This window comes from Pelophylax lessonae (assembly GCF_965119305.1).
Source record: "Pelophylax lessonae genome assembly, chromosome: 4".
Classification (NCBI taxonomy): domain Eukaryota; kingdom Metazoa; phylum Chordata; class Amphibia; order Anura; family Ranidae; genus Pelophylax; species Pelophylax lessonae.
Window position 1 is genome coordinate 604,289,112 of NC_138771.1, and position 288,358 is coordinate 604,577,469.

Sequence of the window (288,358 nt, forward strand, 5' to 3'; positions counted from 1 at the left end):
CCTCACCCCCCCCCCCCAATCAGAGTCTATACCCTCCCACCTTCACATCTGAGTACTCAGCCCCTCTCTCCTTCACGTCAGAGTTCTCAGTCCCTCTCTTTTATGACAATGCACAAGTGTTAGGCTACCCTAAGGGTTCGCTTACAGTTTCTTTGCTGTCTGAAGAGTGATCAGCCTTCGTGTTGCTCTTCAGGCAGTGAGGAGGTTTTGTATCGCATCCTCACCGCCATTTTTAACACCCCAAACACGGTTTCAGCGTGGCCCTTGGACATTTGACATGAGAGGATATATAATTCCTGTGACCGTAGCATGTGTACACCTCCGGCTAGAGGGGAGGTGGAAGAGGGGTGGTAAAAATGCGTCTGAACCGCAGGGGGTGGGGGGGGGTTACCGCTCCCCAGCTACAATTGTAAAGGGTATAAAAGTATGCAGTAATGCACATAAAAATGCACATTATGCATAGGTGTGAAAGAGCCTTCTAATTGGTTCACACACTCCCCGAAACAAGACTTGTGGCAGCCAAGGAAACACCAACTCCACAGCAAGGTGTGCGAAGAAGTGAAAGTAGATCTACTGCCCATCAATAAACCCCCATAGAAACTTTCACAGGGTAATGTCATTTCAAACCTGAAGATCTACCTGCTGATCCTGCCATGAAGGTTCTGATTCAGGCACTTCCTTTTATAGGGTGACAACTGTCTCCCAAATGTGCTCTTGTGTTGTCACCCTCTCACTTACATACACTGTGCCGGTATCTTCACTGTAGTCACTATCAATAAGCCGGACTGGAGGAATGACGTGCAGCAGTCACAGGAGCCAGCGCAGGTAGACAGGAAGTAGGAGAAACAGGCTGCAGGAGATCAGCAGATGCAAAAAATAAATTAAAAAGATAACAAAAAGGATGAGAGAGTATTATGTGAGAAGGAAACGTGGCAATTGGTGATGATTAATAAACTAAATGTCATCCACTTTGGGTTTACCTCAACGTGGGAGGCATGCATCCCCTAGCCACTGGTGTTCAGTGGGAGGCATGCAAAGTGTCATCCACTTTGGGTTTACCTCTATGTTTAAAGCGGAGCTCTAGACACCCCTTCAGTCTTGCTCAGTTGTTCCATAGTTAATCTGGTTGAGAAAAGTCCATCCAGTTGTACCCGCTCCTCTCCTGGACTGAAATGGCTTAGTCCGATTTCCCTGCATACTGTGAGCTTCTCACAATGTGCATTAGAAGCTGCAGCAGGCTTGTTGCAGCTTCACTGGATGAAGGACATCCAATATCATCTAGCTCCTTCCTCCCCATCCTGACTGTCCTTGGCTCACCCTTTTCACACATTGGATTTTAGTTGTATGAATGGTGGAGGCTGAGCATTACAAGTGAGCATATAGATGTATAGGAACTCCTCCACCTCTGCAGACTGATATCCAGCCATAAGGCTGCACTCACACCTGAACGTATCATTTTCAGGCGTTTTTGCAGGTGTGTGGAGGCAGGAATTGACATCTAACAAAATGCTTGTAATCTGCCAAATAAAGAAGCTCATGTACTTTTTTGAGCCTCAGACAAAACGCTCATATGTGAACAGGGGCCATTGAAATGAATGGGATTTTGCTTGTTGGGTGTTTTGAGACTTCAGGGATGAGCGTTTTACGAGCTGAAAAACTCTCAGGTGTGAACAGGGCCTTAACCACTTAAAGAGGAAGTAAACCCTCCTCTGACACTTGTACCTATAGGTAAGCCTATGATAAGGCTTACCTATAGGTACTGTAAATATCTCCTAAACATGTACCGTTTAGGAGATATTTACCTTACATGCATCCAGTGACGTCACTGGCGCATGCGCTCTGAAGGAACGGCCGCTCGTGCCGTTCCTTCAGAGCTCCGTGCCGTGACCGTCGGCTCCAGCCAATCAGATGGCCGGATGCCGCGATCCCGGAAGACGGGGGACTGGACATGTCGCCCATCATACCGGTAAGCAGACGGCACAGCGGGGGCTCGTTCTAAGGTAAGTATTTCATAATGAGCTAGTATGCGATGCATACTAACTCATTTTGTGTTTCTCTTGCAGGTTGCAAAAAGAAAAAAAAATTTTTTTTTTGGGGTTTACAACCTATTTAAGCCCCGGAGGATTTGGCTGCTCAAAGACCAGGGCTTATTTTGCGATTCAGCACTGCGTGACTTTAACGGACAATTGCGCGGTCGCGCGACGCTGTACCCAAATTAAATTGACGTCCTTTTTTTCCCACAAACAGAGCTTTCTTTTGGTGGTATTTGATCACCTGTGCGATTTTTATTTTGCGCTATAAACAAAAAAAGAGCGACAATTTTGAAAAAATACCCACATTTTTCTATATGAAATTCCCCCCCCAAAAAATGTAAAAAATCTAAATTTTTTAACATTTTAGGCCAATTTGTTTTCTGCTACATATTTTTGGTGAAAAAAAAATCGCAATAAGCGTATTTTGATTGGTTTGCGCAAAAGTTATTGCGTTTACTAAGGGAAAGATTTCTGTCATTTTTATTGTTTTTTTTTTTTAACGAGTAATGGCGGCGATCTGCGATTTTTTTTGCGGGACTGCAACATTGCGGCGGACAGATCGGACCCTTGACTGACATTTTTTAAACTTTTGGGGGTACCAGTGACATTACTACAGTAATCAGTGCTATACATATGCACTGTTACTGTAAAAATTACACTGGCAGGGAAGGGGTTAACTTTATTGGAGATCAAGGGGTTAAGTGTGTCCCTAGGGGTGTGCTTCTAACTGTAAAGGGGCGTGGCTTGTGATGTAACCACAGAGACATAGGATCCTACATAGCAGGATCGTATGATCTCTGCTGTTACACAAGTGAGAATGACAGATGGCTTTGTTTACATCAGCCGCCTGCCTTTCTCCCTCTCCAGCGGGAGATCGCGAGTGACTGGCGGACATTGGAGCCGCCGGTCACTCGCGCGGGGATGGCAGTGAACGAGCGGGGATGGGAGCGCGCCTCTGGCAGCGCGCGCGTTCGCCCCCTATTGGCTTACGGGCGAATGACGTACCCATACGTCACTTTGCCCAGGGGGGGCTGACCGCCGCAGTATATGTACTTGCGGCGGTCGGCAAGTGGTTAAACATTTGCCGATTGCAGGTAAAAGCTTGTGTTGCCATTCATTGGTAATGGGGCCCCAAAAAATTGCACGTTTGTCACATTAAAAAAAAACGTGACAAATACAACAAAACGCATGGTTAAAAACACGCTTGAGGGTCAAAAAGGCAAATAAGCTGCATTTGTCGCCTGTAAAGCAGCCCATTGAGCCCTCGTTCACACTAAGGTTTGAAATCGTGCGAGTTCAGCTAAAGTCGCATGATTTCAAACCCGCATGTCAGTGTGACTAAGGGGGTGATTTGACAGACATGTAGTGCGGGTTCCTGCACAGATGTCTATTGAAATCGCCCCCAAAGTCGCTAAAAGTAGTGCAGAAACTATTTTTGGGAATCGGTGCGGCTCCGCAAAGCTGGTGCAGATATACTGGCTGCGCAAACCGCCGTACCTGAACGGTGGTGCGCGGGAACGCTCCTAGGGACGTGCACGGCCACCCCCATTAGGAAGCGGAGAAGCAGCCATGATTGCCGTCTGACACCCGCGATCGTTCCCCGCTGAGAGAGAAGAACGGTCAGCTGTTGTAAACAAAGCCAACCATTCTTCTCTATGGAATGATCACAGAGTGCACTCTGTGATCCTTCTATATAGGATCACATGTCTCTGTGTTGATTCCACAAGCTCATCCCCCACAACAGTTAGAAAACACCCCCTAGGCTCACACTTAACCCTTTGATCACCCCTAGGTTATCCCCTTCCATTCCAATGTCATTATTACAGTAACAGTGCATATTTTTAGCACTGATTACTGTAGTAATGTCACCGGTACTCCCAAAAGTGTCAAAAATGTCAGTTAGGGGTCCGATCTGTCCGCCGCAATGTCGCAGTATCGCTAAAAATCGCAGATCGCCGCCATTACTAATAAAAAAAAAAAAACAATAAAAATGACATAACTCTTTCCCCTAGTTTGAAGACGCGATAACTTTTGTGCAAACCAATCAAAATACGCTTATTGCGATTTTTTTTAACCCAAAATATGTAGCAGAAAATAAATTGGCCTAAAAGGACGAAAAAATTTTGATTTTCACATTTTTTTTTTATGGGAATGTTATATAGCAGAATATGAAAAATATTGTTTTTTTTTTTTTTTTTTTCAGAATTGTCGTTCTTTTTTTGTTTATAGCGCAAAAAATAAAAAAATCGCACAGGTGATCAAATGCCACCAAAAGAAAGCTCTATTTGTGGGGAAAAAAGGTTTATTTAGGTACAGCGTCGCACGACTGCGCAATTGTCTGTTAAAATAACGCAGTGCCGAATCTCAACAAATGGCCTGGTCATTAGGGGGTAAAATCTTCCAGTCCAGGAGTGGTTAAAGCATGTTAAGAACGCTCCCCAAACGACATCTGTGCGTGTGACGCGGGTAAACGCACCCCAATTTACTTTTTTGTGAACAAGGCTTGATTAGCCGCACGCAGTTATGGTTCTTCACCATGAATAGAAAGCGTTGGGATGCTTCAACGCCTTCCAAACTTGTCCTGTAGTTTAATTCTTGACGCGCAGTGACGTGACGCGACGCAACGCAAACACTTCATATCTTGATAATGCACTTAGCTTTGTACGCTGTCCATATTAAAATGCTGGCAGCTTCACTAAGCGTTTGAGGAGCATTAAAAACAGTGTGAACAGGGCTTTTAAGGCGGTCTAATATTTGCAAAACTCCCGCGAATGGCCAGCCCACTGCTTGCATCACGGTTGAAGTCTCTTGAGTACTGAGGCAGGCTGCTGTGATGTCTTCAGGCAGCACCTTGCTGGCCCCTCCCACCAGCCACAATCTGCCTGCATTGCATAGAGAAACACAGAGACCCAGTCAGGGGAGGACTGGGCCAGGGGGGCAATTGCCCCCTGGGCCGCTCTAATGCCCCATAAAAAGGCTGCACCGCTTCTGCAAAAGTCATGCCTAAAGAATTCCTGGTGAAGAGAAGTAAAAAATCCTTGTTGCTGACCTAGCTAGTGCAGGATGAAGACAAGGACAGAGCGCAGGCCTGGGCCAGGGGACAGGGGGGCAATTGCCTCCTGGGCCTCTCTGATGCCCCATAAATAGGCTGCACTGCTTCTGCCACAGATATGCCTAAAGAATTCCTGGTGAAGAGAAGTAAAAAGTCCCTGTTGCTGACCTAGCTAGTGCAGGATGAAGACAAGCACAGAGCGTAGGCCTGGGCCAGGGGACAGGGGGGCAATTGCCCCCTGGGCCTCTGTGATGCTCCATAAAAAGGCTGCACTGCTTCTGCAAAAGTCATGCCTAAAGAATTCCTGGTGAAGAGAAGTAAAAAGTCCCTGTTGCTGACCTAGCTAGTGCAGGATGAAGACAAGCACAGAGCGCAGGCCTGGGCCAGGGGACAGGGGGGCAATTGCCCCCTGGGCCTCTCTGATGCCCCATAAAAAGGCTGCACCGCTTCTGCAAAAGTCATGCCTAAAGAATTCCTGGTGAAGAGAAGTAAAAAGTCCCTGTTGCTGACCTAGCTAGTGCAGGATGAAGACAAGCACAGAGCGCAGCCCCCCCCCCCCCCCCCCCAGCATGGATGGTGTAAACTGTGTCTGAGCAGAGGCCGGTTCCATGCCCCACTGGAGAATCTCCTCCCCTAGCTAGCCCCAACCAAGCTGTCCCAGCTCCCCCCAACTGCCCCCTGCTGGCCAGGTCGGGAACCTGAATTCCGCCGGTGAGTAGAGAGTACCTGGAGCGGAGCTTCAGCCTGGAATGGGGGTCAGGGGGAGGACAGGAAGAGGGAGAGTGGGAGGGGGGCCGAGTCGCTGCACCATGGGCCTCTGGTTTGTATTTGCCCCCAGGGCCGAAAGTTGCTAGTCAGCCCCTGGACCCAGCGATGATGTCACAGGTTCTAAAATAAGGTGTGTGATCACAAACTGAAAAGTTTTATTTAAAATGCCCGTCATTGTGTTGGTGAGGGGGAATGAGGAAGCGGTGAAGGCAAACTATAAGAAAACGGGGGCGCTCGCTGCAAACGTTTTGCTTTCTTATGACCTGAGTGGAGCAGAACTGCCATTGTTTTAGTGGTCTGGGAAAGTGTAATAGAGAGAGAGGAGAGGGGTCAGAGGAAGTGACAGTCCACCCCGGTCCACCACCCTCTCCTGAGTCTGCAGTAATCAGTCCGGGGGGGGGGGGGGGGGGCAGGATGTACCAGGAAAAGCTCCAAGGACAGCAGGATAGACGGAGGAAGGGAGAGAGAGGAGGGAGACCAGGAATATTCACGGATCAAAGGTAACAGGACAACATCTCCGCTTCCCGTCCAATCGGGGGGCTCACACAGCTGCCGCTCTGCGGGGCGTACATCTGGGGGGGGACGCCATGCCGGCTCGAGTCCCGAAATGGAAGATTACCGACTTCCTCTAAACCGGGAGATTCCGCCGCTTGTTATTGGGAAGTCAGGAACTGAGGTGAGCAGAAATCTGTGTGTGTTATCACTCTTATTAATCGCAGTGTCTGTGATACCCCCTAACCAATCAGATCCTGAGTGTTATTACACACCCACACTGGGAGAACAACGGCTGCTGGCTGAAGTTCACTTTGACACATATACCTACCTTCAGGGCCGCTGATTGGGGGGGGGGGGGGACCACCAGTCCTCCTGTAGGGGGCCCGGGCGCACAGGGGGGCCCCAACAGCACGGGGAATCGATGCGGTTGGGCAGGGGGGCAAATACAGAAGGAATCCCTGTGCGGCAACCTGCAGCAGCTACAAGCCAGTTTCTCCCCCTCCTGCCAGCTTTCACCTGCTGCAGGGAGAGACACAGGACATCACTCCTGTAATTGCTTCTCCGACACCGATCCCCCCTCCCTGTTCTGCCTGCATCTAATTCCCCCCCCCCTTACTGTGTGTCTCCCTTTCACTGTGCTGCCACCCCCCCCCCCCCCTCCTGCAGCGCTGCAGGCTTCCTTGTTCTGTAAAAAAATAACAAATTGTAAGAAAATAATAACAATAAAATTAATAATAATAATTAAACATTGCAATAAATAATTTAAAAAAATGTAAAATAAAATAATTGTAAACTTTTTAACATTAGAAAAAAAAGTTATACATTTTATTTTTATGTAAAAAGCACTTAAAAAGTGCTAATTCACACAGGATCTCTGTTATGTTTGTGTCCGCTAATAATGATTTTAGTGTATTTTTAGTGAAAATATTGTTTTGATAAATTCGGGGGGAGGGGGGGGGGACTGTCAGGTAGGCTGTACGGAGGGACCCCGTTATTTCTAACAGCAGCCCTGCCTACCTTCAACTCCAGCTGAGCAGAATGATGAGGTGGGGGGGGGGATCTGGAGTTGTAGCTTGCACTGATTGGCTCAGCCCTGTCACATGAGGGGAGTCACATGCTCCTCCATACTGGGAAGTACCAGGTATTTCCATCTGTATGCAATGCTGGAGGTGGCCCCAGCAGGGGATTGCTTCACTTTTGTTGAGAAAAAAATCTTCCCCTCTGGGTGATCTCTGTACATTGCAAGGATTATAACAAACTTTGTTGCAGATTCTTACATTTTGAAGAAATCCCTGTGTGTTTGTCTGTGTCCATGGGCTGAGTGAAAGTGAATGGGAGTGATTTTATAATTATCAATCAGCTGCTGCACCTGCAGGGCTCTAATGAGGAAAGTGGCAGGGTCTGCATCAGGGTGGATAAAAATCAATGTTTTGTTTTTTTTTTTTAAATAAAAGAAAAATCTGATTTTTTTCAAAATTTTAATTAGATTTTTTTTCTTTCATCAACTTTATTTTTATAAAATGCTTTTAGAGTAACAATCTTTTAATCACTTGCCGCCCACTCGCCAGTTTTACTGCGGCAGGCTGGCTCAGCTGTGTGAAACAACATAGCTCTACGTCGGTCGTGTGCGTGGTGCTGGGGGGCGAGCGTGTGCCGCTGGCAGCACACTCTCACCCCCACTAGGCAGCAGGGACTCGGATGCACGGGACCGCTCCCCGCTGAGAGAGAACGACAGTCAGCTATTGTAAACAGAGCTGACTGTCATTCTCCCTGAAATGATCACAGAGCGCCTCTGATCCTTCTATATATATATATCTATATAGATAATTTCACAAGCCCACCCCCCATACAGTTAGAAAACACCCCCTAGGCTCACACTTAACCCTTTGATCACCCCTAGGTTAACCCCTTCCCTGCCAGTGTCATTATTACAGTAACAGGGCATATTTTTAGCACTGATTACTGTAATAATGTCACTGGTACCCCCAAAAGTGTCAAAAATGTCAGTTAGGTGTCCGATCTGTCCGCCGCAATGTCGCAGTCCCGCAAAAAATCGCAGATCACCGCCATTACTAGTAAAACAAAACAATAAAATTGACATAAATCTTTCCCGTAGTTAGTAGACGCGATAACTTTTGCGCAAACCAATCAAACTACGCTTATTGCAATTTTTTTTTACCAAAAATATGTAGCAGAAAACAAATTGGCCTAAAATGTTAAAACATTTGATTTTTAAATTTTTTTTTTTGGGAATGTCATATATCAAAAAATAGCATTTTTTTTATAGTGCAAAAAAATTAAAATTGCACAGGTGATCATATACCACCAAAAGAAAGCTCTGTTTGTGGGAAAAAAGGACATCAATTTTATTTGGGTACAGCGTCGCACGACCGCGCAATTGTCTGTTAAAGTAATGCAAAATATGGCCTGGTCATTAAGGGGGCAAATCCTTCCGCTCCAGAAGTGGTTAAGAGACGGCTGTCATTGACAAACATGGGATTTCACATTTCATGTGATTTGGGGGGCTTACAAGTCGGATCCCAAGTCCCGGCAGTGTAACAGAGCCTAAAGGTTTCTTCTATACGGGTGCCGCCTCCGTAAACCATTTACTTGGCTCGCTGTTGCAGCGCGTTATTCTCATTATAAATGACTGTTCTGCATAGGGGAAAAGTAAAAAAGTGCTAAGCTGCATTCTGAAAATCAATCCACTGCAGATTTTTTTTTCTCTTTATATGATGTGTAAGTCTATCCCAAAGCTGAAATGTGTAGATTGTAAGCTCCTGCGCTCTTGTATTGAATCGAATTGTCTTCCTTTATGTTATAAACCTGTTTGCACTATATAACCCCCCCCCCCCCCCGAATGCTAGTAATATTCTTTTCCTCTGCTCCTTAAACACCTTATTTTAGAACCAGTTGACATCATGTCTGGGTCTCTGTGCATCTCTATGCAATGCAGGCAGATTGTGGCTGGTGAGAGGGGCCAGCAGGGTGTTGAACATAGATTCCTGAAAACACAAAGTACTGTACTTCTCTCAAAAGCTCTCATCTCTGATACATGCAGCCATCTGGCTCTTAGGAGGAGTTATGCAACTATCAAAATGCCCTGATGGGTGGATGTCAGTCTGGGGGTATTCTTAGGAAGGCTGTGCTGGCATGCAGACCATACTAAGAGATGCCCATGTGTGAGGTTGAGCCTCCGTGGCAGAAAAAATGTAATCCAGTGCATGAAAGGGGCGGGCCAAGGACAGTCAAGTTGGGGAGGAAAGGGCTAGATGATGCTGGACGTCCACCACCCAGAAAATGAGATGGGCTCCATGGGACTTCTAATGCACATTATGAGAAGCTCACAGTGAGATCACTGTACTGTGTACAACTGTACACCCCCCCCCCCTTCCCCCTCCTGCCTTGTGTAGACATTCAAAGCCCTGATACTGCTGTTGGGTGCCGCCATCTTTGATGTGACTTCAGCGGTCCCAGCAGACTCAGCGCTGTCACACAAATGACACTCTATAATTTTCCCCTAGGCATATCATTCCCCATCATTAAGCTCTGGGGGGGGGGGGGGCAAAACGCATTGGGGGACATGGCCTGACTGGACCCTCGGCTGGGGTTGCCATACACGTAAGATTAATGGTATCATCATTTCCATGTGTGGCTTCTGGGAGGTCTCTTCTATTCCCCTTTGGCAGCTACATAAAAGCTTATGTATGGAGGGGAGGGGCAGAGGAGCTGGGCCAGCACAGAGGGGTATTTGATCCTTCCAGGAGAGGAGAGAGCTTTGACCTGCTTGAAAGATAGAGGGCGCTGTGCTCAGGAATGGGGAGAGAATAGTGGGGTGGGAGATTACAAAAGAAAAAAAAATGAATTTTAAAAAGAAAAAACACTGCAAGTAAACATTTTAGAGACATTTTTTGGTGGTGACATTTGGTGACAGGGACTCTTTGTCCCTCCCCCCCCCCCCTCCTGTCACCAGCTCAAATACTTATCTTCCCTGTCCATCCAGCCATCTTCTCAGTACAGCCCTGCCCAGAGCTGCACAGCCCTCCCAGAAGCAATGTCCCCAGAGGCTCTTCCTCTCCGGGTGTCTGTGTGCCCAGCTGATTGCTATGGGTGAGCCGTACTCATGGAGGGGTCCAGAAGTCCAACAGAGCCACCGGGACACAGATCAGTGAAGACCTCAGGATGGAGGGGGAAGGTATTTATACTGGGGGGGGCTGCACTCAGGGGGGTGCTGAGATATGATCAAAGGACAATTATACCAGGGGTGCAGTACTACACCCATTGTGGAAGATACAACCAGCATTACATTGCCATGATACAACCGGCATTACATTGCCATGATACAAGCGGCATTACATTGCCATGACACAACCGGCATGACGTTGCCACAATACAACCGGCATTACATTGCCATGATACAAGCGGCATTACATTGCAATCATACAAGCAGCATTACATTGCCATGACACAACCGGCATTACATTGTCATGATACAATCGGCATTACATTGCCATGATACAACCGGCATTATATTGCCATGATACAACCGGCATTATATTGCCATGATACAACCGGCATGACGTTGCCACAATACAACCGGCATTACATTGCCATGATACAAGCGGCATTACATTGCAATCATACAAGCAGCATTACATTGCCATGACACAACCGGCATTACATTGTCATGATACAATCGGCATTACATTGCCATGATACAACCGGCATTATATTGCCATGATACAACCGGCATTACATTGCCATGATACAACCGGTATTACATTGCCATGATACAACCGGAATAACGTTGCCATGATACAACCAGCATTACATTGCCATGATACAACCGGCATTACATTGCCATGATACAACCGGTATTACATTGCCATGATACAACCGGAATAACGTTGCCATGATACAACCGGAATAACGTTGCCATGATACAACCAGCATTACATTGCCATGATACAACCGGCATTACATTGCCATGATACAACCGGTATTACATTGCCATGATACAACCGGAATAACGTTGCCATGATACAACCGGAATAACGTTGCCATGATACAACCAGCATTACATTGCCATGATACAACCAGCATTACATTGCCATGATACAACCAGCATTACATTGCCATGACACAACCGCCATTATATTGCCATGATACAAGCGGCATTACATTGCCATGACACAACCGGCATGACGTTGCCATGATACAACCGGCATTACATTGTCATGATACAAGCGGCATTACATTGCCATCATACAAGCAGCATTACATTGTCATGACACAACTGGCATTACATTGTCATGACACAACCGGCATTACATTGTCATGATACAAGCGGCATTACATTGCCATCATACAAGCGGCATTACATTGCCATCATACAAGCGGCATTACATTGCCATCATACAAGCGGCATAACGTTGCCATGACACCACCGGCATTACATCGCCATGATACAATGGACATGACATTGCCATGATACCATGATACAATCGGCATTACATTGCCATGATACAACCGGCATTATATTGCCATGATACAACCGGCATTACATTGCCATGATACAACCGGTATTACATTGCCATGATACAACCGGAATAACGTTGCCATGATACAACCAGCATTACATTGCCATGATACAACCGGCATTACATTGCCATGATACAACCGGTATTACATTGCCATGATACAACCGGAATAACGTTGCCATGATACAACCGGAATAACGTTGCCATGATACAACCAGCATTACATTGCCATGATACAACCGGCATTACATTGCCATGATACAACCGGTATTACATTGCCATGATACAACCGGAATAACGTTGCCATGATACAACCGGAATAACGTTGCCATGATACAACCAGCATTACATTGCCATGATACAACCAGCATTACATTGCCATGATACAACCGGTATTACATTGCCATGATACAACCGGAATAACGTTGCCATGATACAACCGGAATAACGTTGCCATGATACAACCAGCATTACATTGCCATGATACAACCGGCATTACATTGCCATGATACAACCGGTATTACATTGCCATGATACAACCGGAATAACGTTGCCATGATACAACCGGAATAACGTTGCCATGATACAACCAGCATTACATTGCCATGATACAACCAGCATTACATTGCCATGATACAACCAGCATTACATTGCCATGACACAACCGCCATTATATTGCCATGATACAAGCGGCATTACATTGCCATGACACAACCGGCATGACGTTGCCATGATACAACCGGCATTACATTGTCATGATACAAGCGGCATTACATTGCCATCATACAAGCAGCATTACATTGTCATGACACAACTGGCATTACATTGTCATGACACAACCGGCATTACATTGTCATGATACAAGCGGCATTACATTGCCATCATACAAGCGGCATTACATTGCCATCATACAAGCGGCATTACATTGCCATCATACAAGCGGCATAACGTTGCCATGACACCACCGGCATTACATCGCCATGATACAATGGACATGACATTGCCATGATACCATGATACAACCGGCATTACATTGCCATGACACAACCGGCATGACATTGCCTCCTGGAAATGCTAGTTACCTGGCTGTCACACTGATGCTTTGTCCTCCTCAACTTGTGTCTGGTAGGTGTCTTCTACACCCAACAGTAATATTAGTCAGAGGTGAAAGAAAAAGAAAAATCCCCAAATTTTGGACTGTCCCCAGAAAAGTAATAGAGGGGAGGTCTTCCAATGGAGACACTAGTTCTGGTGACCGGGGGGGATCAAAGGAATTCCCTTTATTTGCAGAGATTAGCTCTCACTTCCTGTTTTGCTTATGGGACAGGAAGTGAAGATAAATCTCCCCAATGGGACACTGATGGCAAAAAAATAAACTGACAGGGCTTATAACCCTTCCTTACTCTATCCAAAATCAAAAAAATAAAAATGTTTTTCCTATAGTTCTACCACTCGACCTCCATAAGGTTTTACCCCCTTAATGACCAGACCGTTTTTTGCTGTTCAGCACTGTGCTACTTTAACTGGCAATTACTCGATCATGCATCGCTGTATGCAAATTTAATGTTCATCAATTTTTTTTACACAAATAGAGCTTTCTTGTGGTGTTTGATCCGCACTGCATTCTTTTATTTTTTTTTTTATTATACAAAAATACTGTGAATTTAAAAAAAAAACAAAAACAAAACCATATTTATATAATATATAATTCTAATAAATATATATAATAATGATAATTATTTAATTCATATAATATTTATAAAACATATCCAATAAAATCTAATTTCTTCATAAGTGTAGGCCAAATGTATCCTGCTATATGTCTTTGGTAAAAAAAAAAAAAAATACCAAACATTTTTGGGGACACTAGTATAGTTCTGACCATGACCAGGATATGGACCAGGACAGACACTATACCAGTAATGGCGGTAATTAACCGCTTTACAACCACCTGCGCCAACCGCCGTATGCTGATGCGGCTCTGATTGCTGCCTGACACCCGCAATTGTTCCCCACTGAGAGAGAACGGTCAGCTGTTGTAAACACAGCTGACCATTCTTCTCCCTGGAATGATCACAGAGCCCCTGTGATCCTTCTATGGTCATTTCACAAGTCACACCCCCCACAGTTAGAATTACTCCCCTAGGCTCACATTTAACCCCTTGATCACCCACAGTGTTAACCCCTTCCCTGCCAATGGCATTATTACAGTAACAGTGCATATTTTTAGCACTGATTACTGTAGTAATGTCACTGGTCCCCCCAAAAGTGTCAAAAATGTCAGTTAGGGGTCCGATCTGTCTGCTGCAATGTCGCAGTCCCGCAAAAAAGTCGCAGTTCGCTGCCATTACTAGTAGAAAAAAAAATTATATAAATCTTTGCCGTAGTTAGTAGATGCAATAATGTTTGCGCAAACCAATCAAAAAACGCTTATTGCGATTTTTTTTTTTACCAAAGATATGTAGCAGAAAACAAATTGGCCTAAAATGTTAAAAAATTTTGATTTTTACATTTTTTTGGGGGAATGTTATATAGCAGAATGTGAAAAATACTGTTTTTTTTTTTTTTTTTCAGAATTGTCACTCTTTTTTTGTTTATAGCACAAAAAAATAAAAATTTGCACAGGTGATCAAATACCACCAAAAGAAAGCTCTATTTGTGGGGAAAAAAGGACGTAAATTTCGTTTGGGTACAGCATTGCATGACCGCGCAATTGTCAGTTAAAGTCACGCAGTGCCAAGTTGAAAAAAGTGGCCTGGTCATTAAGGGGGCAAATCCTTCCAGTCCTAAAGGGGTTAACAACTTATAGTGTGACTATAGCACACCCAACACATCGTGAGAAGCGTGGGGCATGTGCATGCGCACCTTTAAACCAGGACGTTCCTCCACAACATACAGGTCACGGGGGTACAACAAAGCCTGCGGCCAGTGATTAAGATCAAGTGTAGTATCTGTTCAGTTTTCAGTAACAGAATGCTGGCGTCTCTTTGCCCAGGAGGGGGCGCTGGTTAGTAATTTCTGATGGGTGGGTACTATGGGAGGGATCCTTTCCTCCCGGTTTGAATCTGGCTGGGTTTACCAGGCTTGTCCCCAGGTGTAGGCAGGCCCTCCCTTAGTGCCCATGCCTCTCTGGTAGTGATGGGACTGTATTTATCCAGCCAGGGGCTAGAAGGTATAAGAAGCTCCTGACAATGTGTCCCCTGAGGGTGGTGGTGGCCCAGGGGTGCCAAAAAAGCAATATGGGTTTGGGGCCCCATTGAGTTTCACTGGCACATGGTCACATCACTTATTGCTTTTTAGCGCACACTTCTTGGGCACGCCTTTTGGCAAGCCAGTAACAATTTTCATACGGCCAAAAGACTGCCAAGTATATTACTTTGCACTTTTTATTATTTTTTTTCACTTATTGATAGCACAATCACCATCACTGCAGGTGTGGTTTGTTTTTTGTTTTTTTTTAACGAAAAATTGGAGAATAGGAAATTTTGAAGCAATACACCAAGAAAATATTGATGTACAACTCTTCATACATACATTATATGTACAATGATTGACCAAACTTTGTTACAGATATTAAAATAATGCTCTTGTTGCACGATCAAACCATACAAAAATGTCTATGGTCTCCTAACTCGGGCGCTGGTCCATGCAAAATGTTAGCTTGTACCTTTTCTCCTTTCATAGATGATTTTATTCTCTCAAGCCACATCCTAACATACTAGCGGTCCTGAAGAAGTGGAATGTCCACGAAACGCGTAGACTAGGGCCTGGGTTAGGAGACAATAGGCATTTTTGTAAGGTTTTATTGTACAACAATGACATTCTTTAATGTTTGTAATAACGTTTTGTCAATTATTTTACCTATACTGTATGTATGAAGAGTTATACAATATTTTCCTGGAGTATCGCTTCACAAATCCCTATTCGTTCTGTCATTTTTGGTATAATTATTGCTCGGGATGCTAACCTCAGGAAATTATGATTAATTTGAAGACCTTTTCTGGGACTTTTTGTTTATATGTAACAATCAGTATTTTTTGCTAGAAAATTTCTTAGAACCCCAAAACATGATATATTTTCTAAAGCAGAGGTCCCAGAGTATAAATTGGTGGCTTTTGCAATTTTTTATATCAAACGTTATTTAAGGCAGCGGTTTTTTAATTTCAATTTTTTTAAATTTAAATGGAAAAAACAATATTTACCCCAGTTTTTTGGAAAAAAATATGAAAGATGATGTTACGCAGAGTAAATAGATACCAAACATGTCACGTTTTAAAATTGCGCACACCCGTGCAACAGTGACAAACAATGTAAATTCTACTATCCATAGGTGACGCTTTAAAAGCCTTTGCAAGTGAACACTTTAGATTTACAGAGGAGGTCTGGTGTTAGAATTACTGCCCATGATCTGACGTTCGCTGTGATACCTCGCATGTGTGGGACACTTGGGGGGGGGGGGGGGGAATTAATGTTTGTGTGCGGGACAGACGCCTTTGCACGCGATCACGGGGGGGGGTCGGGGGGGTCGGGTGATATTGATGGGGACACTTTACATTTTTTTAAATTCATTTTTTCATTTAGTTATTTTTATTTTACACCGTCATTTAAAAAAAATTTGGATCACTTTTATTGCTGTCACAAGGAATGTAAACATCCTTTGTGACAGCAATAGGCATGTGACAGGTGCTCTTTATGGAGAGATCTGGGGTCTATAAGACCCCAGATCCCTCCTCTCCTATTAAAAGCATTTGATCACACCAAGATCAGCGTGTTTGAATGCGCCGTTTACATCCAGGTAAACCAGAAGTGATATCAGGTCATTGTTTCCGGGTTACCACAGCCCAGAGCCAAATAAAGCTGATCCGCCCTTTGTTCAGCTCTCTGGTCAGCCGATGAAACCACCAGCTGGTTGACCCAGACTCCTGGTGGGACAGGAGATCCCGCTATAGCTGCGGAAGGTGGTGGTGGTGGAGGGGGGGGTTGAGTCCCCTCCCGCTGATTGTAAAAGCAATCCAGCGACTAGCTCTAAAAACCATAACCAGGATGATACCTGCAGCTGCTGGCATCATCCCAGTATAACCGCTAGAAGTCCAGTGACGTAACAGGTACATAAATGGTCGGCAAGTGGTTAATATTTTTTAGCGACCTCAAATGTCTTGTGCTAGAAAATAATTTTTAGAGTTTGTTTTTTTACTTACAGACACAGAGTGTGCAGGTTTTTCGGGGTCTGCTCTGATGTCGGGGAGAGGATCTGTGGCTTTCGGGTCTTTTCCCTCTCCCCTTCAGTGGTCTCTCTTTGGGGGGAGTCCTCACCTAGTACTTGGAAGACCAACTTCATCAGGTGCCTAAGGAGCAGAGCCTGCCTGGTTTTGGCATTGGTGGACTAAAGTACTTTGCTCCTGTCAGGAGCCTTGTGCTACAGGAGGTTCAGGGACTGAGGAGATAATGTAGAAAGATGATGCGCACACTGGTTTTTGCTCTTAGGAAATCCTCATTTTATTCAAAAACCTCTGTGTACAAATGCAGATAAAATCAGTTGAGGCGTTTCAGCCTATAAGGCTATAGTCATAACCCTATAAGACCTTAGTCATAACGGTTCAGTGACTGGGGCCCTTCCTCTTCGGTGGTTGGACTATATCAGGGGTCTTCAAACTACGGCCCTTCAGCTGTTGCAGAACTACACATCCCATGAGGCATTGTAAAACTCTGACATTCACAGACATGACTAGGCATGATGGGAATTGCAGTTCCTGAACAACTGGAGGGCCATAGTTGGAAGACCCCTGGACTATATTATACCCTCATGCACTTTTTACCGTGCACTGTGATTTTTGTTCATAGGGTTTATTGCGGCGGCCAAATTGCACAACTTCATGACCACAGCATGTGAACACCATTGCGGCTTATGGAGGAAGCTAAAAACGTGGCTCAGCCGAATATTTTTAATGCCTCCCATGACTAAGTAACAACAAAAGAAGAAAAAAAGGGGCGCACCGACCTAGTGCATTACCACTAAAAGCAGGTGTGTATGGACACACATCAACATAATACACATAAAGTCTCCAAGGAACCGCACTGTATTGAATGGTATGCAGTGTGCAGCATGAGGCTGCTGTGTCTAGGCTGACGCGTTTCAGGGGCGAACCTCCCTTCCTCAGAGCCAAAAAAAAAAGGTGCAGCACCTTTTTTTGGCTCTCAGGAAGGGGGTTCGCCCCTGAAACGTGTCAGCCTAGACACAGCAGCCTCATGCGGCACACTGCATACCATTCAATACAGTGCGGTTCCTTGGCTACCTTGGAGACTTTATGTGTATTATGTTGATGTGTGTCCATACACACCTGCTTTGTGAGTATAATGTATACTTTTTAACATTTTTTAATACATTTTTAGTGGTAATGCACTAGGTCGGTGCGCCCCTTTTTTCTTCTTTTGTTGTTCCATAGTTGGTTTTGGATACCCTTGATCCTGAAGGGGAAGCAAGACCGCAAGCTTTGTCCACTCAAGTCTGAAGTATTCCTCTTCCCTCCGGCCTATTTTTCACTTGAGCGCAGGAGAATTGTTCTACTAAGTGGTCTAAGTCACAGTGGCTAAGTGGTTAGCACTTCCGTCTGGCATCACCTGGGTCATTGGTTTGAATCCCAACCCCAGCACTACCTGCATGGAGTTTGCATGTTCTCCCTGTGCCTGCGTAGGTTTCCTCCTACAGGTTTCCTCCTACACTCCACATACATGGTGGTAGGTTAATTGGCTCCTGTCTAAATTGGCCCTACTATGTGTATGTATGAATGTGAGTTAGATTGTAAGCTCCTTGAGGGCAGAGACTGATGTGCATATACAATATATAAGTAAGCTGCTGCATAAATTGGCAGTGCTCTATAAGTACCTGTAATAATAAATGAGACCTAAATGTTTAGGGGTACCTAATACACTGATTTCCAGCTTCCACAAGTATGGCACATACCTACTTACATTGGTCTGGCAAATAGAGTATATACTCTCAATCTGCGCACTCTGGACTTCACTAGTTTCTAAACCCAACAGTGTATATAGTGTAAAACCATATCATATGTACAAAAAAATGAAATTAGTGAAAATAACAAAATCTCTATAATAAAATTTTTTACAAGTTTAAAGGAGCTGGTTGTAAGGCATACAAGCCTGAAAATAGTGAAAAATATCAAATGAATAACCATGCTCCCTTTTCCATAAATTCATCATCATCAAAAAAATCAAACCATTATGTGAAATGTACATACACGACCACCATGTGCTTCAAACAGTGAGAAATGGTGATGTAGAAATATTCTCAAGTGATTCCACACAACAAGAGTGAGCTGTGCTATCTTTCCACCCTGATGACGTCAGACGTTGCTGACGAAACACGTTGGGTGGGATCTTCGTGACACGTCACTTCTGCCATCTTGGAAGGCAAACCGGCATCCCTGCTATGTTAAACAGGCTTATTTTAATCTGCAACATTGTAAGTGTTTTAAAATAGTGCGTGACCAATAAATGTTTTAAATACTACACGGGAAAGAGTCTTCTGTCTTTCCCCTTACTGTCTGGAGTTACCTCCTAAATGGATTGGCGTGCGATTGTGGAACTGCATTTTTAAATGAGAGGATCCTCTCCTAGTTACCTATTATGCATCCTAAATTCCTGTGTCTGGTGAGTAGGGAGTGTATCTGACGATGGTGGAAGATAGCACAGCTCACTCTTGTTGTGTGCAATCACTTGAGAAGATTTCTACATCACCATTTCTCAGTGTTTGGAGCACATGGTGGTCATGTATGGACATTTTACATAATGGTTTAACCACTTCTGGACCGGAAGTTTTGCCTCCTTAATGATCAGGCCATTTTTTGCGATTCGGCACTGTGTTAATTTAACTGACAATTGCGCGGTCTTGCGACGCTGCACCCAAATAAAATTGATGCCCCTTTTTTCCCAATAAATAGAGGTTTCATATGGTGGTATTTGATCACCTCTGCAATTTTTATTTTTTGCGCTGTAAACAAAAAAAAAAAAAAGCAACAATTCTGAAAAAAAAAAAACAATATTTTTCACATTCTGCTATATAACATTCCTCAAAAATTTTAAAATCAAATTTTTTCATCATTTTCGGCTAATTTGTATTCTGCTGAATATTTTTGTTAAAAAAAAAATCCCAAGTCGGAGGCACATATACAAACTGTTGTAATTCCTACACCTTTCACCTAAATTTGGATGTAAATACCCTCAAATTAAAGCTGAAAGTCTGCAGTTAAAGCACATCTTGTTTGTTTCATTTCAAATCCATTGTGGTGGTGTATAGAGCCAAAAAGATTAGAATTGTGTCGATGTACCAATATTTATGGACCTGACTGTAACATTCCTCAAAAAATGTAAAAATCTAATTTTTTTCATAATTTTAGGCTAATTTGTAATCTGCTGAATATTTTTGGAAAAAAAAATCCCAATAAGCGTATTTTGATTGGTTTGAGCAAAAGTTATCGCATCTACAAACTAGGGGAAAGATTTATGTCATTGTTATTTTTTTTTTTTTTACTAGTAATGGCGGCTATCAGCGATTTTTTTAGCGGGACTGTTACATTGCAGCAGACAGATCGGACCCCTAACTGACATTTTTGACACTTTTGGAGGGACCAGTGACATTACTACAGTAATCAGTGCTAAAAATATGCACTGTTACTGTAATAATGACACTGGCAGGGAAGGGGTTAACACTGTGGGTGATCAAGGGGATAAATGTGAGCCTAGGGGAGTGATTCTAACTGTAGGGGGGCAGGGCTTGTGAAATGATCACAGAGACCTGTGATCCTATATAAAAGGATCACAGGAGCTCTGTGATCATTCCAGAGAGAAGAACTTCTCTCTCAGCGGGGAGCTATCGCGGGTGCCATACGGCAATCATAGCCGCCAGCCCCATGCATCGAAGTCCCCGCTGCCATGCCCGCTCACCCCCTAGCTGCAGGCCTACGACCGATGTAAATAGTTATCAAATTAAATGTCAGTTAGGGGTCCGATCTGTCCGCTGCAATGTCGCAGTCCTGCTAAAAATCGCAGATTGCCGCCATTACTAGTGAAAAAAAAAAACAAACAATAAAAATGACATAAATCTTTCCCGTAGTTAGTAGACGCGGTAACTTTTGCGCAAACCAATCAAAATAAGCTTATTGCGATTTTTTTTTTTTTTTTTTCTACCAAAAATATGTACCTGTAGTTTATAGCGCAAAAAAATAAAAATTGCAGAGGTGATCAAATACCCCCAAAAGAAAGCTCTATTTGTGGGGAAAAAAGGACATACATTTTATTAGGGTACAGCGTCGCACGACCGCGCAATTGCCTGTTAAAGTAACGCAGTGACGAATCGCAAATATGGCCTGGTCATTAAGGGTGAAAATCTTCCGGTCCAGAAGAAGTTAATAAACGCTGATTAGAGGGTTAAACAGAGTACCATTTATTTAAAAAAAACAGGTTGCTTTAAACTGACTTCACCTGCAGATTGAAGTTCACCCCCTTGATCTGTAGATGAATAAACAGAAAGATACAAGAAGAAACCATGTTTCTCTTTATCTTTCTGTTTCAGATGCTGAGTATCGTTGTTGATAAACATTAACCGGCTGCTTTTTATTTTTATTTTTTTGTTTACACTTTAGCTGTCAACAGGGAAATCCACTGACAGCTGAATGAGTCATCGGTTGTTAAGGACATGACGGCCCGCATCCTTAACAACCAATAGTTTCTGGCTATTTTTTTTTTTTACATTTTAGCTGTCAGTGGGGGAATCCCACTGACAGCTGAAAGAACTGAGCCTGGAAGAATCGGTTTCAGGTATTGGAGTATTTGCATGAGTACCGATACTCGTGCAAATGCTAAGTATCGGCAACGATACCGATATCGGTGCAAACCAAATATAATCCAATGCCAGGTCACTTACACTCAAGCACTTACCTTTCTGGTTCACCATGTGTTGGAATGTTGGGGCTTCTCTGCATATATTCCACACTTCTGGGAGTGTACAATACCTGCTCCCGAGAATAGTGTAGTAGTAGCTGGACGGAGGAAGTCAAGGAATTCAGGAAAGAGAACAAGCCGAGGTTTATCCATTATTTCTTTTTTTGAATGCGCCCCCTCCCCTCCCCCAGGCTTTGATCTGTTTTCAATCCCTTTCATTATAAAAGCAGGAAACTCCAACTCTGAGCGCCCCTTGTCTCAGCCTCCTGTTTGTCCACATGAAGGTTTCATTATCACGTTTTATTTCTTCTGCTCTTTCCTGGTTCTACAATGCAATGCGAGGCCATTCTTCATCATGGCGGTCATCTCTTTACGCTGCGCTCAGGGGAAAGCAGAGGGAGTTCATCCCATCATCATCCTATCATTAGTCATCTCTTCTCTTCTAGTTTTTGTCAATGTGGTTTGTTATGGCGCTTTTCCACTGCATGGAACCGTACCGGTTCGGCACGCTTTTGTGCTTTTCCACTGCTGGTACCGCATGGTATAGGGTCGGAACGGTTCGGTACGGTATGGTATAGGTTTGCTTTTCCACTGCATGGAACCGAACGGTACGGTACGGCTCTGAAAAAACAGTACCTACTCGATTGTGGTTCCAACAGGTACCAAACTGGTACCATATCCCACAATCCTTTGCATGCAGTAACTACTAGCCACTGATTGGTCAGAGAATCCCACCCACCCCGTTGTTATCCAACCCACTTAACTTTAGTACTACTTTAGTGGAAAAGCAAACCTATACCGTACCGTACCGAACCGTTCCAACACCATACCATGCGGTACCAGCAGTGGAAAAGCAAACCGGGCAAGCAGGGCCGAGTAGAGCCGAGCCGGTACGAGCCGGTACTTGCAGTGGAAAAGTGCCATTAGAGCGGTAATAAACCCAAAACCAAAGATGTAATATGCTGCAGCTTCCCAATCATTAGATGTGGTTTAATGTGGCTCCATTAGTTTTCTTTTTTTAGGCTTTTTTTCTCCCATCTGTTTTCACTTGCTGATTTGGTCGGTAACACACCTCCTGTATTAGAGCACCCCCCCACACTCTGGACGAAGGAGCACAGGGGGCACGTTTGAAAAGCAGCACTGTCAGTAAAAGGCACACGTGTCAAACACAAGGCCCCGGGGTCGAATTTGGCCCTCCAGGCCATTTAATGTGGCCCCCACACCTCTCCTGCAGCTGTGGCAACCCCTTCATTGTTGCCCCCTCCTTGTCTCAGCAGTCAGCCGCAGAGAGGAGGACGGAATTCCTCCATCAGATCCTTCACTTCTCCATGCAGCTGCAGAGAGGCTCGTATCTACCCCCCTTCCCCATGTCAGCAGTCCGCAACAGAGAGGAAGACATAACTCCTCCTACAGATCCTGCGCCTCTCTGTGCAGCCACAGCCCCCCCCCCCCCACTCCACTTACCCTGGTCTCAGCATTCAGTAGACTCCAGCCCTCCTCTGGTCCTCCTCCTAGACCCTGCACTTTCTGATTCCCAGCTCTGCCCTCAGCTTCTTCCCAGCAGCAGCACAAGGTAGGGGGGTGCACTGTAATGTAAGGGAGGGTGAGGGACTCTTGATTTCTGATGGTGGGGGGGTGCTCTTGACTAGTGATCGACCGATATAGTTTTTTTAATGCCGATACTGATACCTATATTTTGGTCATCGGATATCGGTATTGGCCGATATTTTCGGACATGTAAAAAACATTTTTTTTTAATTTTTTATTTTTCCCAGGTACTCCTTGTGGAGGGATCTGGGGGTCTAAAAGAACCCAAACCCCTCCTCGGGACTGAAAAGCATTCAAAACGCCAAGTTTGACTGTTTTGAATGCTGTCAGTTTTTTTAATTTGGCGCCGAGTACCCGGAAGTGATGTCATGAGATCACTTCCGGGTTTTTACATGGAGACCCGATCAGAGCCGAATGTGGCTTTGATCGGGTCTTCTCTTCGGCGGCCATGCAGGAAGGATGCCTGGGTCTCCCGGTGTGATGAGAGACCCGGGCGGGCCGGCGGGAGGGGGGGGGCGTCCCCTCCCGCTCCTTGTAATGACAGCCGAGCGGCTTCTCAGCCACATCGGTTGTCATTACAAGACAGCCGACCGTCGGCTATGGACGCCGGTACCGGGGTGATGCCTCTAGCTGCACTAGACTAGTGTACAAACACTTTCCTGAATTATCGGCAATATCGGTAACCTCCGGAGCCAATTCCGATATATCGGGGAAAGTGCATATCGGCCCCCGATATATTGGTGGTGCCGATAATCAGTCGATCCCTACTCTTGACATCTGATGTAAGGGGGATGGGGTGCTCTGGACATCTAGTCTTACAGATACAACTGGCCCTTTAAGGGCAACCATAATGCTGATTCGGCCCATGATGATTTTGAGTTTGCCACCCCTGGTCTAAGGGTAGGGCAGTGTTTAGAAGTACTTGTAGATTTAGATACAGTAACAAACTGAATTCAAACCCCAGCTCACACTTTATAATCAGTTACAGGAAACTTTTTTTTTCTTTTGGGATAAAGGTTTTACATAAAGAAATAAAAGCTGATTGTTTTAACACCTTGGCGTAGAGCGCACGCAAAAATGCATCCTTGATGTGCCATGGTGCCGAGTGGCTGCATATTTGCGTGCAATATTGAAAAAACAGCTGTGCTGAGAGCGCGCACCCTGTGTGCTCCCGCCACAGTTACCGGTGGCTAACTGAAAGCTCCCAATCACAGCAATCAGGAGCTTTCCGATCATGTGACCGCTGTGACAGCAGATCACGGTGGTCACATGATCATAAACCCCACCATCTTAAACCCCCTCCCGACATCTTAAACCCCCTAAAGAGCCAGGAGGCACTGGCGCCAAGGGGTTACGCACCCGAGTCAGTAGTAAATGTTTGTCCCATCCCTGTAACTGCAAGAGAGCTTGTTCTTTTAAAAAACAAACTTACTGGCAAAAAGCATTTTTCAACTTGGATCCAGACACAGAAACCAGTCCATGGGCTTGTTTTTTTTCTAGGGTAAACAACTTGGATAGGAATTAGGGGCTATGGGAAGCCCAACTCGACTTGGTAGAACAGCCTGAGGACAAACTTCCTTCACTATGTACATGAACTGCAGATCCTGGATTGTACTCCATTCGGAGTGATATCAATATCAGTGATTCAATAACAAAGTTCCTCTTTTGAGGAGCTCTATGTCCCCTTAGTGAAATATAGAAAAGTCCTAACACCTCCAGGAGCTCTTCGTCCCCTAAGTGAAATATAGAAAAGTCCCAACACTTACAGGAGCTCTATGCCCCCTTAGTGAAAATCGAAAAGTCCCAACACTTATAGGAGCTCTATGTCCCCTTAGTGAAAATAGAAAAGTCCCAACACTTATAGGAGCTCTATGCCCCCTTAGTGAAATATACAAAAGTCCCAACACTTACAGGAGCTCTATGTCCCCTTGGTGAAATATAGAAAAGTCCCAACACTTACAGGAGCTCTATGTCCCCCTTAGTGAAAATAGAAAAGTCCCAACACTTATAGGAGCTCTATGTCCCCTTGGTGAAATATAGAAAAGTCCCAACACTTACAGGAGCTCTATGTCCCCTTGGTGAAATATAGAAAAGTCCCAACACTTACAGGAGCTCTATGTCCCCCTTAGTGAAAATAGAAAAGTCCCAACACTTATAGGAGCTCTATGTCCCCTTAGTGAAAATAGAAAAGTCCCAACACTTATAGGAGCTCTATGTCCCCTTAGTGAAAATAGAAAAGTCCCAACACTTATAGGAGCTCTATGTCACCTTAGTGAAAATAGAAAAGTCCCAACACTTATAGGAGCTCTATGTCCCCTTAGTGAAAATAGAAAAGTCCCAACACTTATAGGAGCTCTATGTCCCCTTAGTGAAAATAGAAAAGTCCCAACACTTAAAGGAGCTCTATGTCCCCTTGGTGAAAATAGAAAAGTCCCAACACTTATAGGAGCTCTATGTCCCCTTAGTGAAAATAGAAAAGTCCCAACACTTATAGGAGCTCTATGTCCCCTTAGTGAAAATAGAAAAGTCCCAACACTTATAGGAGCTCTATGTTCCCTTAGTGAAAATAGAAAAGTCCCAACACTTATAGGAGCTCTATGTCCCCTTAGTGAAATATAGAAAAGTCCTAATACTTACAGGAGCTCTATGTCCCCTTGGTGAAACCAGCAAAGTATCCACTGTATGCAGGAGCACTGTGCCCCCTTAGTAGAATCTCTATGAATTTACGAGGCCATCTGCTCCCAGAACAAGGTATTGGGAAATAACTGGTTGGCACTGTTCCAGAAATGCTTGCTGCATAATGCATCTGGCAGCTTTAACCCTTTTTGGCCCTGGGGGTGTAGAGGTACCCACACTGTCCCTGGAAATCCTGCTGCTTCAGAAGAGACTACTGTTCAGGTCTCCTGCTGTCCTGGTCCTCCCATACAAACAAGGGCGTCTCCTAGCAGAGACTGTGGGGTAGTGGATATCCCTCTGTCTTTCTTCCTAAGCTCCCAGTCTGGAGGCAGAGCCCCACTCAACCCCAGGGTCCCCCCCCCCCCCAGGCTAAACGACACTGCTTCCTCACGCCATCTTCCACCTGACTTCTTTGCTGACAAGGCTCCACCACATTTATTGGCTGACCCAGTCACCCTACAAGTCATCCTGCCTGGGGATTGTCCAGATTTCCATAACTATGCAGACAATGACCTCCTAGCCACCACCCACTAGCTTCTAGAAACTTGTCCAAGCTTTCAAAACCAGGAGGAAATACTAGAAGCCTAACCAACAGAGCCCTCCAGCTGGACTTACAGCAACCCCGGCCAATTACCCAGACTCATCCAGGCTACAGTTAGGCAGAATAAAATGTCCTACTCTAGACTTCACACTGAGGGTGCTACAGGTATTTATATTACAATTTATATTTATTTATTTTTTTATACTAGTAATGGCGGTGATCAGCAACTTATAGTGGGACTGTGGCGTCCAATCTGACACTAACTGACACTGGGTGGGAACCAGTGGCAATAATACAGTGATAAATGATAATACTATACACTGTCACTGTACTAATAACACTGGCTGGGAAGGGGTTAACATCACGGGGTAATCAAGGGGTTAAGTGTGTGCAAAACAAGTGTTAATTATGTGCTGCTTTTTAATAAAAAAGATTGTTCCCTCTGCACAGAGCCCTCTATTGTTTGAATCATTGGCTGGGACCAGATGTCAAAATCCCGCTGTGTTTAATGACAGCTGGAGTTGGCAGGGAGGAAGGGGGGCTCACGTGCACCCTGTACCCGGAAGTGGCCAGCAACGTACAGGTACTGTATGTCATTGTGCCTGTAGGAGCCACCCATCCGCGGTACAATGCAGGCAGGTGGTCCTAAAGTGGAATAATACCCTTTAAAGGAGAAAACGCAATTTGAGAGTTTCCTAGCTTTCACCGCTTCAAAGCAATAAGGTGCAACAAATTATTCCGATGGGCCATCTGATAAGTGATTTGTGACTTCTCATACTCTTTCACCTACTTTATGTGTAAAAATTTCAGCTTGAGCTACTGAGTTCTACAAACATCCAGGAAGTAAGGAAAAACTGGAAATAATTTCAATAGTCTAAAGTGCCATCTGCAGGCTGGATTAAAAAATACCTAATACGCACATAAAAGTTTTTCATAGTTACCAGACTTAAAAAAGGAAAAAATAGTTTTTCAAATGATATTTTTTTAGTCCTCCTCATAAAAAGTAAAGAAAAAAAATGAAGCCACCCTGTTCTGCTTTTCTTACAACCATATCCATTACTTAATGTTTTCCAGGGGCTGCTATGTTTGGGGACCCTGGCTCACGCAGTAGCCTGTCTTTGGATCTTGATATGAGTTGGGGCATTGTCCTACAAGCCTATCGCTGCCTGACAATAGACGGAGAGGATGATACCAGGCATAGGGTGAGTAACAATCTCCCTGATGAGATTTTTTAACCATCCAGAGACTTCCATGATTATTTTGGTCTTTCATTCAACTATGTCAGGGATCTCCAAACTTTGTAGACAAAGGACCAGTTTATTGTCCCGGGGAGCTGATGATCAGTGGGTGCAAATAAATTACATTGCACCTGAGGTCAGTAGGAATAGTGCCCCAAGATTGGTGTCAGTGGGAGTAATAGTCCCCCATCACTGGTTTCAGTGGGAAGAATAGTGTCTCATCACTGGTTTCAGTGGGAGGAATAGTACCCCATCACTGGTATCAGTGGGGGAATAGTGCTCCATCATTGGTATCAGTGGGAGGAATAGTGCCCAATCATTGGTATCAGTGAGAGGAATAGTGCCCCATTGTTGGTGTCAGAAGAACAAATTATGCCCCACTATTGGTGTCAGTGTGAGAAACAGTGGTTTGTATTAGTAGGAGGATTTTTAATGCCCTAGTGGCTGGATAAAGGCTAGCAAAGGCCACATACGGCTCACAGGCTGCAGTTTGGAGACCATAGCTCTAAATGACTAGATGCTCACTTTCTCTTCATTTGTGCAATGTACTATTGTATTGTTTAATTGTCTTATTTTTATTGACATTTTATGTAATTTTATGCATTGTGGGTTAGTCTGTTTGATTATATATTATATTTAAAAAATAAATTGGTGCTTTATTCATGGTTGGTGCTAAATATATTTTTTTATATCTGGGTCTAGACTTGTTTTCCTATTGTTGGCCAAAATATAGGCTACTAGGCTAATACATTTTAGCAGGGCTTTTTGTAAGCAGGAATGCAGTTCCAACACCTGAACTGAATGTATGTAATGACAAGGGGTGCTGGGGTTTGTTGAAGGGCCTATTGATGCAGTCTGCTGGGGAATGTATTGTTGCTGGAGGCTATCTATTTTTTCAGTGGAAGGAGATCTATTGTTGCTGGGGAGGTCTTCTGCTGCTCGTGGGGGATTCATTGTTGCTGGGGTGGGTCTTATGTTGCTGGTGGGGGGGGACAGTTGTTGCTTGGAGGCATTTACTGTTGAGGGAGGGGTCTTTGTTGCTGGCTGCTGGGGAATCTATTGTTGCTGGAGGGGATCTATTTTTGCAGGGGGTTAAATTGTTGTTGTTGGGGAGGTCTAATGTTATTGGTGAGTGATCTATTGTTGCTGGGGTGGGTCTTATGTTGCAGGGGGTCAATTGTTGCTGGGAGGGATCTACTGTTGAGAGAGTGGTCTAATGTTGCTGTCTGCTGGATGGTCTATTGATGCTGGCTTTTGGGAGTTCATTGTTGCTGGGGTGGATCTATTGTTGCTGGGGTGTCCATTGTTGCTGGATCTATTTTACTGCCTTTCTTGTTATCATGAACAAATTTCATACAAAATACTTAGCACCACAAAATGAAACTTGGTTCTGTATTCTCTAAAAGGGGTGGTACTGGGAAGTGGGTAAGGGGTGAAACCAAGGAACGGTGCTCGGAGGTGGGTAGGGGGTGGAGTCAATGGGTGACTCAGAAGGTGGAGTTTCTGCACCTATTCTCTGAGAAAAAAAGCCCTGCATTTGAGGGATAAATACAGTATGCATTCCATAGATTAGTTAATTGATAGTTACTGTATCAGCCAGTTGCGTTTGTGTTTGGGGTAACAGTTATAAAATGCATTTATGTGCTAGGATATTGATACATTTTGGAGTTACAACAAAGTTTGGAATCTTGATAGAGTTTGTTTGGTGCAACAATATTTTTGGATTCTTGATAATGTCTTAAGTTGGGCCATTGCCAGCACTTCATGGCGCATTACCCAATATGTAGTAATAGACATGGGTGGTGAGTCGGAAGGTGATAAACAAGATCTTTAACAGATTTTTTAGTATGGTGATTTCCAAAACCTGCAGAAGCTTCTTATTCCTCCGGCAGAGTGTTCAAAACTTTGCTATTTGGATACTAGTATAAAGGTTAAAGTAGAACTATAGTCATTTTTTTTTTACATTTTGGATAGAGCCCTAACCCCTGTTAGATTTTTTTTTTTTCGCCATCTGTGTCCCATTGCTGAGATTTGCCATCACTTGGGCACTGATAGGCAGCACTGATGGGCACTGATATGTGGCACTGATAGGCAGCACTGATATGCAGCATTGGTGGGCACTGATAGGCGGCACTGATGGGCACTGATAGGCAGCATTGATGGGCACTGATAGGTGGCACTGATGGGCGGCACTGATGGGCAGCAATGATGGGCACTTATAGGCAGCACTGGTGGGCAATAATGGGCACTGGTGGGCAGCACTGATGGGGAGGGCACTGGAGGCCTCCCTGAGCCCTGATTGCCATCCCTGGTGGCCATGGTGGGCATCCCTGGGGTCATGGATGGGCATCCCTGGTGGTTCTAGTGGCAACCCCCCCAAGGGTCTGCACTGGTAATCAATGCTCTGATTACCAGCACAGACCCCCCCCCCCCTGTCAGGAGAGCCGCAGATTGGCTCTCCTCTACTCGTGCCTGTCAGGCACGAACTGAGGAAAGCCGATCAACAGCTCTTCCTATTTACTATGTGACCAGCTGTGATTGGAAACAGCTGGACACATGCTAAAGAGCCTACGTCAGTAGGCTCTTTACCGAAATCGGAGATGCGGTGTGTCAGAGTGACACGCCGCATCACCGATCGCTGCTCTGCGTGCCCCCGTCCCCCGTCATATGACGTCCTGTCAGGATGATGTAACCACCTTCCTGCCGTCATTTGCCTGTAAGGTAGGCGGAAAGTGGTTAAAGGGGGGCACAGACAGCAATAAATACTGATAGGAGTTCTAATCCATCTCCGCTCCATCCAAAACGAAAAAAAAAAGTTTGCCTTTAGGTATACTTTAAGATATTTAGGAAGCTGGTGTAATGTCACAGGGCACAAGAGACCAAGAAATGTGATGGGCTTGGTAGATGATGACTCTGATGGTTGAGTTACTAAAGGCAAATAGACTGGGCACTTTGCTAAGTGCAGTTGAACTCTGCAAGTGCAGTTGCTTCAGAGCTTAGTAAATGATCACGTGCAAGAAAAAATAAAAAATAAAATAGCATCTTTGCTCGCACATGATTAGATGATGGAAGTCAGGAGAGCTTCTGCTCATTTACTAAGCTCTGGAGCAACTGCTCTTGCAGAGTACAACTGCACTTTGCAAAGTGTACAGTCTATTTTCCTTTAGTAAATAAACCCCAATGTGATGAAACAGGAGACTGGCACAAAGCAACAAGACAGGAGACTGGTACACAGTAACATAACAGGATATAGAGCCCCCCTTATGGCGGGGTATTAGGCCAGTTCCATTCCATTTGGTCTACTGTTAAACAATTCCTGTGAAGAAAGGTCTGAAAGCCCAATTCCAGCTCTCCGGCTTTACTCTCCGTGGCCTATGGGAAATGTCAAGAAATAGATACTTTACTTACTTACGAGAGTCCTATAGATCTAATGGTTGAAGGCCAGTTCCATTGGGGGTTGAGCTGAACACCTGGACCCAAAAGCCACTAGGGTTGTGAGTTGCAGGTTGCGTGGTCTTGCCAGGGAACTCATATCACCCCTACCAAGTCAGCTAACACAACTTCACAAGGTCGCCACCTGTTTCCTGAACAGAACTAGTTCATACTACCTTAGGTATTGACGGTATGGTTATATTTTCTGCAAGAATAGGAGACCAGTCCAGCATGTTGATCCTCACCAAGCCCAACTTTGGTTTTCTCATTCTGACACTTTTCACCTGATACATCAAATGATATGGCAGTATAAAATTGGCCAGCAGTAGGACATTTATAATGAGGGAGAATTTGTTGATGTAACTAGAAGAAAATAAGTACAGGCAAGTGTTTTATTACATGTATTAAAAGACCACAGATGACACAGTAGTGTAAAATTGTCCAGCAGCAGGACAATTTTAAACAATTAACCACTTCCGCACTGCTCACTAGAGCACTACTGCGGCAAAGTGGCTCGGTAACGTCTGGCGACGTAGACCTACGTCACCAGACATTCCCCTTTCTCGACGGCGCGTGCGCGCGCCGCCACCGGAGGCTCGCTCCCGCTGTATTCAGTCAGCGGGAGTTGGGCCAGGGGAGGAGCAGCGGCGATCGCCGCTGCTCTTCCCCGATCGTCGGGAAATCGAGTGTGGAGATCCGCCCGCTTGTGTAAACAAAGCGGGCGGATCTTCTAAGTGACAGACAGTGACAGATTGCAGGGTTCAGCATAGCTGAACATGCGATCTGTCCTTGTGTCACTCAGTCACCTCCCCCCACACACGTCAGTAAGCACCAGGCAAACATTAACCCCTCCCTCTCCAATAAAATGAACCCCTTCCCTGCCAGTGTCATTTTTACAGAGTTGTATAAAGTACTCGAAACCCATACTTGAGTAAAAGTACAAGTGCTCGATCAAAAAGTGACTTGAGTAGAGGTGGAAGTGCCCGATCAAAAAGTGACTTGAGTAGAAGTACTAAAGTATTCAACATTTTTAGTTTTTTTTTTTAATTTTGCTACTCAAGTACTGAAAGTAAAAGTACCAGTAGTTTTGAAAAAAAATTGCTACTCAAGTACTGAAAGTAAAAGTACAAGTACTGTGTTATGTAGTTATTAAAGAAAGAAGTCAAAAGTTTGAACATCATATTGTTTCTTATTATTTCAAATGCAGCTTTTATTTATACATAGAGTAGCTTTTATTTTCGTATGCGCTGATAATACACATGTTTTGAGCTTCATGAAACCTGCCATCTACTGTTCTGGCAGTGGTAATTTTTATAATTGTAACGAGTAACTATGCAGCACAAAAAAAAAAAAATATCGGAGTAGAAGTATTGAAATCATCGAAAAAATGTAGTGAAGTAAAAGTGGAAGTAGGAGAAAAAAATTCTACTCTAGGAAAGTACAGATACCGCCTTTCCGTACTTAAGTACAGTAGTGAAGTAGTTCTACTTAGTTACTATACATCTCTGCATTTTTACAGTAACAGTGCATATGTATAGCACTGATTACTGTAGTAATGTCACTGGTACCCCCAAAAGTGTCAAAAATGTCAGTCAAGGGTCCGATCTGTCCGCCGCAATGTCGCAGTCCCGCAAAAAAAATTGCAGATCGCCGCCATTACTCGTTAAAAAAAAACACCAAAAATGACAGAAATCTTTCCCTTAGTTATTAAACGCAATAACTTTTGCGCAAACCAATCAAAATACGCTTATTGCGATTTTTTTTTTACCAAAAATATGTAGCAGAAAACAAATTGGCCTAAAATGATAAAAAATTTAGATTTTTACATTTTTTTGGGGGGAATTTCATATAAAAAAATGTGAAAAATATTGTTATTTTTTCCAAATTGTCGCTCTTTTTTTGTTTATAGCGCAAAAATTAAAAATCGCACAGGTGATCAAATACCACCAAAAGAAAGCTCTATTTGTGGGGAAAAAAAGGACGTAAATTTTGTTTGGGTACGGCGTTGCATGACCGCGCAATTGTCAGTTAAAGTCGCACAGTGCCGAATCGCAAAAAGTGGCCCAGACGTAAGACAGCAAAATCCTCCGGTGGTAAAGTGGTTAAGGGATAATAGACCGAAATGATGTATCACCCTCCTAGATACAGTAGGTGCTAGAGAGAGTATCGTTTTGGATCCTTTCTGCTTATGAGAAAGATTGCCAGGTAAATCTATATTGTTCTCTACCTACCAGAGAACAAGATCTGCTACTAAGGTCTTCTTATTGTGCTCAGGTGCAGCTCAGTTTGCCTGAAGTGTTTCACACTGGTCCATTAGGGAGGCATATTGGACAGCGGGAGGAAACCTGACAAATGCCCTGGCGATTTGCAGAGGAAAGTGCCTCTGTGCATGCTGGGATACTGTATAAATGCCAAGGGCACATGTGCTCGGGGTCCTTCAGCTGGAGAGCGGGGTCCTGGAGGGACCCCTCTGTAGAAGTTGCCATGCGGCCCCAGGTGGTCGACCTGAGGGCCTAAAGAGTCAGAGAGAAGTTGAACCTGGAGGTCCTGCAGAGCTGACTGGAAGGGAGACATTGGGAAGGATTTGATTCTGGATATAGTGAGTACAGATCGGTGTCACGGGGCCTATCCTGAGGGGTCCATCCCTTCAGCTAGAAGAGTCATTGGATGGGTCTCAGTCAAGGGGATGCTAGAGAGCGTCCTGAAGATAAAGTAGTTGCATCAAGTCTTCTGCTAAAGAGAGCAGGAGGACTTACGTAACCCCTTCCATACAAGTGGCAGTATGGTTAAAGCAGTGTGACTTCTTCCACAGGTAATCTGGTGAGGCCAAGTGAGAGTTGTCCTTATCTACTGTAAATAGTTCAGTTGGAGTATCCCACTATTCCCTTCTCCCATCCAAGTTCCACAATAAATACAAAACCAAAACCCCTGGACTGTTTGTTGAGTGGTGAGCAACTGGGAGTAAGGAAGTGACTCTCAGCAGGTAAACAGAGGAGCCCCGAGAAGTCATCACACAGCAAGCCCTACCGGGACAGTGCTACACTGTATATACTCAACTTTTATTTTATCACTTGAGATTGGGGGGGAGGGAGATCGAATGTCAGTGATATAAAGTAAGATAGTGTAGGTGTTAAGCTTAACCACTTCAATACTGGGCCCTTACTTCTTTCCTGCCCAGGCCAATTTTCAGCTTTCAAAGCTGTCCCACTTTGAATGACAATTGCGAGTTGTACCCATATGAAATTTTTATCATTTTTTTTTGTGTGACAGATAGAGCTTTCTCTTGGTGGTATTTATTCACCACAGGGCTTTTTCTTTTTTGCTAAAAAAAAAAAAAAAAAAGAAAAAAAGAATGAAAATTGCAGAATTTATCTTTTCTTAGTTTGTTCTAAAATTTTGCAAATAAGTAATTTTTCTTCTTCATTGATGTGCCCTGATGAGGTTGCACTGATGAGGCTTTACTGTTGTACACTAATGGGCACTGATGAAGCTGCACTAATGGGCACTAGTGAGACTGCACTGATGGGCACTGATGAGGCTGCACTGATGATCACTGATGAGGCTGCACTGATGGGCACTGATGAGGCTGCACTGATGTGTCCTGATGAAGTTGCACTGATGAGGCTGTATTGTTATACACTAATGGGCACTAGCGAGACTGCACTGATGGGCACTAGTGAGACTGCACTGATGGGCACTGATGAGATTGCACTGATGGGCACTGATGAGGTTGCACTGATGGGTACTGGTTGATTCTGAACTGATGTGCACTGATGAAGTGGCACTGATGGGCAGTGAAAAGCTGCACTAATGGGCACTGATGAGAATGCACTGATAGGCAGCAATGATGGGCACTGATAAGCTGCACTAATAGGCATTGATAAGCGCCACTAATTGGCACTGATTGGTACTGATGGGACTGCACTGATGATCAGTGCCTTGTTTATTCTGATTATCAGTGTACATGTGTCCTGTCAGCCTTGCCAGTTATCAGCTCTCTTTTCTGAGAAGCCACATGCTGAGTTGCATAGGAAGCTAGCAAAGTGGGCACAGAAACTGAGCTAAGATGGCAATTAGCAACAGAAAGGAGTAGCAATGCTGGTATGTGATATAGGTCATTTGACCAGTTCTAGGACAACATACCGAGGAATTACTGTATTTTTTCACAATAATTACAGGGTTTATTATTTTAAAATATGATACCATGACCCACGAATGTACTTTATGACACCCACACAAAAAATGTATGGGTTTTAAATTGTTCACTACAGCGTGCTAGCTATTTAAATGTGTCAATATGATTACAGTATGTAGGACACATGTAGTATTATAAGTGCTGACTATACTGTGTTCACTTTAGGCAGGTTTTACATTCTTATACAGGTCTATGGAAAGCAAATCTAGTTTGAGGGAAGGCAAATGCAGGTCAGAAGGATGTCAGATGCAGGTCATGTGCACCTGGTAATTATTTAAACAATCACAGCAGCTTTCCAGACTGACCCTCACACAAGCCCAAAGCCCGTCAACACAGGTCCTAACCCAGCCCCTGAGTGTCCTATTACCCCTGTAATATCTTATTACAGTAACCCAGCTCCTGAGTGTCTTATTATCCCTGTAATATCTTATTACAGTAACCCAGCTCCTGAGTGTCTTATCACCCCTGTAATATCTTATTACAGTAACCCGGCTCCTGAGTGTCCTATTACTCCTGTATTATCTTACTACAGTAACCCGGCTCCTGAGTGTCTTATTACCCCTGTAATATCTTATTACAGTAACCCGGCTCCTGAGTGTCCTATTACTCCTGTATTATCTTATTACAGTAACCCGGCTCCTGAGTGTCCTATTACCCCTGTAATATCTTATTACAGTAACCCAGCTCCTGAGTGTCTTATTACCCCTGTAATATCTTATTACAGTAACCCAGCTCCTGAGTGTCTTATTACCCCTGTAATATCTTATTACAGTAACCCGGCTCCTGAGTGTCCTATTACTCCTGTATTATCTTATTACAGTAACCCGGCTCCTGAGTGTCCTATTACCCCTGTAATATCTTATTACAGTAACCCAGCTCCTGAGTGTCTTATTACCCCTGTAATATCTTATTACAGTAACCCAGCTCCTGAGTGTCCTATTACCCCTGTAATATCTTATTACAATAACCCAGCTCCTGACTATCTTATTACCCCTGTAATATCTTATTACAGTAACCCAGCTCCTGAGTGTCTTATTACCCCTGTAATATCTTATTACAGTAACCCAGCTCCTGAGTGTCCTATTACCCCTGTAATATCTTATTACAGTAACCCGGCTCCTGAGTGTCTTATTACCCCTGTAATATCTTATTACAGTAACCCAGCTCCTGAGTGTCTTATTACCCCTGTAATATCTTATTACAGTAACCCAACTCCTGAGTGTCTTATTACCCCTGTAATATCTTATTACAGTAACCCAGCTCCTGAGTGTCTTATTACCCCTGTAATATCTTATTACAGTAACCCAGCTCCTGACTATCTTATTACCCCTGTAATATCTTATTACAGTAACCCAGCTCCTGAGTGTCTTATTACCCCTGTAATATCTTATTACAGTAACCCAGCTCCTGAGTGTCCTATTACCCCTGTAATATCTTATTACAGTAACCCAGCTCCTGAGTGTCTTATTACCCCTGTAATATCTTATTACAGTAACCCGGCTCCTGAGTGTCCTATTACCCCTGTAATATCTTATTACAGTAACCCAGCCCCTGAGTGTCCTATTACCCCTGTAATATCTTATTACAGTAACCCGGCTCCTGAGTGTCCTATTACCCCTGTAATATCTTATTACAGTAACCCAGCCCCTGAGTGTCTTATTACCCCTGTAATATCTTATTACAGTAACCCAGCTCCTGAGTGTCTTATTACCCCTGTAATATCTTATTACAGTAACCCGGCTCCTGAGTGTCCTATTACCCCTGTAGTATCTTATTACAGTAACCCAGCACCTGAGTGTCCAATTACCCCTGTAATATCTTATTACAGTAATCCAGCTCCTGACTATCTTATCACCCCTGTAATATCTTATTACAGTAACCCAGCTCCTGAGTGTCTTATTACCCCTGTAATATCTTATTACAGTAACCCAGCTCCTGAATGTCTTATTACCCCTGTTATATTTTATTACAGTAACCCAGCTCCTGAGTGTCCTATTACCCCTGTAATATCTTATTACAGTAACCCGGCTCCTGAGTGTCTTATTACCCCTGTAATATCTTATTACAGTAATCCAGCTCCTGAGTGTCTTATTACCCCTGTAATATCTTATTACTGTAACCCAGCTCCTGAGTGTCCTATTACCCCTGTAATATCTTATTACAGTAACCCAGCTCCTGAGTGTCCTATTACCCCTGTAATATCTTATTGCAGTAACCCGGCTCCTGAGTGTCTTATTACCCCTGTAATATCTTATTACAGTAACCCGGCTCCTGAGTGTCCTATTACTCCTGTATTATCTTATTACAGTAACCCGGCTCCTGAGTGTCCTATTACCCCTGTAGTATCTTATTACAGTAACCCAGCTCCTGAGTGTCCTATTACCCCTGTAGTATCTTATTACAGTAACCCAGCTCCTGAGTGTCCTATTACTCCTGTATTATCTTATTACAGTAACCCAGCTCCTGAGTGTCCTATTACTCCTGTATTATCTTATTACAGTAACCCGGCTCCTGAGTGTCTTATTACCCCTGTAATATCTTATTACAGTAACCCAGCTCCTGAGTGTCTTATTACCCCTGTAATATCTTATTACAGTAACCCAACTCCTGAGTGTCTTATTACCCCTGTAACATCTTATTACAGTAATTCAGCTCCTGAGTGTCTTATTACCCCTGTAATATCTTATTACAGTAACCCAGCTCCTGAGTGTCTTATTACCCCTGTAATATCTTATTACAGTAACCCAGCTCCTGACTATCTTATTACCCCTGTAATATCTTATTACAGTAACCCAGCTCCTGAGTGTCTTATTACCCCTGTAATATCTTATTACAGTAACCCAGCTCCTGAGTGTCCTATTACCCCTGTAATATCTTATTACAGTAACCCGGCTCCTGAGTGTCCTATTACTCCTGTATTATCTTATTACAGTAACCCGGCTCCTGAGTGTCTTATTACCCCTGTAATATCTTATTACAGTAACCCAGCTCCTGAGTGTCTTATTACCCCTGTAATATCTTATTACAGTAACCCAACTCCTGAGTGTCTTATTACCCCTGTAACATCTTATTACAGTAACCCAGCTCCTGACTATCTTATTACCCCTGTAATATCTTATTACAGTAACCCAGCTCCTGAGTGTCTTATTACCCCTGTAATATCTTATTACAGTAACCCAGCTCCTGAGTGTCTTATTACCCCTGTAATATCTTATTACAGTAACCCAGCTCCTGACTGTCTTATTACCCCTGTAATATCTTATTACAGTAACCCAGCTCCTGAGTGTCTTATTACCCCTGTAATATCTTATTACAGTAACCCAGCTCCTGAGTGTCCTATTACCCCTGTAATATCTTATTACAGTAACCCAGCTCCTGAGTGTCTTATTACCCCTGTAATATCTTATTACAGTAACCCGGCTCCTGAGTGTCCTATTACCCCTGTAATATCTTATTACAGTAACCCAGCCCCTGAGTGTCCTATTACCCCTGTAATATCTTATTACAGTAACCCGGCTCCTGAGTGTCCTATTACCCCTGTAATATCTTATTACAGTAACCCAGCCCCTGAGTGTCTTATTACCCTTGTAATATCTTATTACAGTAACCCAGCTCCTGAGTGTCTTATTACCCCAGTAATATCTTATTACAGTAACCCGGCTCCTGAGTGTCCTATTACCCCTGTAGTATCTTATTACAGTAACCCAGCACCTGAGTGTCCAATTACCCCTGTAATATCTTATTACAGTAATCCAGCTCCTGACTATCTTATCACCCCTGTAATATCTTATTACAGTAACCCAGCTCCTGAGTGTCTTATTACCCCTGTAATATCTTATTACAGTAACCCAGCTCCTGAGTGTCTTATTACCCCTGTTATATTTTATTACAGTAACCCAGCTCCTGAGTGTCCTATTACCCCTGTAATATCTTATTACAGTAACCCGGCTCCTGAGTGTCTTATTACCCCTGTAATATCTTATTACAGTAATCCAGCTCCTGAGTGTCCTATTACCCCTGTAATATCTTATTACAGTAACCCGGCTTCTGAGTGTCCTATTACCCCTGTAATATCTTATTACAGTAACCCAGCTCCTGAGTGTCTTATTACCCCTGTAATATCTTATTACAGTAACCCAGCCCCTGAGTGTCTTATTACCCCTGTAATATCTTATTACAGTAACCCAGCTCCTGAGTGTCTTATTACCCCTGTAATATCTTATTACAGTAACCCAGCTCCTGAGTGTCCTATTACCCCTGTAATATCTTATTACAGTAACCCAGCACCTGAGTGTCCAATTACCCCTGTAATATCTTATTACAGTAATCCAGCTCCTGACTATCTTATCACCCCTGTAATATCTTATTACAGTAACCCAGCTCCTGAGTGTCTTATTACCCCTGTAATATCTTATTACTGTAACCCAGCTCCTGAGTGTCCTATTACCCCTGTAATATCTTATTACAGTAACCCAGCTCCTGAGTGTCCTATTACCCCTGTAATATCTTATTGCAGTAACCCGGCTCCTGAGTGTCTTATTACCCCTGTAATATCTTATTACAGTAACCCAGCTCCTGAGTGTCCTATTACCCCTGTAATATCTTATTACAGTAACCCGGCTTCTGAGTGTCCTATTACCCCTGTAATATCTTATTACAGTAACCCAGCTCCTGAGTGTCTTATTACCCCTGTAATATCTTATTACAGTAACCCAGCCCCTGAGTGTCTTATTACCCCTGTAATATCTTATTACAGTAACCCAGCTCCTGAGTGTCTTATTACCCCTGTAATATCTTATTACAGTAACCCAGCTCCTGAGTGTCCTATTACCCCTGTAATATCTTATTACAGTAACCCGGCTCCTGAGTGTCTTATTACCCCTGTAATATCTTATTACAGTAATCCAGCTCCTGAGTGTCTTATTACCCCTGTAATATCTTATTACTGTAACCCAGCTCCTGAGTGTCCTATTACCCCTGTAATATCTTATTACAGTAACCCAGCTCCTGAGTGTCCTATTACCCCTGTAATATCTTATTGCAGTAACCCGGCTCCTGAGTGTCTTATTACCCCTGTAATATCTTATTACAGTAACCCAGCTCCTGAGTGTCCTATTACCCCTGTAATATCTTATTACAGTAACCCGGCTTCTGAGTGTCCTATTACCCCTGTAATATCTTATTACAGTAACCCGGCTCCTGAGTGTCTTATTACCCCTGTAATATCTTATTACAGTAGCCCAGCTCCTGAGTGTCCTATTACCCCTGTAATATCTTATTACAGTAACCCAGCTCCTGAGTGTCTTATTACCCCTGTTATATCTTATTACAGTAACCCAGCTCCTGAGTGTCTTATTACCCCTGTAATATCTTATTACAGTAACCCAGCTCCTGAGTGTCCTATTACCCCTGTAATATCTTATTACAGTAACCCGGCTTCTGAGTGTCCTATTACCCCTGTAATATCTTATTACAGTAACCCAGCTCCTGAGTGTCTTATTACCCCTGTAATATCTTATTACAGTAACCCAGCCCCTGAGTGTCTTATTACCCCTGTAATATCTTATTACAGTAACCCAGCTCCTGAGTGTCTTATTACCCCTGTAATATCTTATTACAGTAACCCGGCTCCTGAGTGTCTTATTACCCCTGTAATATCTTATTACAGTAACCCAGCCCCTGAGTGTCCTATTACTCCTGTAATATCTTATTACAGTAACCCGGCTCCTGAGTGTCTTATTACCCCTGTAATATCTTATTACAGTAACCCGGCTCCTGAGTGTCTTATTACCCCTGTAATATCTTACAATATGACTGTAGATGGTATGTGTCTTCTCTCACTGTTTGACTCGAGTTTTGCTTTGAATTTTTGTGTTTTGGCAACAAATAAGCTGAGATTGCTTGTTTATACATAACATAATGCAGTTTTTAGCCAAACTCAATCATCCTAACAGAAAAGGCATTCTTTCCATCACCGAATATCAGAAAAGCACCTTTATCAATCTCAGTATTGTAAGGTTTCTTTATACTTTTTTTGGCGTTTTTGATTATGCTATGCTCAAGTTTAAGTTCTCATGTTGGTATTTAATGATAACGTATAACATTTATTCCAAAATTAAGGTCAACAAAAATGGTGGTAGGGAACAAACTTTTCACTTTTTATGAAAAAAATAATATTACATGGGGCTCTATTGCAAAATTTTGGTGAGGTTACACAGCGATCTCCTTACTGTCATTGATCCTAAAGCAAGGCTCCACCCAAAAGGGGAAGCTCTGCATCTTTGCACCCTCCCCCCCTTTCACTGCCATATTTGGCACTTTTTGGGCTGGGGGAGCGCATACCTGTCAAAACCAGGTACTAGTGATCGACCGATATCATTTTTTTATTGCCAATACCGATATTTTGGTCATTGCATATCTGCCGATATTTTCGGACATTAAAAAAAAAAAATTATATCTTTTTTTTTTTTTTTTACACAGGTACTCTTAAGAAGGGATCTGGTGGTCTAAAAGACCCCAAACCCCTCCTCTGCACTTAAAAGCATTCAAATCGCCAAGTTTGGCTGTTTTGAATGCTGTCATTTTTTTAAATCTGGCGCCGAGTACCCGGAAGTGATGTCATGACATCACTTCTGGGTTTTTACATGGAGACCTGATCAGAGCTGAATGCGGCTTTGATCGGGTCTTCGGCGGCCGTGCACGTAGGATTCCTGGGTCTCCCGGTGGGACGCTAGACCCGAGGGGGGCCACGGAAGGGGGGGACGTCCCCTCCCGCTCCTTGTACAAGACAGCCGACCGTCGGCTATGAACGGGTTGATGCCTCTAGCTGCAGGCATCACTCCGGTACAACACTTTCCCGAAAAATCGACAATATCGGTAACCTCAGGGGCCGATTCTGATATATCCGGGAAAGTGCAGATCGGCCCTCGATATATCGGCTTTGCCGATAATCGGTCGATCCCTACCAGGTACCTCTTCCCACTTCCAGGTAAGATCACGGCGATCTAAGAAATATCCGGCCCCTCCCACTGTCTTCTGGGAGACACACAGGTCCCAGAAGACAGCGGGACCATTCAGAAAGTGCAGGGCGACTCACGCATTCGCAGTTGGAAACAGGTCTGTTTGCCTTAGTGAAGATGCCGGTGCCTGCACCCACAACCGATGGACGGACCGGCTTGGGGTGCCGACATGGCCGGATACCTGGACTAGTAAGTGTCCTTATATTAAAGGTCAGCTGCCACAGTATTTGTAGCTGCTGACTTTCATTTATTTTTTTCTTTGTACAGACTGGAACTTCTTTTTAACATAAAGTATGTCTAAAACAAAAAAAGGAAGAGGAGACAGCAAGCAGTCAAGTACTACAGATCAGGGCTGTGAACAGAAGTTGTCAGACGAGGGACATCAATGAAGGGAATTCACTTTAATTTTCCGGTTCTGCCATGTGTTCAGTATCTCCCCAATCTTTTCAACATCTCAGATCTAACTTCTGAAAGAGATGGTTTATCAGTCAGTAAAAGGCAAAACATTCCGGGGAACCTGATGGACAGATCATTTCAGTGCTGGCTGAGGCAACAACAAGCTTTAAGCAAAAACAAAACTGCTAAGCCACCTTAAGGCCCTGTTCACACCTGAGAGTATTTCAGCTTGTAAAACGCTCATCTCTGGAATCTCAAAACGCCCAACAAGCAAAGCCCCATTCATTTCAATGGCCCCTGTGCACATATGAGTGAAGCAAAACCCTTAAAGCTCAAAAAAGTAAATGCGCTTCTTTTTTGGCAGATTACAAGCGTTTTTATTAGATGTCAATGCCTGCCTCCAAACACCTGCAAAAAACGCCCGAAAAAACGCCTGAAAAAGGCCCAAACACCTGAAAATGATACGCTCAGGTGTAAATGGAGTAAGAGGTCTTGCACACTACAACTCAAAGGAGCTCAAAGAATCGGCTCTTATTTTTTCTGCCCGGAAACTCCCCTCCATGTTAGCCAATGTTTCCATGCACACTATGGCTTTATCCAGGCGTTTTCAGGCATATTTGCAGTTTGTTCCAGATTTTTGTTTTATTTTTTTTTTTGTTTTTTGTTTTGTTTTTACAGTGGTTAAGAAACTACCATCTGGTAGGCTTTGTGGGGAAAAAAAACCCTTAGTGCCGGTTCACACTGAAGCGGCACGACTTCGGGGGCGACCTGTGAAGTCCCGTGCACCGCGACTTCGGCGCGACTTGCACGGACTTCATATAATGAATGTCAATGCAAGTTGCTCCAGGTCGCCCCGAAGTAGTACAGGACCCTTTTTCTAAGTCGGAGCGACTTGTGTCGCTCCTATTAGAACGGTTCCTGTACCACACAACGGACCGCAACTTGTCAGGCTGACCAAGTCGCCTGACAAGTCGTACTAGTGTGAACCGGCACTTATGCTCAAAAAAGCTCAAAGGAGCTTGAAGAAGCTCAATAAAAACATGCACAAGAGCACAAAAAAGCACAAAATAAAAGCTCAAATGCCTGTAAAAGCAGCTTTTTTTTGAGCTGCAGTGTACATGAGCCCTTTAGGCTCCGTTCACATGTAGGCGTTTTGGGGCGTTTTTGGGGCGTTTTTCTGCTCTAGGATCAGCTCTCAAAACGCCCAACAAGACAAATCCTATTCATTTCAATGGCCCCTGTTCACATCTGAGTGTTTTGAGGCTGTATACAAAACGCCCAACGCTCAAAAAAGTACATGAGCTTCTTTTTGGGCAGATTACAGGCGTTTTCCATTGATCTCTATTCAATCTAAAAACGCCTGCACAAAAATCGCGGTAAAAATCGCGGTAAAATCGCGGTAAAAATCGCCGCAAAAATCGCTGTAAAAAAACGCGCGAAAAACGCTACGCTCAGGTGTGAATGTAGCCTAAAGTGATTGTAAAGTCTCATTTAAAAAAAAAATAATAACAAACTTTTTATACCTCCTCTGTGCAGTTGGTTTTGCACAGAGTGGCCCTGATCCTCCTCTTCTCGGGTCCCTCTTCGGGTCTCCTGGCCCCTCCCTCCTGTTGAGTGCCCCCACAGCAAGCAGCTTGTTATTGGGGCACCCGAGCCAAGTCACAGCTCCCTGTGTTTATTCAGACACGTAGCCGTGACCCAGCCCCGACCCCTCTGCTGATTGATTATGATTAACTGCAGTGGGAGCCAATTGCGCCACGCTGCAGCCAATGAGGAGGGGAGTCCCAGGCAGTTTAGACACTCCTGCAACTTTCCTGGATAAAGATTGGCTCAGCTAAGTATTAGGGGGGGGGCTGAGGGGGGCAGAAGTTTTTTTTTTTTTTTTTTTATCTTAATGCATAGAATGCATTAACCAATTGCCTACTGGGCCCTTAAACCCCCCTCCTCCCCAGGCCAATTTTCAGCTTTCAGCGCTGTCGCACTTTCAATGTAAACTATTTTCACACAAATAGAGCTTTCTTTTGGTGGTATTTATTCACTACTGGGGTTTTTATTTTTTTGCTAAACAAACAAAAAAAAGACCGAAAATTCTGAAAAACAAAACAGTTTTCATAGTTTGTTATAATATTTTGCAAACAGGTCATTTTTCTCCTTCATTGCTGTGCGCTGATGAGGGTGCTCTAATGGGCACTGATAGGCTGCACTGATGGGCACTGATAAGGCAGCACAGGTGGGCACTGATAGGTGGCATTGAAAGGTGGCACTGATGGGTGGCACTGAAAGGTGGCACTGAAGGGCCTAATAGGTGGCTCTAATAGATAGCACTGATGGGGTGCACTGATGGGCACTTAAAGGGACTAGTAGGTGACACTGATAGGCAGCGAAAAAAACAAAAAAATTCCTCGTGCTTGTGGGTTCAATTGTATGTATAGCAGCGCTGACATTCATACACCATTTACCGATAGGCAGCACTGATTGGCAGCACTAATCACTACTGATAGGTGGCACTGGTAGGCATTGATAGGTGGCACTGGTAGGCATTGATAGGTGGCACTGGTAGGTGGTACTGGTGGGCACTGATAGGTGGCACTGATTTGCACTGGTGGGCACAGATGAGACTGCAGTGGCTCTCTCTCTTTGGGACTGATGTCCTTCTGACAGAAGTTGGCGATCCGCTGAAAAAAAAAAAAAAGCAGAATACCAGCTCTGTTTACATTGGCTGACAGCTGAGCACTTGGTAAGGAGCTGGGATCGACCTCCGATCTATGATCAGCCAAGTCTCATGGACTCGCTAAACAGAGAAAGCCGTGCAGGCAGCTCATGCACAGGAGGATGTGCATGGACGCCCTCCCCGCAATTTAGGCCTCCGCTGTAGCCGTTTTTTCGGCTATAGCGCGAGCAGGAAGAGGTTAAGATAAAAAAACCTTCTGCCTTTACAATCCCTTTTAAGAAATCTCCTTACTGCAGATCCTGCAAAGGGGGATTTGTGACTAGACAATGATTTTGAAGCCTTTCCCTAAACTTCTGATATCTAATGTTTAAATCACCTTACCAGCTTTCTTAATGGGGCCCTCTTCCACCCCCAGGCCCCATAGCAGTCATGTTGGCTGCTATGGCTATTATTACGACATTGAATGTAACACCAAAAACATTTTACTTTCTGGTCCATCATACGTGTAGGGTAAGGTGGCTATCTTTTAGTGTACAACATTTGTTTTAGGTGCCCAAAACCTGGTGCCAGACATTTAGCTATGGGATATTTCACTATGGCAGCAAACCTTCATTTCATTTTTTACCTATGATCCTTCCAAATCCCCAACCTGTGCACATTGGGCAGCAAATGAAGTGTCTGTGGTATGGTAATGCAGTTATGTCTAGATGCATGCACATGCCCTGCGTTTAATTGAAAACATCCGGAAACCCTAAAATTGAGGGGTAATCTATTCTGCAAGCAATTACTCTAGCCTCATGGCTCGCTCCGTTTTGTCCAGAAAGCTTGATCAGCAGCATCACTAAAATCTTATCTTATGTAATTTCAAAAGACAATTTTATTTTTTTAATACATTTACATTTTTGATACAAGGCAGGATGGATCCATTCTTTCATGTTGTTTATACCAAATTCTGACCCCACCATCTGAATGTCACAGCTGAAATGGAGCCCCATCAGAACAGGCAACAGTTTTCCAATCTTCTATTGTCCAATTTGGCGAGCCTGCGTGAATTGTAGCCTCAGTTTCCTGTTCTTAGCTGACAAGAGTGGCACCCGGTGTGGTCTTCTGCTGCTGTAGCCCATCTGCTTCAATCTTCGATGTGTTGTGCATTCAGAGATTATATTCTGCATACCTTGGTTGTAATTAATGTTTTTTTGAATTACCGTTGCCTTTCTGTCAACTCGAGCCAGTCTGCCCATTTTTCTCTGATCTCTGACATCAACCAGGCATTTTCCTCCACACAACTGCCGCTCACTGGATATTTTCTCTTTTTCTGACCATTCTCTGTAAACCCGAGAGATGGTTGTGTGTGAAAATCCCAGTAGATCAGCAGTTTTTGAAATACTCGGACCAGCCCATCCGGCACCAACAACGATGCCACATTCAAAGTCACCTAAATCCCCTTTCTTTCCCATTCTGATGCTCAATTTGAACTTCAGAAAGCTGTCTTCGCCACGCCTAGATGCCTAAATGCATTGAGTTGCTGCCATGTGATTGGCTGATTCACAATTTGTGTTACCAAGCAATTGAACAGGTGTACCTAATAAAGTGGCCGGTGAGTGTATATGTTTTTACGTAATTGCAATTTTGATTATATGCTAATAACTGAATCTCTATTAGCGTTGCTTTTTGTTTGCACCATCAGCCAAATCGATGAACAGATTGCAGTCGGTCCTGGATCGTTCGAGGACGGACAGACATTACATCTACCCGGGCATGTCCATCTGTTATATAGTCGTAACAATTTTCGAGTTTGCTTTATAGTTTGACAGACCCGGTCCCTTAATTGATAACGCATTTAAACTCACAATCTCCGTCAGCTCAGCGCCTATTCCCACAAGAACTGAGTAACCTTGTTCTGAACTTTTGCCATATCAGCTGCCCCCTCCTCCTTCACTCCTTCCTTCCCTTACTGCAGCCAACCTACCCAACTATTCCCCCTTCTGTCCTTAAATTCCCATCAGATGTCCTCTACCTATCCCAGAATCCCCCTACTCCCCTCTATCATCTCTCCTGTATTGCTTCTCTTCTCTTCTTCCTCCTCCTTCCTAGGACTCCTCTCCCCTCCCTTGCCTCCTGCTCTCCTCTCCTCCTCCTCCTCCACCTCCTCTCCTCCTCCTCCCCTCTCCCTCTGTGAAGGGCTGGGATTTAATCCCTTGATGATATCAGTCTGAGGATTTCAAAAGGAAAAAAACTTTCCACAACAGGCTGACCATACAAGAGAGGGGACCTCAAGGGCAGCAGACAGAGACAGAGCTACACCTACAAGGATAAGCCTGCCAGAGACAAAAGCTTGGATAGGCAACAATGTAAAAGTTCAGGAACTGGCACAAGAGTCAATAAAAGACACAAAAGCGTATAAAGAGGAGAACTAAATATTGGCAAGAATGTTCTTATGGGAAGAGGCTAAACCCAACTTCGCGCCACCAGGGTCAACCTAAGAAGATGATAGGAGGATTTACACCAGATCATCCAGAAATGGTCTCCAACCGTCCCGGTGGGATTTACACATTCTGTTCTAGGATTATCTTTGGATCCGCTGGGAATCTGGCAGGATAAATCCGAGAGGGATCAGTTTTCATTTATGGAACGTTGCAGGCGAGGAGTAATAATTTTTTTAGTTAAGCCGGTTAAGGCTTTACTCTTGTGTTCCAAATTTAGAGACTTAGCACCAATAAACTGGAATTCTTAAGCGACGTCTTGGTGGTAGGATCACTTACCAAGAAAAACAACAGAAAAACTGTTCAGCGATCGCAAGCAGCCTATCTCACCTGGGATTACCTGAAGAAGAGGATATTATAAACAAAGGTGGATTTACGGAGGTCTACACTGGCCATTCACATCTCTCCTTTCTCTTATTGTTGATCTGGCTGTGATCTCTTGAATCCAAGTGTTCCTAACTTCCAAAGAGTTGGGATGGTTGTCAGGGAGCAGAAAACGCTTTATGCCTGCCCGCCGCTGTGCCTTTATTTGTGACGTGGTGTCCACAAAGGCACCGACAACCCAAAGCCACTGATGTCCGATGAAGAGCAGCCCTCCGCGGTAAAATCCCCTCGAGCGATGGGCAAAGAACTCACCATGGTATTGGTTTTTCTACATTTACTTTTTTTATGTGTGGTTTGAAGAGCTTGCAGTTAGTTGGGTAGTTGAAGAATATATATTCTTACCTGAATTTCAGTATCCTTTGTGTATCTCTTACAGATCTGTGACGTAATTCAGAGGAGACAACTTCTGCTCTGTACGAGAGTTTTCTGTAATACAGACCAGTCGCTGCTGTGCTCTCTCCTTGTGCAGGGTGACTGGTCTTGTCTCCGCCCCCCCTCCTGTAGCTTTCTGCAGGCAGCCTGTAGTGGGTGGGGCCTGGCCTGGCCCCTCCCACAGCTCTGCTTCCTGCACCGACTATGTACAGCACAGTGAGGTCATTGCTACTTTTATAAGATAATATCTGGTTTGCAAAGGTATTTGGTGTACACAAAGCACATTAACTGCTTGCCGACCACCGCACGACTATTTACGGCGGCGGTCAGCCCCGTACAGGACTACGTCGCTAGCCTGTGAGCCTGTAGGGAACGAGCGTGCGCCGCCGGAGACGCGCTCCCGCCCCCGCTCGTTCCCTAAGAAGTCGGCGCGTGTGACCGGCAGACCCGATGTCCACCTGTCACTCACGATCTCCCCGTGGAGAGGGAGAAAGGCAGGCGGCTGATGTAAACAAAGCCGCCTGTCATTCTCCCTGATCTAACTGCAGAGATCATACGATCCTGCTATGTAGGATCATATATCTCTGTGGTTACATCACTAGCCACACCCCTTTACAGTAAGAAGCACGCCCCTAGGGACACACTTACCCCTGCATCACCAATAAAGTTAACCCCTTCCCTGCCAGTGTCATTTTTATGGTAACAGTGCATATGTATAGCACTGATTACTGCAGTAATGTCACTGGTAACCCCAAAAGTGTCAAAAATGTCAGTCAGGGGTCCGATCTGTCTGCCGCAATGTCGCAGTCCCGCAAAAAAAATCGCAGATCACTGCCATTACTCGTTAAAAAACAATAAAAATGACAAAAATCTTTCCCTTAGTTAGTAAACGCAATAACTTTTGCGCAAACCGATCAAAATATGCTTATTGCGATCTTTTTTTTACCAAAAATATATAGCAGAAAACAAATTGGCCAAAAATGTTAAAAAATTTAGATTTTTACATTTTTTTGGGGAATTTCATACAAAAAAATGTGAAAAATATTGTTATTTTTTCAAAATTTACGCTATTTTTGTTTATAGCACAAAAAGTAAAAACTGCACAGGTGATCAAATACCACCAAAAGAAAGCTCTGTTTGTGGGAAAAAAAAGGACGTCAATTTCATTTGGGTACAGCGTCGCAAGACCGCACAATTGTCCGTTAAAATCACGCAGTGCCGAATCGCAAAATAGGCCCTGGTCAGGAAGGGGGTAAAATCTTCCGGGCTTAAGTTGTTAAGAACTGTTGTGGCTATTGAAGAAAATATATTTAAATTAAAGTTTTTGTGGCCAGAGATCAGCTTTGGAGTATTATGGTTATAAAAAGAACATGGAGGCTGTCATGGCTGATCTTCCCTGAAAATGCTACTTCTCTGGCTGTCAGGCTGACCCCTGGAGTATTTTGTCTTGTGGACCTACAAGTATGCAGATAAGGACTTCTGACTTTTCTGATCTGTGTGCTTGTTCCAGGACAGTTAAGTAATAAAGTCAGAGGCTCAGCATAACAGCCAGGCAGATAGTATTTTCAGGAGAAAGTCATTAGGGCTCCATTCACACCTATGCATTTTTTCATGCTTTTTGCATGGGATTAACATGGGTTCCTATGGAACACATTCATTCATTTTTGTGCCTCTGCTTTTTCAGAAAGGATCGGGGATCCTATGGAACACGCTCATTCATTTTTGTGTCTCTGCATTTTTGGAAAGGATCAGGGATCCTATGGAACACGCTCATTCATTTTTGTGTCTTTGCGTTTTTGGAAAGGATCAGGGATCCTATGGATTATGCTCATTCATTTTTGTGTCTCTGCGTTTTCAGAAAGGATCAGGGATCCTATAGAACCCGCTCATTCATTTTTGTGTCTCTGCGTTTTCAGAAAGGATTAGGGATCCTATGGAACACGCTCATTCATTTTTGTGTCTCTGCATTTTTGGAAAGGATCGGGGATCCTATGGAACACGCTCATTCATTTTTGTGCCTCTGCGTTTTTGGGAAGGATCGGGGATCCTATGGAACACGCTCATTCATTTTTGTATCTCTGCATTTTCGGAAAGGATCAGGGATCCTATGGAACATGCTCATTCATTTTTGTATCTCTGCGTTTTCGGAAAGGATCAGGGATCCTATGGAACACGCTCATTCATTTTTGTGTCTCTGCGTTTTCGGAATGGATCAGGGATCCTATGGAACACGCTCATTCATTTTTGTATCTCTGCGTTTTCGGAATGGATCAGGGATCCTATGGAACACGCTCATTCATTTTTGTGTCTCTGCGTTTTCGGAATGGATCAGGGATCCTATGGAACCCGCTCATTCATTTTTGTGTCTCTGCGTTTTTGGAAAGGATCAGGGATCCTATGGAACCCGCTCATTCATTTTTGTGTCTCTGCGTTTTTGGAAAGGATCAGGGATCCTATGGAACACGCTCATTCATTTTTGTGTCTCTGCGTTTTCGGAAAGGATCAGGGATCCTATGGAACACGCTCACTCCTTTTTGTGCCTCTGCGTTTTCGGAAAGGATCAGGGATCCTATGGAACACGCTCATTCATTTTTGTGCCTCTGCGTTTTCGGAAAGGATCAGGGATCCTATGGAACACGCTCATTCATTTTTGTGCCTCTGCGTTTTCGGAAAGGATCAGGGATCCTATGGAACACGCTCATTCATTTATGTGTCTCTGTGTTTTCGGAAAGGTTCGGGGATCCTATGGAACACGCTCACTCATTTTTGTGTCTCTGCGTTTTCGGAAAGGTTCGGGGATCCTATAGAACACGCTCACTCATTTTTATGTCTCTGCGTTTTCGGAAAGGTTCGGGGATCCTATAGAACACGCTCATTCATTTTTATGTCTCTGCGTTTTCGGAAAGGTTCGGGGATCCTATAGAACACGCTCATTCATTTTTGTGTCTCTGCGTTTTTGGGAAGGATCAGGGATCCTATGGAACACGCTCACTTATTTTTGTGTCTCTGCGTTTTCGGAAAGGATCAGGGATCCTATGGAACACGCTCATTCAGTTTTGTGTCTCTGCGTTTTCGGAAAGGATCAGGGATCCTATGGAACACGCTCATTGATTTTTGTGCCTCTGCGTTTTTGGAAAGGATCAGGGATCCTATGGAACACGCTCATTGATTTTTGTGCCTCTGCGTTTTTGGAAAGGATCAGGGATCCTATGGAACACGCTCATTGATTTTTGTGCCTCTGCGTTTTTGGAAAGGATCAGGGATCCTATGGAACACACTCATTCATTTTTGTGTCTCTGCATTTTCGGAAAGGATCGGGGATCCTATAGAACACGTTCGTTCATTTTTGTGCCTCTGCGTTTTTGGAAAGGATCAGGGACTTTTAAAACGCAAAATGCTGCTTTTTTTTTTGGTTCAATAGACTTCAATGGAGAAGCTGCAAAAATTAATGTAGTGTGTTTTTACCGCGATTTTGCAGAGATTTGCATTTTTAAATCTGCCCAACAACAAATTTGCCTTAAAAAAAAAGCATAAAAATGCAAATTGTAGTAAAATCGCGGTAAAAAAATGTGAAAAGCACAGCAAAAAACACAGCAGAAACGCTCAAAAGCGACATGCAAAGGTGTGACCTATGCATGTTGCTTTGGAGTGTTTCTGAAGTGCTTTTTGCTTTTTTTCCCCACGATTTTGCGGCATTTTTGCGGCATGTGCGTTTTGCGTTCTTAATGCTTTTTTTGGTGTTGGGTAAATTTTAAAAATGCAAAATGCAAATTGCGGTAAAAACGCACTACATGTTTTTCTGCAGCTTCCCTATTGAAGTCTATTGAACCAAAAAGGCAAAAAAAACTGCTAAAATAAACCCATGCTAAATTGGTTATATGAATTATATATGTGCATCGTGTGAAAAACAGGGGGCTTCCATAAGGCTCCATTCACACCATTGCTCGATTGTGTTTCGATTTGTGTTTTTTAAATCTGCCCAACAACAAATTTGGCTAAATAAAAAAAATGTAAAAAAAAAAGCATAAAAAACACAAAACGCACATTGTGGTAAAATTGTGGTTAAAAAAAATGCAAAAGCACTGCAGAAACGCTCAAAAGCAACATGCATAGGTCTGCGCGTGTTTCTGCAGTGTTTTTTTCGGTTTTTTTAACCATGATTTTACTGCGATTTTGCTGCTTTTGGTGTTGGGCAGATTTAAAAAGAAAATTGCTGTAAAAACGCACTGCATGCTTTTCTGCAGCTTCTCCATTGAAGTCTATTGAACCAAAAAAGCAAAGAAAGCAGCGTTTTGCATTTAAAAAAGTTCCCGACCCTTTCCAAAAACGCAGAAGCACAAAAAAAGCATTGATGTAAACGTGTTCCATAGGAACCCATGTTAAAAATAATGTCCTGCGTTTCTGCAAAAAGCATGAAAAAAACGCATTGGTGTGAATGGAGCCTTACGGAAGCCCCCTACTTCTCACATGATACGCATTATTCATGTAACTAATTTAGCATGGGTTTACTTTACTTTTAGGGGGGATCTTACTATAGGATAGAGAAATCTGCTGAATCTAAGTGCCGGTTCACATTTGTGCGATCACAGAGATCGCATGTAATTCGGAGTGCACTGCTCCTAAATTACATGCGATCTCTGTGCGGTGCAAATTTCAGCCATACAGTTTGTATGGCTGAATTTGCACCGCGATCGCACTAAACACGCACAGGACCCTTTTTTTTATCTGTAGCAGAATCGGATAGCATGGTGGTTCATACTAGTGCGATCCGATTCTGTGCGAACTTGCAGATCGTACTGCAATATGCGATCTCAACTGGGGGTGTCGTTAACTTTTAATTGACACCCCCTGCGTATCGCATATGGCAGTGTGAACTGCCAGGGGTGCGGATGCGATGCGGGAACGCGCTGCATATTCGCAGCATTCCCGCATCGCAGAAATGTGAAACGGGTCTTAGAAACAAGAACCAGCTTTGTGCCTGAATGCCAGCACATAAACAGTCTTATGCTCTGTTCACATCTGGGCGATTTAAATCGCGGGCGCAATTTCAAATCCTGGCAAATCCCGGGATGCATGTGCGATGCTATTACTTCTTAATAGCACCCCAATCGATTCTGCCGCGATTGTGACGCGATAAATCAAGCTCCAAGTTTGGCAAATCGAAATGGGCGAGGCTTGACGGTCAAAAAGGAGCAGGAGCTTCTTTTGAACGACAGCGCCGCGCGCTGTGATTTGCCGCTATTGCAGCGCAATTTATCGTGCAATAATTCCGGCAAAATTGTGCCGCGATCAGGGTGCTATTAAGAAGTAATGGCATCGTACACGCGTCCTGCGATTTTGAATCGCGGCGATTCCACCCGCGATTTACATAGCCTAGGTGTGAACAGAGCCTTTGGGTAGACTTAGATATGCGTCCAAATCTCCCTTGCCTCTGAAGCCCGATCCACGCTCGGATTGTGCTACAGAGGGTGCTGACAGGCGGAGAGGAAGTGATGTAATGCCTTTGTATCGCCTGTTTTCTCCCCATCTTAGTTGACAACCGCGTGCATTGAACCCGCTTTGTGGGGCGTTGGCAGCGCTTCCCCATTGACTTTACTGTGTAGCATTTGGCGAGCTTTCCGCCCATCACTACAAGTCAGGTCAAACACCCCAGTCCACTGCCTATTGCAGCTGGAAAGGGGGGGGGGGGAGGAGGGGGCAAGTGGCGGGCATCAAAAACGTATCTCCGCTACCTCACTCCCAGTAATGGAATGGAGACCCCTGTGGACCTAACACAGACTCCATGCGTGAACTTTAGTAGCTCTTCTTCTTCCCTACCTGTGTACAGGCCGGGGACCTCTGCAGTGCCGGTCTGCATCTGTTGCTATGGGAGACGGACCACTCATGGAAACATTGCCAACAACAACACTTCCTGCAAGAGGCTATTCTACCTGCCACATGTACACGCTTATGAAAGGGTGATAGATAGATCTTTGTTACCCTTGGTAACCACTTGTATCTTCACACTGTTGTAGCACTCCCTCCTTGAGGGCGGCTGGATTTCTCACCTTTTCGGGTCCCTCTGGGTTACCGGTAGCAACTGCATTCAGAATCTTAACACTTTACGCTCTGGCTCAGTCCATGAACAGTCAGGGTTTTTGTTGTTTTATTATAAATAGGGATGAAAGAAGGGATGAGTAGAACATGAACTATTCACAATGCTTAGGACTTCTAGCTGAGGATGCGGCTAGGCCGCGTTTTCACCTTGCCACTAGATGAATCTGAGGTAAAGTTCCTGAATAAACAGCTTGCTTAGCACTTATCTTCAGGGTACTCGCCTAGCACCCCCTTTCAATCCACCAGCTGACACCCGTCCTCTGACTACTCTACTCCGGAGTGGCCCCCTTCCTGGTCAGGCCCTTAGACACGATCCCCTGTACTCACAATACTGCTTTCCCAGGTTCTCCAGTGTCTCAACTCCTCTTAGTCAGCTCTTCTAAACCTCTGGGTTCGGCTCCACACTTCTGGTTTACCAGGCTGACTGCCTGTGACCGTACACCAACTGCTACAGAAGAGGAGGCAGCCGCCACCCTCCTACCGGGACTCTGCTCACCAGCCAAAGGCCCTGAGCACATGTGCTCCTGGCTTTTATACCTCACCCCACAATGCACAGTGACAACCAATCTGTGCCAATCACTGGGGCTGTATCAAAGCCTGTGTACCTATTGGCCAGGTTTCCTCCAATGTGCCTCCCCATTGGACCAGTGGGGACACTCCCCTAGACCAGATGAATCACACACTGAGCACATTGAGCATACCTAACTCACAGATCCTGCTCCCTGTTAAGCAAAGAGCAATATAGATTTGCCTGCAGACAGAGCCAAAAACTGTACTCTTTCTCTAGCACCTACCTAGGAGGGTGCTACAATGTATAACTCTTGTACTGCTGTCTTCGTACGCCAATGTGCTTGGCTGACCCACACTGTAGGCTATGTGTGCATGTTACTTGCATTAGACCCCTTGAGCAATTTCAGACTAGGCAAAGGCAAAGTCTCAAAATCTTTACTTAAACAACTTGGCATAAAAATCAAACAAAGGCAACAGTCTTTCCCTAAACTAGTCCCAAACTCAGGCTTGTGGCTGCCCCAGTGTACCTGCACAGGAAAGAGTCCATAACTGGCTGAGCCCATGATGGTATTGTCCAGGATTGGCATCTTCAGGTCCCAGCAATCCCCCTAAACTCTACAATGATCCTCAAGCCAGGTTTCCCTTAGCTGGCACTCCAGTCTCAGCATATTTCAGCAGGCTAGTAGGATGGACTGCGGCAACGGCACCATGAACAAAGCAATGAGAAGCCAACAGCAGCAGCCACGGACTCCTGGATCCGGACCCCTGTCCCTTTTATAATACACAGAACCAGTGGGCTGGACCCAAAAAGCCTGGGAAGAAAGAACTGGGAAACAAAATTAATACTTACCTACAAGCCTGCTGGTTGAACAGAAAACACCCTACCAGTGTATGGCCAGCTTTACATAAGCATGGGGAGGACCGATATTGTTCCTGGACCCCAGTCTTCCATGGCCAAAGTACCATGCAATTTAGCTTCTTGGAACTTTCACCTTCTTTAGGTTGCTGCCCTCTAACTTAGGGCTCTTTCACACACTCCGTTCCGTCGGCGGACTCCGTTTTTCTCATCGGGGGATGACAGCAGGAGAATGACAGCTGTTCTCCGCACTGTGCGGAGACACAGCTGTCAGAGCCCCATACATCTCTATGGGGGAATCGGATGGGAACGGATCGTCGGTCCGTTCTCATCCGATCCCATCCGCTGGACGGGTGGAAAATAGGGTTTCCCTCCGTCCAGATTTGACGGATTGGATCGGATGTCAGCGGACATGTCTCCGCTGACAACCGATGCCCCATAGAGATGCATGGGGGGGCCGTGCGGATTCACCAAAAAAACGGACAGGCAGATCTGAATGGTCCGCCTGTGTGAAAGGGGCCTAAGGGTGTTCCCATTCCTACTGTTTCATTCTATACAACGTATTATTGATTAGAAATTCAACAAGGCCACAGCAGGCGAGAGAACTAGAAAGAAGAGGTCTTACCACCAGAGATTCAGGAGACACAAAATTCTGTAAGGTCATTTCTTTCTCCAGTATTCATGGAAAACCAAACCAAAAAATTTAGGTAAAGCGGTTCTTCAAAATGTCTGTCCATTTTCTTTACTTCAGAGACAACCGCCAATCTCTACAGGGCATGGCCTGTTTTCTTTTTCTTTTACAACCTGTTTAAAGCGGAGTTCCGGCCTCAAATACCTTTTTTAACTAAAAATACCCCTATAATACTAATCCATCGCTCTTTATAGAACTGCTATTCTCATACTTACAAGGTGTACAGTATTGGATTTTAGTCAAAATCTTACTTTTAAAAACACTGTCTGGGCACGGCCATCTTGGATGTGGGCATCTTAAGCCACAGTGTAATCTGCTGGGTCCTTCTTCCTGATTCCAGGGGGTGTTCTGGGAGCTCTTCCTGATTTCAGCTTCCTGGGAGTGATGACAAACAGCTCCCAGGATGCAATGCAAAGGCGGAAGTGATGTCGGTGGCCGTGGCCACAGAGGGTGGAGAAGGAGGAGGTACAATCAAAAATGCCCTGAAAATAAGGTAAGGGACCCCCGAAAAAAATTGAAAATGCCCAATTAGTGATCAGCATTCCAGGAATCACTAAAGTTGCAAAATAGGCCGGAACTCCACTTTAAGAAGGAACTTTAGTACCCTTAAACCATACTTGCCAACTATCCCTTTTTTGCTGGGACAGTCCCTGCAAATAGGAGCCTGTCCCAGGTAATTTATATTGTCCCTGGAAGCGCCTGTTAATTGGGCTGCCCATAAATGTTACGCAGAAGTAGTGCAGCTGAATGGGAGAATTATTCCAACTCTGCTGCTGTGGCCTTAAGTTTGATATTCCCTTTTTTATTTCCTGTAATTCTCTCTATATTGAGTAGACGCTATAATCTGATAAGTAGGCAAGATTAATTATGCAGAGTGGGCGGAGCTTCATGGAAGTGGGTGTGGTAATTGATAGCTGTGCTGCAAAGTGTCCCTGGACATTTTTTTTAAATGTTGGCAACTATGCCTTAACCACTTTACCACCGGAGGATTTTGCTGTCTTCCGTCCAGGCCACTTTTTGCGATTCGGCGCTGTGCGACTTTAACTGACAATTGCGCGGTCGTGCGACGCCGTACCCAAACGAAATTTACGTCCTTTTTTTCCCCACAAACAGAGCTTTCTTTTGGTGGTATTTGATCACCTGTGCAATTTTTACTTTTTGCGCTATAAACAAAAAAAGAGCGTTTATTTTGAAAAAATAACAATATTTTTAACATTTTTTTATATGAAATTCACCCCCAAAAAAATGTAAAAATCTAATTTTTTTTACATTTTTGGCCAATTTGTTTTCTGCTACCTATGTTTGGTAAAAAAAATCGCAATAAGCGTATTTTGATTAGTTTGCGCAAAAGTTATTGCGTTTACTAACTACGGGAAAGATTTCTGTCATTTTTGGTGTTTTTTTTTTTAACGCGTAATGACAGTGATCTGCGATTTTTTTTTTGCGGGACTGCGACATTGCGGTGGACAGATCGGACCCTTGACTGACATTTTTGACACTTTTGGGGGTACCAGTGACATTACTGCAGTAATCAGTGCTATATATATGCACTGTTACTGTAAAAATGACACTGGCAGTGAAGGGGTTAATTTTATTGGAGAGGGAGGGGTTAATGTATGCCTGGTGCTTACTGATGTGTGGGGGGGGGGAGGTGACTTTGTGAGACAGGGACAGATCGGATGTCCAGCTATGCTGAACACTCCGATCTGTCAGTCCCTGTCACTTAGGAGATCCGCCCGCTCTGTTTACACAGGTGGGCGGATCTCCTCACTCGATTCCCCGACGATCGGGGCAGAGCAGCGGCAATCGCCGCTGCTCCTCCCCTGGCCCGACTCCCGCTGTGAATGAAAACAGCGGGAGCGCGCCTCCGGCGGCGAGCGAGCGCCGCCTAAAGGGGGAGGAGTCCAGCGACGTAGGTCTACGTCGCTGGACAGGATCGTGCCACTTTGCCGCAGTACGCTCAATGTGAGCGGTGGGCAAGTGGTTAAACATGTCTCCACCCACCCCATCGGTCCTGACATTTTTAATTGTCGTGCACGCGTGCAGTTGCACTGAGATGCTTTGTCAGGCCTTTAGGACCTGGCAAAGCCCTGCGGTGCATCCACACATGTGTTGAGCCATGAAAAAGGTCCCAGATACCTTCATAATGTCTTCTATGCAACCATGTATATGCAGATGTCCCAAAGCTTGGCAGATCCCTTCAGCACATCTGCACTCACGTGTGCAATGTCATCCTCACCGAGGCGAGAAAGGAGGAAGTGCTGCCCTGCAGCTCAAAAAAAAAAAAAAAAACGCCTTAAAAAAATACATTAAAAAATAAATAAAAATATCCAATTGTGGAAAAGGGAGGGGACTGGAGCCAGGTACACCCACACTGTCTTTCGGAGTAATGATCCACTTTAAGGCCCGGTTCACATTGATGCAATCTGAAATTTATAGATTCGCAAGTTCTCTGAAAATACACTGTTTTCTATGAAAGTCATTCACATCAAGGGTCCTGTGCCAGTTTGGGAATTTGATGTCCAGCTATGCATAATCCCCTCAGAAATCGCAAATAAAATTTGCACCTGTCAAAACACGAATCGCACTGTGAAATCGGATCAATTTGCACCGCATCAGTGTGGACCGAGCCTTAGGCTAATTCTTCTTTTTGTTTTGGAAAGAAGGGTTTTGTAATCCATATTCCAGAGAATTCCCCTCATTTGCTGTTGAGACAGGAAGTGATGGGACATGTATCTAGTAGGGGCAGATTGCAACAAAACAACTGCAATTACTTCCAGTGAAATGTGAAGTTTTACCTATCTTGCCAAATGCAAATAAATAAATATGCAATGTTAAAATCAACTGTGAGTACTCCACATTGTTGATAACATTAAAACATACAATAATGGTGATGGCCCCCAGTTGTCTACACAACGGGTGCAAATAAATTACCGTGTGACCATAAGTGTCTACTTTAGGTAACAATAGCATACAATAAATATACATGAAAAAAAACAATAGATGTCCAAAAACAACTGTGAGGTTGCGTCCTCTCCTATTGATGTCACAAACAGATATACAATACTGTATATCGTCAAAAGTATTGGGACGCCTGCCTATACACACACATGAACTTTAATGGCATCCCAGTCTTAGTCTGTAGGGTTCAATATTGAGTTATTCAATATTGCGCTCAGGGCCGGCCTTAGGTGTTCAGGCGCCCTGTGCGAGCTAATCCTGTGGCGCCCCCCGCGCGCGCGCGCATTTTCTTGCACCTTTTTTGCACTTTGTTTGACTTCTTTTTTATGATCACTAATAACTTAGCCCCCCTTACATCAGAGACCCCCCACACATCAGAGACCCCCACACAAAGTCCCCCTTAATTTAGAGCCCCACACAGAGCCCCCCTCACATCAGAGACCCCACACACAGAGCCCCCTTTCATCAGAGACCCCCCACACAAAGCCCCCCTTACATCAGAGAACCCCCCTTTCATCAGAGACCCCCCACACAAAGCCCCCTTACATCAGAGACCCCCCCACATATCAGAGACCCACCACACAAAGCCCCGCTAACATCAGAGATCCCCCACACATCAGAGACCCCCCCCCACACAAAGCCCCCCTCACATCAGAGACCCCCACACAAATCCCCCTCACACAAAGCCCCCCTCACATCAGAGACCCCCCACACAAATCCCCCCTCACATCAGAGACCCCCCACACAAAGCCCCCCTCACATCAGAGACCCCCCACACAAAGCCCCCCACACATCAGAGACCCCCCACACAAAGCCCCCCTTACATCAGAGACCTCCCCCACAAATCCCCCCTCACATCAGAGACCCCCCACACAAATCCCCCTCACATCAGAGACCCCCCACACAAAGCCCCCCTCACATCAGAGACCCCCCACACAAATCCCCCCTCACATCAGAGACCCCGCACACAAAGCCCCCCTCACATCAGAGACCCCCCACACAAAGCCCCCCCACACATCAGAGACCCCCCACACAAAGCCCCCCCCCTTACATCAGAGACCCCCACACAAAGCCCCCTTACATCAGAGCCCCCCCCACATCAGAGAGCCCCCTTACATCACAGACCCCCCCACAAAAAGCCCCCTTACATCAGAGCCCCCCCACATCAGAGCCCCCCCCCACATCAGAGAGCCCCCCTTATCAGAGAGCCCCCTTACATCACAGACCCCCCACAAAAAGCCCCCTTACATCAGAGCCCCCCCCCACAAAAAGCCCCCTTACATCAGAGCACCCCCCCACATCAGAGAGCCCCCTTACATCACAGACCCCCCACAAAAAGCCCCCTTACATCAGAGCCCCCCCCCCACAAAAAGCCCCCTTACATCAGAGCCCCCCCCCACATCAGAGAGCCCCCCCTATTAGAGAGCCCCCTTACATCACAGACCCCCCACAAAAAGCCCCCTTACCTCAGAGCCCCTCCCCACAAAAAGCCCCCTTACATCAGAGCCCCCCCCACATCAGAGACAGCCCCCCACATCAGAGAGCCCCCCTCACACAGAGCCCCCCACATCAGAGACCCCCCTTACGTTTTTTTAAGGAGACCTCACTTACTTCACAATGTCTGCTCTGCAGCTTTTTTTTTTTTTTTTTTCTTTAAACTTCCCGCCCACACATCCCCGGGGAGTGTGGGCGGGGTAGGAGGAGGAGAAGGGCGGGCGAGAAGGAGCTGACGATCCCTGCAGGGAGGAGGGATGTCACCGTGGTGGATCGGAGGCTGAGCTGTGTGTGATACACAGCTCGCCTCAGACTGTCAGCACAGCACTGCAGTAGGTGAGGTGACCGAGGCACAGCGGGAGGTAAGCGGCGGCCGCGGCCTGTGTTACCCCTGTCCAGGCCGCGGTCGCCACTTACCTCCCGCTGTTCCTGATCTTCTGCGAGCTGTGATGGCCGCACGGCGCCCTTGTTGCCCATGGCGCCCTGTGCGGCCGCACGGCTCGCACACCCCTAAGGCCGGCCCTGATTGCGCTTCTGGAAGAATGGTCAAACATTCCCATAGACACTCCTAAACCTTGTGGACACCCTTCCCAGAAGAGTTGAAGCTGTTATAGCTGCAAAGGGTGGGCCAACTCAATATTGAACCCTACGGACTAAGACTGGGATGACATTAATCCCATCCCAATACTTTTGGCAATATAGTGTGTATTTTGTGCAAATGACAACAAAATCCAGAAAGTGGACATGACACAGAATAGTCATTACAGTCTTTAGAAGTAACAGATTTCTATGACTATTGTGTTCTTCAAAAGCAAAACTTGTGCCCCTTCACCAGTCAAACTATGCGCTCACCTCAAAAAAAGACCTTATATGCCTTTCCCTGAGGAGTATAGTTCCGGTGACTGGCAGCTCTCCTCTGGTTCTTGGGACACTTGCTACACTTGTGCCGTACTTTTTTTTGTTTATAGCGCAAAAAATAAAAATCGCAGAGGTGATCAAATACCACCAAAAGAAAGCTCTATTTGTGGGAAAAAAAGGACATTCATTTTATTTGGGTACAGCGTCACACGACCGCGTAATTGTCTGTTAAAGTAACGCAGTGCTGAATCACAAAAAATGGCCTGGTTATTAAGGGGGCAAATCCTTCCAGTCCAGAACTGGTTAATGTATGTTTTGATATTATCAGCAATGTGGAGTACTCACAGTTGATTTAATCATTCTATATTTATTTATTTGCATTTCACAAGATAGGTAGCACTTCATATTTCACTGGAAGTAATTTAGTTTCTTATATTGGGAACACATATTAGTGTTAAGATAGATACACCATTTCACTGGTGACCACTACTAGCTTGCAGTTCTTACATAGTAGCGCAGAGGTTCAGTTATTTGTAAAACGAGTGCAATGGTGAAGGGTTAGATCCTCTGTCAGGTTATTATAGCTGTGTGTATTTTCCTGTCCTAGTGACAACCACTTCCTCATTTCTTGTCTTGCTGTAAGAGTACCAGGAAGTATGGTGAAATCTCTCTAGTGTAGTCACAGACAGAAATAAGGCTGCAATGACACGTGTGACAAAACACACATTTTGATGTACGTTTTGGAAACATGAGCTACAATTGCGGGTCTCACTTAGGGTGCCATTAATTGTTAAGGGTAACAAGCGCGCATTTTGACGTGCGACAACCAAGCACTAAAAAAAAACGAGAGATGCTCCATGACCCTAAAGGTTCTGGAGATACTTTTGGGGGTTTGGTATGCGTAGGGCAGCCAATTCAAGTGAATAGGCTGCCCTAGACGCGTGTTAACAGATGAAAAATATGAGCAGGAATGCGTGTTCCCGCTATGCTCAGGTGTGAATGGGGAAGAAAACGAATAGCAGGGCGCGGAGGTCAGTATCAAATAAAAAACACTTTATAAAAATAAGCAGCACACTTACATTGAAGTTAGCATGAAACAGCATGGATAGGGAACACCTGAGACCAAGCAGCTGTAATCAGTGTGAGGCCGTAGGCATCACTGAGTAATAAGAGATTGAGGATGACCGGGAGCCAGCCAGCTCAAAGTATGGATATAAGCGGCGGCGTTCGAGGCTGCACACGAGGATGACAACTGTCAAAATACCTGGTGGATGTTGGGAGAGGGGGTGTGCATGACACATTTCCAGGGACTATGCCCTCTTCTTCAAATGCACCAAAGTCCCGGGAAATGCGTTATGCACACCCCCACATCCACCAGACATTTTGACAGCTGTCATCCTCGTGACAGCCTAGAATGCCGCCGCTAATATCCATACTCCTTTGTTTACTCAGTGAAGCCTACAGCCTCACACTGATTACAGTTGCTTGGTTTCAGGTGTTCCCTATCCATGCTGTTTCATGCTAACTTCAATGTAAGTGTGCAGCTTATTTTAATAAAGTGTTTTTTATTTGAAACTGACCTCAGTGCCCTGCTATTCGTTTTCTTCTACATTGAGGTGATCTTACCCAGGTCTTCTGCAGGAGCTGCAGCGGTTCCAGTCTCTGTCCCTTCTCCTGTTCAGCCATTCATCCAGTTGCCTCATCCATTCCTCTACCCTGTTGATGGTCTACAGATACAGATAAAAGTTCCAATGGACAAAGGAATTTTGCATTTCTCCTAGGAGCTCCGTATGTACTGTGTACTTGTACACTCTTTGGATCAGGTGTGAATTGGGCCTGAAGGTTTAGGGGCAGATTCACATCTATGCGTAGTCAGGTGCTTGACTAACAATGGAGAGTGAGAAAAACACTGGCAGCAGCTGCTCTCTTTGGCTGCTGCCCTGGGGTGCTGAACTGGGTAACAGCTATATCAGTGAGAGAGTGGAGGTGCTGAGCAGGAAGAGTTCAGTAGGCTGAGTAAGGCAGCATTGCACTGTGGGAACTATAGTCCAGAGGAGAGAGACTCTACTGTAATCAAGAGCTTTTGAACCGTGTTTCCCAGAGGGAGATTGCCAGGAGGAGGGGAAAGGGCTGCATTTTCTCAGACTGTACAGGGCACAGCTTCCTCTTGCCGTGAGGGAGACTGAAGAGTGCACATTACTTTCCAGCATGCACCATCACTGCTTCATGTCAGCGGCCTGAGAGGTATCCGGAGCTCTGAGTTCAGGGGTAACAGCCTGAGTCACCTGGGTGAAGAGCAGAGGGAGGACTAATCACTGTGTGTGACCAGATAGTGAGCTGCAATCACTGGGACTGGAGAGCTGCTGTTGTGGGTTCTTACTATCTGCTGCTAGAGAGACTCAACCCTTTAGAAACTGACCATACAGCCCCCTAGTACCCTTATTTCCGCCTGCAGTCTTGACTGGGACTATTCTCATGTGCACCAAAGGTACAACTTGGCCCCAACACAAGTGGGCTGAAGAGTTAGGACTAAAGACTGTCCCTTTGCAGCTTCTACACAGAGACCTTCACCTATTGCTTATGCTAAGAGGTACCTCTCAGGGGATTTTGCATCATATGCTAGCCATTTATAGTATTATTATTCACATTAATGGGCCCTTATTGTAAACTTCCAGCTTTTCAAAACTTGTATAGAGCACCCAGTACATGCAGCAGACTACTGAAAATTTTTTTTGCCTCTTTTTAACAGAGAAGACAGAAGGAATGTTACACATAGTGGAAAATATTAATTGACTGATGCAATAATTTACTTCATATTTGTCTGTATTTTGCTGGACCATATGGATTGTAACAGATAGAAAAAATCAGGCACAAAAAACTGATGCACTCTTGGCCTGGTAAATTCTGTTTATTGTCAAATTTAAAGCTGAACTCCTGCCAAAAAGTGACTAGATATTAAACAGCTCATTAAAATACGAAATGGAAAAATCAGCTTTCTCAGCTTCAATCCAGACATTTCTCCTGCAGTACTTTTTTCTACCACTAGATGACTTCAGTCTCATGGCCAGCATCATTCAACCCACTTTCTCTAAACCCAGGTTGTCCTGGACCTGTCCCCAGCCTGTGACTTGACACTGAAAGGAGAAGCAAAATAGTGGTGAGCTCATCTCTCTGTCGCTCTGCTTTCTCCTCCTATCAGCATGCTTGAACACAGTTTAGCAACTTTGACATGTGATGGTAAATCTGTACCTATCTTTGCAGCCATAAGTATATCCAGATGGATTATACCTTGTATTTTTCAGGAAAAATTAGACATTCATTAGGTGGTAAATAATAATGCAAATCTCCTTCTAGCATGTAACAGTAAAAAAAAAATACCCGTATTTATCGGCGTATAACACGCACCTAAATTTTAGGAGAGAAATTTCAGGAAAAAAGCTGAAATTTAAAATAAACAGCTTTGAACTCAGAACATTTTTTTTTTAATCAAATGCAGTCTCACCAGTGCCCACGAATGCAGCCTCATCAGCGCAGTGCCCAGGAATGCAGCCTCGCCCGCTCAGTGTCCATACATGCAGCCTCGTCAGCGCAGTGCCCATACATGCAGCCTCGCCAGCGCAGTGCCCACATATGCAGCCTCGCCAGCGCAGTGCCCATACATGCAGCCTCGCCAGCACAGTGCCCACATATGCAGCCTCGCCAGCACAGTGCCCACATATGCAGCCTCGCCAGCGCAGTGCCCATACATGCAGCCTTGCCAGCGCAGTGTCCATATATGCAGCCTCGCCAGCGCAGTGCCCATACATGCAGCCTCGCCAGCGCAGTGCCCATACATGCAGCTTGGCCAGCGCAGTGCCCATAATTGCAGCCTCGCCAGCGCAGTGCCCATAATTGCAGCCTTGCCAGCGCAGTGCCCATAATTGCAGTCTTGCCAGCGCCATTGACACTATCCGAATCCAGTCCAGGAAGCAGTGCAGAGAGGTAGAAGGGGGCGGGCGGCGCCGAGGAGAAGGAGGGACGCGCTGTCATCGGAAGTCTTGGCGCCTATGATAGACGTCGGCACAGGAGGCGGGACTTCCGATGACAGCGTGTCCTTCCTTCTCCTCTGCGCCGTCCGCCCCCTTCTACCTCTTGGTGCTGCTTCCTGGACTTTTTTTTTAATATCGGCGTATATAACACGCACTGTTACTTTTTCCTCCATTTTTAGGAGGAAATGGTGCGTGTTATACGCCAATAAATACGGTATATCATTTTTAAAATTTAGCTGTAAATTTCTTGCTATTATCATGACCTGCCACCAAAGAACAACCAAAAATAAATTCTCCCACACCTGGCGATTGCAGCGATGCCACATATGTGTATGTTGTTTGTGCTCGTAGTATTGCTCAGAAACAATAGTGTGCATGTTGCTGTCTTTTATCCTAGCAAAAACACACTGACACTGAGGCTAGGTACACACTGGAACATGGTGCGGGAAACTCACGATTCATGCGCGTTTCCCGCACTACATTCAAAAGGCACTGCGGCTGTGATCTGCAGGGGGTATCAATTTTAGGTTAACGACACCCCAAGCGCAGGTCGCAAATGCAGAATGTTTGCCTGCACCGGATCGCATGGTAATAAATGCAATCTGGTTGAAGTGCGTTTTCAAAAGTAGTACATGCATTACTTTTGGTGCAATGCCCATTCAAAATAAGCCAGTCTCCAGATCTTAATCCTATATAATATTTATGGAGGGAGCTGAAACTTCGAGTTGCCAAGCGAAAGCCAAGAAACCTTAAGGATTTAGAGAAGATCTGTTAGCAAAAAATAAAAAACCTAGTGATTAATAAATACCACCAAAATGATAAAAATGTTATTTTGTACAACGTTGCATGACCGCGCAATTGTCATTCAAAGTGGGACAGCGCTGAAAGCTAAAAATTGGCCTGGGCAGGAAGGGGGTAAAAGTGCCCTGTATTGAAGTGGTTAAAAAAATCATTTTAGGCCTGAAGATTACACAAAACCCCCAAACATTATATATTTTCTGAAAGCAAACACCCTAGAGAATAAAATAGTGGTAGTTCCAATTTTTTGTGCCTCGTGATATTACCACAAAGGTCTAGGAAATGCAAAATTCTAGTAAGAAATACTTAAAGCGGAGTTTCGGCCTCAAAACATTTTTTTGATAAAAATACCCCCGAGACAGTCAGGGCTAGTGCATTTCAGCAATGATAGCCTCTGATCTGTCCCGGGTTGCACTTACCTTTTAGAAGAAATACTTACCTTGAAAATGTCTTGTCCAGCGCTGCCATCTCAGGTGTGGGCAGCTGAAGCCGGAGCGTCCTTTTCGGTGTCCTCTTCGGTGACGTCGGAGTCCCAGAATGCCCTGCACCGGCCCTGCTCGTCACTTCCGGTGCAGGCGTGTCATCCCTGCACAGCTTCTGGGCATGCCCAGAAGCTGTTCAGCAGGAAATAACGCGCCTGCACCGGAAGTGACAACGGGGTCGGTGCAGGCGCATTGACTCCTGGGAGCTATGACGCTCAGCTCCCAGGAGTCAATGCAAGAAGGAAGTGACGGCGCGGGCCGCGGCCGCAGAGGGAGGAAGTGGAAGGAAGGTAAGTATATTTTCTTCAATAACAAGGTAAGTGAATCAAAAAAAAAATTGTCATTATCCAATTCTTTTTCAGGTAATGTACAGCAAGCGGATGGGGCAAAGTTCATTTTAAGGCTGGAACTCCGCTTTAAGTATATTTCAGGGCAAAGAAACGCAATAAACTACCCAAGTTTTTGGTAAATTATAAAAGCCGATGTTGCACAGAGTAAACAAAGACCCAACATGTCAAACATTAAATTTGTGTGCACCCGTGATATGGCGACAAATTTCAGTACCCTATATTTTCTATAGGCGATGTTTTAAAGATAGATCATCAGTTTAGTGTTACAGAGGAGGTCTGGTGCTAGAATTATTGCTCTCACACCTCACACTGGTGTGCGCGGCAGTATGTAACGTGTATCACAATCAACGTTTTCACGCAGAGGCGCCTCCCAACGCATGCGTTTACGTTTGTAGGTGCGTATATGTGGGGATGAGGGGGCCTCAAAAATGTTTTTTGGGGGGGGGGGGATTTTCTGTGCATGGGTGTTCCCCCTGCGTGATGATTTTTAGGTGACAGGTTCTCTTTAATGAGACATGTAGGGTCTAAAAAACCCTGCATGTCTCCTCTGGGCTCCAGTGAATGTAATGTGCACATTGCATTGCAATGCATTCCTTTCCAGCTATACTAGCCGAGGAAAGTGCCACCCGATATTACGCAAAATTTCAGTAAAGGCACACTAAAGTGAATTTTAGGGCAAAAAGATGAGGTTGCAACGAGTAAATAGATACCAAACATGTCAAATTTTTGTGCGCCCGTGAAACAGCGACAAACGTCAGTACCCTATATTTTCTATAGGCGACACTTCAAAAGCCCCCTATAAGTCATCAGTTTAGTGTTACAGAGGAGGTCTTGTGTTAGAATTGTTGCTCTCACTTCGGCATGTGCGGCGATATGTAACATGTATTGCAATCAACGTTTTCACATGTAGGCACCCCCCAAAGCGGTGCGTTTTATGTTTGTACGTGCGTATATGTGGGGGGGGCTCAAAAATATTTTGGGGGGCCCTGCATGTCTCATCTGGGCTCCACTGAATGTATTGCAATATATACATCCCTTCCCCACACCCACCATGTCAGTCCCAGGACCGCAGACGGGCAAGCGGAGCCCGAAATACATGGCTGAGGGCACCTGCATGCGTGCGGGGGAGGGTGGTTGTGTGCCAGTACCAGGGGTGTGTGAAAGCAGTCCGGTGGCAGCGGATTTATTCGACCTGATAGACAGCAGTCTGTTTGTCAGGTTTACACACAATCTGGGAGGCTGCACTGCATGCATTCAAAAATCTGTGCCTAAGAACATGTGCTTACGCGTATAAGCGCCTGTACACGTTAGGAGGGGAGCCCTTGGGGGAATCAAAAATGGAGAAGGATCTGGGAGTATTGGTTGATGATAGATTAGGAAACAGCATGCAATGTCAAGCGGCAGCTTCCAAAGCCAACAGAATATTAGCATGCATAAAGAAAGGGATGCATTCCAGAGATAAGACTATAATCCTTCCACTTTATAAAACTCTGGTCCGACCGCATCTGGAGTATTCCGTCCAGTTCTGGTCGCCAGTCCTCAGGAGGGATGTGTTGGAGCTGGAGAGAGTCCAGAGAAGGGCAACTAAACTAATTAGGGGATTGGAGGACCTTGACTATGAAGAGCGTCTACAATCGCTCGATTTATTCTCCCTGGAGAAGAGACGTCTGAGGGGGGACATGATAGCAATTTATAAATATCTTAATGGGGATCCCAGCTTAGAAAAAAAGCTGTTCATTCGAAGGGATTGCATGAGGACTCGAGGGCATACAATGCGATTAGAGGAGAAGCGTTTTAACCTCAGGCAACGCGGGGGGTTCTTTACTGTTAGGGCAACAAGATTGTGGAATTCTCTACCACAAGAGGTGGTTTCTGCGGGTAGTATGGTGGCTTTCAAAAGACTCTTAGACTTACATCTCAAGGATCAGAACATTCAGGGGTATGGGAGATGATTACAGCCACACATGCCTACACAGGTTGAACTGGATGGACTATTGTCTTTATTCAACCTCACCTACTATGTAACTATGTAACTATGTAACTATGTAATATATGCATTTGTAAGTGCGTAAATTAACATGGATGTAAAGACACAAGGTTTTTTTTTTACCTTCATGCATTCTATTGATAAAGGTAAAAAAACCTTCTATGTGCAGCAGCCCTCCTAATACTTACCTGAGCCCCCCGCTCGATCCAGCGATGTCCACGAGAGCCTTGCCTCTCCGGGGACTCGCACTCCTGATTGGCTTTGGCAGCAGCCATTTGACCCCGCTGCTGTCAATCACAGCCATTGAGCCAATCAGGAGACGAAGGGGGCAGGGCTGAGCCACAGCTCTGTGTGTGAGAATGGACACACAGAGCCGCAGCTCCGGAGTGTGCCTGCTTGGGTGCCCCCACAGCAACCTGCTTTGCAGGAGGGAGGGGCCAGGAGCGCCAGCGTGGGACCTTAAAAGCGGAGGATCGGGGCTGCTCTGTGCAAAACCAACTGCACAGAGCAGGTGAGTATAATGTTTAATATTTTAAAGAAAAAAAATGAGAGTTTACAATCACTTTAAGTTTAAAAAGAAGAAAAATAAATGATCAATAAAACAAATTTTGTATGCATGTGCACCTTTATGCGTTTAAAGGCATCTATACGCCGGTGTTTTACTGATCATAGAAAACACTCGTATAATAACATCAGGAACATTTTTTTCCGGCCCTGTGAATGAAGCCTGAAGTTTTGGCTGGAGCTGTACTACCAGAGAACGGAGATGGAAGGAGGAGGAGGAGGGGTGTCGGGAGATGCCTCCCAGTGCTGGCTTATCTTGGAGGAAAGAAAGTGAATAGACGGGATTTCCAAACCTGTCTGATTGCTCTTCTCTGCCAAAAGCAGTTGGCTGGGGGTGTGCCTGGTGCCGCTGTATACGTGAGATGGTCCAATACAGCCGGACCTGGGGACACTTATCTCATGTTTGCGTCCAGCATGGAATTTCACTGGGTTCATTGTAATGTGGGAAAAAGACAACAAAAAGAAAAGGGGCGCACCGGCCTAGTGCATTACCACTAAAAACATTAAAATATTAAAAAGTATACATTATACTCACAAAGCAGGTGTGAATGTGCACACATCAACGTAATATACATAAAATCTCCAAGGTACCGCACGATGCTCAATGGCATGCAGTGTGCCTCATGGGGCTGCTGTGGCTAGGTTGACGCGTTTCAGGAGCGAGCCCCCTTCCTCAGAGACAGCAACCTTTTTGGCTCTGAGGAAGGGGGCCCGCCCCTGAAACGCGTCAACCTAGCCACAGCAGCCCCATGCGGCACACTGTATGCCATTCAGCATCGTGCGGTACCTTGGAGATTTTATGTATATTATGTTGATGTGTGCACATTTACACCTGCTTTGTGAGTATAATGTATACTTTTTTAATATTTTAATGTTTTTAGTGGTAATGCACTAGGTCGGTGCGCCCTTTTTCTTTTTGTTGTCTTTTTCCCAGTCGGTTCCGGATACCCTTGATCCTGAGGGGGCAGCAAGACCACAAGCTTTATCCACCCAATTCTGAAGTATCTCTCTTCCCTCCGTCATATTTCACTCGAGCGCAGGAGAATTGTTCTACTACTCATTGTAATGTGGACCTGGCGTCACATATATATTTCATGCCAAATGCATTGCATGCAAAGTAATGCATAAAGGCCCATTCACACCAGGCAGGCACGCATGGACAAGCACCATGGCATGCATTAACGTGCGCTGTGCTAAGGCAGCCCTTTCATTATGAATAGCTTGTTAATCCACAGAGGATGACATAATGTACACAACACTTTTTAAAGTCCAACTTCACTCTCCCAATCAACATTGATCCTTTTTAATCCTCATTCTGCTAGCATTAGTAAATACAGTGGGGATCGAAAGTTTGGGCACCCCAGGTAAAAATTTGTATTAATGTGCATAAAGAAGCCAAGGAAAGATGGAAAAATCTCCAAAGGCATCAAATTACAGATTAGACATTCTTATAATATGTCAACAAAAGTTCGATTTTATTTTCATCATTTACACTTTCAAAATAACAGAAATTTTTGTTCCTGATGACTGCCATTTCTTAATTACATTCCGAACAGAGGATATTGACATCTGAAAACGCTTTGCTATCTTCCTATAGCCTTCTCCAGCTTTGTGAGCGTCAACTATTTTCAGTTTCATGCGAAAGAGAGAATTTGTCTATGACCTGCCACATAACATGTCTAGTGACCTCCATCCCTGTAATAATACATAAACAATAAAAGCAAGAGTGTGGGACTTTAGATGAGGTTGACTAGACTCGGAAGTTTATTACAAAAATATATATACATATAAAGATATTGTTTGCATAAGTACACACAGAGATATAGCAGATAGTAAATAGCATAGTACAAATTGATACAATTGTATACAAATAAATTACAATATTTGGCAGATCACATACGGATCTCTCTAAAGTAAATGAGTACAATAAGACCTCATAATCTCTGTGTGCTCACAATCTAAAATATATCGTAATGTATAAAAATATATCTGAGTGATCGTAGGCTCGACGCGTTTCATGGACCTCCATCCATTCATCAGGAGCTTAGATATACGTCTATAAAGTGAGAATATGGATTATATTAGTGTACTGTTTTATACAATTGGATAACTTGGAAAGTGTATATAAGAAAAGACACTACCACAGGAGATCCGGGAGAAGCCTTACCCGGGGCTGAGGCGCGGAATGTAACCAGCAGAGGGACAACATGGGGGGAGAGGACCATAACCAGGACAACTTAAAAAACTCCAGGTGTATTGCTTAAAAATATGATGGTAAGGCACGTTGTAAACCAAAAAGCAGGGTCTGTAGAAATGTATAAAAATTCAATAATTATACTATAAGAAAGGATATACTGAGAAAACCATCTCAGGAGCAAAATTGTCACAAATGTTAGATGCGTATACTAAATTGAATGGACCCAAAGAGTAGTGCCAATAAAAAAGCCACCAAGAAGATAACAAAATGGTATGAAAATAACCAGGGTTAACTGGTAAAGCCCATACGGAAACCAAGATGTGAGGGGAAGTGCCCAAAGAAAGATGACCATGATGACAAAGTATGCTGCTATATGAGCATAAATCAGGGTGATAAATAGTCCAACCATAAAAAGAAACATTGTCAGGCTTCTCCCGGATCTCCTGTGGTCCCTCATTCCCGGACTGGATTGCTCATGAATCATGATACTACTTCAGGTAGTGTCTTTTCTTATACACACTTTCCAAGTTATCCAATTGTATAAAACAGTACACTAATATAATCCATATTCTCACTTTATAGACATATATCTAAGCTCCTGATGAATGGACGGAGGTCCATGAAACGCGTCGAGCCTACCATCACTCAGATATATTTTTATACATTACGATATATTTTAGATTGTGAGCACACAGAGATTATGAGGTCTTATTGTACTCATTTACTTTAGAGAGATCCGTATGTGATCCGACAAATATTGTAATTTATTTGTATCCAATTGTATCAATTTGTACTATGCTATTTACTATCTGCTATATCTCTGTGTGTACTTATGCAAACAATATCTTTATATGTATATATATTTTTGTAATAAACTTCCTAGTCTAGTCAACCTCATCTAAAGTCCCACACTCTTGCTTTTATTGTTTATGTATTTTCAGTTTCAGTTTTCTAGACAACTGCTTAGAAGATCCCATGGTGCTGATTGTTGGGGCAAGGTCAGATGAGTCTGGGCATTTATAACCTTTGAGATTGACATCACCTGGTCTTCCCAGACGATGATTGAGAACAATCCATGACACTGGCAGATCTCAGCCTTGCAAAGGGGGCAGTGCATGCTATAAATTCTGCAGGGTGCCCAAACTTTTGCAGATGCCATTTTTTTGTTTTCTTTAATTTTGAAAGTGTAAATGATGGAAATAAAATTTTAACTTTTGTTGACATATTATAAGAATGTCTAATCTGTAATTTGATGCCTTTTGAAGATTTTCCCATCTTTCCTTGGCTTCTTTATGCACATTAATACAAATTTCTACCTGGGGTGCCCAAACTTTCGATCCCACTGTAGATAAGAAAGTATATCTGTGATGGAAGTCACTTTGGCTGGGGGGGCCCGTGGAACCCAGCTTACCTTAGAGAGGTTGGGAAATACCTGTCTCAGCTCCCTAGGCCCCTCTTATGTGTAAGTCACCCTGTGTCTATTAGGGGCACAGGGTGACCGAGCGAGAAAATGATGGATAACTACCTAATGGACCCTGAGAATATGGTTTGGATTACTTATGGAACAGTAATATTTATCAACAATATACCCGAATAAATATATAAAGATTCTGGGACTCTAGGCCTAGGATCCATGTTAAAGGCCTAGCTGCCTATTGCCAATAGGGGACTGCTACACACAGTCAGACTCATAGCAAATACTATCATCAGCCCAACCACCTGTCTTCCACACATTGTGGATTGTGCTGATTGACTCACCTATCTACTGTGGGTTCTGTGTTTACACTTATAATAATGTGTATTGTATTTTGTGAGCTTGATGACAGCAAGTCTGCTAGTTAATTAACTCAAGTCAATTAAATCAATGTCATTCGTTAGTTGCTGAGGGGAAAGTAGAATACTGTTTGTGTTGGTTGTTCCTTAGATATGTTAATTATATTTCTGTACACAATGCCATCTGCATATGATAATGTAATCAGGCACCTGACCTAGTGGGGTGATCTGATCAGGAAGGGGATGTCCTCCTGTGTGGTATATATTGTGTGTGAGTCTGTTCAATAAAAGTTGTTGTTCCAGATCTATACAGGCTAAGTTCCGGCTAGTTGTGTATGGGTCCATGTAATATCTGATATCTATGTTCAAGATTGGAGGAAGCGATATTTTGACGGAAACCCACAAACACAGTGTGTGTCGCGATTCCATTACAATATCATATTAACTTGTTTTAAACTTTTTTTTTTTACATTTCTTCACTTACTTCCTTGTTTCTTGCCTAGGCAAATTATGTCATACATCCCAGGAGTCTTTAGGAGGGGAGGAGGGGTTTTTACAGCTCAGCGCACGCACACTCCTGTATGCATACTTGAGCTAAGGGCAGGAAGTAAATGCTACATGAATCATTTGCCCTTACTCAAGATGACCACGGCCAAAAATGCTAGGGTGGTGTTTTTCAAAGTGATTTCTCACCAAAATAATGCATGGAGGCATGGATGGATGGGGGAGTTTGCTTTGAATATTAAAAATTAATTAAAATGTGTTTTTTGGTCTGTGGTGCTCAGATGCAGTGAAGATCTGCTTTAAAGAATGCAACGCACCACAACGCATTTGTAAAGCACTCCATACTCATTACAGTCTGAATGTATAACCTCCCTAAGGCTCCATTCACATATAGGCGCTTTGGATCGCGGGCAGAATTGCCGCGATTCTTCCCGCGATTCCGAACCATTGCAAGTCGCAGGACGCCCAAGAGATTCCCATGACTTGTAATGGCAACCCAAACGCAGCGCGATTTTGCCACGATTATCACCTGGTAAAATCCCGCAAACAGAATCGCGGGACACCTGATACCCAAAAGAAGTTCTTGTACTTCTTTTGGGTGTCAGGCATCCCACGATTCTGTTTCCGTGATCTTACTGCGATTCATTGTGGCAAAATCGCGCCGCGTTGGGGTGCCACTGCACGTCACAGCAATCCTGTGATTTGCAATTTTTCAGAATCGCAATCGGAAACACCTATATGTGAATGGAGCCTTAGATCTACAAAAAAACAAATAGTGTAAGAGAATGCCTGATTGGATATAGATGGATTGTATACTTTAGGTCAGTGGTCTCCAAACTGCGGCCAACAATGGGGCACACTTTCTCCCAATAACGCCAATGATGTGGCACATTTTCTCCCAATAACGCCAATGATGTGGCACATTTTCTCCCAATAACGCCAATGATGTGGCACATTTTCTCCCAATAACGCCAATGATGTGGCACATTTTCTCCCAATAACGCCAATGATGGGGCATTGTTTTTTTCTTTTCTACTGCCAATGGCTTAAGTCCAGCCCCTCAAAAGTCTGAAAGACAGTAAACTGGTCCTTTATTTAGAAAAGTTTGGAGACCCCTGGTTTAGGTGGACGCACATGTGGTAAACCTAAAGATAGAAAGATTTTATGGTTTGATTATAACATGTATAGTGAGTTTACAACTTCTAAGTCCCGCCCCTGACAATGCCTTCATTTGCTTTTCTCTCTAGGACGGAGCCATCTTTGTTCAGGCCTCATCCAGGGTCAGTATCCACTTCCTGATCTGAGATGATGGCTCAGAGATGACACAATCCTTGTGTTCATACAATTTTTGGCTGTGTTCACAAAAATTTGACGCAGTTGAGCCTCTGCTACAGCTTCTTACCTTGTGACCCGCCATAAACCTTTTAAAGTGACAGGTTCTTATGATAGCCCCCCTTCTCTAATGCTGATAGATACCTTGCTTGCACTCTCCTGCTGCCTTGTTGGCCTGCCGGTGCCATAAGTAGCGAGCTCTTTGGGAACTCCATGCCAATTTGATTTGTAGCTTCTACAGGGCTATTGATCTTCCTCCTGCCACCATGCTCAGTGTGTGGGGTTCAGGATGGTGCCCAGCCTTGTTCCCCATGAGACAAGGGGGAGAGAGTCACACATTCCCTTATACCTAGAAGCACCGGGGGGTTTCAAAGAGCTCCGGCAGGGGAATGGAGCAATGCCGGAGCGTGGCAAGGGTAAGTAAATGGGACCATCTTCTGAGGGTCACCTGTCATGGAACATGGTCCCATTCAATTCTATGATTGGTCAACCTGCAGGGGGCGCAGTGAGACAGTTTCTTTCCGCAACCAGTCAGATTAAAATCTGGCAATGGACTTTTAAATCTGATTGGTGATAAGTCACGCACAGGGAGTAATCAGCACAGGCTGCACAAACCTAGCCAGCAGACCTACCCACCGTACATGTGAGAAACTCCCTGGAAAATGGCTGTAATAGATTACACTAAAGGCAGAATAGGGTCTGTGTTGGATTGCATCGATGGCATCAGAATTCATTGATATAGGTGCATTTCACCCGCTGTTAACCTCCTTCTGACTTGCTTTTGACCTGCTACAAACATGGCTATCCAGAGACACATCAAGAAGCACCATGTACCGTGAAGTACACGTGACCGTTAGGGTAAGAGATAGGGTCTACACATGTGCGGTTCATTTCTAATAAATATTTGGACACATTTTTCATTATTCAGAGATTTGGAAATGTCCGAAAAGCCGAATTACAGTATAAACAAAGTTTACTGAATGCTCGGAATAACGAAACAAAATTTGTCCGAATGTCCAAAATTCGAATTGAATTTTACATCGAATTCCAATTGATTTCAAACTGTAAACATATTTCTGAAATCAAAGACTGTGTATGTTATTAGAGTACCATTTAGAAATAATGCTGTTTTTGTTAGGCCAAAGATGATTAAACCACTTCAACCCCCAGAAAGGTTTTACCCCCCTTAATGACCAGGCCATTTTTTGCGATTCGGCACTGCGTTGCTTTAACTGACAATTGTGCGGTCGTGCGACGCTGTACCTAAATACAATTGATGTCCTTTTTTTTCCGCAAATAGAGCTTTCTTTTGGTGATATTTGATCACCTCTGCGTTTTTTGTTTTTGTTTTTTTCGTTTTTGCGCTATAAACAAAAAAAGAGCGTCAATTTTGAAAAAACACCAATTTTTCTACATTCTGCTATAAAACATTCCCAATAAAAAAATTAAAAAATCTAATTTTTTTTATCAGTTTAGGCCAATTTGTATTCTGCTACATATTTTTGGTAACAAAAATCACAAAAAGCGTATAATAGTTTGCGCAAAAGTTATCGCGTCTACAAACTAGTGGAAAGATTTATGTCATTTTTATTTTATTTTTTACTAGTAATGGCGGCGATCTGCGATTTTTAGCGGGACTGCGACATTGCTGCGGACAGATCGGACCCCTAACTGACATTTTTGACACTTTTGGGGGGGGGACCAGTGACATTACTACGGTAATAAGTGCTAAAAATATGTAATAATGACATTGGCAGGGAAGGGGTTAACACTGGGGGTGATCAAAGGGTTAAATGTGTTCCCTAGATGTGCTTTCTAACTGTTTTGGGGATGGATTTAACAGACGCAGAGAGAGATCGGTGATTCATCATCTTTCCCTGCCTCTCTGACAGGAGAGCCGTCTTGCATTGTTTACATACCAGACGGCTCTCCTGTCTGTATTGGCGAAGATCGCGGGAGGCCAGAAGTGTCTAATCACAGCAGGACTGTGGCCGCGTGCGGCGCCCAAACCGTGTGCACATGATCACGTAGTTCTATTTGATTATGCGCACCTAAGCCGCCCTGCCGCAGTAAATCTGCGTGGGGCAGTCAGTAAGTGGTTAGAGAGTCATTGTAATTATTTGATGAAGATTTTCTTTTGTTTGTTCACTTTGCCACATTTGAATCGAAAATAAAAAAAACACAAATATTTTTGATTTAGCTGATTTGAAATTTATCGGTTTGAACGTTTTGAATAAAAAAAAAATCAGTAAATTTGATGAAAGCTCGAAAAAGACATAAAGGAATTCCAAATTGAAATTCTGAATACCAATTGAACAAATCAACCGAATTTAACAAAACTAAAAAACTAGATCAAGTGTTTTCATCATGCACATATCTGGTAGGGTCACGGTGCAATGGAACAACGAATGAACATCAAGTTCTGCTACAAATTGTGGAAAACGCAGACGGAGATGCATAAAATGTTGGTGCAAGTATACGGGACAGTAGAAAACGTGTTGATGACTGGTTGAAACGCTTTCGTGACGGGAAGGAAACGACTGAAGATGAGCCACATTCGGGTCGGCCATCAACAAGCAGAACCCCGGACATAATCGTGCGAGTGCGGCAAATACTGGCTCGAGATCGGCGACTGGCTCTACGATTGGTGGTGGAGGAATTTAGCATTAGCAAGGACACGGTGCGCACTATCGGGTGCAAGGATTTTGGGTAAGCGGAAGATCTGTCCCCGGTTTGTGCCGCACAAGCTGACAGGAGAACAGAAAGCAATCAGATGGAAGCCTCTGGAGATTTCATTACCATGTGTGACCAGGATCCATCCTTCCTGTGAACCATCATCACAGAGGATGAGATCCGGTGCTACCACTTCCTCCCGGAATCCAATCGGCAAATGATGGAATGGCGCTCACTGTCTTCCTCGCGACCCAAAAAGATTTGCGTGCAAAAGTCCAAGGTCAGGACAATTTTTATCGCCTTCTTTGACAACGATGGCATCATCCATACGGAATTCGTTCCTGCAGGTCCAACCATGAACGGCACATTCTACGAGGAGATTTTGGAACGGTTGCTACGGCGCATCCGCCATGTTCTGGATGTTGGTGCACGATAACGCGCCTGTGCACTGTGCGATCCGTGTGCGCCAATTCTTGGCTCAGCGCGATGTACCTGTTCTTGATCATCCGCCGTACTCCCCTGATCTGGCGCCTGCGGACTTCTTTCTGTTTCCTCGTCTGAAGAGCGTCATGAAAGGCGCTCATTTTGTGCCGGTTAACACATATGCAATGTCAGACATCGCATGTGATTTGCACGCGATGTCTGTGCGTTGAGTTCAGCCATACATGTTGTATGGCTGAATTTGCATCGCATTCGGACCAAAGTAACACAGGACCCTTTTTTTGGTCCGCACCAGAATCAGATCGCATGGGTGTCCACACCTATGTGCTCCCATTCATGTCCAACCTGACAGTTCGCACTGCGATATGCAAACTGATCTGAGGGGTGCTGTTAACTCTGTATTGACACCCCCAGCGATTCACATCTGGCAGCGTAAACTGCCTGCGAGTTGAGTGCGATGCAGGAACCCGCAGTGGATTCGCAAAGGTTCCTGCATCGCATATGTGTGAACCGGCGCTTTGCGGACGTGGTGGCGATCTAAAAATTTGTGACAGCGATTCTGCGATTGATTTCTCAAATTCCTCAATTGTCAGAAGTGTGTTGAAAAGGGTGGCGATTATTTTGAAGGCCAATAAGAGCCGGTTCACACTGGGGCGACTTGTCAGGCGACCTGGTCGCCTGACAAGTCGCCGTGGGTCGCCTGCCATAGATTAGCACAGAACCCGTTCTAATAGGAGCGACACAAGTCGCTCCGACTTAGAAAAAGGGTCCTGTACTACTTTGGGGCGACCTGGAGCGACTTGCATTGACTTCAATGATATGAAGTCTGTGCATGCCGCTCCGAGGTCGTGGTGCGCGCTGTGCACCGCGACTTTACAGGTCGCCCCGGCAAGTCGGGTCGCTCCTATGTGAACCGGCTCTAAAGGTAATTTGGTTGTATCTTCTGTTTTATTTGTTTTCTGATACCATTCAAAGAACTTTTTAGACACACCTCGTAGAATTGTATGGGAATGCAAACCTGCCTAAAGCAAACATCAACACAGAGACCCTAAGGGCTCTTTCACAGGGGTGGCCAGGGAGCAGTAAAAACAAGTGGCTGAGCCACAGTTTTACCGCCCCAATATGCTAACCACCCCCCCATTTGCTAACATTACACCGCCTGTCAAACTCAATGGGAACAAACAGCAACCATGAGCCAAACGCTCAGCATTCAGTTGCGGTGAAATTTTTTTTTTTCTTTACTGTAAAATCCCCCTTTGGGATAAAAAAAAAAAAAGTTCAGGATTTGGCAGGATTGCCTCCTGAACGCCTGACAACTGCTGCTCTACTGCACTCTGAAAAGTGATTCACTGTGGATCACTTTTCAGAGGGCTGTAAGCATAGCCGCCTATCTGAAAGAAGCCTTAGATAAATTTAGTGAGCTGATTTTTACACAACATTTGGGATTGGCAGCTAGTTTCAGCAGCTCACATTTCATTAGAATTTGCTGATTAACTGATTAGAACAGAATTTAAAACAGGGAAGCTGATTTTATTAAAGATTAACTTCAGGCAGCTCGCTATTCATTAATACGTCACTAAATGTATTATCTTTTTATTGCAACTAGTGTGAGTGCCTGTAAGTATCGGTGTCAGCCTCTTGCAATATTCCATGCAGCAGCACTCACACTGGGAGAAGGAGGGCAGGACTGGGAGCCAATCAGGTTTCTGCATGCAAATATGCAGACAAGGCACATGCTGAGAGGAGGAGTGAGCAGAGAGAGGACATCATCACTCTTCAGTCAGCAAGCTTGGGTTGGAGAGGTGACACCACAGTATTCCTTAACCACTTCAATACCGGGCACATTCACCCCCTTCCTGCCCAGGCCAATTTTCAGCTTTCAGCGCTGTCGCACTTGGAATGACAATTACGCGGTCATGCTATACTGTACCCAAATTAAATTTTCTCTTTCGTTCATTGATGGAAACAGCTTCTGATCTCCATAACCGCTGGGTTATACTGCCCCCTACAGGAGTAGGACACTAGGCAGAAAAAAATTCTGGCTACACCCATGAGCAGTCCCAGGGGGTATACTCCCTCTCTCTGCTATAGTTTTTTTCTGCCTAGTCAGGAGTAAGGACCTAATTTCTTGCTGGGATCTTTGGTCCTGGCAATTTTTTTCTTTTTAGATAGAAATTTTTACTCCCGTATTTGTCCCTGTGAGATCTACAATCAACTGCCAGACTTGACGACGGGCTGGATAGTCTAGATCCAGTGGTCACTCCAGTCTGGCCAGCGAGCACACGTAGACCTCAGCTCCGCACTAGGTTGGCCGCGACATAAACCCACTAGAAGGGGGCTGGCCTATGAGGTAAAGGCCTCATGAGGTCGCATACGACTGGGTCTAGGCCTGATTTGCAGCGTTCCTCCTGGCCAACAGCCCCCCCATTTCGCCCCCCCCTCCACATATGTTGGGGCTGTTTGGGTGGTCTGGTCCACCTCCTGGGCTGGGGGCAGGGCGCTATGCTGGCAATAGGGGCCGGGGGGGGGGGGTGTGCCTGGTGGGGGTGGTGTCCTGCCTGGGTCTGTCCTTGATACCTGGGTTCCCTCCTAGATCCCTGTAAGCCTCGTAATACCGCGCAGGGCCACCATTCTATGCACTGCGGCCATGTTTGTGTAGTCGGGTGGCCATTTTGCAGTGGTTTGCCATTGAAAATAGCGGCGGCCATGACAGTGGAGCCCTCTGGGCGTCGATTTCAGCGGTGGGAGCCCCCCCTTATGCCCTGGTGTTAACTCCTGGATGAAGTCTGGTGGGGTCCTCTCCCTCTCTGCTGATGATTGCTTGGTGCTTGTGCCTGGCGACCAGGTCGTACTGCCAGCGCGGTGGAGGTTGTCCCCTGCAGTGTTTTACACTTTTTGTGGGGTCCCCCTGGTGACTCCCCACCTGATCCCCTCTCTGAGGCTACAGGGCCCTCCAGGTCCCTACCATCCATTGATGCACTGACAGGGGTCCTGGAGTCCTTTGTGTCCCGGGTCGAGGTGGCTTTCAGGCAATGGGCTAGCAAAAAGCACCACCCGCCTTTCCCTGCCTGAATCTGATTCGGCCGCCATGGACGTAAGTCTCCCTGCTGGGTCTGCGACCATGCACCCAGAATCCTCTGATAGTGAGGATGATTCCTCCACATCTGCAACCGCGCACGAAAAGGTGCTGGTGGAAGCACTGATTGTATCCGTGCGTGAGACCCTGAAGATGGAGGATGCAGCTGCGACGGAGGCGCAGGTTCCCTTTGACACTCGCAAGCCAAGGTGTTTCCTTCCCCCGCCCATTTTGACAGAATTGTCGCTAAAGAGTGGGGACGACCAAAGCGCCCCCTTGGGGTCCCTAAAAGCTTTACAAGGTGTTACCCCCTATTAGGAGTCCCTTATTAAGAAATGGACTGTTCCATTGGTGGTGGACCCCCCAGTTTCAGGACTGAACAAGGCAACCATTAATCCGGTTGAACAGTCCCTGGCCTTTAAGGATCTGGCTGACAGGAAGGCGAAGGTTGTGGCCCGCAATATGAACACTCTGGCTGGTTAGGCACTGAGGCCGGTATTCACCATTGCCCTGGTGTCGCAAACTCTGACTGAATGGGCTAAGTTTTTACGCCATGACCTGGAGGGGGAACAGCTTCCCCCTGCCTTTGCTGAGCTGGCAGACCAGCTGGTCCAGGGGCTGCTGTTTATCTGTGATGCCTCTTTGGATGCGGCTCCCCTAGTGGCACGGCTTTCTGTTTCGGCAGTGGTCTGTCAGTGTCGTGTCTTTTGGCTCAAATGCGGGTCTGCAGACCGGACTTCTAAAAAGGCCTTGGCTGATCTTCCCTTTCAAGGAGATCGCCTGTTTGGAGCTACCCTGGATGACATCATAAAAGGTCTCACAGGGGAGAAGAGTACCTTTCTTCTGAAGGCTAATAAGGGCAAGGAACCTCGTCGTAGAGGTGGGCCTTCCTTCTTGGCTCATAAGAAGTTTTTTCGTCCCTCAGGGTCGACTGACAAGGGCTCAAAGCCTTTCAGAACTTCCTCTGGAGAATCCAAACAAACCTGGTCTGGCAAACCGAGAGCAGGCTTCTCCAGACCCGCAGACAAGGCTCCTTCAGCATGAAGGTGCGCCCTCACCCGTTTCGGAGGTGGGGGGATGTCTTCGCTGGTTTCCGGACCCGTGGACTTCCCTGGTACAATAAAAGTGGGTCCACAAAGTTTTTCTGTCCGGCTACAAGATCAAGTTTCGCTCTTGTCCCCCCGTTAAGGTTCTTTCCTTGCAACTTACACCTGTCCCTGGACCGCTTACAAGGTCTGTTTGGGGCAGTACAAGACCTGTTGCTTCAAGGGGTGATTGTCCCAGTTCCGACTTTGGAATGTTTTCAGGGTTTTTACTCAAACCTTGAGGTACAGCCCTGAACCTCAAGGCACTGAACTTCCTTGTGCAGATGCAGAAGTTCAGAATGGAGTCCATTCGCATGGTGGTGGCATCCCTGCGCCAGGGAGATGACTTTGCCTCTATCGACATCAAAGATGCCTATCTTCACATTCCATTATGTGCCAGTAACCAGCGCTTTCTCCAATTTGCCGTGGGAGAGGGGCATTATTAGTTTGTGGCGTTACCCTTTGGTCTTGCCTCCACTCCTCGGGTCTTCACAAAAGTGTTAGCCCCAGTGCTTTGTTACGCCAATGGGGGATCCCAGGGCTGGACTGCTTGGACGATCTCCTTCTGGTAGCAGAGTCTCCTACTGCTCTGGTGGAAAACCTGGAGATCACAATACGAACTCTGCGGGAGTTTGGCTGGATTCTGAATTTTCTGAAGTCTGATCTGGTTCCATCTACAAAGCTGGACTATGGGTCTGACTCTGGACTTGGCCTTAGCCAGAGTGCTCCTTCCTCTGGACAAACTCCAGAAATTACAGGCTGCAATTCTTCTGCTGCTGTCCAGCAGATGGTCATCCCTCTGGACTTGCTTGCGGGTGCTGGGCCTGATGGTGTCTACCTTCGAGGCGGTTCCGTTTGCACAATTTAATACGAGGTCCCTGCAAAGGGAGATTCTGGCCAAATAGGACAAGACTCCGCAGTCTCTGGACAATCAGATATGGCTGAGTCGGGGAACGAAGGAGTCCCTGGTATGGTGGCTTCGTTTTCCTGCGCTTCGGCTGGGCAAAGCCTTCCCCCCTTGTATTGGACAGTGGTCACCACAGATGCCAGCCTGTCCGGCTTGGGAGGTGTCCTCAGCAAGCATTCTGCTTAGGGGATCTGGACACTGGAAGAGTCCAGACTACCGATCATTGTCTTGGAACTCCGCGATCAGACTGTGCCTGGACCATTGGACGGATTGTCTTCAGGGTTGTCCAGTGCGCATTCAATCGGACAATGCCACGGCCGTGGCTTATGTAAATCACCAAGGGGGCACAAGAAGCTATATGACATTGTCCCAGAATGAGAGCTACACCGCTCTGCCATAATTTGACGGTGAGCGAGCGGAAAGTGGTTAAAGCAGACCTTCACCCTACGGGGCATGTTGTGTTGCTCTCCCCCTTCCTCTTGGGTCCCCGGAGAGCCCCGTGGCACATCTGTGCAAGTGCATCCACACACGCACAAAGCCTGCTGCCAGGGAGTCCGAAACCTTCCCTGTCTTTACACGTGCGCAGAAATCCCCTAACCTGCGTGTGCGCAAATGTAACATGGACTATGCCAGGATCCAAAAACCAGGCAGAACCCGTGGGAACATCTGTGCATGCGCTATAATGGTGGGTGGAGCCACCTGGTAGACGTATTGAAATTCTACTTTAAAGTAGAAGTAACGTCTACCACCAAACAGGAAGTGAGAGCAAATCCTTGGTTGTCACTAGAATTAGTGTCCCCATTGGAAGATTTCCTTTATTACTGTTCTGGTGACAACCGAAAATTTGGGAATTTTCTTTTTACTTTGGGTGATAACAATAAACAGGACAAATAGAGAGGTAAATCTCCCTAACGGGGACACGGACAGCAATAAAAACATGACAGGGGTTCCAATCCCTCTGCACTATCCAAAACTAAAAAAATAAAAAGTTTTGCCTTTATTTACACTTTAACTGTAAGTGGTGTCACCCACCTATGTGAGCGGGCTGTTTATATCTCGGGACTGGTTGAACAGTAATATGGCCCCTTTCTATGTATTTTACCTGTGTGTTTAGCTGTTTATCTAGAGTCCAGCATAAGACTCCATTCACACCAATGCGTTTTTTTCATGCTTTTTGCAGAAACACAGGACATTATTTTTAAAATGGGTTCCTATGGACACACATTCACATCAATGCATGTTTGTGCCTCTGCATTTTTGGAAAGGGTCAGGGACTTTTTTAAACGCAAAACGATGCTTTTTTGCTTTTTTTGTTTCAATAGACTTCAATGGAGAAGCAGCAGAAAAGCATGTAGTGCGTTTTTTGTCGCGTTTATGATGTGTTTTTGGACACGTTTTAAATGATTTAATCTGCCTAGCAACAAGTTGGCCAAATAAAGAGAAAAAAAGAATCAAAAAACGCAAAACGCATCAAAAACGCGGAAAGCACAGCAAAAAGCACTGCTGAAACGCTCAAAAGCATCATGCATAGGTGTGAATCGAGCCTTACGCATTTGGACACTGCTGAAATCCGGTGACATTTCCAGGGACTAAAACTTTTCAAGAACAAAGTTTCACAGGCTGGAAGTTTCCCCGAACGCCAGAAGCAAATAGCAACTCTGTGCACGGTTATGGTGGAAATGCCAGCCTGCTGGTTGGAGCTGATCGGAGCATGGTGAGTTCATGGAGCGGGCTGGGAAAGTGACATCGGGGGAGGGGAAGCTGGCAAAACCGGACGGGCGACTTTAGATTGGGAGAGATGTGGAGGATTAACTAGTTAATCACATGTAATGTGACCAGTGTTATTGGATGGGTCCTGTCCTGGGTTAACCCGTATACCGGGGTCTGTCCGCAATTCTATCTTGGTTGTTTATACAACTAAGGCCGGCCATAGATGGAGCGATTTTCTCACCTTCAACCACGGGTTGCAGGAAAGAAAATCATGCTTTATTCCCCCATCAACACAATCAGTGTTGGCAGTGTTCGGGGGGGGGGGGGGGGGGCAAAGCAGGGGAAGCCATCCCCGCCAGGAGAAGACAGTGATTATTGCCAGCGGCTGTAACAGCTGCTAGCAATAATCACATGTGAAATCAGAGAGGCTGGTTGTACCCAAGTTGTTTACCCACTTTAAGACCTGAAGGATTTGCCCCCTTAATGACCAGGCCACTTTTTTCAACTTGGCACTGCATGAATTTTTACTGACAATTGCGTGGTCGTGCAATGCTGTACCCAAAAATAAATGTACGTCCTTTTTTTCCCACAAATAGAGCTTTCTTTTGGTGGTATTTGATCACCTCTGCGATTTTTATTTATTGCGCTATACTCAAAAAAAAAAATGTAAAAATCAAAATTTTTTAACATTTTAGGCCAATTTGTTCTCTGCTACATATTTTTGGGGAAAAAAAATCGCAATAAGCGTATTTTGATTGGTTTGCGCAAAAGTTATCGCGTCTGCTAACTACGGGAAAATTTATGTCATTTTTATTGTTTTTTTTTTACCAGTAATGGCGGCGATCTGCGATTTTTTTGCGGGACTGCGACATTGCGTCGGACAGATCGGACACCTAACTGACATTTTTGACACTTTTGGGGGTACCAGTGACATTACTACAGTAATCAGTGCTAAAAATATGCACTGTTACTGTAATAATGACACTGGCAGGGAAGGGGTTAACATTGTGGGTGATCAAAGGGTTAAGTGTGAGCCTAGGGGAGTGATTCTAACTGTGGGGGCGTGGCTTGTGAAATTACCATAGAGACCTGTGTTCCTATATAGAAGGATCACATGAGCTGTATGATCATTCCAGGGAGAAGAACGGTCAGCTGTGTTTACAACAGCCGACCATCCTTCTCTCTCAGCGGGGAACGATCGTGGGTGTCAGGCAGCAATCGGAGCCGCCTGCCCGCTGCATCGGCTTCCTCGCTGACTTTCCTGGAAGAACTGCAGTCTGTCCCCCACACCCCAATTCACTCCCTCTCTCCCTAATATTTTTTTTTAATTCCCAGGATATATCCTTTAAATCTCTGTGTCTTTACTGAAAAGCCGGGGTCCCTTTGCATCCTCTTCAACAGCAACAGTGGCCAGTCCTCTCTCCTGTATAGACTGGTGCTTACGTTTTGGCACGTGAGCACCAATTTATGTAGCTTCCCATTGTGAGCACAGGCTAAGTGATGACACGCCCCCGAGGAGTGTGTCATTGACAGCTTGGGCTCCTAGGAGGAGGGTTGTATGACACCGGATGTCATTCAACCTGGAAGAGGAACGGCACTGGATGATGGTGTAAGACTTGGAGGCTGAGTTTTATTTTGCCTACTTCTTTACAGAGTGGACAGTCTATTTGCCTTTAGTAAATCAGCCCCATTGTCTGAGCCAAATTTCTGTAACTTGCAGAGAATTATAATGATGTCCATTCAATGTCAAATTTGCAAAAAGGCTCCTACTAAAGTCAGTGTAAGGGGCACACACAGGCTGCTCCCTCCTTGCACGCCAAAGCTCTCTTCTCTTCTGGGAGTATCTAATTTCTTTCTGTGCTGCTCCAGCTCCTCTAATCCTCCCTTCACCTACATACATGACCTTTTATGTAACAGCAGGTGAAGAGCAAAGGGGGATAATATAGAGCAATGATTTTCAATCCTATTGAGAATAGGGCCTGGTAAATTTTTCCAAAACCTTTCGTGCTCCCACAGTAAGATAAAAGAAAGTTAATACTTGCACAATAAAAGTATTGGGATGCAAAATATGTATTGAAAGGGATTGGGTGTCATTGTGGAGGATGGGAGTTCTGAAGGGAGTTAAGGACTCTGCAACAGACTTGGGGGCCCTGCAGAGATAAGGTCTCTGGAGGGTGACATCATTGTAGGGGCACTGTGGTAAACTGAAGGATGAGGGGCACTGTGGAAAACGCATGGGGGCACTATGTGGGGCTGGAGGGTCTGCAGCAGGCTAGGTGATCATTGTGAAAGGCTGGGTGGCACTTTGGGGGCCTGAAGGCTTTCAGGGGGCCTGAGGGCACTGTCAGCCACTAAGGGATTTTGAGAAGAATGGGGCCACTATGAGAGCTGGGAAGCAATATGGGAGGTTACGGGATCTTCAGCTAGTTGAAGGCCCAGGTGAGGGAGGCCGCGGCCTGGTAGCAGGCCATGGCTCAGTGCTTGAGTACCACTGCTACTATTCTACTGCACACCTTTATGGAGGACACATTATTTTAGCTGTGCTGTCTCAAGCCAGCCAATACTTCTATTACTATTCAATATGAGGTTTGCCATTCCATAATAGGTTTATAGGTGCAGGACCCTGTCTACCAGGCCTCAGTGCCCCTTGGTGTTTCCAGGTGGAGTGGAGCGCTTTTTGGATGCTCCTCTTTACGATTGGCTCTTCTATCCAGTACAACATACATTACCTCTAAGGTTGAGTGGAAAGGCAGAAAGCTCTGAGACTCTGTTTTTAAACCAGATATGGAATGTTCTTTGATACACCAATGAATGACTACAATGTTACCTCTTATATCCCTGATGAAGGAGCCATATAGTCTCTGAAACGCGTTGGGTGGAGGATACCAAAAACAAAAAAGATATTGGGGGGCACACCCTAATCGCACAATTCTCAGGTTGGTGCTGCTAAAAGACCAATATACAAATTGAACAATATAATAGCGCACACATACACAGAAAAAAGTTGTTTTCAAATCTTGCAAGGCTTTTTACAGGAGGTGTCCCTTCATTGCAGTTTTAGCAGGGGAATCTGCAGCCTGCAGTCTGGCAGGCCCTTGCGCTGCTTGGTTCAAGGTAAAACTAAAGAAAATTGAACAAGAAAATTGTATAATGAATGGCCAGCTTAATAGCTGTCCTGTGGATAGAGCTGTATTTATAGTGAGATTAAATTACACACAGGGGGACCCTATTTACTTATTAGGTGACTTCTGAAGGCAAATGGTTCCACTAGATTTTAGTTAAGGGTATCAGAGTAAAGGTGGCTGAATACAATTATACCGAGCCTTGGGTAGGTAATTCTCTGGGTTCCACTCGGGTTTCCCTGGATGGTCCTATGGACACGAGTGCTGTCCGGTAATCTGCCCGAGTCCTCGTCACACTTTTGTTATTCTGAAGGAAAACAGCTTTTCCTTCAGAATAACAAAAGTGTGACGAGGACTCGAGCAGGTTACCGGACAGCACTCGTGTCCATAGGACCATCCAGGGAAACCAGAGTGGAACCCAGAGAATTACCTACCCAAGGCTCGGTACCCCTTTAGGGGTGACTAACTCTGGTGAGTGCGGTCCTGGGGGTGCGGTGATCACCTGAGTTCGGGCACCCTTAAAGAAATATCTAGAAGCACCTGCACTGAAGTCACCTTTTTTTCTGAAGATTTTATTGCACTATTTATTTATGGACTATTTATAATTGTGGTATTATCCAATCTTAAAGACTATTTATGGACTATTTATTCATTTGAAGTTCTGAATATTGCTGCTACATTCATCTATGGTGGTTCTACTTATTTATATTCCATATACCTGCTGTGAGGTTTCATATAGTTCCCTGTCGATATGCTATACTGCTAGTGGACTTTACTTATTCGGTACACTCAAGGATAGATTTATCTTTTAACCACTTAATGCATTATACTATACGCCACTACTGATTTTATTTATTTATTTTTCTGTCACTCATTTGTGACAAGTTGTGGTATCACCATATACTTGCCATTTGATTTCACCAGTTCAATTTTGCACATTTTCGGCTATCACATTTTTATACCCGGTATCACATTCTAGTGCATATTTTTTGAATACAGCCACTTACTATTTATTTTACTTCACTTATTTATTCTCATTAATCAAGTATATTAATTATTAGGATATACACAAGATAGAATTGTTGCACTTTGGCACTTTAAAGGCGTTTACAATACAGTCACCTGCTATATACATCACTTTACCTATTCATTTATTCTAGTATCAATTTTTGAATTATCAAGATATACACAGCACACTTGTTTACAACGTTTTTTTACATTTCTTGCACTTCGACACCTTTGAGAGATGTGTATTGAGTATTAAGAGTATATTGGCAGCGCCACACACCTTCCTTTATTTATTTCTTACTTTTACTATATATCTTCGGAATATAGTTTCAGAGGGGGGCTGCAGCCATTACCTATAGATAACCTAATATATCCTAAGCGCGGATTTCTCCACATACATGAATACAATTATACGCCACACTTTTCTAATATTTATTTAAAAAATTGGAAAACCATTTATCATTTCATTCCACTTCACAATGTTGTTCCACTTTGTGTTGGTCCATCACACAAAATCCCAATAAAATACATTTATGTTTTTGGTTGTAACATGACAAAATGTGGAAAATTTCAAGGGGTATGAATACTTTATCAAGGTACTGTACGTCTTCTATGGATCATAGGAGTGCAGTTCATTCTGCACTCCTGTGACCCATTTTAAGCCATCCGTGCGCTAAAGCCCGCTGTTGGCTGATGTCACTCAGCCGGTCCAGGCTCAAGAAAGATCAACCCAGAAGCCCAGGCCGGAAACTGGCTCAGCCTCTCGGCACGCCGATTAACCGCTTGCCGACTGCTCACAGTATATTTTCTGCGGCAGTCAGCCCCTCACAGGCAGAGTAACGTAGGTCTACGTCGCTCGCCTGTGAGGCTCTGGGGAGCGAGCGCGCGCCCGCGGAGGCGCGCTCCCGCGCGGTCACGGACCCCCCCGCGCGTCTGACCAGCGGACCCGATATCCGCCGGTCACTCGGCGATCGGCGGGGGAGAGGGAGAATGTCAGGCAGCTTGTGTAAACAAGCCACCTGTCATTCTCCTCGCTGTAAAGACACTGATCACATGGATCTACTATGTAGATCCGTTGATCAGTGTCCTTACAGCTCAAGCCACAGCCAATCACAGTAGAAAGCACGCCCCTAGGGACACACACAGCCCCTCCCTCCCAAATAAAGTTAACCCCTTCACTACCAGTGTATTTTTACAGTAACAGTGCATATATATAGCACTGATTACTGTAGAAATGTCACTGGTAACCCCAAAAGTGTCAAAAATGTCAGTCAAGGGTCCGATCTGTCCGCCGCAATGTCGCAGTACCGCAAAAAAAATCGCAGATCGCCGCCATTACACGTTAAAAAAAAAAACACCAAAAATGACAGAAATCTTTCCCTTTGTTAGTAAACGCGATAACTTTTGCGCAAACCAATCAAAATACGCTTTTTGCGATTTTTTTACCAAACATAGGTAGCATAAAACAAATTGGCCGAAAATTTTAAAAAATTTTGATTTTTACATTTTTTTTTGGGGGAATTTCATATAAAAAAATGTGAAAAATATTGTTATTTTTGCAAAATGTACGCTCTTTTTTTGTTTATAGCGCAAAAAGTAAAAATCGCACGGGTGATCAAATACCACCAAAAGAAAGCTCTGTTTGTGGGAAAAAAAGGACGCCAAATTTGTTTAGATACAGCGTCGCACGACCGCGCAATTGTCTGTTAAAGTCACACAGTCCCGAATCGCAAAATACCCCCTGGTCGTTTAGCAGGAAAATCCTCCGGGGCTTAAGTGGTTAAAGTCTAAGCCAGCCGCTCCGGCTCCCTCTACAGCTTCCGCATTCTACTGACCGTCACCGGCTCTCTGCTCACTTAAAGCGGTAGTATCCCGCTTCTTGACACTTTTAACTACAGGTAAGCCTATAATAAGGCTTACCTGTAGGTACAATTAATATCTCCTAAACTGGCACGGTTTAGGAGATATTTGCAGTGCATGCAGCCGCTCACGCGAGCGGCGCATGCGCTCTGAAGTTCCGGGGGGACCTTCAGCTTTCCTTGCCGGGAGCTTGCCGGAAAATCACTCCCACGCGCATGCGCGGGAGTGACGTCATCGCGGCTCCAGCCAATCACAGCGCCGGAGCCGCCGAAACCGGAAGAGTCGCCGAGGGATCATGGCAGCGCCCGCAGCGGTGTCCGGGGGTCCGTTTCGGGGCTTCGTTCTAAGGTAAGTAATACATAATGAGCTAGTATGCGATGCATACTAGCTCATTATGCCTTTGTCTTGCAGGTCTTTTTTTTTTTTCTCGGGTTTACAACCGCTTTAAGTCCAGGAACTGAGCGATCAGTGGTCTTTGATCGCTCAGTTCTCGGTCTTAGAGGCAGAGGGGGACAGCTGCAGCTGGGATCAGTGCTGCAGCCATCTAGGTAAGTATGATTCTTTATTTATTTTTTTTTTTTTTTAAACGATACTTCTCTTTTAAGCTGGCTATAGATTGAAAGAATTTCAAAACTAAAAGTCTTAGGAAAATTCATACAAACATTCTCAGAACATTCTAATGTTGTTCAAAAGATTTTGTTTGTTTTTAACATTTGATTTTGGAACGAATATACTTTACCGAATGAAAACAACATACACTGTTCGAAATTTGTTCCTTTGAGAAAAAAATTCCATCCGAAGCCTTCAAATTTTTTTCATGACTTCAGTCAAAAACCAATGATGATTTGACCCACTAATGAATAGAAAAATGGACAAACTTTCTTGGGACATTCTTTTCCTAAGAACTTTCTGTCAAAATTCCACCTATCTATGGCCAGATTACTCATATGCATATTTTAACTTATTTAAACTTAGCCCTGGTTTACACCAGTGCGGCTTTAAAATCTTCAGCGCAATTTCAAAGTCGCAGATATGTGCGATTTGGACCATTGATTTAATTGCAGCTTGTGACTTTATTTAACCAGTTTAGCCCCGGAGGATTTGGCTGCTCAATGACCAGGCCCTATTTTTGCGATTCGGCACTGCGTGACTTTAACGGACAATTACGCGGTCGTGCGACGCTGTACCTAAACGAGATTGATGTCCCTTTTTTCCACAAACAGAGCTTTCTTTTGGTGGTATTTGATCGCCTGTGCGATTTTTATTTTTTGCGCTATAAACAGAAAAAAGAGCGAAAATTTTGAAAAAATTATATTTTTCACATTTTTTTATATGAAATTCTCCAAAAAGTAAAAATCTAAATTTTTTAACAGTTTAGGCCAATTTGTTTTATGCTACATATGTTTGGTAAAAAAAAACGCAATAAGCGTATTTTGATTGGTTTGCGCAAAAGTTATCGCGTTTACTAACTACGGGAAAGATTTATGTCATTTTTATTGTTTTTTTTTTTACTAGTAATAGCGGCGATCTGCAATTTTTTTTGCGGGACTGCGACATTGCGGCGGACAGATCGGACCCCTAACTGACACTTTAGACACTTTTGGGGGTACCAGTGACATTACTACAGTAATCAGTGCTATATATATGCACTGTTACCGTAAAAATGACACTGGCAGGGAAGGGGTTAAATTTATTGGTGATCAAGGGGTTAAGTGTGTCCCTAGGGGTGTGATTCTAACTGTCAGGGGGCGTGGCTAGTGAAGTAACCACAGAGACTTGTGATCCTATATAGCAGGATCACATAGCCTCTGTGATCACTTCAGGGAGAATGACAGACGGCTGTGTTTACATCAGCCGTCTGTCTTTCTCCCTCTGCTGCGGGAGATCGCCGGTCGCACGCGCTGGCTCTCCAGGGAAGGGGCGGAAACGCGCCACGGGCGGCGCGCGCTCGCCCCCTACAGTCTCCTGAGTGTGCGACGTAGCCCTATGTTGCTTTGCCCAGCAGCGGCAGAGTGCCACAGTAAATATACGGTGGGCGGGGTTAAAGTGGTTAATATAGGTCAAAGCAAGTCACAATGAAGTCGCAAAAATTACTTCAGGAACCTTTTTTAACCACTTGCTGAATGCCTGCCACAATTTTACTGCGGCAGGCTGGTTCAGCTGCGCGAAACAACATAGTACTACCCCTACAAGGCAGTGGGAATGTCGATCCATGGGGCCGGTGGCCGCGATTGCCGCTGGGCACCCATGATCGCTCCCCACTGAGAGAGAACAGTCGGCTGTTGTAAATATAGCTGACCGTTCTTCTCTCTGAAATGATCACAGAGCGCCTGTGATCCTTCTATATAGGATCACAAGTCTCTATGATCATTTCACAAGCCCCTCCCCCCATAGTTAGTAAACACTCCCCTAGGCTCACATTTAACCCTTTGATCACCCACAGTGTTAACCCCTTCCCTTCCAGTGTCATTATTACAATAACAGTGCATTTTTTGTAGCACTGATTACTGTAGTAATGTCACTGGTCCCCCCAAAAGTGTTGAAAAGGTCAGTTAGGGGTCCGATCTGTCCGCCGCAATGTCGCAGTCCCGCAAAAAAAACGCAGCTCACCGCCATTGCTAGTAAAAAAAATAAAAATGACAAATCTTTCCCCTAGTTAATAGACGCGATAACTTTTGCGCAAACCAATCAAAATACACTTATTGCAATTGTTTCTTTTTAACAAAAATATGTAGCAGAATACAAATTGGCCTAAAATGGTAAAAAATGTAGATTTTTAAATTTTTTTGGTAATGTTATATAGCAGAATGTGAAAAATATTTTTTTTTCAGAATTATCACTCTTTTTTTGTTTATAGAGCAAAAAATAAAAATCACAGAGGTGATCAAATACCACCAAAAGAAAGCTCTGTTTGTGGGAAAATAGGACATCAATTTAATTTCAGTACAGTGTCGCACGACCGTGCAATTTTCCGTTAAAGTAACGCAGTGTTGAATCGCAAAAAATGGCCTGGTCATTAGGGGGGAAATCCTTCCGGTCCAGAAGTGGTTAAAGTCGCTGCGTCTTGAGCTCCATCGCTGGCAATGGGGTGTGACTTATCATGTGATTTTCTAACTGTCAAATCACATGACATATTGCACTGGTGTGAACTCTGGTGTGGTCTTATGGAGAGGGAGTCCTCTGTCAAGAAATGTCCCTTCCTTACAGGAACTTTAATTGGCAATCGGCTTGTGTGTGAATTTCAAACACAAACAAAGCAGTCACACTTACAGTATGTCTGTGAAGGTTCTCCTTTCTCCAAGTCATTGTATAGGCATTCAACTGGACTTGTTCTGCAAGAAATTTACAACAAAACACAAAACAGACAGACTTATGAGCTACCTAAAAATGACAACTTACATTCAAATAAAAAGTATAACGTTCTAATAATACCTTTTAAAAAGTCATATAAATATTACAGCCATTAAAATACCTCCATCGTGCAGTTAGCGCTGTCCAAAGTCCAATCACACATTATAAATCATTCACATTCAATATGTCACATATGCAGCACACTGTGACAACTAATGATAACATGGACTAAGGGATCTTTATTCTTCTACGCGTTTCTTGGATATACTCCGCTTCCTCAGGATGAGAGAGGCCATTTTTGTATTAGACATAAAATACATTTCTAGACATAAAATACATTTCTAGACATAATTAATACAAGTATATCGATTAAATATATCAATTTTCATCAACCTTGCATAATAGCATAGAGTCCAATATCTGTTACACATTCAATAACTGCAGATTCCAAGGAACAAGGCCACTGAAGTGGTCCCGGAGGGCGAGCGCCAAGATGCCTCTGAGAAATTACAGGGGCACCACGGGCCCCAGACTGGACAAATCTATGGGGATATAATAAAAAGGGTCACAAATTCAGAGTGTATAGTATTGTAGCACTGCCCCATGGGAGCTGCTGAGAATGGATTCCCCTGGGTTACCCATAGCAACAGGCAGTTAAAGCGGAGTTCCGGCCTCAAATACCTTTTTTAACTAAAAATACCCCTATAATGCTAATCCATTGCCCTTTACAGAACCGCTATTCTCATACTTACAAGGTGTACAGTGTTGGATTTTAGTCAAAACCTTTCTTCTAAAAATGCGGTCTGGGCGCGGCCATCTTAGACGTGGGCATCTGAAGCCGCAGTGAAATCTGCTGTGTCCTTCTTCCTGATTCCAGGGAGTGTTCTGGGAGTTCTTCCTGATTCCAGCCTCCTGGGAGTGATGACCAACAGCTCCCAGGATGCAATGCAAAGGCGGAAGTGATGTTGGTGGCCGTTGCCACAGAGGGGGGAGAAGGAGGAAGTACAATCAAAAATGCCCTGAAAATAAGGTAAGGGACCCTCGAAAAAAATTGAAAATGCCCAATTGTTGATCAGCATAGCGAGCACTCCAGGAATCACTAAAGTTGCAAAATAGGCCGGAACTCCGCTTTAAACTTATCACTTTAAGTCCTCGGCTCAGTCAATGAACAGTCCAGGGGATTTGGGTTTTTGTATTTTATTTGTAACTGGGATGGGAGAAGGGATGAGTGGGAATCCCACTCATCCCTTCTCCCATCCCAGTTACTCCAACTAGCAACTATGCACAACTTGAGGACATCTATCTGTAGTGTGTGCGGCCAGACCGCTGCTCCACTTTGCCACTGAGGTGAAGATTTAATGGGGAACTGTACTTTAAGTTTCTCTTCAGGGTCTAACTTCGAACCCCCTTTCTTACTCGCTGTGTGTGCTGGTTCCTGTCCACTGACTCTCCCTGGAGTGGTGCCCTTCCTGGGCAGAACCCTGGCAAGCTCCTTTGTACTCACGGACACTGTTTTTCCCAGGATGCTCCGCCACTTTCTCCATCAGTTCCCTCTGGACCTCACAGCTCAGCACCACACTTCTGGTCCAGTAGGCCAACTGCCTGTGGCCGCTTTCCACACTGACAGGAGGAGAGAGACAGCCGTCACCCTCCTCCTGGGACCTGGCTTCCTACCCAAAGACATCCTGTCACATGTGCCCCTGGCTTTTATGACCAATCCCAGGATGCACCACTGTTCTGCCCTCCGACTGGGACAGTCACAAAAGCCTTTGTGTCACTGGCTGGGTTTCCTCCACTGTCCAACAGGCTCCCCTATTGGGACACTCCCTCAGACCAAGTGAATCACACATGGACACATGTAACAGGCATAACTAGAAATCCTGCTCTCCCATAAGCAGAAGAGCAAACAAATGCCTTTACCTAGCACCTAACTAGGAGGGTGCTACAGTATGTTGCGACCATATGCTGCATTTCAAACATGAAAAAGAAAACCAGTGGTAATTGAGTAAGTTGTGTTTGAAATTGCAGCACAATTGTTATCAATCAAATTATATCCGGTAAAACATTTTTTTTTTCAACCTGAAAGAGAAACACATAATGATCTAGTATGCATCGCATACTAGCTCATTATGAAATTCTTACTTACCTTAGAACGAGCCCCCGCCGTGCCACCCGCTTAGCTGTATGAGGGGCGACATGTTCAGTCGCCCGCCTTCCGGGATCGCGGCATCCGGCCATCTGATTGGCCGGAACCGCGGTGACGTCACTCCCTCGCACGCGCGTGGGAGCCGACGGTCACGGCACGGGGCTCTGAAGGAACGGCACCAACGGCCGTTCCTTCAGAGCGCATGCGCCAGTGACGTCACTGGCTGCATGTAAGGTAAATATCTCCTAAACGGTACATGTTTAGGAGATATTTACAGTACCTATAGGTAAGCCTTAATATAGGCTTACCTATAGGTAAAAGTGTCAGAGGAGGGTTTACTTCCTCTTTAATATGCGCTCATATACGTTAAAGGTGCACCAAAATACAACAAAATCCCAAACAAAAAAGAATGTGTATTAATATGAGTTTATAGTCCCTGATGAAGTGCTCAAATTATAAGTGTCCAAAATTGCAACACAATTCCAGGTCAAAATCCATTCATGCAGGTACGTAAGTCATGCATTTATAACTCATAATAAAGTGCTTTAATCCTCCGCCTTGTGTCTGTGTGATCTCTTATCCCAATTTCACCACCAGTGCTGCGTCACTAGCCACACCACCTGCAAGCACTGACCTATGATTAAAATAGGTCACTATAAGCCTTGCCCTTTAATTAGGTCTCCCATCATCCATTGATCTCTCCATATTAATTAACCACACTGCTCCTCAGAAATCCAACTTCAGATTCTAAGCATACACAAACAACTTCTTCATTTATCTGTAATACTCAAAAATAATTAAAAACCATAATCTTGTATATTTTAAAACTACTGCTCTTTGTTACCAAAAATAAAAGGAAAGCCACTCAAAATTGAAGTGTACACCTGTGCACTAGGAACAATTAACCTCCTAAATAATGCATTGCCCCCTTAAAAATAAGCAAAAACACCTCAACCTCCGTCTTCTGGGAATATCATGAATGATGACATTACGTAATACCATCACGCACCTTGTGATTCCTCAAGGGGAACAGAGCCTCATGACGAAACGCGTGGATGCATGAACGCATAACAGTGTACAGCAGCAATAATAGAGGATATTAAATTGTGAAGCACGTATAATTTTTGGCTGCGCGGGGAATAATTTTTGATTTTAGAATACCTTTTGTTAGCTTGTATAGCGAGCACCCCAAGTTATTCTCATGTCCCTGAGATATAAGATAGTAGTAGGCATTTAATAATGGTGTAAAGATAAGCAGAGTCAAAAATAAAATATATAAACTATGCCCACCAGCCAGCCTATTAAAAGCATTGGTCTGATGCTGCATCTGTCCCCCGCCGGCTCTGCACTGAGAACTGAGTGATCAAACACCAAGATCGCTCAGTTCTCCACTGTGCTCAGCCATTGCTGTCTGCTCACTGGAGTGCTGGGCAGTGGAGGGGGCGGCAGCGACTGGTTCAGGCTCCCAGTGGCTTGCTGAGAGACTGAGCCAGCTGCCGGTCCAGGTTTCTGGATGAATCCCGACTGTAAAGTCAGGATTGATCCAGTGCCTGGACCAGCTGAGTGATGATAGCCCACAGCGGGCCACAGGAGTGAAGAACGAATTGCACTCCTGTATTCCATAGCAGAAGTTTGACCAAAAATGCTTTGGTCATACTTCTCCTTTAAAAACTTATGGAGTATACAGTACTTCCTACCTACCTACGAGTATGGATAGTAGCAGCTCTGCCCTTTTAAGTTGAGTCCACGGGGGGCTTGTTTTGCAATATTGAAGGCATTTCGGAGCTTATCCATGCCACTTCTTCAGAACAACTTCAACATCACAGGACACGTCCAGCTGATTGTAAATACCTACTACTAGAAGTCGCACCTAGTTGAGCTGGTGGACCCATTCAAATCAATCAAGATGTTGGATTACAATATCTGTTGCTTCTGCCCCGATGCCAAGACACCAGGGAAGTGGAGTTCTTTACTTTAGCAATGACTTCTTAAGGGAAAGTTTGAACGGTGTCCAGGAAAAGATGATTGGGGCCAGCACAGATCCCCAAATACATAGGAAATATTTTGGATCCTAGAACTTTTTTCTAGTGCAACAGAGATGTACAACATAAAAATCAAATAAAGTAATGCCTGTTCGGTTGCATTTCCCCTTGAGCCAAATGTCTTTGGTCATTTTGCACGCTTTTTTTCATTTTATTTTCTTAGTTTTGCTACAGTAATTTTTACAGGTGTCTGAGGCTTGAGCAATTTTTAACCACTTTACCGCTGAGTACCGTAGTACTACTGCGGCAAAGTGGCTCTTGTAGGTCTGACGACGTAGACCTACGTCGCCAGACTCCTCCCCCTGTAGGCGGCGCTCGCGCTTCGCCGGAGGCTCACTCCCGCTGTTTTCATTCACAGCGGGAGTCGGGCCAGGGGAGGAGCAGCGGCGATCGCCGCTGCTCTGCCCCGATCGTCGGGGAATCCAGTTTGGAGATCCGCCCGCCTGTGTAAACAGAGCGGGCGGATCTCCTCAGTGACAGGGAGTGACAGATCGGAGTGTTCAGCATAGCTGGACATCCGATCTGTCCTTGTCTCACACAGTCACCTCCCCCCCCACACGTCAGTAAGCACCAGGCATACATTAACCCCTCCCTCTCCAATAAAATTAACCCCTTCCCTGCCAGTGTCATTTTTACAGTACCAGTGCATATTTATAGCACTGATTACTGCAGTAATGTCACTGGTACCCCCAAAAGTGTCAAAAATGTCAGTCAAGGGTCCGATCTGTCCGCTGCAATGTCGCAGTCCCGCAAAAAAAATCGCAGATCGCCGCCATTACTCGTTAAAAAAAAAAACACCAAAAATGATATAAATCTTTCCCATAGTTAGTAAACGCAATAACTTTTGCGCAAACCAATCAAAATACGCTTATTGCGATTTTTTGTTTACCAAACATAGGTAGCAGAAAACAAATTGGCCAAAAATTTAAAAAAAATTTGATTTTTACATCTTTTTTGGGGGGAATTTCATATAAAAAAAATGTTAAAAATATTGTTATTTTTTCAAAACAAACGCTCTTTTTTTGTTTATAGCGCAAAAAGTAAAAATCACACAGGTGATCAAATACCACCAAAAGAAAGCTCTGTTTGTGGGAAAAAAAGGACGTAAATTTCGTTTGGGTACAGCGTCGCACGACCGCGCAATTGTCAGTTAAATTCGCACAGTGCCGAATCGCAAAAAGTGGCCCAGACGTAAGACAGCAAAATGCTCTAGTGGTAAAGTGGTTAAAATTATTTTGGCCAATGGAAAACTAGTTAGTATGAGAATAAACATGTGATATGTGTGTTGAATTACATTGGAGCCAAAAATGCATAAAGCTTGAAGCTTGTAGCTGAAAAGAAGCTCATTTACTTTTTGCCCTACAAGCTTCAAGAAACACTATTGAACAGACAAGGACTCACTGCTCAAGGTGGTGTGATTGCCTGATGACTCACACAGGTGCATGCCCCGGCTCGCCTCCGTGAAAACTTGATAAAAGAAAAGGAATTGGCAGCACTCCAGGTTGAGTCAAAATCCAGATTTATTGACTGGACATCCAAATATGACAATCGTGACAAGGTAGACGCGTTTCACACACTGACTGTGTGCTTAATCATTAGTCTGGATGTCCAGTCAATAAATCTGGATTTTGACTCAACCTGGAGTGCTGCCAATTCCTTTTCTTCAAGAAACACTACACTTAGGTGTGAACAGGCACATTTGAAAACCATGGGATTTTGGATGTTGAGCGTTTTGGAGTTTTGAGCTACAAAAATGCTCAAATAAGTTACCATTTATATCTTAAAGTGTTACTACACCCACAACAGTAAAATCAGTCTGTATATGCAGTAAAGCATGCTTGTTATACTCACTGTGGAACCTAAGGGGTTAATCCTGCGTATTTTGAAAAAAAAGCTGTTTAATTCTGTCTTCTCTGATCCTCCCTTCTTCCACAGTCCCCGATCCAACTTCTGATAGTATAGAGCCTTGGGGGCACTTTGCACATGCTCAGTTTGGTGTGATTGCTAGAGAGTTTTTTTTTTTTAAGTTGGGGTGCATGTGATCAGCACAGGGCCAATCAGCACTGTCCAGACAGAGGGTTAGGGGTCATGCAGCCTCATAGGATATTCAGAATTAAAACTCCTCCTACAGGCACTGATAGGAATCACAAGACTGCTATATATTGTTGATTAAAAGAGGTATTTAGCAGTTTATATTTAGTAAAATAATTGCATTTCCATGTTCTGTGTACTGTGGGAGACCAGATATAGTGACTGCAGGATCCTGGGTTTAGTAACACTTTAAATCTAAAAGATGTATTCCTGACAGATACAGCACACATGCAATATGGAACCACGTATGAAAAGACTCCACATTACAGTATTTTTTAAATTTGATTGTAATCTATTTTATGATTTCATTTTGTTGTCTTTCCAGAATCCATTGCAGGAGTGGGGGGAAGAGGTGGAAGAAGGGGCAGTATATGGTGTCACACTGAGGCGGGTGAGGACAGAAAGACCCTCTGGAGAATTTCTGGTAATAAAAAACTTTGTTCTATTTACAGTATCATTCCTTGTCACATCTATTTTGTCCTCATTATCCCTCACACCAATATGATAGGCTAATAACCGGGCTCTTTATCAGATTGGGCCGTACACATATATTGCCTAGCTGGATCTATCTTGCTGTTTGGTACATATTCTCCATTCACTTCGGCATCTTCATATTGCTCCCGTTAACTCGCTTTCCTTTTCCTCAGGTCAGCCCTGGCTCTCCCGGCTATGTTCATTATAAGACGTGTAAGGTGCGTTGCCTGCGTGCTGGAACGCTGCAGAAGCTAATGGAGAATCTTCTGGTGGAATACCAGGGTACAGATCCTGGCTATGTCCCAACTTTCCTCAGTACCTATCGTGCCTTTACCTCCACTGAAAAGGTCCTGGAGCTGCTGCTGGACAGGTGTGACCCTCCTTCCTTCTCTAAGTCAGTGTATGCTCTTGTTGTGGTCCTCTACAAAATGTGCCACATCCCTATACATAGAGCAAAAATTGTGGTTTCCCCTGGGGTGGGACTTTTGAGGCACAACAAAATTATAAATGACAAAAATATTAAAATACTATAATTTTATTAACATATCAAGTATACAAAAGGTTATTATATCCACATTAAAAACATGTGCAAGCATGGAAACGTGCTAGATGTCAAACTCAACCAACCAATCCACAGTGAAAGCCCGACGCGTTTTGAGGTCACAGCCTCTTCATCAGGGAAAACTCTGGATGGTTTTCTGTTGGTATTGAGAAATATATGTAACAGCATTGTATGTATTTTTTCTTATTTTTGTATTTTCTCTGTGTGTTTATATTTTACAAACATATGAGCAAATTGAATGTTCAATGCTGTTACATATATTTCTCAATACCAGCAGAAAACCATCCAGAGTTAACCCTGATGAAGAGGCTGTGACCTTGAAACGCGTCAGGCTTTCACTGTGGATTGGTTGGTTGAGTTTGACATCTAGCACATGTTTCCATGCTTGCACATGTTTTTAATGTGGATATAATAACCTTTTATATACTTGATATGTTAATAAAATTATAGTATTTTAATATTTTTGTCATTTATAATTTTGTTGTGCCTCAAAAGTCCCACCCCAGGGGAAACCACAATTTTTGCTCCTTCCTTCTCTAATTACTTTCTTCTTTCTGTCAATTCTGCTCTTCCTAGCCTCCCTTTTCATTATACCACTTTCTAACCTGCTGGTAGATGTGAAATGATGGTCTCCTGCTCTCACAAATTGAGTGACTGAGTGATAATCTATGAAGTCCTGAATGGCTGTTTTATTCAGGGACAAAGTGATTACACAGTTTTGGAAACCTTCCATAATTGCCTCTGGATCCCCTAGATAAGTCAGTTCTGGAACTATATGGGTGTGCCGATCTCATTCTCCCTTAAATGGGGTGGCGTACAGGCATGAAGGGCTTAACTTTGACTTTTGGGGTTGTGTATAATTAGATATGTAGACCAGCCTTTTTCAACCAGAATGCCCAGGCAAAATGCCAAAAATTGATCAAAAATTCTATACAAGCCAGCAAGTTAATCAAGCCTGGCTTTTAGTTACTCAAAGGGTATTCCTTATGCACCATTACGACTTTCTAGACTAGAGTTCTCCAAACTACGGCCCTCCAGCTGTTGCGGAACTACACGTCCCATGATGCATTGTAAAACTCTGACATTCACAGACCTGACAAGGCATGATGGGAATTGTAGTTCCTGAACAACTGGAGGGCCAAAGTTTGTGAGACACGGGCATCCTAACGACCAATAATATCATCGATTATTAAGGCTGATGTCTGTTGTTTCCAAAGCATCCTTGTTTGATCCTCCTGTGCCCCTCTCCCTTAGCACTGGGGTGACATTAGATGACTGATGGAGAGAGATTGAGGGAGAAGAGAAACATTAGAATATTAGTCAGTACCAGTGTGAAGAAGTGTATTTGATTTGGAAGAATAAATCACCTCTAACATTTGGGTGTCCTACGTGTGGATGTTGCTGCATTGTGTAAAGCTATTAGAATAGCTTTTTTCACATTTTAGAATGGAGTACCTTGAGACTGTCCATAATTTTAAAGGGTGTCTTGAGACTGTCCATAATTTTAAAGGGTGTCTTGAGACTGTCCATAATTTTAAAGGGTGTCTTGAGACTGTCCATAATTTTAAAGGGTGCCTTGGCTAAAAAGAAGTGAGTTGAGAAATTGAGAATTGCAATTTTTAGGATTAGGTGCCCCCAAAATCATGGATCTCTTCAACTCTTTTCTAACCCAAGGGTTACACACATCAAAATGGTCTGGTGGATTATTTAATATCCATTGTGAATCACAAGAACCTTGGGTAGGTTGGCTAGGTCTCCTAGGAGGTTCCATGTTTTCAAGTTTGATTGGAGTATTCCTTAAAGATAAAAATAAAGGTGTAGCGCTAATCCACAACAGGGGCAATCAAGTCCATAAACTTTTTCTCCAAAGCCTGCTACGCAGCCCGAACGTCAACTGCTGGGCTTTGGAGTTTACAGAGGCAACATTTACTGGGTGCTCCTGCCAATCTTCACCGACATCAATAGAAGGGACACGTGCCAGCTGAGCTGCTAAGTATCTAAAGAGTAATATCGACTATCGTGAGAGCGAGTTTTGGGGGAGTTCTTATTGCCATCAGTGTCCTGTTTCATGACATCTGCGATATATGACCTTTGTAGTGAGGGTCTTGTCATCTGGTAAGAACATATGATATTAAACCTGGTGGCAGATCTTCTCTCCACTCCACACCAACAAACTCAGAGTGCAGGAACACTTCATGTGGGACTTTCTTTTTCTACATTTTTATGGACTTGATTGCCCCTGTTGTGGATTAGCACTACACCTTTATTTTTATTGTTCATGAGATCTTTTATTCAGGATTTTTGTGTCAGCTGCTTCTCATGTGATTAGATGTTTGGTTGATAACAATTGTGCTTAGCACAGCAATACGTCTATTATATTCCAGATAACTGTTGGTAAAAGTGTGTCTCAGATATCGGACCTTCTCTTTATTCACAGACACCTAGAAAGAATGGGCGAAAAGGAACCTGTATCTCCTGGGAGCCCTGTTCCGGACACAGCATCTGTGCAGAGGTCAGTGTTATTGTCGGTGTCAACCCAGGCCACCTAAACCTCCAGCAGGAAAGCTGGTTTCACTGTTTGTGCAATCTGTCATGGAACACTGCTTTTTCCAAAATAATGGATTAACATTACTGGGTGAATTTGGTTTAACAATCACCTGTAGCTCTTTGCCTCTTCCATACCTTCAACCTCATTTAACAAAGTTTTTGTTGAATTTTTTTTGTTCTAGTTTTTAAATTAAAGACCAAACTTTCTTTTTTTTTTTTTTTCGTTTTGGATAGAGTGGCAAGAGATTAGAACACCTGTCAGGTTTTCATTTTTTTCTATGTACTTGTTAGGAAAATTCAGTGCCCTGTTTACTACCAAGCATGAAAGTGAAATAAAATCTCCAAATTTGGGTTTTTACCAGAACGGGAATAGAGGAAAAACTTCCATTGGGGATACTAGTTATGATGATCCTGATGACAACAAGGGATTCCCTCACTTTGGGGGGATTGCCTCTTGCTTCATGTTTTGGCCATGGAACAGAAACTGAAGGTACATCCCCCCAATGGGACACAGATGGTAAAAAAAAAAACAAATTGACTTTTAAGGTGCAAACACATATATAAATGATGGAGAAAAAATAATTTTAGTAAAAACAATTTTGCATACTTTTATTGATCCAAATAACAAACATAATTTTTAAAAACAGGTAAAAAAGAAAAAATAACTATGTAATGTCAGCTCAACATGTTTCACCATCTAAGGATAGCTTCTTCAGGAGACTAACAGACATCTCTAATGAGTTATTTTTCTCCAAAAAACTGATTTGTGCCCCATATGGAAAAGACTATAGATGGAAGTGCCTTTAAACATGAAACTCAAGGATGAAATCCCCCATTTTGCATACGATGCATCACAGAGGAGGGAAGAGCCAAGCCATTTTGTTATTAGTCTAATGTAAATAAACTGTCCTTATAGTGGAAACAGAACCAAGGACCAGATTTATATATTGGGTGGAAGAAAACTTTCTCATGTACCGTATATAAATCCTATTTATTTAGTAAATGAATAGGACAAAAAGCTTTTGTGCCAATCACTTTCTCTTCAAAACAATTAGGAAGCAAGGATCCCATTCAGGAACACTCAGATTTATATCCAATCACCTTTTCCTAGTCAATTTCTATATAATATTAAGGGATGTGGTGCTTTCTAAATATGTCTCCGGCAACATTTAAAAAAAAAAGAAAAGTTACAACCCTCCCTTACTCTATCCAAAATGTAAAAAAAAAACTTTTGCCTTTAGTTAATTTCAGTAACTAGTAGCAACTAGCCAGAATCCATCTATTTATGGTTTGCCTCTAGAAGAATGAATTTAGATTCATTTCTATTTTTAGTTTTGGATAAAAAAGGAAATACGGTAGTTAAAAGCTCTCTCAGGTTTTTGTTGTTTCTTTTGATTTTGTTTTTGCTTTGTCTTCCCCCCATCCCCTTGTGAAATCCAAGAAAAAATAGTTTTACATGTCTTTCTCTTGCTATACTCCAGTGCTGCCCTTCTCTGCTGCTCATTGCTGCCCACTTCTGGGTTGAATGGCAGCCAGCAACAGGCAACCTACTGCTGTGAGCCCAGGCTGTCGTGGACCCACCCCCTGGGGGTGTGTCACTATACCAGACTACGCTCACAGTACTGCTGCACTGAATAGTGATCACATGTCATACAGTGCCCTTCAGTGTTGCAGTACTGTTACCACCAGATAAAAGGGAGTAAGTAACTATAACCCTACCTGGGCCAGCAAGATTACAGATTCAATAAAGGTACTGTATGTATGTAAGGAGTTTAAAATATAGGCACAAGGGAAGGTTCAGGGAGAAAATGGGAGTACTGAGGGGGCAAGAGGACTGGAGATCTGCATGTGTGTCCTGCTGCAGTGACCCACAAAACAATTGAGCCAGAGGGTCAGCCAGATATCCAACTTTTTTAGCAATGGCGCACTCAGTATTTCTTTTTTGAAAAGGGTACCTTAAAGTACAAAACAAGACATAGAAGTGGAAAAGTTTTTCCAACCAATAGAGCCAGCTTGGGATGTACATAGTACTGGGTATTCCATATATTCCCAATTCCTTGACGCATATATAGAAACACGCTGTACTATGTATAAGTGCTGTAAAAAAGTATTTGCCCCTTCCTGATTTTAATCTTAAAGCGGAGTTCCACCCAAAAGTGGAACTTCCGCCTATCTATTTCCTCCCCCCCCTCTGGTGCCACATTTGGCATCTTCCCGTGGGGAGCAGGTACCTGTTTTTGACAGGTACCCTGTCTCCACTTCCATCGGACCTCGCCGTGGTGAGGTATGTCAGAAGTTTTGCCTTGATCCTGCGCAAGAGCCTTGGCAGAAGCTTGAGAGGAGGGAAAGCATAGATCAGACGATACTGGCCCCATGGGGCCACCAGAGCGTATGTGGCATCCACCAGAGGATCTCGTGACTGTGCCACAAACCTCAGGAACTTTTCTGTTGAGCTAGGACACCAGCAGATCGACCTCTGGGGTGCCTCACTGGAGACATATCTGATGAAACACTTCTGGGTGAAGGGACCACTCCCCATGGTCCAACACCTGCTGACTGAGATAATCCGCCTGCCAGTTTTCCACTCCTGGAATGTGTACGATGGAGAGAGCTGGAACAAAACGTTCTGCCCACCGTAGAATGCTGGCTATTTCCAGAGCTTCCAACACACTTCTTGTTCAGTTGAATCGTCCAACTGAATCCAACTGAATCTGCACTGGAAACCCCTGAAGACGATCCGTCCAGTGATCCAGGCACAGCCTGACTGCATGAAGTTCAAGGACATTTATCAGTACTCTGGACTCTTCAATTGTCTAAACACCATGAGCAGAGCTTCGACCCAGGACACTTCCCCACCAGGACAAACTGGTATCCGTGTTGACCACTGTCCAATACAAGGGGAGAAAGGATTTTCCCTATCGAAGAGCTGGAGAGCGAAGCCACCAAACCAGAGACCCTTTAGTTTCCCGGTCTTAGCCGGATCTGATGGTCCAGAGACTTTGGACACTTTTTCCATTTGACCAAGACCTCCCTTTGCAAGGACCTCGTATGGAACTGTGCAAACGGAACCACCTCAAAGGTAGAAACCATCAGGCCCAGCACCGGCATGCAAGCCTGGAGTGATGACCATCTGCAGGACAGCAGGAGATGAACCGCAGCATGCAACTTCTGCAGTTTGTCCAGAGGAAGGAACACTCTGGCTAGAGCTGAGTCCAGAGTCAGACTCAGATAATCCAATTTTCTGGATGGAATCAGAGCAGACGTCTGGTAAATCAGAAGATAACCGATCTCCCTCAGGATCTGTATAGTGATCTCCATGTCATCTATCAGAATCGCAGAGGACTCCGCTCACAAGAGGAGGTCGTTCAGGTAGCCCAGTATTGCAATTCCCTGCTGATGTAGCAACGCCAGAACCGGAGCCAATACTTTTGTGAAGACCTGAGGGGTGAAGGCAAGACCAAAGGGTAACGCCATGAACTGATGATGCTCCTCTTCTACAGCAAAGCCGAGGAAGCGCTGGTGATGGGCACAGTTTGGAATGTGCAAGTAAGCATCCTTGATTTCTATAGAGGCAAGAAAATCCTCCTAATGTGGGAATGGACTCCATCCTGAACTTCTGTACCCGCACAAAGCAGTTCAGGGCCTTGAGATCCAGAATCGGACGCACATTGCCCTCTTTCTTTGGGACTGTAAATAGGTTTGAATGAAAACCCTGAAACCGTTCCGAGGCCAGAACTGGGACAATCACACCCTGAAGCCGCAGATCTTGTACCTCCCCAAAGAGAGCTTGCAATCGGTCCGGGGACAGGCGCACATTGGAAGGAAAAAACCTTTCCGGAGGGTAAGAATGTAACTCGATCTTGTAGCCGGACTGTATCACTTCATGGACCTATTTGTCTTGCAACAAGGAGGACCATGGGCCCAGGAACCAGCAAAGACTTCCCCTCAGCCCAGGCACGGGTGAGGGCACACCTTCATTGCTGAAGGGGTCTTGTCTGCAGATCTAGAGAATCCCGCTCTCGGTTTGCCAGACCAAGGTCACCTGGAGCCTCTCGAGGAGGACTTGAAAGGTCCCCTGTCAGTGGACCCTGAGGGACGAAAAAACTTCTTGTGAGCCAAGAAGGACATGCCACATCTGCGACGAGGTTCCTTACCTTTACCAGCCTGACGAAGAAAAGTACTCTTCCCCCCTGTGAGACTCTTAATGATGTCATCCAGGGTAGCCCCAAACAGGCAATCTCCATGAAAAGGTAGATCAGTTAAAGCCTTTTTAGAGCCCTGGTCCGCAGACCAACACTTAAGCCACAATACGCCCCTAAGCATCACTACCAAAACAGACAGCCTAGAAATCAGGGGAGCCACATCCAAAGAGGCATCACAGATAAACTGTAGCCCCTGGACCAACTGGTCCGCCAGTTCAGCAAAGGCAGGGGAAGCTGCTCACCCTACAGGTCACGGCGCAAAAGTTTAGCCCACTCGGTCAGAGTTTGCGACACCAGGGCAATGGTGAAGACCAGCCTATGCACCGAACCCGCAACAGTGAACATATTGCGGGCCGCAGCCTCCACTTTTCTGTCAGCCGGATCCTTAAAGGCCAGGGATCCCTCAACAGGAATCATGGTCGCCTTTTTCAAACTGAAAACTGGGGGGAACCACCACCGGTGGAACAGTCCACTTTTTAAGGAGGGACTCCTCAAAAGGGTACCACATCGCAAATCATTTAGGAACCACAAGGGGATGTTTTGAACGCTCTCACTCTTTCACGACAAATCTGAAAAATAGGAGGGAAAAGGAAACACCTTCGCCGATCTAGACGGCTTGCGAGTGCCAAAGGGGACCGGCGCCTCCAGTGCAGCTTAAGCTGCATTCTCCATTTTTAAAGTTTCACTCAGACACAATCAATGCGCCCACCAGCGCCTTTTTGTGCGCATCTACAGGTGTGGAGGAATCTTCCTCACTATCAGAAAAATCAAAATGCGTGGCCGCAGACCCCGCAGGGTGGGCCACGTCCGTGGCAGCAAAATCAGATTTAGGATCTGAGGAGACAGATGAGGCAGGGGAAGGTGACGGGAGATTTTTGCTAGCCCGCCGCCCAAAAGCCACCTCCACCCGGGACCCAAAGGACTCCAGTGCTGCTGCCAGTGCATCAACAGATGGTTGGGAAGGGGTCAGGTGGGGAAACAGGCTCCAAAGACTCCATCAGTAAATAGGGTGACCACCACAAAACATGTCAAACATTGCTAAGGGACACCCCCACCGTTCTGGTAGCACCACCATGTCACCAGCAACAGAGCACCCAACGATTCTGCAGCAGAGAGAGGGAGGAGCCCCCCAGACTCACCACCCCACCAGAAAGGCACCGGCTGCACAAGGATAACACTTGCTCCACGTGTGGCGTCAAGGGAAAGGAAAGACCCAGGAGTCCGCACCAGGGGAAAAGGATGACCTCTTACAGCCGAAATCACCGTCCAGAGGCTCCTCTGTAATGGCTGCAGCATTTAAGTATGTCGGACCAACGAAAAGTGGCAACCGGATTATGCAAACATGGCCCTGGCCATAGACTAATACAGGCTACAATAAAATGGCAGCTCCAAGAGGCTCCCAAGGACCCAGGAGGGATCCCTGGGGCCCAGGAATATGACCTTAGGGAAGAGGGGAACTGGGCACAGACCCCCCCACTCCCCCACTCCTCCCAGCCGATAGCCCAGTCGCCGGCGGCGAACCCCCCCCACCTCACCACCATTACAGCACCATGCCCCAGCCCCAGAAACAGCCCAGACCCCCACACTACCCCAGATAGGGGGGTGAATGGGGGGTAGATGACCCACCAGGACCACCAGAATACAGGGGGGCCTAACAGGAAGGAGGGGAACCCGGGGTCCCACCGACCCAGGGAGGGGCCTGCGTCCACCCCAAAACCCTCCAGGGGGAACAGCTACCCACCATACTGGGAACCAGGCAGGCACTGCTCCAGAGAGAACCTTCTTGCCATCGAAATAGAGGGCTGTCGGTCAGGAGGAATGCTGCGATGCAGGCAGAGATCCGCTTGTATGCGATTTTGCGAGGCATTGTCTCTGTCCAGTGGGGCTGTGTTGCGGCCGACCTCGCCCGGAGCTGTGGTCTGCGTGCACTCGCTGGCCAGACTGGGGTGACCACTGGATCTAGATTATCCAGCCTGTCACCCAGTCCGGCAGTTGATTGTAGATCTTGCAGGAAAAAGAGCCATTCAAAAAGGGAAAAATTGACAGGACCAGAGATCCCAGCAAGGAATTTGGTCTCCTGACTAGGCAGAAAAAAAGAGTGCCTATAGCAGAGAGGGAGAGCATTCCTCCTGGGACTGCCCATAGGTGTAGTCAGTCTTTTTTTCTGCCTAATGTCCTATTTCTGTAGGGGGCAGTATAATCCAATGGTCAAGAATCCTAAGGAATTCTGTCTGTCAATGAATGAAAGAGAAATTAAAGTTTCTTTTGATGATCTGAATCATTTAAGTGTGACAAATATGCACAAAAATAAAAAATCAGGAAGGGGGCAAATACTTTCGCAGCACTGAATATGTACAAAATGAGAAGCTTTCATCATCACTGTTGTCCATACTTCTTAAAAGGAAGACACTCCTGTCCAACACCGGCCCTCTGCTGCATCCAAATTATTCCTGAACAGATGTACTAACCAAGATTATTCTCATCAATGAACCACAGACTGAGATACTTGGAAAACATTGCGTACTTTGCAGTGTCTGGTGGCCTCCTTTAACTAGGTCCATGCACTATTCCTTCTAGGAAATAGAAAACATTCTGTGGAATTCCACGATGATTCATTGCTATATAACTAATCTGAATATTTCTGTAAAGGAAAGGCCATCTATCCAAACCTACAGCTGTTTTGCATGACCTTACTGTGGCATAATTTATTATTACTGATAAAAAGAACTGCAATGTGCTCTTTTTCTATGTATGATGACAAAAACCCCTCCAAAAACAGCATTACAGTATTTTACATTCTTTTTATAAAATGAATATTGCATGTTTCCTTATGGTTGCATAAGCTCCCTTAAGGGTCGTGCACATGATCAGACGAATGATCGTCCATTTTTTGCATGCTAGTCTCCATATCGAAAATTAAGAGGATACTCAATTTACGAAAATTCCCATACGACAGAATACAACTTCAGAAGTGATGTAATGTATTTGTATTGTGTTTTCAGACAAAAACTGTACTAATTAAACAAAAAGATCGTACGATCTTGTATCGCACGAGAACATTTTTCGTGCTTGTCCCTTCTGATAATTTTGCCTAAGTTGTCGTGAACGGCTCTCAGAAGCTGTGTGCTAACAATTAGTGATGGGCTTTATGTCGAGTAGTTCGTGGCACAGCAGCACTAATAATATTTAGGGCATAATTGCTGTCCCCTCTTCTGCGTCGCAGGTGCCATTTCTTCTGCATCAGCAGGGGTTTTCCTTTTTTTGGCTTTGATAAGTTTTTCTTTATTAAAACAAAAACTATGATAAAACGGTTTATAGTGCACCAAGCACAAAAGTATTGCACCCAAGCACCATATTTCCATCCCACATTATATAATAAAAAGTTTTAAAAACCCCCCCAAAAAAATCATCATGTCTGAAAGGCCAACAAGGAGAGGCAGACGCTCACAGGCCACTAAAGGAGGGCAAGCAGCCTCTGCAGGGCCGCTGATAGGGGGGGACCACCAGCCCTCTTGTAGGGGGCCCAAGCACACAGGGGGGCCCACATAGAGAGGGGGATTAGTGATGGACAACAAATACAGAAATCTTCCTCCAGCACCTGAATCTGATCTTTCCCTCTCCCTGCTATCAGCTTTTATCTGTTGAGAAAGAGACAGTCGTCCCTCACTAATCCCCTCCCTTGTGTGGCCCCCCCTCCCAGCACTTATCTCTGCTCAGGAGTTTATTTGTAAATTGTAACTTTGTTTCTTTCTCTCTGTCTCTCTGATCACTGAGCTCCAACTGCCCAGCCTGTATATATTTTTCTCATCTCATCTTTATTTAACATAGTTTTTTTTTTAGATTTAGCAGGAATTATGCGAGTTATGTTATATTTGTGTCTGATAATAGTGATTTTGTTGTAATTTTAGCTAAATATATCTTTAATATTTTCTTGGGGGGGCCCTGCCAGGTAGTCTGTATGGGGCCCCGTGATTTCTAACAGCAGCCCTGAGCCTCTGTGTCGACAGTAAAAAGTGGTGGTCGTGCACATGGTGCATCCTCTGCAGGCGGGGCACGCTTGTCCTTTTTTTTTCCAGTGCTGGTCGTGTTATTGAGCCACAATGTGCAGACGAGTTGGTGGAGTGGATAACTAAGCCGTCCTCATCCTCCTCGTCTTCTGTCACTCAGGCTCATACTAGCTTGCCCTTCACCGCAGCTGCCAAAGCAGGCCATTCCACAGGCTCCTTATCCACAGCAACTCCTTCCGCAGCCCCACCATCATGCACAGAGGAGTCACCTGAATTTTTTAATCATTGTGTCAGTTACATGATGCTGAAGCAATTTGAATGCTCCGATGTTGGTTCCCAGGTTGAGGAAGGAAATAATGTGAGTCTAGAGAGAGGGGGTGACAATGTTGGGCAAGAAACTAGCAGTCATGTTCCCCCAGCTGCAGCATACTGCCAAGTTTGCTCCAGTGACGAGGAGGGAGGGGATGATGAGGTCACTGTTCTTGGGTGCCTGAGAGAGGAAAGTGAGGAGGAGGAACAACTCCAATGAGGACGTTGCTAACTCCCCTCTCTGACTTCCAAAAGTTCATTAGTGTGGGCTTTTTTCAACACCTGTGCAGCAGACTACAGCGTTGCTGTTTGCAATCTCTGTCTGAAGCGGATCAAGCATGGCCAGAACACCAGCCGACTGGGCTCCACATGCTTGACAAGACAAATGACGACCTGCCATGCAGTTTGTTGGCAACAGCACCTGAAAGACCCACATCATTAAAAAAATGCAGACTTCTCCTTTCTCCTGGGACCTCTACCCCTACTATACCTTAGGTCTTCTCAAAAACATGCACTGAGAGGGATGATGGTATAGCAATGGCTGCCACAGGTACTTGCACCCAATCTGCGAGCAGTACACAACCTGTTGATTTCACCACCAGGCAAATTTCGCTAGTCCAGTTGCTGAATCGTAAAAAAAATACTGTCCCAGCCATCCACATGCTCAGTGTCTAAATGCTAGCTTGGCCAAATTGCTAGCACTACAACTGCTGCCTTTTTATCTGGTAGATTCTGCCCCCTTTCGTGAATTTAGGGAATGTACTGTACCACAGTGGCAGGTTCCAAAAATAAATTTATTTTCACGTAAAGCCATTCCAGCTCTGTACCCTCATGTGGAAGGCAATGTTTTGGCCTTGTTGGACAGAGCAGTCAGCAGGAAGGTTCACATTACTTCTGACTCCAGCAAGCATGGTCAGGGACATTACATTACCTTCAAGGCGCACTGGGTAATTCTGCTGGCAGCTGGGAACGATGCAGGACAGGGTTCAGTGCTGGAACTTGTTTTACACCTTGTTTTTGAGAAGTCCTTTATTTAAAAATAAAAAAATAGTGTCCCCCCATATAAATTCATCGTCAATCACTGTCAAACCGCAAATAGGCAGTCCGTGGGAAGCGTTCCCCGAGAGCCAAGCTTTTTTTTACCTGATACCCATTCACATGGGGGGGGGGCAGGGGCTGTTAAAGGTGGCTTACAGATTCTGATAAGTCCCCCCACCCGCAGACCCCGACAACCACAGCCCAGGGTTGTCAGGAAGAGGCCCTTGTCCTCATCAACATGGGAAAAGGTGCTTTGGGGGTCATCTCCCCATGTTGAGGGCAAGCGGCCTGGTATGGTTCAGGAGGGGGGGGCGCTCGCTCACCCCCCTTTTCTGACCTCTGACCTGCCAGGCTGCATGCTCGGATAAGGGTCTGGTATTGATTTCAGGGGGGACCCTATGCCGTTTTTTCATTTTTTTTAAATCTATATTGCTGGGAGCCGACAATACATTACAGCCGTGAGCAAGTTTAAATTACTTTTTTTCCTTTAGAAATGTCAGTATTGCTGCAGCTGGCTCTATACATTGTACAGATGCGCCACTTTACAGGCACATTAAGGAGACCCCCCCGCCCCCCCCCGTCACAATAATTAAAGACATTTTTCATTTTTATTGTTTCACTTTAGGCATCATTAAAATCACTGCTCCTTTAAAAACGATTATTTTAAAAACATTTTTTGCATTGATACATGTCCCCTAGGGCAGTACCCAGGTCCCCGTATGCATTTAATGGCAATATCTTGCATATAAGCCTTTAAAATGAGGACTTTTGATTTTTCATGTTCCTGTCTCATAGACTTTAATAGAGTTCCCATGTTCGCTAGAACTTTTTCCCTGTTCCAGAGGGAAGGGGTGTTCGACCCATCACTATTAAAAATCTGATTATCGTACGATTGGTTAGAACGCGGTATTTTTTGTACGATTTTCTGATAGTTTGTACTAGGCTTTAATGGCTCTTTCCTCATCCAACCTTCAGTGTCCCTGCCTACTTTTGCGTGTTCCACCTACTCTTGTTACTGTCTGTGGTGGGAAAATCTCATAATGGGCACAGCAGATGTGCAAACCCGGGAACTCAGCACAGAGATCATGCAAATAGAGTTACCAAGAGATATACATAGACCAAGAGTTACCAAGAGATATATATGTAGGTATTAATTGTAAGGTGGTTTACAAATCTACAAAAAACTGAAATACAGGTACATCTCAAAAAATTAAAATATCTTCAAAAAGTTTATTTATTTCAGTAATTCAATTCAAAAAGTAAAACTCACAAACTATGTGTAGATGTGTTACACACAGAGTGATATATTTCAAGCAATTTGTTCTTTTAATTTTGATGATTATGGGTTACAGGCAGCTAGTGAAAACCTAAAATTCAGTATCTCAAGAAATCGAATATTGTGAAAAAGTTCAATATTGTAGATTCGCGGCGTCACACTCTAATTAGCTAATTAACTCAAAACACCTGTAAAGGTTTCCTGAGCCTTTAAATGGCCTCTCAGTCTGGTTCAGTGGGTTACACAATCACGAGGAAGACTGCTGACTTGACAGTTGTCCAGAAGACAGTCATTGACACCCTTCACAAGGAGGGTAAGTCACAAAACGTCATTGCTAAAGAAACTGGCTGTTGACAGAGTGCTGTATCCAAGCATATTAATGGACAGTTGAGTGGAAGGAAAAAGTGTGGTAGAAAAAGGTGCACAAGCAACAGGGATAACTGCAGCCTTGAGAGGATTGTGAAGCAAAGGTCATTTAAGAATTTTGGGGAAGTTGACTGAACTTTAGAATTTTTTTTCATATCTGAATTTGAAATTGAAAAGTGTTGCTTTTGTCGGGTACAAAAAGACATTGACGGACTTGTGTTGCATAGAGTTGTGCACCTTGTTCCAGTTACAGTGAAGCATTAACCACTTGCCGACCGCCGCAAGTACATATACTGCGGCGGTCAGCCCCGGCCAGGCAAAGTGACGTACCGGTACGTCACTAGCCTGTCACTGGCTTGTGAGCCAACAGCGGGCGAGCGCACGCCCGCTGAGGCGCGCGCGCGCGCCCGCCCGCCCAGTCTCGTTCCCTAACAAGTCAGTGCGTGTGACCGGCGGACCCGATGTCCGCCGGTCACTCACGATCGTTCGCCGGGAAGAGAGAAAGGCAGGCGGCTAATGTAAACAAGCCGCCTGTCATTCTCCCCTGTGTAAAAATGGAGATCAGACGGTTCTACTATGTAGGACCGTTGATCTCTGTTTTTACACTAGTAGCCATGTCCCATCACAGTTAGAAACACGCCCCTAGGACACACTTAACCCCTCCCTCTCCAATACAGTTAACCCCTTCCCTGCCATTGTCATTTTTACAGTAACAGTGCATATGTATAGCACTGATTACTGCAGTAATGTCACTGGTAACCCCAAAAGTGTCAAAAATGTCAGTCAAGGGTCCGATCTGTCCATCGCAATGATCGTCGCCATTACTCGTTAAAAAAAAAAAAAACACCAAAAATGACAAAAATCTTTCCCTTAGTTAGTAAACGCGATAACCTTTGCGCAAACCAATCAAAATACACTTTTTGCGATTTTTTTTTTACTAAACATATGTAGAATAAAACAAGTTGGCCGAAAATGTTAAAAAATTTTCATTTTTACATTTTTTTTTTGGGGAATTTCATATAAAATAATGTGAAAAATATTGTTATTTTTGCAAAATTTACGCTTTTTTTTTGTTTATAGCGTATGATCAAAAAATCGCACAGGTGATCAAATGCCACAAAAAGAAAGCTCTGTTTGTGGGAAAAAAGGATGTCAAATTCGTTTAGGTACAGCATTGCACGACCGCACAATTGTCCGTTAAAGTCACGCAGTAAAAAATCGCAAAAAAAAACCCTGGTCAGGAAAGGGGTAAAATCTTCCGGGGCTTAAGTGGTTAAAAAGGTTCATTGTATGGACATTCACTCTTTTTGTGAGGTGGGCCTTCAGGCTGGGTCCATGGTGGAGTTCATCCAAACTACATGGTACTAAATGGTACCCTATGCTGCGCGGTCCGAATATGTGCGTGCGCGGGACCTTCAATTGTACTGCGCATACGTGCAGGCGCGCAGCTTAGAGGGAACATTGGCGGCGCCCCTGTGCCCCTTATGCACCAGCCGCCACTGGTGAGAGGCCCACAGATAAAAAAGCAGAACAGATTTTTTGAGGGGTCCTGCAGTACCAAAGGGGATATTAAACGTGAAGACCAAGTTTAACCACTTGCCGACCAGCTGCCGTAGTTTTACTGGGGCAGGTCGGCTCTGTTACGTGAAACAACTTACCTGTATGTCTCTTCGTGTAGCAGATAGTGGGGGTCTGGCGGGTCTGGCGGACGAGAAATCCACTGGGCACCTAAGATCGCTCCCCATGGAGACAGAACGGCAGTCTGCCGATGTACACAAGGCAGACCGCTATTCTGCCAGTGATGAAAACAGGCATCCTGTGTTTCTCCTATTCAGGAACACAGGTTCCCGTGTTCATCCAGTGAGTAACCCCCCCACAGTTAGAAAGCCCCCCCCCCCTATGCTCGAAATTTAACCCTTTGATCGCCCCTGGTGTTAACCCCTTCCCTGCCAGTGTCATTGGTACAGCAACAGTGCATATTTTTAGCACTGATTACTGTAATAATGTCACTGGTCCCCTCAAAAGTGTCAGTTAGGTCTCTGATTTGTCTGCCGCAATGTCGCAGTCCCGCTAAAAACCGATGATCGCCGCCATTACTAGTAAAAAAAAAGAAAAATAATTAAAAATTACATATATCTTTTCCCTACTTTGTAGACGTGATATCTTTTGTGAAAACCAATCAATATACTTATTAGGATTTTTTTTTACCAAAAATATGTAGCAGAATACATATTGGCCTAAATTGATGAAAAAATTAGATTTTCTATTTTTTTTTTATTGGGAATGTTTTTTATTTTTATTTTTTTTTATTTTATTTTTTTCAGAATTGTGAATTTTTTTTTGTTTATAGTGCAAAAACTAACTTCTAGCACCAGGCCTCCTCTGTAACCCTAAACTGGTAACCTGTAGAAATTTTTAAAGCGTCGCTTATGGTATGGAGGTTTTCAGTTTGGCGCCATTCCACGAGCGCACGCAATTTTAAAGCACGACATGTTAGGTTTCTGTTTACTCGGCTTAACATTATCTTTATATTTTACAAAAAAAAAATTGGGGTATAGATTGTTTTTTTTTTTTTAATTCATTAAAGTGTATTTTTTTCCCAAAACCGACCTCCATTTTATTCTCTAGAGCCTCTGCTAAAAAATATATAATGTTTGTGGGTTCTAGCAAAAAATACAGATTTTTACTTGTAAATAAGGCCCAGTCAGCAAGTGGATACTTATCAAGATCCTCCAAGCTCCACTAATCAAATCTAAGTTGTATGTTTTAAAGTTGAAGCCAATGACTTTAGCATAAAATCCTCCTTTACATGTGCTGACTTTTGCTCCTTATACTACTAGAGTGTTAAAGATCTTGCAAGTAGTCAGGGGGCAAATATCTGATGGCTTTTGAATGCATACCCCCCCCCCCCACCCCCTAACTTTCCAAGCCAAGAAAGAGGGACAACTTTTGGCACAAAGTATGTAGACAAAAGATACACTCCCTGCCACACCACCAGTTCTGCAGACCATGAAGAATGGAGGCAGACCCTCCCTGCCAAACAGGTGCACCAACCCAAACGATTCTGTAGAAACCATTTGTAATCAGGCTGTCGAAAAAAAAAGAAATGATCTTGATGTTGGCTTCCAACACTTCTGAGTGGCATGGGTGACCTCTGCCTCCTAGCAGAGTCTGGAGCTTAAAATAGAATGGGCTAGATCCAATATAATACATCCAATAGAGGTTGGATGAAAGATTTGGTGTATTTTACATCTGGTAGTCAAATAATACATTTTTATAGGCATCTGTACATCTGGCCAAGATCTGAGGGACAGCTGAGGAGGAAAGAGGGACAGAGGGATTTGGTTGCAAGGTCAGTCCCTTTAAATAAGGGTTAGTTGGAAGCTATGTTGATGCCAGTCTAGATTTTAGTCCACTTTTCTCAACATTTCTCTCTAAGAACTGACAAGATCCTGCTTTCACTTTAGGGTTGTCCGTGGCCTCCTCCAGACCTGGCTGGAGAGACACCCTCAGGATTTTCGTGATTCCCCACAGTGTTTACAACTTGTCTCCCACTATCTAAGCCAGGACAGTCGAGAGACACCGAGCCAGCTGTTCCGCCTTCTTAAAAGTCTAGAAGAGGAGGGAGAGCAGGACCCATCACAGAACGGTAAGACCCACTAACCAAAGAGTCTGTGCACACTCTAGACTTGTTCCTTACCCTGCTCTTCTTTTTCATATTAGATTGGAGGCATATAACCCGACCAGCAGAGGGAGACTGTGAACCCTCTGCACATAGTTCTTCTTTATTGTCATACCCACCCCAGGATGTGGCTGAACAATTAACCCTCATAGATGTGGTAAGTACTTGGTTACAAACTTGTATGTTACATAATTTCCCAACCATTCCTACTCTTGATTCATAGTGATTGAGCTACGTTCCAATTGCTCACCCACCAGGAACCCAGGAATTTTTCTGAGCTCTATGAATTGATATTTTCAAACCCCTTCAAGCAGGTTTGCCACAATTTGGGTTTCAGCTGTCCCCACCCAGCCCTATCGGGCCGGACAGCACATATTACCCAGTTTTCTCATACTGGGAGTATAACCAACAAAAATGAACTCCTCTGACATCTTGACACTGCATTCCTTGGGACTGTCCTGAGCATCCTCATTCTCTGTTTTTAAATTCTACGCCGGCAGGCTTATGAGTCCAAATTTATACAGCAGAATATACCACTGTTCAAGGTTACCCCTGAAGAAGGAGTTTCAACCATTGTCACTCCGAAACGCGTTGGGTTTGTGCCCTGAAATTTTGTGGTCAATATTTACACGCTGTTGTATTATAATCTACAGAGTTTGCCAATCCTTTTTTAAACATATATGTGTCATTATTAATGTTTTTCAATAAACAACATACATTTTATATCATGTCTTGTCTATATTAAATTCTAACATATATAAGTGCCTATAAAGTCCCACAACAAGGGGAAATTTCTCTATACCAATATATGCCAATTTTAGTCATGTCTGGACATAATTTGGCCAGATTAGAGAATGTGCTTATTATTTATGCCTACCTCATTAAGTAGAAGTAAACCCAATCACCAACATCTCATATTAGCTTTTACCATGGTAATGTTGATGCAAAAGTTCTTTTAATATTTTTAATTTTGCAGCTTTGATTAAAATAATACCCGGTGACCCTACCATGATAGGTCTTGGTCAGGCTCTTTCTGTTAGAAGGTGACAACATTCCGTCCCCGTCTTCCAACTGTGCCTCAACATTGTCACCATAATACATGGGCTTCCATTGGAGAGTGCAAGTGTCCATATACAGGATACTAAATATTTTATTAAGTCCAACAGGGAAATTATGATTCTTACTCTTTACCACAAATTACACAAGTAGGGGGCCACAGTTTTCACCATCAGGAAATTTACCCTCAGAAACCTTACCCTGAGATGGATTGGAGACATAAAGATAGGATGAGATCAGCAGCAGTGAAATGCAACAAACAATGAAAAAGATGTAAAAAAGAGGTAAAAAAAATAACTTTATTTAGAAAAATAGCAACAGTACACAGTGCTTTAGCAAAATAAATGCCATCCAGTTTGAGCTTACATCTATTTATTTACATTCTATTGTTTTAAGGCAATTTTTAAAATCTATGTTTTATAGCAAATACAAAGCCTGCTTTTTTTCAGAATTTACCAGGATCAGCACCTGCTGGTGAAATCTGATACTGCAAGTCGACCATTAAATAGATGGACCATTGTATGTCAAAGATGGTCTTCGGTCTGAAAAGACAGATAAGGAAGAGGGGGAACCTCCTTTGTTAGAAATCACAGTCAGGTTGGGGGTTATCACTTTTTCCTGCAACCATCACAGGCATGACCTCCTCAACGTGCTATGGTCACTCCACTGTTCAGTTAGGGGCTGATCAGTGACCAAACCAGTATCCCTAAAGGAAGTCACTCAAATGTTGCTGAAACTCAATTTTTTGCTTGCAAGGAGGCAAAGACAAAGCAATAAAAATCAACTCCATAGAAGTTGAAATTTAGGGATTCTAACTGTGTCACCAGTGGTCAATATCACCAGATTCACCAGTGTAACAAAGGTCTAAATCTGGCAATACACAGATTGAATCTCTGCCAAAAATTGCCTCATGAGTTGGCCCAGATTTGAGCCATGGCTGCAGTGCCGGGACATGGTCATTCAATGCCTAGGGCAAAGATGCCAAATTGCGCCCCCTCCCCCATTATTTGCGAGCTTATGAGGAGGAGGGGTAGAGAGAGCACAGCCCGCACCTCCTCCCGCCTCTCCCCTCCTATCCTTGCCACTTCCAGCGCTGAGCTGACAGAAGTACAAGTGGAGATTTCTCCATCTGTGCTGTTTAGTGTGGATGAGGGAATTCACTGATTTTTCGCTCATTCATTCCACGATCACAATCTAGCCAGTAGCCACGTATGAAAAGCTTAACAGAGAAAATTGAGATCATGCAAGGTCTATGGCAGTAGTGTGTAAATCACAGAAGTGACTGAACAGAACGCCAGGCCGTGGAAGATAAACCAGTGCAATATCGCCAGGTCGTGGAAGATAAATCAGTGCAATATGTGTATTACAGCTACACAACGTGACGCCATAACCTCTGTGAATATAATTAGGCCATGTATCAATCACTACAAGAGGAGGAGAAGATTGTGTAACTGGGATTGCCTGGATAGGGGTATAATTTATCTGGGCACGCTAACATTTATAAACGCTGTGTCCTGCCAAGGGAATGTTGTAACAGCGGGATTGCAGACTCCGGAGTACTATGATCGTGACTTCCAACCCAAACACTGACCTGGGACTGAGCGGGGTCAGTAAGGGACACGCCTGTATGAGGCACAACACAACGGATTATTGACACTAATAACATATTACAAAATGCTCCACTGTGAATGCGACTGGAGCTGAAATCCAAAACAGACAAAAAGAGCAGTGTGCTTTAACTCTTAAAGGAGAAACCCCAAAACAAAATACTGAAAAAAATAAATAAATAAATAAAAATGAATAATAATAATAATAATAATAATAATATAATAATAATAATAATACAAATAAAATAAAAAATAATAATTTTACATAGTTACAAAGTTAGTCTGGTTAAAAAAAGACACAAGTCCATCTAGTTCAACCAATAAACAAGGGGGGGGGAAAAAAAAAATATATATTTATATATATATATATATATATATATAAATATATATATATATATATACACAATCCTATAGCCACAGTTGATCCAGCAGAAAGCAAAAACCCCAGCAAAGCATAACGTCAGGCCCGGGCCTCCGAGAGTCATAGAGACTGCCTGGGACCATCTGGTCCTCGATATTCTCTATGGTGAACGTCCCCTCCCGCTGCCTGTAAGAACAATCAAGCGACTGAACAGCCACTATAATTGTTCTTACAGTGAAGGGAATCGCCGGCTGAAAAAAATGATATCTAAATGATGCCCGCAGCTGCACCCATCATTCAGATATCTCCACTCAAAGCCCAGAATGTTAGATGACGTCCTGTGGTATGGAAGTGGTTTCAAGGCCCCTTTCACACTTATGCGACCTAAAAGTCACGCAATTTTGCTTCGATTTTTTTTGCTGCGATTTTGACTGGACTTGAAGCAATGCCTATGTCTATGGGCCTCAAAACACTTTAAAATCGGCCCAAAGTAGTGCAGGGACTACTTTGAAGTCGTTGCAACTTGAAGTCGCACAGATATGAACGGTACTCATTGGAAATCATGGAGTACGACTTGTCATGTGACTTTGCAGTCCCAAATCGCAGGACAAGTCGCACAAGTGTGAAAGGGGCCTGAGGACCCATTCACTTCTTTTAAAGTATAACTAAGGCAAACCGTTTTTTTTTTTTTTGTTTTGGATAGAGTGGAGAGGTATTAGAACCCCTTTCATGTTTTTACTGCTGTCTGTGTTCCCATTAGGGAGATTCATCCTCTCTATTAGTCCTGCTTACAATTATCATCAGAAGTGTAATGGAAGGGAAATCTTCCAATGGGGACACTAGTTCTGGTGACCTGGGGTTCCCCAAGGAATTCCCCTAACTTTCAAGGATTTCCTCTCACTTCTTGTTTGGCTATGGGACAGGAAGTGAAGGGAAATCTCCCCTATGGGACAGGAAGTGAAGGGAAATCTCCCCTACGGGACAGGAAGTGAAGGGAACTCTCCCCTATGGGATAGGACGTGAAGGGAAATGTCCCCTATGGGATAGGAAGTGAAGGGAAATCTCCCCTATGGGACAAGAAGTGAAAGGAAATCTCCCCTATGGGACAGGAAGTGAAGGGAACTCTCCCCTATGTGATAGGAAGTGAAGGGAAATGTCCCCTATGGGATAGGAAGTGAAGGGAAATATCCCCTATGGGACAAGAAGTGAAAGGAAATCTCCCCTATGGGACAGGAAGTGAAGGGAACTCTCCCCTATGGGATAGGAAGTGAAGGGAAATGTTCCCTATGGGATAGGAAGTGAAGGGAAATCTCCCCTATGGGACAAGAAGTGAAAGGAAATCTCCCCTATGGGACAGGAAGTGAAGGGAACTCTCCCCTATGGGATAAGAAGTGAAGGGAAATCTCCCCTATTGGACAAGAAGTGAAAAGAAATCTCCCCTATGGGACAGGAAGTGAAGGGAAACCTCCCCTATGGGACAGGAAGTGAAGGAAAATCTCCCCTATGGGACAGAAAATGAAATCTCCCCTATGGGACAGGAAGTGAAGTGAAATCTCCCCTATGGGACAGGAAGTAAAGGGAAATCTCCTCTATGGGACAGGAAGTGAAGGGAAATCTCCTCTATGGGACAGGAAGTGAAGTGAAATCTCCCCTATGGGACAGGAAGTAAAGGGAAATCTCCTCTATGGGACAGGAAGTGAAGGGAAATCTTCCCTATGGGACAGGAAGTCAAGGGAAATCTTCCCTATGGGACGCAAATGGCAAACAAACAAAAAAACTGACAAGGGTTATAACCCATCCTTACTAAAAAAAAATTGTCGCCTTTAGTTCTACATTATTGTGTGTTATGTTGTGTTGGGTTTAGGCAGCTCATTGAATTGTATGGGCTGCCAACGCACTCTATTGTGCAGAAAATTGGACGTGACCCTTTTTTTTTTTAAACGCAATGCACTGCAGTGCCATGTGGCATACTAGACTGTAGATGCATTGGCTTAGTGCGCCACTTGTAATGAATGAATCCACAACATAGTAATGCGTGTTACATGCAATACTCTGCAGGAATGTAAATGGGCTCTAAGTGCCGGTTCACACTATAGCGATGTCCGACATCACATGCGATGTCTGTGCATTGCATGTCTGTACATGTATGGCTGTGCAAATCACATGCAATGTCTGTGCATGTATGGCTGAATTTGCATCGCATTCAGACCAAAGTCGCACAAGATCCTTTTTCTGGTTCGCACCAGAATCGGATCGCATGGGTGTTCACACCTATGCGTTTCGATTCATGTCCAAACTGAAATTCACACTGCGATATGTGAACTGATCTGGGGGTGTCATTAACTTTGTATTGACACTCCCAGTGATTTGCATATGGCAGTGTGAACTGCCTGCGAGTCGGGGGCGATGCGGGACCCCACAGTGGATTTGCAGGGTTCCCGTATCGCATATGTGAACTGGCCCTTAACCGGTTGCCGACCGCCGCACGACTATATACTGCGGCGGTCAGCCCCGGCCAGGCAGAGTGACGTATCGGTACGTCACTCGCCTGTCACTGACTTGCGAGCCTATCGCGGGCGGGCGCGCGCCCGCCGAGGCGCGCGCCCGCCGCGGCTCGTTCACAGGCAAGTCAGTGCGTGTGACCGGCGGACTCGATGTCCGCCAGTCACACTGCGATCGCTCCTGTGAAGGGAGAAAGACAGAGCAGCTTGTGTAAACAAGCTGCCTGTCAGTTCTCCCTGTGTAAAAGTGAAGATCTGTCCGTTCTACTATGTAGAACGGTTGATCTTTGCTTTTACACCAATAGCCATGTCCCTACACAGTAGAAAGCACGCCCCTAGGACACACTTAACCCCTCCCTGTCCAATAAAGTTAACCCCTTCCCTGCCAGTGTCATTTTTGCAGTAACAGTGCATATGTATAGCACTGATTACTGCAGTAATGTCACTGGTAACCCCAAAAGTGTCAAAAATGTCAGTCAAGGGTCCGATCTGTCTGCCGCAATGTCGCAGTACCGAAAAAAAAATCGCAGATCGCCGCCATTACGCGTTAAAAAAAAAAACACCAAAAATGACAAAAATCTTTCTCTTTGTTAGTAAACGCGATAACTTTTGCGCAAACCAATCAAAATACGCTTTTTGCGATTTTTTTTACCAAACATAGGTAGCATAAAACAAATTGGCCGAAAAATGTTAAAAAATTTTGATTTTTACTTTTTTTTTTGGGGAATTTCATATAAAAAAATGTGAAAAATATTGTTATTTTTGCAAAATTTACGCTCTTTTTTTGTTTATAGCGCGTGATCAAAAAATCGCACAGGTGATCAAATACCACCAAAAGAAAGCTCTGTTTGTGGGAAAAAAAGGACGTCAAATTCGTTTAGGTACAGCGTCGCACGACCGCGCAATTGTCCGTTAAAGTCACGCAGTAAAAAATCGCAAAAAAACCCCTGGTCCTTTAGCAGCCAAATCCTCCGGGGCTTAAGTGGTTAAGGAAGAACCAGGCAAAACAAATCTCATCAGTTATGTTATTCCTAAATAATAATAATAATGTATATAAACCTAAGAGCAAAAATATCACACATTGTGAAGTGTCAGTCCATAGATGTGGTGGCTGCATTCGTTTTCTTTTATTTTTTTCTTCCCAAAAACACAGTGTGTGTCCTGTCTACACAAGGCCGTATTTCACAGTCACTTCCAGTCTATATTGTTCCTATTTCATCTTCCTGTCAGGGGAATGATTGCAGGGGATGAAGGAGCTCAGCGAAGCATATCATTGGCGTCAGTGAAGCTCTCTTTGGCCTGCATTTAGCTGAAACCTTATAATGCCGAGAAGAAGAGGGAGGAGGGGTGGGGGGTTAGATGTATGCGGATCTCTCAGTCATGTGGATCTCCCAGTCGTGACCTTTTTAGTATATTTTGTAAGTGTCAAACTTTTGAAGTAGTAGTAAACCCTCAACAGTTTTTAACTTGACACACAATAAACTAAACACTCCCTTGTAAACTATTTATTAAAATTCTTACCCCAGCACTTGCAGTTTACAACAGGCTCCTGCTCTCTCAGTGCTGCTTCCCTGAACTTCCGGTCTTCACAGGAAAGAGTTAACAGTGGACAGTGTACTTAGTCTGGAGCCAGTCTATTATTCTGGAGAAAGGGAGGCCCCCATCCTACACTGTGGGGCTGTGTATTTCTTTTGATGTACACAGTGTAGGAAGGCACACACACAGGCATAAGGATGCCTCCAGAGGATGCTGCAAGAGAAAGGAGCCACCCTGTACCAGGAAACCTGGAGCAGTAGTGAGGGCACCAACTTAAACTGAAACATAGGCAATAGGCAATGATTAAAGGATAAAGAAGCTGCTTACTCAGTATGTGATAAATCGGCTGCTGAAAACTGAGGGGGTAATATCACCTTAAACACTTTACCACCGGAGGATTTTGCTGTCTTACGACTGGGCCACTTTTTGCGATTCGGCACTGTGCGACTTTAACTGACAATTGCGCGGTCGTGCGAAGCCGTACCCAAACAAAATTTACGTCCTTTTTTTCCCACAAACAGAGCTTTCTTTTGGTGGTATTTGATCACCTGTGCGATTTTTACTTTTTGCGCTATAAACAAAAAAAGAGCGACAATTTTGAAAAAATAACAATATTTTTCAAATTTTTTTATATGAAATTGCCCCCCAAAAAATGTAAAAATCTAAATTTTTTTTAATTTTTGGCCAATTTGTTTTCTGCTATTTATGTTTGGTAAAAAAAAAATCACAATAAGCGTATTTTGATTGGTTTGCACAAAAGTTATTGCGTTTACTAACTACGGGAAAGATTTATGTCAGTTTTATTATTTTTTTTTTAACTAGTAATGGCGGCGATCTGCAATTTTTTTTTTTTTTTTTGCGGGACTGCGACATTGCGGCGGACAGACATTTTTGACACTTTTGGGGTTACCAGTGACATTACTACAGTAATCAGCGCTATACAGTGCTATACATATGCACTGTTATTGTAATAATGACACTGGCAGTGAAGGGGTTAACTTTACTGGTGATCAGTGGGTTAAATGTATCCCTAGGGGCGTGATTCTAACTGTCAGGGGGCGTGGCTTGTTAGATCATAACAGAGACATACAATCCTACATAGCAGGATCGCATAGCCTCTGTGATGATCTAAGGGAGAATGACAGACGGCGGTGTTTACATTAGCCGTCTGTCTTTCTCCCTCTCCTGAGCGAGATCGCGAGTGGCCGGCAGACATCGGAGCCGCCGGTCACTCGCGCAGGGATGTCAGTGGACGAGGGGGGGCGGGGCAGTAAATATACTGTAGGCGGTTGGCAAGTGGTTAAATAATGACTGTTGCAGGTGTACAAAAAATTATGCTGTGCACACTGTTGCCAGCTGACACCGTTGCTGTTCACATATCCAGGACTTGACTATGCTGCAACAGTGTCCTAAGTTACAGGACAGTGGGAGGGATCTGCTTGGGCTGGCTCATAGAGAATGCTGGCTGAGCTGAATCAGACTCCGCCCACTTGCACAGACACGCTATATTGTCAAAGTATTGGGACGCCTCCCTTTACACGCACATTAACTTTAATGGAATTCCAGTCTTAGTCCATAGGGTTCAATATTGGGTTGGCCCACACTTTGCAGCTATAACAGCTTCAACTCTTCTTGGAAGGCTGTCCACAAGGTTTAGGAGTGTGTCTATGGGAATGTTTGACCATTCCAGAGGTCAGGCACTGATGTGTACGAGAAGGCTTGCAGTCTCCGCTCTAATTCGTCGCAAAGATGTTCTATCAGGTTGAGGTCAGGACTCTGTGCAGGCCAGTCATGTTTCTCCACCCCAAACTCGCTCATCCATATCTTTATCGACCTTGCTTTGTGCCCTGGTCCAAATTATTTGGTGGGAGGTGGATTATGGTGTGGGACTGTTTTTCAGGGGTTGGACTTGGCTCCTTAGTTCCAGGGAAGGGAACTCTTAAGGCATCAGCATGCCAAGACATTTTGGACAATTTCATGCTCCCAACTTTGAGGGAACAGTTTGGGGATGTCCCCTTCCTGTTCCAACATGACTGCACACCAGTGCACAAAGCAAGGGCCATAAAGACATGGATGAGAAAGTTTGGGGTGGAGGAACTTGACTGACCATCCCTCTGCCTGATCCCATCTCTCCACCACCATCCCTCTGCCTGATCTCATCTCCCCATCACCATCCCTCTGCCTGATCCAATTTCGCCACCACCATCCCTCTGCCTGATCTCATCTCCCCATCACCATCCCTCTGCCTGATCCCATTCCTCCACCACCTTCCCTCTACCTGATCCCTTTCCTCCACCACCATCCCTCTGCCTGACCCCATTTCTCCACCACCTTCCCTCTACCTGATCCCTTTCCTCCACCACCATCCCTCTGCCTGACCCCATTTCTCCCACCACCATCCCTCTGCCTGATTCCATTCCTTCACCACCATCCCTCTGCCTGACCCCATTCCTTCACCACCATCCCTCTGCCTGACCCCATTCCTTCACCACCATCCCTCTGCCTGACCCCATTCCTTCACTACCATCCCTCTGCCTGATTCCATTCCTTGACCACCATTCCTCTGCCTGACCCCATTCCTCCCACCCCCATCCCTCTGCCCGATCCCATTCCTCCCACCACCATCCCTCTGCCTAAACCTAATCCTCCACCACCATCCCTCTGCCTGATCCAATTCCTCCTATCACCATTCCTCTGCCTGATCCCATCTCTCCACCACCATTCCTCTGCCTGATCCCATCTCCCCATCACCATCCCTCTGCCTGATCCCATTCCTCCACCACCATCCCTCTACCTGATCCCTTTCCTCCACCACCATCCCTCTGCCTGACCCAATTTCTCCCACCACCATCCCTCTGCCTGATCCCATTCCTTCACCACCATCCCTCTGCCTAAACCCATTCCTCCCACCACCATCCCACTGCCTGATCCCATTCCTCCCACCCCCATCCCTCTGCCCGATCCCATTCCTCCCACCACCATCCCTCTGCCTAAACCTATTCCTCCACCACCATCCCTCTGCCTGATCCCATTCCTCCTATCACCATCCCTCTGCCTGATCCCATTCCTCCCATCACCATCCCTCTGCCTGATCCCATTCCTCCCATTACCATCCCTCTGCCTGATCCCATTCCTCTTATCACCATCCCTCTGCCTGATCCCATTCCTCCCATTACCATCCCTCTGCCTGATCCCATTCCTCCCATTACCATCCCTCTGCCTGATCCCATTCCTCCCATCACCATCACTCTGCCTGATCCCATTCCTCCCATTACCATCCCTCTGCCTGATCCCATTCCTCCCATCACCATCCCTCTGCCTGATCCCATTCCTCCCATTACCATCCCTCTGCCTGATCCCATTCCTCCTATCACCATCCCTCTGCCTGATCCCATTTCTCCACCACCATCCCTCTGCCTGATCCCATTCCTCCTATCACTCTGTCACTGTCACTTATATGTTGTGCATTTAGGACAGGAACACAGATCCGCCTATCAGTTTTTTAGGCGGATCTGATTGGATCCTCCATGCATCCCTATGGGGCAGCAGATGTGGAGACATGTCCGCTGACACCCGCTGCCATCCGCATCCGATCCTGTCTGTGAAATCCGGACGGATGGAAACCCTATTTTCCATCCGTCCAGCGGATCGGATGGGATCGGATAAGAGCGGACAGGTTGTCCGCTCTCATTCGAATCCACCATAGAGATGCATGGGGCTCTGACACCTCCCTCTGCGCACACAGAGCGGAAGGGGAGCTGTCACCTGCCTGCTCAGCGGGGATCAGTGTTTACGATCCCCTGCTGAGCAGCACAGATCCGCCTACGGAGGCGGACCGTGTGAAAGGACCCTTTCTGTTTTTCCTCTAGATGTAAAGTATTCCCCTTTGTTCTCTGTAATGAACTGAAAGTGAATACCTTGTAGCCCCCTTTTGAGATGGTTATGAGAAATTACCCTTCCCAAATAGGAAATTGCGCTAAGAACAAATGAAAATAAAAAAAAATGGAGTTCTTCTGACTTTTTTGAATAAAAACCGTGGGTATTAATCGTGATGCATCGAATCGTTGATAGGATAATTGTAATCAAATCGAATCGTGAGACCAGTGAAGATGCGCACCCCTATTATTAAGGTCCAATTCACATTGAGTCAGATGAGCAGTTATATGCAAACAGCAGTGGCATCAGCTATATAGTAGAGTACAGATCTGACAGACACAGCTGTTCACAAACATGCTGCTGGTAGCTCTGTCGGCAGGATTTCACAGGTTTTTGCCAGTGCCCGCCCTTCTGGATGTAGCCTTTTCGTTTTCGAAAAAGCACAGTGCTATCTGGTGCTAGGTTGAGCAAGCCATAGATTATGCAATTTTCCTTCCTTCAATAATGGGTTGAAGGAAAGAAAATTGCTTAATTTTCCCATCAACACAGTTAATGTTGAAAGGGGAATCCCTCCCACTGTGCTATTTTATTCTGACAAGGGAGGTTTCCCTGCCGTAAGAATACAATGATCACTGCTGGCGACTATAGCAACCAGCAGTGATCGCAAAAGAAAAATTCAACTTCAATCGGTAGATCAACTTCAGTACAACCAACCTGTCTATAGATGGATCAAAACGCCACCTGTTCCTGCTTAGCTGGCGAATTACGTTATGGTACAGTTATGTAAATCTAAAATCTAATTTTCAGTATGCTTTGCCTAACTGTATCCAGTTTTCCTAACCAAATTGTTTTTTTGTGAACAGCTGTTAGTAGTTGATCACAACGGGACTTTTCATAGTTTACCCAAGCCACATTTTCAGGTCTAACGAGTGCTGGGAAGATACCCCAACATTTATATCCAAACAGGCAGAAAAGTCACCCTAATCCCATCACTAGGGAATGTGTAGTTGTTGATTGTCCAAGAACAGGATGGGAAGTGTGAAATTGTAGAATCACCCTATTCTACTTATTCAGTCCCATCCTTGGTGTCAGAAAGTCTGGATAGGTGCTAATCCCTCAATTTAAGGATAAGGGACATTCTTTTGAGGACAGTGAGGTACACATTTTAGAAAGCGAGGACAACTGGTTCACAAGAGGTATGAAAGAGGCCAGCTACGTTAAACTGGGACAACCATCACTGAACAGGGTTGGGGGCCTGCAACCCCATCTGACTTCAACATATAATGCCATTGTAATATCTCTATCCTGCCGTTTTGACAATACTTTTCACAGGGGCGTAACTACAGGGGTTGCAGGGGTTGCAATCGCTACCGGGCCCCATGCTCCAGGGGGCCCGGTAGCAAACCAGTGGGTGAACTTAAAGGATCGCAAAGGTCACACTTGCGACCGGGCCCTGGCTTTGCACCACTGTGGGGAGGCCCCAAGATTGCAGGAAGGGGGTCCACTGCAGAACTTGTGAAAGGATCCTGCTGCGGGACCGTAATAAAAGGCCATGTAACGAGTGTAAAGAGCCCCAGGATTAGTGGGAAGAGCCCTGGGCTTGAAGGGAAGGGCCCCGGCCAGGGGTCTGGGGGGCCCTTCATGGTTTCTTGCATCAGGGCCCTGAAGGTTCTAGTTACGCCTCTGACTTTTCACCTTTAGCCATGTGAATTGAGGAGTTAAAACCGATGCAGACTTTCTTACACCAAGAATGGGATTAAGTTACTAAAACAGGATGGTTCTACAACTTTCACACCTTCCATTGTTTTCTTGAAGAAGCAAAATCTGTCTTGACACATTCTATGGTGAACGGATCAAGGTGGTGGTGCTACCCAGGAAGCACAGTGGCTAAGTGAATAGCACTGCTGTCTGCCAGTACTAGGATTGTTGGTTCAAATCCCAACCATGGCACTATCTATCTGAAGTTTACATGTTCTCCCTGTGCCTGCATGGGTTTCCTCCCACACTTCAAAGACATGTTGGTTAAATGGATCCTGTCCAAGGCTCCATTCTCACTTGTGTTACTTGTCATGCCACTTTGGACATCAAAGTTGCATGACAAGTTGTTTTCCAATCATAACCATTCATATATTCGCGACTTAAAGTTGCAGCAACTTTAAAGTAGTTAATGCACAACTTTTTTTCCGACTTTCATGCAACTTGGGGGCCACAGACTTCAATGTTAACCCTCAGAAGCTATACAATGCAACTTATGTGCAACAGTTGTCCATTATCACTGGTCAAAGCCAAAGTTGCACCAAAGTTTAATTCCAAAGTCTGCGCAACTTTGTAGTTGTACAAGCGTAAATGGAGCCTAAACTGGCATGTCCAGTATAAGTGTGAAAAAAACAAATAAAAATTGCCAGCCTGCAACAAACCAAATTGATGCATAAAAGAATAGGAAAGAACCCACAGGAGTTCTATAAGCGAGGAAGAGAAAAGGGCAAGCAGCGGTCTCTCCTAGGATAAGTAAACTTTATTAAATGTCAAAATATAAGAATAAATGGAATCACTTAAAGCAAGCTACACACAATAGGTTAAAATTGGGACAACGTTGACACTAAAAACACACACCAGGGTTCACAGTCAAACCACATGTACTTAATTCATGTAATAAAATGACAGCTGGTATATGTATATCGGGAATCAAGTTGAAAAACAGGGAACAACAGGGCTGTCTGCCGAAGGTCAGCTGTACAGTATCCTGTCGACGTCTCACGTCTGTACTCACTATTTACCGCTTATCTACCAGTAGTACCTGTGAAATATCCAAAATCCACCAGGTAGGCCAATCATCTCAGTGATAAAGGGCCCCTGGAACGGGTGGGGAAATACCTTAATGCCCTCCTCAAAGAGATGGTTGTTAAACTACCCTTCTATGTGCAGGATACTAGAAAAGTGCTTGCAAAAATTGACAATGTGATCGTTCCACCAGATGTCATTCTGGCTAGTATTGATGTAGAATCTCTGTATACATCTATACATCATATATGGTGACTGTACACTTCTTGGGTTATAATTTCCCAACAAAGAGAGCCCAGAATGAGTTTCTGGTGGAACTACTACAATTTTTCCTCAACAATAACTGCTTTCAGTTCTTGGGCACCAGCTACAGACAGATCCGGGGCACATCTTTGGGTGCCCCTTGGGCACCTGCATATGCATGCCTCCACCTGGGATGGTGGGAGGAGGAAGTAGTATACTGCTCTGAACTGTACCTCAGCTATGCTTTTTTATGGCTGAGGTACATAGACAATGTTCTATGGGGATGGGGGGGGTGGAGCCTTGAGACCCTGGTGAACTTCATTGAGGAACTATACTCCCAACAATAGGAATATACACTTTACTTTCAACCACAACTTTCACCAAATTTCTTTCCTTGACTTATCCATCAGATTGGAGAATAGAAAGCTCATTAACAAGGCATATAGGAAAGAAACTTCCGCCAACATCCTTTTGGATTGGAAGATAGGAGAGAAAGAAATTTGGACTTTATTGGCACCGGTATTAAAAATGTATATTTTTATTGAAAAATCACAGGAAACATTTATATCAAAGACAGAAAAGGAATATACAAAATAACAGACATTCAATTTACATACAATAAAATCAGGCGGCAAAGCCTCAAAACGGTGTGCAAATAGAATCGCACAGCCTACTAGGTAATTATAATTGTAACAACAAGCACATATATCACAAAGTAACCTGTATTCATAAGGCGGCCATAGAGAGGGATAGTAACTGTCTCTGGAGGGGGTCTGTACAATATAAATAAACAGATGTTGAGTTAAATCCCAGTTGCCCTACATGTTTCGCTTAACATAGTAAGCTTCCTCTGGAGCACGTGGTGTAAGCAAACATCTGAAAGGAGGTTCAGGTGATAAAACTTTATAATGGACTGAGCCTGGTAGGCTACAAAGAATAACGAGGGGGTAGGTACGTTGTAGTTGGAGCAAACTGCCTTATACATATGCCAAGAATAACATGGAATTTAGTTCATCATATGACATAGCTCTTGGTAGAATCATGGACACCCAATAACGAAATAATAGAAGGGCCAGATGGAAGAAGACCCAGAGGCCTTCAAGTCCAAACAGAGGAAGGCAAGGTGGGTACACCTCATATGCCTATAGACCCTGGTATGTCCAGGCAGACATTTGCTCCAGGCCCAATGACCCCAAATAACCCCCGGATGGGAATACCGCCATGACATCCTTTTGGAGGCAAATAGTCATCCAAAATCATTAATAAAAGGCATCCCTACCGGACAAATCCTCCGCATACGCCGGAACTGCACGTTGGAGTCGGACTACAAAGAAGAAGCAGCACAGCTTTACACAAGATTTAGGGAGAGTAACTATCCCCGTAGAGTTCTGAGGAGGTCCAGGAAAAAGGCATCTCAAAAGACCAAGGTCGGAATTGCTTACCTTGAATAAGACCTACAATAGACAACCAGACCCCGTAAGAATAATCACCCCATTTGGTCAACAGTGGGGTTCATGCCATACTTATGAAACATTGGCATGTACTGACCCACTCACCCCAAGTGGCAGAATTTGTTGGGCCCAGACCACTATTAGTAGCCAAGAGGGCCAGAAATCTGGAGGATGTGCTAATGCGATCAGAATTCAATAAAACCACACCCGGAAATTGGCTAACTGACCTTCCCTATCAGATAACAATCCCTATCAGATAACAAAGAACCTATCAGATAAAACAATTTAATAATTGTAATACAACAAGGGTTCTCTACATCCTAGAATGCCCATGCCATTATGTGGGCAAAACAAAACGCCCTTTGAAATTCTGCATCAGAGAGCATCTGTCTAGTATACGAGGAAAAGACGATGAATCACCAATCGCTGAACATTTTTCTAAGTTCCATAATGGCCAAATCAAAGGATTGAAAATCAAGGGTTTTTTTTGCTCTAAAGCTATCAGGGAGAGGAGGAGATTTCAACACAGTTCTACTACAGAGAGAAAAGGAATGGATCTTCCATCTGGGGATGATGGTGTCCAAAGGGTTAAATAACAAATTGAATCTCCAGGTGTTCCTAACGCCATAGGGACACGCAATATAATAATTATTCAAAGTTGTCCCTAGGTTTATCACATTTTTATCACATTTCCACCTATGCCAATACAACCATCTGGACAAATAGTTTACTACTGTTAGATTACTTGTTGCCAGTAATGTGAACAGTATATTAAATGACCACAAGATATCATATAATGGGTATTTACACACTCACATTGACCCTAAAAGGGGTTATTGGAACCAATTAAGGGTGTGATTTCACCTGATACCTCCCCTGATGGTCTAAATTAGAGCCTTTAAAAGACCAAGAAATAGGTGTCCACCCCCACCCTGAAGAAGTCCAAGCCACCTAGTGGACGAAACGCGTTGATGCGTGTGTTCCTGCACGCCACGGTTCACAGTCAAACCTACTGATCTCCATCTATCAGCTGTTTAGGCCGCTATATGCCGCTCTGCCCAGCAGAGGGCAGCACAGAACTGGACATTGAGCCAGGGAGAACACTTATCCACCTGAGGCACCTAAACATCTGCTGCTGATCCACTGACCCACAACCAGCTCAGGCGACAGAAAGGATCTGACCACCAGAAGTGCTCTGACTGAGCAGGGGACACGCTGATGGCACTTGCAGCTATACTTGGAGCCAGCTGAATTGCAGTAAATTGGCAGACTATATGTCCTCGGAACTGACCAGGAAGACTCCCGTACCTTCAAGCGACCCCGCACTGACACAGCAAATGTGAGTACTACTCTGCGGGGTCACTGGCACAAAGCGGGATCAGCCATTAAGCAATATTCACGCCTACCAGACTTGGTACCTATACGGCACCCACAGCCATTCATCTTTTATTTCCATTAAGAATCTTGCACCCATAGGCCCTCAGCCTTAAGACCCCCATACCCATGTACCACATTAGATATTTCACAGCTACTACTGGTAGATAAGCGGTAAATAGTGAGTACAGACGTTGACAGGATACTGTACGGCTGACTTTTGGCAGACAGCCCTGTTGTTCCCTGTTTTTCACTACAATCTGATTTCCGGTATATATGTACCAGCTGTCATTTTTTATATGAATTAAGTACATGTGGTTTGACTGTGAACCTGGGTGTGTGTTTTTAGTAATAACGTTCTCCCAATTTTAGACTATTGTGAGTAGCTTGCTTTATGTGATTCCGTTTATTCTTATATTTTGATATTTAATAAAGTTTACTTAACCTAGGAGAGGTGGCTGCTTGCCCTTTTTACTTCCTCCCTTATAACCTGTGGGTTCTTTCCCATTCTTGTATTTGGGAGCTGTCGAGAGGGGCTCCCCAGTAAATTACTAGTGAGTCAGTACTCCACATAGGAGCTAGCTAAAGAACAATCTTAACCAGCTATTTGATCCTGCTGTGCTTTTCATTCTTTTATATTAACAAACCGAATTGACCCTAACAGTTCCCGTTAAAACCAAGGGGTTTAGTTTGCACACATTTGAAAATACATGCGAAAGCTACAGCAACCACATCATGGCACCCCAGTGTACTGCAGTCCTAACTCTATACTTTTGAGAGGCCCCCAAGTTGGAGAACATATATAATAATGGATAGATTAGGGATAGATATGACTAGAGCAGTGGTTCTCAACTCCGGTCCTTGGGACCCACTAACAGGCCAGATTTTAAGTATTACCTTGGCGAGATGCAGACTAGAATGCTGCAATCACTGAGCAGCAAATGAGATCACTTGTGATGCAGTTTAGCAATTTTGCAAACCTGGGCTGTTAGTGGGTCCCGAGGACCGGAGTTGAGAACCACTGGTCTAGAGGCAGCCCACCCCTCCTTAAAGGTATAGGGATGAACTGGACACCCAGCGTAAGCACAATGGCAGCAAAGATATCCAGGATGTCCCCTCACTAATTCACCAAAAGTACAAACAAATGGCAACTACCCCAACCTCTAACTAGACTTTGCAGCGAGGAGCACATGGAAGGACGACCCATGTCAAAAAACAAACAGAAATTCTCAGATCACTTACCAGCCAGCCTGCAACAAACAGAATTAAACTGTCTAACAGTTCATGTTAAAAACAAAGGGTTTAGTACGCACACATTTGCAAATATATGCGTAAGCTGCAGCAGCCACATTATGGGACCCAAGTGTACTGCAGTCCTTACATTTTCAGAGTCCCCCAAGTTGGAGCTCCTATAAACAGCTGGGAAGATTGAGGGCAGGTGAGCCTTTAGGGAGCCCACCCCTCCTTAAAGGTAGAGGGATGCACTGGACACCCAGCAAAAGCACAATGGCAGCTAAGGTATCCAGTGCATTCCCTCATCAATTCACCAACAGTACAAACAAATGGCAAACAACCCCAACCTATAACTGGCCTTTGCAGCAAGGAGCACATGGAAAGGCAACGCCTTTTAAAAAGCAAACAAACAAAAATTTCCAGCTCACTTACCAGCCAGCCTTCACCATCATTGTGCTTTTTCTGGGTGTCCAGTGCATCCCTATACCTCTAAGGAGGGGTGGGCTCCCTCAAGAAACCTTATTCTATCTATGATTATGTGCTCCAACTTGAGGGGACTCTCAAAATTATAGAGTTAGAACTGCAGTACACTGGGGTGCCGTGATGTGGCCGCTGCACCTTATGCATATATTTGCAAATGTGTGAAAATTAAACCCCTTGGTTTTAATGTGAACTGTTAGGCCTCTTTCACACAGAGAGGACCGTATTTCGATCCGCTCCGGCACTTTTTTTTTTTTTTTTACGGACACGGATGACACTTGTGTCATCCGGTCCGTATGTCCGCATATCATCCCATCCGTTTGCGAATGATATACGGACATAATGTATGTCGATGGGATTGCAGATGTCAGTGATTGACACCGCTGACATCTGATTTTGCGTCCTTTCCATTTTTTTAAACGGAAGAAAAATAGGGTTCTGTTCCGTTCCAAAAAACGGAACAGAACTGAAAGGACGCAAATCGGATGGTCATCCGCTGACATCCGCAATCCCATTGACATGCATTATGTCCGTATATCACCCGCAAATGGATGGGGTCATATACGGACATACGGAACGCCCGTGTGAAAGAGGCCTTAGACAGGACAATTCGGTTTGTTGCAGCCTGGCTGGTAAGTGAAGTGGGAATTTTTGTTTTTTTTGTTTTTTGACATGTGTGGCCCTTCCATGTGGAGGTGAGTATAGTTTCACCTTAAGAAAACTGCATGCAGTAAAATAGATTTTAGATTTACTTAAACTTTAAGATCTTCTAGTTCTAATACAATCTGATTGTACAATCTCTAGTCTATTCTATTCTAATCTATTAAGATGCCCATAAATGTACAATTTCTTTAGACTCATCATTATCAACTATGTAGGTCAAAGGCCTGTTTGATTGGGTAATTGAATGGATTGTGCAGGTTTGTGCTTACATTGCATGGTTTTGTTAAGTCTAGAGGAGATTGAACACACTTGATGCCGCAAATTTCCTGTTGCCCTAATTTTGTCTCGTCATTTCCCTGAAGGATTAGCGTGTTTTGATGCACTTTCTTCTGTTTTTCCAGAGCTTAGGGCGTTGAGACAAAACAATTAAACCCTCTTGCTCCATGTTCTCCACCCTTGTCTACAATTAGGCTTCTTCCCAACCTCCCATGTTGCAGTTGCCACACAAGCGGTGATGTAACCAGGAAACAGGTCCCCGGTGAATAATATACACAAACGTACATAGTTGCAGACAGCATCAGAGACCACAATATTATAGCAACAGAATATAGGGCTAATGAATATAATTACTGGGAATATTGAGGGGAAGTGACAGCAGAAGGCCAGTAAATGCTGGATAATCCAGGACAGCCTAACCCACCTTTAAACCTCAGAGGAATCCATGAATTATTAATCAGGTCCTAGGAAACATCAGATGAAAAATTTTATAGCTCACAGGATATTGGCAGGAACAGTAAGTTATTGATATAATAATATCGAAAAGAATAAAGAATGTGACATACCAAGATGGATCATTTTTATTACCCCTCTTCTCTATATGGTAAAATAATTTGCAGTAATAATTACGAAATTATAATGAAGAATAATATTGACCAGAAAAGAAATGCAGTAGACAAACTACCTTACAATGGTGGTCAGTAAATAGTCCTCTTACATTGGTGATCAGTAAAGGGTCTGCTTATACTGGTGGTCAGAAAATGGTCTCCTTGCATTGGTGGCCAATAAAGGGTCGTCTCCTTGTACTGGTGGCCAGTAAAGTCTCCTTGTATAGGTGGCCAGTAAAGGGTCTGCTTGCATTGTTGGTCAGTTAAGGGTCTCCTTGCTTTGGTGGCCAATAAAGGGTCTCCTTGCACTGGTGGCCAGTAAAGGGTCTCTTTGCATTCGTTGCCAGTAAAGGGTCTACTTGCATTGGTGGTCAGTTAAGGGTCTTGTTACAATGGTAGTCATTAAAGGATCTCCTAATATTGGTGATCAGTAAAGGGTCTCCTTGCATTGTTGGTCAGTTAATCATCTCCTTACATTGGTGGTCATTAAATGGTCCCCCTACAGTCATGGTCAGTAAATGTCTCCTTAAATTGTTGGTCAGTAAAGGGTCTTGGTGGTGGTTCCCCTTATGTTGTTGGTTACTTAAGAGTCCCCCTTGAATTGGTGGTTAGTTACAGGGTCCCCTTAGATTGATGGAGAGTAAAGGGTCCCCCTTACATTGGTGGTCAGTTAAGGACCTTTTTTTTACATTGGTGGTCAGTGGAAGATATGCTCCATTACATTGGTGTACAGAGGAGAAAGAACTTTGTATGTTGACGTTCTGTGAATTGTCCCAACATCGGTGGTCAATAGAGAAGTACCTCCTTACAATATGGTCAGCAAGAGGATTAATGCCCCTTACACTGAAGGTCAGTTAAAAGATTGCACCATTTCATTGGGAGTCAGTAGGAAGAATGCCCAATGAAGTGAGCTAAAAAGAGCACTGGTGTCAAGGCTCTGCTAAGTGGTGTTAGCCCAATAACTATGCAGGCAAAATCAGATGGGAGGTCAATCAGCCACTGCTCGAGAAACCCCTAGCAAGCTCTGGAAACACCTTAGGGTTTCACAGCACCCTGGTTGAGAATGGCTAATTTAGGTGAACAAATGAAATACATTCAGTGGCAGATTCATTTCACGATGGGCTCAAGGCTGTGCCCAATGCAATGCCTCCTGCCAGTATAAGGGTTTATGAGTATATATCTGTATACATAGGCATCTCTGTTTTGTTTCAGACATGCTTTGTGAAGCATGCCATCTGGTAATTTGCTCTTCTGGAACGCCCCCAAATTCCCAACTCCACCCACCTGAAAACATACAGGCTGCATCCATCATTATACCCTCATCCGATCAAATTTTGCATGCCTCAGAAACCCCCCCTATTCTAATTATATAAGCACCCAATCATTCAAAAATAAATTATTGTAGTCCCAGTATAAACATAGCACTGAATTATATAAAGGTATATATATATATATATATATATATATATATATATATATATATATACAGTATATATATATATCAAGGTAGATTGACTGGATTTTCTGACATCAGTACAGCTGCAATGTTTCCAATGTAGCTCTGACATTTAAAAGACTGTTTAGCTATTCTTATGTTACCATTTCATTGTAATAATATATCTTTCTTCTGTCCTTTTGGTAGGATCTCTTTCAAAGACTGCAGTCCTGCCATTGTCTGGGAAGTATTTGGTCGCAACGTGACAAAAAGGAGAACAAGCACGTGGCCCCCAGTGTTAGAGCTACAGTCGCCCAATTTAATGCAGTGACAGCGTGTGTGACGGCATCCGTCCTGAGCGATATTCAGCTGAAACCCCAAGTGAGGGCAAAAGTGCTGGAGAAATGGATTTCCATAGCCCAGGTGTGTACTGTGTCCCTCCAACTACAGAGTGATACAGAAAGGAGGAGATATGTGACATGGAATTTGTCCCTCCCACCATAGTCTGACACCACCCAGGAGGAGCTATGTGACATGGAGTCTATCCCTCCCACTACAGAGTGACACAGACAGGGGGAGCTATGTGATATGGATTCTGTCCCTCCCACTACAGAGTGACACAGACAGGGGGAGCTATGTGATATGTATTCTGTCCCTCCCACTACAGAGTGACACAGACAGGGGGAGCTATGTGATATGGATTCTGTCCCTCCCACTACAGAGTGACACAGACAGGGGGAGCTGTGTGACTTGGAGTCTGTTCCTCCCACCACAGAGTGACACGGACAGGAGGAGATATGTGACATGGAGTCGGTCCCTCCCACCACAGGGTGAAACCATCCAGGAGGAGCTATATGACATGGGGTTTTACCCTCCTACCACAGGGTGACACAGACAGGAGGACATGTGACATGAAGTATGTCCCTCCCACCACAGGGTGACCCAGACATGAGGAGATATGTGACACGGAGTCTGACCCTCCTATTGCAGGGTGACACGAACAGTAGAAGATATGTGACATGGAGTTTGTCCCTTCCACCACTGGGTGACACCACCCAGGAGGAGCTGGGTGATATAGAGACTGTCACTTCTACCGTGGAGACTGTCCCTTCTACCACAGGGTGACACCACCCAGGAGGAGCTATGTGACATGGGGGATGTCCTTCCCAATAAAGCAGTATCTTTAACCAGATGTCTTTCTCCCCCAGTACTGCAGGTTTTTGCGGAATTTCTCCTCTCTCCGAGCCATTCTATCTGCTCTTCAGTCAAATTCCATCTATCGGCTGAAGAGGACATGGGCCGCAGTCAGTAGGTAAATTACATTAGATCCCATACTTTACAACTGTCCATATCAAACGTCAGATGTCCAGATCAAACTGCTTACTTAACAATATACCCTTCACACCTAAAACTGTACATCCTTTCTTCCCAGGGACAACCTAAACATCTTCCACAAGTTATCCGCCATCTTCTCAGATGAAAATAACCATGAGATGAGCCGGGAAATCCTGACTAAGGTATATAAAGCATCCTTTGTATGAATACAGGGCAAGTTCATCTAGCTCCCAGGGCAAAGATATGGCACTGCACCACCTCCCTCACTGTTAATACATGCTGTAAAATGGGTTTACTGCCCTGTGTCCATTATATGTCCCCTTGCTCCACTGTGCCCTGAGCAGCTGGCCCTCCTGGCCACCCCTTGTCCCGGCCCCGCTTCGTATATTGACTGCATGCCCTTAAAGTGATTGTAAAGTCTTGTGGTTTTGTTTTTTAAAATAACAAACATGTTATACTTACCTCCTCTGTGCAGTTGGTTTTGCACAGGGCAGACCGGATCCTCCTCTTCTAGGGACCCTCTTCGCTGTTCCTGGCCCCTCCCTCCTGTTGAGTGTCCCCACACACAGCAAGCAGCTTGCTATGGGGGCACCCAAGTCGAGCTGCAGGTCCGTGTGTCATTCAGAGGGACTTGTGGACATTGCTGGATAGAGGGAGGCTAAGGTAAGTATTAGGGGGTTCTGGGGTGGCTGCTGCACACAGAAGGCTTTTTATCCTAATGCATAGAATGTATTAAGATAAAAAACATTCTGCCTTTACAACTCCTTTAAGGGTACTTCCAGCAAGTGCTATTGGGTTCTATGGTTTTATGTCAAGATTATGGGTGTTTCATCATTGATGGTATGATGCTGACAATACCTGTGGCTCAACCTCCTGCTTTTACCACCCCCTGGCAGCACATCTGAACAAGCCCTTAGGCAACACAGTAGTGCATTGCAGTGTGTTGCATTACCAAAAGTATGACTTTTACCATGTTATGGTGCATTGGTAGCCCATTAATTTTTAACGAGGTGCCTAAATGCAATGCATGTTAATGAGCCCCAAGTGGTTTCTCATAGCAGTTGCAAGGAAAAGCTGCAGATTGATGTGTTCGATTGGCATTGTGAGTATTGACCTCCACTCCAGTGATGCAGTGTCCAGCTACCTGCAGGCTGCTGACATCATCGGCCAGGCTTCTTCCAGGGTTCTAATGTTTGGCTTTTTTGATTGGCCAGGCGGTGATGATACCACTCATGCACACACATGGGAGTTCATTCATCTCACTGTGAACATGCAGATATGGGTACTTTAAAGTGGTTGCAAAGGTTCAAGGTTTTTGACCTTCATGTATTCTATACATGAAGGTCAAAAACCTTCTGTGCGCAGCAGTGCCCCCTGCCTCCCTAAAACTTACCTAAGCCCCATCTCAATCCAGCAAGGTGCATGAGAGCCTCAGCTCTCCTGCGTCTCTCCCTCCCCATTGGCTGAGACAGCAGCAGTAGCCATTGGCTCCCACTACTGTCAATCTCAGCCACTGAGCCAATGAGGAGAGAGCAGGGGAGGGACCGTGTGAATAGACACACGGAACAGCGGCTCAAGAGTGCGCCTGCTCAGGTGCCCCCATAGCAAGCTGCTTTTTATAAGGGCACTAGGCACTAAGCAAGAGGGAGGGGCCTGAAGCGTTGGTGTGGGACCCAAGAAGAGAAGGATCAGGGCTGCTCTGTGCAAAACCGCTGCACAGAGCAGGTAAGTATGACATGTTTGTTACTTTAAAAAAAAAAACACAAATATTTAATATCACTTTAATGCAGAAGAAACATGAGGCTGTTCACATTGGAAGGGAACTTGCACCTTTCTAGGGAGTATTCCCCAGGGGTTAGTGAATGTCTTGAAATTTCACTTTGCTAAGAATACCCAATCACATGCAAGGGAAATAAAAAAAAAAAAAAAAGCGTATTTTTGCTTGCACATGATGGGATGATGGATGTCAGCACAGATTCATCGCATTCACTAAGCTCTGGGGAATATTTCCTTGCAACTGTGCAACTTCCCTTTCAAAGGAAACAGTCTGTTCCCCATAGTATGTCTCTACTGTATTGAAAAGTCTGCCTGTTCACAATTTTTTCTATGTTCAAATGATAGTATACAGGCACATTATATACACATACAGGGGTTGATTTACTAAAGGCAAATAGACCGTGCAATTTGCAAGTGCAGTTGCACACATTTTGCTTAGTAAATGCAATGTAGTAAAGCTTCACTTTGTAAAGAATACCCAACTGGTGCAAGGAAAATTAAAAAAAAAGAAGCATTTTTGCTTGCACACGATTGGATGAAGGACATCAGCAGAACTTTATCACATTTACTAAGCTTGGGGGAAATGAGTGAAATTGCACAACCTATTTGCCTTTAGTGAATCCACCCCATTGTGCAAAATGTCAGTTTATCCTGACTGGGGTAGCAATATGTTTTTGTTCAGCGAATGACCTCAGTGCTTGTTTTTATGCTCACAGGACGAGATCCCGCTCCGTAGGACACACAGTGCACGCAACGAGCCCCGCCCACTTCAGAGGTCAGCGTCACAAGTTCGCTCCACGGTAAGCATGGGAATTGACAGCGCTCTTCCACGGATGGCTGCCGTTCCAGTCTACTGTGACATGGAAATGAGTAACTAAGATAAACCTGAAATGTTAACCTTGTAACAGCAGACGCCAGCGTTTCTTACATTCTGAAGCTTAGTGATTACCTCCCCAAAACTACCAAGTTTAGCACTCCATTATTCAATGAAAAACAAAACATTTTATGCTTCTGTCATTACGCATTATACAATAAAACCTCCACGCCATTTATTAATGTCATTGGATAAGGAGAGAAAAAATACACAAGACTCATTTTGTGTCTTTTTACATTCATCTTCCTACTGAAGGCACATGAGAAATATACAGTATCTCAGAAAAGTGAGTACACCCCTCACATTTGTGTAAATATTTTATTCTATCTTTTCATGTGACAACACTGAAGAAATGACACTTTGCTACAATGTAAAGTAGTGAGTGTACAGCTTGTATAACAGTGTACATTTGCTGTCCCCTCAAAATAACTCAACACAGCCATTAATGTCTAAACCACTGGCAACAAAAGTGAGTACACCCCTAAGTGAAAATGTCCAAATTGGGCCCAATTTGCCATTTTCCCTCCCCGGTGTCATGTGACTCGTTAGTGTTACAAGGTCTCAGGTATGAATGGGGAGTAGGTGTGTTAAATTTGGTGTTATCGCTCTCACTCTCTCATACTGGTCACTGGAAGTTCAGCATGGCACCTCATTACATTTTGGTTTTGGGTTTAACCACTTGCCAACCAGGCCATAGACAAATTACATCCTTGGTCGGCAGTGGAATATGGCTGCAGCAATATGCCATAACCCCAGTAAATGTTTTTTCAGCCGGCGATTCACTAACCGATAAAAGTGGTCCAATTGGCAGATTTGCCACTGGATCACTTTTAGAAGCAGCGAGATGGGTCGCCCCCTCCCTCCTGCCGCTTCTCGGTGGTTCTCCGACTTTCCTGATGGATCAGAAAGCCCAAGAACCAATTCAGCGGTTTGTGGAGGCTGGTAACAGAGATGAGCGGAGGAAAGATGCTCATCTCTATGGTTTAGGAGGACCGGAGCAACGTCATGACGTCACTTCCGGCTAAATGTAAACAAATAGAGATAGGCTGAACAGGCCCCTGTTCAGTTTTGTGCCAGAACTCTCTAACATCGCAACAGTTCGGACACAAACCGCGAACCCTATTAACCACTCCTGGACCGGGCCTTTTTCTGACACTTGTTGTTTACAAGCTAAAATCATTTTTTTTGCTATGAAAATACTTAGAACCCCCAAACATTATATATATATATATATTTTTTTTAGCAGAGACCCTAGAGAATAAAATGGGGAAAAAAAAGGAAACAGTAAAGTTAGACCAGTTTTTTTCTATAATGTGAACTATAATGTTATGCCGAGTAAATAGATACCCAACATGTAATGCTTCAAAATTGCGCACACTTGTGGAATGGTGACAAACTTTGGTACTTAAAAACCCCCATAGGCGACACTTTAAAAATGTCTACAGGTTACCAGTTTAGAGTTACAGAGGAGGTCTAAGGCTCAATGTATTGCTCTCGCTCTAACAATCACGACGATACCTCATATGTGTGGTTTTACATATGTGGGCGCGACTTACGTATGCCTTCGCTTCTGCGCGCGACATTGGCTCCCGCTGCTGTCAGTCAAACTCAGTAAGTCAATCAGGAGCCGAACAGTAACTTCATGTTTAAATGTATACACGCAACTGCAGCTGCTTGCTGTGGGGGCACTCAACAGGAGGGAGGGGCCAGGAGAGCCAAAGAGGGACCCAATAAGAGGAGGATCTGGGCTGCCCTGTACAAACCCAACTGCGCAGAGGAGATAGGTATACAGTATCTCACAAAAGTGAGTACATCCCTCACATTTTTGTAAATATTTTATTATATCTTTTCACTTTGCTACAATGTAAAGTAGTGAGTGTACAGCTTGTATAACAGTGTAAATTTGCTGTCCCCTCAAAATAACTCCACACACAGCTAATAATGTCTAAAGCTCTGGCAACAAAAGTGAGTACACCCCTAGGTCAAAATGTCCAAATTGTGCCCAATTAGCCATTTTTCCTTCCCAGTGTAACGTGACTCAGTGTTACAAGGTCTCAGGTGTGAATGGGGAGCAGGTGTGTTAAATTTGGTTTTATCACTCTCACTCTCTCATACTGGTCACTGGAAGTTCAACATGGGACCTCATGGCAAAGACTTCTCTGAGGATCTGGAAAAAAAGTTGTTGCTCTACATAAAGATGGCCTAGGCCTATAAGAAGATAGCCAAGACCCTGAAACTGAGCTGCAGCATGGTGGTCAAGACCATACAGTGGTTTAACAGGACAGGTTCCACTCAGAACAGGCCTCACCATGGTCAACCAAAGAAGTTGAGTCCACGTGCTCAGCGTCATATCCAGAGGTTGTCTTTGGGAAATAGACGTATGAGTGCTGCCAGCATTGCTGCAGAGGTTGAAGGGGTGGGGGGTCAGCATGGCTGTCATCCCAGAAGAAAGCCACTTCTAAAGATGATGCCCAAGGAAGCCCGCAAACAGTTTGCTGAAGAGAAGTAGACTAAGGACCAGTGGCGGCTGGTGCTCCAAATTTTTGGGGGGGCACAAACAGAAAAATGTAATAGGCATTGCTTTGCGGCAAATAACGCTGTAAAAAATTGCGTGACTTTGAGGTCACAAATGTGTGAAAGGGGCCTTCAGTAATCAAGGTATAGTGTGCCCCCATCAATGCAGAGTGACCAGTGTGCCCCCTTCAATGCAGAGTTACCAGTGACCATCGTGCCCCCTTCAATGCAGAGTGACCAGCGTGCCCCCTTCAATGCAGAGTGACCAGCATGCCCAGTGCACATACCTGAGAATGGTTGGACTATGCAGAGTTAGAGCTGCTCCTGATCCGATGTCCATGCTGCTGGACCAGATGTTGCTCTTTCTGTCAAGTAGATTTGACGGCTAGTTGTCTGTTCTTATAAGGTACCATCTGCAGGGTGATCTCTGCATTCAGTCCCTAGTCCTGCATGCACCGAAAATCATTCTCTTCTCTAATACTCTCTCCTTCACCACCTTACAGCTGCTCTCCAGCATCCTCCCAAACCAGCGAGCGTTACACCACTTCAACACGAGGATAAGCGGCGGCTTCTCCTCAGTCTCCCCGCGTCTCCTCTCGTCCTTCTGCCTCCTCCTCGGCCAATGGCATGGGCTTGCCTTTCGGCCAATCAGGAAACGGGTCTCTGACCCGCTTCCTGATTGGCCAGGAGGAGGATCTATGTGACAATAGCGAATTTTCATTCGCTATTGTCACACAAATGGGTGGGCTAGGGCGCAGTGCTCTGTGCCCCGGGTCCACCCTTTTCTGAAGCCTATTAGAGCCTCTGGCTCTAATCAGGTGATTCAGAAAAAAAAAACCCACTGAACTCCATGCGTCCGGCGCCCCGCATGTAGATTAGGGGGTCAGACGCATGAATGGGGGGGCAGCCCCCCTGCGCCCCCAATGCACCAGCCGCCACTGCTAAGGACACGGATTACTGGTACCATGTCCTGTGGTCTGATGAGACCAAGATAAACCTTATTTGGTTCAGATGGTGTCAAGCGTGTGTCGGCAACCAGGTGAGGAGTTCAAAGACAAGTGTGTCTTGCCTACAGTCAAGCATGGTGGTGGGAGTGTCATGGTCTGGGGCTGTATGAGTGCTGCTGGCACTGGGGAGCTACAGTTCATTGAGGGAACCATGAATGCCAACATGTACTGTGACATACTGAAGCAGAGCATGATCCCCTCCCTTCGGAGACTGGGCCGCAGGGTAGTATTCCAACATGATAACGACCCCAAACACACCTCCAAGACGACCACTGCCTTGCTACAGAAGCTGAGGGTAAAGGTGATGGACTGGCCAAGCATGTCTCCAGACCTAAACCCTATTGAGCATCTGTGGGGCATCTTCAAACAGAAGGTGGAGGATCGCAAGGTCTCTAACATCACCAGCTCCATGATGTCATCATGGAGAAGTGGAAGAGGACTCCAGTTGTAACCTGTGAAGTTCTGGTGAACTCCATGCCCAAGAGGGTTAAGGCAGTGCTAAAAAATAATGGTGGCCACACAAAATATTGACACTTCAGGCCCAATTTTTACATTTTCACTTACATTTTCACAGTGAGTACCACTTTTGTTACCAGCGGTTTAGAAATTAATGGCTGTGTGTTGAGTTATTTTGAGGGGACAGCACATTTACACTGTTATACAAGCTGTACACTCACTACTTTACATTGTAGCAAAGTGTCATTTCTTCAGTGTTGTCACATGAAAAGGTATAATAAAATATTTACAAAAATGTGAGGGTTGTACTCACTTTTGTGAGATACTGTAACATTTTTTTTATTTAAAAAAAAAAAAGAGAGACTTTACAATCACTTTAAAGCCAGTATAACCAATGCAGCCACTGTCATATTGTAGAGTCGGTTCAGCTGGAAAATGTCCAGGAACGTCTATTGAATTGCATAGGCTTAAAGCTTCCTTTAATATTTGCTGTTATATTGGCTGCCAGCATATGTTTATCTCACGTTCTGCTCACAATCAGTTCTTTGTATGTTCTAACAGACCTGCTGGGAATTTTAAACCTTTCAGAGGATCAGAGAAATACAAAGTATTATGCAAACGCTGCATTCTGTTATATCACAAATCAGCAGGTCGCGTTTCTGCCTAAAGGGAAAGTGCAACTTAAAAGTGAATGTAAAAAAGTGCAGCGCTGGAAAATTGTATATATAAATGTTGATCATATATATATATAGACTTGTGAAAAAATATATGAAATAAAGTTAATAAAACAGTCCACAAGGTTGAAGTGGGAAAATCCAAAAGCAAATCCACATTTCCATAAAGTGCTTGGGGGGATAATCTGCAGGTAAATGGCATATGTAGACTGGAATGATTAGAGGCAGGAAAAAATACCCTGACACGTTTCGTCATACATGACACCCTCATAGGGATGAGAAATCACAAGCCAACTTAAAGTAGAACTACAGTAAACTCCCCTCCATCGCGGGGGTTACGTTCCGGACCCACCCGCGAAAAGTGAAAATCCGCGAAATGGAAAAACCCTATTAAAATACCCCGTAGGCATGTTTTTTTTACTGTCACTGTACTTTTAAAAGCATTTTAAGGTCTTTAAACACACTTTTAAAACAATAGAAACTCATTTAAACACATAAAAGATACTGAGAGACAGAGCAAGAGCTATGGAAAACACAAAAATATTTAATTTTCAATGATTTATACAGTAAAATAACATTACAGAAAAAAACACAATATACCGGGACCGCAAAAACTGAACCGCGATGGAGCGGGGGTTTACTGTATAGGTAAACTTTTTTTTCATTTTTTCGATAGAGTAAGGGAGGGTTTTAACCCCCGTCAGTTTATTTTATTATTTCCCTTCAAGTCCTGTCCCATAGTAAAAACAGGATGTGAAAGGAAATCCATGCAAATCAAGAAAATCCCTTGGGGACCCCCCAGGTTCTCAGAACTAGTGTCCCCATTGGAAGATTTCCCATCAATTAATTTTCTATGGACAACCCAAAATTTGGGATTGTCTTTTACTTTCAATGATAACAGTAAGCAAGACAAAGAGAGAGGGAGAATCTCCCTAACAGGGACACAGACAGCAATAAAAACGGACAGGGGTTCTAATTCCTCTTTACTTTATCCAAAATTAAAAAAAAAAAAAAAAAAAAATTGCCTTTAGTTGTACTTTAACCACATAAGAACCGGAAGGTTTTACCCCCTTAACCACTTTAGGACCGGAGGATTTTCCTGCTTTACGTCCAGGCCACTTTTTGCAACTTGGCACTGTGCGAATTTAACTGACAATTGCGCGGTCATGCAACGCCGTACCCAAACGAAATTTACATCCTTTTTTTCCCACAAACAGAGCTTTCTTTTGGTGGTATTTGGTCACCTCTGCGCTTTTCATTTTTTGCGATATTAATAAAAAAATAGTGACAATTTGAAAAAATAACAATATTTTTCTACATTGACAGTCAAAAAATATCCAATATATTCAATTTTTGTCATATATTTAGGCCAAAATGTATTTAGCTACACGTCTTTAACAAAAAAATTCTCAATGAGCGTATTTTTAACCTCTTTAAGACCGGAAGATTTTACCCCATTCCTGACCAGGCCATATTTTGCGATTCGGCACTGCATTACTTTAATTGACAATTGCGCGGTCGTGCGATGCTGTACCCAAATTAAATGTATGTCCTTTTTCTCCCCACAAATAGAGCTTTCTTTTGGTGGTATTTGATCACCTGTGCGATTTTTACTTTTTGCGCTATAAACAAAAAAACAGCAACAATTTTTAAAAAATAACAATATTTTTCACATTTCTTTATATGAAATTCCCCCCAAAAAATGTAAAAATCTAAATAAGCGTATTTTGATTGGTTTGCGCAAAAGTTATCGCAGCTACTAACTACTGGAAATGTAATCATTTTTATTGTTTTTTTTTTAACTAGTAATGGCGGCGATCTGGCGATGATCTGCGATTTTTTTTGCGGGACTGCGACATTGCGGCGGACAGATCGGACCCTTGACTGACATTTTTGACACTTTTGGGGGTACCAGTGACATTACTACAGTAATCAGTGCTATAAATATGCACTGTTACTGTAATAATGACACTGGCAGGGAAGGGGTTAACTTTATTGGTGATCAAGGGGTTAAATATATGCCTGGTGCTTACTGACGTGTGTGGGGGGAGGGGACTGTGTGACACAGACACAGATCGCAGGTTCAGCTATGCTGAATCCTGTAATCTGTCCCTGTCTGTCACATAGGAGATCCGCCCGCTTTGTTTACACAAGCGGACGGATCTCCTCACATGATCTCCGACGATCGGGGAAGAGCGGCGGTGATCACCGTCTCTCCTCCCCTGGCCCGACTCCCGCTGTGTGTGAATACAGTTGGAGCGAGCCTCTGGCGGCGCGTGCGCGTGCTGCCCACAAGGGGAGGAGTCCAGCGACATAGGTCCATTCATTGATGTCCTTTTTTTCCCACAAATAGAGCTTTCTGTTGAATGTATTTCATCCCCTCTGCGGTTTTTATTTTTTGCGCTATAAACAAAAAAAGAGCGACAATTCTGAAAAAAAAAAAAATCTATATTTTTTACTTTCTGCTATAAAACATTCCCAATAAAAAAAATTAAAAAATCTATTTTTTTTCATAAATTTAGGCCAATATGTATTCTGCTACATATTTATGGTAAAAAAAAAAATCCCAGTAGGTGTATATTGATTGGTTTGCGCAAAAGTTATCGCATCTACAAACTAGGGGAAAGATTTATGTCATTTTTATTTATTTTTTGTTTATTTTTTACTAATGATGGCAGCGATCTGCGATTTTCAGCGGGACTGCGACATTGCGGCGGACAGATCAGGCTCCTAACTGACCCTTTTGACACTTAAGGGGACCAGTGACATTATTACAGTAATCAGTGCTAAAAATATGCACTGTTACTGTAATAATGACACTGGCAGGGAAGGGGTTAACACCAGGGTCAATCAAAGGGTTAAATGTGTCCTTAGGAGGTGCTTTCTAACTGTGTGGGGGATTTACCTACTGGATGAGCACAGAGACCTGTGTTCCTAAATAGGAGGAACACAGGATCCCTGTGTTCATCACTGACATAACAGAGTTGTGCCGTGTTTTCTTCGGCAGACTGCCATTCTGTCTCAATGGGGAGCGATCACGGGTGCCTGGTGGACATTGCGTCTGCCAGACCCGCTGATTGGCTCCCCCTCTAGCCAATCGGCACGTGCCCACTAACTGCTACACGAAACGACGTACAGGTATGTCATTTTGCGTAACAGAGCCAACCTACCGCAATATAACTACCACGGCTGGTTGACAAGTGGTTAGGCTTTGGGAAAAACCAGGTGAAAAACTATACAATCAGTCAGAGCTAACTACAGCCCAGCCAAAAACGTAATTGACATAGTGGCCCCTGTTTAGGACAAGGGGGCTACACGTATCTTGATGTGCTGGCAGCGGGTATTAACAAGACTTGATCAATGGCTGTTAACACTAGTGATCGACCAATATAATTTTTTTAGTGCCGATGCCGATATTCTGGTCATCGGATATCAATATTGGCCGATATTTTCGGACATTTACATTTTTTTTTTTTTATTCGTCACAGGTACTGTTGTGGAGGGATCTAAAAGACCCCAAACCCCTCCTCTGCAGTTTGGTTGTTTTGAATGCTGTCATTTTTTTTAATCTGGCGCTGAATACCCGGAAGTGATGTCATGACATGGAGACCAGATCAGAGCCGAATGCGGCTTTGATCGGGTCTTCTCTTTGGCGGCTGTGGAGGTAGGATTCCCGGGTCTCCCGGCGAGCCCGAGGGGGGATGTCCCTTCCCGCTCCTTGTAATGACAGCCGAGCGGCTTCTCAGCCGCATCGGTTGTCATTACAAGACCGCCGACCGTCGCCTATGGATGCCGGTACCGGGGTGATGCCTCTAGCTGCAGGCATCACTCCGGTACAGCACTTTCCCGAAATATCGGCAATATCCATAACCTCAGGGGCCGATTCCGATATATCGGGGAAAGTGCATATCGGCCCCCGATATATAGGCGTTGCCGATAATCGGTCGATCCCTAGTTAACACTATACATTCCAAATCCCAAATTTTAAACCGCACTAAAAAGTGTGTCAACAACGCACAAGGAAAAAGCGTGCTGACATATGACACATACCTGCATAACGCTGCAAAAAAAAAAAAAAAAGCACCTCTATACAAGTACATAGATCTAAATGGGCCCTTTGCATTTGCTTGCTAATTGCTATTGTGTGTTCACTTCTAGGTAAGGCAAAGGCAGCATTGGGTAGCCTTGTCCAATGCAGTCCCTATGCAAGAACAAGCCTATCTGCTTTATGTCCTATGGCTTCAGTTCACACCAATGCACTTTGTTGTTGGTGTGCAGTGGAAAATAAAAATTGGACTTGCTGCATTTTTTGCACAATGCGTTCCGAAAAACTGCAGCACATAGGACTACATCTAAGTTTAAAAAGAATGAACTGCGATTTCCTGTCCAGTCAGCATAACACGGCTCTGTGTACTTATCCTTCCTCCCGCCTGCAGCCTACATTCTCCAGGATATAGATACAGATCGCTGTGTTGATATATTTACGCTGTATTTCCCTGTATGCAAAACAGAAGTCCTTGTTGTGTAATACACAGCCCTCTCCGATGACGGCGTAGGAAAAGAACGCGGAGAACCAGAAATCTCACTGCAATAAAATGCCTCTGTGTACACTAGGGGAAGATTACCAGATGTCCCTGAGAATCAGCAACAGTCCCTGGTTTATCAGAGCTGGTTTAAAACATATCTCCTGCCCTCGAGTAGTGTATGATGGGGGAATAAAATATATATCGATGTTCAAATGGACTTTGTTAGTTATGCTTGTGGTCTCACCAACATTTCTGTCTCTAGTAAATTCTTTGAGGGGAACAGCTGGGGGAATCCATGGTTGAGAAGGATCTGGGTGTTCTGGTACACAGACTTAAGCTGGATACACACCATACAAGTTTTATTGTTAGATTTCCTTTAGATTTACCATCAACTGTGTAGTGTAAGGGCCCGCCTGATTTCATACACATTGAAAGTGTTTAGGTTTGACCTCATATTATATGGTTTTGGTAAATCAAAAGGAAAAAGTCTACAGAAAATTGTACAGTGTGTATCCAGCTTTATAGTACCTAAAGCGGTAGTATACTCTGCTTTTTAATTTGTACCTACAGGCAGTGGTGTATTTTGATTTTGTGCTGCCCTAGGCAAGACTAAAATTGGGTGCCCCCCCATGTAAATTTTCCCTACTCCTTCCTTTTAGACGGCTGTGGCTCCCTCCAAAATTGAAGGACTACAAGTCCCAGCATGAACCCCTGAGATTTCATGAGAGGGGGGGTGAGAGGGAGGGAGAGAGCTGGGGGGTGAGATACAGAGAGAAAGGGGGGTGAGAGAGAGAGGGGTGGGGATGAGAGAGAGGGGGGGGGATGAGAGAGAGAGAGGGGGTGGATGAGAGAGAGAGAGGGGGATGAGAGAGAGAGGGGGGATGAGGGATAGAGGGGTGAGAGAGAGAAGGGGGGGTGAGAAAGAGAGGAAGGGGTAAGAGAGGTGGCTCTACCAATAGAGTGAAGTGGGGGGGGGGGTGGCTTTTTTGCTGCCCCCTTGCAAAGTGCTGCCCTAGGCCTGGGCCTTGTCGGCCTAGGCCAAAATACACAGCATTGCCTACAGGTAAGCCTATAATACGGCCTATAATAAGGTTTACCTGTAAGTAAAATTAATATTTCTTCTAAACCTGCACGGTTTAGGAGATATTCACCCTGCATGCAGCTGCTGACACCAGCGGTGAATGTGCTCTGAAGGTCCGGCGTATCTTGCCGGAAAGTGAAGAGCGATGTCATCGCGGCTCCGGCCACTTTCGCAGAACCCGGAAGAGATGCCGAGGGAACATGTCAGCTCCATCAGCGGAGTCCGGGCGACCATATGGGGGGGGGGGGGTAAAGTATTTCATAATGTGCTAAAATGCGATGCATACTAGCACATTATCCTTTTGTCCTGCAGGGTTTTGCTTTTTTGGGTTTTTTTTGGGGGGGATACAATAATATGCCAAGCTTAAGTTTCAGTTTAAGCAAGCAAAATACTTTCTTGTATTAACCACTTCAATACTGAGCACTTTCACCCCCTTCCTGCCCAGGCCAGTTTTAGCTTTCAGTCGCACTTTGAATGACAATTGCACGGTCATGCAACACTGTACCCAAATGAAATTTGTATCATTTTTTTTTAGGCAGATAGAGCTTTCTTTTGGTGGTATTTAATCACCATAGGATTTTTTCCCCCCGCTAAATAGTGCTGGATGCGCACCCCAGGATGCACGCGGGGTGCGTGCTTCTGGGCGGACATCTATGGACGCCCTCCCAGAACGAGAGAGCTGTGCTGTAGCCGTCTTTCGGCTATAGCGTGGGTCTGAAGTGGGTAAAAAAGGTATAGACTCCACAGAGAGACATAATCTGAACCTTTACATATCATGAGTAAGACCTTACCTGGAATATGTGCAATAGGTGTTCTTTTAGATTACCGCTACCTATCAGATTCTGCTACTGGAAGTGACATACGGACTAGAACAACTTACTGCGCATGCGCCATTCGTTCCAACATAGCCACTATGCGCTACAATAGGTTTCCTAATCTGACAGAACACGAAGCAGAGGTGGACATCTTCTTACACCCACGCATGTCCTGAATTTTACATTTATTGTAGCAGTAAACTCACCTTATAGACTAAAATAGACAATTTCACCGCGATTGAATGAAATAGTCTATTTCACTATATAATCAGTTTGTCGCTTTGCAGTGCAGGGTGTACCAAGATGGCCACCTTCTACCTGCAGGTTACTCGCTATACTTAGGAAAATACAATAATAATACACATTTAATACTGTTATTTAGTATATAAGGTGAGTTTACTGCTAAAATAAATTCAGGACTTGCGTGGGTGTAATAAGATGTCCGCCTCTGCTTCATGTTCTGTCACATTAGGAAACCTATTGGAACACATAGCAGCCATGTTGGAATGCAGTAAGTTGTTCTCGTCCGTACGTCACTTCCGGTAGCAGAATCTGATAGGTAGCGGTATTCTGACAGAACATAGGCACATGTTCATGGAGGGGATTGTTGTGTCCCACCTATTTGTTTTTTTTTTTTTCTATTGTTTTGAACTGCATAGTTTTCTATTATTCTGTAGTATGCTGACACCTAGGGGCAGTTTCAGACCACTATACTGTAATTTGTTTTACCTATTTGATTTATCTATATCATGGGTGTCCAACCTTTTGGCTTCTCTGGGCCACATTGAGTATAGAGAAATTTTCTCGGGCCGCATATAAAATATATACTATAGTTAAGGTATATAAGTAATAAAACGCCGCCACACCCTTCCCGTGCTGCCGCGCCCCCCCCCCAGCACTAATATAACACAACTAGTGGATGATCCCCCCCCCGAGGCTGCCTCTGTGGCCGTGCACCCCCTACTCAACTTCCTTCCTCCCCAGCAAAAAATAAATAAAATGTAAGGGGGCAGTGGGCCGCATTGCCTGCAGTTCTGGGCCGCATGAGGCCCCCGGGCTGCAGGTTGGAGTCGGACATGCCTGATCTATATGATGTTCTCCCTATATTCTCTCCTTCTATTTATTGCCAGTTAGATTAGCCCAGTTAAAAAGCCCAGAAGTTCCAAAGTGTGACCATTACTTTGTGCATATTTGGTGACAAGATTACTGCCATATGTCCACCAACTATTCGGACACTATAGCCCCGAACACACGTAGTGATTGTCGGCCGAACGATCGGCCGTCTTTTGTCCGGTGCTGTCCTGTCGGCTGAAAACTGCAAAAGACTGCACATGAATTTTGTCGGCCAACAACAGCCGACTGCAGAAGTGATGTCATGTGATGGTTAACTTTCCGTGTGTTTTTTCTTTTCTGAGCATGCCCAGTCTTGCTAATCGACTGTTTGTCGGCCGAATTCTGTACTGACTGGCGAACAATCGGCCGTTCTGGTGTGGGCCAACAAAAATTTTAATGCCTGTACACCAGATTCTGTTCGGCCGAAAAGTCGCAGTCGGTTGTCGGAAGCATCATACTAACAAGCCGGCAATCGGCCGATCGGTCGGCGGCCGAATATTTACGGCCGACAATCGCTACGTGTGTACGGGGCTTATGTTTTGATATTATAGTAATGAAGAAAGTCTATATTTTAAGTGATACCCTAAAATGGCTAATTTAAGCTAATATATTGTAACTTAAATTAGCCCAGGGGGTTGGCAACCCCCAACACATGTGCTCAGAAGGGCTTGTAATGCCTTCTTTGCTGGCTGTAATTGGCAGCTTCCTAGATCGTCAATTACAAAGCCTGGGCCACCCACCTCCCTGACATAAGTGGAAGCTTGCTGGTGGATAAGAACATCAATATGCTGTCCTAAGAAAGCATGCATACACGACTTTAGCAAGTCTGAGGTCTCAAGGTGCAGGAACTGGAGCTAAACTGACATCTAAAGGTGAAGGGTTGATCTGAGTTCTGAAGAATTGGGGCTAAGTTGAGGTCTGAAGGCCCAGGAATTGGGGCTGTTCTGAAGTATGAAGGTGCTAGCAGTGTTAATTTCGTCGACTAAAACCAACTAAAACATTTTCGTCTACTAAAATACGACTAAAACTAAAACAATCCAGATGACTAAAATATGACTAAAACTAAAATGCCATTTTAGTCCTAAGACTAAGACTAAAACTAAATTGAAATTTGCTGCCAAAATTAACACTGGGTGCTAGAATTGGGACTGACCCGAGATCTGAAGTGTATTTATTGAGGTTGAAGTGGGGGCTGAAGGTGCAAGAATTGGGCTGAGGTTTGAATGTGCTTGAATTGAGGCTGATCTAAGGTCTAAGCAGTACAACTATGCGTGCAGAAATGTTTTAAATATAAATTTACAATGTGAATACAATTTGTTGACCTCTGGATTAGCCAATAAAAGGTATCACTAAAACAACAAACTTTCTGCATTGATCGATGGCTAACCTGGCACAAAACTCCGCTACTGATATCATATTAACAAAGAGTGGACTTTGCCAAAGCAAGAGCTCCCAATGTTTTCTATGGAAACCTGAATATCCAAAAACTAGAAACATGAACAGAAGAATCTTTTTGATTGCTGTGGACTGCACAAATACAGTGGGTACGGAAAGTATTAAGACCCCCTTAAATTTTTCACTCTTTGTTATATTGCAGCCATTTGCTAAAATCATTTAAGTTCATTCTTCTTCCTCATGAATGTACACATAGCACCCCATACTGACAGAAAAACACAGAATTGTTGACATTGTTGCAGATTGATTAAAAAAGAAAAACTGAAATATCACATGGTCCTAAGTATTCAGACCCTTTGCTGTGACACTCATATATTTAACTCAGGTGCTTTCCATTTCTTCTGATCATCCTTGAGATGGTTCTACACCTTCATTTGAGTCCAGCTGTGTTTGATTATACTGATTGGACTTGATTAGGAAAGCCACACACCTGTCTATATAAGACCTTCCAGATCACAATGCATGTCAGAGCAAATGAGAATCATGAGGTCAAAGGAACTGCCTGAAGAGCTCAGAGACAGAATTGTGGCAAGGCACAGATCTGGCCAAGGTTACAAAAAGATTTCTGCTGCACTTAAGGTTCCTAAGAGCACAGTGGCCTCCATAATCCTCAAATGGAAGACGTTTGGGATGACCAGAACCCTTCCTAGAGCTAGCTGTCCGGCCAAACTGAGCTATCGGGGGAGAAGAGCCTTGGTGAGAGAGGTAAAGAAGAACCCAAAGATCACTGTGGCTGAGCTCCAGAGATGCAGTCAGGAGATGGGAGAAAGTTGTAGAAAGTCAACCATCACTGCAGCCCTCCACCAGTCGGGGCTTTATGGCAGAGTGGCCCGACGGAAGCCTCTCCTCAGTGTAAGACACTTTTTGGCCTTAATTCTAAGCGGTATGTGTGGAGAAAACCAGGCACTGCTCATCACCTGTCCAATACAGTCCCAACAGTGAAGCATGGTGGTGGCAGCATCATGCTGTGGGGGTGTTTTTCAGCTGCAGGGACAGGACGACTGGTTGCAATCGAGGGAAAGATGAATGCGGCCAAGTACTGTCACGGAACCATGAACCAGACGTACAACAACAGATAAGTGAAAATAAGAAGGCTTTATTGAAAATCAAGCTGTAAAGCAAAAGTCCAAACGGATGGTGAAACCGAGGCAGAGTCCTTGCGAAGCCAGAGGTCAGGAACCAGGAGAGTAGTCAGACGAAGCCGGGATCAGGAACCAGCAGGGTAGTCAGACGAAACCAGGATCAGGAACCAGTAGGGTAGTCAGACGAAGCCAGGATTAGGAACCAGCAGGGTAGTCAGACGAAGCCAGGATCAGGAACCAGCAGGGTAGTCAGACAAAGCCAGGATCAGGAACCAGAAGCAGCAGCAGTCTTAGAAGCATGTGTACACAGGAGGACCAAGCAAGGAACTGAAGCCACAGACCTCCTATATATATGAGCTAGGCATCCAGCTCCTCCCAGTGGGAAGGAGGAGCCGCAGGGTGGGAGGCTACAAGAAACCCAGAAACCAAGATGGCCGCCAGCACATGTCAAACGAAGGAGAACAGCAAGAAGGTAAGACCATGACAGTACCTCCCCCTCAAGGGCCCCTCCTCCGCGGAGTAAAGAACGGTTTCTGAGGGAAGCGTGCGTGGAAGGCTCGGAGCAAGGCAGGAGCATGGACATCTGCGGAGGGAACCCAGGAACGCTCCTCAGGACCATAACCACGCCAATGAACCAAAAACTGCACCCGACCGCGGACCAGGCGTGAGTCCAGGATATTGCTCACCTCATACTCCTCACGATTGCCCACTTGGACCGGACGGGGCCGAGGAACCGAGGAAGTGAAACGATTACACACCAGTGGCTTCAACAGGGAGACATGAAACACGTTGGAGATCCGCATGCCAGGAGGAAGCGCAAGGGCATAGGCTACCGGGTTTACCCTGGAAGCACTCGGAAGGGACCAACAAAGCGAGGCGCCAGCTTGGGAGTGGGCACTCGAAGGTTGAGGTTGCGGGTGGACAACCATACACGGTCTCCGGCCTGGTAGGAAGGAGCAGGCGCTCGTCTGCGATCAGCCTGGAGTCTCTGGCGCTGCGCAGAGACCTCAAGGGACTTCTGGATCTGTACCCAAGAAGCACGTAGGACGGAAAGGTGATCCTCCACAGCCGGAATATCCTGGGGAGAGAATACCTCCGGTAACACGGCAGGTTGGAACCCATAATTGGCCATGAAGGGAGACGTCCCAGAGGAAGAGTTCACCGCCGTGTTCCTGGCAAACTCAGCCCAAGGCAGGAGGTCAACCCAATTGTCTTGGTGATCGGAGACATAGCAACGAAGGAATTGCTCCAAGGCCTGATTGGATCGTTCTGCGGCCCCATTGGACTGAGGGTGGTAGGCCGAGGAGAAGGAGAGATGAATCCCCAACTGGGAGCAAAAGGCGCGCCAGAACCTGGACACAAACTGACTCCCCTGATCCGACACAATCTCCTTGGGCAAACCGTGCAACCGGAAGACCTCCCTGGCAAAAATCGTGGCCAACTCCTGTGCAGAGGGTAACTTCTTGAGAGGAACACAGTGGCACATTTTGGAAAATCGATCCACAATCATGAGAATGACCGTATGGCCTCGGGATGCAGGGAGGTCCACAATGAAATCCATCCCCAGGTGTGACCATGGGCGCTCCCCGATGGCTATGGGTTGCAGAAGGCCCAACGGAAGGTGCCGAGGGGACTTACTCTGGGCACAAACGGAGCATGCCGCTACATATGCGGCGATGTCGGAACGTAGGGAAGGCCACCAGAACAGACGTGAAACAGCCCAGGACAGCTGATTCTTTCCAGGATGCCCCGCGGTCTTGGAGTTATGGTAGGTTCGCAACAACCGAGTGCGCAACTCCTCAGGCACAAAACATCTGCCGTTGGGTCTCCCAGAGGGAGCACCAGATTGAGTCGCCAAAATCTGCTCACCCAGGGGAGAGGTCAGGCTGGTGCGAATGGCGGCCAGGATCTGATTCGGAGGTATGACCGAAGTCGGAATCGACTCCTCCCTGGACAGGTCGGAGTACTGCCATGATAAGGCATCCTGATGTTCTTGGAACCGGGTAGGTAGGAGACCACGTAATTAAAACGTGACAAGAACAGAGCCCATCTGGCCTGACGTGGTGTCAATCTCTTGGCCTCAGAAAGGTAGGTCAGATTCTTGTGGTCCGTCAGGATGAGGACCGGAACCACCGAACCCTCGAGCAAGTGCCTCCATTCTTTAAGGGCCTGCACGATGGCCAATAACTCCCTGTCACCAATCTGATAGTTGCACTCCGCGGAAGACAGTTTCCGGGAGTAAAACCCACAAGGAAGCAGAGGACCCTCTGGTGTTCTACGCTGAGACAGAAGGGCGCCTACTCCCGTCTCAGACGCGTCCACCTCAAGGACAAAGGGCAACCCAGGGTTGGGATGCGACAGAATCAGAGCCGACACAAAGGCGGACTTTAGAGCCTCAAAAGCTCGGATGGCCTCGAGCGGCCAGACCTGGGAATTACTGCCCTTCCTGGTCAGATCCGTGAGAGGCTTGGCTAGCATGGAAAAGTCCCTGATGAACTTCCGATAATAATTGGCGAAGCCCAAAAAGCGCTGCAGGGAGCGAAGACCACTGGGCTGGGGCCACTGTAAGACAGCCGAAACCTTCTCAGGATCCATGGAGAACCCCTCAGCGGAAATGATGTAACCTAAGAAGGTTACCTGGGATCGGTGAAATTCGCATTTCTCAAGCTTACCGAACAGCTTGTTCTCTCGTAACCGTTGCAACACTCGTCTGACATCCAGAATGTGGGTCTCCATGGATTCAGAATATACCAAGATGTCATCCAAATAGACCACCACACACTGCTGCAACAGGTCACGAAAAACATCGTTAATGAATTCCTGAAAGACTGCGGGCGCATTGCACAACCCAAAGGGCATAACCAAGGATTCATAATGACCGGTCCTGGTGTTAAACGCAGTCTTCCACTCATCGCCCGCCTTGATCCTTACGAGGTTATATGCCGCCCTCAGGTCGAGTTTGGTAAAGACCGTGGCCCCTTTAAGGCAATCGAACAGCTCGGAAATCAAGGGTATCGGGTAAGCGTTCTTGATCGTGATGCGATTGAGACCCCTGTAATCGATGCAAGGCCTCAACTCACCGCCCTTCTTTTTCACAAAGAAAAATCCAGCCCCTGCCGGGGACGAGGATTTGCGAATGTGTCCGCGTGAAAGCGCCTCCTTCACGTACTCCTCCATGGCCTCATTCTCCGCTACCGACAGTGGATAGACCTTGCCACGAGGAGGAACGGCACCAGGTTGTAACTCGATGGCACAATCGTATGGGCGGTACGGAGGTAGGGCAACCGCGCGCACCTTATCGAATACATCCCGGTACTCCTCGTATTCAGGAGGCAACAGAGAGTCCGAGGAAGTACACAGCAACTTGACAGGCCCATGGATGCAACTAGCCCCACACTGCGGTGACCACGAGAGGATCTCGGCCGATCTCCAATCGAAAGTCGGATTATGCTTCTGGAGCCAGGGGTACCCCAAGACCACCGAGTAGTGTGGAGACGAAATAACCTGGAAGCAGACGACTCTCTGTGAACGGCACCAATGGCTATCCCCACTGGAAGGGTCTCATGAGTCACGTGTGGCGGCAGAAGGGGTCTGCCGTCTATCGCCTCAAGAGCCAGTGGAGAACCTCGGGCCTGCAGAGGAATGGAATTGGCGGCAGCGAACACACTATCAATGAACAAACCACCAGCACCAGAGTCCACCAACGCCTGGGTCGTCACTGAGCCCCCGACCCAGGAGAGGACAACAGTGATCAGTGGTTTGTCAACACGGGAAACCGGGGACGAGGAGACTCCACCCAAGATCTGCCCCCGACAGGATCTCAGGTGCGAGCGTTTCCCGGACGGTTCGGACATGCCAACCGAAAATGCCCACCGAGACCACAGTACATGCATCGACCCTCGCGTCTTCGGAGTACCCTCTCCCCCTCGGACAGGCGAGCAAAGCCCAGCTGCATGGGTTCACCCCCAGCCAAGTCATCCCCAGGAGGCGTGGGAGGAGAGGGAGGCACGGGTGGGACAGCAAAGGTAGGCGCCAATCTGTTAGGAGGCCTCCGCAGACTCTCCTTAAAGGAAGGTCTCTCCCTGAGTCTGGTGTCAATCAAAATCAAGAAAGAAATAAGAGACTCGAGCTCCACTGGTAGGTCCTTAGCTGCAACCTCATCCTTCAAGGCATCCGAGAGACCATGAGAGAAAGCAGCGACCAGAGCCTCATTATTCCAGCCCACCTCTGCTGCCAGGGTACGAAACTCAATGGCGTATTCAGCTACGGATCGTGAACCCTGTCTGATGGACATAAGGAGCTCGCAGCAGAGGCAGCACGAGCCGGCACATCAAATACCCTCCGAAGAGAAGCAACAAAACCGGAAAACTCGGCAACCACCGGATTGTTGTTCTCCCATAAAGGACTGGCCCAGGCCAAGGCCTTGTCCGAGAGCAGCGAAATTAAGAAGCCCACCTTTGATCTCTCAGTAGGAAAGGCATGTGGCAGCAACTCGAAATAAATGCCCACCTGGTTAAGGAAACCTCGGCACTGAGTTGGCTCTCCCCCAAAGCGCTGTGGAAGGGGGGCAGAACCGGTCATACCCCGAAACACCGCAGGCGCAACAACAGGTGTCGGGGTAGACTCTGGCGCAACAACCGGAGCGGCAGTAGGAGCGGGCCCAGGAGCGACAACCGACCCATCGGCAACGGGAGCGAAATGAGCCGTGCGTTCAAGCAGGGTTTGCAACGCCACGGCGAACCGACCCAACAGGTGATACTGCTGATCAAGTCTGGCAACCAGCGTGGGTAGCGAGGATGGCCCTGTACCGTCAGAATTCATGGCTTGGTCCTAATGTCACGGAACCATGAACCAGACATACAACAACAGATAAGTGAAAATAAGAAGGCTTTATTGAAAATCAAGCTGTAAAGCAAAAGTCCAAACGGATGGCGAAACCGAGGCAGAGTCCTTGCGAAGCCAGAGGTCAGGAACCAGGAGAGTAGTCAGACGAAGCCGGGATCAGGAACCAGCAGGGTAGTCAGACGAAGCCAGGATCAGGAACCAGCAGGGTAGTCAGACGAAGCCAGGATTAGGAACCAGCAGGGTAGTCAGACGAAGCCAGGATCAGGAACCAGCAGGGTAGTCAGACGAAGCCAGGATCAGGAACCAGAAGCAGCAGCAGTCTTAGAAGCATGTGTACACAGGAGGACCAAGCAAGGAACTGAAGCCACAGACCTCCTATATATATGAGCTAGGCATCCAGCTCCTCCCAGTGGGAAGGAGGAGCCGCAGGGTGGGAGGCTACAAGAAACCCAGAAACCAAGATGGCCGCCAGCACATGTCAAACGAAGGAGAACAGCAAGAAGGTAAGACCATGACAAGTACAGGGATATCCTGGACAAAAACCTTCTCCAGAGTGCTCTGTACCTCAGACTGGGCCGAAGGTTTACCTTCCAACAAGACAATGACCCTAAGCACACAGCTAAAATAACGAAGGAGTGGCTTCACAACAGCTCCGTGACTGTTCTTGAATGGCCCAGCCAGAGCCCTGACTTAAACCCAATTGAGCATCTCTGGAGAGACCTAAAAATGGCTGTCCACCAACGTTTACCATCCAACCTGACAGAACTGGAGAGGATCTGCAAGAAGGAATGGCAGAGGATCCCCAAATCCAGGTGTGAAAGACTTGTTGCATCTTTCCCAAAAAGACTCCTGGCTGTATTAGATCAAAAGGGGGCTTCTACTAAATACTGAGAAAAGGGTCTGATTACTTAGGACCATGTGATATTTCAGTTTTTCTTTTTTAATAAATCTGCAACAATGTCAACAATTCTGTGTTTTTCTGTCAGTATGGGGTGCTATGTGTACATTCATGAGGAAGAAGAATGAACTTAAATGATTTTAGCAAATGGCTGCAATATAACAAAGAGTGAAAAATTTAAGGGGGGTCTGAAAACTTTCCGCACCCACTGTAGTTCCTCCTTCATATAATGCAGATTTCTGCCAAGCTGCTTCAAACTGAAGCTGTAATTACCCTTGTAGATAGTGGGCAGTGGGTTTGGTAGTCAATATCATGTCTATTTCCGCAGTGTCCATGGGAGATGAAGGATAGGTGAGGCCTTGTCTCATGGTGCCCTCTAGAGGATATTACCTTAGAACCTAAGACAACATTCTCACCTTACCTTCTACAGGACGCAGCTTGAATAAACTTGACACTCCTTCCTATTTCAGAGACCAGCTCAGGGTACGGTGCCTTATCTTGGAACATTTTTGACGGACCTTGTCATGTTGGACACTGCACTTCCTGACTATGTAGAGGTGAGAATGCTTTATCTTTGTTGTCTTTATCAGGGCTTTTTTTCAGCGGGAATGCGGGGGAACGCAGTTCCAGCACCTCCAGCACTAAATGTATGTAACGGCAAGGGGTACTGGGGTGTGCTACAGGATCTATTGATGGGATCTATTGTCATTGGAGGGGATCTGTTTTTGCCTGCGGGGGAGGTCTGTTGTTGCTGTGGGAAATCTATTGTTGCTGGAGGTGCATACTTGCCAACTGTCCTTTTTTTCCTGGGACAGTCCCTGGAAATAGAAGCCTGTCCCAGGTAATTTATTTTGTGCCTGGAAGCGCTTGTTTTTCGGGCTGCCCATAAAATGTTACGCAGAAGTAGTGCAGCTGAATGGGAGAATTATTCCAACTCTGCTACTGTGGCCTTAAGTTTGAAATTCCCTTTTTAATTTCCTATAATTCTCTCTATATCGAGTAGACCCTATAATCTGATAAGTAGGCAAGATTAATTATGCAGAGTGGGCGGAGCTTTGGGGAAGTGGGTGTGGTAATTGATAGCTGTGCTGCAAAGTGTCCCTGGAAATTTTTTTTAAATGTTGGCAACTATGGAGGTGGCTTTTCTGTTGCAGGGGGTCAGTTGTTGCTGGGAGGGATCTGGAGAGTCTATTGATGCTGGCTGCGGGTGGGATCTGTTTTTGCTGCCGGGGGTCTATTGTTGCTGGGGGGGGTGTATTTTGTTGCAGGTAGTCCATTGTTGCTGGGGGAATCCATTGTTCCTGGCTGCAGGGGATCTATTTTACTGCTTTTCTTGGTATCGTTAACAAATGTTATACCACAAATGTTACTTGCTTCTATATTCTCTGAAAGGGGCAGTACTGGGAGGTGGGTGGTGGTTGGAACCAAGGAACGATGATTGGCGGTTGATAGGGGCGGAGACAAGGAGGTACCCAGAAAGGAGGAGTTCCTGCACCTATTCTCTGTGAAAAAAAGCCCTGGTCTTTATTCATAGCCAGTTAATGCACTCAGTGGTCATCTAGCTCAGGGTTTCTCAACTCCGGTCCTCAGGGCACACTAACAGGCCAGGTTTGCAGGAAAACTGAAATACATCATAGGTGATATCATTTGCTGCTCAGTGATTGCAGTATTCTAGTCTGCATCTCCCCAAGGTAATACTTAAAATCTGGCCTGTTAGTGTGCCTTGAGGGCCGGAGTTGAGAAACACTGATCTAGCTAGTACTCATAAAGGGGCACATATGGTCAGGGCCGGAAAAAGGGGTGGGCAGGAGGGACAGCTGCCCTGGGCACTATGGCATTATGTAAGGTGTGGGGGGGGGGGCACCTCAAGGAGATTGGGGAGGAGGGGATTTGTATTATAACTAATACAGGCAGCACATTTCAGGACTGCAAAGTTGCAACATTCTAGATTTCTGTTCCTGGCTTTCGATGTAGTTTAATAAAGTGGTTATAGAATGTATACTGATGCTTTATAAATAAGTCCCTTTCCTTTTTATCTTCCTATCATTTCACAGGGTGGGCTTATAAACTTTGAGAAGAGGAGAAAGGTGAGTGTGCAGGATTAAGATATGTTTACACTAAGAAGGCTGCCTACAGCAGCAATGATCCAAAAGCTGACACTCTTTGCCTTACTAGGAATATGAAGTTCTGGCCAAGATTCAGAAGCTACAGCTTACCTGTCGCCACTATGTCCTGACGCCAAAGCCTGAAATCTTACAAGCTTTTTACATGCATCGCCAACTGACCGAGGACCAAAGGTGAGGAGACCTAAGAAGAACTCCCTTTATAACTTTTATAACTTAATGAGCAAAGTTTACTAAGCGATATGTTATCGCATCCAAGTCGTGTCATTTTGTGTAATTCCCAAAAAAACTCTCCCTGTAAACTTGCATGCGTTCTCTTTCCAAAGTATGCCCTTAATACTGCATAAAACCATGCGGTAAGTAATCGCAAGCATCTCGCACGATCCCAATGGGGTTGATTTACTAAAGGCAGATAGACTGTGCACTTTACAAAGTGCAGTTTCCCTCTGCAAGTGCAGTTGCTCCAGGACTTAGTCAATGAGGGAAGCTTCACTTTGAAAAGAATGCCCAATCATGCGCAAGGAAAATAAAAAAACAGCATTTTTGTTTGCAGCATGATCCATTGGATGCTGGAAATCAGCAGAGTTTCTGCTCATTTACTAAGCTCTGGAGCAACTGCACTTTTCAGAGTGCACGGTCTATTTGCCTTTAGTAAATAAATCCCAATGAGTTGGGTATAGAGTTCCATGATAAGTGGCTTAGGTAACCTGAAGTTCTGCAGGGATTTAGCATTGGAGAATTGATCCAGCAGTGTGCGCTCCTTGAAGCTTCTTTCCTTTAAAAGAACCACTTGAGATCTTCTTCTCCTCCTTTTCTGTATTGCTTTAAATTCCAGAAGACTGGATTCAAAGGGCTCCAGCCTATTTGATATGCTGCCTGCCAGCCTCCAGAAATAACTCCTCAATCTAGCTGACTGCACTTTCTTGTCTATTTTTTTTTAAACCAATCACTGGGAGGGTCTGAGCATTGCCATAGTTATCGCAAGCTTTGACCAGTACATATTTACCCCATGCATTTATGTATTTACTTCCTTTTTTGAATTTACTTCATTGCCTTTGTATGCAGCGTTTAATTAGCGTTTTTGGTGTTTGCGCTAAATACTGCATTTAAGCAATAGTGAATTTTCATTTTCATTATCTCATGCGTTAAGTGGTCACGTGACTACCATAATGCATGCCTTTATTGAATTGTGCCCAGTGTCTTATTTTCATTTTTTTTTGCATATTCAAATGTAAGTAAATAAAAAAATAAAAAAAATCACCCTCTTATGTATACTTTTATCAATGAATGTACTTTTACAGAGTAGCAGTATAATGGGGCTTTTCCACCGCATGGAACCGAACGGTTCGGCTCGCTTTTGTGCTTTTCCACTGCATGGTACCACATGGTACGGTGTAGGAATGGTTCGGTACGGTACGGCGCTTTTCCACTGCAGGGAACCGAATGGTACAGCTCTCTAAAACAGTACCACCTCGATTGTGGTTCCAAGAGGTACCATACCGGTACCATATCCCACAATCCTTTGCATGCAGTCACTACTAGCCACTGATTGGTCAGAGAATCGTTGTTATCCCACCCACTTAACTTTAGTACTACTTTAGTGGAAAAGCAAACCATACCGTACCGTACCGAACCGTTCCAACACCGTACCATGGGGTACCAGCAGTGGAAAAGCAAACCGGGCCATGCAGGGCCGAGTAGAGCCGAGCCGGTACTTGCAGTGGAAAAGTGCCATAAGTGATTAGATGAGACCTGGGCACTGTTATACTGTATATAAAAGGTTACATGCTCCCCCTGTCCCTGGAAGCCCCACTCTGTTAACAAGGGTTCCAGCAGTGCATTCAGGTGGCATAATGTAAGATAGTATTTTCACACCATTTTATTCCCTGTCCTCACAGCTACAGAATTTCTCGCACTATCGAACCGCCGGCAGATTCCTGTCCAAACTCCCCTCGTATCCGCAGGAAACTGACCAAGAGGTTCAGCTCGTAAGTTCTCCATGCATCATGCATGCAATCATTTATCTATATAGTGTGTGTGTGTGTGTGTATATATATATATATAAGCTCAGCTGGTAATAGCAATAGTAAACTAGGCAAGGACACCCAGGAACAGTTTAAGCAGGTTTGCCCTGCCTGTACTTTTACCCAGCAAAGCAGCAAACAAACAGTTTCAATGCAGAAGGGCTTTGACTATAGCTTTACACAAAAAAAAAACTAGGTCAGTTTCTGGCTAACAGGGTGCCCCCTAAAAGGGTCCTCAAAACCCAAAAAACAAACGGGGAGCACTTGGATCTATTTAGTGTTTTGTCAGCATTCAGCCTTTTTACTCAGCTGAAGTTCTCCCACAGCAGAAGAGAGAGAACGAGGGAGAAAGCCCTAAGCCATGGGTGTCCAACCTGCGGCCCTCCAGCTGTTGTGGAACTACAAGTCCCATCATGCCTCTGCCTTTGGGAGCCAACTCCCATCATGCCTTTACCTTTGGGAGTCATGCATGCAACTGTCAGTCTTGCAATGCCTCATGGGACTTTTCTTGCAATGGGTAGTTCCATAACAGCTAACAGCTGGAGAGCCACAGGTTGAACACCCATGCCATAAGCATCAGTCAGCGTATAAAAATATATATATATATTATATATATACAGTGCCTTGCGAAAGTATTCGGCCCCCTTGAACTTTGCAACCTTTTGCTACATTTCAGGCTTCAAACATAAAGATAAAAAAAATTTAATTTTTTGTGAAGAATCAACAACAAGTGGGACACAATCATGAAGTGGAATGAAATTTTTTGGATATTTCAAACTTTTTTAACAAATAAAAAACTGAAAAATTGGGCGTGCAAAATTATTCAGCCCCCTTAAGTTAATACTTTGTAGCACCACCTTTTGCTGCGATTACAGCTGTAAGTCGCTCGGGGTATGTCTCTATCAGTTTTGCACATCGAGAGACTGAAATTTTTGCCCATTCCTCCTTCCAAAACAACTCGAGCTCAGTGAGGTTGGATGGAGAGCGTTTGTGAAGAGCAGTTTTCAGTGCTTTCCACAGATTCTCGATTGGATTCAGGTCTGGACTTTGACTTGGCCATTCTAACACCTGGATATGTTTATTTGTGAACCATTCCATTGTAGATTTTGCTTTATGTTTTGGATCATTGTCTTGTTGGAAGACAAATCTCCGTCCCAGTCTCAGGTCTTTTGCAGACTCCATCAGGTTTTCTTCCAGAATGGTCCTGTATTTGGCTCCATCCATCTTCCCATCAATTTTAACCATCTTCCCTGTCCCTGCTGAAGAAAATCAGGCCCAAACCATGATGCTGCCAACCACCATGTTTGACAGTAGGGATGGTGTGTTCAGGGTGATGAGCTGTGTTGCTTTTACGCCAAACATAACGTTTTACATTGTTGCCAAAAAGTTTGATTTTGGTTTCATCTGACCAGAGCACCTTCTTCCACATGTTTGGTGTGTCTCCCAGGTGGCTTGTGGCAAACTTTAAACAACACTTTTTATGGATATCTTTAAGAAATGGCTTTCTTCTTGCCACTCTTCCATAAAGGCCAGATTTGTGCAGTATACGACTGATTGTTGTCCTATGGACAGAGTCTCCCACCTCAGCTGTAGATCTCTGCAGTTCATCCAGAGTGATCATGGGCCTCTTGGCTGCATCTCTGATCAGTCTTCTCCTTGTATGAGCTGAAAGTTTAGAGGGACGGCCAGGTCTTCGTAGATTTGCAGTGGTCTGATACTCCTTCCATTTCAATATTAACGCTTGCACAGTGCCCCTTGGGATGTTTAAAGCTTGGGAAATATTTTTGTATCCAAATCCGGCTTTAAACTTCTCCACAACAGTATCTCGGGCCTGCCTGGTATGTTCCTTGTTCTTCATGATGCTCTCTGCGCTTTAAACGGACCTCTGAGACTATCACAGTGCAGGTGCATTTATACGGAGACTTGATTACACACAGGTGGATTCTATTTATCATCATTAGTCATTTAGGTCAACATTGGATCATTCAGAGATCCTCACTGAACTTCTGGAGAGAGTTTGCTACACTGAAAGTAAAGGGGCTGAATAATTTTGCACGCCCAATTTTTCAGTTTTTTAATTTGTTAACAAAGTTTGAAATATCAAATAAATTTTGTTCCACTTCATGATTGTGTCCCACTTGTTGTTGATTCTTCACAAAAAATTACAGTTTTATATCTTTATGTTTGAAGCCTGAAATGTGGCAAAAGGTTGCAAAGTTCAAGGGGGCCAAATACTTTCGCAAGGCACTGTATATACAGTGGTGATCGAAAGTTTGGGCACCCCAGGTAAAAATTTGTATTAATGTGCATAAAGAAGCCACAGATTAGACATTCTTATATGTCAACAAAAGTTAGATTTTATTTACATCATTTACACTTTCAAAATGACAGAAAACAAAAAATGCCGTCTGCAAAAGTTTGGGCACCCTGCAGAGTTAATATCTTGTACTGCCCCCTTTGGCAAGTACCACAGCTTGTAAACACTTTTTGTAGCCAGCCAAGATTCTTTCAATTCTTGTTTGAGGTATCTTTGCCCATTCTTCCTTACAAAAGTCTTCCAGTTCTTTGAGATTTCTGGGCTGTCTGTCATGCACTGCTCTTTTAAGGTCTATCCATAGATTTTCAATTATGTTGAGGTCAGGAGATTGTGAAGGCCATGGCAAAACCTTCAGTTTACGCCTCTTGATGTAATCCCCCTTGGATTTTGAGGTGTGTTTAGGATCATTATCCATTTGTAGAAGCCATCCTCTCTTTAACTTCAGCTTTTTCACAGATGGCATCAAGTTACCATCCAAAACTTGCTGAAATTTTATTGAATCCATTTTTCCTTCTACTCGTGAGATGTTCCCTGTGCCACTGGCTGCAATACAACCCCAAAGCATGATTGATCCACCCCCATGCTTAACAGTTGGACAGAGGTTCTTTTCATTAAATTCTGTGCCTCTTCTTCTCCAAACGTACCTTTGCTCATTCCGGCCAAAAAGTTAAATTTTAACCTCAACAGTCCACAGAACTTGTTTCCAAAATGCATCAGGCTTGTCTATATGTTCATTTGCAAAGTTCAAACGCTGATTTTTGTGGTGAGGACGTAGAAGAGGTTTTCTTCTGATGACTCTTCCATGAAGACCATATTTGTACAAGTATCTCTTTATAGGGGAATAGTGTACCACAACTCCAGTGTCTGCCAGATCTTTCTGGAGGGATCGTGCAGTCAAACGTGGGTTTTGAATTGTTTTTCTCACAATCCTGCGAGCTGTTCTGTCTGATATTTTTCTTGGTCTTCCAGATCTTGCTTTAACTTCCACTGTTCCTGATGACTGCCATTTCTTAATTACATTCCGAACAGAGGATATTGACATCTGAAAACGCTTTGCTATCTTCTTATAGCCTTCTCCAGCTTTGTGAGCGTCAACTATTTTCAGTTTCAGTTTCTAGACAACTGCTTAGAAGATCCCATGGTGCTGATTGTTGGGGCAAGGTCAGATGAGTCTGGGCATTTAAAACCTTTGAGATTGACATCACCTGGTCTTCCCAGACGATGATTGAGAACAATCCATGACACTGGCAGGTCTCAGCCTTGCAAAGGGGGCAGTGCATGCTATAAATTCTGCAGGGCTTCCAAACTTTTGCAGACACCATTTTTTTTGTTTTCTGTAATTTAGAAAGTATAAATGATGGAAATAAAATCTAACTTTTGTTGACATATAAGAATGTCTAATCTGTAATTTGATGCCTTTTGGAGATTTTTTCCATGGCTTCTTTATGCACATTAATACAAATGAAATATATCACTGCCTGTAACTCATCTATATGAAATATTTGCGTTTCACTTTTTGAATTGAATTACTGAAATAAATTAACTTTTTGAGTGATAGTCTAATTTTTTGAGATGCACCTGTATAGATGTATATAGATATATTGTGGGGGAGCGTTGCCTTGCAAGGGTTTGAAAGAGGTTAGGATTCTCAGCCAGGCGCGTTGAGGGGCTCCAGGGAGCTTGTGCCATGAAGAGGAAACTGGCTTTTCAGTTTCCTCAGTGATTGGTAAAGTCAGTTTGGGACCTGGAGCCTGGAGTTTTTAAAGTGATCTGGGTGTGATGAAATTCCCCATCCTCGGTCCAGGTTTTCAGAACCACCAGCACACTAATTGGTCACATGTATGCTGGGCTTTTAGTAGTGACCTGACCATGGTTCTGGGCTTCAACCCAGCAGACAGGAGGTTGTTGAAGACTAAGACAAAGGCCTGAAGTGCCTTTGTCAGGAGGCTGAATGTTTACTTCTTTGGGAAACTCATGTATTTGTTTTTCTGAAACTTTCTTTTAAAGCGGTAGGCTTACCTGTAGGTAAAATTAATATCTCCTAAACCTGCAGCGGTGCATGTGCTCCGAAGGTCCTGCGTATCTTGCCCGTGCGCATGAGTGACTTCATTGCGGCTCTGGCCATTCACAGTTCCGGAGCCGCCGATCCCGGAAGAGACGCCGAGGGAACATGTCAGCTGCCTCAGCGGTGTCCGGGCGACCGCGTCAGGGCTTTAATCTAAGGTAAGTATTTCATAATGTGCTAGTTAATGCAATGCATACTAGCACATTATGCCATTGTCCTGCAGGTTTTTTTTTTTTGTTTTGTTTTGGTTTTTTTTTTGGGGGATACAACTGCTTTAAAGCTTTAAATAAAATTAGCAAGAAAAGCCCTTAAAAAGAAGAAAAGTGAGAGGCGGTGTCCTTAAAAGCTCTACCTTTGATGCTAGTTCTTATATCATGCATACACACACATACACATGCATGTGTGTTTGCGCTTTGGGGTGCACACCCTAAAGCAATAGGCTGTGCACACCTATGGAAGCCGTGTTACAGCTTCCATAAATGAATGGAGGTTGGGCAGACGATTGATTGATCCGCTCCCCCATTACTCATAGATCACATTTCATACTGGCTGTTGGGGCCCAAGGGCTGCATGGTAAGTACCAAAGGGACACAAGTTGGGCATCAGGTTCTAAACCTTTTACTGCTTGTCCACTCATGTGACCCCTATGAGTCAGTTGGGTCACTGGGCCCACTCACCCCCTTATCTCCTGTCCTTCCTCTGAGCTCACTCACCACCTTATCTCCTGTCCTTCCATTGAGCTCACTCACCACCATATCTCCTGTCCTTCCATTGAGCTCACTCCCCACCTTATCTCCTGTCCTTCCACTGAGCCCACTCACCCCCTTATCTCCTGTCCTTCCACTGAGCCCACTCACCACCATATCTCCTGTCCTTCCACTGAGCTCACTTACCACCTTATCTCCTGTCCTTCCACTGAGCCCACTCACCCCCTTATCTCCTGTCCTTCCACTGAGCCCACTCACCGCCTTATCTCCTGTCCTTCCACTGAGCCCACTCACCGCCTTATCTCCTGTCCTTCCACTGAGCCCACTCACCGCCTTATCTCCTGTCCTTCCACTGAGCCCACTCACCACCTTATCTCCTGTCCTTCCACTGAGCCCACTCACCGCCTTATCTCCTGTCCTTCCACTGAGCCCACTCACCGCCTTATCTCCTGTCCTTCCACTGAGCCCACTCACCACCTTATCTCCTGTCCTTCCACTGAGCCCACTCCCAACCTTATCTTCTGTCTTTTCACTGAGCCCACTCACCACCTTATCTCTTGTCCTTCAACTGAGCCCACTCCCCACCTTATCTTCGGTCTTTCCACTGAGCCCACTAACCACCTTATCTCCTGTCCTTCCACTGAGCCCACTCACCACCTTATCTTCTGTCTTTCCACTGAGCCCACTCACCGCCTTATCTCCTGTCCTTCCACTGAGCCCACTCACCACCTTATCTTCTGTCTTTCCACTGAGCCCACTCACCACCTTATCTTCTGTCTTTCCACTGAGCCCACTCACCACCTTATCTCCTGTCCTTCCACTGAGCCCACTCACCACCTTATCTCCTGTCCTTCCACTGAGCTCATTCACCACCTTATCTCCTGTCCTTCCACTGAGCTCACTCACCACCTTATCTCCTGTCCTTCCACTGAGCCCACTCCCCACCTTATCTTCTGTCCTTCCACTGAGCCCACTCACCACCTTATCTCCTGTCCTTATACTGAGCCCACTCACCACCTTATCTTCTGTCTTTCCACTGAGCCCACTCACCACCTTATCTTCTGTCTTTCCACTGAGCCCACTCACCACCTTATCTTCTATACTTCCACTGAGCTCATTCACCGCCTTATCTCCTGTCCTTCCACTAAGCCCACTCACCACCTTATCTTCTGTCCTTCAATTGAGCCCACTCACCACCTTTTCTCCTGGGCCCACTCATTCCTTGTCTTTACTGTCATTACACAAGTCATTGTTGTACTCATGCCTGTTTACTGTGACTATTTTATTCATCTTTTGTTCTGTACATGTTCTGTTTTATGCACAGTTTGTTATTAGGTTCTGAAGTGTTTAGTCCTAAGATGAATGGGGATCGCGTGTCTCCGTCGGGATCCTGCAGTAGCTGTGAGATTGATGAAGGACTTATAGCAGCTTTGTGTCCTGCAGAGACGCCCACCAATAAGGTAACTGCATGTGATACAGAACTCTGTGATGACATTTTGAATTTCGGGTCAATGTTCTGTCATTGCGATATGGTCATTACAGGACAGAGGAAGCACACAGGAAGTTCTGACTCCGCCCAGCACTCCAGGACGAGAGGAAGTTCTACGATCTGTCTCTTCACCCCGTTCCCCAGTCTCCCCGTCACTCCCAGTGTACAACCAGCAAATCGCTGACCTGTGTATTATCCGGGTCAGCATGGAGAACACTCATGGGAATTTGTACAAAAGTATACTGGTAAGAACTCCAAGACAGTTCTTGGACATTCGTTCTCATTTTTTTAAAATTGCATTTTCATTCAAGAGGCAAAAGGAACAAAATTCACAGAGGAGAGCTTATTGACTTTTAGAAAGTGCATATTCCAAAGCTGACCATGCATGTAGAAACTTTCCAGAAATTTCAACCAGTTTTCACTGAACTAAAACTAAAACTCCAAGCAATCGAATGTGAAAGTTAGTGCTTTTTATTGACCACAAGGAGAATTGATGGAGTCTGGCAGAAAAATCTAATGGCTTTTGATGAAATTTCATTTTTCCAGTTTCTAATGATTTTTCAATATCCTGTATTACTGTATCTGTCAACTATGTATAAGCTGTTAATTTATAATTCAGTTCAATAATCTGAATTCAGGGGATAGCTTGAGCTAATAGGTGATAGACTGCTTGGATTCAGTCAACCCCATTCTATGTTTGATTCCCAGTTCATTGAAAGTGCTTGAAGTTGCCTGAAAATTGGCAAGTGTATGGCCAGCCTTAGCCCCATCGCCATCACTTTCTGAACAATGCTTACTGCAAAGTGCATTTGAAAAATAAAATATACCTTCTTTGAATAGTAAAATGCACATACTGTACATATAAGGCAGGGGTCTCTAAATTTTGGCTCGCAGGCCAAATCTGGCAATTGCAAGATTTTATCTGGCTCACAGCTTAAGTCAATGGCTGCTTCAACAGGTCTTCAGGTCAGCCTATGGTCTCAGCTTCTCCCCAACATCCACTTACCTCCCTCCCTCCGGTTTCCAGTGCAGGTTCCCCAGGGGGCACTCTGATGTAAGGGGGGAACTGTGATGGCAACTCTAATGTAAGGGCAGACTCTGATGGGAACCCTGATGTAAGGGGTACTCTGATGTAAGAGGGGACCCTGATGTAATGGAGGACTTCAATGAGGACCCTATTGTAAAGGGGGACTCTGATAGGGAACCTGATGCAAGGGGGAAGTCTGATGTAAATTGGACTCTAATGTAAGAGCAGAATGTGATGGGGACTCTGATGTAAGGGAGACTCTGAAGGGGGACGTTGATGGACTCATATTTTTTTGGGGGGATTTTTTTTGCTATGTTTTACTGAAGTTCTTTTTGGTTTGTTCTGAATCCTATGCAAATTCCAAAAAGGCTAAAATAAAACTTATTCAGTTCAATTTTATTCATTCTTTTATAAAACTGACTTGTGAATATTTTTAAAATATACAACATGACCGACTACGTCATTCTATTTACACTCAATTTGGGGATTCCATTCCCAGACTTGATTTCCTGTACTTGGTGGAGGTAATTATGGGTTCGGACCCTAAAAAGCTGATTTCCACATTTTATAACTATCTTCTAATGCCGGTTGCCACCAACTTGGCTTACCAATTGAAGTCACGGTGAGTGAGGGAGGTCAGAGAGCTGGAGGATGAGGAATGGGACAGGTGTTGGAATCCTGTAAATAAATGTCTCCTAAGCTTTATGACCTCCTCACTCACCTGTATATTTTACATAGATCCTATTTAATGCCTATCCAATTATCCAAATATCTGCCAAATTATAACCCAGCATGCCCAGATGTGTGGAAACTAATAGCACTTTTTACCATCTAATGTGGTCTTGTCCTGTTATCCAAGGATACTGGACACAGTTGGTAAAATTCCTGCATTATCATAAGGGCTCCCCACCAACCCTATGCCTTAAGCCAGTGATGGTGAACCTTGGCACCTCAGATGTTTTGGAACTACATTTCCCATGATGCTCAACTACACTGGAGAGTGCATGAGCATCATGGGCAATGTAGTTCCAAAACATCTGGAGTGCCAAGGTTCACAATCACTGCCCTAAGCAATGCCTACGTTTCCTTCTTTCCACCTCAGAAGAGGATAGACATCCTTCATATCTTTCTACAAGAAACACTCTTCATGGCCAGACTGTTTATTGTAAGGGTTTGGCCCTATAAAAAAAGTCCAATACATTCATAGAGGTTGCCCCAAAAAATATCGTAAGATATGGGATAGATGGTTAAAAAACGCCTCTACATGCGCAGTGGATAAATAAATCTACCTTCTGGGTACTAGGGCTGAACGATATTCGATGTGAACACGAGCGTGGGCGATATTCACATCGCTGGAACATGCGATGGAAGGCAGAGAAGTCGGGACTCACAGTGATGGTAGAAGAACACAGCCCGACATCCGTCCCACATGTTCAGTCTGCCCTGCAGCTAGTTCTCCTGACTGAGCGGTGAGCAGCGGCACAGCGAACCAATCACGCGTGTTTGCACACCTGATTGGTTCGCTGTGCCGCTACTCACGACGTGATTGGTTCGCTGTGCCGCTGCTCACGGCGCTCACAGCTCAGTCAGGAGAACTAGCTGCAGGCAGACTGAACATGTGGGACAGATGTCAGGCTGTGTTCTTCTACCTTCTACCACCACTGTGATTCCCGACTTCTCTGCCTTCCACCACCACACTCACACTGTCTTCTTAACCTGCAGTTCCCACCCAGTTCCCTACATTAACATTAACCCTGGCCTGCCCTGTATGGTACAATTAGAAGAAGGCTGCTGCACTATTTCCCATCCCTACAGTAACATCAACCCTGGCTGGCCCTGTATAGTACAATCAGAAGAAGGCTGCACTACTTTCCTATATTAACATTAACCCTGGCTGGCACTGTATAGTACAACCAGAAGAAGGCTGCACTACTTCCCTACAGTAACATTAACCCTGTATGGTACAATCAGAAGGCTGCACTAATTTCGCAATATATATCGTTGGGAAAAAGAATATTGCAATGTAATTCTTTTCCAATATCGTGCAGCCCTACTGGGTACATTACATTAGTCAGTGTATAATTCATACTTAGTGTTATGGTAATCCCACGCAAATAGGAAAAAATGCTAAAAGAAAGGTATAATCCTGAAGTTTGCAGCCTCCCTAAAATACATCTCACCCAAGTGAGAAGTATAAAATTGAAATATTGATAATAAAGGGTATGGGTGCTACTTCTAATATATGTTGGTATACTTGCCACTGGTATATGATGATGTCAATGCTGACGAAACGCGTCGAGATGGTTTGTGCGTCACTCCGTTACTTCCGCTAGTGTGGTTCCGTCCTTTGGAACGCATTGAAACCCGGACATCCGGTCCGCACGCTTACCAAGCGGTATTGCGGTTTGCACCAAACTTAAACTGTAAGTGGATATTTATTTTATTAAAATACGTATTGAAATTACTACACTATGGTCGATCTCACAAGCATCTAAAAAGGATCACGAACTGTTAATACTTAGATTTAATTTTTGGATTGTTTCGGGACTACAGCACCTTCAAAGAGTAATGTGGCTGACAGCCCATCTCAGCACATAGCATTGGGACTTTGGACATATTTGATCTGGAGATATTTATTTATATTTCTTTTTACTTATAATACTGTAGCACTATATTTATTTATCATACTTTGTACCTATACAGTAGGTATTCACCTTTTCACAGGTTTGACACTGCAGCACTTTATCTATTTATTTATATTTTTATACCATAGAAGGATTTCACTTTTTCACAGGATTTGTTATCACATAATTTATTTACATATCATAATTTTGTGGCACTGAGCACTTTACATCTATATCATATTGTATGCCGTGTATGTATAAAGTGTGTTGTTATATGTTTACCATATGTCACACTAATAACACTATAATAGATACATCATCACATACCAGTGGCAAGTATACCAACATACATTAGAAGTAGCGCCCATACCCTTTACTATCAATATTATAATTCATACTTACCTATACAACAGTCTGCACACCACATTATCAGCAATTATTGACATCACATGGGTTTTTAATTCTAAAATCTGTATTCTGTATGTAATTGGTAACATTCTCTTTTCGATTATGGTGCCTATTGCACTGTAAACTGTTTGTCCTTTTTTTTTTTTTTCGTTTTCTTTTATCTCAATAAAGGGTTAAAAAAAGTTAGATGATATGTTTCTATTATTAATAATGCATTTGTCTGTACTGTTCCTCTGCAGCTCACGAGTCAGGACAAGTCTCGGGTAGTCATACAGCGAGCTCTCCATAAACACAACATAGAATCCTATGGCCCTGATGACTTCCAGTTGGTACAGTTACTATCAGAGGGTAAAGGTAAGGATATTATATTAAAGAAAATTTATGGGGTATGGATATTTTTACATTTTTACATTGGTCCAGCTTGGATCAATATAACTATGTACTGTATATACCAAAAATGGCTGATATACCTGGAAACTGGAAATCACTGAAGAAGACACCACTACTACTCCAGTGATTCCCTACTTGCTTCGGGGTCCTGTGCTGAGCAATTGCCCTGATGCTGAACACAGGAGGTCCGCCGCTCTGTGCTATTTAGGGAACACTTTGCAATAACTGCAAAGTGTTCTCTGATTGGAAAAGGTGAAGAGGCCGGGCGGTGACATCACCTTCTCACTTTCCACCTCGTCCAATCACAGAATTCTATGCATTCATTAACCTTTTCTTGCCTACTGTACGCATAAAGGCAGCATCACAGAAGTGGGTCTTTTTTGGTGGGGCCGCATATAAACTATATTAGTAAAAGTATTGGGACAACCTGCTTTTACACACACATGAATTTTAATGGCATCTCAGTCTTAGTCCGTAGGGTTCAATATTGAGTGGCCCAGCCTTTGCAGATATAACCGCTTCATGTCTTCTGGGAAGGCTGTCAGCAGGGTTTAGTAGTGTGTCTATGGGAATGTTTGACCATTCTTCCAGAAGCGCATTTGTGAGGTCAGGCACTGATGTTGGACGGGAAGGCCTGGCTCACAGTCTGCGCTTTGATTCATCCCAAAGGTGTTGTATCGGGTTGAGGTCAGGACTCTGTGTAGGGCAGTCAAGTTCCTCCACCCCAAACTCACTCATCCATATCTTTATGGACCTTCCTTTGCGCACTGGTCTAAATCATTTGGTGAAGGGAGGATTATGGTGTGGGGTTGTTTTTCAGGGGTTGGGCTTGGCCCCTTAGTTCCAGTGAAGGGAACTCTTAAAGCGTTAGTATACCAATTTTGAAAAATGTCATGCTTCCGACTTTGTGGGAACAGTTTGGGGATGGCCCCTTCCTGTTCCAACATGACTGCACACCAGTACACAAAGCAAGGTCCATAAAGACCGCAATGAGTGAGTTTGGGGTGGAGGAACTTGACTGTCCAGTACAGAGTTCTGTCCTCAACCTGACAGAACACCTTTGGGATGATTTAGAGCGCAGACTGTGAGCCAGGCCTTCTTGTCTAACATCAGTGCCTGACCTCACTAATGTGCTTCTGGAAGAATGGTCAAACATTCCCATAGACACTCCTAAACCTTGTGGACAGCCTTCCCAGAAGAGTTGAAGCTGTTATAGCTGCAAAGGATGGGCCAAATCAATATTGAACCCTACGGACTAAGACTGGGATGCCATTAAAGTTAATGTGTGTGTAAAGGTAGGCATCCCAATATTTGTGTTAATATAGTGTATGGGTTTCTCTCTTTGTGCTGGGAGCACCCCGCACAGAGTGCTCCCAGCACAGAAATCGGTCTCTTACTGAGAATTCCGGGTCTCGTACTAATGATTGGGACCCAGGACTCCCAGTTCCAGGTCACTTGATCGCTGTGATAGCCTCTGATTGGGCTGTGTGACAATCACTGTGAGCCCACCTCTGTGTTTACTTTTTCTTCTGAATGAAGAGGACGATACATTGTATCTTTCTCTTTTTGAAGGAGAGGAAGATATACACAAACAAGTGTGTGTGAAAAAAAATAAATAAAAAAAATTAAAATAAAGAATAAACAATAAAGAGGAAAAAAAAACAAAAAGAAGATTTGCCAGCGTTAGTGTTAGGGTCAAGGTCCAGTTCAAAGGTCAAAGGCAGCATATTTTGGGTAGAATTTATTTTATTTTAATTAGTATTAGTGTTTTTTAGGCAGGATAAAAAAAAATGCAAAATGTGCAATATTGTTTCTGGCTCTAATAGGGGCACAAACAACAATAACATACACATATGTGGTATCGCTGCAATCGTCAGAAGCAGGAGAATTTATTTTGGGTTGTTTTTTGGTGGTACATTATGGTATTAGCGAAAAGAATGCAGCTAAATTAAAAAAATAAATACATTTTGGCCAATTTTCCTTTGATAAAAAAAAACAAAAACAGAAGATATCTGTTACCATTTACCACCAAACGAAAGCCCAATTTGTCCTGCAAAAATACAAGGATCCATCTGGATGCACAAAGTAGTTGTGATGATATGTACAGTTTAACTAAAACATATAAAATTTGCAAAATTGCGCTTAGGCATTAACATTTCTTTTTCCCTTAGGGCTCTTTCACACGGTCCGCCTCCGTAGGCGGATCCGTGCTGCTCAGCGAGGATCGATCCGCGATCCCCGCTGAGCCGGCAGATGACAGCTCCGTCTCCGCTTGCAGTGCGGAGAGGGAGGTGTCACAGCCCCCACTGCTCTCTATGGGGAATCGGATGAGAGCTGACCGCCTGTCCGCTCTCATCCGATCCCATCCCCAGGACGGATGGAAAATAGGGTTTCCATCCATCCGGATTTCGTGGACAGGATTGGATGCGGATGGCAGTGGGTGTCAGCGGACATGTCACCGCTGACATCCGCTGCCCCATAGAGCTGAATGGGGCATCCGATCAGATCTGCCTAAAAAAACTGACAGGCGGATCTGATCGGACCGCCCGTGTGAAAGAGCCCTTAGGCAGGAATGGGATAAGAAAGATCAAAGCATTCTCTTAATGGCGGCCATGCCAAGTGGCCAACCTCCTTTGTTCAGAGTGCAGCAGGGCAAGTGCTCAGCACAGGGCATGGATGCAGGTGGAGCAGTGGCCTATAGAGTACATTTGCACTGTACAAATGTAAACATTAGCATAAACGTTACACGCATACATAACACAGACAGCATTTCATGCAGGCTCTTACTGCCAGCAAGATCCTATGTAAAAGTATATGCCTATGTGCATGAGACGAGCATGTGTGTGTGTATATGTATAAATTCACTCCGGTCAACGCCGAGGGGCCTGACATGTTCCCCAGGCGTTTCTCCCGGGTTCGCAGGCTCCGGTGCTGTGAGTGGCCGCGGCCGCGGCCGCGATGACATCACTCCCGCGCAGGAGCTCTCAGTTCTGGCAAGAAGCTCTGAAGTTCCAGTGCACGTTTAGAAGATATTCATTTTACCTACAGGTAGTCCTTTTTATAGTAGGTTTAATGGGGGACCGCGCTCAAAAAAATATCTATCTATTACATAATTATCAAAAATACATCAATAAATATGACTCAATATCTTTCCAATAAGTGGAATAAATAAGTAAAATTCAAAAGTCCAAAAAATAAATAAATTGCAAATAAAACATATATTAGTGATTGTAAAAGTCCATGGTGAATACTGCTAATAGTATTGTTGCAATAGTGTCCAATCTGATATAAAGTGCTCTTAGTGCTTATATTATTGTCAATGGGGGGCAGATGGCAGTTTTCAACATCCATTCAGTGGGTATGTGCTCTTCCTTCACCTCCACCGCATGCACAGCCCACTTACCAGATACCTCCTTGGGGTTGAGCGTTAGTGTGGTATCCCGCTGCAGTCCTCTCAGTAGAGAGCATGGTTCAAGGATTCAGATAGCCCTTAATGGTGTCCTCTAGCATTCACTCGTTACCAGCAGGGTTCAAAGGTATCCAGCATGGGTAAAAGGAACATAGGGAGGCTCATAGTATTTTCCAAACAACTTTATTCAATAAGTAAAGACTTACATTTAAAACTGTACAAGCCGGCTGGAGTTCCTGAACGCCGTTCTGCGTTCTAGCTGCGTCTCACGGACCGGAAGTGACATAGTGGCATATCACTGGACCCTGCGCGTTTCGTCAGTGTGCGTCTGACATCATCAGGAGTCACGTCACTTCCGTATTAGTAGTATTCACCATAGACTTTTACAATCACTAATATATGTTATATTTGGAATTTATTTCTTTTTTGGACTTTTGAATTTTACTTATTTAATTCACTTATTGGAAAGATATTGAGTCATATTTATTGATGTATTTTTGATAATTATGTAATAGATAGATATTTTTTTGAGCGCGGTCCCCCATTAAACCTACTAGCTCTCAACTATATTTTTGTTTGGACGAGCGACTCAAAATTGGGAAAAACAATATCAATTTGCTATTGATATCAATTGATATATTCCTAAACCACATTTATCATTCACAGGTTGATTTATATACTGTAGACTCATGCATTTATACACCAATTTATTTTCTTTTGATCACTTTTGGTATTTACTATTTTTGTTTTTTCACTCGATCAAATTTTTTTAACCTGTGCGCACCCTTTAAGTGTATATTTACACTTATTTTCCAGTCCTTATTATAGGCTTACCTGTAGGTAAAAAGTACCAAGCGGGGTATACAACTGTTTTAACGATTAGAAAATTGTATGATCGTTCAGGGAACTAAAAATGTTATTTGATTTTTTTAACAGCGTATTCCTGCTTTTCAGGGTCCACTTGTATTTTATTAATTACAGTCACAAGGCTAAAATAAATATCCTTATCTATATTTAATATGTTGTAAATTGGCATTTCATGTGCTTTGTTGGCTTTTTATGACCTGACAACGCAGTTCTTGTATCCGCTTTTCAGAACTGACCATCCCAGACACGGCCAACGTGTACTACGCCATGAACACCTCTGCCAATTTTGACTTTGTCCTGAGAAGAAGAGTGAGGGACAGCTGACCTTACACAGCGTCATCCGGGGTAAACGACTGGAGCCTCCCCCTGTTCAGCAGATATAGTATACATGATTATTACATGTATCACAAGAGACTGGATCCTCCTCGTATTACACCTGTATTATAATATACAGGATTATTACACACTCCTTACCGAGCCTGCCACAAGAGATTGAGGCCTTGTCATACCACACTCCACTTATAATATAATAGTATATATTTTTTTAATCACTATTGTGCTTGTATCAGGTTATGTACTGTATTGTGAGTTCCTGCAGTATGTGCACTGAAAGTTACAAATCAGTTATGGGTATATTTGCAGTCATGGTGTTTGGGCGTTCTATCACAAACCTTCAGGCCATGAGTCCCCCCCCCCCCCCCCTCTGTAACTCACCCCATAAGTTTTAATTTACACGGCAGCGTGCAAATTCTCGTAAAAGATAAGAGAATCCTCCAATTCAATAAATAAACCTCAGCACTCACTCCATTTTTTTTTTGGGTGTAATAAACTAGACCTAATTATTGCCTAGATTGCCTTTAGCAGTGGCGGCTGGTGCTCCATCAGTCGTGGGAAGGGGGGCGGCAGACGGACCTGCCCCCCCCATATCACTCCAGCCTGCACCACCACATCTCTCCCCCCACCCGCCTGCCAGTTTATTTACCTTGTTCCTCCGGAATGACAGGCGGCAGCTTCCTCCTTAGACTCCTTCATGTCCCTTCTCGGTGGTTGTCTCCTCCCTCCTTCTTGGCAAATAGCATGCCTTCTCCTTTCGGCTAATCGGGAAACAGGTCTCAGGACCCGCTTCCTGATTGGCTGGGAGGAGAATCAGTGTGACAATAGTGAATATTCATTTGCTGTTGTCACATAGCTGGGTGGGCTCAGGGCGCAGTGCCCTTCGCCCCAAGCCCACTCTTTTTTTAAGCCTTTTAGAGCCTCTGGCTCTAATCAGGTGCTTAAAAAAAGAAAAAAACCCCATTAGAATTCATGAATCTGGCGCCCTGCATGTAGATTAGGGGGCCAGATGCATGGATGGGCCTCCACTTCTGGCCTCTAGTGCAGGGGTGTCGAACTCAATTTCATTGCGGGCTGCATCACCATTATGGTCGCCCTCAGAGGGCCGGTTCTATCTGTAGCCCACCACTATCATAAGTTAAGAGCCCTCCACCCTCCCTTACATCACAGTGCATCCCCTTTACCATGTGCTGCTGTTGGGTAGAACCTGGAGGCAGAGCTGGGAAGCAGCAACTGCAGGGTCTGGGGGAAGGCTGGAGTCAGCTGAATGCTGAGACCAGTGGAGGCGGGGGAGGGGTTTTGGCTGCACAGAGAGGTCCAGGATCTGTAGGAGGAGTTGTGACCTCCTCTCTGCTGCCAACTGCTGGGTTGGGGTCCTCTCTGCAGCTGCAGGGGGAAGCACAGGATCTGGCAGAGGAGTTCTGTCCTCTTTGCTGCCGTCTGCTGAGACAAGGTGGGGGCAGAGATGAGGGAGATGCAGCAGCTGCAGGAGAGGTGCAAGGGCCACATGAAATAGCCTGGAGGGCCGACTTTGGCCCGCGGGCCTTGTGTTTGACACCTGTGCTCTTGTGTATTATATGTCACTAGTTATGCAAGTGAATCCAGCTTTGGGGTTGCATTGCATTGTGTGTAATGAGAAGTTTTCTCCCAGATTTCAGTTATTTGCCCCTTCACATTTCTTATAACGCTCCGCCACCTATGAATACAGAAAATCTGGGCTTGTATTTCTGTACACCTTCAAGCAGAGGTGTCAGACTTAATTCCATTGAAGACCACATCGCATTATGGTTGCCCTCAAAGGGTAAAACTAGATGTCCAGGGCATCCCCCCCCCCCACATCAGATTTCAAGAGCCCCCCCCCCCCACCATCAGAAGCTGAGATACCCACACCCTCCTTTTCCTTGTGCTGCTGCTGGGAAGAAGCCAGAGGCAGAGCTGGGAAGCAGAAAGTGCAGGGTCTGGAGGAGAACCAAAGGAGGGCTGGAGTCAGTTCTGGGAATCTGCTTAATGCTGAGAGCAGGGGACGAGGAGGTGCTGCAACTGCACAGAGAGGCACAGGATCTGTAGGAGGAGTTTTTTCCTCCTCTCTGCTGAGACAAGGTGGGGCGGAGGTGAGGGGGGTACCGTAGGTACAAGAGAGGCACAAGGATCACATAAAATGGCCTTGTGTTTGACACATGTGCCTTAAAGTGTTACTAAACTCAAATGACAAAAATCTGTACAATGTGCATTAGCTACTCATGCCTAAAAATATGTATTTGATGTTTCCTATGTGCTTTCTTTTTTTAAGAATAATTTATTCCTAAAACCCTGCCATTGTACTTCCTTCATGGGGGTGGCTATGCTCACCCTCTGTGGTCTCCTTGAAGGGCTGTTGTAGCCACCCTTAGCAAGTTCTCCTGTGGGACTACAATATAAGGGGCTGACACTGAGCGTCAGCACAAAAACCTTCTAAATTTATGTCAGCAGGTTGACAGAGGGTGGCTCTTGTTTAGGCTTCTCCTCTGCTGCTGTCACTTTTAGGAAGCACCAGAAATATCAAGTATGCCACATGGATTGGATAACGCAATGCATCATGGGATGGGTGGTCAAGGCTGGCAGTATATGTGACCGTGGTCTTATGTGCACTGCTCAAGCCTCAGACTGAAAATTCAGCAAATTGTGGGAGAGACACCTATAAGTGGTGCAAAAAATTACGTTCTAAGGCTCGCCTTGCAAATATATCCACGCATTAAGTATTATTATAAGATTCAGCAACACATATCCTTTAATGTGAGGAGTTAGTTCTACTTTAAGAGGTGCCTAATATTTTGCTTAGTAAAGCCGGCCATAGAAAGTTCGAACCTCATCTGGTTTAGCAGGAACCGGCCAAGATTCGAACCATGTATGGGGCAGGCTGAATGTATTCAAGGTACAACCAGCCTGTTGGATTTTACATGCGATTATTGCTAGCAGCTCTTATAGCCTCAAGCGATAATCACTGTGTTCTCCTGGCAGGGACGGCTTCCCCCGCGGGTAGAACACAATGACTCCATGGGAGGGATTCCCCTGTCAACACTGTCTCTGGTTGCATTAAAGATATTCGCTCAGTTTATGGATGGGTTGAGGCTGGCCATATATTATACAATTTTCTTATGCAAGTTTTTTTTTAGAATTACCAAAACCATATAATATGAGGTCAAACCTAAACACTTTTAATTTGTACTCAATGCAATCAGGCAGACCCTTGCACTACATAGTTGAAGGTAAATGTAAAGGAAATTGAATAAAATAAATTGTACAATGTATAGCTTAAGACTTAGTCCCCTTTCACACAAGGGAGTCTGTCGGCGGACTCCGTTTTTGTTAGCGATCCGCTGATCCCCACTGAGCAGGCAGAGGGCTGCTCTGTCTCCGCGCTGTGCACGGAGACAGAGCTGTCAGATCCCCGCTGTTCTCTATGGGGGAATCGGATAAGAACGGACCGTCTGACCGTTCTCATCCAATCCCATCTGATCCGATCTGCTGGACGGATGGAAAATAGGGTTTCCATCCGTGCAGATTTGATGGATCGGATGTCAGCGGACATGTCTCCGCTGACATCTGATGCCCCATAGAGATGCATGGAGCATCCGTTCAGATCCACCTGTGTGAAAGGGGCCTTAAAGCTGAAGTTTTGATACAACAGTTTTTACGTAGTTACATTGGTCCAGCTTGGATGGCATGCGTCATGCATGTGGGATCACCATGGAAGCTCAAGATCACTTTAGTAGGAACCGCTACTGAAGTGATTGCTGCTAGCTTCCAAGTCCAATACCAAGCAGCTGCCCTGCTGCTTACTAAACACAGGGAATTGCTTGCCCAGAATAGGCACCAATCACAGAACACTTTCCTTTTTTCGCAGTGAATGCAAAGTGTTCTCTTTGTGGATGAGGTGGAGATCGTGGCATCACTGATCTGCTTCTCCACCTCATCCAATCGGATGTGTTATCTGGATGGTGCCCATGCCGAGTAACCTCCTGTGCTCACAATTCAGCAGGGCAACTGCTCGGTGCAGGACCCAAAAGCAAGTGGAGATCACTGGAGTAGCAGTGTCCACTACAGCGATTTCCAGCTTCCAGGGGGGATCTCACAGGTATGGCACATAAGATAGACCAATGTAACTATGTACAAATTGCTATACATGGAATTCAACTTTAAAACCAGGTGATGAATATGGTCAGTCTGGGGCACATGATCATTGCCAATGTTGTAATAAGGGAGGACACATTTCTGGCATCTTTTCAATCAAAGTTTGAACCTTGGTTGCAATAGTTCAACCAAAGTTGAAAACCTCCAGTGCAGAGGACTTGAGGACCTTCTCATGGAGGTCATATTTCTTGCCAAAGGCTGCCTATAATGTAATCCCCAGCTCTGTTGCAAGCTCCTGGTGGGAGATGCAGTGAGCCAACAAGAGCAGAGGTTGAGGTGTTTGAGAAATTCTGCCTGCAAACTGAAAACATGTCGTAATTGCAATGGAGTGAATGGACAATTGTCATGGCTGCCTACAGATTCCAATGAGAAAGTCTTCTTTTCTATACTTCAGGTTACAAAACAGCTTGTACAGGAAGCACATTGTTATGTACTATAATATCATAATGAAACCCTCTGCCTTTTCATGAATCTGATGGGGAATCCTGTCCTCTCTGCCATCCTGAAAACGTGAGCACAGTTGGCCAGCTAGGAGGGGACTGGCATACCTATTGTCCTTGTGATAATTTTGATAATCCTTCCAACAGCCACCCACTGATAATGTCAGAGTCTGATATAGAAGGCATCTATCTTCTAAAATTAAAGCTCAGCCTTTACTGAACATGGTAAAGACCTGGATAGAAAAGAGCCATCCACTACATCAGAAGATGCTGTTTAATGGGTTATCAAAATCACCAATGGGAGGAATTGAAGGAAGTGCTTATAGAGCTTTTTTTTTTTTTTGCCTTCCTCTGGATCGACTGTGGGATTTATGCGTTGAGGTTTTCTATTTTATTCTAATTATTTATTAATTCTATTGGTTAAACTAGATGGTCTTTCTACCCAACTATGAAAGGCCAAAGCACAGAGATGCATTTTTAATTTTATTATTTCAGAATGGTTCCGTCAGGCTCATTCATGTAAGTTTTTCCTAATATTCCTCCCACTGACACCAATGATGGGGCACCATTCCTTCCACTGACACCAGTGATTGGTACTATTCCTCCCACTAACACCAATGATGGGGCACTATTCTTCCCACTAACACCAATGATGGGGCACTAGCCCACTGACATCAATGATGGGGCACTATTCTTCTCACTGGCACCAATTATCGTACTGACCCCAATGACGGGGTACTATTCCTCCCATGGATACCAATGATGGGGCACTATTTGTCTTACGAATAGCAATGATGGGGCACTATTCCTCCCACTGACACCAAGGATGGGGCACTATTCAGCCAACTGACATCAATGATGGGGCACTAATTATCCCACATACACCAATGATGGGGTACTATTCCTCCCACTGACACCAAGGATGGGGCACTATTCAGCCAACTGACATCAATGATGGGGTACGAATTATCCCACTTACACCAATGATGGGGTACTATTCCTCACACTGATACCAACAATGGGGTACTATTTATCCCACTGATACCAATGCAGGGACACTATTCCTCCCACTGATACTCCCCTAAATCTTGAAGGCCAGTTAACTAGCCCTTTGTTTAGAAAGTTTGGAGACCTCTAAATTAAGGGCAACCCATTTTATCTTTTAGATGGAGTGGGGTACAAAATTAATTGCCTAGATATTTAATGCAGTCCAAGATCCCCTCCGGGAAATCCTCTTCCCTAACGGTGGCACTTCTGGTGAATCGCTGAACTTGGCCTTTCATCTGAGCTACATATGTCACTCATTTAACTGTTCCATATACTGCTATGGATAATCCACTGAGTACACACAATAAGATTATTCAGAATTCCCATGTCCGTCCTGTACAGTCATTCCCATCGGTGAGGAAACAACTTTTTACTGGAGCCCACAGGCACCCGTGAGGAGTACTAAGGGATCTCCCTCTTCCCCACCACTATAAATTTGGTGTAATTGTGCTTTAAATTATGTTTTTTTTTTTTCCCCCCTGTTCTGCAGGGAATTTTAGACAGGTCACATAAAGAGCCTCTTGTTACTGTTGGAAATACCAACACAGCAATCCAACTACACCGGCTTTTCTTATAATACAATTTTGAAAATTGATTGGTTTCTACGATCAAGACACTATCAGTCTTAATATAATCAGTGCAAAAAGGAATTAGGAATATGCAAAGTGCAGTAATCCATAACAACCAATACAAAATCATTTTTTTTTTAAAGCAGACTTGCATTCATATGATCAGTTGAACGCATGGTAACAGTTTTGGTGAAATGAAATATAAGGTCCTTATAGAAGGGCTCAAAAACTTTTTTTTTTTTTTTTTTTTTTAAGGAGAAAATGCTGTTGCAGGTTCCCTCCAGTGCCATTCACATGTCTAAAAGCCTAGGTGTTTGGTCACATTGTTTAATTGATTGCTATGGATTACTACACCTAGCACTATGATGCCTTAAGCAGTCTTGCTGAATTAGCTTTTCTTTTTTTTATGGTTAAATTTGCTGCGCTACACAACATACGCACATCACGGAGCTGTAAAATGTGTGGCAGTGCTCAGCTTGGCTCTCCAGGTCAGGAGATTTAGAGGCTGCAAAAGAATGAAGGCTTTTGCTGCTTATGACATTTCAAAGATTGACCAAGGTAACCACTGGACATAATCAGAGGTGGCCAAGATAGTGGCTCAACTAAAGGGAAAATATCAACTGCAATCTGATTGGTGGGTAAAGGCAACACCTTCATTGATCTTTCTACCAGTTTGTGTAATTGAGGAAGTTTAAGGAGTCCATTTATAAAACATTCATTTTGCAAATGTCAGAGGCATTCGTGCAAACTGAACGAACCGTCACGTAATTTTTATAGATTAATGCCTGTATCATCAGTTCCATCTAGTGGCCAAAATGCAGCAAATTATAGAGAAATCATACCGAAGTTTGCCACTAGATGGAGCCGATGATACAGGAATTATTCTTTTACAAATATCACAGTGATGTTTCGTTCAGCTTGCATGAATGCTTCTGACATTCATGCAACAAAATTTTTAATACATAGATCTCTAAGGGTGGATCCGCACAAGAACAAAAACAAAGACAAACTCTGTTTGGGGTGTTCAAAGAAAAGTGCAAATGCCAATGTTCAAAAGGCTGTAAACCATAGCAACAGATTTCCGTTTACAGCATCCAGATCACTTAGGATACAAGTTCCGATTGGCCGCTAGGCTTTACGATGACAGACTTGCACAGCTTTCTAAGACGGTAAACAATTATGTAAATAAGATTTCCAATCAAATAAATTCTAAGTCAATAAGACACTCAGGGCTGCTGTGTTATACAGTTTAATAACCAAAATTTTAGCCTTTGCATGTACTTGAATATGCGATTTTTTGTTAGGTTTTCGCCTTAGGCTGTTCCAGCACAAGTTAGAATTTTACATCAAGTGCTGATAAAGTGCAATAGTGTGCAAAAAAACCCCTTATGAAGAGGGGTGACATCGGCTGATTTTTTAATTATAATTCCCAAAGGTTTAAGAAGCAAAAAAAAAAACACAATTCCGTGTCAATAAACATCAACCGATTCGATCTGTCAATGTATGGTGGATATTTATCTATAAATAATAATTGTGCAACAAATGAACAAATCTTATAGTGAATTTATTCCAATAAAGTGATACAGTACAAAGCTGATCAGACTAATAAATAATACATATAAATAAGAAATCCCTGGTGATGAAGTGGTGAGTATATATAAAAAAGTAAATCCTGAAGTGATGTATTTCCCAAAGGTTTAGGTGCTGTATTACCCTAAGTGACCACTAGGTGTAGCATATACGACCTGTTCCAATGGAGTGGTCTCAAATGGGGTAGATCTCAGGGTTCCTCTCTTGATCCAGCAAGGCACCGGCTGGTGGTCTCACAAAAAGAAAAGAGAGGGGAACCCCATGAAACAATGTGTAATAGTACGCCAATACAGAAAATAATATCGACTCACGGTGAAGCTGCCTCGGATCAGTGTAGAGCAAACGCCGGGAAGCTTCCGCGTTCCACGGCTGCAAAGTCCGAGACCGGAAGTGACGCAATGGACCCGCAATGTATCCACCATACATTGACAGATCGAATCGGTTGATGTTTATTGACACGGAATTGTGTTTTTTTTTGCTTCTTAAACCTTTGGGAATTATAATTTAAAAATCAGCCGGTGTCACCCCTCTTCATAAGGGGTTTTTTTGCACACTATTGCACTTTATCATCACTTGATCACTTTAGGTAGCACCGTCTCAACCCCTTTGCACATTTACTTTATTCTTAACCCTTCGGGGTTTGGTTGTTGGCTGCTTACACCTCATACTCCATAGCGCTGGTCACCTTTGTCTTCTACTCACTAAAATTTTACATCAACCTCAGAACATTCCACTTTATAAATCCACTCCATGTCTCCTGTTTTGTTGGAGCTGAGAATATTGACTATATGTTTAATGGAGCACCACCTGCTGATGAAACCTGGTGCTGTACCCTGACATGATATCTCGAAGATTGCATCTGTGTTAATGTCTGTGGAAAGGGGCAAGGAAGGTTAGGCATGTTGCAAGCCAACCAGTGGTGATCAAAGATTTCCCTGAAATCTGTCGGATTGGTCTGCAACTGCCCATAGACATGATATTGTGAGCCAGAACAGTTGATCTCATAAGACATGTATAAAAGGGAAATTTTGGTGTTATTCTTATGTTTACCAGAATTTGGTATTTACTGTGTGTTTTTTTTTAAATATTTTCTATGCTACAAATGTGTAGTTTCTTACACTAATGGCTGTTTCAGTGACCAAAGATGGACAAATCTGTCTAACAATGATAGGTTAAGAGCTATTTAGCAGGTCCCTAACAAAACCCAGGGCTATACTTGTCGATGGTAACACTGGGACACACATGGTACTTTGTTCACTTCCTCTGCTCCACAGCAGAATAAAAGACCAGCCATGCAATCCATGAGATACAAACTGAGGCATCTGTCAATCTTTAATTTAAGCCGAAAAATGCATTTAAAGTCTGCTTTTATGGGCTTATCATGAATATTGTGACCATGCGTACTCTTAGGTCTTATGTCACTGGGACCACTTATTGCAACCAAAGTGACTAAGAATGCCTTACTTATTATGTAAAGATTACCAGTCAGTTCCCTGATCTTCAGGAACAAGCTACACATCTTTAATGGTCTTTCTCAAGTATGTGAGTGTCCTGAATCCCGATGTGATCTAGTATGCAAATGTAAACACTTTCCTGCATTGTGGTGGCCTGGCCTACCCCTCACTAATGACAAATCAAAATACTTGACAGCCTAACTGACCAATAGAAACCTGTGAATGAGAGGGGGCCAGTTCCTAATGCTATAGGACAGTTATTACATATTAGTGTACTCTGGAAATCAAGGTCCCTTAGGTTCTCTAGGAAATCCTTAAAGATAAACAAGAAATGAACAGGTTTCTGCATTTTCCTGTTGCTTATTTAAAAAGATTTAAAAAAAAAATGGAACTGTCATATTTGTATTTTAAGTTCTTTTGTTTTGTCTATTTAAAATAATGTCATAAAGACCAAATAACATGAGCACTAATAATGCAATGATTGATTACCTGTAAGATAGAATTCCATGTCTGAGTAATGTGACCACTAACTACTTGAGTCATGCAATAAAAAGCACTTTAATATCAATGCTGAGTCTTTCTGTGTTATGGGGGAGGAGAACACAGTCTATCCATTCACTAGAGACCAGTGACATCACTGAGACCTTCATATTCATGAGAACACAGCCTATCCAATCACTAGAGACCAGAGACATCACTGAGAACACAGCCTATCCATTCACCAGAGACATCACTGAGAACACAGCCTATCCATTCACCAGAGACATCACTGAGAACACAGCCTATCCATTCACTAGAGACCAGTGACATCACTGAGACCTTCATATTCATGAAAACACAGCCTATCCAATCACTAGAGACCAGTGACATCACTGAGAACACAGCCTATCCATTCACTAGAGACCAGTGACATCACTGAGACCTTCATCTTCATGAGAACACAGCCTATCCATTCACTAGAGACCAGTGACATCACTTAGACCCCTCATATACAGTGCCTTGCAAAAGTATTCTGCCCCCTTGAACTTTGCGACCTTTTGCTACATTTAAGGCTTCAAACATAAAGATATAAAACTGTAATTTTTTGTGAAGAATCAACAAGTGGGACACAATCATGAAGTGGAACGAAATTTATTGGATATTTCAAACTTTGTTAAATAAAAAACTGAAAAATTGGACGTGCAAAATTATTCAGCCCCTCTACTTTCAGTGCAGCAAACTCTCTCCAGAAGTTCAGTGAGGATCTCTGAATGATCCAATGTTAACCTAAATTACTAATGATGATTACACCTGTGTGTAATCAAGTCTCCGTATAAATGCACCTGCACTGTGATAGTCTCAGAGGTCAGTTTAAAGCGCAGAGAGCATCATGAAGAAAAAGGAACACACCAGGCAGGTCCGAGATACTGTTGTGGAGAAGTTTAAAGCCGGATTTGGATACAAAAAAGATTTCCCAAGCTTTAAACATCCCAAGGAGCACTGTGAGAGCGATAATATTGAAATGGAAGGAGTATCAGACCACAGCAAATCTACGAAGACCTGGCCGTCCCTCTAAACTTTAGATCAACCCATGATCACTCTGGATGAACTGCAGAGATCTACAGCTGAGGTGGGAGACTCTGTCCATAGGACAACAATCAGTCATATACTGCACAAATCTGGCCTTTATGGAAGAGTGGCAAGAAGAAAGCCATTTCTTAAAGATATCCATAAAAACTTACCGTTAGTTTACCGGTAACGACTTTTCTGATGAGCCTTCCAGGACGGCCCAAACATGAGAGATGATAGGCTCCTCCTACCGGAAACACAATCAATTAAACATAGTTAAAAGGCCCCACCCTTCCCTCCATCCTCAGTTGTAAAAAAGTATCTTCCACAACCAGATTTCTTGAGGGAAGTGTTTAACATTCAATCCATAGGTACTTACCCCTTTTTAACTTGTTTGCACACTTTAATAGGGCGGGTAGTCCGGCCGTCCTGGAAGGCTCATCAGAAAAGTCGTTACCGGTAAACTAACGGTAAGTTTTCTCTAATCGCCTTCCAGGACGACCCAAACATGAGAGGATACTAGATTACCCCCGGCCTACCTTAGGGTGGGACAACTGCCTGCAAGACCTTGCGTCCAAAGGTTAGTTGTCCCACCCTAAGGTTAGGTGTTCTCTCTGAAAGCTTTCAAAGCCTCTCCTACGGCTTTCAACTCCCTGAAATTTGAGGAGGCTTGAGTTGTCGCCAACTCCCAGATCCCCTTTGCCTGGGCTCCTTCCAAGTGAGCTCCCCAGCCCTTGGTACTGGCGTCTGTGGTGATTTCTACAGGGTCCCATTGTCCCCAGGGCCTGCCCTTGCCCAGGTTGTTCTGTTCTTTCCACCATAACAGGGATTCCCGGACCTGAGGGGTGAGGACGACCTGTTCGTCCAAGGACTCTGTTTTTCTGTCCCAAGATGATAGATGGAAAAACAGAAGTTCCCTTGCGTGCAGTTGTGCCCAAACCAAGGCTGGTATACTGGCTGACATAAAACCCAATACTCTCAGAACTTCTCTTCTGGAGCACTATGGGGAGTTCTCTAACGCCTGGACTGCGGTGACTATTTTGTCCCTTTTCTCTTGGGTTAGAAATCGTTTTTGAGCCTTTGAGTCTACCAGGAAACCTAGAAAGTTCCGTAGCTGGGATGGTACCAAGGCTGACTTCTTCAGATTGATGAGCCATCCTAGGCTCTCCAAGACCTCTATTACCCGACGGGTATCTAGGTCTACCTGGATCTCTGATTTCCCGAAAATCAGTAGGTCGTCCAAGTAGGGGATCAGGGCAATCCCTAACATGTGTAGGTGTGCTACCGCCTCTGCAAGGACTTTCGTAAATATCCTTGGGCTGGCGGCTAGACCCAAGGGTAGTGCCCTGAACTGCCAATGAGTCGTTTTCCCATCGTTCTCTATGGCAAACCTTAGGAACTTTTGATGTTCTGGTTGGATGGGAACGTGCAGATAAGCATCTCTGAGATCTAAGGTGGTCATGAAGACATCCTTTAACAAGTTTTTCCGTACTGAATAGATTGTTTCCATTGAAAATTTTTTGTACGTCAGGAACCTGTTGAGTTTCTTTAAATTTATGATTAGGCGAAATTTGCCTGATGCTTTTGGGACCACGAACACGTGGGAATAGAACTCCTGGAGATGGTGATCTTCTGGTACTGGAGTTATTACCAGTTGCTCTGCAAGTTCTTGAATTCCCTGAAGCAGAGCCTCTTTGACTTGAGGTTTCTTGGGGACCTGAGTTAAGGTAATTGTGGTGGGTGGAAATGAAGTGAATTGAAGGCGGTAGCCTCCTTGAATGAGGTTGTAAATATATGGGGAGACCGAAATTTCTTTCCACTGGGTGAGAAATTGGCTCAGCCTGCCTCCCACCTTGACGCTGGCGTCACTTGTTGTCTCTTGAACCTGCGGTGGAGGGAAAGAGCAAACTATTCCTTTGTTTTCCCTTCCTGAACCCCCATCTCTTGTTGGGTTCCCTTTTTCGTCTATTTTGACTTTGTTCCTGGGGGCCTCGAAAAAATTTCCTGGGAACATCCTTCCTTTTCACTGGAAATTTCTTCCCCCTTTCTGAGGACCTGGCTAGGACCTCATCTAACCCAGAACCAAATAATAAGGACCCCTCAAAAGGCAAGGCACAAAGTTTTGTCTTTGAGGTAAGGTCCCCCTCCCACTCCTTCAGCCAGATGGCTCTTCTGGCTGAGTTTAAGAGGGCACCTGTCTTGGCTGAAGCTACTACTGACTCCACAGCTGCATTCGCCAGGTAGGCTACTGCCTTCCCAATCAGGGACAGTGGTGTCCTGCAAGTCCTGAGTCTTATCCTGGGGTAAGTTTTTATTCAGCCTGTCCAGCCAACAGCAGGTATTCCTTGCTACACAGGAGGCAGCCAAGGCCGGGCCATGGTAGAGACATTGGACTCCCAGGCTTTCCTCAGGAGAGACTCCGCTTTCCTATTCATGACATCCTTGCCTGTGTCACCAAAGGAGAGGTCAGATTTCTTGGTCACTTGAGCCAAGGGTGCATCTAATTTGGGACTTTTGATCAGCTGTTGGATATCCTCCTCTTTAAAGGGGAATCTGCATTTCCATTTCCATGACACTGGTTTCTTAAACTTAGTCTCTGAACGCTGCCATTGCTGAAGAACCAACCCTTTGAGGGATTGGTGGATGGGAAAAACCCTAGAAGGAGTCTTACCTAGACCCTTATAGAGTCTGTCCTGGGCTGATGTCCCTTTTTGCAAATCGGGTATTTCTTCAGAGGCATACACTGCTTGAAGGAGCCCTTGCATGTTATCCAGCCCAAACAGATTCCTGGATGGTTCTGTTTCCTCTGCCTCTTCTGAGTCCCTATCTCCTTCTCCCTCTGAATTGGATTGGGAGATTGAGCGGTCTATATCCTCTTCCTCCTGTCTATTCCTTTGCAATCCTGAAGGTAGACTCAGAGGAAAAGACTGGCTAGCTTGTCCTGGCCTAACCAAAAGGCTCTCCTGTGAAGAGGTACCGTCCCCTGCCGGAGAGGTTGAGGATCCTGAGTTCCCTAGGGAGGATTTAACCGTCTGGATTGTTGTCAACATTTCTTCTTGGACTGTTTTTAGGAAGTCCTTCATTAGGGCTGATGATTCCCTCCCTGCCAGCTTGTAAATGCATTTGTAGCAAAAGGGTTTTGTGTGGGAGCTAGGTAGTCTGTCTGCACAATTACCACACTTTTTTTTCTTCTACAGGTGAAACAGTAGAGGTTTCCTGAACACCGCTCTGGGACTCTGGAAGACAGGATACAACATCAATTAGTATCACTCTTCCAATCTTTTTTGAAAAGGTAAGAGGCCCATAGAAAGGACACTTAAAACAGTCCTACTATGGGCAGGGAGAGGGAACATCAAGCATTTCAAGGAAAGCAAAACATCAGCAGACTTTTCTTTTGGAAAAAGTTAGATGCACTGCAGCACTTACCCGGGTCCGACCTGGGTTTGGCTGTCGTTGCTTGGCCCAGCGCTTCGTCCTTCCCTGGTGGCAGCTGTCCGAGCTCCTGTGGCTTGGTAGTCTGCACTATCACGTGGAAGCGGTTCCGGCGTCTCCTCCACCTTCCTCTTCCGCATTGTGACAGGAACTGACGTCACAGGATGTTGCCGGACTCCTTCCGCTCCGACCGCGAGGCTTGAGGCGCTCGCGTCTGACGTCACTTCCAGCGGGAAACTTGAATCCGAATCTGTGGAGGAGAGCTGCTGGCGCCGGGAAACGGTGAAAAAAAACCTAGAGGGATCACCCGGGTGACCGACGGTTTTACCGATGGAAGAGGCGACCTGTGAGAAACCCGGGAGGGGTGGCAGGTAGAGCTCTACTCTCAATGGCTTTGCTGAACCTGGCTCACAGGGGGACCATAGGACTATCAAAAAGTCTGCAGGTCAGTAAAAATAACAAATGTTTCGTAGGAAGAAACACAATCTAAACTGAGGATGGAGGGAAGGGTGGGGCCTTTTAACTATGTTTAATTGATTGTGTTTCCGGTTATCATCTCTCATGTTTGGGCCGTCCTGGAAGGCGATTAGAGAAAAGTGTCGTTTAAAGTTTGCCACAAGCCACCTGGGAAACAAACCAAACATGTGGAAGAAGGTGCTCTGGTCAGATGAAACCAAAATCGAACTTTTTGGCAACAATACAAAACGTTATGTTTGGCGTAAAAGCAACACAGCTCATCACCCTGAACACACCATCCCCACTGTCAAACATGGTGGTGGCAGCAGCATCATGGTTTGGGCCTGCTTTTCTTCAGCAGGGACAGGGAAGATGGTTAAAATTGATGGGAAGATGGATGGAGCCAAATACAGGACCATTCTGAAAGAAAACCTGATGGAGTCTGCAAAAGGCCTGAGACTGGGATGGAGATTTATCTTCCAACAAGACAATGATCCAAAATATAAAGCAAAATCTACAATGGAATGGTTCACAAATAAACATATCCAGGTGTTAGAATGGCCAAGTCAAAGTCCAGACCTGAATCCAATCGAGAATCTGTGGAAAGAACTGAAAACTGCTGTTCACAAATGCTCTCCATCCAACCTCACTGAGCTTGAGCTGTTTTGCAAGGAGGAATGGGCAAAAATTTCAGTCTCTCGATGTGCAAACTGATAGAAACATACCCCAAGCGACTTACAGCAGCAAAAGGTGGCGCTACAAAGTATTAACTTAAGGGGGCTGAATAATTTTGCACGCCCAATTTTTCAGTTTTTTATTTGTTAAAAAAGTTTGAAATATCCAATAAATTTCGTTCCACTTCATGATTGTGTCCCACTTGTTGATTCTTCACAAACAAATTACAGTTTTATATCTTTATGTTTGAAGCCTGAAATGTGGCAAAAGGTTGCAAAGTTCAAGGGGGCCGAATACTTTCGCAAGGCACTGTACGTGAGAACACAGCCTATTCATGTACTATAGACCAGTGACATCACTCACTAGAGGCAAGCCAACTGAATTAGTACATAGCCTTTTATATTCACCCTGCCTCAGTTTCTCCAACAGATGGCAACACATCACTGAAGAGAAGATGAAATGAAAGGCGGTGCTTGGACTACCACACTAATAGTCATTATACATTTCATATGGCATTCCAAGATAAAGTGGATCCCAGGGTGCATGGCGCCATATGTCATGGCAGTCAACAGTTCCAAATATACCCACTTAGCTAGCCAAACTGTAAGCCCATCAAATAGATTACCAACAAGAGGGTGACCAATCAAGTTTAAATATAATAGTATATGGGGGAGTAATTTCAAATGATGCTCTCATGCAGCAAACGCCAATCATTGGCTTTCTTTTCTGTGAGGCGACGCTGTGCAATCAAAGCTTACAACCGTCTTGTCCAAACTGCAAAAAAAGCAAGAAGGCCTGAAAGTTACAGCATAATACTGTAAGTATCAGTCTCTTCATTTCTGATCACTGGCTGCCGTCCTGTACATAGATCAATTTTATATTAGATATAAAAAAAGCCTTTTAAAGACATGAACCCATGTTGATAGGTTCACCTTACGCTAATATCTTTCGCATGTTTATCTAAAAATGTTGAAAGGAATAAATACCCCGTTTAAGAAAAAAATTAGAATAGCCATACAGTGAAAAATATATACTGGATATGCAAGGTGTCCTTGTAGGGTAGGGGCACAGAATTGCAAGGTGTACTGTAGTTTCCCAGTTTGGCCGCTAGGTTTTGCCATAGAGCAAGCCCAGGGACCGATTGTAGTGATTGGCATTGGTACCCGCTAGTAGAAGTGGAGTGTGATTGTAAATAGTGAAGTGAGGCCAGCCCTACCAATGCCAGTGTGGAGCACCTTGGGAAGAGGGGCCCCATTATAAATTGTCTGCCAGGTGTCTACTTAAGTTTGCAGTGACGTGTCTTAAGAACCAAGTCACAGAATGGATGGAGTCTATGAGGCTCTATCTCTTACAGCTTCCCCTTGGTAAGGGAGGTAAGGTGCTGGCATTTCCCTTCGGGACTATGGCAAACCACTCAAAGGTACAGGCTCCTCAATTCGGGTCTCCTTTCATTATGGCTCTCTCGATGGTTTGAAACCTTAAAACGCCTAACTCCATAGTTTGTTAGGGCCAAGCTGACCCAAATATTTACTGCACTAACTGGTGTGCTTGCTGGGCGTGCTGTATAAACTATATGTAGCCTTAGCTATATACGGTATACAGCACCCTGCTCCAGCAGTGAGACTGTAAGCCCATATATATTACCAACAAGGGGTAATTGTGTGAAATATATTATATTTTTCACACAATTTATAAAGTGTTGGCTGTGCATGAATAAGGCAAAAATAAATTACTGTACTTAGCCTATTTTCTCTTCTGATCAAATGTTCCTATTCTAATTTAGAATATGTTGCAACCAGTACTGCTTATATCTGCCAAAGACATCCATGCAATAACACATATATTAGTTAACACGTTCTAATTACGTTCGATGTGGTAATGTTGAAACAAGCAGGATTCATCACATTAATATTATATTCTCACTGCAAAATATAACCCTTTAATCTAAAATGTAGTTAACAGAAAAAATGGATTTTTGTAAAATCTTACCGTAAAATCCTTTTCTCTTAGCTCATCGACAGACTTAGTCCTCGGTGATACACCACCTTCGGGTTATGTTACCTCCGCAGGAGCAGGACTAGACAGGAAATTAAAAAGCTCTGGCCACACCCTAGGGGCAGTCCCAGAGGGTATATCCTCTCTCTCTCTGCCTCAGCAAATCAGTTATGTGAAAAAGCAGTGCTTAGAGAATTTAACCCAACCCAACTCCAAAACAGAGGGGCGGGGACTACGTCTGTCGATGAGCTAAGAGAAAAGGATTTTACGGTAAGATTTTACAAAAATCCATTTTTCTCTAGCGCTCATCGACAGACGTAGTCCTCGGTGATACACCACCTTCGGGACGTCCCAGAGCAGTATCACAACTGAGGGGTGGGAAAATGGAAATCAAATCCCAATCTAGAAGGCCCAACCGGTGCCAACTAGAAGTTTACAATGCTCATCCTTAATGATGAGACTCAACCAAAAAAAGAGAAAACAATTTTTTTTTTTTTTTTTTTTCAAACAGAAAAAAAAAACCCTCGAGGTAGACCACCGGTCTCCTCAAATTGCGGCCTGCAAAACCTTGCGGCCAAATGAGGCATCCGCCGATGCCGTCACATCAATTTTATAGAATTTTGTAAAGGTATGTACCGACGACCAGGTGGTCGCCTTACATACCTGGACCACTGACGCCTGATGGCGAAAGGCCCAGGAAGTACTGAGCGCTCGAGTGGAGTGCGCCCTAACAGGGAACGGAGGACTCTGACCCTTAATAGAATAAGCCTGTACCACCGTTTGTCAAATCCATTTGGCAATGGTCGCGGCAGATGCAGGCAAACCCTTTCTGGGGCCATCCGTGATCACAAAAAGTGAATCCGTCTTACGGAATGATTCCGTAGCTTTCAGGTATACCCTGATTGCCCGAACCACATCTAAGGAATGCAACGCATGTTCCCGATGATGCTTGGGCTGAGGACACAAGGAAGGTAGTACAATATCTTCATTCAGATGAAAATCTGAAACCACCTTGGGAAGAAAAGATGGCTTAGGATGAAGTACTACCTTATCCCTATGAATCACTAGGTATGGTGACTGGCATGATAATGCAGCCAGTTCTGACACCCTGCGAGCAGAAGTAATAGCCACCAAGAAGGCCACCTTCTGGGATAGAGTAAGCAAGGGAATCTCCCTGATGTTTTCAAAGGGAGGTTTCTGTAGAACCGACAAAACCAAATTAAGATCCCAGGGCGGTAAGGGCGCGCGGACTGGAGGAGCCAGGTGCCGCACCCCCTGGATGAAATTCCGCACCAAGGATTTGGTAGCTAAAGGCTTCTGAAAGAAGATTGCTAATGCTGAAACTTGACCCTTGATGGTGCTCAAGGCTAGCTTCTGCTCAACCCCTTGTTGCAAAAAGGCCAATATTCGAGTCACCGAATAGGTACGTGGAGGAAATCCTAAAGATTCGCACCATGCAATATAAGTCTTCCATGTGTGATAATAGACTTTGCTGGAAGTCGCTTTCCTTGCTTTAATAAGGGTAGGAATGACTGAAGTAGACAAACCTCTGTCCTTCAGTACTTGGGTCTCAATGGCCAGGCCATTAAAACCAGCGACTGTAAAGCACGAAGGTAAATTGGTCCTTGAGACCACAGACACTCCCTGAGACGAAGTTCCCACGGAACGTCTGCGACTAACATGTCCAAGTCGGCCAGGCCGGCTTGAGGAGGCCAGCCTAGAATTTCTAGGACCACTGGCGCTGATTGGATCTGAACCAGGCGTCCCTAGAGCTATCTGGCCCCGACCATCCGAGAAAGTCTGGTCGTTTTCTGTTCCCACACATTTATCAGATACCTGATAGTTATCAGGAAAGGTGATCTTTTCTGGTTGAACCTCAGGGACTGAAGTCACCCGACTAGAGGCTACTTGGCCTATCTGGTCAACCAGATCCGATTCCTGTGAGGTATCGGGACTAATCTTAGGAAAAGGTAAAGGAAAAGATCTTTTCAGGGAACGGTAACTACCGCTTCCTGTGGTACTTAAATGTTGGAAGGGAAGAATCGCACCGGTAGTAGTGGTTGATGCTCGATCTAATGTCCTGAATACCGGTGAAAACGTCCCCCCACCCTGAAACCGGGTGGGGGCGCACCTTCAGGCTGTGTACTCCTTTGCTTCGGGTTTGGCTGGGTTGGTCCCCTTCTTGAACCCTCCTGGAGGAGTCTTGCCTTTCCCGCTAGTACCAGCCGGGCGCCCTTTATGGGCGGTAAAGAAAGGTCCTCGCTTGTTGCGAGGTCCCTTAGCTTTTGCAGCCTGTGGCAAAAAAGTGCTCTTGCCCCCAGTGGCATCCTTAATGATTTCATCTAGGTTGGCTCCAAATAGACGATTCCCCTGAAAGGGGAGATTGGTCAAGGTCTTTTTGGAACCTAGGTCAGCTGACCAGCATTTTAACCACAGCACACGTCTGAGGATCACTGCTAACTTAGATGCATGCCCTAATAGGGGAGTAGTGTCCAAGGCTGCGTCACAGATAAACCGTAGCCCTTGTATGATCTGTTCCATCAAATCAGATGTCTCCTGGGGAATATCTTTTCCTCTAAGATCTTGGCGTACCATTTTCGCCCATTCCGTAAGTGTCTGGGAAACTAGACCAATAACGATTACTGGTCTAAATGCTGACCCTATCAGAGAAAAGATAGTGCGGGACTCTGCTTCTATCTTTCGATCCACCGGATCCTTAAAGGACGAAGTGTCCTCCACTGGAATAACCGTGGCTTTATTCAGCCTGGAAATAGGCGGATCCACGACTGGTGGTACCGTCCATTTCTTAATGATGGATTCCTCAAACGGATAGCGTCTAGCAATACGCTTGGAAATAGTAAAGGTACGTTTAGAATGCTCCCATTCTCCTTTAATCTGATTACCAAAACATTTAGGTACAGGAAAAGCCTTCGCCGTCTTGATGGGCTTATTAGTCCCAAAAGGCCTCTCTGTTTCAGTTGCCTCTGCCGGTAAAGCCTCAAGTTTTAAGGTTTCTTGCACTGCCACAACTAGTGCGTCCACCAATGCTTCTTCCTGAATTATAGCAAGAGAAGAAGCGTCCTCCTCACTGTCTGAGGGGGCTTTACCTGGGATAACAGCCCTTGCAGAGGAACCTGCAACTGCCGTGACCATCTCTGAATCTGAGTCAGAGGTGTCAGATGGTATAGGGGTAGGCGGGGGTCGCTTCCTTGACCCCCGTCCCTGACAGGCCGCCTCCACCCGAGCCACCATAGACTCCAAAATTGCTGTAAATGACTCTATACTCTGTGCACCGGCGGGTCCCGAGGCCCCCTCGAGGGAAACAGGTGGGGGAATATGTGTGGCAGGGTCCATAATAACTCCAGTTACTTCCTGGATAATATAATTCAAAAGTAAAGAAAAAAACCTTTTTTTTTTTTTTTTTTTTTTGACCCCCAGCGCCACAAAAAGCCCCTTAGTGTTACCTGCTTAGGGATCCCTATCGATCGAGAGAGAGAGAGAGAGAGATAGACCCCCAGGCTCACCACTTGATGCTCAGAGTTAAACTGCAACAGCTTACAGCGCTGTCTTGACAAACAGGAAGTCTTTTGGCTGGCTGCCCAGGAAGAAAGGAGGCGGCTCCGCCCCTCTGCACGCCTTCCGGCGCCTCCCCCAAGCTCCACGAGGTGTAGGATCACCTCAAACATGGCCGCCCCCATGCTGGAGACACGAGGCTACGCCAAAATGGCGGCTCGTGCGATCCAGCAAAAAAAAAAAATGGCGGCGGCCTAAACTGAATAGCGGTGTGCTGCAGGGCACACAACACTCTCTCTGCATGGGGATATGGCGTGGTTGGCGGTACCGGCCCTGGCGGACCGCGTGGCCGTTCGGGAGGCCTGCTAATAGCTGGAGATCTGATTTGGAAGGCAGTCTACATGTCCGTGGCTTCTGACTGGTAGGTAGCTTATACTTAACCCATAAGATTCCCAGAATGCCACAGATTACATCTTTAAAACATGTATACAATAGATTGTTAGCTCCCAAGCCAAGCCTCCTGGCTTTTGCACACATAAATCACACTCAAAGTAGGAGGATTTGTGACATGTTATAGGATAAAAAGGACTCTTTCTTACCATACAGAGAGGGGCCCGCGTTCACCACAAAACCCGTCAGGGAAAAAGGGGGAACATACTACTCACCATACCGGAACCAGGCGGGCACCAACTCCTGACAGTACCCCTCTCCACCGGGGCGGGAGGGCTGTCGACCGATACGGACGCCGTGACTCATGGTCTTTGGCGTTTCGGCGAGACGTTTAACTCGCGTGGACAGTCCTTTAATGGGACTTTGTCGCGGCCGACCCAGAGCGGAGCTATGGCCTGCACGCGCTCGTAGGCTGAACTGGGGTGACCACCGGATCTCAACATCCAGCCCGTCGCCCAGTTCAGCTTTCTTGCTTGAAGATCTCACAGGAACACTGGAGAAAAAGCTGTCTAAAAAAAAAAATCCTTTAAGAAAAAATTCTTGCCAGGACCTAAGATCCCAGCAAGGTGTCTAGGTCCTTACTCCTAACTAGACAGAAAATAACTGATTTGCTGAGGCAGAGAGAGAGAGGATATACCCTCTGGGACTGCCCCTAGGGTGTGGCCAGAGCTTTTTAATTTCCTGTCTAGTCCTGCTCCTGCGGAGGTAACATAACCCGAAGGTGGTGTATCACCGAGGACTACGTCTGTCGATGAGCGCTAGAGAAATCCCTTCAGATTTAATCACTCCACTTACCTGTAATAAAGAATCCCCCATGTTGTACAGGCAGCTGGAAATCTTCACTGCAGGGATGCCGGTCCTCTTCCTGGCTCCGAACTTCTGGCTTCAGGCAAAAGCAGTAGAGATGGTCCAACAGTGACACCCCCCCCCCCCCCCTCCTCCTCCATTTTGGAGAGTTCAATCATTGATTTTCCTGCTTCTAACATGATCTATAAAGGCGTAGGGAGGGGGCATGTCGCCGTCAGACCATCTGTACTGCTTATTTTCATTTGTACATTGTATTGTCATTATTTCTAGCCTACTCCTATTACTCTGAACAATCTTGAAGTTTGTAAACTTACTTTGTGAAGATCCCACACATTTACTTCCTTGATTTCTGTGACACGCAATCACTATGCCCTGTGTATAGGCACTGCTGTGTCACACATCTCACAGAACCCGCCTTCTGAATTACAGAGGTGCTGAGAGGAGGAGTTTCAGGAGGCGGAGTCAGTAAAGGAATCACTGCTTGCAGGTAGTAGTGTACTATGGGATATGTAGTCCTTAGCAATGGAGGAGAAGCTGCAAAGCATGCAAGGAATCCAGTAGGTTGTGGAAAGAGACGGCCAGTAGAAAGGCAGAACTCAACGTGAAAGGAGATTTATCAAGTAAGCTTACAGTATATTGAATTGTCAAATATAACTATTGTTTGTATTGTTATTACAATGCTGATAAAATGAAAGTGTATGCTGTGACCAGAGAACTCCTTCAAAACAATTTTTACATCTCTAATACAGTAATACTGTACCTTGGTTTGCGAATATAATTCAACAGAGCTCTTATATCAAAGCAAATTTCCCCATAAGAAATAATGGAAACTCAGATGATTCGTTCCACAGCCATTTACTCATATAAAAATGATCACGGCAATACAAAATACAGTATAAAGTGTACTGTGTAATTTGGCCCCTGTATCACATAAAAAAACCTGGCTGATCCTGCCAGTTTTTGCCCTCCCTCCTGTACGCTGACCATGGTATATCATGGCTGCTGAGCCCTGACACCATGATCAGTGTACGTGTCTCCATCATCCACAGCCCTGCACTGTCCCCCCCCCCTCCCTTCTTTCTGCTCCTGTGGCAGGTGCCCCCCCCCCCTTCTAATGCTGAAAAAACCTTTTATTATCTTATATAATCCTCTTTGTTTCCCAATGCTAGCTGCTCCAAAAAAAAAAATGCTGGCTTTACCCAATTTCAGAGCACCGCTCAGCCATCATGTGACCAGCCGACTCTCTCCTCCTCCCCTCCTGACTGGCGTCAGCGGGAGAATCTTGGCTCCGCCTCCTGCAGATGTCAGGTGGGGAGAGGAAAGAGGCAGCGGGTCACGTGATGGCCGATCGGCGCTCTGAAATCGGGTAAAGCCAGCATTTGTTTTTATAAAAACAGTGACAGGAGCAGCTAGCATTAGGAAACAAAGAGGATTATAGCGAAATAGCAGTGTGGGTTACCAAACACTTTACCATTGTGAGTGTCATTCTTTTTTTTACATTAAAACTACTGCTCGTATATCAAGACAGCGCTCGCTAACCAAGGCAACATTTAAAAAAAGAACGTTGCTTGTCTTTCAAAACGCCCGTAAACCGCGTTACTCGTAGACCAAGGTTTTACTGTACTTTCATGCAAGTATCTTTTTTTCAAAATTTCAATACAACATGACAAAGAAAAGTATAAAATATGTTTAATATAGAAAAAAAAAGTCAACATATTACATTACATCAGTGCAGAGAGTTGTTCCTTTTATTATCTTTACAATTGAAATTCAGGCTATTGTCTGGCTATGCTTATATCTTCTACCACCCCCCTTCTAACTACCCTGTAGAGGAAAGAGGCTTACACTTACCTATTCTGAGGGCACTCCAGTCTGGTCACATGATCCACTCCCAGCGGCCGTGTTCAGTGTAGAGGAGGAACAATCGATAGTTGGCCAATAGTAAACATATGGCTGTCAGCGATCTCTCCTGTCCCCTGAAGCTGGGCAGATCACATGACAGGACCGGTATGCCCCCAGAATAGGTAAGTAGAAGCATCTTCCTTTTACAGGGTAGTTTAAATAGGATGTAGGAGGGGGTGAGAGCAGGTTTAAGCATAGTTAGCAATAGCCTACAACTCAAATTTAATTTAAAATAATGTAATGTGTAGAACAATCTATACAAGGTGCAGTATTTTCTAACTATTTATTAACCACTTGCTGACCAGCCACCGAAGATATACAGTGGCAGGTCACCAGGTTCCCACAAATCGCCGTACCTGTATGGCGGTTCGCGGGAGCGATCCTGCGGGCACATGTGAGCCCATTCGCTAGCGGGGAAGCTAATCCGCGAGTCTGGCAGCCGCAATTGCCACTGGCACCCGCGATCGCTCCCCATTGAGAGAGACCAGCGGTCTGCTGTTGTAAACACAGCAGACCGTTGTTCTCTCAGCAATCAACACAGAGCTCCTGTGTTCCCCCTATTTTGGAACACAGGTCTCGGTGTTGATTCCATAAGCCCATCCCCCACACAGTTAGAAAACACCCCCTAGGCTCACATTTAACCCGTTGATCGCCCCTGGGTTAACCCCTTTCCTGCCAGTGTCATTAGTACAGTAAAAGTGCATATTTTTAGCACTGATTACTGTAGTAATGTCACTGGTCTCCCCAAAAGTGTAAAAAATGTTAGGCGTCCAATCTGTCCACCGCAATGTCACAGTCCCGCTAAAAATCTCTGATCGCCGCTATTACTAGTAAAAAAATAAATAAAAATTACATAAATCTTTCCCCTAGTTTGTAGACGCGATAACTTTTGCGCAAACCAATCAAAATACGTTTATTGGGATTTTGTTTTTACCAAAAATATGTAGCAGAATACAAATTGGCCTAAAATTATGAAAACATTTGATTTTTTTTTTTTTATTGGGAAATTATATAGCAGAAAGTAATAAATATATTAATTTTTTTCAGAATTGCCACTCTTTTTGTTTACAGTGCAAAAAATAATGTGCCTGTTCATTTCTAGGAATCAGAAGGTAAAACTGTAATGAGGTTTGCTCAAATCCTTCAATTCATACAATGGCTCCAGCAAGGAATTGAATTTAGTAAAAAGGAAAAATACTCCACATTACGTTTTGTCCTCACTGCTGGTTGATTTGTCCTCTTGGCAACCAGTAAAGGAGATTGTTAGACCTCCATCTTGCTCCACATATAGATTCCACTGCAGGTGTGCAGAAGGAAAGTTAACTCTAAACTGTCTCTCCTCGGTCTCTGCCGACATGACAGGACAGAGCAGACACTGGTTTGGAAAGTACCTTTCTACAGCAGTAAATGCACCATCCGACCCGTCTGAGTTGGGCACGGCTGAGACTATAAAGCCGCAGCGGAGATGGGATACAGAGTCCAACATGAGAGCAAATAGATGAGCTCCATCTGTAAGGCTGCCAGTAGACGGTAGATATCTCTCTAGACTATCAAGCAGGATCAGCGATGGGGGTGGAGATGCTACATGGAGAGAGGAGAAGAAATGAAGCAGCTCCCTCAGTGATGGTGGGTACACAAATCTGATTTGCTGTAAAGACAGAGAGAAGGGTAAAGAAAAAAAAAAGGTTAATAACCAACATAAACATACAGCTATATTTTTAGTCAGTTCTCAGATTTTTACACTAGACTCCCCTTTCTTCCTATTCAAAACCCCTTCTGAACATCTGTTATACTGTAAGTTAGATCTAAACCCCCTAACTGGATTTGGACTGGAGATTTATTTTCTGTGCACCATAAACAATTGCTTCTTTGAAGAAGTCAATATGACGTAACACGTAGGGCGGAGCGGCTTACACATTTTGTCCAGAGTGGAGGTGGTTTACAAAAGGTACCAAGGCATTTACTCTGTGAACTGGCCAGTTATTCACGTGGCTGCAGCCGCCAGATGTTGCCTGCAGGCGGCCCATGTAAATCTATTGGCACTTTTCCACTGCAAGTACCGGCTAGTACCAGCTCGGCTCTACTCGGCCCTGCTTGCTTTTCCACTGCTGGTACCGCATGGTATAGTGTCGGAACGGTTCGGTATGGTACGGTATAGGTTTGCTTTTCCACTAAAGTAGTACTAAAGTTAAGTGGGTGGGATAACAACGGGGTGGGTGTGATTCTCTGACCAATCAGTGGCTAGTAGTGACTGCATGCAAAGGATTGTGGGATATGGTACCAGTTTGGTACCTATTGGAACCACAATCGAGTAGGTACTGTTTTTTCAGAGCCGTACCGTACCGTACCATTCGGTTCCATGCAGTGGAAAAGCAAACCTATACCGTACAGTACCGAACCGTTCCGACCCTATACCATGCGGTACCAGCAGTGGAAAAGCACAAAAGCGTGCCGAACTGGTACGGTTCCATGCAGTGGAAAAGCGCCATATGGGGACCCACCAGGTGCATGGGCAGCAGCGTGTGGGTGAGCAGCCCTGAACGCAGACAGTGTGCACACCAGTCAAGTCAGAATGAGCACCCAGGTCCGTGCAGCTAGTGTCCCCATATTATAATAGAATATTATGGGCCGGCTGCACGCAGCAGCATAAACTCACAGCCTATTCGTAGTATACATGCTTCAGCGCCCCCTGTGATAGAGGCCCTAGGCCAGTGATGGCAAACGTTGGCACCCCAGATGTTTTGGAACTACATTTCCCATGATGCTCAGTTACACAGCAGAGTACATGAGCATCATGGGAAATGTGGTTCCAAAACATCTGGGGTGCCAACGTTCGCCATCACTGCCCTAGGCAGTCTATACAAAACGAATGGGCTGGCATGCACCTCAACAGCCCAGAAAAAGCACCTGCGCCATTTTTGACAGTGCAACTATGTCTTCCCTCCCCCTCACCCAACTGCAGTGCTCCACACCTCCGTACACAAGGTGCGTTGTGGTGCCATTCCGAATGCTTGGCACTGCAAGTGGTATGTGGTTCCTGGTGTTGGAGTAACACGCATGTTCCCACAAGAGTATGAAGGGGGAGCAGAACTCTGAGGGGATAACAAACAATAACCGTATAGAAGTCCTGTTATCCGGGAGCACTGTCACTGTAAGCCAGGGCTTGACAAGTTTGCTTTGAATCTATGAGCCAGAGAAAAAAAAAGTTAGGAGCCATTTTTTTTTTTTAAACAAATCTTACGGGCGGAACATGTAACATGTTCCCAAAGGTGAACTTATTTAACCCTTTCACAGCCAGAGACGTTTTTTGTGGGGGGGTTTTTTGCACACGTTTAAAAAATCATTTTAGGCCTTAACCACTTGCCGACCGCCGCACGACTATCTACGTCGGCGGTCAGCCCCTCACAGGCAAACTAACGTAGGGCTACGTTGCTTGCTTGTGAGGGTCTAGGGAGCAAGCGCGCGCCGCCGGAGGCACGCTCCCGCTCCCGTGTGGTCACGGACCTCCCCGCGCGTGTGACCAGCGGACCCGATGTCCGCCGGCCACTCGGCGATCGGCGGGGGAGAGGGAGAATGTCAGGCAGCTTGTGTAAACAAGCTGCCTGTCATTCTCCTCGCTGTAAAGACACTGATCACATGGATCTACTATGTAGATCCGTTGATCAGTGTCCTTACAGCTCAAGCCACAGCCAATCACAGTTAGAATCACGCCCCTAGGGACACACACAGCCCCTCCCTCCCAAATAAAGTTAACCCCTTCACTACCAGTGTATTTTTACAGTAACAGTGCATATATATAGCACTGATTACTGTAGAAATGTCACTGGTAACCCCAAAAGTGTCAAAATTGTCAGTCAAGGGTCCGATCTGTCCGCCGCAATGTCGCAGTACCGCAAAAAAAAAAAAAAATCGTAGATCGCCGCCATTACGCGTTAAAAAAAAAAAAAACAACAAAAATGACAAAAATCTTTCCCTTTGTTAGTAAACGCGATAACTTTTGCGCAAACCAATCAAAATACACTTTTTGCGATTTTTTTTACCAAACATATGTAGCATAAAACAAATTGGCCGAAAATGTTAAAAAATTTTGATTTTTACATTTTTTTGGGGGGAATTTCATATAAAAAAATGTGAAAAATATTGTTATTTTTGCAAAATTGACGCTCTTTTTTTGTTTATAGCGCGTGATCAAAAAATCGCACAGGTGATCAAATACCACCAAAAGAAAGCTCTGTTTGTGGGAAAAAAAGGACGCCAAATTAGTTTAGGTACAGCGTCGCACGACCGCGCAATTGTCCGTTAAAGTCACGCAGTGCCGAATCGCAAAATACCCCCTGGTCGGAATGGGGGTAAAATCTTCCGGGGCTTAAGTGGTTAAGATTATATAAAACCCAAAACATTATATATTTCTGAAAGCAGACACCCTAGAGAATAAAATTGGTTGTTCCAATTTTTTAGGTCACGCAATATTACCGCAAAGGTCTAGGAAACACAACATTTCGGTTAGAAAATAAAAAAGCAATAAATTACCCAATTTTTTTGGTAAAGTATAAAAGCTGAGGGTGCAACAGATACCCAACATGTCAAACCTTAAACATGTCAGTACCCTATATTTTTTACAGGTGATGCTTTAAAAGCCCTCTTAAGGTCATCAGTTCAGCATTACGTAGGGCTGGTGCTAGAATTATTCCTCTCATTCCTAGGTGCCTATGTAACATGTGTATCGCAAACAACATTTTCAGGCACAGGTGCCCTTCCACGTGGATTCACTTTGGAACTGGGTATATGTGGGGGGTGTCTCAATTTTTTTTTTTTTTTTGGATTTTATGTTCTTTTGTGTATCATTAATTTTTTTACAATTACTTTGTTTCCTATCAAATAGAAGACAAAAAATCCCCTATGTGAATTTTTGTTTTGCGACAGGTTCTCTTTACCACTTTAGCCCCGGAGGATTTGGCTGCTCAATGACCAGGCCCTATTTTGCGATTCCGCACTGCGTGAATTTAATGGACAATTGCGCGGTCGTGCGACGCTGTACCCAAATGAAATTGACGTCCTTTTTTTCCCACAAACAGAGCTTTCTTTTGGTGGTATATGATCACTTGTGCGTTTTTTATTTTTTGCGCTATAAACAAAAAAAAAGCAACAATTTTGAAAAAATAACAATATTTTTCAAATGTATTTATATGAAATTCTCAAAAAAAAAAAAAAAAAATGTAAAAATCTAAATTTTTTAACATTTTAGGCCAATTTGTTTTCTGCTACATATTTTTGGTAAAGAAAAAAATCCTAATAAGCGTATTTTGATTGGTTTGCGCAAAAGTTTTTTTATTTACTAACTACGGGAAAGATTTATGTCATTTTTATTGTTTTTTTTTTTTTACTAGTATTGGCGGTGATCTGCGGTTTTTTTTGCGGGACTGCGACATTGCGGCGGACCCCTGACATTTTTGGGGGTACCAGTGACATTACTACAGTAATCAGTGCTATACATATGCACTGTTACTTTAAAAATGACACTGGCAGGGAAGGGGTTAACATTACTGGTGATCAGTGGGTTAAATGTGTCCCTAGGGGCGTGGCTTGTGAAGTAATCACAGAGACATGCAATCCTATATAGCAGGATCACATAGCCTCTGTGATTACTTCAGTGAGAATGACAGATGGCTGTGTTTACATCAGCCGTCTGTCCTTCTCTCTGCTGCGGGAGATCGTGAGTGGCCGGCGGCCATTGGAGCCGCCGGTCACACGCGCTGGCTCCCCAGCTAACGATCGCCCCCTAGAGTCTCCTGAGCGAGCGACATAACATAACTTCGCTTTGCCCAGGAGCGGCTGCCTGCCGCAGTAAAACTGAGGGGGTGGTCGTTATTTGGTTGATGAAAGATCCGTGGTCTAAAAGACCCTGCATATCTCCCCTGTGCTCCACTAAATGGAATGCAACGCACATCGCACTGCATTACATTCTTTCCCGGCCTTGATGGCCGCGGACACCGTCAAATGACGTCACATGTCACTTCCAGGTCAACAACTAAATGGGGAAGAGAGCGGCCAGGCGCCAGGTCGAAACTTCTGGTCACCATAGCGACCTGGAGTTTGTCAAGCCCTGTTATGGCGGGTCCCCTGCGGCTGCAGCTATTCGCGATGCATCATTTTTTTTCCCTGTGTTTTTGTCACATTTATCCTTGTGACAGCATACTAGGGCTGCCTATTCACAGGAGGCGTAGCAGGATGGTGCATCTCAGCGCACTTTCTTTTTGCGCAGCGCACGTGGCAACCCCAATGCCCCTTTCACAGTTGTGCGACATGGGACTGCAATGTCGCATGACAAGTCGTACCCCATGATTTCCAATGAGTGCCATTCATACCTGTGCGACTTCAAAGTAGATCCTGCACTACTTTGGTCCAACTTTGATGCAACTCGAAGTCCATAGACCTCAAGATTACGCCGGCATTGCTTCAAGTCGCGTCACACAGTTAGAAAACACTCCACTAGGCTCACATTTAACCCTTTGCTTACCCACTTCAGTGATGGCAGACCTTGGCACCCCAGATGTTTTGGAACTACATTTCCCGCAATGCTCAACTACACTGCAGAGTGCATGAGCATCATGGGAAATGTAGTTCCAAAACATCTGGGGTGCCAAGGTTCACCAGCACTGCTAGGTTAACCCCTTCCCTGCCAGTGTCATTATTACAGTAACAGTGCATATTTAGAGCACTGATTACTGCAGTAATGTCACTGGTCCCCCCAAAAGTGTCAAAAATGTCACTCAAGGGTCCGATCTGTCCGCCGCAATGTCGCAGTCCCGCTAAAAATTGCAGCTCGCCGCCATTACTAGTAAAAAAAAAATAGTTTGTAGACATGATAACGTTAGCGCCAACCAATCAAAATATACGCTTATTGCAACTTTTTTTATCAAAAGTATGTAGCAAAATACAAATTTGCCTAAAATTATGAAAAATTTAGGATTTTTTTTAATTTTTTGGGGGGGAAATGTTATATAGCAGATTGTGAAAAAGTTTTTATTTTTCAGAATTGTCGCTCTTTGTTGGCTTCTAGCGCAAAAAATTAAAATTGCAGAGGTGATCAAATACCACCAAAAGAAAGCTCTATTTATGGGGGGGGGGGGGAGGACATCAATTTTATTTGTGTACAGCGTCACACGACCGCGCAATTTTTCCATTAAAATAACGCAGTGCCGAATCACAAAAAATGGCCTGGTCATTAAGGGGGGTAAAACCTTCCGGTCCAGAAGTGGTTAATAGCACCATAAATGTTCCAGGAACAAACACATAAACACGCCTGTCTCTGCTCGTTCCTGGGACGCCAAAGTGAGAATGAGGCCTAAATACTAAGCTCCCCTGTATCCTGGGGTCCATATTGGAGGGGCGTTGCTATGGAAACACAAAGATAAACAGGAAGCAGTAGAGAGCCCGGTGTGCACCTTGAGGATGAGGGGATCCCGGGCCGCCCTCCCTCCTTTGGGCACTTCCTGCAGAGGCTCCCGGGACAGGAAGACCACCGGCCCCGCTCCCTCCTCTGCCGCCAGCACCGCCGCCATAAACAGCAGGCCGCTCTTCCGGGAGCCCGGGGGGCCCAGCAGCAGCACCGGAACCCCAAAGCCTGCCGCGTTCACTCCCCCGGGGTCCGGCGGTACCGAGCCGCTCAGCTCTGAGAACAACCGCAACAAGAGAGCGGACATTACGCCTCCCGGCATGCTCTGCGAGCCGCCATGCGTGCGGACCAAGCCTCGCTGTGGGAGAGGGAGCTGATATGTGGAGAGCCCGCTGTGTGGGTGTGGCGATACGGCTTCTGTGATTTCATTGGTGGATTCGCGAGTTCTGTCAATGCCTCGTGTGTGTTATATTGTGACAAAGTGACAGGAGAGATCTGATTGGAGGAGCTTAGAATTCAAAACAAAAGAGATCCATAATGTGTACAAAGTATCCAAAGCTATCACTTATCTGTCACAGTGAAAGTGTTACTTACCTAACTCCACAACCATCCTAACCACTTCTGGACCGGAAGGATTTACCCCCCCTTAATGATCAGCCCATTTTTTTGCGATTCGGCACTGCATTGCTTTAACAAACAATTGCGCGGTCATGCGACGCTGTACCCAAATAAAATAAAATGTCCTTTTTTTCCCCCACAAATAGAGCTTTTTTTTGGTGGTATTTGATCACCTCTGCGGGTTTTATTTTTTTTTGCGCTATAAACAAAAAAATGAGCCGCAATTCTGGAAAAAAAAAAACAATATTGTTTTCTTTCTTCTATAAAACACAGCCAATAAAAAAAAATAAAAAATCTATTTTTTTTTTTTTTTTTTTTTATAAATTTAGGCCAATACGTATTCTGCTACATATTTGTGGTAAAAAAAAAAAAAAATCCCAAAAAGTGTATATTGAATGGTTTGTGCAAAAGTTATTGCGTCTACAAACTATGGGATAGATTTATGGGATTTTTATTTTACTTTTTTTACTAGTAATAGCGGCGATCAGCGATTTTTAGCGGCACTGCAACATTACGGTGGATAGATCGGACCCCTAACTGACATTTTTGACACTTTTGGGGGTACCAATGACATTACTACAGTAATCAGTGCTAAAAATATGAACTGTTACTGTAATAATGACATTGGCAGGGAAGGGGTTAACACCAGGGGCAATCAAAGAGTTAAATGTGTCCCTAGGGGATGCTTTCTAACTGTGTGGGGGATATACTTACTGGATGAACATAGAGATCTGTTCCTGAATAGCAGGAACACAGGATCACTGAGTTCATTTCTGACAGAACGGCGGTCTGCCTTGTTTACATAGGCAGACCACTGTTCTGTCTCTATTGGGAGCGATCGCGGTGTGGCGGCTGACATCGCTTCTGCCAGACCCGCTTATTGGCTTCCCCTCTGGCCAATTAGCATGCCCGTTCACCTCCGGTGGCGCACACGCGCCCCCAGTGGCTATTACAACTTTAAATATATTTTGAAGTACAGACCCTAGGGAATAAAATGGCGATTTTTGCAATTTTTCTATGCCACACAGCATTTGCATAGCAGTTTCGCAAACGCAATAAAAAAAAAAAAAAAAAGAAATACACTTTAATGAATTAAAAAAAAAAACAATATTTATCCCAATTTGTTTGTAAAATGTGAAAGATGATGTTACGCCGAGCAAATAGATACTTAGCATGTCAAACTTTAAAATTGCGCACATTTGCAGAATGGCGACAAACTACGTTACTTGAAAATCTCCATAAATGCTTTAAATGCCTTTACAGGTTACCAGTTTAGAGTTACAGAGAAGGTCTAGTGCTAGAATTATTGCTCTCGCTCCAACGTTCACAGAGATACCTCACATGTGGGTGCAAACATCATATACATATAAGTGCGCAAATTACGTATGCATAAGCTTCTGCGTGTACGCACGGAGGAATGGGGGTGCTTTTTTTTTTTATTCTTATTTATTTATTTATTTTTTCTTTACACTGAGCCTTTTATTTTATTTAATTTTTTATTTGATCAATTTTATTCCTATTTCAAGCAATGTAAACATCCCTTGTAATAGAAATAAGGATGAGGGGAATAAGGGACAAAAATACCCCAATATCTTCTTTACCTTTAAAAGCAAAATATAAAAAAAAAAAATGTCTTTAAAAAAAAATTTTTCTTTAGAAAAAAAATATATATATATATTTACTTTCAGCCTGGACCGGAAGTGGCGTTGTGGCGGTCCTCCAAGGCCATAGAGTTGATCAAAGAGTATCTACTCTTTGATCGCCTATGGGAGCAGCCAAACACACAACTGGATTGTTTCTCAGGCGAACTGAAGGAAATGGTAAGCCCGGGAAACACCGGCGAGCGGTGGAAGGATAGGGACATCCTCTCCAGCCGCTTCGGAAAGCATTCCAGCGGCTCATGAGCCGCTCAAAATGCTTTCATGAGAAAGCCAGCTGCCAGTTGCAAAAAAACGGTACTAGGGTTTTGGCTTATTTCTTCAGCCACAATCTCTGTAAACCACTTGCAAACCGCATTGTACATATACAGTATGTATTGCAGTTGGCAAGTGGTTAAAAAAAAAAAATACACTTTAATGAATTTTGGTAAAAACAAACACAATATAGGATCCAATTTTTTTGAAAAATAAAAAAGGTTATGTTATGCCAAGTAAATAGATAACTCACGTTTTTCTTTAAAACTGCGCATGCCCGTGGAATGGTTACATACTACAGTACCCTGATCATCCCTCCAGAGTAGTACAGTTTCACTATATGAACTACTCTGATTACAGTATGTAAAAAAAAAAATGTGAAAAAAAAAAAGAAAAATATATATTTAAACAATTAAATAAAAAAGTTTTCTCTGGTTGTTTTTTACGTACAGTCACCAGTCAATATCCCTGATCACCATCCCTACAGTCATATGATGATGCTGTATTGCAGTGGTGACAAAAATAATTGTGAAAAAAGTTTAATTTCATTTCTTTTTTTTTCTAAAAATATTGTGACAAAAAAAATTACAACTTCAGAAAACTCGCCATGCCGCTTACTAAATACCTTGAACTGTGTACTTTCAAAAAAGGGGTTATTTTTTTTTGGGGGGGGGGTATTTGTACTGTCCTGGCATGTTGGGGGCTCAATAAATTAGATAAGCCATCAGTACATCAGGTTTGAACAATTTTCAGTTATATGTATATATATATATATATATATATATATATACACAGTATCTCAGAGAAGTGAGTACACCCCTCACATTTTTGTAAATATTTATTATATTTTCATGTGACACCGAAGAGATGACACTTTGCTACAATGTAAAGTAGTGAGTGTACAGCTTGTATAACAGTGTAAATTTCCTGTCCCCTCAAAATAACTCAACACAGCTATTAATTTCTAAACCGCTGGCAACAAAAGTGAGTACACCCCTAAGTTAAATTGTCCAAATTGGGCCTAAAGTGTCACAATTTTGTGTGGCCACCATTATTTTCCAGCACTGCCTTAACCCCCTTGGGCATGGAGTTCACCAGAGCTTCACAGGCTGCCACTGGAGTCCTCTTCCACTCCCCAATGACGACTTCACAGAGCTGGTTGATGTTAGAGACCTTGCGCTCCTCCACCTTCCGTTTGAAGTTGCCCCACAGATGCTCAATAGGTCTGGAGACATGCTTGGCCAGTCCATCACCTTTACCCTCAGCTTCTTTAGCAAGGCAGTGGTCATCTTGGAGGTGTGTTTGGGGGTCATTATCATGTTGGAATACTACCCTGCCTCCGAAGGGAGGGAATCATGCTCTGCTTCAGTATGTCACAGTACATGTTGGCATTCATGGTTCCCTCAATGAACTGTAGCTCCCCAGTGCCGGCAGAACTCATGCAGCCCCAGACTATGACACTCCCACCACCATGCTTGACTGTAGGCAAGACACACTTATTTTTGTACTCCTTACCTGGTTGCCCGCCACACACGCTTGACACCATCTGAACCAAATAGTTTTATCTTGGTCTCATCAGACCACCGCACATGGTTCCAGTAATCCATGTCCTTCGTCTGCTTGTCTTCAGCAAACTGTTTGCGGGCTTTCTTGTACATCATCTTTAGAAGAAGCTTCCTTCTGGGATGACAGCCATGCAGACCACATTGATGCAGTGTGCGGCGTATGGTCTGAGCACTGACAGGCTGACCCCCCACTCCTTCAACCTCTGCAGCAATGCTGGCAGCACTCATACATCTATTTCCCAAAGACAACCTCTGGATATGACGCTGAGCACATGCACTCAACTTCTTTGGTCAACCATGGCGAGGCCTGTTCTGAGTGGAACCTGTCCTGTTAAACCGCTGTATGGTCATAGCCACTGTGCTGCAGCTCAGTTTCAGAGTCTTGGCAATCTTCTTATATCCTAGGGACCTAGGCCATCTTTATGTAGAGAAACAATTCTTTTTTTCAGATCCTCAGAAAGTTATTTGCCATGAGGTGCCATGTTGAACTTCCAGGGACCAGTATGAGAGAGTGAGAGCAATGACACCAAATTTAACACACCTGCTCCCCATTCACACCTGAGACCTTGTAACACTAACGAATCACATGACACTGGGGAGGGAAAATGGCTAATCGGGCCCACTTTGGACATTTTCACTTAGGGGTCTACTCACTTTTGTTGCCAGCGGTTTAGACATTAATGGCTGCGTATTGAGTTATTTTGAGGGGACAGCAAATTTACACTGTTATACAAGCTGTACACTCACTACTTTACATTGTAGCAAAGTGTAATTTCTTCAGTGTTGGGCACAATATTGCACAACTGCGCAATTGTCAGTTAAAGTAGCGCAGTGCTGAATAGCATAACATGTCCTGGTTATAAAGGAGGTAAAACCTCTTGGAGGTTAAGTGGTTAAATTAAGGGGAAGATGCATTGAGGTTTCAATGTTTCTATTAAAAAAAAAAAAAACAATCCAAATATTGATATAAACATAAAATTACAAAAAGAAAACAAAATAATAAATATTAAAAAATAGTAACTGTGTCCCTTTAAATCTGAGACGGGCTCTGGGGGTAATTGATAGCACAGTGTCGGCATGGTCTGGAAGTCTTTCTGGTTGCAAAATGGTAAACAAAAAAGTAGTAACTTTTATCCACAAGCCGTCTCCCGCCCTCTGGCCTCTCAACTTGCAGCCTCAGGCCACGCCTTATTGTAATGAGTTAAAAAAAACATTGCGTGCAACCACTGCGACATACAAGTTACCGAAAGAGATATCAGCCATCACTTACACAACAGCCATCTGGGACAGGCCTCTTGGTTACAAGCAGGACGAAAGGAAAAACAAGAAAGTAATAATAAATACTGTAAGCCATACAAATATCTGCTTAGCTACTGCCTGCTTCCATCTTTTTAATTTAGATGCATTAACCAAAAAAAAAAAATAGCTCATGATTTATAACATATTGCACCTTCCTTTTAATCCCAATAATCCTTAGAAAACGACATTTGCCAGTAGGTAGGGTCTTTCGGTAGAAGGAAATTACCTCTCTTCTGCCAAAAAAAAAATGTTTTTACTTACCTGCAAGCATTGCTTTTAAAATTGTATACTGAGTGCGGCTCATGTGTAGCACAGTGTACAGTAGTGGCATCTTACAGATGCCTGGAATTAAGCCAGGTGCCTACATGGTTTGACTCCAGCCAGCAGGGCAGTTTGGGGCCCCTTACACGGCTTTTGGCCTAGGCCCCACCCGGGCCTGACCACCAACATTCCCCAGGGCCCGCCCAATGGCCACCCCCTGAGTCCTTTAGTGCACCCACTTTTATTTTAGCACTACAACTTAATATAGGAAAATGAATCCAATCCAGCAAAGAGACATCCCCATATATTCAGCAAAGAGATGGACCAATCCAGCAAAGAAAAAGCACCATATATCCAGCAAAGAGGCAGCCCAATCCAGCAAAGCGACATCCCCATATATTCACAAAAGAGAAATCCCAATCCAGCAAAGAGGCGGCCCAGTCCAGCAGAGACATCCCCATATATCCAGCAAAGAGACATCCCCATATAGCAAAGAGAAAGCCTAATCCAACAAAGAGACAGCACACACAGCACAGGCCCACATCCAGCAACATTGTCTATAAACTTACCATTGTGATGTCTAGCAACTTGTCTCCAGACCAGTCCACAGTGAGCACTGTACAGTCCTGCAGGCTACATGCAGGGCAGCTCTTCCACATCACTGAGCTGCGACTGGTGTGGCGCTCAAATTAGCATTCTGTCTGCAGGGAGAGGCGGAGTGCAGATAATACCACTCTACCTTCCCCCTGCATCTGGAACTAAGTGAGCTGCAACGGCTCACTCCGCGGCCACCCTGCTTTAGCAATTGCTAGCTACTACAGCAGCAACAACTCGGTCTCATTGGTTGGGAGCCGGGCCCCTCAGGACGCCCGGGCCTCCTACATGTGTATGGGCTGTTGCCCCAGGATGGCTCCCTGCCAGTCAGAGGCATAACAAGAACCTTCAGGGCCCCAATGCAAGAAACCATGAAAGGCCCCCCTAATCACCAGGGCCCTTACCATCGGTCCTGGGGCCCTTCCCACTGATCCCAGGGTCCTTTACCTTTTAAATCCTTTAAAGAGCCTTTAAATCACAAAAGTCACAAGCAAGTTGCACGACTTTGGGGTTGCAGAAGTGTAAACTAAGCGGGGCACTTTCACATGTTCTACAGTGGCCCACTTCCTGCCTTCTTGCCCCCCCCCCCCCCCATGGTGGAGGAACAGCAGGGCCCAGTCACAAGTGCAACCTTTGTATTTCCACCACTGGCTCCTGGGCACATTCCCTGGAGTTCCCAAAGGGCAAAGCAAGAAGATGGCAATTCTGGAAGAAGAGGAGAAGGACATGGCACCAGAAGAGAATACCCAGTAATGGAGCAAGGTGAGATAATGTAACTTCTGTGCACACGCATGGAAGTTATATAATAAGTGCCTGCCCAATGTGCGAAGGATGAAGATGGAGGACATGAAAGAAGAGGAAGATAACAAAGCATCAGCGGAAATGGAGTGGATGCTGGAAGCTTAGACCTCACAATACTAGAGGAGAGCACACCTAGAGGTAAGTGCCAAATGCTGGCCACCTCACCTCCGTTTAATTCTGCTTTGAGGACCTGCTTGTGATACGAAAATTTCTCTGTCATTTTACCACAATATATAGACTTTATGACTAGATCCAGGTGGAAAAATTCAAATTCTGTCCAGAAAAGCAATACATGTTAGTACTTCTGTCTTGCAGCACTGGAGTCCCAGTCAGGACACTATATGCATGGAGTTTGCATGTTCCCCCTGTGCTTGCATGGCTTTCCTTCCACTCTCCAAAGGTACACTGGTAGGTAATTGGATTCTGTCTAAATTAGTCCTAGTATGTGTGTGCGTGTATGTGAGGTAGGAACTTTAGATTGTAAGCTCCTTAGGAGCAGGGACTGTAAATGTACAGTATGTAAAACATTGTGTAATTTGTCAGTGCTTTATAAATGCCTGTAATAAATAAATATCACCATCTCTGAATAAATTACAGTAAATATCTCTATATTCCAAAGGTTGTACAACCCCAGGGAATGTCCTGTTAGATTAGAACCTTCATAATCCCTTTCTGTAGCTACAGTAAGACTTCAAGAAGACATTTGGGGGAGAGGGTCAGGTTTTTCCCCTCCCACGGGGTCTTTGGGGGAGCTATACCTGAACTTTGGAGGACAATGCCTTGGCAAGTGTCAGGATGCGCATGCCAGCAAACTAGATAACTCCTCTGGACAAACTTTTGGGCATAAGGTAAAACATATTCCCTTTTGTGTGCGTAGGAATTGGGCACTGGCTAATAAATATCCACATGTGCGAACTTGCATGCACACACGAGCCGTCACCCATTTTCGTGCACGCTTGCGCATATCTGTGACATATGTTGGCGCCAAACAGACTATTTAAACTCAACCAGTTCTCAGGGATCAGTGCTGCTTTGTCCTCAGCCTTCTGTGATCCTGTATCCTGCTTCCAGTTGCTGACCCGGCTTGTCTTGACCATCCTCTGAACTCTGATACACCTGTATCAACCTTGGCTTGTCCCCTGACTTCTGCTTCTGTCTACTCTTTTGGCTCCTGTTCCACAAATCGGTTCCAGACCCGGCTTGTCTCCTGACTACGTTCCTGTCTATGCCCTGTACCTGATCCATCCTGTCTGTGTATGACCCGGCCTGCCTGACCTTGCTACTCTGCCTGCTGTCGCCAGCACCAGCTGCCTACCTGCTTGCTGAAGCCATCTGATGACTTCTCCTGCCCAGCGAGGTCACCTGTCCTGCTATTAGCAAGACTTCAGGTACTCATGCCACTCTGTACTGCTGCGCCTCCTGTCTACACTATCAGGGGTCACGAGTCAGAGGTGAAAGAGAGGCCTTCCTCATCATATCAGGCTCTGCTACCAGGTACGTGATCGCAAGACTTCTAAAGAATGGGATCCATGGGGAGAGTAAATCTACTAAAGATGATCTGGGCCCCACAGCTCTTATATATCTTCCATAATTGTGGATTTCTAATAAATGGTTTAAACAAATTGATTCTCAATTTCGTGATCTCATATGGAAAAAGAGGCAGGCCCGTAATAGCTTGAATACCTTACAATATGGCAAAGATGGGGGGGGGGTTGGCGGTTCCACACTCCGAAAATGTATTTTTTGGCATCCCAATTACAGAAGTTCGCGGGTTGGGGGATTGGGGACAATAGTGATCCTATTACCTAATCCTACCCTTACAGCTGGCTCTCACCTGGAGATGGTCTTCCAGATGTCCTCTCTTTTTCTCTAGCAGCGAATCTGCTTAGGAAGGTTTGGCAAGCAACCAGGGACTTACTGTCCATTACCGGACCTATGGTGTTTACTCTATTGTGGAATAATCCTAATTATCCTGAATTATGTACACTACAGGGATTTTCCTTATGGAGGCAGCAAGGGATCTGGTTTTTCAATCAATTATACTCTAGTGGCACTCTCAAGGCGTATGATTAATTATGTGTGGAATTTCGATTAACACACAAACAATTCTATCAATATCTCCAACTCAGGTATGCTATACAGACCCAAAAACAAACGCAAAATTTGACTGTCTTTAGCTCCTCGTTGCTACATGAGGTTATGCAGGCATCTGATCGCAAGGGGTTGATATTGCGAGCATGTCTTGTTATCATCCATTCCGGATCCTGCCTTACTTAAATGTAGAACCCATTGGACTACTGATATTGGAGATGTAGACGGGGATCAATGGGACATGGCCCTGGAGTCTCTTCCAGTTGTGTCAGTATCGGCTTCCTTTAAACTCTCACAACTATTTATCCTATATAGAACTTATCGTACACCTATTAAAGCGGTAGTATACTCTAAAAAAAAAAAAAAACCCTGCAAGACAAAGGCATAATGAGCTAGTATGCATCGCATACTAGCTCATTATGAAATACTTACCTTAAAACGAAGCCCAGACACGGATCCCCGGACACCGCTGTGGGAGCGGACATGATCCCTCTGCGTCTCTTCCGGGTTCGGCGGCTCCGGCGCTGTGAGTGGCCGGAGCCGCGATGACGTCACCCCACGCATGCGCGCGGGGTTTTAACTCTCCGGCACTTCCCGGCAAGGAACTCTGAAGGTCCCCCGGACCTTTAGAGTGCATGCGCCGCTAGCGTCAGCGGCTGCATGCAGTGCAAATATTTCCTAAACCGTGCAGGTTTAGGAGATATTAATTGTACCTACAGGTAAGCCTTATTATAGGCTTACCTGTAGGTAAAAGTAAAAAAAATCGGTATACTACTGCTTTAACCTATTTGATTGGGGCTGGAGGGACTCCTTTATGCCAAAAATGTACAGTCCACAGATGGGACTTTATACACATGAGATGGTGTTGCCCAAAACGTACATGATATTGGGCAGAGGTTATGCAGACTATTTCTGTCTAGCTCAAACACCTATACCTCTCACCCCGATGGTGTGTCTGTTGGGTGCGATCGGTGCTGAAGTGTATCCAAAAGGTATCTACATCATGGTAACCAGATTATTATAACTTGCTAGGAAGTTGATTGCCTGATTTTGGCTGGCATCTACTGTGCCTACTAGGGCCCAGTGGGTTGCCTATGTTAACTCTATTCTTCTTAGAGAACAATTTGCCTATCGCCATCATAATGCAGTCAACAAAAATTCAACCTTGTCTGGCAAAGCTGGCTAGATAACCCTAGCCCTAGCCTTGCCCATCCACAGCTAGTGATGGATAGAGTGTTACAATTTTAAACCCACCAAAAGTTTTAGTGATGTTTGCCTGGGCTTGGGACTTTTCTTATGTTCTATATATTAGCGTAGCTAAGTTTACATTTTAATCAGATGTCCATTAACAAGCTCGCGTGGTCTGATTAGTCTTTCTTTTTCCTTTTGTTTTCTGTTTTTGCCAAAAAAAAAAAAGTTATATATGGGCTATATACCAGGTGACCCAGGGGCATAACTGCAGGGGGTGCAATTGCAACCGGGCCTCATGCTCCAGGGGGCCTGTTCAGCTCCCCTGTACACCTGGATAGGAGGGGTGGCGGGGGCAGCATGTAGAGAAATCACTGTCCTCCTTTTTCCTCCTGTAGCTGCAGGAGGAAAATGGAGGAGATTGGTTCCTCTGTATGCTGCCCCCCCCCCCACTCCTCCTATCCAGTTCACTTGTGTTCTGCTGTCTCTGGGCCCCTGTGTGCTCCACTGGTCCCCCCCCCCCCACTGTGCTCCCTCCCCTCATCTGCCGGCTGCTGCAGGTGATGAGTCACAATAGAGAACCAGGAAGGGGTCGGTAAGTCATAGTCAGTGACATTGTAAAAAATAAAATAAAATGATAAAAAATAATACAATTAAAATACCAAAAAATAAAACTACCGACACTAGTGGGTGGACTTTCAGGATCGCAAAGGTCACACTTGCAACCGGGTCCTGGCATTCCACCACCGTGGGGAGGCCCCAAGATGGCAGGAAGGGGGCCCACTGCAGAACTTGTGAAAGGATCCCACTGCGGGACCGTAATAAAAGGCCCCGCAACGAGAGTAAAGGGCCCCAGGATCAGTGGGAAGAGCCCCAGGCTTGAAGGGTTTCTTGCAGCGGGCCCTGAAGGTATCTAGTTACGCCTCTGAGATGACCGCCTTTTATTTTTCTGACTTTATATGTATTAGTATGTACAATAATTATGTTCTGATTGATCTGTATACCATAGTATTGGGCTGTATGGTCACTTACAATCCTTGTCAATAAAAAAGTTTTGATTAAAATAAATAAATAAATAAAAAAAACATTTTGATCCGCCTGGTTTTGGCCAAGTAGACCATGAATACCCAGTCCCTGTCCGGAGCCTTGCCCCCCTGGGGGTTCAGGGCCAGGGTCTTTCCTCTTCGGGAGAGGACCACGTATTACACCCTTTGCACTTTCTTTGTGTGCTCACTTTTGTGTGTGCGCACCACACCGTGGACTTCAAGAGACATTATTATTTAGGACAAGAGGAAGTATTTGGTGTTATTTTTTACTACAGTTTTCAGAAAAAAATGAATGATTTATTGTACTTGACAAGGAAGATAAATCTTTTGGTAGTTTGTACTTTAAAGCAAAATAAAAAGAATCAATAAATAATGCTTTTTTCTGTTAAAGGCACAAGTTGTTAGTGGCGGGAACCATGGCGTTGCTGGCTGTGTATTAGATGTGAACCTTAGAAGGTGCTACGTCTGCCCTCCTAGATAAGAGAGAGTACGCTGGGTCTGTTTATCTGGACCGTCTTCTCTGCTAGCACTTCTGTATGTTTGTGGTGTAGTGGTGTGTACAGGAGACAGCTATAGTTCATTCACTTCACAAAGCCGTGTCACACCCTGCTTCTGCACTATTCATCCATCGAATGTACCTGAACCCACCTCCACCAGCACACTTTATACACAGAAAGAGATAATCTAAACCAGGAGTGTCAAACTCAATTCATTGCAGGCCACATCAGCTTTATGGTTCCCCTCAAAGGGCTTGTTGTATCTTTAAGACTAGAAGCCCAGAGCCCCCACCCTTCTTATATCAAATTTTGAGAGCCCCCACCACCATCAGAAGTCGACAGTCCCACACTCTCCCTTCCAACACAGTGCACCTCCTCTTGCCTTGTGCTGCTGACAGGAGGAAGCTTGGAATGGAGCTGAGAAGCAGAAAGTGCAGGGTCCGGAGGAGGACCAGAGGAGCGCTGGAGTCAGCTGCCATAGTCTTCTGAATGCTGAGACCAGGGGAGGCAGAGACAGAAGGGATTCCGCAGCTGCATAGAGAGGCACAGTATTTGAAGGAGGAGTTATGTCCTCTCTGCTGCCAACTGCGGAGACTGAGGATGGGGGGGGTTAGAGACAACCCCCTCTGTGGCTGCTTGAAGAAGTGCAGGATCTGGTGTAAGAGTTCTATCCTCTTTTTTGCTGCTGACTGCTAAGACAAAGTGGAGGCGGAGATGAGGGGAGTGTCGCAGCTGCAGGAGAGGTGCGAGGGCCACATGTAATGGCCTGGTGGACCGGATTTGGCCCGTGGACTTTGTGTTTGACACATGTGATCTAAACCTTTTTTCAACCAGGGTTCCGTGGAACCCTAGGGACCCTCCAGAAGTTGCTAGGGGTTCCCCCGAGCAATCAACAATTTCTGAAATAAAAATAGAAGATCACACTAAGCCATATGGCAGCTGCTAGCAATGAAGGACATTTACAACCCTCAAATTAATATATAAAAAAAAAAAATTGCAGCATTAATACTGCATTAAAAACAAAACAAAATAGTTCAAAGGTGTTAAATAAAATATTAAAGTGCAAAAGTCCTTCATTGGTCAAACACAAATATAATAATGACCAACTAGTGTATCAAAGTAGTCCAAAATGATAATCCATAAATGATAGTCCATAAAAAGTGCAATGTTCCTTTAAATATGTGGAAATGGAAGAAGTGGCCACTCACCAGATATAAATGCTTTCTCAACCAAAAGAACAGCTCACATGCGTTATGCACTACAAGAGCACAAATGGATCCTCTTCTGATGGTAAGCGTTGTCGTCTCCTCCACATTATATCATATCAAGTCAATGTTAAAGAAAAAAATCTCATAGTGTAGTAAATCGTGAAAAATCAATAGAATAGTAAGGAGAAACACCCGTGATAGTGACCAACAATATTACATCCGCGCATCACCCCACCTTCCCCACATGCAATGCAAACTCACCAGAGGGAGTATAAAACCACCCAATATAAAGCCTGTTATGCTCAACGGGGATGGGTGATGGTTTCAATCAATGCCTCCAATATCCTCTTAATCCAGGACTTCCTGTAAGAATGATTTTTGGGATACTCAGCTGCTAACACCACATCATGATACCAGTAAGCAAGAAAACAGGGTATCAAAGTGTAGTACTACAGTATTTATTAGTGTATGATGCAATATCAAAGCAGCCACATAAAATTCTTATAACAACATTATAAATTGCCGCTTATCACTCATGTGAACGCCGCCATACCCAACGATTGTAGCAGCGTGACGTCACGTGAATGACTCCACACACCATGTTTCCAGCCAATGATCATCTTCAGGGACTTCTAGTGTTTCATCTAAGTGGCCCTACATATATCGCCTATAGCCGGAGGGATTAGACACATACCTTCCACTTTTTCCACCCTTTTTCTTGTAGACAAAACAACACTTCCGATCCCGGCGCCATATTCCCATATACTATGTAAATAACATGATCGTGGGCTATTTTGTTGTGGATCAGGAATGAAAGAAGGGGGAGAAGGAGTGCCATATTCATAAAATTGAAATTATAAACAGCCAAAATGCATCGGCTTAATAACATCCTGAGGCAAAGTAAATGGATATCAAACAGTAACAAAACAAACGGAGCTAAAAAAGCACAGAGGGGGTGTTTACAGGTGAAACTCCACAAAAGCCCTCCTAGAAGCACTACAAGCGCAAGGAAGTCCCCTAAATAACCCAAATCAGAAAAATAAATAAATACACTTGGCATCTAAATAAATAGAAAATATATAGAAAAAAAACACACACACGTTTATATGTATGTAAAAAACATACAGTGGGTACGGAAAGTATTCAGACCCCCTTAAATTTTTCACTCTTTGTTATATTGCAGCCATTTGCTAAAATCATTTAGGTTCATTCTTCATCCTCACGAATGTACACATAGCACCCCATACTGACAGAAAAACACAGAATTGTTGACATTGTTGCAGATTTATTAAAAAAGAAAAACTGAAATATCACATGGTCCTAAGTATTCAGACCCTTTGCTCAGTATTTAGTATAAGCCCTCTTTTGATCTAATACAGCCAGGAGTCTTTTGGGGAAAGATGCAACAAGTCTTTCACACCTGGATTTGGGGATCCTCTGCCATTCCTCCTTGCAGATCCTCTCCAGTTCTGTCAGGTTGGATGGTAAACGTTGGTGGACAGCCATTTTTAGGTCTCTCCAGAGATGCTCAATTGGGTTTAAGTCAGGGCTCTGGCTGGGCCATTCAAGAACAGTCACGGAGTTGTTGTGAAGCCACTCCTTGGTTATTTTAGCTGTGTGCTTAGGGTCATTGTCTTGTTGGAAGGTAAACCTTCGGCCCAGTCTGAGGTCCAGAGCACTCTGGAGAAGGTTTTTGTCCAGGATATCCCTGTACTTGGCCGCATTCATCTTTCCCTCGATTGCAACCAGTCATCCTGTCCCTGCAGCTGAAAAACACCCCCACAGCATGATGCTGCCACCACCATGATTCACTGTTGGGACTGTATTGGACAGGTGATGAGCAGTGCCTGGTTTTCTCCACACATACCGCGTAGAATTAAGGCCAAAAAGTTCTATTTTGGTCTCATCAGACCAGAGAATCTTATTTCTCACCATCTTGGAGTCCTTCAGGTGTTTTTTAGCAAACTCCATGCGGGCTTTCATGTGTCTTACACTGAGGAGAGGCTTCCGTCGGGCCACTCTGCCATAAAGCCCGGACTGGTGGAGGGCTGCAGTGATGGTTGACTTTCTACAACTTTCTCCCATCTCCTGACTGCATCTCTGGAGCTCAGCCACAGTGATCTTTGGGTTCTTCTTTACCTCTCTCACCAAGGCTCTTCTCCCCCGATAGCTCAGTTTGGCCAGACGGCCAGCTCTAGGAAGGGTTCTGGTCATCCCAAACGTCTTCCATTTGAGGATTATAGAGGCCACTGTGCTCTTAGGAACCTTAAGTGCAGCAGAAATCTTTTTGTAACCTTGGCCAGATCTGTGCCTTGCCACAATTCTGTCTCTGAGCTCTTCAGGCAGTTCCTTTGACCTCATGATTCTCATTTGCTCTGACATGCATTGTGATCTGGAAGGTCTTATATAGACAGGTGTGTGTGGCTTTCCTAATCAAGTCCAATCAGTATAATCAAACACAGCTGGACTCAAATGAAGGTGTAGAACCATCTCAAGGATGATCAGAAGAAATGGAAAGCACCTGAGTTAAATATATGAGTGTCACAGCAAAGGGTCTGAATACTTAGGACCATGTGATATTTCAGTTTTTCTTTTTTAATAAATCTGCAACAATGTCAACAATTCTGTGTTTTTCCGTCAATATGGGGTGCTATGTGTACATTCATGAGAAAGAAGAATGAACCCAAATGATTTTAGCAAATGGCTGCAATATAACAAATAGTGAAAAATTTAAGGGGGTCTGAATACTTTCCGTACCCACTGTATATATGAAAAAATCCATATAGGCTATATACATATATACACATATATATATATATAAATAATTAAAACATTAAACAGTGTCCCCTTAAAGTACATTCTACACATCAACCTATGGGTATACATTATTCACCAAGTAATAAGATGATATATCAATATAAATGTAAAAAATAAAACCTTAAGAAAATCTGTATACAAAAGCAGATAGATATTGCGGAGATAAAACGAATAAAGATGAATCACTAACATTTGTGGAATCAACTGTTATCTAAAAAGCAATCAAGTAAGTAGGATCTTTTCTTCATATTCTTTCTTAAGAAAACGATCTTTCAAAAGTTGGGAAAGATCGTTTTCTTGAGAAAGGATATGAAGAAAAGATCTTACAAAATACAATATTTGAGGTGGGGAATTTGGAGAGTAGAATTTTATTGGCAAAAAAAAACATCTAATGAAAAGAAAAAAATTGGTTTGCCCGTTTATTACCAACTACTCCACCCAATATTACCGAATAAAAGATATTATTAAGAGAAGGTGGGGCATTTTGAAAACAGACCCAGTTTTGGTAAAATACTCCCAGAGAAACCGAAGATTGTTTTCAGAGGTGCTCCCAATCTGAGAGACAAGATGGCCCCCGAATATCATAGATCCACCTAGACAATTGTCCTTTTTTTTTTTTTTTTTTAAAAGAATTAAATGGATCCTACCCCTGCAACAAATGTGTTATTTATAATCTAAGACACACTAGGTTAGGCAAAATGTATCATTTTTCATCTAGTAGCACTGGGAAATGTTACGATATAAAATCATTTATTACCTGTGAAACTAGATATGTTGTATATCTTCTTAGTTTCTCTTGTCACAAACAGTACGTGGGCCGCACATTAAGGCCCCGTTCACATAGGGGCGATCCGACTTCGGGTGGCGACCTCCGAGGTTGCGGTGCGAGCAGCGCGCTGCGACCTCGGAGCGGCCGCCACGGACTTCATAACATTGAAGTCTATGGCGGTCGCCTCCTGGTCGCCCCAAAGAAGCTCCGGACCCTTTTTCTAAGTCGGAGCGACTTGTGTCGCTCCTATTAGAATGGGTCCGCAGCTTCCCTATGGAAGGCGACCTGTGAGGCGACCAGGTCGCCTCACAGGTCGCCTCTATGTGAACGGGGGCTAAGAAGATTGGGAGACCGCCTGAGGGAGCATTTCTATAAAATTTAGAACAGGCTTTAAGAGACACAGACTTTCATTACATTTCCGCAAACACGACAATCGATATCCTAGTGGCCTTAAATTTACAGCCATTTCCGCGCTTCACCCCCATTGGAGAGGTAGTAACAAAATAAGAGAAATCTCCAAGAGGGAAATGTATTGACTATATGAACTGAAGAACTATTTTACATTCGGTCATAATATAGAATAAGAAATGAATTGCCTTTTAGATAACAGTTGATTCCACAAATTTTATTGATTTATTCTTATTTGTTTTATCTCTGCAATATCTATATTATCTGTTTTTGTATACAGATTTCCTTAGAATTTTATCTTTATTTTTACTTTATTTTTATATTGATATATCTTATTATACCCATGGGTTGATGTACCTTTAGGGGACACTGTTTAATGTTTAAAGAAAAAAAAATAATATACATATATATATATATATATATATATATGTAGAGCCTAGACTATATGGAGTTTTTCATATATACAGGTGCATCTCAAAAAATTAGAATGTCAAATAAAAAGTTAATTTATTTCAGTAATTCAATTCAAAAAGTGAAACTCATGTATTTTATATAGATGTGTTACACACAGAATGATATATTTCAAGCATTTCTTTCTTTTAATTTTGATAATTGTGGCTTAAAGCTAGTGAAAACCCAAATTGTATTATCTTAGAAAATTTTAATATTACATAAGACTAATAAAAAAAGATTTTAAATACAGAAAATTGCCAAGAACCTGAAACTGAGCTGCAGCATGGTGGCCAAAACAATACAGTGGTTTAACAGGACAGGTTCCACTCAGAAGAGGCCTCGCCATGGTCAACCAAAGAAGTTGAGCACATGCTCAGCGTCATATCCAGAGATTGTCTTTGGGAAATAGACGTATGAGTGCCGCCAGCATTGCTGCAGAGGTTGATGGGGTGGGGGGGGGGGGGGTCAGCCTGTCAGTGCTCAGACCATACGCCGCACACTGCATCAAATTGGTCTACATGGCTGTCGTCAGAAGGAAGCCTCTTCTAAAGATGATGCACAAGAAAGCCCACAAACAGTTTGCTGAAGACACGCAGACTAAGGCCATGGATTACTGGAATCATGTCCGTGGTCTGAGGAGACCAAGATAAACCTAATTGGTTCAGATGGTGTAAAGCGTGTGTGGCGGCAACCAGGTGAGGAGTACAAAGACAAGTGTGTCTTCCCCACAGTCAAGCATAGTGGTGGGAGTGTCATGAGTGCTGCCGGCACTGGGGAGCTACAGTTCATTGAGGGAACCATGAACGCCAACATCTACTGTGACATACTGAAGCAGAGCATGATCCCCTCCCTTCAGAGACTGGGCCGCAGGGCAGTATTCCAACCTGATAACGACCCCAAACACACCTCCAAGACGACCACTACCTTGCTAAAGAAGCTGAAGGTAAAGGTGATGGACTGGCCAAGCATGTCTCCAGACCTAAACCCTATTGAGCATCTGTGGGGCATCTTCAAATGGAAGGTGGAGGAGAGCAAGGTCTCTAACATCCACCAGCTCTATGATGTCCTCATGGAGGAGTGGAAGAGGACTCCAAGGGCAACCTGTGAAGCTCTGGTGAACTCCATGCCCAAGATGGTTAGGGCAGTGCAGGAAAATAATGGTGGCCACACAAAATATTGACACTTTGGGCCCAATTTGGACAATATCACTTAGGGGTGTACTCACTTTTGTTGCCAGCAGTTTAGACATTAATGGCTGTGTGTTGAGTTATTTTGAGGGGGCAGTAAATGTACACTGTTATACAAGCTGTACACTCACTACTTTACATTGTAGCAAAGTGTCATTTCTTCATTGTTGTCACATGAAAAGATAGAATAAAATATTTACAAAAATGTGAGGGGTGTACTCACTTTTGGGAGATACTGCATATGTTTTTTGTTATATATTTTGAGTTATTTAGGGGACTTGCTGGCACTTGTAGTGCCTCTAAGAGGGCTTTTGTTTCACCTGTAAACGCCTCCTCTGTGTTTTTTTAACCCCGTTTGTTTTGTTAGTGTTTGATATCCATCTCCCTTACCTCATGATGTTATTAATCCGATGCATTTTGGCTGTTTATACATTTATTATTTTAATTTTATGAATATGGCACTCGTTCTCCTCCTTCTTTTATTTCTGGTCCACAACAAAATGGCGCACAATCGTGTTATTTACATGATCTATGGGAATATGGCGCTGGGACTGGAAGTGATGTTCTGTCTACAAGAACATGGTGGAGAAAGAGGAAGTGATAATTCTAATCACTCCGGTGTTCTGCCGAAAACTCCAAAACAGCAATACTTGGAGGATTTTCACGAGTTGGTGTTTTCACAGAACACCGGCAGCGTATACACTACGGTACACAATATAATGAGTGGACCTTCTTAGTCCATCCGCTACTAGCCAACAACATGCCTGCCTCTGAGGGGGCAAAACTTTTTTCCTCCTTACCCGTTGTTCTGTTAGAACAGCCAAGTCTTCAGGTACCGTTCATTGCAGTGTATTTGCTGCCGGTGTTTTGTGAGAACACCAACTTGTTGAAATCTCCAATTATTGCTACTGGAGAGTCACCAGAAGTGACGTGGTTGGAGATTTTGGCGAGTTTGAGTTTTCAACAGAACACCGGCTATAGGCTACATATAAGGGCCACTTAAATGAGACACTAGAGGCCCCTAAACACCAGCATTGGCGGGAAACGCATTGGGCAGAGTCATTCACGTGACATCATGCCCCCGCGATTGTTAGCGACAAGCGGCAATTTATACTGTTTTTATGAGCATTTTTATGTGGCTGCTTTTTTTACTGCATCATAAGCTAATGAATACTGTATTACTACACTATGATACCCTGTTTTCTTTCTTACTGGTATCATGATGTGTGTGAGCGGCTGAGTGTCCCTAAAACCACTTTACTGGAAGTCCTGGATTAAGAGGATATTGGAGGCATTGTTTGGATCCATCCACCCATCCTTGTTGAGCATAGCGGACTTTACATTGCATGGTTTCATACTCCCTCTGGTGAGTTTGCATGAGGGGAAGGTGGAGTGATACACAGATGTAATATTGTTCGTCACTATCACGGGTGATTCTCCTTACTATTCTATTGACTCTTCATGATATACTACACTATGATATTTTTTTGGATATGATATGATGTGGAGGAGACGACAATGCTTATCATCAGAAGTGGATCCATTTGAAGAATTACATTTGCACTTGTAGTGCATATAGCGTGTGAGCTGTTCTTTTGGTTGAGACAGCATTTATATCTGGTGAGTGGCCACTTCTTCCATTTCCACATATTTAAAGCAGCATTGCACTTTTTATGGACTATCATTTAAGACTACTTTGATACACTAGTTGGTCATTAATAAATTTATGTTTGTCCAACGAAGGACTTCTGCACTTTAATTTTATGTTTTTATAATGAAAAACTTTTGACTCTCATTCTTCCCACTTACCACCAGTATAAAAGGGCCCTCCTCGCAATGACCACCAATAGAAGGTGTCCCATCTCTAAGTGACAGTCATTGTAAGGTGTCCAATGGCTACTAATTTAGGCTTCTCCAATGGCTACTAATTTAGAGGGCCCCTCTCCTGCTGATCACCAGCGTAAAGGGTCCTATGGTGACCATTAATGTAATGGGCCCAACACTGATCACTAATATAAAAGGTCTTATAAGAAAGCTTTTCTCCACTAAACACCAAAATGAGGGTACACTACAATTTTCACTGTCTTCATTTCTTTTCTGGCAATTAATTTCCGTTTCATTATAATTACTGGAAATAAGTTTCTCGTGTAAAGTATCCCTGGGTTTTAGATATAAGTTTGTCACATTTCTTATTCATTTATTTATTCTTAATTTTCAACATACTGTCCAAGAAATGTGCAATGAGCTGTAGCTATAGGAGTTCCCTGAGACTATAATGTTTTTTGAAGGATCCCTCTGTGTTAAAAATTTGAGGAAGACTGGTCTAAATACACATTTTCTGTAAAACTTACCAAACAGTTGATTTTCAAATAACAGAAAATTGTTTTCAAATGCTTACCGTAATTTTCCTTCCCTGGCCTATCTTCAAGTTGGTAGACTATGGGTCAGCTCCTCCTCTCCTGACCCCATAGGACAACCCATAACTAGTCTATAAAATAGACACATTTTTTCCTACCTGGATTCCATCACAAGAACCTCATTACAGAAAGGGTGGGAATGAATGCTGACATGAAGATAGGCCAGATGCTCTATAGGTATAAGATGAAAAGGCCACAACGTCCACCAAACAGTGACCTACAAAGGTATTAGAGACTCAGGCATGAGCTGCTCAGGAAGCAGATGCATTCTCTTAGGTTATTTGGAAGGTGAAAGCCTTGGAAAAACATAAGCTTTTTTAATTGTTTTCACCAACCAGGTAGAGATGACCCTTGACGTAGCCGTATATCCCAACCTCTGTCACTTTTGAGCAGAAAGAGGTTCTCTGCCAGCATCAATTTATATATTTTTTATAGGTAAGATAAACCAGGTCTAGAGGATTATTGTCTTCTCCCCCATGCTGGAAACTTTGGAAGCACCGACTCCCTGTTCTAACGAAACAGTGCCGTCACTCTGGACAAATATTGCAGTGATGCACGCTACACCACTTGGTTTTGAAACAATATACAGAAGTGCTCTCTGACTGCGAAAGCACTTACCTGTAGGTAAAATTAATATCTTCTAAACCTGCATGGTAAAGGAGATATTCGCCCTGCATGCAGCCGCTGACACCAGCGGGGCATGCGCTCTGAAGGTCCTTGCCGGAAAGTGTACTCCCGCGCGCATGCGCAGGAGTGACGTCATCGCGGCTCCGGCCACTCGCAGCGCTGGAGCCGCCGAACCCAGAACACCAAGGGAAGATGTCAGCTGCCTCAGTGGTGTCCGGGCGACCATATCGGGGCTTCGTTCTAAGGTAAGTGTTTCATAATTAGCTAGTATGCGATGCATACTAGCTCAATATTTCTTTGTCCTGCAGGGTTTGTTTTTTTTGTTTTTTGAGGATACAACCGCTTTAAGGCACAAGTGATGTGCTCCCCAACCTCTGAGACTGGCATCTGTTGTGATCGTGATTTATGTTCCAGGATGAAGAGATTTGCCTGTTGACAGATTTATTTTTGATGTTCACCAATGGAGATTCTGTCAAGCTCTAGATGGGAGAAAGATGGGTTGATTCATCAAGCTTTTGTTCAACTGTTGAAGAAAACAAATTGATAGAAGCCTGGGGTGCAACCAAGCCCAAGGATAGAGGAAAACCTCTTACCCAGTAGGCAAAGACACTCCTCTACAGTCACTCGAGGCTCCGTTTTAAACCGGTCGGTACTCAGGATCAGGTCCTTGATTTTCCTATGTGGAAGAGAAACTCTTCTAATCTAGATAGCAAACCATACTCCATCAATTGAGGTTGAACAGGCTGGTTCTCACTTTGTTGACGGCAGGGGCATTTCTAGTGTAGCACTACCCCGCTGGAGTAGCTGAAGTTAGGATTATTCACTGCTGCACACCCAGTCACATAGCATTGCCTTAATTCACTAAAACAGTGGTCCTCAACCCTGGCCTACAGGGCCCACAAACAGGCCAGATTTGCAAGATAACTGAAATACATTCCAGGTGATATCATTTGCTGCTCAGTGATTGCAGTACTCTAGTCTGCATCTCCCCAAGGTAATACCTAAAATCTGGCCTGTTAGTGGGCCCTGTAGGCCAGGGTTGAGGACCACTGCACTAAAACACAGAAAAGAGTCCTTGGCTTGTTTTTGTTGTTAGGGGATGATAGGGTAGGGAATTATGGGATGCCCATAATTATGGGATGCCCAACTTTACAATGTCCAAAACACAGAAGAAGGGACAACTTTCCCCCTATTTACAAAGATCCTCTTCTTCCTTCCTCCTGCACACACTTGGTTCCTCTATGTCCAGCACCTATTAATCATTATCGTTAATTCAGCAACAGCCCATTACAGGCTAATAACTTCCTGTCCCTTTCTTTGGATAAAGTAGCACATGTGGAATGAACAGCATGTCCTTCTGCTTTTCTGTAGACACTGAGTCCAGTTCTACCGCTGCTGAAAATAACTGCCCACCTGGCTGCTTGCTTCCCCGAGTCCTCCTGACCGACACACACACATGGAGATACCCCAGGGCAAGGTGAATGAAGACTTGGCTCACCGCGGTTTTCAAAAGAAAACTGTTACAGCTGACAGTTTCCCAACTTGTCTTGTCCCTGCACTGTGCTGTTCTATCCACCTTCTCTCCTTGCTGTCTCTGCTGCCTCTCCAGCCTGAGGTAAACACCCCCCCCCAGTAAGGTTCCTCAAGGGCCACTGACAGTCTCCCTCAGCACTGCTTCTCCAACTTTCACCGGACTCCCCTGATGGTATGGCCCATGTCTATTTGAGGGTTTCCCAGTCCCCTGCCAGGCCCATAAATATTCATGGCAGCCCTTCCTAACCTCCACCCACTAGTTCTGGAACATTCTCCAATGTCCCAGAAACAGAGGGAGCCACCAGAGAGCTGCCAGAATGAGTGATCCAGCCCTGGCCTCTAGTAACGCTGACCCAGATTTAATGACTCAGGTCTAACCCAGAGCCAGCTATGTTTTTCCTACTCTCACCACTAGTAGCACACACTAGAGGATTCTACACTAGGATCCTAATAGACCAGGGGCTGGTAGGATACTATAAAGACTACTTTGGTTCAAATCCAGACTAATATTTTAACTGATCTAAAATTAATTGGTTAAACATGTACATATACAATATAGATACAATATAAACTAGATAAAATATACAATTTAGCAAAACTGTATAATGAATAGAATGTACCATCTCCATATCTCAAAGGAGATCCAAGGCACTCAGAAGACCAGGGCATGTGTCCTGGGTGTCAGGGTCCAGCAATGCCCCTGGCTGACATGCCAACCAAAACTGGCCAGTGTGGACACCGTATCCTGCTAAAGCTTGACTGGAGACTCTGAAAGAATCAAGATATTGTCCTAATGGTGGAACACACTTATCTGAAAAAGCTGAAGTAAGGCAATCACTGCTAGAATAATTTCTGAAAATTGAAATGATGATGTTGCTAACTGAAAGGGAGATGCGTGAAATGATTATGATTCACACCTAACTCAAACCTCAGGAATCTCTGGTGAGGCGCTGACACTGGCAAATGAAAGTAAGCTTCTGATAGATCTATTAATTCATCCAGTCTTTCCCCTTCACTATTAGAAGTTTTTGTCAGTTTTTCTGAATATTTCAGTCACTTCAAGTCCAGAGCCGGTCTGACTTTCAATTTGATTCAATTCCAATTGATTTTAGTGAGAAGAGTGGGAAATAAAAACCTTGTCCACTGCTGACTGATGAAACGGTGACACTGGGACCGTATGTGCCCAGTGGCATACCCACCTACTTCCTGCCTGTGCCAGAAGAAGGCGGGCATGTGGGTGGAGCTGACCTCTTGGGAGCCATCTTACCTGGAGGCTGTATATACACTATATTTTCAAAAGTGTTGGGATGCCTGCCTTTACATGTGCATGAACTTTAATGACATCCCAGTCTTAGTCCATCGCATCCCAGTCATAGTATAATAAGCACATATCCCCCAGTATCCCGGGGTCTCCTGAGGAAGCAACAGACTGCGAAACACGTTGGGACCTCTGGATTTTTCCTTGCATATTATAGAGACGCAAAACCTCCCATGAATAAAGATAATTTTTTGTGAATTTTTTTATAGCTTGTTTATGATCTTGTACATATGGATACTGGTTTATAGCTATAACAGGAGGACTGCTCTGTTAGCAGAGGGTAACAGTGGATGTTATCTAGGGGGTATTCATGATTTACACTTTGATGCTTGTTTTTATCAGATTGAATTTTAACCTTTATATGTAATAAAATGTTATTATGTTTAAAAGCGTTGTTTTGAGTTTAGTCCCTGGGGTTTTGGGTACCTAAAAAATCCATTGCTCATCTTGTTTTCTTTGTGTCTTAAATTACATATTGGGATGTGGTGCCATATATATCATGCTAAATCTTCGTGATCATTTTTTTCTGAACCTCATAGCATAGTACAATATTTTTTCTGTAATTTTTCTGCTCTAGATCCTGTGAACATGGGCCAACCTGCCCCCCTACTTCGGTATTTTGGGTGAACTAGACAATAAACAGACATTTGAGCTACCTTCAGCCCGCACTGACTTCTTATTAGAACCGCACATGAGGGATGACTGATTTCCTTTCCATTGCTACCTAAGATACTCCTTACTGGGCTTAATAAATTCTGGCCCCCCTATACTGAGTCCTGTAGTTGTGTGAATGAAAGAACTGCTGGTTGCACTGCTTTTCTTGAGGTATCAATGCTTTGACTCTCTGTATAGAAGTGTCTTGCCAACTGGTTCTTTCCATTAAAAGGAATAGAGCCTAAGTATTTGGTGTCCAATGCCTGAACCATAGTGCCCACTTTGTAGTAACCATAGGGCCTATAAGAAAAGGTGCACTGGGTCATTTGCTGCTTCAGGCTAAAAAACCTGACATTACAAGCAAATGGCCACTGCCCACATCTATACCTGGCCTTTGCAGCAAGGAGCCAATGGAAGGGTGACACATGTCAAACAACAACAAAGAAAAGTCCCAGCTCAACTCACCAACCAGTCTGCAAAAAAACAAATTGTCCTGTCTTAACAGTTTGCATTAAAAACAGGGGTTTAATTTGCACACATTTACAAATACATGCGTAAGCTGCAGAGCTACTTCACAGGACCCCAGTATTATCTGCACTCCTAACTCTATACATTTTTGAGAGCCTCCACTGTGAAAGTACATATATAATAATGGATAGATAGAGGGCAGGCGAGCCTAGAGGGAGCCCACCCCTCCTTGGCAAACTGGACAGGCACCATAGAGCACAATGGCAGCAAAGGTGTCAAGTGCGTTTCCTCAGCAGCATTCCAGCAGTACAAATAAATGGCCACTGCCCACACCTATAACTGGCCTTCGCAGCAAGGAGCACATGGAAAGGCGGCGCATGTCAAACAAAACCAAAGAAAATTCCCAGCTCAACTAACAGTTTGCGTTAAAACAGTTTGCACACATTTGCAAGTATTATCTGCAGCGCTAACTCTAAAAGGAGGGATGGGCTCCCTCCTGGCTCACCTGCCCTCTATCTATCTATTATTATATATGTACTTCCACTGTGAAGGCTCTCAAAAATGTATAGAGTTAGGAACTTAAGACTGCAGATAATATTGGGGTGCCATGAAGTTGCTTTGCAGCTCACGCATGTATTTGCAAATATGTGCAAACAAAGCCCCTGTTTTTAAAGCAAACTGTTAAACAGGGCAGTTGAGTTGAGTTGAGTTGGGAATTTCTTTGGTTTTTCAAAACCTGACATGTAAATGTTCTAGAATGCCTAAGACCCCATTCAGACTAGCGCGACTGTCAGGCGACTTGTCAGCCTGACAAGTCGCGCTCGGTGGCTCGCCATTGATTAGCACAGGACCCATTCTAATAGGAGCGACACAAGTCCCTCCGACTTAGAAAAAGGGTCCTGTACTACTTTGGGGCTACCTGGGAGCACCGCGACTTCACAGGTCGCCCCTCGAAGTCGGATCGCGCCAGTCTGAATGGGCTGTAAGACAGCAGAACCTGATAGAACCATTGCCTTAACATTATTACTCCAGGTTCTGATTCTGATATGAGAGCCACTGCTGGACTATATGGCAATCCCTTGAAGGAATAGATTGCTTTTAAATCCTGGTCAACCTTTCTATCTATTAGATCTCTAAATTACATGGAGTTCTCCATAGGCAGTGATGTGGTGTGACTCTGAAGCCGCTGCAAGGAAGCATCTACTGTGGGTGAAGAATTAAAAAAAGCTGAATCTTCAGCCATCAAGGGATAACATTAAGAGAATCTTTTCTGAAGATTTGACTTCTTCCATAATTCCTGACACTGTTCTTCAATTAAACCTCTGATTTCCACCATAAGTGGGAAAGAGAGAAGCAATTTCTTCAAATCTGGATAATACTTGTGAACCTCAGAAGCCTGAGGAGCATCCTCTTCTCATGCAATGGCTGCCCTTACCTGTTTCAAGTTATCATTGCTGTCCCATTGGGAAGATAAGCACTCTTTTCTTGTGTTGTCAGCAGCACAGTAGAAATCTGAGATTTCGAACCTCCTTTTCCCTGAATTTGCCCGTAAATTTCTATTTTGTAGGTAGAATTATACAAGACAATTTGGCTGGGTTGAGGTCCAGCTCAAAATGGGCCAAACTTTTTGCTGCAAATGCTTTTGGGCGAAAGTAGCAAATGTCATCCAATATATCTGCGCTCTCTTCCATTTTATTTATTATATATAGTGCTTTGCAAAAGTATTCGGCCCCCTTGAACTTTTCGACCTTTTGCCACATTTCAGGCTTCAAACATAAAGATATAAAATTTATATTTTTTGTGAAGAATCAACAAGTGGGACACAATCATGAAGTGGAACGAAATTTATTGGATATTTCAAACTTTTTAACAAATAAAAAACTGAAAAATTGGGCGTGCAAAATTATTCAGCCCTCTTAAGTTAATACTTTGTAGCACCACCTTTTGCTGCGATTACAGCTGTAAGTCGCTTGGGGTATGTCTCTATCAGTTTTGCACATTGAGAGACTGAAATGTTTGCCCATTCCTCCTTGCAAAACAGCTCGAGCTCAGTGAGGTTGAATGGAGAGCGTTTGTGAACAGCAGTTTTCAGTTCTTTCCACAGATTCTCGATTGGATTCAGGTCTGGACTTTGACTTGGCCATTCTAACACCTGGATATGTTTATTTGTGAACCATTCCATTGTAGATTTTTCTTTATGTTTTGGATCATTGTCTTGTTGGAAGACAAATCTCCATCCCAGTCTCAGGTCTTTTGCAGACTCCATCAGGTTTTCTTCCAGAATGGTCCTGTATTTGGCTCCATCCATCTTCCCATCAATTTTAACCATCTTCCCTGTCCCTGCTGAAGGAAAGCAGGCCCAAACCATGATGCCACCCATGTTTGACAGTGGGGATGGTGTGTTCAGGGTGATGAGCCGTGTTGCTTTTACGCCAAACATAACGTTTTGCATTGTTGCCAAAAAGTTCGATTTTGGTTTCATCTGACCAGAGCGCCTTCTTCCACATGTTTGGTGTGTCTCCGAGGTGGCTTGTGGCAAACTTTAAACAACACTTTTTATGGATATCTTTAAGAAATGGCTTTCTTCTTGCCACTCTTCCATAAAGGCCAGATTTGTGCAGTATACGACTGATTGTTGTCCTATGGACAGAGTCTCCCACCTCAGCTGTAGATCTCTGCAGTTCATCCAGAGTGATCATGGGCCTCTTGGCTGCATCTCTGATCAGTCTTCTCCTTGTATGAGCTGAAAGTTTAGAGGGACGGCCAGGTCTTCGCAGATTTGCAGTGGTCTGATACTCCTTCCATTTCAATATTATCGCATGCACAGTGCTCCTTGGGATGTTTAAAGCTTGGGAAATCTTTTTGTATCCAAATCCGGCTTTAAACTTCTCCACAACAGTATCTCGGACCTGCCTGGTGTGTTCCTTGTTCTTCATGATGCTCTCTGCGCTTTAAACGGACCTCTGAGACTATCACAGTGCAGGTGCATTTATAAACGGAGACTTGATTACACAAAGGTGGATTCTATTTATCATCATTAGTCATTTAGGTCAACATTGGATCATTCAGAGATCCTCACTGAACTTCTGGAGAGAGTTTGCTGCACTGAAAGTAAAGGGGCTGAATAATTTTGCATGCCCAATTTTTCAGTTTTTTATTTGTTAACAAAGTTTGAAATATCCCATAAATTTCGTTCCACTTCATGATTGTGTCCCACGTGTGGTTGATTCTTCACAAAAAATTACAGTTTTATATCTTTATGTTTGAAGCCTGAAATGTGGCAAAAGGTTGCAAAGTTCAAGGGGGCCGAATACTTTCGCAAGGCACTGTATATATATATATATATATATATATTGAAGGTCCATTCCCTGTGTCATTGTTGGAGCTCATTTATACTAGTGGTGCGCTCTGATTTGTGGTGAACCACTTTTCAGAGCGTGTTTGACAGGCGGTGTGGAGGCATTATGTCACCTCCTCACCGCCTGTTTTTAAGCATAAAAACCCACACGCGTTTTCAGGGTAGCTGCTGCATGGCCTCCTTTAGTTGAATTGGTTGCATTCAATGGTGGCAGGCTCAAACTCATGCTTTTACTGCCCCATCAACAGCAAGTGTACACCTAACCTTAGAGAGCTGCAAGAATTTCTTGAGGGTGCTTGTTGAATATTTTCTGAACTGTATTCTTGGGTAATACCAAGACAGATTATCAAGTGCAGATATGATTTGTTTTCATTTTTATAATCTTTATATTTAAAGAAAGTGCTGACATTAATGTAGCTATTTGACTGACTCACATCCAGAAATAATGTTCTCTGGCACATATAAAATTATCAGAAGAAAATGATCTCTATTTCTTGGGCTACCTGCCAATGTGTTGCTGTTAAACTAACACGTCTTTCACACATATATATTTAAATATCTCAGTTTCTATGATGTCAAAAACATTAAATATTTCCTCGAAATGTCTGACATCCTGTTACCATTCTATTGTTTGCCTGGTATTTTTTATAACAAAAATCTTTTCTTAAAATTAAAGTAATACTAAACACACACTGTTTAAAGTGATATTAAAGTCTCTCTTTCTTTTAAATAACAAACATGTTATACTTACCTGCTCTGTGAAATGGTTCTGCACAGGTCAGCCCCAATCCTCCCCTTCTCAGGTCCTTGGCCAGCGCTCCTGGCCCCTCCCTCCTGCGGAGTGCCCCCTGAGCAAGCAGCTTGCAATGGGGGCACCCGAGCAGACTTGCTCTTGAGCTGCAGCTCTGCGTGTCCACTTACACATAGAGCTGTGGCTTGGCTCGGCCCTGCCCCCTCTCTCTACTGATTTGCTCAGTGGCTGTGATTGACAGCGGCAGGAGCCAATGGCTCCTGCTGCTGTCTCAGCCAATGGCTCCTGCTGCTGTCTCAGCCAATGAGAAGGCAGAGTCCCCGGAAAGCCGAGGCACTCATGCACATCGTTGGATCCAATAAGGGGGCCGCTGCACAGACAAGGTTTTTTTGCCTTCATGCATAGAATGCATGAAAGTAGAAAGAAAAGCCTTGAGCCTTTAGAACCACAATTCATTTTTATTGTCCCTTCTATTTCTGTATGTGGATGATGGCACTGTAATTGTTTTATTAAAAAAAACGCAGTACCTTTTTCCTAATTAATATACAGCTGTCACATGACCCAGATCACTCCCAGCCTGTCTGCAGGAAAACATCAGCAAGAGGAGCTTCTAGTCCTCTGCTGCTGGCCATGTTCAAAATGTAAAAAAACAACCTTTGGGATACAAAGTAAAAATAAATAAATAATATCAGTCTGGGTATCCCCTATCAATCTGTGATACCCATGATCATTAAACCAGGTACCTTGATTTCCAAATGAAATGCATAATTTTCCACAGTCTGTGATCTGTTTTATCAAGTCCAAAGTCAGTGCAGTCCTCTACCAGGAAATTCTAGCGCTCTTCATGCTTCCCTCTGCTGACCAGCTTTATGGAAATGCTGAATTCATTTTCCAGCAGGACTTGGCACCGGCCCACACTGCCAAACGTACCAATACCTGGTTTAATGATTATGGTATTACTGTTGTTGATTGGCCAGCAAACTCGCCTGACCTAAACCCCATAGAAAATCTGTGGGATATGGTCAAGAGGAAGATGAGGGACACCAGACCCAACAATACAGAAGAGCTGAAGGCCGCTATCAAAGCAACCTGGGCTTCCATAACACCCCAGCAGTGCCACAGGCTGATCACCTCCATGCCACGCCGCATTAATGCAGTAATTCATGCAAAAGGAGCCCCGACCAAGTATTGAGTGCATACTATACTGTACATGGAAATACTTTTCAGTAAGCCAACATTTCTGTATTAAAAATCCTTTTTCTTATTGATCTTATGTAATATTCTACTTTTTTGAGATACTGAATGTTGGGCTGTCACTAGCTGTAAGCCATAATCATCAAAATTAAAAGAAAGAAATGCTTAAAATATATCACTCTGTGTGTAATGTATCTATATAAAATATATGAGTTTCACTTTTTGAATTGAATTGCTGAAATAAATTAACTTTTTCATGATATTCTAATTTTATGAGATGCACCTGCATACTTGATTCTTGACCTGCTTTTACTTACATAGAACAACCAAAAGTTATAATTAATTATTCCATTTCAGAAAGATGATGGTGCAAAGCTGTGATGTTTTAGTACCCTATAAAAAAATTGTGGATCTTTAACCACTTAAGGACCGGGAGGTTTTACCCCCTTAATGACCAGGTCATTTTTTGCGATAAGGCACTGCGTTACTTTAACTGACAATTTTGCGGTCGTGGGACGCTGTACCAAAATAAAATTAATATAATTTTTTTCCCCACAAATAGAGCTTTCTTTTGGTGGTATTTGATCACCTCTGTGGTTTTTAGGTTTTGGACTATAAACAAAAACATTTTCACAATTCTGAAAAAAAAAAAGACAATATTTTTTATTTTCTGCAAAAAAACATTCCCAATAAAAAAAATAAAAAAATCAAATTTTTTCATCAATTCAGGCCAATATGTATTCTGCTACATATTTTTGGTAAAAAAAAATCCTAATAAGTATGTTGATTGGTTTTCACAAAAGATATCACGTCTACAAAGTAGGGGAAAGATATATGTCATTTTTAATTATTTTTCTTTTTTTTTACTAGTAATGGCGGCGATCATCGGTTTTTAGTGGGACTGCGACATTGCGGCAAACAAATCAGAGACCTAACTGACACTTTTGAGGGGACCAGTGACATTATTATAGTAATCAGTGCTAAAAATATGCACTGTTGCTGTACCAATGACACTGGCAGGGAAGGGATTAACCCCAGGGGCGATCAAAGGGTTAAATTCGAGCATGGGGGGGCTTTCTAACTGTGGGGGGGTTACTCACTGGATGAACACGGGAACCTGTGTTCCTGAATAGGAGAAACACAGGATGCCTGTTTTCATCACTGGCAGAATAGAGGTCTGCCTTGTGTACATCGGCAGACTGCCGTTCTGTCTCCATGGGGAGCGATCTTAGGTGCCCAGCGGATTTCACATCCACCAGATCCCCACTATCTGCTACACAAAGCGACATACAGGTAAGTTGTTTCATGTAACAGAGCCGACCTTCCCCAGTAAAACTACGGCAGCTGGTCGGCAAGTGGTTAAGCTTGGTCTTCATGTTTAATATCCCCTTTGGTACTGCAGGACCCCTCAAAAAATCTGTTCTGCTTTTTTATCTGTGGGCCTCTCACCAGTGGCGGCTGGTGCATTCGGGGCGCAGGGGCGCCGCCCCCCTATCCATGCGTCCGGCCCCCTAATCTACATGCGGGGCGCCGGACGCATGGATTCCAATGGGGTTTTTTTTTTTTTTTTTGCACGTGATTAGAGCCAGAGGCTCTAATAGGCTTCAAAAAGGGTGGGCTTGGGGCGCAGAGCACTGCGCCCCAAGCCCACTCAGTTGTGTGACAATAGCGAATGAATATTCGCTATTGCCACACTGATTCTCTTCCCGGCCAATCAGGAAGCAGGTCCTGGCCGAAAGGAAAAGCCGTGCTGTTGGCCAAGGAGCAGAGGAGGAGGGAGGAGACTGAAGGGGAAGCAGCTGCTGCCGCTGCCTGCCCAGGGTGAGTGAGCCGGCGACCGGGGGGGACAGTGCGGGCTGGAGCTGGTGGGGGACAGTGCGGGCTGGAGCTGGTGGGGAACGGGGGGACAGTGCGGGCTGGAGCTTGTGGGGGACAGTGCGGGCTGGAGCTGGTGGGGAACGGGGGGACAGTGCGGGCTGGAGTTGGGGGACTGGGGACTGGGGGGGGGACAGTGCGGGCTGGAGTTGGTGGGGGACTGGGGGGGGGGACAGTGCGCGCTGGAGTTGGTGGGGGACTGGGGACTGGGGGGGGAACAGTGCGGGCTGGAGCTGGTGGGGGACAGTGCAGGCTGGAGTTGGGGGGGACTTGGGGGGGGCAGTGCGGGCTGGAGCTGGTGTGGTCGGGGGGGAATATAGTGTGGTCCGTCTGCCACCCCCACCCCGGCCCATGGAGCACCAGCTGCAACTGCCTCTCACCCTTGTATTTAAAATGTTTAATATATTTTAGTGTTCACTCCTTGCTGATCAAAGGTTGGTAGTCCTCCACATTTGGAAAGCACAGATGCTTGGTTTTTTTTGGTGAACCTAATGCTTTGCTCTAGACACCTTTCAAAATTGTGTTTAACTGTTTCAACAAAGGGTAAAACTGCAAAAAAGAGAGTTTCCTTTTCACTTGAAGAAAAAAAACACATCTTAACCCTACGATAGGGAAGATGTTTCCTTCAAATTGAAAGTGAATTTTAACCACTTCCCACAACCCAGTGTCTCTTTAACTGGGCTATTACACCTGGGGGAGGGAAAGCCTGCCTAATCATGTGACCATTGCGATTGGCCACCACAGTGTTCACATGATTGGAAGCCGGTGCTGTTAGTTCCTGATCATTAGTACAGACCGAGAGTTGTCTTTGAGTGCACAGTACGTGGACTCTTGGCACAGAAACCTATGCCGCCAATAGTTGAATATGTGCAGTGTATAGATGTTCTGTGCCGTCACACATATGCGTTACGTTGGTGGGAAGAGGTTTAGGCTGGGTTTATATATATGCGATGAAGAGAGATAACACCGCTCAGGCTAGTCAAAGTCCACGATTCAAGGTTTGGTGCTGAACTTAGGCTCTCCTGGAACAATTCTTACACCCTTCCACTCTCCAATTTTATCTTACCCAAACTCCCCTTAGTAACACAAATTCCCTCTCCCCCAAATCTCCTTGAGGTGACCCCCCTCCCCCTCATATGATACCTCAGTGCCCAGGGCAGCCATCCCTCCTGCCCACCCCTTGTCCCAGGCCCTGATGACAACAAGAAGTGCCTGAATAAGGACTTTCATGGCAAGATCACTGGATATTCCTTTCATAACAGTTGGAGCAGTGGCGGCTGGTGTATTAAGGGTGCAGGGGCGCCTCCCCCCCATCCATGCGTCCGGCCCCCTAATCTGTATGCAGGGGCGCCGGACGCATGGAGCTTAATGTTTTCTTTTTTTTTTTTAAATCACCTGATTAGAGCCAGAGGCTCTAATAGGGTGATGCAAAGGGTGGAGCCGGGGCGCAGAGCAGTGCGCCCAGAGCCCACCCATTGTGTGATAATAGCGAATGAAAATTCGCTATTGTCACACGATCCTCCTCCTAGCCAATCAGGAAGCGCGTCCGATAGACGCTTCCTGATTGGCCGCAAGGCAAACCCCATGCCATTGCCCAAGGAGGAGGCGGGAGCGGGAGGACTGAAGGAGACGCGCCGCCGGTCACCAGGACTGAGGAGAAGCCGCCGCCGGGGGACTGGGGAGAAGCCGCCCGTCGCCGCTGCTGCTCGAGGTAAGTAAGGGGGCATGCACGCTGATCTCTGCATTGGGGGAATGTATGCTGGTCACTGCATTGAAGGGGGCACGCACGCTGATCTCTGCATTGGGGGAATGTATGCTGGTCACTGCATTGAAGGGGGCATGCACGCTGATCTCTGCATTGGGGGAACTTATGCTGGTCACTGCATTGAAGGGGGCACGCACGCTGATCTCTGCATTGGGGGAATGTATGTTGGTCACTGCATTGAAGGGGGCACGCACGCTGGTCTCTGCATTGGGGGAATGTATGCTGGTCACTGCATTGAAGGGGGCATGTATGCTGGTCTCTGCATTGGGGGAATGTATGCTGGTCACTGCATTGAAGGGGGAACGCACACTGATCTCTGCATTGAAGGGGGCATGTACGCTGGTCACTGCATTGAAGGGGGCATGTACGCTGGTCTCTGCATTGAAGGGGGCATGTACGCTGGTCACTGCATTGAAGGGGGCATGTACGCTGGTCACTGCATTGAAAGGGGGCACCCTGGTCACTGTGCATTGAAAGGGGGCACGCTGGTCACTGTGCATTGAAAGGGGGCACGCTGGTCTCTCTGCATTGAAAGGGGGCACGCTGGTCTCTCTGCATTGAAAGGGGGCACACTGGTCTCTCTGCATTGAAAGGGGGCATACTGGTCTCTCTGCATTGAAAGGGGGCACACTGGTCTCTCTGCATTGAAAGGGGGTACGTTGGTCTCTGCATTGAAGGGGGCACGCTGGCCACTGTGCATTGAAAGGGGGCACGCTGGTCACTGTGCACTGAAAGGGGGCACGCTGGTCATTGTGCATTGAAGTGTCAATATTTTGTGTGGCCACCATTATTTTCCAGCACTGCCTTAACCCTCTTGGGCATGGAGCTTCACAGATTGCCACTGGAGTCCTCTTCCACTCATCCATGATGACATCATGGAGTTGGTGGATATTAGAGACCTTGCGCTCCTCCACCTTCCGTTTGAGGATGCTCCACAGATACTCAATAGGGTTTAGGTGTGGAGACATGCTTGGCCAGTCCATCACCTTTACCCTCAGCTTCTTTAGCAAGGCAGTGGTCGTCTTGGAGGTGTGCTTGGGGTCATTATCATGTTGGAATACTGCCCTGTGGCCCAGTCTCCGAAGGCAGGGGATCCTGCTCTGCTTCAGTATATCACAGTACACGTTGGCACTCATGGTTCCTTCAAAAAACTGTAGCTTCTTAGTGCCGGACCATGACACTCCCACGACCATGCTTGACTGTAGGCAAGACACACTTGTCTTTGTACTCCTCACCTGGTTGCCACCCCACACGCTTGACACCATCTGAACCAATTAAGTTTATCTTGGTCTCCTCAGACAAGAGAACATGGTTCCAGTAATCCATGTCCTTAGTCTGCTTGTCTTTAGCAAACTGTTTGATGGCTTTCTTGTGCATCATCTTTAGAAGAGGCTTCCTTCTGGGATGACAGCCATGCAGACCAATTTGATTCAGTGTGCGGCGTATGGTCTGAGCACTGACAGGCTGATCCCCCACCCCATCAACCTTTGCAGCAATGCTATCAGCACTTATACGTCCATTTCCCAAAGACAACCTCTGCATATGATGCTGAGCACATGCACTCAACTTCTTTGGTCGACCATGGAGAGGCCTGTTCTGAGTGGAACCTGTCCTGTTTAACCACTGTATGGTCTTGGCCACTGTGCTGCAGCTAAGTTTCAGGGTCTTGGCAATCTTCTTATAGCCTAGGCCATCTTTATGAAGAGCAACAATTCTTTTTTTCAGATCCTCAGGGAGTTCTCTGCCATAAGGTGCCATGTTGAACTTTCAGTGACCAGTATGGGAGAGCGAGAGCGATAACACCAAATTTAACACACCTGCTCCCCATTCACGCCTGAGACCTTGTAACACTAACGAGTCACATGACAACGGGGAGGGAAAATGGCTAATTGGGCCCAAATTTGGACATTTTGACTTAGGGGTGTACTTACTTTTATTGCCAGCGGTTTAGACATTAATGGCTGTGTGTTGAGTTATTTTGAGGGGACAGCAAATTTACACTGTTATACAAGCTGTACACTCACTACTTTACATTGTAGCAAAGTGTCATTTCTTCAGTGTTATCACATGAAAAGGTATAATAGAATATCTACAAAAATGTGAGGGGTGTACTCACTTTTGTGAGATACTGTATATATATATATATATATATATATATATATATATATATACAGTGTATATATATATATATACACTATATATATATATATATATACACTGTATATATATATATATATATATATATCTATATACACACTGTATATATATATATATACACTGTATATATATATATATATATATATATATATCCAGCTTTAAAGCAGGAGAAGTCATAAAAAATAAAATTGCACCATGGTGCAGTTTTAATTGCACATGGCAATGCAATGGTGTGAACATGTTCCTATTGGGTAAACAGATTAAAATGTTCTGTAAATTGCTTTTTGTTTTTCAAAAGTGTCACACAAAAAAAAACACACTTGGGCAAGTCTTTATTTCTCAAGAAACGAATGTCAATAAGACACCAGTGCCAAATAAATGCAGCAAATGATAACATAAACCGTACTGGTCCCCATGCCAATCCCACAAGCACATTGAAGGTCTTATCTAGCATTGCAGAGAAAAGAAAGTAAATTCATGTCTCAGCATACAGAATAGGTGTGAGAAAGAGCAGAGGCAGCCTGGGCAGTCTCTGATAGAGGGAGTAACGTACACTGAAACAGGAGGAGAGACAGAGAAGGGTACATACACTGAGATCTGCCATACAGACTTTCACATACATCCAGAGACAGAGGCTGCCAAGGGCTATTCTCCACCATGGGTACGTGGGTACCCACCTTATCCACTGTCCTTCATTGGTGTTCTATACTACTGATGCTTTGCAGAGCTGAGAAGCCTCAAATGACCTCAGAATTTATTCACAGAGGTTAGTACTTTTTTTTACCTCAGTTGCTGTCTACATTTGCTGCATTTCAAGGATCCCCATGGGGGACATGTGCACAAGGCAAAAAAAATGAAGAACAACTGTATTACTTTCTTGCCCTAGGACAGGGGTCTCCAAACTTTCTTAACAAAGAGCCAGTCTACTGTCCCTAAGACTTTTGGGGGACTGAACAATGGCCAATGGGAGTAGAAAAGGTCCCGATATCAGTGGAAAAATACAATGCCTCATCTTGGGTGTGTGCCCTATTGTTGGTATCATTGGGTGGAATTTTGCCCCCAATATTGGTGGCTTTCGGAGGAATTGTGCCACTTTATTGGGGTCAGTGAGAGGGAATTATGCCCCATTGTTGGTATCAGTGAATCTAGGACAGTGGTCTCCAAATTCTCTTAACAAAGAGCCAGTCTACTGTCCCTAAGACTTTTGGGGGACCAAACAATGGCCAATGGGAGTAGAAAAGGTCCCGATATCAGTGGAAAAATACAATGCCTCATCTTGGGTGTGTGCCCTATCGTTGGTGTCATTGGGTGGGATTTTGCCCCATTATTGGTGGCTTTCAGGGGAATTGTGCCCCTTTATTGGGGTCAGTGAGGGGGAATTATGCCCCATTGTTGGTATCAGTGGATGAATAAGTGCTCCAAGGGACGGATAAAAGCAAGCATAGAGCGGCATCTGGCCCCCGGGCCACAGTTTGGAGAAACCACTGCCCTAGGAGATATAATAATCTGCCAGCTAATTTAACCTGCCCATATCCACCAGGACTGCGATACCGGTTTTGGGTGGGCTAGAATTTTAAAGGAGAACTCTACTATATACAGATCTGGGGTTGTTCAGTGTTTTTTTTTTTTTTTCTGTAAACTATTCTTACTGCTTTCCTTTCAATCAGCAGATATTTATGGATCACAAGTTACTGTACACATTAGGATGCAAAGGAAACTCTGAATGCTCTACGTTTTAGGATTGTGTGATCCTCAGATACTTAGTGGAGTAGTCTACCCCCAAGATCCCACTGTATTAGCCCGGGGGGCACCCTGTGTGAGGCAAGGCACACATCTAGCCAGTGCAGCTTGGTCCCAAAAGACAATGGTGGGATATATTAAGTACAAAGGAAGCTACAGTACATGGACAAACAGGTGAGCAGGCTAGAGTACTGGTATACTTCCACTACTGACCAGCTGGACCTCTCTTTAGATACCAGACACTCGTTTTGGATTGAGCATAGAAAGGTTAAAACCCCCATCAGATAGATTCTCCCTTTCCCCTTTGTCCTGGTGACCACTGTCACCCGGGCAGAAAGTGAGAGCAAATCTAGAATTTTATAGTTGTCACTTTAACAGGAATTGAGTTGAAGTCTTTCAGTTGGGACACCTGTTTTGGTATAACACTGTCTGAAAGGGAATGTATCCTCATTTTGGAGAGATTTTAATTCACTTCTTGTTGTGTCTCCAGTTTTGGAAGTAAAGTAGCTGTCCCTACCCTGACACGAACAGAAAAAAAAAGACTGACAAGTTGGATAGTGATGCTGTGGTGTGGTATTGAGCCACATTGGTACCTGATAGGTACAATGCCTGTAGGCAGAGCCGGTACAAGGGGGGGGGGGGGGGGCGGAAGGGCCGGGTGCCCTGGGCGGCACCATTTAGTAGAGGAAGGGGGGCGCAGCGCAGCACAGGTGAAGTGTGTGTGACTACTAACACACCGGGCAGGCAGGCGAGCGGCCGCTAATAGCTGTAACGAAGTGAGACCTTCACTTCCCTGTCAGGCGGGTATCTCCACTGACAGGGAAGTGAATGGCTCATTTCGTTACAGGCAGCCATTAGTGGCAGCTCACCCGCCCGCCTGGTGTGTTAGTTCATACCAGGGGCGGACTGACCCATCTGACTGAGTGCCCGGGACCAGTGGGGGGCCCCATGAGAGGCTCCTGGGGATGAAGTCAGTGCCGGATCAACGTCCGGCATTGTGCTTCACTCAGTGAAGATTCCTGTCAGGCTGCCTTCAGTTCTCCGAATTCCCTGCCCCCCTCCTCTCTCCCCGCCACCTCGATGACCCTCTTGCTTGCTAGGACCGGCACTGCTCAGGAGTACGGACAAAGCTTGGTCGGCTTGGCATGGCACTACTCCCGGTTTTTAACATTGGCGTCCATAGAAAATCTTGGTCAACTTGACATAGCACTGCTGCCGGTTTTTAACATCGGCTTCTATGGGAAATCTCAGTCAGCTTGACATGGCACTGCTCCCTGTATAACATTGGCGTCTATGGGAAATCTTGGACAGCTTGGCATGGCACTGCTCCCGGTCTAATATTGGCATCTATAGGAAATCTTGGTCAGCTTGACATGGCACTGCTCCTTGTTTTTAACATTGGCATCTATGGGAAATATTGGTTTTGAAATGACACTGACTTTTTCTTTATACCCCGGGGGCGGGGGGCGCAGTTTGCCATCTTCGCCCTGGGCACCAGATGACCTTGTCCCGGCACTGCCTGTAGGTACCTGATGGAGACTAACTTTGGCTGGGTGGCACCATGGCAGGAAGGTATGCACATATATGGTGCAGCAATATTAAATAAAAAAAAAAAAACAGGAGGCCAGAAGGCTTCTCTCTAGGGACTATTACAACTTGGCATGGGATTCAATTTTCTGATGACCATCCAAAACTGTGTTTTTTTAAACAGCTAGGCAGAACTTTATTTTCCTTTGAGTGTTTTGGTTATTTGAGGATAATCTTAATGTTCGGGTCCTTGGGCTGTTGCCATTTCTCCAAATGGCTCCTAACTGTGTTATCTAATGGTCTAAACCAGGAGTCTTCAAACTTTCTAAATAAAGGGCCAGTATTCTGTCTTTCAGACTGTAAAGGGCCAAACTGAGGTCAATGAGAGGGGAAATGTCCAGGTGTCAGTGGGAATAGATGATACCCCATTGTTGGTGTCAGTGGTAGGAATAGTGCCCCATTGTTGGTTTCATTTGGTACATTTTTGCCCCATAATTGGTGTCAATAGGAAGAATTGTGCCCCATCGTTGGTGGTCATTGGGACGAAATGTTCCCCTTGCTGGTGTCTTCGGAAGGAATTGTGCCCCACTGTTACTGTTATTGGGAGGAATTGTGCCCCTTCATTAGTAACAGTAGGAGGACATATGCCTAATTGTTGGTGTCATTGGGAGGACACATGCCCAATTGTTGGTGTTAGTGGATAGAATATTGCTTCAAGGGCCAGATAAAAGCAAACAAAGGGTCACATCTGAGGCCCCAGTTTGGAGACCACTGGCTTAAACAAACATGGTACGGTATTTAAAAAAGTTGTATTTGGGTTCTAGTGACTTTCTCTCGGTTATCAGTGACATACTGTACCTTAGGTAGTATATCTTGATGACTTTTCTTTTTTCTTCCTCGATTGTCAAGTGTGGAGGCCTCTCAGCATGTTCTCGTGTATGACCAACTGCTGCACTGTTTAATCTTCTCTCGAAGCAAATTTTATCATATTGTTGTATATAATGATAACAATAGAGTTATTATTATGTGAGGAGATTAAAGTGTCAGTCCAAATCTGGCTTCCTATGTCTTGTATACAGGGCTGGATTAAGGGCATCATGGGCTTGGTGCTGAGGATTTTGAAGGGCCGTGCCTCGGCATGCGCCCTGAGGAAGAAGGGTGCAGCCGTGCAGGCCTAATACAACATGAGATGCCCCCTCTGAAGCCTATAAACACATCCATGCATCGGCAACTGTCCCTTTGTGTCCGGCCTTTGTGCTGTGTGGGGAGGTTCTGAGAGAGTTTCTTGGAGAAGCTTGCTTTCACTTGTTGCACAGAAGCCAGACTTCTGTGTTTACAAGTGACAGTAAAGAGTGGAAACAGTGAATCTGGCCAGCCCGGGCCTATATTAGGGTAGGGGCCTGGAGCTGCAGCTCCAAAAGCCCCTACATTAATCCGGCCCTGCTTGTATGCTCCAACAGTAAGAGCTCCTTACCAAAACTTCTGGTCCTGTTCACCTGGGGGTTTTGGATGTTCCAATCCATCCTTGTGTGTTCCAGCTTCTCCGTCTACATTTACCGTAACATGAAGTAAATATAAATCCAGCAGGGAGAGTGGGAACCCCTCATAAATGGTCTATGGAGACTCAGATCTGACCAATAAAGTCCCACAGAGATAGAAGAAACTGTCAGGAGGTTTACCACTCTTGCATCTACCAAAAACTAAAATATAACATTTGGGAGGACTGACACTTTGACTGGATTGAGGTGAAATCACAGAACAGCTTTGAGGGTCTTCTTCATATGATAGTTTTCTCTACACTGAACTGTTCCCACCATGTCCATAGAGCTGCATTCTTCTGAACACCACTACACATGTATGGTGACAAAATACCAGTAAATAAGTATTCACTTGGCCCATAAATTATTATATTGGGTGTTGCGGGTGGAATGATGGTTTGGTAATTAGCCTTAGGTCCAGGGGTATCCCTAGACCATGGGTGTCCAACCTTTTGGCTTCTCTGGGCCACATTGAGTGTAGAGAAATTTTCTCGGGCCGCATATTAAATATATACTATAGTTAAGGTATATAAGTAATAAAATTCCGCCGCGCCCTTCCCGTGCCGCTGCGCCCCCCGCACTGATTTAACACAAGTAGAGGATGATCAAATGAAATGGAATCAGTATACAGAGGTTTACTTCTTCTGAGCGATAATAAAGGAACACTCTAACCACCATGACCACTTCAGTGATTTGAAGTGGTCATGGTGGTAGGAGTCAGACTGCCTACCATTAGTTGGAAGCTGCTGTGGCCGTGCCCCCTTCCTTACCAGAAAAAAAAAAATTGTCAGGGGGCAGTGGGCCGCATTGCCTAAGGTTCGGGGGCCACATGCGGCCCTCAGGCCGCAGGTTGGACATGCCTGCCCTAGACTCTTGGGCTTAATCCCTACCAGGTTCCTTCTCTACATAGAGTTCATGTGTTCTTTCTACGTGTTGTGTGGGGCTCAACTGGGTTGCTCCAATTTTCCCCACAAGATAAGTTTATCAGTCTTTGTTTAAAAGTCATAGAATGTGCAGGACTGTGGTCAGGACATTAAACTGTGAGCCTCTCAGAGGCTAGGTACTAATGTGCTTGGTTGATGTTGTCCTTTAAATGATTAAAAAATATATAAACTGACCAAAATGTAAGGGTACAATTTTGAATCCGGCGTAAAAAATTTCAGATAAATGAAAAATAAAACCATTTGACATGGCAGAAAAACATATTTTTTATGTGGCAATGAGCGTGTCCTGGGAAGGCAGTTTCTTATCAGGCACACCAGACGCTCGGGGAGGGGAGGGCTGTGAGAGCCATGCCTATTGTTTATGTACAGCGTGTCCCGGTGACACATGTACATATATGGTATAGACTTCCTCCTCTTACAATCTTCTATTACTGCATTACATAACGTAGGATTCAATAGACTGATTATGGAGCTACAATGTACAACATTGACATCTGATGACAGTTGTACAAAAATTTTCATTTCCTCAAATAAAATATTTTTCCTCGACTAAATTAACACTATTTTAGTAGACAAAAATATGAAATGATTCAGATGACTAAAATGCAACTAAAACCAAATCGAAATTTTACGTCAAAATTAACACTGCACTACCACATTAGAACAGGGGCATCTACTAAGCTGCTGAAAGGAAAAAAACATTTTTTTTCTTAATATTTATTGGTGATACATTATATTGTCAAAAGTATTGGGACACCTGCCTTTACACGCACATGAATTTAATGGCATCCCACCCAGTCTTAGTCCGTAAGGTTCAATATTGAGTTGGACCACCCTTTGCAGCTATAACAGCTTCAACTCCTCTGGGAAAAATGTCCACAAGGTTTAGGAGTGTGACTATGGGAATGTTTGACCATTCTTCCAGAAGAAGGCCTGATGAGAAGGCCTGGCTTGCAGTCTCCCCTCTAATTCATCCCAAATGTATTCTATTGGGTTGAGGTCAGGACTCTGTGCAGGCCAGTCAAGGTCCTTCACCCCAAACTCGCTCCATGTCTTTATGGACCTTGCTTTGTGTACTGGTGCGCAGTCATGTTGGAACAGGAAGGGGACATCCCCAAACTGTTCCCACAAAGTTGGGAGCATGAAATTGTCCAAAATGTCTTGGTATGCCGACGCCTTAACCTCCCTGGTGGTCTGATTTTGTCAGGGTTTCTGTGCTAAAAGTGGTACATTGTTTTGCATGGAAATCTGTTGTTTTATATTTTAAAACTCACCTTTCCCTGCGAACCCCCGCCGTCCTCCCACCATCCTGACACTCTCTCCCCACTCTGTGCTCGGCCGATGCTGGCACCTGTCTTCCGGTTCCCTCCCCTGCGAGCGTTGCAACGCAGCGGGGAGGAACCGGCGGCAAATTCAAAAGTGTAAATACACTAATGACATGATAAAAAGCTGTGATCTTAACGGATTACACTGTATCATGCCATTTCACCACAGGATTTCACCTGGTGACTTTTCCAGTGCCCTGCCTGTGCTTTTTCAGTGCTTTGTGCCTGGAAAATAGAGAACGACCATGGCATCCAAAAAGCTTTTTGCGCAAAAAACGCTTTTAGACGAACTGGAAAACAGCGACAGTGAAGCGAAGTTACTTGAAGAACTGAGCGATAGCGATTAGTGGGAAAATTCGTACGGAAAGTGATGACAGCGATGATTCTGATGTCTCTTTCTGGCACATAGCTTGTGGAATTTGGGAAGTATATCAAATGATTCTTCAGAATTTCCAATGGAGCGATGTGCCAGAAAGAGACATCAGAATCATCGCTGTCATCACTTTCCGTACCTGATGATGAATTTTCCCACGAATCGCTATCGCTCAGTTCTTCTAGTAACTCCATTTCGCTGTTTTCCAGTTCGTCTAAAAGCGCTTTTGCACAAAAGAAATGCTTTTTGGACGCCATGTTCGTTCTCTATTTTCCAGGCACAAAGAACTGGAAAAGCACAGGCAGGGCACTGGAAAAATTACCAGGTGAAATCCTGTGGTGAAATGGCATGATACAGAGTAATGCATTAGGATCACAGCTTTGTATCATGTCATTTAGTGTATTTACACTTTTGTATTTGCCGCCGGTTCCACCCCCCTGTGTCGCAATGCTCACAGTGGAAGGAACCGGAAGGCAAGTGCCGGTATCGGCCGTGCACAGAGCGGGGAGAGAGTGTGAGGACGATGGGGAGGACGGCGGGGGATTGCAGGGAAGGTGAGTAACATTTTGGGGTAATCCCGAGTGTGGCTCGGGGTTTCTGCTTTTGGTACTGAAAGATAACCCCGGGCCACACTCGGGAATACCGCTAGGAAGGTTAAAAGTTCCCTTCACTGGAACCAAGGGGCCAAGCCAAACCCCTGAAAAACAACCCCACACCATAATCCCCCCACAACCAAATGCTTTGGACCAATGCACAAAGCAAGGTCTATAAAGACATGGATGAGTGAGTTTGGAGTGGAGGACCTTGACTGGCCTGCACAGAGTCCTGACCTCAACCCAACAGAACACCTTTGGGATGAATTCAAGTGGAGACTGCAAGCCAGGCCTTCTTGTCCAACATCAGTGCTTGCCTGCCCACACAGCTGTGTCATTCATTCGCTGGGATTACTCCCAATAAAATACTACATGTACCATCTATCACATCAGGAGAGGGATTGTGCAGAGCTGCACTTGTGATCTCTCCTCACTCACCCCCTTGTAGTCCAATCACACTTTCTCCAGCCTCATAGCAGTAGGTCTGTACCTCCATATCAGCCTGAGGCTGGGTATAAACATTGACTCTCTAGCACCAAAGCCTGCAGAGCTTGCATGCGTGATCCGTGCCTTATGTGTGCAATGCTCTGCAGTCTTCAATGCAAAAAAAAAAGTTGTAAATGTTCATTGATCATAATATTAATGTTACTGCATTTACTACTTTATTTTGCAAAAGGTGAATTTAAAAGCCAATGTGAGAACAAAAAAAAGCAATTCATATACTAAAGACTATCATTACAACTGGCATACAGCTACCAGAATACCATATTTTTTTGTAACAGCGGGAATTTTATTGTAGCTGTTAAATTAAAAAGAAATCCACCTAAAACAGAGAGATCAGCGGTCATCGATCGCCGGGCTTTCCCTGCGAGTCATTGCTTTCTATACTCTGATTTATTTCTTTTTTTACCTCCAGTGTACAGTGTCATCGACAACAGAACTGTGATCCCTTTCTGTTTCATAACGGGCTTACAGAATCTTACTTGTTTCTGGGAGAGCAACACATCTGACGCCTCCAATTTCACCCTGAATCACACAATTGACTCTGAGTGAGTATAAAACTGAAGTCTAACTGTGCACTTTGCCCCTCTCAAGGTCTGACCCAATAAGAGCTGTATGCACTGTGCACTATTGTCTAACTGAAGTCAATGTACTTGGCACTACTGTTTAATGTACACTATGGCCCGAAACAAGGTGGAGACACTGTGCACTAATGTGTAATGGATGTTGATGCACTGTGGCCAAATAAGGGATGGGCACATTGTGTATTGTGGCTGAATAGGGGATGGGTACATTGTGCACTGGGGCTCAATAGAAGGTGGGTACATTGTGCACTGTGGCCCAAAAGGGATGGGTACATTATGCACTGTGGCCCAATAGGGATGGGTACATTATGCACTGTGGCTGAATAGGGTATGGGTACATTGTGCACTGGGGCTCTATAGAAGGTGGGTACATTGTGCACTGTGGCCCAATAGGGGATGGGTACATTGTGCACTGTGGCCCAATTGGGATGGGTACATTATGCACTGGGGCTCAAAAGGGGATGGGTACATTGTGCAATGTGGCTGAATAGGGTATGGGTACATTGTGCACTGGGGCTCAATAGAAGGTGGGTACATTGTGCCCTGTGGCCCAATAGGGGATGGGTACATTGTGCACTGTGGCCCAATAGGGATGGGTACATTATGCACTGGGGCTCAATAGGGGATGGGTACATTGTGCACTGTGGCTCAATAAAAGGTGGGTACATTGTGCACTGTGGCCCAATAGGGGATGGGTACATTATGCACTGGGGCTCAATAGAAGGTGGGTACATTGTGCACTGTGGATCAATAGAAGGTGGGTACATTGTGCACTGTGGCCCAATAGGGGATGGGTACATTATGCACTGGGGCTCAATAGGTGATGGGTACATTGTGAACTGTGGCTCAACAGAAGGTGGGTACATTGTGCACTGTGGCTCAACAGAAGGTGGGTACATTTTGCACTGTGGCTCAACAGAAGGTGGGTACGTTGTGCACTGTGACCCAACAGAAGGCGGGTACATCATGGCCAATAGAAGGAAGGCACAGTGTGCACTGTGGTCCATTAGAAAATGAGTACATTGTTCACCATTGCCCAAGTTTGGGGGGGGGGGGCAGTAGCCCAATAGAAGGTGGATGCTCTGTGTTTGATGGTCCAATTAATGTCTGATCATCCATGCCCAGTAGAAGTTAAATACAAGTGAAATACAACGTGCACTATTGCCTATTAGAAGTTAGATGTACTGTGCGCTTTAATCATACTGAAGGTGGATGCACTATGCACTATAGCCCAATAGAAGATGGATGTACTGTGCATTTTTATTCAGTAGAAAGTGGATGTACTGTGCAGGTTAGTCCAATAGAAGGTGGATGCACTGTGTTTGATGGTCCATGCATGCCCAGTAGGAGTGAAATACAATGTGCACTATTGCCTTTTAGAAGTTAGATGTACTGTGCGCTTTAATCCAATAGAAGGTGGATGTATTGTGCACTGTACTCCAATGTAAGGTTAACACATTGTGCACAGGAAGTGGATACTCTGTACACTGTGGTCCAAAAGAAAGTGGATGCATAGAGCACTGTGGTCCAATAGAAGATGGATGCACAGAGCACTGTGGTCCAATAGAAGATGGATGTACTGTGCACTGTGGTCCAATAGAAGATGGATGTACAGTGCACTGTGGTCCAATAGAAGATGGATGTACAGTGCACTGTGGTCCAATAGAAGTTCGATGTACTGTGCACTGTTGTCCAATAGAAGATAGATGTACAGTGCACTGTGGTCCAATAGAAGTTCGATGTACTGTGCACTGTGGTCCAATAGAAGATGGTTGTACAGAGCACTGTGGTCCAATAGAAGGTGGATGTACAGAGCACTGTGGTCCAATAGAAGGTGGATGTACTGTGCACTGTGGTCCAATAGAAGGTGGATGTACAGTGCACTGTGGTCCAATAGAAGATGGATGTACTGTGCACTGTGGTCCAATAGAAGGTGGATGTACAGTGCACTGTGGTCCAATAGACGGTGGGTGTACAGTGCACTGTGGTCCAATAGAAGATGGATGTACAGTGCACTGTGGTCCAATAGAAGGTGGATGTACTGTGCACTGGGGTCCAATAGAAGGTGGATGCACAGAGCACTGTGGTCCAATAGAAGATGGATGTACAGTGCACTGTGGTCCAATAGAAGTTCGATGTACTGTGCACTGTTGTCCAATAGAAGATAGATGTACAGTGCACTGTGGTCCAATAGAAGTTCGATGTACTGTGCACTGTGGTCCAATAGAAGATGGTTGTACAGAGCACTGTGGTCCAATAGAAGGTGGATGTACAGAGCACTGTGGTCCAATAGAAGGTGGATGTACTGTGCACTGTGGTCCAATAGAAGGTGGATGTACAGTGCACTGTGGTCCAATAGAAGATGGATGTACTGTGCACTGTGGTCCAATAGAAGGTGGATGTACAGTGCACTGTGGTCCAATAGACGGTGGATGTACAGTGCACTGTGGTCCAATAGAAGATGGATGTACAGTGCACTGTGGTCCAATAGAAGGTGGATGTACTGTGCACTGGGGTCCAATAGAAGCTGGATGTACAGAGTACTGTGGTCCAATAGAAGGTGGATGTACAGAGCACTGTGGTCCAATAGAAGATGGATGTACAGTGCACTGTGGTCCAATATAAGGTGGATGTACTGTGCACTGTGGTCCAATAGAAGGAGGATGTACTGTGCACTGTGGCCCAATAGAAGATGAATGTACTGTGCACTGTGGTCCAATAGAAGATTGGTGTACTGTGCACTGTGGTCCAATAGAAGATGGATGTACAGTGCACTGTGGTCCAATAGAAGTTCGATGTACTGTGCACTGTGGTCCAATAGAAGATAGATGTACAGTGCACTGTGGTCCAATAGAAGATAGATGTACAGTGCACTGTGGTCCATTAGAAGTTCGATGTACTGTGCACTGTGGTCCAATAGAAGATAGATGTACTGTGCACTGTGGTCCAATAGAAGATAGATGTACAGTGCACTGTGGTCCAATAGAAGTTCGATGTACTGTGCACTGTGGTCCAATAGAAGATGGTTGTACAGAGCACTGTGGTCCAATAGAAGGTGGATGTACAGAGCACTGTGGTCCAATAGAAGGTGGATGTACAGTGCACTGTGGTCCAATAGAAGGTGGATGTACAGTGCACTGTGGTCCAATAGAAGGTGGGTGTACAGTGCACTGTGGTCCAATAGAAGATGGATGTACAGTGCACTGTGGTCCAATAGAAGGTGGGTGTACAGTGCACTGTGGTCCAATAGAAGATGGATGTACAGTGCATTGTGGTCCAATAGAAGGTGGATGTACTGTGCACTGTGGTTCAATAGAAGATGGATGTACAGAGCACTGTGATCCAATAGAACAGGGGTGTCAAACTCAATTTAATCGCGGGCCGCATCAGCATTATGACTGCCCTCAAAAGGGCCGGTTGTATCTGTAAGACTAGATGTCAAGAGCATCCCCTACCCTTACATAAGACGTCAAGAGCCTCTCCACCATCAGAAGTTGAGTGCCCCACCCTCCCTTACATCACAGTACACCTCTCTTACCTTGGGGTGCTGCTGGGAAGAAGCTGAAGGCATTGCTGGAAAGCAGAAAGTATAAGGTCTGGAGGAGGACTGGAGCTCTCCTGCAGCTGAAGGAGAGGTGTGAGGGCCACATAAAATGGCCTGGAGGGCCGGATTCGGCTCGCGGGCCTTGTGTTTGACACCTGTGCAATAGAAGGTGGATGAACAGAGCACTGTGGTCCAATAGAAGATGGATGTACTGTGCACTGTGGTCCAATAGAAGATGGATGTACAGTGCACTGTGGTCCAATAGAAGATGGATGTACAGAGCACTGTGGTCCAATAGAAGGAGGATGTACTGTGCACTGTGGTCCAATAGAAGATGGATGTACTGTGCACTGTGGTCCAATAGAAGATGGATGTACAGTGCACTGTGGTCCAATATAAGGTGGATGTACTGTGCACTGTGGTTCAATAGAAGATGGATGTACAGAGCACTGTGGTCCAATAGAAGATGGATTTACTGTGCACTGTGGTCCAATAGAAGGAGGATGTACTGTGCACTGTGGCCCAATAGAAGATGAATGTACTGTGCACTGTGGTCCAATAGAAGATGGGTGTACTGTGCACTGTGGTCCAATAGAAGATGAATGTACTGTGGTCCAATAGAAGATGGGTGTACTGTGCAGTGTGGTCCAATAGAAGATAGATGTACAGTGCACTGTGGTCCAATATAAGGTGGATGTACTGTGCACTGTGGTTCAATAGAAGATGGATGTACAGAGCACTGTGGTCCAATAGAAGATGGATGTACTGTGCCCTGTGGTCCAATAGAAGGTGGACACCTTGTGCACTTTGGTCCAATAGAAGGTGGATATTCTGTGCACTGTAGCACAATAGAGAGTGGACACTCTGCACTTTGACCCAGTAGGATCCGAGAACAAGGTGTACTATTATCTAACAACTTTTGCTTGCACTGTGACAGAAACTGATGAAGTATGGTAAAATCATTGTTTAATCCCACAGGGTGTCATGCCATTTAACAACGGTGAAAGCCTCAGAAGAATCCTGGTGGCACTTGTGCCAGTTTCCACAAGACGGTGTCAGTTTATTTAATGTAAAACCCTACGTCATATCAGTGTGGGACAAGCAAAGTAATACCACTTTATACTGGCGAACTCTCACCCCAGAGCATGTTGGTAAGATATTTCTCAGTCATCTCCTTTCGCACAGGAAAATCAAATTGTTTTTTTTTATTTTCTGATGGCCAAGATCTTCAAAATGCTTCAAAAATCGCAAAATGCTGCAGTGACAGGGATCCCCAGCACAGGGTGAGGTGAAGACTAGGGACAAAAGTGTATTGCAAGCATAAATTTACTTTTTAGTGCTGTCACTACTGTGCGGCTCACTGTTCTCTTTGCTGGAGGCTTTGACAGGAGGAAGCAAAGTCCTGCCTCAACCAACATGGCCGCTTCCACACAGAGACAGTACAGAACACGGCATGGTCTGTCAGTAATGGGGAAAGATTAGATGGGGGGAGACCAGAGGCAATACTGGGGACTAATCCTTTGGCCTCTGCTTGTGTTTTTTGCACACAGCTTACAGCGTTAAGTCACCCTTTAATATGCAATATTCCTTTACAAACATTAGAAATCAGAATTTACCTAACATCAGACCAATAGAAGACAGAAACTACTGCAAGTCCGGCACTTGGCACTTTGCGCTTTGAAGTTTATTGAACGAGTCTGTTGTTGGCCATTTGCAAAGGTAAGAGCCAAGGGAGGTCAGATGGAAAATGTTTTCCATGTCATCTCTCCAGGGCGCCTTTGCTGCCAGAATTCTCAGTTTTCTTCATGTATAGAGTTGTGCTGAGTTCAGTATGTTTTGTTCAAAGGTCAAATTTAGCCCTTTGTTTTTAGTCTATGTCGAGCCCCCAACCAATATCACAGTGGAAGAACAGAAAAGCCCAATGGGATTGATGATCAGCTTCAGGAACCAAGAGGAGGATCAGAATCTCAAGGATTCTATGATGTATCAAGTTGAGTATACAAGCCCCAAAGGGAAGAACTCCATGACATTTCACAAGGAGAAGGTACTTCATTCATTTTTAGTGTAACTGTTATTATTACTATTAATTGATTACATGTACTTCTATAGCACTGTCAATTTACACACTGCTTTACATATATAGCACATTCCCATCAGTCTTTTCCCTAAAGGAGCTTACAATCTTGGTCCTTATCTCACATTCATACATACACATACCAGGGCCAATTTACCTACCAGCATGTCTTTGGACTGTAGGAGGAAAACCACGCAGGCACAGGCAGAACTTGCAAACTTCAGGCAGGTAGTGCCATGGTAGGGATTTGAACCAACAACCCTAGTGCTGCCAGGCAGAAGTGCTAACCGCTTAGGCCAGGCAAGGATATTTTTTTTGTAAATACCATATCTGTGGGATCCTTCTAGAAGCTGGAAATCACTGTAGCAGACTCTGCTTCTCCCAGCTTCCAGGTCCCACTGCCATCCATCAAACGCAACCCGGTTAAATCAATGGGGCCAAGCTACTACTGACCCACAACAGCATGCAATTGTAGTGCAACATCTAGTGGATTAACAAAGGCAGTGAAAAGGCAATATAGCACTTCCTCACCATCTGTCAAATGCCTGTTAAATGTGATCCAAGTGTAGATCACTTTTCAGAGGAGAGGAAGTCATTGCCGAATGTGTAAACGAGCCCTTAGTATCACCCAAAACAGATTATTTGTCTACTTGCTGTTTTCTCCCTCAAGACTTTTTTGGAGATGTCTGTAGGCATCTATATGCATGAGATTTTATCTCATGTGGAAAAATGTTTGGTTCAGACACCAACCATCCCATAAGGAAGAATTGGTTCAGACACCAGGTTCAGGCACAATTGGTTCAGACACCAATCATGGGAATGGTAGGCAGGATGTTTTATCCTGAATAATTTTTTAAAACCAACTTTATAATTTAACTATATAGACATACATAACATGTAAAACACTATACCATTTTTTTTTTTTTTTTTTAATAAATAGACCACACCAGTTGGCTTGCATTTAAAAAGGCCGCGGCTGTTTTATTATTGACTTTACATAAATAAAATAATTTAAAACTGTGTTTACATTTCAGAGTAGACTTACATCAACAACAACCTAGCCAGACGGCTCAGGTTGACAAAACATCACTAGAATTTTTTTTCCACATTATCCAACATCACATAGACTTCACCAATAAATAACATTCGTCCACCAAAGTATCCCGACTAAGGCGACAGCATTAGCCAATAATAATAACTAGGCCGCGACAATAAAAAGGGGAGGGGGGGGGAGGGGAACGCTGAAGAGATCTGAGGTCCTGACAGGAACGAAGTGACCCGAAGTCCCGCGGTCGCTTCTTAAATAGCCCCTCTCTGGAACCAGCTTGAGCTGGAAATACTGACCAGGAGCAGGAATATTTGGGCGGGAGCGGAGCTCCACACTCTAAATCTGCCCAGTGATAGCCCTGAAAGCAGGCGGGAAAAATTATACATTAAAAATAATACTCCTGTTATCTACCTCAGCCTGACTCAGGTCAAAAGTTCACTGACCCTGGCCACCTAAAGGGAAAACCTATTGATAACTCCTAGATATTTTATTCCCCTGCCACCATCCCATAAAGAAAGGGGGGCTATAGCAGCACCCCTTTCTTTTTATGGGAATGGTAGGCAGGATGTTTTATCCTGAATAATTTTTTAAAACCAACTTTATAATTTAACTATATAGACATACATAACATGTAAAACACTATACCATTTTTTTTTTTTTTTTTTTAATAAATAGACCACACCAGTTGGCTTGCATTTAAAAAGGCCGCGGCTGTTTTATTATTGACTTTACATAAATAAAATAATTTAAAACTGTGTTTACATTTCAGAGTAGACTTACATCAACAACAACCTAGCCAGACGGCTCAGGTTGACAAAACATCACTAGAATTTTTTTTCCACATTATCCACCAGACAGGCGGAAAACTTCCGCCTGTCCCCACCATCCCAGCGCGCGGCCATTTCAATACACGTACCTAAATTATTATTCAGGATATCTAGGCCAATATCGGAAAGATGGACACCATCCTTCCGATAAAGACCCAACAAACCCCCCTCCAACTCGACGTGCCTAAAAGATATGATTCCCAAACCACCTAATAGTTTGGAGAGACCTCTATTCAAACGTTTCCTCATCCTCTCTATCGGCTTAAAACCGTAAAAGCGGAAAGAGATCAGACGCGGAATCACTTCAGAGAAAACTAGACGAAGCTTGGGGAATAGTGATTGAATAAAAACCAAATCATCACGAATGGAAAATAGTAAATCTAAAGTTTTAAACCTCCCGATGTCATTTCCCCCTAGGTGTATCACCAAAATATCGGGGGGGGGGAGCTGAATTAGTGAGCCTTAAAAATTCAGTAACAAGCTCCGCCCATACCATGCCACGCTTACCAAACCAAACCACTTGAAACTTGTTCCTGTCCAAACCTAAGTTCTCGGTGTAGACCCGATTCTTCGCCCGCTGCTGGGCCCAGTGAACATATGAATGGCCCATGATCCAGACCGAGAGCTTGGTCCCTGAAATCAAATATAAGCATTAGGGCGTACGTAAGATTTGTAGCAATCTGAAGACCACCTACCAATTCTTTTTACCGTTTCCACCCCTAAACCCAGCCTAACCGCCTCAGTAGCAGCCCCGATGCGAAACGAGTGAGAGGTTATTTTTTCCCCGCCTAAATTCAGCTGCTGCAAACACATACGCAATACTGCCGAAAATTGAAAACGAGAGAGAGGTTTTCCTGAAAAATGGATAAATAAAACGTCGCTGATGTGCGGTCTTAACGAAACGTATTCTTTTAACAGAGAGACAGGACAAATCGCAGAATTCCTGAACTCATAAAGAATAATTTGCTTTCCCGAACCCATTTGGTCGGTCTTGGAATGCGCCAAAAAAATACCGACGCTAGCTGAATGAAATGAAACATCCTGAATGCGCAGGCCCGGAAAACCCAATTTCCGATCAGGAATCAATTCCGAGATCCTGAGTGCGGCGAAAAACATAACTACAAACGCCGCCCTAAATAATTTTGCCTCGTATTCAGAAAAGCAAACCTTAATTAAAGTTGTGCATAGATCACCCAGCAATTCTAAAGAAATAGGCTTCCTATCGTCAGTTTTGAAGTGAAGTTTTTTGTAACCCTTCATAGCCTGCCTTACCGAAAAATAGGAAAGGCACGCTGGCCTGTTATGAAGTTTTTGAAAAAATGATATCCCTGCAAGAATTTTGTGGATATGTGACCAAGAGAATTTGTCCAAAAATAGAGAGTTCAAAAAAGATAACAGCAAAGATTCTGAAAAATCGTCCGATGGTACACTAGCTGACTGAAGATGCTGTAGCCACAGCAACCAAGCTGATCGATATCCAGCGAGTGTTGACGGGGCTAGAGATAGTTCAATATTTTCCATGACACTGGCTAGATCAGGTCCCACAGGTGCCCCGGGCAGGAGTGTCCAGTTAAATCTGCCGTTGGCAGTAGCTGAAAGAATCGACCCATCTGAAAACGGGATAAACAGTCTGCCAAAATATTATCTTTTCCCGGCACAAAAGATGCTTTTAACCAGATGTTGAATTCTAGACACTTTGCAACCAGATACCTCAGCATTATGGTAACGGGTGGAGATTTTGAGGACAAGCAATTTATTGCGTATAAAACGCCCTTGTTGTCCGTCCGTACCATAAACCTTTTGTTCCGAAAATGATGGCCCCATAATTCCAGGGCCACTATAATCGGGAACAATTCTAGCAAGACAATGTTGCGTATAAGACCAAGATTTTTCCATTTGGCGCACCAAGGTGCCGCGCACCAATGGTTACGCCAAATGGCGGCGAAACCCTTAGACCCCGCCGAATCCGTAAAGAGCAAAAAATCTCTGTCTACGATAAAAGGTTCCTGCCAAACCGTAGCCCCATTGAAAAATAATAAAAATTGAATCCACACTAGAAGGTCTTCCCTCATCTCACTTGAAACCCTCACGTGAGAAGAGGGAGATTTTAGGCCCGAGATCGCTGCATAAATACGTCTGGAAAATATCTTACCTACCGGTATCACCCTGGATGCAAAGGCTAACAACCCCAATAGGGATTGTAGCTCTTTCAGACAAACCTTTTTTCTTCTGATCGTCTGTAAAAGAGATCCGCGAAGCTTTTCAATCTTATCTTCCGGTAGCCTAAACTCCATCCGGGCCGCATCTATAGTGATACCTAAAAACACTATGCAGTTGCATGGGGGAAAAGTTTTCTCGAGGGCTAAAGGGACCCCAAATTGTTCACAAACTTTTAAAAAGGTGTTTAATAAGATTTCACAAGTGTCAGAGGAAGGAGGGCCTATAAAAAGAAAATCATCTAAATAATGTACTAAAAGGTGAGACCCTGAAATCTGACTAACCACCCATTCTAGAAAAGTGGAGAAACTTTCAAAATAAAAGCAAGATAATGAGCAACCCATTGGGAGGCACTTGTCAAAATAAAACTGGTTTAAAAAATGGAAACCCAAAGAATTGAAACTGCTGGGATGAATGGGTAACAGACGAAATGCGGATTTAATATCCGCCTTTGCCAAAAGAGCCCCCCTTCCTGCAAAACGGAGTCTCTCCAGGGCATCTTCGAAAGTAGCATATTGAACCGAAGCTAATTCACCACTAATTTCGTCGTTGAGGGATTCGTCTTTGGGATAAGATAGGTGGTGGATCAATCTGTAGGAATTCGGCTCTTTTTTCTGGACTATGCCTAATGGAGAGACCCTAAAATCCAAGAAAGGAGGCTCGGTAAAAGGACCTGCAAATCTGCCCTCTTTTAATTCAGCAGCAATCTTTTCGGCCACAATGGTTTGCAGGCCCAGAACTGATTTTAGGTTTCTATGGATGACACAGCCATTGCCCTTAAAGGAAGGCAGCACAAAACCGAATGTAAATCCCTCAATTAAGAGGTCCGCTTTCTCCCGGTCTGGATAGCGGAGGAGCCAGGGGAGCATTTCTGGCAGCTTCACTGGGGAGTTGGCTTTTTTGAACACCTGACTGTTGTGCTGCCATCCTTTTAAAACATTTGAACACGGGATGTGGCCCGGCGCAAAATGCGCATTCATGCTTAAACTTGCATGATCCGGGCCATCTACATTGTGTTTCATTGAAATTGAAACATAAGCCTTTCTTAAAGGACTGGAGGCCTGTCTGTTGAGGGTTGACATTAGGCTTGGGGAGAAAGGACCGCTGAGGGACAAAAAGATCAAGCCACAGCCCCACGTCCTTTACTCCCCATTTTAATGAAGGCTGAACTGATAATTTTTGCCTGAAAGCTACGTCGTAGCTAAACCAGGCTAAACCCCCAAAATTTTTATAAGCCTCCAAGACTATTTCCATGTGCTGAAATAATCCCACACTTCTATTTGGGAACTTTTCACAAAGCACACTGGAATATATTAAAAAAGCTTGTAACCAGTTATTGAAGGACCTAGCAATTGGTCTCTTCCTCTCCTCGTCATCTTTTTTATTTGCAAAATCCTTAGCTGATGGCAACAGAGACAATAGGTCAATAAATGCTCCCTGCCAGATCTTATCTTTGATTGCTTCAGAAAGGTGGAAACCAAGGGGGGAAACTTCACAAGTCAATGGTTCCCTTAAACAAACTTCGGGTAAGTTCTGGCTCTGAGCCAGATCAAAAGATGAAGCAGGCTGACTGACTGAAATTTCCCCACTAGGTGGCGCTATCCACACAGAACTAGCATCATTAGGGACTTCAGGGGAATTTTTAAAATGTTCAGTGAAAGACCTAAATTCAGATAACAACTGTAACATGAGAGAAGACATGGACTCAGGGGCAGATGACTCACCCGATGCAGGCAGAGCCGACGCTCCGGCCTGTGCTGAAGAGGATGCTGCTCTGGCGGCCGGAGGGGGGCCCCCCTCCGGTGTGACAGGTACCGACCCATCGTCTGACGCCCTGCGCCCAGGTGTGCGCTGCCTCCGCGATGATTCCTCCGTCTGGCTCCGATTCGGGCGACGGCCTCCTCTTCCATGGGGGGAGCTTCTTCGAGACGGACCGGCTTCATCTCTTCCGGTTGACGGTGAGTAGCTCTTCCGGGGCATCCGGCGTCTCTTCGATGGGCCAGCCTCCGTTTCGTGAATGACCGCCGAGACGCTACTGCGCATGTGCGATGACCCGGCTGCCATAACTCCGATGTCCGCCGGGCGAGATGTCTCTTCACTTGTTCCTTCTTCCAACGGGACTCCACTTCCGCTGCCGCTGGGAACCTCCATGGCTGCCGATGCTGAAGCGACCGAGGCTGACTGCGCCGACGACAGCGGTAATTCAAGGCAGCGGCGGAGCCAGTCCTCGCTGCCCTTCTCTCCAGCTTTCTCTATTAGCTTCCTGATAAGGCTCATTATGATAGGTGGTACAGGAACGCTGAAGAGATCTGAGGTCCTGACAGGAACGAAGTGACCCGGAGTCCCGCGGTCGCTTCTTAAATAGCCCCTCTCTGGAACCAGCTTGAGCTGGAAATACTGACCAGGAGCAGGAATATTTGGGCGGGAGCGGAGCTCCACACTCTAAATCTGCCCAGTGATAGCCCTGAAAGCAGGCGGGAAAAATTATACATTAAAAATAATACTCCTGTTATCTACCTCAGCCTGACTCAGGTCAAAAGTTCACTGACCCTGGCCACCTAAAGGGAAAACCTATTGATAACTCCTAGATATTTTATTCCCCTGCCACCATCCCATAAAGAAAGGGGGGCTATAGCAGCACCCCTTTCTTTTTATCCCATAAGGAAGAACTGGTTCAGACACCAGGTTCAGGCACAATTGGTTCAGACACCAACCATCCCATATGGAAGAATTGGTTCAGACACCAGGTTCAGGCACAATTGGTTCAGACACCAACCATCCCATAAGGAAGAACTGGTTCAGAAACCAGGTTCAGGCACAATTGGTTCAGACACCATTCATCCCATAAGGAAGAACTGGTTCAGACACCAGGTTCAGGCACAATTGGTTCAGACACCAACCATCCCAAAGGAAAAGATAAGCACCAGTCCTGGTCAGCCTGCTGGTCCTCCTCTGCTACCACACTCATTGGTGCCGGCCCAGCTCATGGCTGACTTCTTAGAAAAGTAGAACATATCTGGTCAGCCGCACGGCTAAAATCTCCTTTAGTAAGAATCACATGAGTATAATCACATATCCTAAGACAAGGCAGAGAGTATAAGTAGAAAAATAGTTAACGCGTTTCACACTCACTCAACCCTTATTCATAGCAGACTACTAGGATAGCTGTTTTTCTACTAATGCTCTCTACCTTGTCTGTGGATATGGGATTTTTACTCATGTGATTCTTAAATAAAGGAGATTTTCCATTGCTATGTCAAGAAAAAAAGCTGACCCCGCGCCAAACACTTTTTTTTTCGTTTCAATACCTCTATCACATGTATAAACCGTACAATATTTCATTAAAGTGGTTGTAAACCCTTACATATACCCAGTGAAGGGGCTATCCTCAGGTGATACACAGAGATTAAACAAATCCTCCTACATAAATTGTTCCTGTTTATCTGCAGTCTTCTCTTCTCTACTGTACATCCGTTCAAAGTGCTAAATTTAGAAAGCATGTCTGAGAGTTCAGAAAAAAAGGGAGCAGAGAGCTGAAATTACACTCTGCAGAGCTCAGTGAGGAGCTGATTGGAGGAAAGGGATACCCCCCCCCCCTTCCTTTTCACTCAGCACACAGGAACAGAGCTGAGGCTGTCAATCAGCTGGAGGTCCCTCGTCTGTCACCATTTTTCTCTTGGTGTCAGGCAAACTTGTCAGAAGTGATTCATGCTGATAGCAGAGGAACAAAGCAGCAGTCGGAAATTACACTTAGTGCTCTAGAGTGAGTACACACTATAGAGGCATATGCTTTGTTTATATTTCATTTCTGAGGTTTACAACCACTTTAAAGAGTTTGTAAACCTCAGAAAAAAAAATGAAAAAAAGAAAAACCTGAAAGACAAAGGCATAATGACCTAGTATGCATCACATACTAGCTCATTATGAAATACTTACCTTAGAACGAAGCCCTGAAGTGCCGCCCGCTCCCCGCTGAGACAGCCGACATCTTCGGGCCGTCCTTCTTCCTGGTTCGCGTTCTCTGGCCATCTGATTGGCCGGAGGCGCAATTACATCACTCCCACGCATGCGCGGGGGAGCCGCCGTTCATGGCACAGGGCTCTGAAGGAACGGCGCGGGTGGCAGTTCCTTCAGGGCGCATGCGCCGATGACGTCATCGGCTGCATGCAATGCAAATATCTCCTAAACGGTGCAAGTTTAGGAGGTATTTACAGTACCTATAGGTAGGCCTTTTTATAGGCTTACCAATAGGCAAAAGTCATTAAGGGGGGTTTACAACCCCTTTAAAAACAATTTACTAAAACTTGTTGCACACAAGTACCATATATAACAGTACATTTGGTATAAATCTACACAGCCTGGGTATTAGTATAATTTTATAGACAGTGTCATTTCTTCATTTTAGGTGGATTCAGAGGATGGCTTTGTGACGCTTTTTCTTGACGACATTAAAAGTAATTCTGAGTATACAATTAGTGTGAGAACGAAAGCTGACTATCCACATGATGGGTATTGGAGCGTTTGGGCCGTTACTACTTATCAGACATCCAGTGGTGAGTTTGTCCAAATACATGAGCCATATTATTCTCTAATCCCCTTCTATGTGTTCCAAGGCTGGGTTCACATTTGTGCGATGCAGGAATGCATGCAAAATTGTGTGCATTCCCACAGCGCACAAAAATAATGCATCCCTTTTGCATGCAATTAATGTGCTATTCATTTTTATTTTCATCTCAATGCACTTTACTAATGTGCATGTGAAATCACACGCCAAACGCATGGTAACAAAGAACTATGAATTTCGGTGTGGCGCCATTTTAAAAAAATGTGCTTGCAAGATGCAGTTTTCATACCTATGGTAGCCAATGGAAATTAACCCCTTCTGGACCGGAAGGATTTGCCCCCTTAATGACCAGGCCATTTTTTGCGATTCGGCTCTGCGTTACTTGAACGGAAAATTGCGCGGTCGTGCAATGCTGTACCCAAATAAAATTGATGCCCTTTTTTTCCCACAAATAGAGCTTTCTTTTGGTGGTATTTGATCACCTGTGCGATTTTTATTTTTTGCGCTATAAACAAAAAAGAGTGACAATTCTGAAAATATATATATATATATTTTTCACATTCTGCTACATAACATTCCCAAAAAAAAAATTAAAAATCAAAAATGTTTAATATTTTAGGCCAATTTGTTTTCTGCTACATATTTGTGGTTAAACAAAATCACAATAAGCGTATTTTGATTGGTTTGCGCAAAAGTTATCGCGTCTACTAACTACAGGAAAGATTTATGTCATTTTTATGATTTTCATTTTTTTACTAATAATGGCAGTGATCCAAGATTTTTAATGGGATTGTGACATTGCGGCAGACAGATCGGACCCCTAACTGACATTTTTGACACTTTTGGGGGGACCAGTGACATTACTACAGTAATCAGTGCTAAAAATACTGTAATAACGACACTGACAGGGAAGGGGTTAATACTGTGGGTGATCAAGGGGTTAAATGTGAGCCTAGGGGAGTGATTCTATCTGTATGGGGGCGGGGCTTGTGAAATGATCACAGAGACCTGTGATCCTATATAGAAGGCTCACAGGCACTCTGTGATCATTCCAGAGAGAAGAACGGTCAGCTGTGTTTACAACAGCTGACCGTCCTTTTCTCTCAGCGGGGTAACAATCGCGGGTGTCAGGCGGCAATCGGATCCGCCTGCCCCTTGCATCGGAGTCCTTGCTGCCGAGTGGGGGCGGGAGCGTGCCGGCGGTGGCACGTGCTGGCCTCCTAGCTGCAGGCGCGTGACCCAGGTATACCTACTTTGGTTCATGCAGGAGGGGCTGCCTGCCACAGTGTAACTGCGGCGGGCGGTCCTTAAGTGGTTAATGGGCTGCCCTAGCAAGATGCACCAAAATGCACACAAATGCATGCACATCATCATACACACAATGAGATTATCGGACAAACAATGGTCTTTCTTTTTTTTGCATGTTACTCTCATATCGAAATTGAAGAGGTTAATCAATTTACGAAAATTCTCGTACAACAGAATACAGCTTTGGAAGTAATGTATTGTATTGTATTTTCGGGTGAAAACAATACTGATTAAGCGAAAACCATATGATCTGGTATCATACGAGAAAAGTTTTCCTGTTTGTTCTTTCGGATAATTTCAGATGAACTGTCTTGATCAGCTCTCGAAAGCTGGGTACTAACGATAAGATTATCGTACGATCGCTTCAGTGGTATTTTTCGTATGATTTTCTGATTGTGAACTAGGCTTTAGGAAGAAGCTTAAAGTTGCATCCCATGTACAGTGCCTTGAAAAAGTATTCATACCCCTTGGAATTTTCCACATTTTGTCATGTTTCAATCAAAAACATAAATGTATTTTATTGGGATTTTATGTGATAGACAAACACAAAGTGGCGCATAATTGTGAAGTGTAAGGAAAATGATAAACAAATAAATATGTGAAAAGTGTGGCGTGCATTTGTATTCAGCCCCCTTTACTCTGATACCCCTAACTAAGATCAAGTGGAACCGATTGCCTTCTGAAGTCACCTAATTAGTAACTAGAGTACACCTGTGTGTAATTTAATCTTAGTATAAATACAGCTGTTCTGTGAAGCCCACAGAGGTTGGTTAGAGAACCTTAGTGAACAAACAGCATCATGAAGGCCAAGGAACACACCAGACAGGTCAGGGATAAAGTTGTGGAGAAGTTTAAAGCAGGGATAGGTTATAAAAAAAAATATCCCAAGCTTTGAACATCTCACGGAGCACTGTTCAATCCATCATCTGAAAATGGAAAGAGTATGGCACAACTACAAACCTACCAAGACATGGCCGTCCACCTAAACTGACAGGCGGGAGGACAAGGAGAGCATTAATCAGAGAAGCAGCCAAGCTGCCCATGGTAACTCTGGAGGAGCTTCAGAGATCCACAGCTCAGGTGGGAGAATCTGTCCACAGGAGAACTATTAGTCGTGCACTCCACAAATCTGGCCTTTATGAAAGAGTGGCAAGAAGAACGCCATTGTTGAAAGAAAGCCATAAGAAGTCCGGTTTGCAGTTTGCGAGAAGCCATGTGGGGGACACAGCAAACATGTGGAAGAAGGTGCTCTGGTCAGATGAAACCAATATTTAATTTTTTGGTCTAATAGCAAAATGCTATGTGTGGCAGAAAACTAACACTGCACATAATCCTGAACACACCACCCCCACCGTGAATCATGGTGGTGGCAGCATCATGTTGTGGGGATGCTTTTCTTCAACAGGGACAGGGAAGCTGGTCAGAGTTGATGGAAAGATGGATGTAGCCAAATACATGGCAATCTTAGAAGAAAACCTGTTAGAGTCTGCAAAAGAGTTTAAACTGGGGCAGAGGTTCACCTTCCAGCAGGACAACGACCCTAAACATACAGCCAGAGCTACAATGGAATGGTTAATGCCCCGTACACACGTGCAGATTATCTGAAGACTTTTGTCTGTAGACTTACCAAAACCATATAATATGAGGTCAAACCTAAACACTTTCAATTTGTATGCAATCCGGCAGGCCCTTGCACTACATAGAAAAGGTAAATCTGAAGACAAAAGTCTTCAGATAATCTGCACGTGTGTACGGGGCATTAGGTCAAAGTATATTAATGAGTTAGAATGACCCAGTCAAAGTCCAGACCTAAATCCAATTGAGAATCTGCAGCAAGACTTAAAAAATGCTGTTCACAGACGCTCTCCATCCAATCTGACAGAGCTTGGGCTATTTTGCAAAGAAGAATGGGAAAAATGTCACTCTCTAGATGTGCAAAGCTGGTAGAGACATCCCCAAAAAGTCTTGCAGCTGTTATTGCAGGGAAAGGTGGTTCTACAAAGTATTGACTTAGGGGGGGCTGAATACAAATCCATGCCACACTTTTCACATAATTATTTGTAAAAAAATTTGAAAACCATTTATCATTTTTTCTTCCACTTCATAATTATGTGCCACTTTGTGTTGGTCTATCACATAAAATCCCAATAAAATACATTTACGTTTTTGGTTGTTACATCACAAAATGTGGAAAATTTCAAGGGGTATGAATACTTTTTCAAGGCACTGTAAGTCTAACTCCTCTGAAACAGGGACATAGACAGCAATAAAAGCTTGACAAAGCTTATAACCCTCTCCAAATCTATTCAAGACTTAAAATACTATTGGCTGGAATTGGGCTTTAATTTAGCTTTCAATATGTAATCCCAGAACAGGTATTAAACACCAAAAAAAAAAAGACTAACCAAATGACTAATTATTCATTTTGGATTTTTTTTTTCAAGGGTTTGATGAGATTCACATCGTGCTGTTTGTTTTTGCTGGCATTGTGGTACTAACTGTCATCCTTATGGTGGTTGGTTATCAAAGAAGGTAAATGAAACCATTGAAGAAGTAATGTATAATAACTGCATGCTGCACACTTACATAACTGACTCATGTCTGTACTTGTAGTTTCCTCAAGAGTAAGATGTGGCCAGATATTCCAACTCCAGAACACCACTTTAAGGAACTCTACACCACCCATAAAGGGAATTTTAAGGTAACTATGCCAGGGAGTGTTATAAATTAATAAGGCCTTTATTACAGTATGTAGGTATCAAGCACAGGAAGTACTTTGCTTTATACTCTTAGCAAACAATCTTATTCCTCCCTTTCTTCTCTCAGTGCGACATGGAAGGGTGAAGTTGATCCATGAGAGTCAATAGAATTTTTTTTTTTTTTAAATGTTATTAATAAAGCTAAATGGTTTTGGTTTCTTCATTTGGATATTAACTAGGCATTTGCTCTGTCATTCATTTGCAGACATGGCTAGGCCAGACGGACTCGTACCTTATGTGGATCTCAAGAAATATCTTTCATGAAGGTCCCATCACAACGCTGGAAGTATTATCAGAACTTCCCAACGCTCCTCCATCCTTCTTGCCTCCTGTACCACTACCACCGAAAGATAGCTATGTTGCTTTGGATGAGAATATTTTACCACCTTTGATCTCATGGATGGTATTTTCAAGACAAGACAATGTACTGAGAGCTCAGTCCAACCCAGCAGATGAGGGGAAGATCATCGGGAGAGAGGGAAGGCCACAAGAGACAGAGGGAAGTCCAGTGGAGTCAGAGGAGGTAAGGCAGCTGACTACTGCAGAGGAGCCAGTCAAAGATGGCACTGAGATAATGGCACTGAAAGGTCTGCCTATCTGTAGGCCCATTTTTAGAGAGGACTCTCTAAATTCAGAGGAAGGGAAGCACAGCCCTGCATCCAGTTTTGAGTACACAGTTTTAGAGACATGTGATGGACTTTTAACCCCCAGAACCCGCTCAATTCCTCCTCGCCAGCCTCTGAAATATGCCTACCTTGAGATGTCTGAATCTGGGGAGGAAAGTCCTCCTCCCTCACCGAACATTTACCAGAACAGCCTCTGTGGTCATTTTCCAGCCCCTGTTTACTCCCAGTGCTAGTAACTGGTCTTCATGATGGAAGATGTGGACTTGCATGTGGCTGAGAAAAAGTCTTCCGCAAATAAGAAATATGTAACTCTGACAATAAAATAAAAGTGAAGAAAGTGAAGTGAACCGCGGCATCTGACGACAGTAATGGATCAGGTCATTTGTAACAGGCGTTTCAGTTATGGAACCACAATGGAAGGTTGAGTCCTTCATTGGTGCCTTATGTCTGCTGGCAGCCACACATCTACATCTACCTGCATTACTAATACAAAGGGGGTCTCTATTTGCCTGTTCTCTCCTTGGCTTGCAGAATGCAGAGGAATATCTTAAAAAACAGATAAACCTAAAATGTATCCCACTACTTAGCTCCCTAACCGAATCTTATCTAGAATCCTCCCCACACTCACCAACCCAAAGAAATAATCCTTACTCGCCTTAAGGCTCGAACACACTTGACGAAAATCGGATGAAATATCCTCAGATTTTTCTCTCTCTTGCTCAGCGGTCATAACCGTTTTAGTTCACAGTGCATAATGTTCACGAAATTTCTCGTCCGATTTTTTTTTTTTTTGTTTTGGGACGTTTGTTCCTAGATTTCCGGGTCGTCACCAACTTCAGATCATGCGCGGACGTACTGCATACACATTAAACGGAAATTGTCGTCTGGGGACGGACGATAAAAATTTTGGTGTTTTTTTCCTCCGTTTTTTTTTCATTGAAAATGTCGGCATCGGCTGCTGAAAGTTATGTACACACTAGCCGAAAATCGTACGATTTTACCTCGGGCGGGAATTTTCGGCAGATTTTCTACTAGTGTGTACCCCACCTTAGCTGGCTATACACTAGTAGAGTTTAATTTGAAAACTTTTGTTTTAGGTTTGTTCGACTTTCGAGTTAAGCTTTCAAAACAAAGGGCCGGTTTACTGTCCTTTAGACGTTAAGGGGGGGGGATTATGGTCAGTGGGAGTAAAAAATGGCCAAACATCAGTAGGAGTAAACAATGCCTCAGGCTTTGTGGTCCCTGGGAGAAAAAATTTATAAAAAATTCCATAGCAATTGTCAGTAGGAGGAATAGTGTCCATCATTGTTGTTGGTTGTAGGAATAGGGCCCCATCATTGGTTTCAGTAGGTGTAATAGTGTGTGGTTATTGGTTTCAGTGGAAGGAATGATGCCTCATCATTGGTGTCAGTGGAAGGAATAGGTCCCCAAGGGCCAGATGAAGGCTAGCAAAGTTCCACATCCAGCCCGTGGGATGCAGTTTGGTGTCGACTGTACAGTAACTCTCTATTGACTTTAATGGCAACCTACGCCTACACTATAGATGCAAGTACAGCTTCTGTCTACTCTATAGGGTCTTACTCCATAGTTATCGGCATCAATGCAGATGATTTCTGTAAAGAGGCTGTAAAAACCAGATGTCAGGAAGAGGGAAGTAGGCACTTGGAGGGTGGGGGGAATCTAGCTGAGATTAATTTAGAGGACTATAGAGGGTGGGCTGTTTTTTTTTTAAGGTGAAGCTGTCCTTTAAGACATATATATGAAGGGATTCTGACCAACATTTTCCTTCCATAACTAAAATATAATTTTGGGGTGACTTTAGTCTCCAGAAAACTGTGTATGTTGTCAAGAACATGAACTGTAAATATAACAACACTGTATGATTTTTGAGCTGAACACTGCCAGATATTTCTGTAAATAATGAATGTGGTCATTGGATTTTATAACATTATGAACCAATTATGTGATATCGATATGTTTCAGTGCTTGAATATATTGGACGTTCAGATTATCAGAATGTATTAACTTACAACTTGTATCCTCCTTCATGGAAACCTGTGACAAAAGATTTACAAAGGCTATCACTGATGGTCCACTTCTGAAATTGCAAGTTGCTTGGCTGTCTTGCAACTCTCTCGGCGTAAAGGGTTAGTTCATCTTTACCAAAAAACTGTCTATGCAGGCAAGGGGCACCTGAAGATAAAAACAAACTGTGTGGCTTTGACCAAAGTTGGATAATGCCCTTGCTATAGGTGTAGGCCATTTACGTACCTCCAGGAGTCTGACCGAAAAATTCCTGGAGATGGTGCCCCATTGTTCTGCCTCATTGCTAAGATGTTTTTCAGGCAGTTGTTTGGTAAAGGTGAACTAACTCTTGGGTCACTTACCTTGAACAAGAACATTGTGCGAAGAGTACTGACTGCAACTTCTGCACCATTGTTTCAGACGAGAGACTCAGCAAATACTGAGGCCAAAGACACCCAAGAAACTAGAAATTTCAGAAGTTTGCATTGGCAAACTATTCATTTTTCTCATGGCAGGTTTCCTTCAAAGGGAATTGAACAAACCTTCAGCAAGTCAAGATTTTTTTTGTGATATTATATCTAACAGTGAGGTCTTACAACCTGGTATTTTTACAATGTATTTCTAGGATCTCCATTATCCTGCTACCTATCAAAAACATGAATTGGCTTTCACAAAAATTGGCACTAAAATGGGTTTCTATCTGACTGCAACGGTGACATTAGTTTGTCAACTCCTTGGGGTAGGAATTGCAGTGAATGATCTCTGTAAAGTTGTATAGAATTGGTAAGCACTATATTCAATACACTCCAAAACTGAATCAGAGGCAAGCTGGTGAGGGGCAATTGTACACTCTAGTAATCTCCCATTAATGCCACCAATTCATACTTGCTGGAGATTTGCACGGTTACCCTTAAAGGGAAAGTTTTCCCAAACTTGTATTTCATGTATGTGTTGATGCAAGCATGTTGAATCATCCATTGGCTTGTTATGGACTCCCCTAAGAAGGTTTCCCCGCTGTATTTCCCATGTCTTCTGCCCATTGCTCCTGCTTCTGCATACTCCACATTGTAATATTAATATATGAAAGAGAGCAGAACCAGCTCAAAACACAAAGCTGTGGCTGGAGTTAGAAACACGGGTGCAGAGATCACAACTCTGAAGATAGTGGTTTATGTGACGCAAAATTATTTACCAAAAACAGCGATGTCCTGATGGACTGACTTCAAGGCCAGAGATGTCTTGGTAGACTGACCTCAAGGACAGAGATGTCCTGATGGACTGACCTCAAGAACAGAGAGGTCCTGATGGACTGACCCTAAGAACAGAGATGTCCTGATGGACTGACCTCAAGGACGGAGATGTCCTGATGGACTGACCTCAAGAACAGAGATGTCCTGATGGACTGACCTCAAGGGCAGAGATGTCCTGATGGACTGACCTCAACAACAGAGATGTCTTGATGGACTGACCTCAAGGACATAGATGTCTTGGTGGACTGACCTCAAGGACAGAGATGTCCTGGTGGACTGACCTCAAGGGCAGAGATGCCTTGGTGGACTAACCTCAAGGACAGCGATGTCTTGACGGACTAACCTCTAGGACAGAGATGTCTTGGTGGACTGACCTCAAGGATAGAGATGGAAAACCCAAATATAAATCAACTGATTCCTTCTTGTTCCATTTTTTATTCTCATTCTATTGCTAACCTCGGTGTCATTTTGTACATAGAACCTCCTGGTGTAAATATTTCCCAATTATTTTGTTTTATACCTAAATGTTTGAAATCTGTGTTTCTTACTTTTTTAAAGACTTTTTATATTAAATGTTTTAAAAAAAAAATTGTCTATGTGTACTAAACTATTTAACCTTTTTCCGTCCATGTAACTCATTAGTATGGTGGCAAAGTGGATGGTCCTAAACGCCCACACACTGCTAATATGCATCCATGGACGGCCGAGGTTTCTGTGCTGAGAGCGCACTTACTATGTGCTCCCAGCAGAGTGACCAAGCTGTCATAGACAGCTTACAGTTTCCAGTAATGATCAGGAGCTGGCAGGACCGGTGTAACGTTAGAATTCCATACCCCGTGAAGAAACCATACCCTCATCACTTCCTGTGGGAAACAGCTGAGCAGCGCAGCAGTGCGCATGCTCAGAGCCCCGGATACCTAATTGACAATCAAAGAATTTGACTAGTGCGCATGCTCAGAGGTTAGGAAAAACTCACGGCACTGTGTGAAATCTAATGCTTGCGGCGGGTACGTTAAAACAGTTCGGCTGCAACATAAATCATCTCCTCACCTATCGCTGTCACTTCCCTCATCTCCGGTAATAAATATAAAAGCGGCGGCGGGAGTATGAGAGGTAAATGACGGCGATCGCGGCTCCGTGATCCGCTTTTATATTTATTACCGGAGATCAGGGAAGTGACAGGGGAAGGAGCGGAGATGATTTATGTTGCAGTGGAGCTGTTTTAATCGAAGCGCCGCAAATGGAACTACCGTGAGAAATCCATACCCTCCGTAGGAGCACCGGAAGTGATGAGGGTATGGTTTTCTCACGGGTATGGTTTTTTCACGGAACACCGGCTCACAATCATGTGACCACTGTGTCAGCCAATCACGGTGGTCATGCGATCAGGCTGCCCCCCACCCCCAGCATAAGGAATACACACCCAGTTAAAGGGATGCCAGAGCTTGGCAAAGTGGGGGTGGGAGGGTTAGAGTTGAACTACAGTCTAACAAACATTGCCTATACACAAGAGCCATGTGTATTCTTGATTTAATCTTGGTGTCTTCTGTGTCATGTTTCCAGATCTGTGCTGCAATCCAGAAGGAAACAACTCCTGAACTTTGCTCCTGAGAAGGAGTCTCCTGTAATAAAGACTGGTCACTGCTGCTCTGTTTCCCTATGCAGGATGACTGGTCTTGTCTCCACCTCCTTCTGTAGTTTTCTCAAGGCAGCCTGTAGCGGATGGCCCTACTGGGCCCCTCCAACAGCTCTGCTCTCTGCACAGGCTATGTACAGCACAGTGATGATCTTGCCCCTACGTTTACAAAGTAATATCTGTGCTTGCATTTGGTGCAATGATGTAATTCGAGGATCCAAAAAATTTAATATTTTTCCTATTCGTATACTGTTATATCCAAATGGTGAATGTGCACCCAGAAACAACTGCAAAGCATTATTACAAGACAGTATCAATTTTAATAGAAGCCATCATTGTGTGCAGAACATACAAAAATGTACAAATAATAGAAATCACACCGTTAGAAAGTGATACAGCTACAACATATCTGTGTTCATAGCTGCCTGCTGTGAAGGCTGCACCATCGCAAGTGTTAATTTAAAGGGAAACACTGCTCAAAGCTCATAGGTGGATCAGAGAGGGGGAGCATAAGGTGTAAAACACAGTCATATGGTTGTACCTGTTCAGCATGCTCCCTCTACTTGCTGGTAAACCAGAATTGGCTCCTGTCAGGATCCTAAAAGCTAATATCCATTCAAAACATTTTTTGTTAATTTAGCTTGGCTGGAAAGAAATCGTTCTCCAACAGGATCTTCATGGGTTCCTTGTTACCCTGGCATGGTTACAGGGAAGCAGGATCGGGCACATGCTGTATATTCTACTCTACAAGATACTGTACATCTTCACAGCTCTTTTGTACCTGTTATCTTGTATCCTCTTGTACCCTGTTATCTCCATCTGTCCTTGGCATGGCTCTCAAAATCTTAGCTGAGCTTTTCAGGTATGTACCCAATCCAGGTGGTACATATGAATATAAATTAACCATATGTTCCTGTGGAGACGTTACTAAAGTTTAGAACATCTTTGGACCTCAGCAACAAAACAACTGTTCTGCTGCCTTCATGCCCATTAACTGCTGATATTCCCTTGGGATACTGGGGACAGTTCTGTGCGATATAGGAGGGGCAAGAATACCAGAGCAATTGCCCTGTTGCTGAGGTCTGAGGATATTCTAAACTAGCTATAT

At 44.4% G+C, this 288,358-nt stretch overlaps 3 protein-coding genes across 5 annotated transcripts; 2 read left to right on the forward strand and 1 right to left on the reverse strand.

The window, feature by feature from the left end:
* Positions 1-6,296: 6,296 nt before the first annotated feature.
* Positions 6,297-186,324, forward strand: RGL3 (ral guanine nucleotide dissociation stimulator like 3). Of its 3 annotated transcripts, none has more exons than XM_082254292.1 (19): positions 6,297-6,529; positions 27,685-27,812; positions 102,119-102,217; positions 102,441-102,637; positions 105,267-105,341; positions 120,042-120,223; positions 120,298-120,413; positions 141,945-142,160; positions 142,946-143,049; positions 143,170-143,254; positions 145,565-145,648; positions 166,659-166,745; positions 168,243-168,275; positions 168,364-168,485; positions 170,210-170,299; positions 176,749-176,884; positions 176,967-177,158; positions 181,212-181,326; positions 185,868-186,324. In XM_082254292.1, the coding sequence occupies exons 2-19, from the start codon at positions 27,693-27,695 to the stop codon at positions 185,960-185,962; spliced, it is 2,148 nt and encodes a 715-aa protein (XP_082110418.1). In that variant the 5' UTR covers positions 6,297-6,529; positions 27,685-27,692; the 3' UTR covers positions 185,963-186,324. The 3 variants fall into 3 exon arrangements, with proteins under 3 accessions (XP_082110418.1, XP_082110417.1, XP_082110419.1); XM_082254291.1 differs by lacking the exon at positions 6,297-6,529 and adding an exon at positions 10,382-10,543; XM_082254293.1 differs by lacking the exons at positions 6,297-6,529; positions 27,685-27,812 and adding an exon at positions 48,350-48,684.
* Positions 186,325-211,192: 24,868 nt separating this feature from the next.
* On the reverse strand, positions 211,193-217,768 carry SWSAP1 (SWIM-type zinc finger 7 associated protein 1). Its single transcript, XM_082256248.1, has 2 exons — positions 217,465-217,768; positions 211,193-211,667 (listed from the first exon to the last, which is right to left on the reverse strand). The coding sequence occupies exons 1-2, from the start codon at positions 217,735-217,737 to the stop codon at positions 211,224-211,226; spliced, it is 717 nt and encodes a 238-aa protein (XP_082112374.1). The 5' UTR covers positions 217,738-217,768; the 3' UTR covers positions 211,193-211,223.
* Positions 217,769-236,630: 18,862 nt separating this feature from the next.
* EPOR (erythropoietin receptor) lies at positions 236,631-282,760 on the forward strand (the record flags this gene model as incomplete). Its single annotated transcript, XM_082253730.1, is given in 10 exon segments — positions 236,631-236,797; positions 254,746-254,891; positions 254,894-255,013; positions 263,204-263,336; positions 267,895-268,067; positions 268,788-268,960; positions 277,488-277,635; positions 281,399-281,486; positions 281,568-281,655; positions 281,919-282,760. Coding segments are annotated over 10 exon segments (1,890 nt in total). The 3' UTR covers positions 282,573-282,760.
* Positions 282,761-288,358: the final 5,598 nt, after the last annotated feature.

Excerpts from the sequence above, each read along its gene's own strand:
- RGL3 (XM_082254291.1), top strand. Across the intron at positions 102,218-102,440 it reads GACCCTCTGGAGAATTTCTG|GTCAGCCCTGGCTCTCCCGG; the intron begins GTAATAAAAAAC and ends CCTTTTCCTCAG. Across the intron at positions 142,161-142,945 it reads AATGGATTTCCATAGCCCAG|TACTGCAGGTTTTTGCGGAA; the intron begins GTGTGTACTGTG and ends TTTCTCCCCCAG.
- SWSAP1 (XM_082256248.1), bottom strand. The coding sequence starts at position 217,737 with ATGCCGGGAGGCGTAATGTCCGCTCTCTTGTTGCGGTTGTTCTCAGAG. Across the intron at positions 211,668-217,464 it reads GGGATCCCCTCATCCTCAAG|CAAATCAGATTTGTGTACCC; the intron begins GTGCACACCGGG and ends CTGTCTTTACAG.